Source organism: Poeciliopsis prolifica, unplaced genomic scaffold (assembly GCF_027474105.1).
Source record: "Poeciliopsis prolifica strain line A6 unplaced genomic scaffold, Auburn_PproV2 SCAFFOLD021, whole genome shotgun sequence".
NCBI classification, from domain to species: Eukaryota; Metazoa; Chordata; class Actinopteri; order Cyprinodontiformes; family Poeciliidae; genus Poeciliopsis; species Poeciliopsis prolifica.
The window spans coordinates 4,214,393-4,442,591 of NW_026562396.1; the positions used below are offsets into that span (position 1 = coordinate 4,214,393).

Genomic DNA, 228,199 nt, shown 5'->3' on the forward strand with positions numbered 1-228,199 from the left:
GATTTTGATCGCCATCTAGTGTTTAAATATCAGTTTCACTGTGTGCTGGTGTCTGGATTTAGCTGCTCTGCTCAGTGTCACTTTTCTATCAAGAAAATGTGCCATTCATGTGCTATAAAGTTTTGGTTTTATAAAAAATATATCAGCATATATATGAATATCTTTACACTGTTTCTTTGTGACAAAGTGTAAACAATCTAAAATGAAATGTATTTGTTGCCATTTGTTGTATCTTTGGATGAAATAGCTATCTCTGAATAGATTTTAATTACGTGATAAAATTCATAATGTCGATCGGAGCATCTTACAAAAATTTGATTCCTGCAAGGGCATATTTTGACTGAATCTAAGGGATATTTATCTAAGTCACTCAGTAATCCTTGAAGTATTTATTACATATGAAGTATTGTATGTTGAGCATGTTCACTTATGTAACTAGATATTTATGTAAATGGGATATTTGCATAAATATCCCATTTACGGGATATTTATGTAAATTGCTGCGTCATTTCTCGAACACTTAGCAGAACTTTAGGACGCAGGTTTGTACAAATTGAGTCGTATATTATCATCTCTGATTCAGCTGGAAACATTTTCCAAACTGGTTCCGACAGGAAATACAATCCTTCCAGATGTGGTGTCCAGCCTCAAGGCTGTCCTGCATGTTTTAGATGTTTTCCGTGTCAGGACAATTATTTAGAGGTAATTGAGAAGTTTAACACAGCTGTGTTGGAGTCTAAGACATGATGGACACCAACTGCTGAGGACAGGCGTTGGACACTCCTGATGAAGACTGACGGATTTGTGACTCATGTGCAACAGAATGTCCCGCCTCAAAAAGGAACTGTTCATTCTGCATAGTCACGCAACTGACCAGATAAAGCCAACTTCCAGAGGCACGCCGAAGACAACGAAGTCTTGTTGTCAACTACGCAGGATGTCTCGCCAGATTTAGACAATGTTTCTTTTCTTTGACCTTTCTACCATCCCCACACTCCTAGTGTATGTCAAAAAAATATTATAATTTTTTTTCCTGGGTTTCACATAGATAATTAAGACAATCAAGCCAGTAGATGGTGGACATAAATGTCCAAAACAAACAAATTTCCAGGTTTTACAATAGTAGCACAGTATGGAAATATGTGACATTGACCCATGCCATTAACTGGCCTGTAGAGGGCAGACTAAAGCCATTCCAAGAGTAGCATTGTGGCTCTCTGGTTGGACAAACTTTATGCAACGTTCTTCAGAATCAGAACATTTTGGGTTTTATTTCTTGGTGTCTTTAAACAGTTCCACACTCTGGGACAGTAGGCTACACAATCATAGGCAAGACAGATGCAGAGAGAACAGTCACGGTCACCCGTCACAAGGAGGGGAAAAAAATCACGCTCAATAAAAAGAAGAAAGATTTTTAAAAATGCAATAAGTGCTAATTAATAATCATATCGTTAAGATCAATTATTTGCACTACCGCAGGTGTGAAGGCAAATAAAACAGGTGAAGATAAGAAGGTATTTTTCTTTAAATCAACCAATAACATTGATTACAGAAACCATGTAGTAAAGATTACATGGACTATAACACTAAATTGGGTGTTATGAATGAACCCGCCATCTTGAGCTCTCAGGATCAGTAGGGAGTCGCAGCAGTCCTCGTGCCCAAGCGCGTCACGTGACGTGGCTGCAGCGCACCGCTCTCTGACCACACCCATGTCGCGAGGTGACGCCAGCACCTTCGTGACGCCAGGGAACACGTGACGTTGCTTGCCAAGATGTCGTCTGTGACGCTGCCAAGGTCTCCTTTGACGTCATCGCCCTATAAAGCCTCTTCATTTACCTCTTCAGCCGAGAACACTCTGAACAGATTTTGTGTTTTTTGTGGAAATTTTCAGAGATGAAAACATTTATTGCATTGACATAAAGTCACAAATCTGACAACATGGACTCGTTTTACAATAACGCTTCTCACTTTATTGGAAGTGGACTTGGACTTTTTTCCAATCGACCAAACCTAAGCATGAGTCCTGAGGTGCGTTCACAAATTGGACAAAACGTCAATGGACACAGGGATTTTCCATCTCCAATTGAAGACATGCAGCAGGAAAGCAGCTCTACAGCAGAAAGGATAGGGATAGTGGAGACAATTAGAGAGATGTACCCTGAAATGCTGGAAATCAAAGCTGCCACGGCACAGAAAGTAGATTCTACCTCTGACAAAGAAGTCGAATCTCTTTTGACTTCTTTGTTGGAAGAAGTTGAAAATCATGGCTTGAGTCCAGCAGCAGAGGCAACATCTCCAGAAGATCCGAATAGTTCCCTCCCGCAGAAAAAGACAATAGAGGACGTGGCTACAGAAGGATCCAACGACTCAATTCAAGAGGAAAACAAACGTGTTTCTTGTAACGACACAGATTTTTCTTACTGTAAACCGACTGCAGTTGTCATGATCATCATGTCTTTAGGTTTTGGTGTTTGGTTTTTGTTATGGGTTCTTTTTGGTAAATAGTTTTTTTGCTTCATTTATTTTTTTCCAGTAGGTCTGTTTTTATTCTGGTGTCCTATTTCCCCACTATTGCTTATTTTGGTTGTTTCTGTTGGTGTACTAGTTTATTACATTTTTTATATTGTTGTTTTACTGCAGTTAAATTCTTTTCAGATTCTGTCAGTTTCTTTTACTCTTACTCCTTTTTGTCTGTTATCAGACAGAAAGCAAGCAAAGATCTGAAATGATTTGCATACAACAGGAGTTTTATGCAAATAGTTTCTATATATAAGTATATATCTATAGATAAAAATCTGTCTATAAATATATATAAATATATGAATATATATATATATATATATATATATATATATATATATATATATATATATCAGGATATTTCAAACCTACATATGCATATATACACGTACATACATACATACACACATATATATATATATATATATATATATATATATATATATATATATATATATATATATATATATATATATATATATATATATAGAGAGAGAGATAGAGAGAGAGAGAGAGATTTATATCTATATCTATAAGATATATCTAAAGACATAGATATAGCTATAATTAAATCTGTACAATTAAGTCATTATTATGCAGTCTCCACCATACTTCCTATCTAGTCTCCTGTAATATTTCCATTCAGACACATTCGTCTTGAGCAAAAGAATCCAAAACAAAACATATTTTTGTTCTAATAATGCAGTACATATATGCCACACATCTCATTCATTCAATCATGTTTAATCTACAGTGCTGCCACCATGTTCCTCAATAACACGCCAGCAGATCTCCAATTTGCTTCAAACTCTATGTAATCCTTGTACTTTAGCAATAGGGATCTTTAATATCATTTGTTGAACCGACTTACATTCATTCAGCCCTCCATGTCTTTATTCCTCACTGCACACACCGCTATGCACATGCTCCTCATGTTTCTGACTAATCCAAAGACGAGGAGGAGTCAGATTAATTATTCAGATGAACTTTCCTAAAAAAAGGGGGTGAACTAATCATAATAGTCATAATACAGCAGAGTGTGAGAGCTCAGTGAAAATACCTCACTTAGAAAGAAAACCCTCCATCTTTCAAACTTCTGAAGCATAATTTGTAAAACAAATAGTTTGCTTTTGAACCAGGTTTTTACCAAATCTCTATGAAATAACACTTACAACTAAAAAAAATTACTATTTAAATGTAATAAGTCAAAAACAAATCCTCAACAGTACATGGTTTAAAAAAATATGTTTCTTGGTAACTGATTATGGATTACGTAATTGGACTCAGGATGTGTGATTGGAGGTCAAGAGGTAGTGTTGGTGTCCTCCTGGTCCTGGACCTCCTGGAAGACGTCCAGGAGGCATCATTACCAGATGCCCAAGCCAACTCAACTGGCTCCTCTCAATGCGGAGGAGCAGTGGCTCTGCTTTGAGTCCCTCCTGAATGACCGAGCTTCTCACTCTATCTCTAAGGGAGAGCCCAGCCACACTACGGAGAAAGCCCATTTCAGCCGCTTGTATCCGTGATCTCGTTCTTTCGGTCATGACCCAAAGCTCATGACCATAGATGAGGGTGGGAACGTAGATCGCCCGGTAAATTGAGAGCTTCACTTTCTGTCTCTTCACCACGACGGACCGGTACATTGCACCGCTTCACGACAGACGCTGCTCCAATCCGCCTGTCAATCACCCACTACCCTCTTCCCTCATTCGAGAACAAGATCCCGAGATACTTGAACTCCTCCTCTTGAGGCAGGACATCCCCCCCGACCCGTAGAAGGCACTCTACCCTTTTCCGCCTCAAGACCATGGCCTCGGACGTGGAGGCACTGATCCCCATCCCAATTGTAGTCAAGAAATACCAAGCTTTAAAAGACACGGTGAAGAAATACTTTGCTTGTTGACATTTACCCGACAATCAAAGTATGTCTTCATTAACCATAAATAATCCCGATTTGAAACAAGATCGAAAAAGGGAGATATATTAAACCTTAGACATTTTCTTATGCCAACATGTCTCTCTATAATAATATCATTTCCAAGTTTTGATCCTCCAGAAAGGAGGATCAACAATGTCCTTACAATAAGAACATTTTCCTCTTCTTGGCTCTATTAGTTCCTCTTTCTTTGGTGAATGTAGCTTCACCAACCTCATGGTGAAATGAAATTCTGTGCAACGGACAAATCAAATCTAACCAAAGAGCTTGTAAAGTTAGTAAGAGTTAGCAGTTCTGCATAAAGTTCAAAAATAAATAAAACGGTACAAAGATCGTTGCTGGGTAACGTCAGCTACATTTTTCTCATTTACTCAGGCCACTCAGTCACCTTCCCAGCAGCCAGCTCGTTTTCATGGTTTTCTGACTCAAAAAACATTATTTGTGAAATCATGGAGGATTCTGTGCGGATTTTTATGGAAGGACTTGTAGAGAGGCAAGAGCAGGAACAGTTTGCCGTACCGGTGCCGAGACATTTAGCAAGAAATGTGAGGGGAGTGCAGATATTAAGGGAGCCACGTGCAAATCAAAACATAAGAGAAGCCGTCCGTATTTGGTTGTGGCGCGTTTTGCCTATTTTTCGTCATCTTTTTATGTGGTAGTGCCCTCATTGATTGGTGAGTTAAAAGGAACATAAAGCTAAATAGTGTCATTGTTTTTGAAAGACTGCAGTAGTCATGCTGCTGTGGGTTCCCTCTGGGTCTCTTGTTTGCCTGACTGCAGCAGTTCAAGAAGTTTATTGAGAGCGTGTAACGATATTCTGTGTCCTTCTTCTGTGCCAGAGGGAAGAACTCCGATGAACCTCTTACTACACCTGACTGTCCTCCACAAGACTTTTTTTGTCTGATACTTTTAAGTTACAGAGTGCTCTAAACCCCATGTCAGCAGAAGAGCTTTTTTTTTTTGAGTCCTTACAATAAGCACATTTTTCTCTACTGAGCTATAGATGGTATTTTTAAAAAATCATAGAACTTCTTGTCTGTCTGTTACATTTGGTCTGCTTTTGCTACACAAGGTTGTATGAAAAACCTAAACATAAACTTTATTTTCTGCTCCTTTGACTGGTTGGCAACCTTAATGAAAACTGTTTCAGTCGCCTTCGAATAAGAAGAACAGAGAAGCAAACTATTTATACTGTTGTTTTTTGTTTGTTTGTTCTTTTTGCATAGTAAATAGTTTTGTGAAAAAAAATCTGCATATTTATTCTTACACATTAAAAGTTAAAATAGTAAAAATATGACAATGGAAATCAACAACTACAATGAACTTTATATTAAAAAAATGTAAAATTTGAAAAGCTTAAAATAAATTTATATTTTCAATTTTATGTAAAATGTCTAATTGCACATCAGTGTTTTTTCACTAGCAAAAACATGTTCTAAGCATTTTTTTTGCTGGCACATTTCCAAATGAACTTTTAAAGCTCAGGTTCAAGAGTGTAAGAAACCCACAAACGTCACGTGGTGCTACTGCAGGAAGGTTCTCATGCTAAAACTAAAACAGAACAAAACAGGACCAGGGTGAATTAGAATCCCCATTTTTAATATATTCTAAGATTATTTCGAGACAAACCATTTAGAAAAAAAAAGAACAAAAAAAGGAAATCGGGACACATTTATCACATGTTAAACGATGAAGCATCTGCAGCAAACCGAAGGAAACTGCATAACAGTGAAGGTAAAATTAAGGAGTTCTATTCATTTAGATGGACTAAACATACATCAGTCTGCTGTCCTGGCAGGAACTGGTTAAGTACAAGTTCGTCATAAAAGCCGTAGCCTGAGAATTTAGCAATAACCTTCCTTCCTCCGTGTTTGAGCCAAATGGAGAGATGGGCTTTAAACCGGGACAGTCCTGCTAAAGCTTTGATGAATAGGATGAGGTTTCCTGTTAGACTCATTGTCTGCAAAAATGCTCTTTACTATTAGTGTAGATTTCAGGATGTAGAACTTTATGGCTATGCTGCTTCAGACTGCTTTGATTTTTATGGGAAAATAACCCTAAGGTAATAGTAACAACACAACTTGTGATTCTTGTTTCTGTTATTTAAACCTTTGTATCAAGTTGACAGATCATCTAACCCTTTCACCCGTGTTTTTCCTCTAGACTTGCATGTCCCTGGCCAAAAGCTGGAACACGTGTTTTAAATGTGATCCAGACCATCGTAACATGTGATGGGAAGTAAGAAGCCAGCACCACACCCGTCTCCCAGACATCCTATCCACTAACCCTCACCGACCGACACATTAAGTTTAGTATTTAATTTGCAAGAAATGCACCACCATCAACAGCAAAAACATCTATGGCATCTGTAATCTGTAGTTTTCGATAATATTAGAAGATGGGAAAATATGATCGTTATCATACTTGTCCAATCGAGACGGTCTTCAAAGTTGTACATTTTCAAATGTACAATGCTGGAGAACCTTGCGTCCTAAAAATGATGAGTTTAATACAATGTAAACTACTTCTTAACTTTTATTACTCATATGCATTAGGTAACTTCTGCTTTAAAGGGAAGATGGAATACAATTTGAGTGAACATGTAGCGAGTCAATTAAATAAAGGAGAGCAAACAAAGTGCTTATTATTCATGGAAAATGAGTCTTTTGCCAAACCTTGTATTAAAATATAACAAGTGTCACCAGGGAAACGTCAGTGGAGATGAATTAATCAATAGGAACTATGTCCCAGTAGCAGCGACTAAACACTCTCCGTCAGTAAGGCATGCTTTAATCAGCACCATGTTGCAGGGGTTATAAATCCACAAGGATGAATTTATGCCACAAATTCTCAAAACAAAATTTAAAATCCTCTTTTTTTAAATAAACTAAGTCTCTGAAGGCTCCTTACAGATCAATATGTATGTAATATATGTGCTAATCTCCATTTCTAAAGTGCTGATTAAGAATATAGGCATCTGTTGTGTTGTTCTTTTTTAGCAAAATAAGAGACTTTCCTTCCACCATGACGAAGCAGGTTGGTACAAACGTCTCAACACAGCACTCGCAGTTTGTGTTAATGACGGCATCTAGCAGCCAAGATAATTATGACGACAATGGAAGTGAAAAGTTTAGGGTTGAAGGCCACAACGATGGAAAAGGAAAGAGGTGGAGGAGGATGGTCAGAAAATCCCACCGACAAAAAGAACACCACAGCTCACAGTTAATCAAGAAATTATAACAGCTCAAATCTACCTTACATGTATTTTTGCACCCACTTAAAAACACCAAATAAAGTATTGCATATAGTGTTTCTGTAACTACAAACAGCATAAGAAAGATACCCGTGTAAAGCATTATGACTAGGTATAAGTATATTTAAAACTCTAAACCAGGATCTTTTTTTTTTGTGTTGTACATCAGGTTTATACCAAAATATCACAAAATTATTGAGAACATCCATCCACTCCCATAGTGCCAGACAGAAACAATCTGTGTAAAAAGCTTCACTGCTTAAGAAGAATCTCTGATTTTGGACCTCCAGCTTTTGGCTCTTTCAAAGCCATTTGTGCCATTCTGGAAATCCATCCTGGCCTGGTGGATCTCCTCCTGACTGGTCATTACAAACGGACCTGAAGGCCAAACAACTTAAATTAATACATAGGTGCTGAAAGCGGTAGAAAATAATTCCTGTTAATAAAAAAGGTATTTTTTTGTTTACTGAACAGCAACGTAAAAGTAGAGAACGTACCGTGTTGTACCACAGGCTCGTTGATCGGTTCTCCAGCAATCAGCACAAAATGAGAAACTTCAGAGCCCTGGAGATAAAAACAATCCATCATTTTCTTGGAAAAAAGGTTAGAAGAAGATTTCAAGTCATAAAAAAAGTAACACAAACTTAGCAACTGGTATTTTAAAAATGTTAATTAAAAATTTTATTTAAAAAAGAAGTGATTTATGATAAGCAATAAATTAAAACACTAAAAATAGCTAAATTTACACACAGGCACTTCAGAGTGGTTATGAACAATGGCGAAAATCATTATTCTTTATATTTTGAGGGACTTTGTGCTGCTTAAGGCTCAGAAATGTAATCCAGTGCTCCTAACCTTTTGAAGTGAGAATGAAAAGCACAACAAAAAAAATAACGAGTTGTAGGAGGACTTTGAGAAGAAGGTTATAGCGGCTTATGAGTCTGGTAAGAGACCTTTAGGGATCTCAAAATAACTTGAAACTGTCTGCTCCATTTTAAGAAAGACATTCTGTAAGTGGCAGACATTTAATACCAAAAACATAACAAAACGCCACCAATCCCCTGTCTGGCTATCCAAGCAAGTGCACCCTGAACAGAGCAAAAGATGGAAAAGGAGTTCTTCAAAAACCTTAAAATGTCACCAACCAACCCACAGCAGGCTCTTCCTACTGTTGATGCATTATCATGCAATCGGATAAAGACCACCCAAGTTTAACTTCCAAGTGTGACGAGATTTTTGCAAAGAGGAAACTAAGAAGAACATCAAGTCCAGATCGAAGTTTCCCAGAAAGAACGCAGGCACAGACTAGAACTTCTGGAATAATATTCTTTGGAAAGACGAGTTTAAAACTCAAGTATTTTTGACATGTGTTGTGTAAACCAAATGCGGCGCTCCGTGAAAAGAACCTCACAGCAAATTAAAATCACAGCGGTTGAAATGTCAAGGCTCCGGAGATGCTTTCCTGCAGTAGCAACACCTTCTAAGGAAGAACAGGGATGTTCCTTACTGGCTGGACTATTAATGAGTCTGTGAGACCAAAACCTCAACAACAATATTGTTAAACACTTTGCCAATTGTTTATGACAGTTTTAATGGCACCTTAAACAACAACAAAAAAACAGTTGTGGCTGATATTTTTTTCTGATAAATGTTTCATTTTTGACAATAAAGTCCATCTGACAAAGTATTATATGGACAAGTTCTCAACATTTGAAGTTTTATACCTTGTTCTCAAACCTGACACAATCACCGTCTCCAAACACCACAGTGTGATGAGCCTCCACCGGCTGCTGGTCCTGATCTGGGCCTTTAAAAAACAAAATGCATATTAAAATAAACAAAAATAACAGGCATTTAACTTTTAATCATCACATTATTCATATCGAGTGTGAACCTCTGTGAGGTCAAACATTTATTGCATAAACTCTCTTTCTACTTCATTTAGTCCACTTTGGTACGATCAGGTTGCGCAGCCTTTGTCATGAGAGCTGCTCTACTTCCTCCTTGCACAGATTCAACAAGATGTGAAAATATTCTTTAGAGTTTTTGATCCAAGGTAACAAGATAACATTGCATAGTTTCTGCAACTTTTGTCATCCGCACATCCATAATGTAAGCCTCCCATTCCACCACAACACAGATATAATCTGGCAACTATGCAAGGCATAAGACTACGGTGAGACTCTTATGTTTCGTGACATGGTCAATAGTCATGTAAAGATGGACACACTGTGGTCCTAAAGAGGGGACACTGGCAGCACCAAGTAGCCTGATATGATGATGATGATGCAAGGCAGGACAGACTGAATAATGGCAGCACACAGGGAGTATCTTCTCTTATGTTCATGCAACTAATCACTAGATATTTGAATATGATGCACCTGGAAAAGTAGTCTGTGAGTTTACAGTTTATTTTTTACTAATTATGTCACTGTACGTTCTTCTCCAGCAAGTTAACTAAACATGACTCCTTGCCCATTTTAGAAATTATTATTTTCACTCGAACAACTGGAATGTAAACTAAATACAGAAAACTGAGTCATGTTATTTTATATTTTATGATACTTTTCTAACGTGTGTGAACTATGAGCATAATTACAAAGTAGTATAAGTAAGTAACAAAAACATTATACACAACACTTTCACTCAAGCTGCTCTTCAATTTGTGTTACTTGTTTGTTGAAAACCATTTATGAACCTTTTTATGGATAGTACATAAAGACAGTAACACAATTAGACTGAATACTGTGAGAAACAAACAACTGCAGCTCTCCTGGATGTATCCATCAGAGTCAGCTGGTTCTGATTTAAGTCAGACTTCACACAAAGTCAGAGACTTGACATTCAAATAGCTGCTTTAGTCTCAGCATCCCTCCTCATCCTCTGGTGTCATTAAAACATCTGGTCGTGATTACAGTCAGTGAAGTGATTCTTCAGGATAACAAAGGACAGTAATCAAATATAACAAGATTTTATAGCAGAATATTAAAATCAGTTCAAAAAGAACAACAAAGCCTGTGAAAATAAGTCCAGTGTCTGGAAGAGTCTGTTCTCATGCAAAGGGAGTTCCCTGAACCTTCAATGGCTTCCCAGTGAGAAACATCAGGAATTTCTCCACCGGGTCAAGCAGTTACAACCATATAACAGTTATATGGTTGTTTTTAGTTTTAAAGAAAAACTAAAAACACCATCAGTAAGTAAGAGCAAGAAGTGGCCAAGCTTTAAAATTGAACGCATTGAACGTTGTGGTTGGATCTAAAAGGCAAGTTGTTGTTAGTCTCAAAGCACTCACTTATTTGCTAAGTAGATTTTTCAGTAGTAATTCAGGTAGTCTATATTACCCACCAAAGCATGTTGGTCCAATTCAATTAACCAGATATATTCCTAATTGTTAAAATCATTTAAACTGTAAAGTTTAGTCAGAAATACTTCCAGCAAAAATAAAACAAAATAAAAAAAGTTGAAAAAAATCCCTCACCGACATGAGTAGTTCCAGAGAGAGTATAAATGAAGGTGGTCCATCCTGTTAAACAAAATAAATGTTATTAGTTTACAATGGAAACTGCAGTTTAATTTATCTAAATTGTATATTGAGCCAAACTCAAAGGTAACAACATTATCTTGGTCTAGTTCCACGGAAATTAGAATAGAACAGGTCTGTATTGTCCTGCAATGGAGAAATTCAGGTGTAATTGCAATTTCACACAAAAAGATTAAGAATGAGAAGAATAGAATTAATAATAATAAAATACTGTACAAAACGATAACAGAAAATACTCTGCAGTTAGTAGAAATAGAAATATTGGACTCGCAATTCAAGGTATATATGACTACAGTCTGATTACTTTTCCAAAAATGTACATAATGTGCATCATGTGTACTGATTATGAAAAACACTAATTATTTACAGTATTTAACTGTAAAAAAAAAAAACTACAAAAGATGTTTAGTGTGCGATGAATATTTTTACAAACTTACTAAAAGGGGCTCTGGGTTTCTACTGTCGAAATCTAATATATTCAAGATTAAATCGAATGTATTTTCCCATCACGAGCATCAGTGCAGCTTATATAAACTAGGTCATGTCACAGCATGGATACTTCCAAACCTGTACACTTATAATTTTGCTGAATCTTGTTTTTAGATGTTTGTAAATAGGTCCGTTTTGATTCTTTTGTTATTTCCATTACAGATCCATCTCTGGGTTGTACGACAATACAAGTATTCTCTTACCAGATGGGACCGGCTGCACATGCACGGCCCCGGTCTGCAGTTTGAAGTCCAAATACAAGGTTGGTGTTCTTGTGTAGACCTTGGACTGTATACAAGAAAAAAATCATATGGTAAAAATGCACAGATATGTATTTTATTTCATACCATGGGCCGTTATGACAAGTTTACATTATAATGGCCCATAGTACCATTATATTATGGGCAAGATATCATCACATATCTAGTTTGAGTTTGTTTTTCAAAGGAATCAAGTTTTAATCTGTGATCAACACCAAATGAACATAATATTTTTATTCCCCAAGAGCTCCATCTGAGCTTTATGTCGTTATGAGCACAATGAATGCAAATAAAAATAGTATAGGGAAAAAATAAATTCAAATTAGCCTCTTCCATCAGTGTTAAATCTGTGTTCGGTATTTTATAGGTATTTTGCACCAACTTGGGATGTGTGCTAGTCACACATCCCAAAAGTGCATTTGTCAAATCGCATGGAATAAACAAGTTGAGCTGGATTCTAGATTTAGTCAAGAATATAAAAAGCCATTTCTTTGTCCAAGAGCTCTGTCCTACACCTTCTGATTAAAAGTCTGAAATTATTTTGAGGCAACATGTTTTTATCATTTTAGGGAAGTAGAGAATTTATACGGTTCTTAATTGAAACCAATGTTAATTCTTGGTTTGTGAAACACAGGAACTTGCTGTGTCTTTTATGCTCCTGTTTATTATATGCACATGTAAAGGAACCTGTACTTTCCAATCCACTGATCCTCTTTATTTACCAAAGTTGTTATGGTATTTTTTCTTTATGACTTTATAGCTTAATCTGTGGACCAGCAGTTATGTGAAAATGTGATCATGTTGTCTACAAATCAAGTAATTTGCCACATGGAAACACAATTTTAGCCACAGTTTGTCATCAGTTCACACTTTCCTAATCAGACGCCAACTCAGAATCCACCGCTGTTCACACATGTAGGAAAACAACTAGGAGACGCCACAGAACTGCAAGTCATCTTTCACATGCCAAAAGAATCTGTTCCTCATTTATAGCTTCATTTTTCCAAATAATTCTTCCAAGCACTGCGGTAAAATATTGTGGTAAACACACTGTCCTGTTCCCTGACACACAAAAAGGCATGTACGTTTAGATATTTGCTTATTAGATTAAAAAATAAATCACTTCACTTAAAACATTCTGCTCCTGCGTTAGGTTCGATGGTTGAAATATGAAGATTCTCTCACAAATGAAGACACACCTTTGCTCCCAAAGCTTCTCCGGATATCACGGCGACTGTGACCCCACCCTGGCTGCGTTTGGGGATCTCCGAGCTTTTAAGCTCCTGGTATGCTGGTTCAATCATCTTTTCTTGTTTTCGGAGGTTCACCCACAGCTGCAGTCCCACCACTGGCTCCTCTGACACAGGCATCTCGGCATGGACCACCCCCCGTCCTGCTGTCATCCACTGGCAGACAATGACACAATACCTCTCATAATCTCAATCACAAAAAGCAGACATGTAACTGTAATGTTGCATATGTTCCAAAAATGTTGAATATATTCAAAATATTAAGCTTATTTTGAAACTGTGCTTGTGTTACTTGAACTAAATACGACATTAATGAACTTTAAAAAGTAAACATTGAAAATGTTTTTCCTGACATCTGCTTAAGCAACATCTTTAGTGAAGCCACTAATTGTAGAACCAGCAATCTGCTAAATTCAATCTGAACTGAAACAAATACTCACTCAAGCTGAGTTTCTGCAACTGTAACACTTGTAGTACTACAGTTTCATACCAATACTCTAAAAAAAATTGCAAGAACTTCAACATAAAGGTAAATTCATCATCTTAACTTACAAACCTTTTAACTTATGACCAAGGCAGCCAAAAGGTGTAGACAAACACGTTGCTTACAAAGACCTGAAGTTTTTCAATAATTTATTCCAGACTCGTTAATGATTTTATGAGCTTTCAGGAACTTTCCTTACAGGCAGTTCCAGTAATATGCAGAATTTAGTCCTACAATTATGTAATTCACTAGTTGCCTCATGTTGGATTCAGAAATGAATCCACCATGAGTAAACATAGGCTTTTTGTTTAAAAAAAAAAAAAGATGGTCTGAAAAAACTTAACAAACAGGTAAAAACCAAGTGAAATATTTAGTATTCACCAGCTCCTCCTTTCTTTTAAATCAGCTAATTAAGACCTTTTAATATTGATATAATTTCTGTAAATATTCATTAAAAATAACCTGAAATGCAGTTATATGAGAACCAACCATCCAGCTTGACTTCATAAAGTACAAATAAAAGTGAAAATTACAGGTGCAATGAAACATTTATCTAAAACCAGAGAAAGCTGTATGGCTACATACGTTTGTTGTTTTTTTAGGAAAACAACATTTTCTTTGAAATTTTTCTGTTATAAATGCTTTTTGTTTTAAGAAAATCTTTTACTTCTGGATCATATTCGTCGTTTTGTTTCTGTCTTTAACAAAACTATCCGAACTAAAATGCTTTGGGACACATGCAGCTTTCATGGGGAGCTCTGGTCCAATGACGTGTGTGATTAAGTAAGTAAATCCAGCTGGACTTGAGTGAAACTCTGTTGTGTTTGTTGTACTGCTTTAAAAATCTTCTTCAATAAACAGTCCTGAATCCATGATATCTAATTAGAGGGACTTTGCATGATTGTAAAGCATATGTGTTAAAATCAAGGGTATTACTATGTTACACCAGTTTTTCTAACTACATTTTCTGTGTATGTAGCTTCATTCACAGTGATAATAGTAAAAAAAAAACAGTACCATCTGAAACAACAAAAATCATCATTTAAGGTGGCAAATTTACTGATTGAGATAAACAGCTTTAAACAAAACTTTTCAGAAATTTCAAAAGTGCTGGCAGAAAAATTCACAATCGTTTCTTCTTTGCCCAAAATAATCTGCAAATTTATAGTTGCAAAAGAATAACAAGTCAATTTGTTTTTGCCTAATTATTTTTCAGTACTTGTAAATCTCCAGGCATCAGACGTCCAGAATGACCGCAAAAGTCCTCATGGGCTGTGATTCCCCCCAAAACATATGTGACCTAAGACACAAAAACACACACAGACAAAAGCCACAAATTAAAGCTCTGCTTAACTGCAAAAATGATTACATTAAATCATATCACACAAATTAGATTCGTTTTTTTATTTGTATTTTTGCTCTCTACTTTGAAGTTGCAAAACTATGTCTCTAAAGTCAGATTTTTGCTTTTACATTCATATAAAATCTGTATTAAGTGAATTATGTTTCCTTTTTTGTTCATTAACGCTCTTAACTCTAACTTAATAATCATTAGGAAATAAAAGGCTCCTCAACTCAAGGAATGTGTAATTGTAAAGTAAAAAAAAAACAAACTGTGCTTTGCCAATTCTATTCTCAATGTTCATGCATTCATTTCAGCGCAGCAGGAAGAGAAACGCAGAGTTTAAGGTTAAACATCTGTGTAAGAGAGGGAAGCTCGAGCCGCAGCAGTGAATTGTGGTTGATGCATCACCACAGCTGTGTGATTTCAAAAGCTGTGTGAGGGTCAGCTGTGGCCATTGCGATTCATGCACACAGTGAGATGGAGGTCGCATATGCAAAATCAAGGCATGTGTTTAATCAGTTTCTTTGTTTTTAATATATTTAGTTCCATAATTTCAGAAAATTTTATTTATTAGAAATAATTCATTATGAATGATCATAAAATTATAAACAGCAGTGAAGTGACAGAACATTCATTAAATCAGATTTTCTGATTATGCAGAACAACTCTTGTATTTAAAAAAATAAGGCTTTTTTTTTCAAGCTGTCATACTAAAATATTTAACTCAATAATATGCCGACTTCAGTTAAGATTATCCCTAATTCAAAACGCCAAAACATATTCAATTCCACTGTCTTAATGTATGATTTTTGAAAATGCGTAAACTCAGAGTTACAATCACTGGACAGAATAATGTTGCTTCTTGTCGCCATCTAGTGTTTGAATATAAGATTTGCTGTTTTCATGCAACTGGGCTGGGCTGTTCTGCTCCTTTTGACCTCTTAAGAGGAAAATGACTCAGCATTTCAGTTACTTATATAAACAAGAAAAAAGGTAGCACACGTATTTATTCACTGTCATGAAAAACAAGTGAATATGTGATAAAGTATAAGCTACCAAAAAGGAAATTACTCATTCAATGTTTTAAAATAAGTAAGAAAGTTTTTGAAATACTCTTGCTTCTTGCCGCAACCTGGTGTTTAAATATGAGATTTGCTGTTTGCTTGTCTCGGGGCTTGGCTGTTCAACTCAGGACAGCCAAGCCCAGCTTGACCCTTTTGAAAATAAAACGAGTCAGTGTTTCGGTTAAACGGCGGCACACATATCTATTCACTGTCATGAAAAACAGACATATTTGTGACAAAGTGCAAACTGCTAAAAATTAAATTACTATTTTTTTTTCTACTGTTGCTTCTTGTTTCCAACTAATGTTTAAATAAGAGATTTGCTGTTTTCTTGCAACTGGGCTTGGCTGTTCTGCTCAATTTGACCCTTTTTAAAAGAAAATGACTCAGCGTTTTGGTTACTTATGAAATTAAGCAAAAGGGCAGGACACATATCTCTACACTGTTGTGGAAAACAGTGTGAACTACAAAATGTTTTTTGTCTAAATACATGGAAGGAAACACATGAGAAAATGGCTGCACCTAAGTTGTGAAAGTAAGATAGACTAATACTTTTATAAAAGACTGGAGATATCCATTGCTAATGTAAAGACTTCAGTTTGGTTTTTGAAAGATATTTGACTGTAAGACGAACAGGAAGTAGTAAATGCTAAAACTCCATAAAAGAAAATTAAAAAAAAAAAATTTCAAGAGTCCCAGTTTTCAAACGAGGGCAGCCTGAACTCTTTGTTCCATCTTCTTACCGTCTCAAATCCTCTGTGAGGATGGTCTGGAAAACCTGCCGGCTTGGACACCTTAAATTCATCCAGCATCAGGAAAGGATCCAAGTTGCTCAGCTTCAAGTAAAATACATAGGGAATATGCATAAGTGTTACTCTTGAATTGTACAACCGATCCAATTTTCCCCGAACTCACTTCCTTCCTGCCAATGCTCCTCCGGACCCGGGCGCCGGCTCCCTCTGCTTGCTCCACGCTGAGAATGGCCTTCAGCAGCTTCCTCACAATCATCTTCTTTGTGCAGAATTTCGCGAGACACTGCAAAACATACAGTAGTACACTTATGACAACCATTTACATCTGTCCTTGTAACTTTAATCCATGGTTCTCAAGCTGCAACACTAGTACCACACGATGCACTTGGGCTTCTCCTGAATTGAATTGAGAAGGAATTTTGAATCAACTAATTAAAACAATACAAAAATACATCGATGGTGGAAAAACTTACACAAAGAAAAGTCCAGTGCTAAAACAATTCTTAACACTTTTATATGGTAATACTTTTTACTGATGACAGTTGCATGGCACCTTTGTTTTCCACAGTTATAGACATACATATTGTATTGACAGGCTACTGATTATTACAACCCTCATGAGGTAAGTGTGACGTATGATCAGACGTTTTCAGATAATAAACTGATTCAAAGTAATATATGATGATTAATTCAACCCAGCACTGGCCTAAAGGTATGAAGTCATTGATAAATAGTGGATGAACCAGCGTCACAGCTGCTGATGAGCAGCTTCAGTTTCTGAAACACTAAACACGCTTATAATAATGTCACAACAGAGACGCAGAAGTTGTCACGTCGTCTCTCCTGGACGTGCACCCTTTTCTCGGCGTCACTTCCCCATTTGCGCCCAAGTTACGCTGCGTAACCACGGAGGTTTCCTGAAACTGCGGCCGCAGACACACCTGCTGCCACAAACAGCTCGTTAAGATTCACCAGACGCTTCAGCTGTGCTCAATGAAGCAACAATGTAGAGTCGAAACGGTTCCGGTTTTCCGTGGTTCGAAATGTCCAGCAACAAAACTGAAACGTCTGTTTTAACTGCGAATCCGCTCACCTGCCTGAAAACCTGTCCGCTTTCCCCGCTTCTTATGCTCAAAACCCAAATAATTCCTGTAAATTTAACCTCCCAGGATTAGAAGGCGGAAGTGAGGAAATGGGGGCGGAGCTTAAGACACGACGGTCAAGATAAAAGAAGAAAAATAAGATTCAGCAAAAGTTGAAAAAAAAAAGGCATTTTTTTTTAATTGAAATGCATTTAAATAGCTGATTTTATAGATGGTATTAATTTGAGCATACGTTTTACAAAAATGATGTCATTCTTAATAAAATAAAAAAAAAAAAATGAAAGAATCACCAAACTGTATTTTAAGGAGTGGGATCTTATTTGTTCTGTTGGTCTTTTTTTTTTTTCAAACAAGGGCAAGCGACACAATAATACACCACGAGGAAAACAAAACTGAAATCAGAACAATCACAAGAAAATCAAAATAACACATAAATTGCACAACAGTTAAATAAGTAAATATTTTAAAAATAAGTTTGAAAACACTGAAAGGTGAAGTTCACCATACTATATCTGATTTTGTTTTCTTTTTTCTTTATGTCATTTCAGTCCGCAAGTCTTTTTCTGCCTGCACAGGATAGGGCAAGCTTGGTGTTTTACTTTCATACCATTTATTTTATTACGTTATATTAATCTCACAAGCAATTGCATCTGAAGGGTTTGGTTAACACTAAAGCCAGAAAAGTCCTTTCATCTGCTGGATATATTCTTCAGTTTTGGATTTCTCTCTTCCCATTTCAGAATCCCGTCCTCCGGCCTGCATCTGATGGTGCATGATGTTCTTGGCAATTCTGACGCTGGCAGCCTGTCCACCAGCCAGATTTACAGCATGAGGACCAACCTGTGAAGGAATATGTAAGACTGAATGCTCCTTAACTCAGAGAAACTCTACAGCTTGTTTCAGAAACCAATATTTGCTTTGGAAAATGCAGCAAAAATGTTTGCCTACCTGAAGAGCAGAGTACTGTCCCATCAGATAGAGTGGGCATCCTTCAGTCCACTGTAAGCTTTCCAGTATACAAGGCCACCCGTCAATCACCTTTAAAGTGGAAAACCCAGATGCATATCAATAAACTTAAAGGTTTGTCCAATTGGGACTAAATTCCAAAATTGTAACACAAGAGTTAGTTTAGAAACGTAGCTCACCTGGATTGGGAAATCCTTCATCACGTCAGAAAGCAGTGGATCCTGTTTGACGTCAAGTTTGCAACCGGTGGCCAGCCAGATCCTGTCCCCGGTCCATTGGTCTCTGGTGCTGAGAGACAGATTCCAGGATTGGGACCTGTAGCACCAGCTGGCCTCGTTCACCTGTACAGTTGCCCAGTTCAAGTTAACCTTAGTTCATGAATAAACCTATTGACTTCAACTGGCAAAGTCAGCTCATATAATGCTCAATATGTTCATCCAGGCATTCATTTATCAGCCACATGAACAGTTTTCAGAGCCAATCCAATAGCACTCAGCAGGAAATCAGTGAGCAGCAAAGAAAAGAGCATGTATGACAGAAAAGCATGCCTTGTCATCTATCAAAAAACGTAGTGAAAGTTTGTTTCGTGAGTATGACCAGAAAAAGCTGTGATGTTCTGCACATTTTCTGACTTTACAGCGTCAGTTTTATTCAAAGTTGTCACACATCTGCATTTACAGGCTGCATTACCTGGCAGAATGTCTTCAGCTCCACCCGTCCGCTCTGTATAAATGGCTGCAGGTGGATGTATGCCTCTGGAGTGATGGCGCCCCCTTTTCTCGCCTGCCGAATCATAGCAAGTCGTTTGTGGAGGCTGCGTTCGTTGTAGAACTGCCTCAGGTAGGACTGGCCATCCATCTTGATGCCGTGCTCCACGTGGGAGTAACGGCCTACCAGGCTCTCCACGTCACCAACGTCAAACTGTTTCAGCTACGGAAGGAAGGTTGAACACGGCTGTGTTTGAGGATCAATTGTACCATCGCAGTGTTGCTTTTATTAGTTGATCCACATGCTGTTTCACACAGTCACTAGACCTGCAGGTGTTTTCTCATGACCCATGTGACGTGGTCGGCCCCTTGCTGCAGGGCAATTGATACGACATGAGCACTGGTCAGACCTCCACCCACTACCATTACTCTCTGTCCTGCCTCACATACTACATGCAATGGACACACATAGTCATACAATTCTTGTGAAGGAACTCCATAGATCAGTACCAGTGTCAACCTTCAGAATAACTCAAACGCTTTCATGTAAAAGCAAGACTTAACATTAGGCTTAAAACAATGTTTTCAAAAAGAAACATTCAGAGAGTAAAAGTTATAACCTTAAAGTTCGCTCTATTCAAAGGAGGAATCTGTCTTACCTTGACCAGAAGAAGTCTCCTTCTGTCCTTGACAATCCATTTCTTGGAGTCTTTGATTAGAGTTTGGCGGCTTGTGAATGAGATGGACTGTGTGTTGCAGTCGCCCCTCTGGGTAACTTTCCTCAATGTTTTTTACCCATTCGGGAATGTTGGACATTTGAACACGGGTTGGACCTGTTGCCAAAACAACCTGCCGGGCTTTTAAGATGCTGCCGTCTTGAAGTTCAACGCAAAAATGTTCAACCTTCTTTCTTGGGTCAACTTTCACCTGTTGACTCTCTCTTTGGGCTTCCTGTTCTTCACCCATTCCTTTTGTGTCCCCAGTCACCGGGATCATGTGTTCGACTGTTCCCTTCAGCAGAATTTTGTCCAATTTGTATCTCTTCACCTGCAAGTTAACAAAATACAAAAATGATTTGTGTGTCTTGAAATCTCTCAACACGCAGAAAGTTTGACTGAAGTTCATAGGATAAAATAATTTTATAAAATAATACCTTGCGATGTTGTGCCTCAAAACAATAGTTTTGCAACCTTTTTATGAAGTGAAGCTACTTCAGAGAGACAGAAGTAACTTTAAGAGACATCTTTTTGTGGAAAATATCTTTCTGACCTGTTCTTTAAAAAAATCCACGCTCAGTTTGGTTCCTGGCAGGCTGAAGGACAAACTCTTCTTCAGCGTTGACGTGACGTTCAGACGTCTCCTCTCCTTCTTGCCAAGCCGCATGTCATTGAAGAACGCGTTTTCATCCAGAATTTGAACGTGGTCCGGAAGGCTGTGAAGCTCTGCTGAACGACCATACCTGAGAACGAATTCCTGAAGCGCATTCTGTCATATAAAAAACATACAGGCTGTATTTGTATTCCTCATTTCCACTTCAGGGGAAGTTATGATAATACCTTATTTAAAGGGTCCGTGTGCACCAGTGTGTGAGAGCGAAGGTGAGGGATGTGCAGAGCTGTGAACTGGCTCTCCCACAGACCGGCCCACTCTCCATAGGCGTCCACCACCAGGACACTGAGTGGGGGGCAAACATTGCTTTCTGATATTGTTGGCTTTTCTTTCTGCTCCTCAGTCATCTGTCCTGCAGAGATGAATGATGTATGCTTTTGAGCCAATGTTTGTTTAATTTTTGTACAACAGAAAAATTATGACATGGGGGACAACAATAATTATATGAGAAAACAACTTTTTTTAAGCATGAAAAAAATATATTTAATCGAAATTTTTTATTTGTCAGGGACAAGCATTGTCGTTCATGCATCGCCCATGTGCTGTAATAAAAAAAAAAGCTACAAGGTAAATAATAACCCCTGGTTAAACTTTAAAAACCATAACATAATTCACCAGGTTAATGTAAATTAAATCTGAAAATACAAGGATAACCTGCTCAGTTTCTTCTTGGTTTTCTGAGCAGCATGATCTGAAAGCATAGCAACCTCATTAAATGCCTTGAGCCATGACCACGCTGGCGACACAGAACCAGGGGGTTCAGCAGAGACATTGCGCTGGAAACAAAATACTGTCTGAATCTGTTGATTTTTACAAAAGGGAACCTGAAGAGAGAACCATCTGGTAATTTCTGGAACTCAGAGAGAAGAGATTATGTCCTAATACAAACCATTTTTTTCTCTTATCATTTATTGCAGATTTATGATGTGGTGCCAGTGATCCTGTGTGATTTTTGACACAAACCTTCTTTATTTTTGAAAGTTTAGCTTTTGCCCAGAGACTAAGGTGATCCAGGGAATCATGTTGTAGTGCAAAGGACTTTATGGTTGCTTTGCACGTTTGCATTTTGAACTTTTAGAGTTATGTTTTCATTAAGGTTCTGTTGGCTTTAGTTTTTGTTAATCTCTTATCTCTAACCAGTTCCTGTTTTAATTCTGTACATCCTTTGTGTCCTTCTAGTTCCTTATTTGTTTTTCATTCTTGTTTCTGTAGTTTTGGTCTGTAGGTTGAATTATACAATGCTGGGTTCTGAGAGATTCTGAAATTCCCTGGTATTTGCAGTCATTCCTCACATTAGTTTACCTCAGTTAGTTTAATCTTTTAGCTTCCCACTCAACTTCTTCCACTTGGTTCACTTGTCTCTCTTTCTCTTCTCTAACTTGTCTAATTAATGATCATTGCAGTTTCTTGCCAATTTAAGTCATTAAAACCTTTTCAGGCAGCAGGTGAGCATTTCTACATAACCAATAAAAAAGTGGTAATTTATTTATTAAAATGTTGTGTTCATCTTATTGTGTCTCCTTCCTTTGCATTATTTTCTACAGAATAAATGTCGATTGTTAAAGAAAATCAAAACTAGTTAAAATTACCAAAACATGTGACAAGGTTTAGGACTCTAATATAGTTCTAAAAATGTATATTCCTGATTCTTCTTTAATAAAGGAAAGCAAACATGTTGTACCTGCAGTTGTCCTCCTCTTTCTTCTTTCATTACAGCATTTGTGTTTGAACGTCTCAAGGTTTGAGAGAGGGGGATTGGAGATACGAGAGTCGTCTTCGAGGTCAGACTCTTGATCAGAGTCGAGTCTGTTGAGCAAGCTCGCCAAGGTCAAGGCATGGGGGCCAGCTCCTATTATTAACACATCGAGCATGTCTATCTGAAACCAAGACAGGAACAGACAACAGGACATGAGTCCTTATGTTGCTAGAACCCAGATGAGGGAAAACAGTTGAACTTTAAGAGCTAGTTCATCAACTGAGTCATAAAATCTCCCCAATCCGAAGCCCACTCACTCACTGGTGGTTTAATTTGATCAGCGAGAAAAGTGGTTTAAAATGAACACATTTATTTTCAGTAATAATATCTAATCTGTCCACCTGACCCCCCCGATCATATATCAGAAAAAAAATCCATTATGCAACAAAATAACACCATCATGCAGAATCTCAGTGCAGTACCTGGCAGACTTGTCACTTTTCACCGGCTTGGAGGAAACGTTTGAGGTTCTTCAAGACATGCATTATGCAGGAGACAGTGGTAGACTTGACGCTTTGCAACACATGTCTCTCATGTAATTCAAGCCTCTCCCATTTGGACTTCCCTGGCTCAGCAGGGAAATCCCAAATTAACTTCTGTAAATGTGCTTGAATAAATTTAGTAACACATGCAAGCTCTCCAGTATCAGCACATCAAAACATTCTAAGAAATATCTGCCGTCTCCTTTATTACATTCACTGCCAAGAAAGAAGAAAAAAATCCCCATTAAAGAGCACCAAGGCCTTAAAGTTTACATGGCGCAAATTTCCTCAAGTTCTTCATCTCCTTTCATGGTTCAAAGACTGGAACTTGTTTTCATGACACAACAATGCATAGGTACATTTCACAATCAGAAGAAAGTGCAAGGAAAATCCCATGTATGATGCTTCTAATTCAGGAAAACAGTGTGTATGAGAAGATGGAGGGATGCAAAAACAGGCAGAACATGACTGCATGTTGATTTTAATGTGCCAGCACATGGCACATAAAAATCCATTGATTGAAAATAGAAAAAAAATCATGCCAATCTGTAAAATCTTTCTTGGTGGTAAGAAAGATTTTGAACTAACCTGAGAAATATTACTATAAACTTAAGTTCTGCTGTTGTTTTACTATTACTATTTTGCTATTGACCTACACACAATCAGAGTTGATGACATTTTGTGAATCCAGTTTTCTGGATTCTTAGCACGCCCCACGTTTGGAAGCCTCAAACCTCGACGCGGGTTCGACTCCCGGTCCCGGCGACCTTTGCTGCATGTCTTCCCCCCTCTCCTCGCCCTCTTTTTTGTCTGTCTACCATAAAAATAAAAATAAAAAGCGCCACTAGCGCCTCGAACACTCTTTGATGAAAAATAAATGCATTCCTCTCATTTCAGTTTGTGCTTTGTGATGAACAGATATAATCTTTTTGACGGACTGATGAAAAACCGTACTTCAATCACACTGATATTATAAGTTGGACCTTGCAAACTCCTCCCGACCACTTTTGATTGGCTTGAGCAATAACCATAGAATAAAACATAGAAATAAGTTTTAAGTTCACCTTCTGTGACTGAAGCCTAAAGAGGAAGTACAGTAATATTTCCTCAATATTTACCATGCAATCTGAGACAATGCAAGATACATTCTCATTTCTTCTTTTCTGCTTTGGTTCTGTAAAAGTGACTTACGGTTACCTTATTTCGAGTGCTTGCAAAACAACCTCTCAAAATGAAGGCTGGTTTCTTTTGAGATGTTCTCTATTTTATTTGTTAGCAGCACATTCCAGTGCAGTGTTGAAGAGGGTGTTAGGATCACTTCGTTGGGAACCTCGTCTGCTGGCGGCGGTTAATGAAACAGCTTTTCATTATTATTGTTCTTTAGTTAATAAGTTCTGTTTTCTTAGTCAATTCCACACGACCCCTTCTCTTCAGTGAATGTTTATTGAAATTACTTCCTCTTTACAGATCGGTTCCTGTTTCCCAACTGCCTGGGCTCCCATATCTGCTTCCCCATTGTCCTCAGCAGTTCAATTGACACCGAAGCTTTTACGCTTGGCTGTCGCCATCGGCTTCCTTCAGTCCTCCACAACATCAGCCGGAGACTCAGCCTCCAACATGAACATGGATGTAGGTTAACTTAACACAGAACCCCGCTGTGCTGCATTTGTTCACACTGGTGACTGAGTTGAAAGAATTGGAAGATTTTTGCTCATGTATTACAGGGATCCACTGTTAAGGGGAGTGTGTTGATTCGACACCAACTCCATGAGGGGAAGCACCACTATGAAGTGGGAGAAGTGGTGAAGTACAAAAACCAAACTGGAAGGAAAATGTTCATAAGGTATGAGTTATAATCTTTTCTCTAAACAGCTTGATTCATGTGAAAACATTAAAAAATTGTTGATTGGAGTCAATGATTCTGTCATAGTGAAAGTGTGTTTAATTTATGGCTGTGCATCAGATTTAGGACCATAAGACTTAATATCATAAGGCTCTGCAGCATTAAGATTGTTTTGTAAATTAAGAAAAAGTTGCAATGAAGCGATGTTGCTTTATCTGTCAGTATGTAGGTCTTTATCTTTTGAGCTAGGAGATAATTTATTTATGCATTTGTTTTTAAAGCAAAAATACGAATGCATTTTTCATTTTTTCATTCGTTTTTCATTGAGCCAAGACTGGCTCAATGAAGGAGCCAGGATTAGGTTTCAGTTGTGACATATATATTTTTTTATCTGCAGCTAACTTTTTGGTTAAACTGCATTAATTGTGTTGTCTGAAATATTTCTTTTAATCAAAGATTTATTTTAAAAATTTTCAAAATATTTTTCTAACAGTAATATAATTTCTTGAACTTTTCCTTTTCATTTTTCTCCAGAAGAGGCGATAAGCTGATGGAGATAAATGGAGTTGATCTCCAGGACTTAGAACCTGAGGAGCTGGCCAAAACGATCTCCGAAGGAAATCCATTGCTGGTATGCCAATTGGCTCCAGTACAGTTCCTTCCAAACAAAGAAAAACAAAACAAACAAAAAAAACCTGTACTTTATAAACCTTAAATGTTTTAGAAGTTTCCATGTATTTTGTTGTGTTTCATTCGACATACCAACAGAAAGTAGCAGGTCGCTGTAAAATGGGAGGCAATACATTTTGATCCCCCTTCCTATTTCTGTAATACACTTGAAGATGCAGCCAAAGTTGTAACTGTACGGTTTAGATGAGGGATGTCGAGTGTCCTCAAGAGGAAATTCAGTTTATTTTATGGACGGAAGCTGTCCAGGAGCAATCTACAGCCCCCCTGGTTTAGATTGAAGAATACTGTAGTGCAGTAAATGTCCAGGCCAAAGGAGAATACATGGCAAAACTGAATGAAACCGCATGCCGTAGTTTTAGATTTTTATCTGTCAAAACCTTTGCAAACCATTTCTCATTTCCTACCATGACATGGTTGGGCACTACTTTGTACTGATCTATTCAAAATGGGCTAAGAAATTGCACAAAAAACTAAATTCTTTCTCTGGTGTCACCGAGACATGAACAGCCATTTTAAATGCGATGAACTTCTGTGGGCATTTGCACTGAAAGACATTTTTGTTTCTTCAGTCAGTGCAGAAGAGAGAAATAGAGCCTGAAAAGGAGGAGCAGCTGCCCCTAGATGAGGACACCTTGCAGCCCTACGACAAGGAGTCCACTGTCCTGAGTTTTTCCTGGGAGTTGACGAGAGAGGAAGACGCCGAAGAAGGGGAGAAAAACGGGACAACAGATTCAGAGGAGAATGTGTGCCAAGATGTGTGCAAGGAGAATGGGGAGAGCAGAGACCTCCTTGTAATTCACATGACCAACACCAGCATCACTGTGGTGGGAACCAGGGGTTGTAGTGAATGTGAGGAGACAGGATGCACCGTCAATGACATCGTGATGGTGGCAGAATCCAGCACAGTGACATTGGGTGAGTTCAAAGGTTTCACTTCTCCCTTCGCCTTTGTGTCCAAGTTCACTGTATTTAGTTCTGTTTAAGGGAGCCGATATTTAATTTTAAAGTAAAAAAATTTATGATGTGAACTGAGTGATTGAAGGATATTGTCTCAGCAGACAAGTTTAGTCCATGTATGATCTTGAAGCAGCATTTTTTGTCTGTGTTATTTTATGTAAATATTGTTACTTTTATATTACATGGGATCATTTTGGTGCTTTCTAACAGACCGAAGAAAACGAAACAAAAAAAAAACCCCAAATGAACCAAAGACAGGTCAATGTTCTCTGTTTCCTCGGTCACTTTCAGTTCCCAGAGGAGATGTAAGTTTCAGGCAGGAAAAGCTAGTAGAAGTCTTGATAAAACATGTGCCCACTCATCGCTACCTCAGAACTATCTGCTCGGAAAAGACCGTCACCTCTTCACCAAATCCAGGTCTGTCGTTCAGAGCAATGCATCTTCCAAACAACCTGCTTCCCACCAATCGATGTTACTTTTTGTGATGCCTCTTTGCTTTCCTTTCATCCTCAGAAAAGATCACTATCTACTATTACAAGTCGAATGCCATGGATAAGAAGTTCAGAGGAATTGCAGTGGTGCTAAATCTCACTGGTTCCAATTGCTTTCTCAGGTGCTACAAGGAAGGAGACAGGGTGCTCCTACAGACAGAGGTAAAACTATACGGAAATAATTGATTTTTTTTGGCTTGGAAGATTTTTTTTTTTTTTCATTGGGATTTAGCATGCAAGGCGCGCTATTGGAGCATTAAAGTTTTCAACTTAAAATGACCGAATGTGATTTAGGAAAATAACCATGTCTCCACTCTTTAGCCCTGGATTGAACTGAGGTAAAAATAAATAAATAAATAAGAGCAATAAATCTGCATCCAAACAGCAAGTAAAAAAAATATGATGAGCACAAGAGCATAGGTGCAGTGCCCATTACATCCACATGTAACCATGCATTTGTTTTAAACATTATAACCACACTGCTTAGTCTCAGGGGTTCGGCGGAGCCTCTGCGTGAAGATAAAGACACACCTGTGTAAAATCGTGACGACGCGCCCAGCTTGGCCGTCGCTTGCTGCAGAGGATCACGTGACATTGCTTGGCCAATCAGTGCTGCAGGGAATTTAGTGCCCGCGGTATTCAACAGCTGTCGTAGTTGTACGTCTTGTGGTTTCTTTCTCAATAGTTGAATCCATACTAAACATGTTAAGAAAAAAAAAAAAAAAAAAAAAAAAAAGAAAGTGGTCGGATGAATATGTGCAACTCGCACTCGCAAAACTGAGGGAAGACTTCTTGAAGCTGCATGGAGAAAAGAAAAAAAGGATTTTGTGGATTCAAAACGAAAAATAAAATAAAGTTATTAAAATTGTTAAATTAAAAAAAAATCCAAATGTATTTTTAATTAGTAAAATAGCCCCCAATATATATATAAAAAAAATTCCTTCTCACCCACCGCGGGTGGTTCTTATCCTCTGAGCTCGGGTCCTCTACCAGAGGCCTGGGAGCTTGAGGGTCCTGCAGTATCTTGGCTGTGCCAAGGACTGCACATTTCTGGACTGAGATGTCTGATGTTGTTCCTGGGATCTGTTGTAGCCACTGCTCCAGTTTGGGGGTTACTGCCCCGAGGGCCCCGATGACCACAGGCACCACTGTGGTCTTCACCTTCCAGGCCCTCTCCAGTTCCTCCCTGAGGCCCTGGTATTTCTCCAGTTTCTCGTGCTCCTTTTTCCTGATGTTGCAATCACTTGGTATTGCTACATCTACCACAACGGCTTTCCTCTGATGTTTATCCACTACGACAATGTCTGGTTGGTTCGCCATTACCATTTTTCTGTCTGGATCTGGAAGTCCACAGGATCTTAGCTCTGGCGTTCTCCACCACCTTTGGGGGTGTTTCCCACTTTGATCTTGGGGTTTCCAGTCCATATTCTGCACAGATGTTTCTGTACACTATGCCTGCCACTTGGTTATGTCGCTCCATGTACGCTTTCCCTGCCAGTATCTTGCACCCTGCTGTGATGTGCTGGACTGTCTCAGGGGCCTCCTTGCACAACCTACACCTTGGGTCTTGTCTGGTGTGGTAGATCTGGGCCTCTATTGCTCTGGTGTTTAGGGCCTGTTCCTGGGCTGCCAGGATGAGGGCCTCTGTGCTGTCCTTGAGTCCAGCTTTTTCCAGCCATTGGTAGGATTTACTGATATCAGCCACTTGGGTTATTGCTGGTGGTACATCCATGTAGGGGTTTGTCCTCCCATGATGGTATCTCTGGCACCTCAACCTCCGTTCCCTGTTGTCTGAGACATTCACTGAGCACATTGTCTGTTGAGGCTTTGTCCCTGATGTATTTATGGATCTTAGTTGTTTCGTCCTGGACAGTGGTTCTCACACTCACTAGTCCTCTGCCTCCTTCCTTGCGGCTCGTGTACAGTCTCTGGGTGCTGGATTTGGGATGGAACCCTCCATGCATGGTTAGTAGCTTTCTAGTCTTAATATCTGTGGCTTTTATCTCCTCCTTTGGCCAGCTAATTATTCCAGCAGGGTATCTGATTACTGGCAGGGCATAGCTGTTTATCGCACGGATTTTGTTCTTGCCATTGAGCTGGCTTCTCAGGACTTGCCTTATTCGTTGGAGGTATTTAGCTGTGGCTCCTTTCCTTGTGGCCTCATCGAGGTTGCCATTTGCTTGTGGTATACCTAGGTACTTGTAACTGTCCTCTATGTCTGCTATTGTTCCTTGTGGGAGTGAGACTCCTTCTGTGCGGATCACCTTCCCCCTCTTTGTGATCAGCCGACCACACTTCTCTAGTCCGAATGACATCCCAATGTCAGTGCTGTAGATCCTGGTGGTGTGGATCAGTGAGTCGATGTCTCGCTCACTCTTGGCATACAGCTTGATGTCATCCATGTAGAGGAGGTGACTGATGTTGGCCCATTTTTGAGTTGGTATCCGTAGCCAGTCTTGTTGATAATTTGGCTGAGGGGGTTCAGGCCTATGCAGAACAGTAGCGGGGACAGAGCATCTCCTTGGTATATGCCACATTTGATGGACACTTGTGCAAGTGGTTTGCAGTTGGCTTCAAGGGTGGTTTTCCACAGCTTCATCGAGTTTGCAATGAAGGCTCTCAGAATCCTGTTGATGTTATACATCTCTAGGCATTCAATGATCCTATGAGTCATAGGCTTTCTTGTAATCGATCCATGCACAGGTTGGTGTGTCGGGTTTTGCAGTCTCGGGCAACTGTGCGGTCTACGAGAAGTTGGTGTTTGGCTCCTCTGGTATTTACACCGATACCCTTCTGTGCCGTGCTCATGTTTATCCATGTGTTTGCTTATCTTGGCCGCTATGATGCCTGACATGAGCTTCCAGGTTGTGGAGAGGCAGGTTATTGGTCGGTAGTTGGGTGGGACTGGACCCTTTGATGGATCCTTCTGGATTAGGATTGTCCGCCCTTCAGTTAACCATTCAGGGTGAGTCCCACTTTGTAGCAGCTGGTTCATTTGGGCTGCCAGTCGCTCATGGAGAGCAGTGAGTTTCTTTAGCCAGTAGGCATGGATCATGTCAGGCCCTGGTGCTGTCCAGTTTTTCATGCCTGAGAGTCTTTCTTGAACATCTGTCACAGTGATGGTTACCGGGGCTTGCTCAGGGAGGTTGCTGTGGTCCTCTCGTAGAGAGATCAGCCACTGTGCATTGCTGTTGTGGGACGCCTCCCTTTCCCATATGCCTTTCCAGTATTTTTCAGTCTCCAGCCTTGGTGGGTCTGCTCTGTTGTTATTACCCTGCCATTGAGAGTACACCTTAGCTGGTTGAGTGGAGAAGAGCCGGTTAATCCTTCTGGATTCATTCTCCCTTGTGTATCTCTTTAGGCGGCTGGCCAAGGCTTGGAGCCTCTGTTTGGCAGTTCGAGTGCTTCAGGTATGGGCATCTGCCTGTACTTTCTGGGTACTGGTCTTCATTGTACCCTTGTGGATACAAGGGTACAATGGTGGGTATTGGGGGTATTGGGTCTCATATATATATATATATATATATATATATATAATATATAAATAAATATATATATATATAATATATATATATATATATATATATAATATATATATATATATATATATATATATATATATATATATATATATATATATATATATATATATATAATATCAAATGATAATATGTGCGAGTTGCACATATTCATATTTTCTTTTATGGGGCCAAAATGATTTTTTGGGCCCAGAATAAAGTAATAGCATAATTTGTTGTGAGTTCATCCACTGTTTTGGTTTTGTTCTTTGAGCAAGAACCGTTCCTGCACAGCTCATTTTATGCACCAGTTTCTGAGACCTGTTCCTCTGTGAATGGAGATTACTGTTTTGCAGGCTACAGAAACAGAATCAAAATAAAGTTTGGCATTTCTCAATATCCCTATTTTCCCCTATGGATGTGCGCATGCATCAGTGTGCCACAGTTTAACTGGACTCACTCATAAGGTTAGTTTGGAATCACCATAACGTAGCCTAGCATGCATGCTTCTGAACTCTATGTGGAAACTGAAGTAAATGTGAAAAAACCCCACCAAAGATGACTATTGACATCCTTGGTGTGACACAATTCAGCAGATTTACCGACTGTCCAATTTCTTGGTTGTGATGTTCTGTTTTGACATTGCATACGAAAAAAAAACTACTAAATTTCTCAACCGAATTTGTTGTAATTTGAGAAATTCTTAAACTAATGACCTATGCAAACGTTTGAAGCAAAAACAAAAACAAAAAAAAACAAAAAAAACACATTCAAACATTCAGTAGAAGGATGTATTCCATCTTCCCTAGGTTGAGTAAAAAAAAACCCATAAGATATATTAATATTTATATATCTAAATATGTGTAGACAGATAAATATGCTTCATTATTTATTCTCAAGCAGATCAGTTGAGGGCTTCTTTGTTCCGCCGTATCCGTGCTTCTACAACAGTTACAACAACGTGATGTGAAGCCAATACAAGCAATATTTCGTCAAAGCCAATTAATTTTATTTCTAACTTGAATTCCACAAACCGACAGTAGTTTTCCGTTTTCTACCCATAGACGTGTGAAAAGCAGAGACTGAGGCAGATCTCCAAGAATGACGAGTGCACCTTCTCCTTTGTCTTCTACATGATGTCTGACCGCACAAAACAGCGAAAATTTGAGTCTGCGCTCCACAAAGGCTGGTTCATCCACATAGCCAACTCTGATTTGGTGGAAATGGCTGAGACAGATGGAGAATCGGGAGATTCATCGTTCCTCTTTATCATTCAGAAGTGAGACGGGGTCGTTTTCTACACTCTCATACTCACTTTTTCGCCGCCACACTGTAAATAAAATGTTGAGACCTGACAGAAGCTCTTTTTGTTCATCCCATCTGGTTATGTGATAAAAACTATCTGTGTGAAGCTCTGACTTGGTGGACACGTGTCATATGGTTGTTTTACTATCGCTCAGTTTAACATTTTTTGTTGTTTTATATGATTAATATTTCAAATTATTTGGAAAAAAGTGACTTTCAAACAACATTTTTTATGATAAATTTGTGGTTTTCCCCTTTGACCATATGTAAGTTTTATTTGCAACAATTTCATGTTATCTTGAAAGTCCTTATGACATCCAATTAATGCTTTTATATGACCTGTTTTTTTATTATATGTCACGACTGCAGATCTTTACCAGCTGAGACATAAAAACTGACCTTATAAATATTATTATATTTAACAATGGCCTTTTCATAGAAGTATTTTAATTTACACACAAAAAAATGCACATTTTGTCAGATAAGGATTGATTGAGTCTGGCCAATCAGAGCAGGGTTGACCACCATCGTTGCATTGATAAATTGTATTTTGTTCCAAAAGTTGAAGAATTATTTTAGGCATACTGCAGTTCATTGGAGCAGTTGTTGCACTTTCCCCCATTTTAATTTATTGTAGCAGCAAAAATATTGATAAAACCTTTTTTATTACTATTGTAGCTATGACATTTATTTAAATGAAATCAAATTCCTTGCACTCCAAAAAAAAAAAAAAAAAAAAAACTTGAAATGAAATTACATGTTCAAACAAATTGTGCATATTCTGCGTCAACCAGTAATTTAGATCAAGAATGACAGCGTATGTTACACTCTTAAGATTACAAATTGCATGAAAAGAAGACGTGCTGAAATCAAAGTTCACCATAATGAGGTAAAGTTCAGCTTAACCTCATTATGGAAACTGACAGAAAAACAAAAACCTCTGAATTACATTTTACTAACAAACTCCTATCATGTTCACAGCTTCACAGTACTTTTAAACAATATTTACTCCTTCATTATGTTAATATATAGAAATGTCACTGAACCACAAAGTGTTTTAAAAACTTAAAGAAAATTAAGAATACATTATGCAACATCATTACTGAATTATTGTCATGATTGAAAGTCAATAAATATTAAAGTCTTTGGAGGTTAAGCCTGCTGTCTTGTTTTTGTTTTTATTTTGCCTCTGAGCATTTTTACAATACTGAAATCTCCACATGGATTCACATTTAATGTTTGTGAAAAGTCACACAGAACTGACTGTGAGTCCAGACGCTCTGAGCTTCAACTTTTCTCACTTCCTTGGCTCCTTAAAGTCCAGTGTCAAGATCGTCAAAGGCAGCGTTACTAATCCCATCAACATCTATGCTGTAAGGATTCTCCGCAGGCGGCTTTGACAGGTTCCTGCAGGCAGAAGAAGCAGCGAATGTTTCACCTCTTTAAAAGTTACGGGTTGGCGTAATGGACGTTTGCTGAAAACAACACTCACTTCTTGCGCTCCCTGAAACCAGATACGATGAGGTAGGCGCCCAGCAACACTGTGAGTCCCATCACAACACCGAACACCACCAGCCACACCTCCACTGGCTGCTGTACAGGAGGGGCCAGTGTCGGTACGATACCTACAAACTCGAGTGTGTGGTCGTCCAGTTGGAAGGCTTCGTTGATTCGACCCCGATTTAACCTTGCATTGACAGATAAATGTGTGCGTTACAAAATGTCCTGCAAAATTATGTTTTACAATTGTAGGCAAACAGGTATTTGCATACACTGTATAACAATACATGTAATTTTATTTTACTCAGCATTTAAGTGGACTTTTTTAGTGCTTTCTTCAAAATTTGACATGTACATGCAGCAAGATTCATATACCTCTAAAGAACATGGAAAGGTCCAGCTTGTTATGTCTACTCTTATAGGTTATTTTACAAAATTTATTCAAACAGATACATGCTGCTTCCTGAGGTATCATGGAAAAGAGGAAAGAAATCAGCCAAGATATCAGGAAGAAAGTTAGACTGATACCTGGTTTCAGCCCTGCATAAACCAGATTAGAGGTGCTTCCACTCGATTACCGAACTGCAAGACAATACATCTGTGTCCGTGTGGCTAACCTGACAGCTGCCTCCATTTCAGACTTGGGAATGTATGTAGAGGGGCTTCCTGGGTGGGTGGCCACCATGTAGAAGGAGATCCGGGGGGTTTCTTTGTAAGTGAGAATGTTCTCTGCTCTGGTAGTGGAAGAATAGAAAAGCACTGCGAGTAAGCGACAGAAAGCACAGACTCCAGGTTTCAAAAGGTGCGTTTATTATCTCCGGTAAACAGCCCCAGGATGGAGCGGGATACTGACGTGAAAGGAAGGTTCTGGTCTTTCTGGCTGTAGTACTGCCTGAGGGCGTAGGCGATGCTGGCCTTGAAGAGGTACATCTCATTGGAGTTCCAGGAATACTGAAACGAATATTTGCACAATATTACCATATATGTACCATGCATAGGGAGAGAGATAGATAAAGAAAGAGAGAGAATCAGAGAGGACTTTGTGTTTGTTGCAGCTCAACACAATAATACTCACAGCATTGTCTCCCATAGCAGCTTTCAGACTTATTCTTACTTTGGTGGCATATTGCGAATCTGTTAAAAAAAAAAAAAAAAAAGTTATGATTGTATAAAATTATGATCGTTTTCATACATGTATGTTTAATAATACAACTGACCTGGTTGATAACTAAACCTCCGAACCAGTCACACTAAGTATCTCCATGTAAACCACATTCTAGTCACTAATGTGTTATGAAAAGATTTTATCAGTCAAAACAAGTTCATGTCCAGTGTTTCTTCTCTTCGTGTCATTTTCATACTCGTGCATCCTTAAACGTTTCTTTGTCACAAAGACTGAATCTCTCTTTGTTAAAAAGTTGGTTTAGTCAAGCATAAAGCCTGCAGAACAGATGCAACAGATGTGAATGTGGGATCAATAACAAACCAGGGGAGAAGATGTTCCATTAAAAAAAAAAAATGTAAATAAGAAACAATTGTGCAAGTAGGTGCTAAAAAGCAGGTGATTTATTAGGAGGGAGATGGGCAAGTATTTTAATTTTCTTTGTGAAAACTTTGCTCTGTTTTACAGCGTAATAATTTCCAGGGCGATCTAGTTTTCACTCACATGGATCCACTGTTGTCTTCCAGCCAACAGCCCTGTTGTGTTTCTGGTTATTCTCTTTCAGCCAGTCATACAGTTTCTTGAAGTAGTCCAGCAGTGGACCAGCATCCATTCTTACATTTCCAGCTATTGTTTCCAAAGCCCTGGTCCAGGACTCAGACCTCCCCAGTTCCAACATGTTTCTACAGAAAAAAACAGCATTAATCATTTTAGGATTCCTGTGTGTTGCAACATGTGCAACATATAAATGCTTTAGTTGGGGCACAACAAGCAGGGGTAACAACAAACAGGAAGTAGATACCTCAGCTTGGTTCCTGCTTCCTTGGAACCAGTGATGTCACATGAGGACAAGTCACCAGTGTGACCAGCTGCGTCACACAGCGCTTTCTGGAACTGAAACTGGTAGATGGTTCTTGTAAAATACCTACAAAAGAACAAATACACTTACTGAGTCTGTGTTACACTTTTGTCTGAAATGAAAGCATGTCATTCTCTCTTCTGTGTGTTATGAATCCTTCCCTCCACAAAACGAGATGAACACCAGGTCTTTTTTGGACAAGTTAAAAAGAACATTTCTTATATGTAGAAACTTAGACCAAGTTCCATTTTGAGGCTGCAAACTAATTTTCAGGTGAGAGATTTTAAAATGCTTAAATCCACAACATCTCTGCCCACAAAGTGGATAGAAAGAAAACACAAAGTCGAAGTAAAGCTTTCATTTGTTTTATGCGGAGCTTGGAAGCAAACCTGATGAAGGAGTAGTCTCCAGATACGTGAAACAGAGCAGGCGGGTCACAATAAGTTTCGTCTCTGGGGACAGGCTCGACAACTCCCACCAGCTCCCTCCTGTTAGGACAACGCTGAATCAGCACTAATGCACACTGACAGACATGCAGCTAGGCATGTGCTTCACTGCACACCACCAAAAACAGGTATTCCACGTTTAACATATTTCCTTGGACTATGACCAGGTCATTTTCAGAAAACGAACAAGAGGCAGAGCATCATCCGACAGGCTTACTTCATCTCCCACCAGCGCTTCATCCATTCATCTTTGGTGATATTCCCTGCAAGCACCTGCCAGCGCCACTCCTCCAGCATGTAGGTGAAGGGCAACGTGGCCACGATGGTGAGAGCCTGTTTCAGCAGGAAGTTGATCTCAGTCTCTACAATCAGAGCAGAAAATGGAAGAAGGGCAGAAACTATCATTTTTCTTTCTTTTTATTTTCCGTGCGCGCCTCATCCATGTTGAGTTGTGGAGAGGCTGCTGTCTAGAGGTCAGTGAGCAAGAGGCAGGGTGCTCCCTGGTCACATGACAGACACTCATGCATACCTAAGGAAGATGTGAACTGGCAAAATACAATATGTCAACATAAAACTACATCGAAACCAAACCAAAGACATTTCTGTTAATGTTGCATCTGTGTGCATTTACATAGATTCACTGCTCAAATAAAGAAGATTTAACACTCATTAATTCTCATTAATCTTTATGCACATAAATGATATGACACATACAGATAGGTGATGTTATTCTGACACTTCCAGTGTTGCTGAAGCCATTTTTAACAAGGACTCTTGAGAGCCAATAGGAAACACTCATTTAATGTGAGGTTTTGTGGGGACCTAAAGTTTTATCAAACATATCTGAAGTAATAATAAACTTGAATTCTTTATCAGTTAAATAGACAGGTGCCTTAATACCTGGATAAAATTAGATTTTTGAAAGAAGAATTGCAGATTGAGGTGATTTTTTTTCCTGGGGTTTAATTTATTTAAAAAAAAACCTCTCACATGTCTAACTTTGTTTGTGTTTTTGTTTTAAATAAAAACAACCCTGCTGATTTTGTGTCTGGGTCAACATATACGGAACATACCACTGTCATAAACGAAGTCGCTAGGGAGAAGTCCCAGACTCTGCAGGTGTTTGGGCGTGGCAGCAGAGAGCGACATGATTTCTCCGACGGCCTCGTGGAAACCTTCGTTGGCTCCGTCCCTCAAGAGGTAGGACAGGTTGCGGTAAGCCATCTGGTACTGGTTGTGGCCCATCTCGTGGTGCACGGTGAGGAAGTCGTCCATGTTGACCTTGGTGCACATTTTTATCCTGGAGACGCAGCAGCAGAAGTGTGGGTGTCAGCAGTTGCGCAGGGTGATGCATTTACAACACCCTGCAAGCAATAAAACAATCTGAGCAGCAACACGACGGGCTCAGTCTGATAAACATAGTTGTTTTTATGGTGAGACTTACTTCAGTAATATTTACCCAGACAGATACAAGTAGAGTCATAAAATATAGTATTTTATGGTTCTGCAAATGTTATCACTGTGAATTACTGAGGTAATTATCTGCACTGATATTTTATAATCCAGAGTTTGATTGTCTTTAGCAGCAGGAAAGAGTGAGTCAGCAATTAATCAAAGTCACTTCCTCAACAACTTTTGTGTTTTCGGTCCTGTTGAAAATAAGATGATAGAAAGTAAGACTGGCACTTAAATCTGTGTGAATGTGTGTCAAGGAGCGCATGCTTTTCACTTCCTCCCACCTGAAGTCCTCTCTGTTTCCCATGTCCCAGGCGGTGGGGTGGCAGACCACCTTCCGTCCATCATTGGGCTTCACCAACATGGAGTTGGTCCAGAAGTTGTCAAACATCTTGTAGAGACCCACAGACATAAAGAACTTCTCTGCTTCCTTAAAAAATCGTGTTTCATCCCAACCCTGAAATTCAAGAAGATAATGTTATTTATTCATTTTACGAATGGCTGAGATGCGCTGGAGTGTTTTTATTTCAATTTTACATATACTGGCACTTCACCTGCTCCACCATAGTGCTGCTGACGTCAATGTCTGGTTTTTCAGGGTACGGGACGGACAGGGGATACAGGTTGGTCCAGAATCTTCCCCACATGTCACCTGAACAGAAAATATAAACATCCTAATATTGTCCTTTTTTTTTCTTTTTGTTGTAGACATTTGAAGTAGATCCTGATGTATTCTTTCAACAACAGAACACTATTATATTAATGAAATTCAACCTGAGACCACTTTAAAAAAATCAATCTGGTTCATGTTTAATTTTGTAAAGTAGTTGTGATACACCTGTTAGAGATTTTTTGATATTATCATTTTGTTAAAGTGTTCTCTTCCTTACGTGTGTATGGGCTGACCTGGAGGTTATGAATGTCTTCATGCGAGATAGTAAAGCTTTATGGTTCTCAGACCTTAAAGTCTTCTCTGGTGTTTATCTACCCGGTCTTAGGTGACAGTTTGACCTAGAGCTGAACTGGGCTTAGATTGTAAATTAGATATCACACCTGGAACTGAGTTGTTGGTCTGTTTGTGTTAAATGTTTTACGACCTGCACCATGTTGACCTGCACCATGTGACTGTTGTTCTTTGACAATAAAGAGGGAGCTCACGTGAAAGCAGATTGGAGGAGCTGTTGATTGGAGACTTCTCCTTCTGCAGAAGCCTGACCATATTTAATTCATATACGTTGTTTGTGGTTATTTTATTGTAGGTTCGAGGAAAATACCTAACACACCATGGCCAACAGAGGGAGTCAACATTTCAGTTCTGAATTACAGTTTGAAGGATTTAGGGTCTAAAAGCAAAATTTAATTCAAATAATATTACCAAACTTCACATTTTTCCTGATCCTTCCTTTAAACAGCCCATACATGAATGATTGTGTATTACATTTCTAGCACAAGCAATATAATATTTAATGACTGAAACATGGGAATAATTGACAAGAACTGAATGTGTGAATCTCAAGGAGCATAAGTCAGTTCATATGATTATACAGTGACCTTTTGCCATGAAGTCTTTTTTTTACTAAAAATTGACATTTTACTTCTTTGAGAGCTTCTGACTTTCCAGAACTCAGAAGTTGATCGTAGTTGAGCAGACTTTGAAACGATCCTGACGTTCTGCTTGTTGGACCCTTGCTTGTTGTGGGAATCCTATATCTGGTGAACTTTTGTCAGACTTTTATCGGTGTCCTTCAATCCCGTATTAGAAACAATTATATAACTTAAACATTTCTGACATGTTTGGATGGAGGACTCAAAGGTTTATTAACTTCTCTATGCTAATGAAAGACTTCAAACAGAACAATGAAAAAAAGAAACGTAATTTTTTGGTTTGTTTGTCTTTGGGTTTCTCACTCTGAACTAAATTATGGGGAAAATGTCATCGTCTTAAAAAACACATTATTGCATAAAAAATTTGTAATTGTGGGAATAGTGTTACTCTGAAAGAAATGATACACACATGCTGTATTAAATATATTATGGGTTCATAACTTATACATTAACGTACCCAGGAGGTGGGCGGGCAGGGGTCCCTCTGAGTCAAGGTATCCTGGGTAGACCTCCATAAGCCTGGATCTTACATAGGCATGCAGCTCTTTGTATAAAGGCATGATCTACAAAAAAAAAAAAAAATATATATATATATATATATATATATATATATATATATATATATATATAATATATATATATATATATATATATATATATATATATATATATATGGCAATAACAACCACAAGTTTTTTGACATCGTCAACAGGACCTCATTCTCATTGTTACTGACGTATTGTTTACCTCTTTGTATATTGAGCGAACGTCTTCCATCAGCTGGTTCCTGGTGTACTTGTAAGGAACGTCTTCATCGAGGGTCTCATAATTGTATCTCCAATAAGCTCCATAGTCTTCAAAACCTGCAGATTTGAGAATGAAAAGAAATGGAAAACGTTGAAGTTCAAACTCAGGCTGGCATTTTGAGAAACACATCAGGCCTCAGTGAGGACCGACTGGTCAGAAGCAAACACAAAGTCATCACATAAAATGCTATCAGCTCTTCCTGTTCTTGTCTGATTTTGTTTTATCGTCTCTCACTTACAGTGAGTTCAGCAGTTTTATTCCATCATAGAAGTTTATTTGTTTTCAGTTCAAATCCTGAAGCTTTTCCAACATCAACACAATAAAAACATTGCATGTATTTTTTTGTTTTGTTTCATGTTTTCTCTCAGATCATTATTTACCATTAAGTTTGGCAGCTTCATTCTTCAGATCCACATAGTCTTCGTACAGAGGCCTCATCCTCTTCCCCACCTCCCTCCTCCAGCCCTCCCACACGTGGAGACGCTCTTCGTAGTCTCGGCTGTTGGACATTACATACTCCAGGCCTGTACGCAGAAAAAAGAGACAAATCAGAGACGGGAAAATCTGCTCCCATCACCCATTTATTTGTCAAATCTTTAATGGTTCCAAAAATAGAAATCCAGCAAAATTTAAATTCACCCCAAAACACACAAATGTAGAAGAAGAATGGACAAACATGGAACAAATTTGTCAAAGTAAAGATGTGCCGTGCTCACTGGTTCTGCATAATTAATGAATGGATGAAAATACCAATATAGCCACATTGTTTTATTTAGTTTGCATAAAAAATATAAGGTGCTTGATTACTATTTTGTTTTACATGTTATGTAGAGGGCTAGGGTTAGAAACTATGACATTTTGCATATTGGCCTAGTTTCATAAAAAAAAATTAAAAAAGAAAACCTGGCATTTCAACAGACGTGTTTAAACTTTCACATTTATTGAACTCTGCCACTAAATGATCAACTTTTCCAGGATGAGAAGATGGAGACAAAGAAGAGAAAGAGATGACAGTATTAGATGATGTGTAGACAAAAGCAGAAATACCAGAGGAAGGAATGCAAATTAACTGTTTAATAAAACACAAAGGAAACATTCCCACAATGGAAAAAATAACAGTTTTCAGTGGCTGAAAAAGTAGGGCGTGATGCAACTTGTTCCAGTATTATGTATATAACGCCTTTCACAACAGGATATGTTTAGTATATCAACATTCAAGTCACATACCAAACAACTGGGTGCTATTATTTCAGGTGAGACTAAGTCACTTTAAAACATAGCAGAGCATGTCTGGATTGCAGTTTTCAGTATCTTCTGATTCTGGGAAATTTTGTTAATTTATAACGGCATTATCTACCTTTGTCAGCACCAGGAAGCTTTTTAAATAACAGACGTTACCTGGCTCCAAAGTCTGGCAGTTTAGGGGGTCATCTTTCAGGCAAACTGTTGCGGTGCTGTAGATCGTACTCATCTCACTCATGACCTTACTGAGCTACAGAAAACATTTCACAAAATAAAAAACAAAGCAAAAAAAAACCCCGATATAAATATCAGAATGATATAAGTTTCACAAATGTGAAAGAAATGGGAGTGTTTGGGCAAAAAGTCTTACATGTGAAGCTTTGTCCTCAGACAGAGCACCAGCGCCTTTATCTTGCAAAGAGATGAGCTGTAGTTTAATCACCGGGTCATTTATTTGGTCGATGGGATAATTGCGGGATTCTTCTGAGATCTGGGTGTAGAAAGTGCTCCAAATTTGCCCCTGTTCTGACTGCGTGGCACAACAACAGATATTAATCAGCAACTTCCAAACATACTGTTTAGAGACAACATGACAAATGAGTCTGTGAAAGCATTCAAGGACGTACCACTTTGTCCGAGTTCTCCTGAGTGATGTCGGTGTTGTAGGCCCATGATGCCAGTGAGTACTTGTACATCTTCTCACTGGCATTCTGGTCAAACCTCTCCAGGAACAACCTGGCCTCAGTCTCCACGTCAGCAGTCACCAGAGAAACAGCCGAAGACACGGCCAGAAGCGCTACAAGAATCCCAGCGGACATCTTGGCTTCTTCATCCGCCACACAATATGACTCTGAGAAGAGAGCTCACAGTACACTTATATAGTTTTATTAACCTGCTGAGCTGCCTTGGCCTTTGGACAGCAGAGCAATAACAGAGGGTGTATCAGTTTTCGTTTACAGATATGATGTCTAAAGGGAACATTCAGCCTCACTCTGCTGAAATCTGTCATGCTTTGATGCTTTATCAGATTCAAATAGATATCTCATTCTGGAAAACTTTTGGTGGTTTAACAAGAAGTGACATCTCTTCATAACGTGTCACGTTGAACCATTTCAGCCTGTCAACATCAAATGTTTTGGCACAAAATCCTGTTGTGTACCTTTAAGATCAAAAGCAGGATTTGTAAAAACCTGCTAATACTCTGAATAAGAAATAAGCGTAAATAAATGTCATGCATATTTTTAAATCAAACAATGTATCAAACTGTTGCGGTGCTGTAGATCCTACTCATCTCGCTCATGACCTAAAAGAAACATTTCACGAAAAAAACATAATATGAATATCAGAAAGATCTAATTTTCACAAATGTGAAAGAACCGGGAGTGTTTGGGCAGAAAGTCTGACATATGAAGCTTTGTTCGCAGAGCCTTTATTTACAATTCATCTCTTGCAAAGGGATGAGCTGTAATTTAATCACCGGGTCATTTATTTAGTCGATGGGACAATTGCAGGATTCTTCTGAGATCTGGGTGTAGAAAGCGCTCCAAATTTTCCCCTGTTCTGACTGCGTGGTGTTTTGGCACAAAATCTTGTTGTGTACCTTTAAGATCAAAAGCAGGATTTGTAAAAACCTGCTAATTCTGGGAATAATAAATGTGTATTTTTAAATCAAAAAATGTATCTTATAAACTGGAGCCAGTATAAAAAGAAAATGATCAGCATAAAAAACTTTTTTTTTATTTTATTAAACATACCAGATTAAGAAATTGCTATCAGATAAGGTATTTAAATATTTTATGATATTTATGTAACGGTTTTGGGCCTGAGATTTGTGTGTTTAACTTACTGAGTTTTAACATGGTTGCTTTAAGTAGATTTCGAAAATAATCTTAATAAATAAATGACTTCACTAATTCTGTTTGTGCTGAACAAACAGAATTTGGGGAGAAAAATTTTAAGAAAGAGAAAACAAGATGATTCACAATTATCCTCATCAAGCCGCAATGAATTTTCTGGATGAACCATAAATGATACTGTAAGTCATAAATACCGATAAGAAACCAGCAATGAGACCAAAGTTCAATACCAACATGCCCAGCATGGACGAGCTTTTCACCAAGGATATTTTGATTTCTTTGCCAGAAAATGTTTCATTAACGGTGAAGTGAACATCAACAGCCAGCGATGGCTGTGGTAACTTCAGTTGGATTACTGATTACTACTTGAGAAAGTAACTTATTCTAGATTATTGATTACTTACTTTAGAAAGTAACATTACATTACAAGTAACTTTTTTAGTTACTTTCAGCAGCTGTTGACAATGTTCCACCACCTGTGAAAATTACATGGAGCTTTGCCAATACTTATTTGCAAGTTATTGCATGATGATAATGTCAGCTAAAGGGAACTAAGCATGGATGGATGGAGTTCATCTGGGTCTACAAGCAGCTTCTCATCAGGACGGTATAGTTAAATCCTCGTTTTCTGTTCAGAGCTGCCCAGCAGGAGAAGCTCACTTCCTCTCCTCTCTTCCAGTGTCCATCGGCTCAGTGTGACGAAGTGACTCAAACCCTCCCTGCTCTGACACAAGTAAAAAGAAGAAACAGAAAATCAGAGATGAATTATTTTCGTCAACAGGTATTATGTTGTTGTGATGGAAAATAAAAACCCAACTGAAAAGAAAGAAGCTCCTGAGTGGAGGACTGAAGGGAAGAAGTCCTCATCATTCTCAAACTTTAAAGTCTAATGAGCATTTAACACTGGAACTGGAAGACATTTAAAATATCCTCAATAAATAAATAGAAACTACAAAATAAAAGGAATTTTTGGTCTCAGCTAAGCCTTTTTTTTAAAAGAACAATTTTGTTTACGAAACACCAGATAGAAGACTTTATTCATCCAGTCTTTGGTAGAAACAGAGAAACAAATCATGCTAATGGAAATTGAAGTTGGGAAGGTGACAACAGGACAGGTGCAGGTCCCACCTAAAAGTGAGTTTAATACTTAAACTCACTTTTAAATAAACAGCAAAATACCTGCAGCAAAGATTGCTAAGAGAGTTTCAAGTCAAAATAGAGAACAATAAGGAAGTGTCACCTGTGAAAGCGTTCAGGGTTTCCTCCAGAAAACCTGCTGAGCCCGGAGGTAGAGCGGCTGGAGTCGTCCATCAGCGGTCTGCTGCATGTTTGGGTTAAAAAATAAAAAGTCTGGTCACAGAAAGTCTGAGGTGCAGGATCAGGCATCAAAACTCAGAAATAGCAGCATGTGAAGCCAACTGGCAACTGATGGGACGGCACAATTGGTTCACAACTCCTGCAATGTTTCAACTATAAACCTTCACTTTAATCTGTCTTTACTGTCACTGGTGTAGATAAATAACAACCCACAGCTTGGTGAAGGGAAAATAAAGCCTGGTGACCCGCCAGGCTGATAAAAGACTGGGAGAAAGTCTGAGTTCTGCCTGGTTGTAAGCGGGATATTTGGGCTGCTCTTGGTCCTAGGACCCGTTTGCCCAAATAGACCCATAAAGCCTCTGACAGCTCCTAGTGTCACTGGGACACTCAAACCCCTCCACCATGATTAGGCGGCAGCCCACAGAGGGGAAAAAGCAAAGCCAGAAACAGTTCCCTAATCTGAACTTAACTGATCTGGAGACAGGCCAGAAGGTGGCGCTCTGGTGTTTCTAACTAAACTAAAGCTTTTCTAACTAAAAAGCTTAGTTAGAAACTAAGCTTTCGTTTTCTCGGGTACTTTTCTCCCCACAGAAGCTGTACCAGGTCTGGTGTCGCTGTGGTTGCTTCCTGGAAAAGACATTGGCTGACATGATGCTGCCATCACCTAAACGTTCTCTCTCTGCTTTTCTTTTCCACGAACATGGAAACTTTTCCTGGATCAGTTGGGCAGTTGTTGTGTTTTCTCTTTCATTAATTCCCTTTCATGCTCAGTCTTTTGTGAAAGACGGCTCAGGACGCCCCCTTGTGGATTCAAATAATCCCTTCACTCCTTTCAGAGTCAGATTTATTGCTGGTGTGTTTTTCAGAGAAGAAAACGTTTCAAACCCATTACTTTAGACCAGCAGACTGTTATGTAACAGAAGCATGTTTTCTGATTGCTGGTTCAATGCAAACACAAGTTTCAGGCAAAGTAGGAAGATTTCTGAATGAAAAGCTCCTATCCCATCAATTTTCCGCAGGTAAATCTGTAAATGTAACCATCAAAAGCCAAATAACAAACTCATATGGTATGTTAAAACTCAAAATGCACGTTTCATTTTACGCTGACTCTAAAGAAGAGCTGTTGAATAAAGTCATCTCGAACTATGAGCCCTCATTTGTTTAGCAAAGCTTTGTTCTGTTGGATAATAAATTAAAGAACTAAAAAGAAAAACACACACATATCAAGGTAGGACAGAGCGCCTGTTTTCACTCGCCGCATAGAGGAAATAAATGACATTACAAAAGAAAATGTTTTGATATGTTAAAAAAATATGAAATGTAATTCTGCCAAAGAGCTAACTTACAGCATCATATATAAATAAAAGAACAACCCTTTTCTACTACAAAACAATGTGATTTAAATTAGATTTTTTTAAAACTAATAAACATAATCATTCTGCAACTTAAGGGAAGAGTATCTTAACATTAATAGATGAAACATCTTTACTTAACTAAGCAAATCTCCATGCCAAGCAGCTGAGATGGATTGCTGAACTAATGTTCTAAGGACTCCTCCAGGTACTTTTTTCATTTTTTCAGATCCATCTGAATGATTTGTAGCTGAACATTTGCTTTTCCGGCAGAGCACAGTTAGGTAGATGACAAGTTCCTGTCGGTCTGCAGTGTCTCAAATTTGCTGGAACTGCAAGTTTGCTGCAGACATGTCTATATACAGCCTGAGCCCAGAGGCTATAGGCTAATCAGTGCAAATGAATCAGACAATGACCAGAATTAGTATCCTGGAAAACCCCATTCAGCAGGAAAAAAAAACCCCTCAGCAACAACAGCAAGCTGCATTTTTTGGGCAAGTTTGCAATTTAAAATAAGCAAACAAGGGCATCTGATAAGAGAAACTGACATGTTTTCTATTGCGTTCCTTCAGAACGATGTTTTATTTCGTTTTAACCGTTGTATGTCACTGCATCGTTCAGTAAACGTCACATTTTGCAGAGAAGAATCAGAATGAGGTTATCAGACAATTTATACCTAGAGATGGTCATCAATAACTGGAGCAGAAGTGAGAAAACAGAAACATTACAAGAACTAGATGTTCCTACAGAAGCTTTGAAAACAAGACAGAAATCGTTCAGGACAGCAGGCAAGGAGCCGAGCAGGAATTCCCAACAAGTGCTGGCCATGTTCAATGTGAGACGCTCCATCAGTGGCCTCACACCACAGTAATTGAGGGCCCTGGATCTTCTAGGTGCGTCCCTTGTTCATCACGCCACAATCAAATGAGTGATAATAGCTTGTAGCTCGACACCACCGAACACCCCCCCCCCCCAACCCCACCCCACAGCTGTGTTTAATAAAGTGGCCGGTGAGTATATTGTTCTGATGGAATTGATTCATATCCACTCTAATTTCCTAACGTCAAGAAAAATAGTTAAAAAAAAAAACTTAAAGTCAAGCTTGACAGTCAATTTATTAATATTTTTCTTTCTGTTTTTGTAATATATATATATATATATATATATATATATATATATATATATATATATATATATATATATATATATATATATATATATATACATACACATATATACATGATATTATGTATTTATTAATACACAATAAAACTGTCCAGTCCACATCAGCAGGTATTCTTCCTGATCAGAGGTGATTGTATCACAGTGAGCTTGTAGGGATGGAACCTCGTGGCCGTTCCCTGTCCACAGACATCCACACCTCCGTGTTTTACCTCAGTCAACTCTCATCTTCACCGTCTGAACGCTCTTCAGGCCACGGATACAAGCTGCGTCAATGACCTGAAAAATAACCAGAATGTCATCGGAAAGGAAGAAAGAAGCCTAAAAATTAAAGGCTACACGTTTGCAGTATGACCGAAATAAAAAACAATTCATTGTTTGGCACGATATAATCACGCCAGAAACGCTTCTCGTGCGGATGTTTTATATTTTACAGTTTTACTTTTTTTTGTTGTTGTTGCTGTTTTGTTATGCAGCCACGTTTCTCCTCTTCTCCAGCCGACCGCGAGTCTTATTTTGAAATGCCCCAGCGTCTCCTCCTTTGAGCTGTGGCTGAATTGACGCGGCACGGAGGCAACCCATGATCGCAGACTCAACACGCATCCTCACACCACTGACCTGGGCTGCGCTGCGTCCTGCATGCGTGCGCGCGTGTGTGCATGTGTGTGAGCGGGAGTGTGAGTGATCCCCAGAAACCAGCAGCGGGATGGAGGAGCTCAAGGAGATCCTGGGAACTTTGGATTGACGCCCCGGGGGACAACGCGCCGTCGGCCTGAACCTCGTCGGGCTTCTCGTGGATCTTACACATTTGGATGTTGTCTCTACCCCGTTTTTACCTTTTTCTTCTCGGCAGTGGGGATATACGCTCGGCTTGCAGCCTCTGTTATTTTTGGCGAACAAAATGCCATTCGCCAAAAGGATCGTGGAGCCGCAGCTTCTGTGCAGACACCAGATCCCCAACGATGAAGGTCTGCTTTTCGAGGACCTGTGTGCCATCAGTCATGTGGTTCTCTCGCGGACCTTGCGACAGCTGTCCGACCTGGCGCGGCACGCGTGCTCCTTGTTCCAGGAGCTAGAGAACGACATCATGAGCACCAACCAGCGTGTCTGGGTTCTCCAGAACAAAATAGGCCAGATCCAGCAGACTGCCAATGCCCTGGACCCCAAAAAGGAGGCAGTGCGTAAGTAGACCACCACGAGAAGTCTGTAGCCGCGTCCTCCATCCATAAAAGAGCAACCAAAAAAAAAAAAAAAAAAACAACTGAAATCTTCTTTATGTCATGATTTTATTCATTCACATCACATGCGTCCCTTCATGCCAAGAAGGGAGCCCACCTCTATTTTTTATTTATTTATTTATTTTACCCAGCTGCACGCACGCATACGCGGCCACGCATTCCACCCCCACCTCCTCCCCCCCAAAATTAAAATGTGTCACACGGCTGCTGTTCACATCCCACCATAAAGTAACACAGATAAGCATTTTCATTGCGCAGGATGGGTTGACTGCTCATTTATTTGGCGGTTCAAACTCGCGTGTGTTTGTGTGTGTTTGCCGTCGACGATCAGTGGGGAGTCTCTCTCTCTCTCTCTCTCTCTCTCTCGCTGTGTGTGTGTGTGTGTGTGTGTGTGTGTGTGTGTGTGTGTGTGTGTGTGTGTGTGTGTGTGTGTGTGTGTGTGTGTGTGTGTGTGTGTGTGTGTGTGCTCTCTGAGGCTGGCAGCGCGGACGGAGCGGAGGGGCGTGTGTTGCCGCTGCATTGGCTCACCATCACTGCGGGTAGCGCACACCTGAAGCATGTTCTGGCGCCGCTCTCCGCCGCTCCAAGGCCCCGGCGTGGAGTGAATATGTGAAGTTTTACGGATCAGTTGCCTTTAAAAAAAAAAAAAGAAGAAGAAGAAGAAAAAAACAAAAAACGATGAGCAAATGTTGTGTGCGCGCGCGCGTGTCTGCGTGTGTTTTGTCTACGGCATGTGACTGACTGTGTGTGAGCGAGAAAAGAGATTTTCTCAGGCGTCTCCCCGTGCGCCAAACCCGCCCTTCCCACATGCAGCGGCGCCGACACGCCATCGGTACCGAACCCGAATGCATGTTGCTGGGCACACAAACTTACCACTACCAGATCGCCACAAATAGCCGAACATCAGTAAATATTTGCTGCCGTGGACCGATCACATTAAAGAGACAAAATAAATCAATAAATAAATAAATTGGCAGTGGTGAGAGACTCATTGCAATGCCATTGTAACAGCGCGTTCTGCACGCCAGCTACATATTATTTATGTTCTCTGCAGTCCCTCCAGCCTTTCTCGTGTAGATTTTAGACGATCCGTCTCCAATCCTGTGCACCAGTTTCCTCCTTTTGCTGTAGCGCATCATAATCTGGGGCAAAACTGAGCGTTGTGGGCCAAGAGCGACTGTAGACTTATTATGAGCAGCCCCCCTTCAGATGTAAAGCCGTCACACAGGGGGCATATGTGGCACTGAGGCAGCCATGTCTTCATCAGTGTTTGCTCCGTTGAGACTTTGCTTTAGATCTGGATGGATGAGGCCGCGGTGGTGAAGGGAACTGACGCTCACTTGCAAATGAATTGCTTGGCTTTATATAAATATATTTTAACATCTCTACAGCACAGCGATCTTCTCTCTTATCAGCAACTCAAACAAATGTCTGTCTGCAACACTTGTTGATTTTAGAAAGTCCTATAATATTGATTTGTGGAGTAGATTGTTCAGTTAGTCAAGCCACATAGTGCAGTTATTGCGAAGCAGCTGCTTTCCACTGCCCCAGTTTTCTGAATCTTGAATGCACAAAAAATAAATAAATAAATAAAAATCTCATTTGTATGCTATTTCTTCTGGTAACAATTTTAAATAAAAATTTTAAAAAATCAACTTGAAGAAAGGCGGGTTCAAATCCAAATTCAAATGAATCCAGCTCATTCAAAAGAAGCATCTCGTCATATAATCAGTTCAGTTGTACCTAAATTTGCAGCAATCCCTTGTCAGGAGAAAGCATGTGGTGACAGTGGGGAATGTTGAACACATAATGTTCAACCTTCCTGAACATTATGTGCACACCTCGACCAGGTGAGCAGTCTTTCTCCCATTCCAGCTGGCACAATCAGTTTAAATGTTTAACATTAGAGCAATTACAAGCTGCAGATGCAATATGAGAACATGAGACAATTTGAGAGTTGCTCAAAAAACAAGAGAATATTATTGTCTTTCTGCTTTGGGTTCATGTAGGAAAAACACAATGAGAAGTCCATTCAGCTGCTAGGAAAGAAAAAAAATCTCTATATACAATGAGGTCTATTTAAAAAAAATATACCTGATTTGGTAACAAAACAACTTGGTTGTATTTTCTAAATTACTTGGCCAACATTTTTATTCTTTCTTAGTTTCACCAAATCTATGACAGGGATTCAGAGCCCGAATCGTAGTGTTTTAATAATTGACAAACATGTATTGGCATTCAACCAGTTCGTCACATTGTGTACACTTTGTGTACAGTGACACTGTGACAACAATAACATTTGTTCCACAAATGTTCATGTGATTTCCCACAAATCATTTTTAACAAGGAGTTTTATATGTTTTTCTATTTGTCATTTATTTGATTATTAGAGTGAGAATCATCAAATATCCACTCATCTTCTATCTTAAACACAACTTACCCAAATTAAGAACAGGAAGTTCCATTTAGAAAATAGACATGTTTGGTTTATTTTGTCTCGGAAGACTATTTTTATCGAGCAAGTAGTGTAGGTAATTTTCTTTTCTTTCTTTTTTTTTTTTTTAAAACATTCTTTGCAACAGTGAAGTTATTGATTTGGAATTTAGCACAGATAAGAAATGGTTTGAAGTTTCCCAAACAGCAAAGATTTTGAACTGAGCTGGCCTGTGAAACACCAAATGTAAGGTTTGCAGCTTCAATTTATATTGCTTGTCATATTCCCCGTATTTCAAAACATTTTGGAGGGAAATAAAAATTCTTTCATAGCAGCAACATGAGTTCATGTACGTCGTTTGCAAATATTTAGTTGCACTTGTTGGAACTCTACCAGACTGCTTTAATCGAGGCATTACATTGATTTTTATACGCTTTTATGCATCCAGAGCCATATAAGTCTCAATATTAAATTTAGTGTCAGTGGCAGTAGAGTTTCCCCACATGATTGTGGAGAGTATCACGATTCAAGGCAGTCAATATGGTCCTAACTTGGATTGATCCCCCACCAGGCAGCAGGCGGTGTTCAGATGGTGCTCAAACTGTTTGTCTGTCACATTCATGGGAAAACGTGTTGTGGAACAAACCAGTCTGCACTAGTGGTTGTCTGTCTTCTATTAACATTGGTTTGTCAACGGATTAGCAAGTTTTGACTATTTGCTTCATAATTCAAATATGTTTTACACGTTCTCTACGACACAAAGTTATGCTGCTTGAAATTTGAGAAAAGCAAAAAAAATAAAGACTGCTTCCTCATAGAGACCGTTAATTTCTGCTTTTGTGAAACTGGAGGATTAAGTTTGAGTTGATTTTGCAATGTTGGAACTGTTTGATTTGGTGTAAAGATTAGAAAGTAAGGCTGGAAGGATCCTTCTAACCCTTATCGAAGACGTGTCTGCCCCACAGCATTTGTTGCTTACAGCTCCATCAGACCGTCTGCATAATGTACACAATGTTCATTTTGCATTTCTTCAGACAAATTAGTGTGGTATAGTAGATGCCGCTGTGGGATTTTTAAAATGAACTATGTACACGTATTCTGACATATTTCATAATGACGTTGTCAAATATAGGCTTTATAACAAAATTCTAACAGAACTCTTAAAGTATTGCATATATGGACTTCTATGTATTTATACAGTGCAGGCTTAGAGAACAGCAGCAACACCATTCTCATTCTTTGCATGCGTGACTCACTTCAAGCGGCAATATACAATGGGTGGCAGCAACTCGACATGCAGGAAATCCAAATTCATTCATCAAAAAGTATGTGTATATTAGATAAACGAGGTGCTTCAAATACTAAAAGAACTGCTACAGTTTTATATTTAGCAATGTGAATATATTTAGTAGTCTTACCGGCAGTCAGGGGTGAACAATACCACTAGGTTGTTTACGTTCAGTAGTCAGACATAGAATACAGAAATATGAGGTAATTTTATGATTTCAGAGGCTAAATCAGTGGAAATCCACTGCATACACTGTCCAGGCTCTGGACACACACAACCCCTGTCACAAGGTGGAAAAGGACTTTGGGATGTGGACATATTCGTCTTTAGCAAATATGTTATACTGCTCCGACAACACTGGTTTCTTCCCAGCACGCCATTTAAGCAAATTTGACTTTGAATGTGATCTGAGAGGATGGCCAGTGGCAGCGCAGGAGACTGCTCCGTCTCGCAAGTCTGCATAGTAACAGGACGGAGATGGAGCCCCACTTAAACCTTTCAGCTGACTCAGTCTCTTTCTGTGGTCATAAATTTTTGCATGCTATCGCTTAGATGAAAAATAGCGTGAGTCCGGGAAGATAAAACATCTCCGTTGAATATTAGCAGACATACAAAGAATTAGATTGTGATGCTCGGTAGTTTGGAAGTAATTGTGGACTTATCTCCATGATGTGTTCCTCATAAATATAACAACCTACAAACATATTCGCTAAGTTTGGTTTGAGGAACTGCGACATGTACACATTTTCACAACACAATCTAGTGCTACAGTGATAATTAATGAGCTTTTACATCTCAGCGTATCTGCCTCAGTTTGCACTATACCACTCTATTTTTTTTTTATATTATCGCTGCCTATCTTTGTCCATTCTGCATCTCCTTCTCCTCCTCCTGTGCTTTCTCTCCTCCATCTATACCTCTTTCCTCACTGCCCTACTTTCCCCATCATCAGCAGCATGGAGAGACTTCTGCTTCTTGACAGCATATTCAATGTTTAATGCCCTTTGATTTCCACCCAGACACAAGCTGGAGAGGAGAGGAGATTTTTGTTTCCACAACCAAAGATAAAAAAGGGATGGATATATATATATATATATATATATATATATATATATATATATATATATATATATATATATATATATATATATATATATATATATATATATATATATATATATATATATATATATATATATTTCAAGCAGCATAATTTTGTGTCGTAGAGAACGTGTATATATATATATATATATATATATATATATATATATATATATATATATATATATATATATATATATATATATATATATATATATATATATACACGTTCTCTACGACACAAAATTATGCTGCTTATATATATATATATATATATATATATATATATATATATATATATATATATATATATATATAGCCTATATATATATATATATATATATATATATATATATATATATATATATATATATATATATATATATATATATATATATATATATATATATATATATATATATATATATATATATATATATATATATATATATATATATATATATATATATATATAGTTAATCCAAAGTTAATTCCAGGGTTTGTAATTAATTTAATGTGATTTGTCACATTTAAATTGAAAACTGTATATGAACAAAATAAGCAACGTTTCAAATTCAAAAACTCCTTGCTGCTAAATTATTGAATAAATGGACCTTTGAGCTCTACAACAACCTTTCAGGTGTTTCAGGACTCTGATCATTCATAAGTAAATAACGAACCCTCAGTGGGCCAAGAGAAGCGGCTTTGTCTGCTGTTTGCGGTTGTTGCTCTGCGTCACATTTATAATCACACCAGAAACACACAAAATTAAATCTGACAAAAACTTTTTTCATTTAAATTCTTTTTGATGACCAAAAATTGTTGTTGTGACCAGTTATGAATAATTAAATAATGTTCTCGGTTTTTTTCCAGTTTGAACCAATACACCAAATAAGCATGTTAAAGAGACACTTCTAGGCAGTCTGCCAGTGTTACCAAAAAAAAAAAAACAATGATGTTTGTGTGCTTTTGGTAAGCTGCTTTCACTGGCACAAAGTAACCTTTCATTAAATGTTTTTGACATGCATGTGAACACACAAGTGAAGATAGCTCATTTTCTGGTAAGAATCTGTGTTTGGTTTAGATTTATAAATAAAGAAAACAATTTTAAAGAACATTTCAGTCACTAACTTATAGAGACAACGTAATGTCGCAATAATAACAAAGTCTTCAACTATGTTTTTTTTTCACTGCATTTCAGATTAAGAAAATACAGAAAACAGTACATTTTTGTATCGTCCTGTCAACGTATGTTTGTCAGCCAGACATTCTCAATAAAAATGAATCAGATGGCACCTGGTATTTACCAAAGAAGAAGAAAACTCAACAAATTTGAACACTCTGGTTTTATTCCAAAGAAAGAAATGAAACATCACATATGAAGAGCACATAAAAGCATATGGGCAGCACATATCGTCCTCCCGTGTTGTCAAAGACAGATTCGGGCACAACATGTGAGCAAGCGAAAGGAAAGGATGTGACAGCTTTGCTTGTTGTTATTACTGTTTGCACAGGGCAAACCAGCTGTAGTTTTGCCAGACTCACACACTAAGCACTTTATTGAGGTCCGCAGAGTCTCTTATGTCATGGTGAGTAAAAATCATAACTGCACATTCTCTGCTCCCATGGTCCGATTATCTCTGTGCTAATTTTGGATAAAGTGATCCCTCTGCTTTGTATACTGCAGAACTCGTACATTTATATCAGGTCTCTAATAGTGTCCGAAAATTTATTTCCCATCAGACAAACCTAAACATGTCCACACATGAAAATGCACTGAAAAAAGACAACAAGCTGCTGTTGTCTTGAAGTACTCTTTACTTCCCTCATGTTATCATTTTAATTTAGGTGTCCGTATTTGTGTCACTGCTGCAGGTGACAGTAAATCATGGCTTTCTGTGAAATTATTTGCACTGCCAAGATTTCCAAGTTTCTTTTTTAAAATATGAGCAACTACAAAGTTTAATTTCACTCATACGGCACAGAGAAAGAGAAATGACGTAAGTCAGAAAAAATCTCAGTGAATTCTTATGCCAGATTTTCTCTTATGCAAATTTCAAAATACATAAATTCTTCAGACATGTAATTTTTGATAATTTTTGAATACAGCACTATCTCTTTGAATTCACTCCACTGATTAAAAAGTTTGCTTTTTCTTTCTTAAAGAGACCAAAGCTGCACATTTTTCTTATTTTATAAAAGAATACCTAAGAGTTTTAGAGTGCAGAATACAAAGAAACAGATTAGTTTCCACCCTTGTTGCTAGATAAAGGTGGAATCCTCTAGTAATAGTTTCCAAAGTTGCATTCTTAAATGGTCTGCAGACAGCAGCAATAAATGCACTCTGAAGTTGTGCGAGCAGCTGATAGACGGCTCATGTTTAACATTGGTGCACAAAGAAATCAAGCAGTGGCAACCGTACTGCAGTGCAGTTCTGTTGTCAAGTAAAACTTGATGCTGTTTGACTGAGACTGTGTAAGGAGCCAGAAGAGTTTGTCCATGCATAAACTCTATGCCGATGTGTGTATGTGTGCCATCCTCCAGTGACATGCTACTCTGAACCATCTGAACTGCTGTCATCTGTGTCTGGAGACCCCATCATCATCCGCCGAAATGTTTGACAGATGGCTGGAGACCAAAAAGGAAGGCCCGTAGTCAGCAGCAGCTCTTGGTCTGTTTGTGGCTTGATAGCAAACGGAGTTTTGTGTAGCTAATATTTGAGAATATGTTAAAAGTTCTTCAACTTTGTCTTTCTACAAACATCCATTGCTGCATCTGGGCCCATTGTGTTTCTCTTCCAGTAAAATATCTGTCAGTTGATTATTTTCTAATCAACTGACAGATATTTATTATTGATTATTTTATTTATTGAGTTGATTATTTTATAATCAACTGATGGATTAAAAATGGCAGAAACACAAAATCTTTTACTTGTGACAACAATCAGTGGTATCACTTTTTTTAAAGTAATACCACCCTCAGAAAGGTCTCCAAATGGTCTTGTGACCTGATGGTGCGTTCCTTTTGTAGTCAGAAAGTTGGATGAGTTTCTAACACCGACTTTAAAATCTAATAAGGCAGCTTCTTGCATCAACAATAGTAAACTGCGGTGGAAATATGTTTATGTTACAAGGTACAGATATAAGCGAGCGCCTAAGGTCAGTGGTACATGTAGCTTCTGCAACTTTAAACTGAAGAAATTAAAATGTTAAAATTAAAATGTTTGTGGAAAGCACAACTCAAAAAGATGATAGTGAGAGGAACTACGAACAATGGCTAATTGCATATCAGCAGACAGGAAATCCAACTTCGACTACGTTGACCAGAACGGGTAATTCTGAGTTCGGACTTCTGAAGCAAACTGAATGCAGCACATTGCCCTTCTCAGTGTTGATTGCTGTCTGGTTTTTCTCATGTTAAAGAGACATAAAAAGAGTTGTGCAAATGGAGCTTGTGGAAGAACTACATAGTCGTCAATGTGCTATTACAATTTTCCTCAACTGTAATTTTCTTTCAAAGTAGAATATGCACAGTTTATGATGGCTCAGTTTATTCTCCCGTAGTTTGGCTGAAATTTATTATTTTTTTTCCCCCAATTGATGAAATGGCTAGAGCAGCCAGTTTCTAAAGCCAGTTCTAGCAATAATGTTTTAGTTATATTGAACTGTGGGAGTTAGGATTAGTTATGGAGAGCAAACATTTCAGTGGAGGAGACAGTGGTTGGACTTTGGAGACTATCAACACAAGATGGAAACAGATGGAGTCAGAAAAAGCTTAGGAGGAACTGCCTGCTGCTTGTTTTAAGGACTGATCTGCTGTTAAGGAGATTCTTCGAAACAGATTGTCTCTTTTAAGAACCTTAGCAAGCCATAAAGACCAGCCAAACTAATTGGACTACAAGCAAACTGAGCCTTTAAGCCAACAGGAGCGCCATCCTGTCCCAGAGGTGTGCATGCGTGATGTGGAATGTGAAACGGTTTTCAGCACAAAGGTTTCTAGAAAAGACATAGAAAATTAGCTTTTCTTTAAAATGTCCCCCAAAACATGTGTAGCTTATTGAAAAGTTTACCTGTGTGAGAATTATACCGTGTATTAAGGCGAGTTAAATTAATCCAATTTCACTGCAGGGTTGTGAAAGGTGAGGACAGCTGACCCAAGGCTGCACTAATTAGTCACATACCTGTCACAGTTAATTGAATCTGAGAACCTACGAAGGCCTGGACCTTTGTGTACATTTCAAACACATGTGTGTTTGAGATGTACACAATGTATGTGTATATATATATACACATACATATACCAGAAAGCATTTTCATGCACAAAGAAAATAACTTTTGCTGAAAAAGTTTGGGACTGAGAAGTAGGAATTCTCTCAATGGTTGAAAAAAGTCATGAAGAAATAAAGATCGTGCCTCTCAACAGAATTTCCATGTATGAACTGTGTCTTCCATGATGCGAGTCCTTATGCACTTATGGATGACAGGGCAGAGTTGCAGTGCAGTGATGGCTGCAGGCATGCACAGCTGTTGAAGAGAGAAGAAGTCATGATAGTAAACTCAAGAATATAAAGAAAAATAAATATGACACTGTTCATCTTTTTTTGGTTGAGGCAATCTCTTTGTTTGGCAATTATTTCCTCAGGTTTTGGATGCACTGCAGCTTGTGACAGAGAAATATCATCGATGCTGCCTGGATAGCAGGCATCGATATCTGCTAAACATCGATGCCTGCTATCCAGGCATTAGACCGTTAGCATGTCATGACAGTCATCTATGATCCACATGCCCAGAGCATCACCATCCACAACAACCCTTTGGGGACACCAGCTGTTTTTGAAACAGAGAATTGAAATGACAAAACTAAATTTGCTTAATGGAACCATACCAATTAAAATAAATAAATAAAAACTCATGCTTTTTGACAAAAAGTTGTCATGCTAAGGTGAGGTGGTTTTTCGCTTTAAGCGCGTCATGTGACCAACAGCTGGATGTTACTACTGGTGAAAGCGTCAAAGAAGATGATGGGAAGTAGCCTTCTTTGTGGTTTGTAGTTTGATTTTGCTTTGTTTTCCCTTCAGACAGCATGCACCTTGCTCCCCTAGAGCTCTCAGCATCGCAGAGTTTATAAAAAGTTGTATCTCATTCTGTCGAATCCATAATATTTCGGCTGTCCGTAAAATCGCTGATGACAATTTCCCCCAAATGCTGCACACATAGCCGCTCCCAAGTATGAAGGGCTTGCCAGCCACATCAGAGGCTTTTCAAACCTGAACAGTCTTTATAAGGCTAAAATTTGACTGGGCCAATCCCAAACCACTTATGTTTAATTTTAACCATTAAGAGGGGCACTTGCTGTCGTGATGTATGTTAGGCGGTGACTGGATCCAGAATGAGTCAAGCTGAAGCAGCGAAGAGTAAAAAATAAAAAATAAATAGATAAATAGGAACTAAACAAAACAAAAACAGGGAATAATTAGGAAACTGTCAAACTTGTGGTGGCAATGGCAAACTTATCAGTGAGTTTAGCACATTTCGTTGCGTCCACTTGTGGACTTTTTAGCTTTTTCAGCTTTTTTCTTGCAACTTTTCTTCATTCTCCATTGGACTTTTGAGATTTATCCAATTTCATTCACTTTCCTCCAAGTCCTGTCAGCTCAAATGGCAAAATGTGATGTGTCCTTAAAATGTCTACTGTAAATTTAATTCACTGTGAAACTGCTGTCTAGGTATTAAAATGTTACGTAAAGTCGTCTCTCCCTCAATAAAAATGTGGTGGAAGGATGAGTGAAAACAATGCCGTCCTTTAGAGCTTGCTTCTTTGTGCCTTTACTGGCGCACCGTTTGGTCAGATCTTTAGTTAGTGTGTTTGCCAGCCTGTTGCATCACCGATTCAGACCTGATGAGAACTGTACGTTTGGCAGATTGTTAATGAAAATAACCTTTACACATGTCAGGCTTCTGTAATGTCACTGCAGTGTGATGAAATTTTTGTTAGATAGCAACAAAAACATATTTTTATCAACAATCTAAAACGAGGACAATGAAAATGTTAGAAACCCTGAACCCCCTCCAATTAAAAGCTTTCATCGGCAGTAACCCCCCGCCACAGCTATGGCTTGAAGAAAGCTTATGTGTTTTACAAAGACCCACCCACTCAAATCTGATTGAGGTATTTCAGTCTGGTTCCATATTGCAGAAACCAGCAGAAATAAGCAGGTAGAGGACTAAAACTGAACTGTTTAGCCAATAAAATGTAACGATAATACTCTAGACACAACATTTAAAAAAATAATTACAGTATCCTGACACATCCTGCTCTCATTCTATGATCTAGTAATTATCACAGCACAGTCGAATAATTACAGTAGCAAGAAATTACAGTTAAACAATCGTGTCTCTTGCAGGAGGACTCCTCCGCTCTATTGTGTCTGCATGTGTGATTGAGCTTCACCCAGCAGATTACTCCACTGAGGAAAAGTCCCCACAGATGAAATGTGACAGCAGATTAATAACCTGACATGCAGAAGTCACAATTCCTGTTATTTCCTCCTCTATTAGCGATTCATAACTAGATTTCTAATAGCTGATCTGCTGGTCAACATGGGGCCAACAGTTTTACACTTACAGTTGATTTTTAGAGAAGAATTTGATATAATGTAAGTTTACAGTTACTGAATGATGTGATCATTGTGTGAGATCAATGCCTACAAAGTGGAGAATAAAAGTACATAACAAATTAATATTTGACTTCAGCCCATCAGCAGTGAAGTGGGAAATGGTGGCAAGAATGCGCCAACAAGACACCAATGTCTGAGTGATTTTGTTTTCTTTTCATTGCGATATCGATTCCAGTTTAAGCATAGCTGTTTACAATAGGAGTAGCAAAAGGCAGATTTTTCAAAAATAGGAGAATTTAGCTTTTCTTTGGCAGATTGTGAGTTAACACTTAAATGTATTCAAAAGGAATTTACTGAATGAAAAGACTTACAATGTATACCACATGAATTTTGTAGTGATTTGTAACTTTGATTTATAACGCGCTAAAAATACTTGTTGACAAAGTCGTGACCTCGAAAAGAGGCCTTAAAAATCGTCAATTTAATAAAGCAAATGAATGCATTCATCCATTTGCTTAATCCTGGGATGGTTACGGGGAATGAAGCCTGTCTCTGGCGGTCACTGGGGTCACGGTGAGGCACACGGTGAGGCACACGCTGACTACTTTTACCAGCATCTTTTCTGTAGTAATAATCTAGGATCACGAAAGCAAATAATGGGCTAGGATAATAAACAGACAAGGGTTTTCTTCATAATAACTGATGGGTATGTATGCGTTGGTCTCATTGTTAGATATGTCGGAGGAGCAAGAAGCGCATTGCATGTTTCAAATATTTCCTTTCTTCAACACACGGGTCATTAACAAGTTTCTGATTAATGGGATGACCTGCCGAGGAGCTAATTCAATCATTTGAATCAGTGGCGTTTGACTCGTCTGAAACCTGCCAGGACCTCCACTGAGAGACACCGCTTCAGTCCGTGCAAACAAAGCATTTAATCCACGGCTGTTAAAGTGAAGCTGAGCCATATGGCTTGCCCTGGATCTGAACCAGAGATCCCGAGGATGATACTGCCCCACCTCAATCTTTGTCCGGCGCATTTACACCATCTGACGTTTATCGCTGCAGAGTCGCCACGGCCTGGACAGCACTGATCTCACACAACCATGTCGCTCATTATCGCCTATGCTAGCCAGCTTATGCATTTTAATGTAGATTTGGCACTTTTTGGTGCTTGTACTACCGAGAGCATCGGCAAGAGCATTTCATCAACAGAGAATCAATTAAATCACTGTTTTCACTGATTAGGCTTATTTATCTTATCTATCTACTGTGAAGACTTTTGGTTTTTCACTATTCTCCATCCAAACGTTCAAAACATTTATTTTTTTTTGTCAGTTTTGTTTGTTACATGAAAGCATATGCAGCACACATTTATTTACCGCACCAGACCAAAAACACAGATGCATAAATCTATGACCAACACTTGGATGTCCCACAGAAACTGGCTCGTCTCTCATCTTCCAGATAAAAGGGGAAACGATGCATTATACATTTTCTCCTCTTTTTAGCTGCTCATTACAGTACAAGCAGAGCCTTTGCATGAAAACAAGTCTTTTGTAATGAGAGCAAGCTTGCTTCATGAAACTGTAATTTATAATAACAAAGTATGGTGCTTCCGTAGTATCACATTGTGGCCAATAATATTCTGTACATCTAGTGTGTTGCAGTTGTCTGCAGTGGATTTTTCATATGTTTTACTGTGATTATTAATATTTACAGTATATTAGCTAATATTTTATGTCACACCACAACTTGGTCAGTAAGCTTTAAGGATGATTTTTTTCCAGTTTTGTTTTATATAATTTATTAATAAGGTGAATCCAAGTGAATACTACTTATATCAAACAAATTACAGTAAACATTTATTTCTCCCAAAGATGGAAATAGTATGATGAATTTGGTGTATTTTTGTATTTTAGGTGCAATAACAGATGTTGTGTAGTTAAGTTGTTTTAGTTATCATCTGCAGTTTTAGTTTTCTCTTTTCCAATTTTCTTGTGTTTAAAAGTTACTCTGTGTTGAAGTTTTACATTCACAGGAGTCTGGTTTACATATTCTCTGTGCTTTATTAATTATTGAAATACTTTATGTTTTTTGCTGAGGTGACAAAAAAAAAAGAAAAAATAAACAGTTCATAGTTCACAACTTTTTAAGTGGGTCAAATCTGTTCTGACCGGATCTGCTCCGAACCAACTTTTTTTTTTTTTTTGTCCCAAACTGTAATCTGACTTATTTAAGGTTTAGTATTTGCAGGTATGGAGTCTCGAGCCAATATCAATTTTTTTTTAAAGATCAAACTTGTACACAAAATGTTTTTTGGAAAATTAGGATTGAAGTGTATTCAAGCATTAATTTCTATCTTCTTCTGTTTCTTTACATAAACTGGATTACAATGCAGATACATTTTAATACAACTACTCTTATTAACATACATTCTTATGCTAATTGTCAGGAAGTAAAATTAGTCTGATGTTTTTTAAGACAACACTTGCAACTCCACGTCCTCACCAGACTCTGTGGGCTTGGTGTTCCTTTACTTTACGCTCTTCGGCTTACTGAATTATCACAAAATCTAAGAAAATATCTATAATTTTATTTCAGCTGGTTTGAAACAATGGATGAATGAAACTGTAGTTTTGCTCCTTTTCTTGTCTTGGTTTCAAGTTACATGCAAACCCACATGCAGGCTACATACTTACAGCATGTTTAAGTAGTAACAACAAACTGGGGGGCAAAAGAAACTCATTAAAATCTTATCAGATTTTATGGCTTATTCTTAAACTCAATTGATATCAAATTTGAAGTGAATACAAGGACGATTTGGTCCAGTTTAAAGTGAGGGAAGAAGCAGGTACAGTAGGACTAATATGGGTCCCAAAACAAACCAAAAACTAAGGCTTCAAGCCCTATAAATGGATTTAGTGGAAATACGTTGCTTAACTTCGCACTAAAAGGATTGGATACTACTGACACTTATCTCATTAAGTAATGTGCTTTCATAGGAAAAACAGGATCATCAGCAGGTTTGAAATCGTAACTGCTAGAAATACAGAAATACGACAAGCTCCCTATCAGGAATTGTACAGTTGTACAAAAATCAAACCTGTTTTAAATTCTGGTCGGCCCTTGTGAAATTTGGAGTTTATGAACTTCAAATCTTCAAAGTCAAACAAAAACAAATGTTTATTTTTTTTTTCCCCAAGCATTTCTGCTTGCATATTACACCCTCATCTCTCTCAGATTAACATACATTAATATGTTTTTAAACATAAAACAACAGCACTAAAAGTAAGCCCTAAACTTTAGATAAGTTAAAGTTAAGGTTTTTCTGCACAGTTTTTGTTTTTATTGAGCGTTTTCTCCCATTTGGAAAAGGATCTCTTCACATCTGAATTTTTTTCTTCTTTTACTTTGTAGTTCTGGATACAAGACGCACATATAGTGCGAGCAGTCAGGTCACATCTGTGCACCGAGACGTACAGAGTCGTACATGATTCATATGCTGTGGCCTATTGAACCCTGCAGTATAGTTGTGTAGTTTGAGCTGGAGATGAACGCATTGACTTAAAATGTTGTGCAGTGTATGATATGAAACAAAAAAGCCACCAAAAGAAAAGGCCACATATTTTGTCGGACGGCCTTTGACTTTCATCGCAGCACACATTGGCTGAAGCATTGTTTTGCTAAGCCTGTACAATTTCACACGACTAATTTCATCCAGAGTTGCATTTATTTTGACAAAGTGAAGATCTTCTATTGATGATGATGAAGTGCCTGAACACTGTGCAAAGTTGTCAGTGTGGTTCACTGACAACCACACTGAATGTTGGGCTGACTAATTCATTTAAGAAAATTGCCTCTTTTTTTATTGTTATTACAATTCGCTTCTATTAACTACAGATAAAAATAGAGGAAAGGGAACAGAAAATTAAATGAGCAATAGTTTGAAGGGCAAGATGATAACATAAGAAAGTAGAAGGGAAGTAAAGTGCAACCATGGCAGAGTGTTGTGTATGTTTGTGTGAGTATGACACTGAGTGACAGAGTGTGTCATGTACATGAAGGGGCAGCTTGTAAGAGAAGAGCAATAAGGCCTGGGTTCTTCGAGGAGACTCACTCTCTCTGTCACATTGATCAGACTGAAACATCACACACTCCTGCTGTGTTGGTGATCTCATCGTAGAAAATACTGAATGGAGGTGAACGTGCAATGAGCTTCCCCTTATGGAAATAATGAAATCTTCTCTTGTAATTGCAGAAATAGTTTAACATTGTAAGAAGGCACTGGCCTCTGAGCATCTTTATTGGCGATATTATTGCATATTAGATGGTCAACTGACCATTTGATGATTACATTTCAATACTCAATGAGTGTCCTCAAATAATTTAGTCAGATAGCTGAGAATCCCCTAACTTGAGATTTCAAGCATCCTGAGGTGAGTGAACCATCTGGAAAACATTACATGAGATTATTAGGCCACTGAATTAAATGTTAAAGTTAAATTGACTCTGTAGCAGTGATACATACATACAGTGTTCATGGTGAGTGAGGAATGATATCTCTTAAGGATCATGTCTTCTAATTGCATAGAAATGAAAGGCTTGTACTTAATACTTAATGGGTTGTAATTGCAGAATAAATCATTCCTGAGAAAGCTTGAAAATTAAGCACAAATTCCGCAATAAAATTAAATGCAAAGGAAAGTTTCTAGGTCATGATCATTGGAAGGCATCACACTCAAACAAGGATAAAATGTGTTTAAATATTAGAAAAACATTCAATTTAGTAATAAAAAGAAAGTTAACAGAGCATCAAGTTTCAATAAAAAGTAAATCAAACAATAAATAACTTATTTGGGCCCAACTCTGCACACAAACAAACTGACCTTCATACAAAAAAATAAATGGCTGCTTAAATCTGCCACATGAGGGAAGCACAACATAAAAAAAGAACAAATAATACAAAATTAGTTGAAGCAATATATGAAACAGATTACATATATATATATATATATATATATATATATATATATATATATCTATATATATATATATATATATATATATATATATATATATATATATGCGTGTGTGTGTGTGTGTGTGTGTGTGTGTGTGTGTGTGTGTGTGTGTGTGTGTGTGTGTGTGTGTGTATGCCTGCTTTCTTGCTCCTGCTGCCCCTATTGGTTCTTGGCCAAACCAGTCATCCAATCACGTTGCGCCGTGCTACTCTGTGAAGAGACTTGCAAATAATCTGTAGTTTACAACAACAACAACCTACAGACGTAGAATTGTTAATTCCAATGCCGTGTCTATTTGTTGCTGTTCCCTGAAAGTAGATGAAGGTTTTGTGATAACGGTAAAATGATTCCTTATGTTACTGTGCTCTTGCTGTCTCTAATGCATATTTTCTTAGATAGAGTGTACTTTGTTATTGTTTCACATTGTTCCATTGTTGCTGCTTGACTAAACGTGTCTCATAAAAATGTTGTTGTTTCCTCAAGTCTTTTGTTTAGTGAACAGAGGCTTATAAAGCTGTAGTGAATTATTAAGCAGGGTGAATTATGGGGCTGCAGCAAGTGAAGCAGAGAGACAGACTGAAAAGGAGAGAGAGAGGGAGAGGTCTGGACAAAAATAGGTCAACCTTAGCTGTGGCAACCCAGGGACGTAGAAATGATGCTCTCTCCGAGGAGGAGCTCATTCTGTGCGTGTGTTTGTGTATGTGTGTTTTGTGAAGGCTTCATATTTGTTAACAGCTTATGTTGTAACGTGAAATCAGTTTTAAAGAGACTTTAAAGGAGTGAAATGTCATCACACCAGTAGTTTGCATCTTGTAAATAAATTTGATTTGGACTCATTAGCACAGACTAATAATACTGGATGTGACTCACAGTAATAAATATATTGTAAACTGTTTTTTGTTTTTTCAATTAATTTATTTTTTCAAACTGGTGTCCCTAATTCATTTGGAATTTCAAATTGGTCATTTATCAAAGACTTTATTAAAGGTTTAACCAAATTTGCCTTGTTTCCCTTAATATTCACAACACAAAACTCTGAGAGACGACTGGACTAAACAGTTTCACAGTGCAATTTGACTTTGATCTTAATTTGTAGAATTCAAACACAAATGCTATGACTTCAGCTTTATCAAGTTGATTTAGCCAAACAAACCAGTGGTTCCTGCTTATTAACACTGTAGCAGACGACATTTCATCTCACCATAAAATCTGCCACGTAGTTTTTGGACATGTTGAAAAGTGCGACCGCATACATTGCCACGGCTCTGCTATATAAGTTTTACTGCACACATGCACTAAAGCTACAACCAACCTCAACGTCACATAACGTACAAACATCATTTAAAGCACCAGCATTATGCAAAATCTACTTTTTTTAGCTTGATCTCAAGTCATAATGTTTTTCCCTCATCGATCAAAAACCCAGAGATTCGGAAAGGACTAAATAGACAGATGCCGATTTCAAGACGTTAGATTAGACTATGATGCAAAGTCAAATTTCTTTTAAGTTGTTTTCAGAATTTTCGTACCAACTGAAGGTGACATCATTTCTTTTTTGTGCTATAGAATGAAACCATCTGTCTGGAAAATACATAATACTTCCCTCGTCCCTTAATTCTCATAGCACTTTACTCACTAGGGGACAGTGATGGCAAAGAGGTGAAAAAGAATAAAAAGGGGGAACTTACTTCATCACTTATTGATTCGTTTTGATAATAATTCCCTGTCCATTTTAGGAAAGTCAAAACGCATTGTGGTATTACTCCCAGTTGATCCATGTGACAATGTCTTCAGTAATGCACTGGACATGAGGCGGCAGGTTATTGTGAATCCAGCACAACTGATCACGTCACAACAACTTGATAGGACATGATGTTCCAAAAGAAATCACATTCATTTCCTCACATTGAGATGCACATAACACACGTTTTCCAAAGGGCATCGTCCACAGCAGCAAACGGTGAGACGGTGACATACATCACAAAGTTCAAATGGCTGCGTTTCAAATATGTTGCATTGTAGAGGTTTAAGCCTTCAGTGTCAAACATTTGTACTAAAAGTCTTAGCAAACAGCTTTTGAATCTTTTCTTTGAAAACATTTCTCTCTTGATGAACCAGTAGCAATTCACTGTATGTCAGTCTGAGACTAAGTAGGAACTGTGGCGTTGAGAACAGAGACATCAGAATTTATTAAAGAAGATATTTTTAGTGATTCTGGTGAAGACTAAAACTTACATTCACATTCAGCTGGCTTACAGATATTATTTAAGTGATCTTAGTTTAAGTGGGAAAAGAAAAAGCTTATGGAAAGGATGAGTTGAAGAAAGAAGAATTTCATTCCCTCAATCTATGTAAAAACAATGCTGCAGTGATAAATCTCAGCGCTTGAGAAAGAAATCCAAGTTTATCCTTGGCTATTCTGCTGCACAGGCTAAAGCAGTTCAACAAGAGTTCAAGAGACGACAGGAGGAGACGTCGTTCTGTGTGAACGTCAATCTTTTTATTTATCGGATCATTTATTTACTTTATTATAGAAGTAACCCATCGTTTTTATCACGCACCCATTCGGTGAAGAACAAATCCATCATTTGTTACCAAACAGGTGAGAGTGTCGCCACTAAGCAGCGTTACCTGCCTTGTTAGAGTCTGAGGGAATGTGTGCAGTGGGACAGATTTATTTCTGTTTGTGTGAGCACACATTTGGCTCTCTGTAGCAAGCTTTGTGTGCCTATGTGATGAAAATACATGCCCCTTTATCTAGTCCCCCTTTCCGTGTGTTTGTGTATGAGGGCGTGCGCATCAGTGACAGGGTGAAGAGGTTTGTGCCTGTGCTTGTGTGTGAGTAAAAGTGAGAGTAACAGAGAGAGAGAGAGAGAGAGAGACCGAGCGAGAGGAGAAGCATGACCTACATTTGGCAAAGCTCATCGTATGAGCATGAAACTGCCTAACATCACCCCAGAGCTCTTCAGCGCAGAACCACACGATTGGCTGCTTTCAGCTCCAGCCTGACAACAGCACTGGCATCACCCAGGGGGAGGAGGGGTAGGAGTCAGAGGGGAAGACAAGAGAGCGTGGAGGACATGGATGGGAAACACATACATTGGATCCAAACGGAGAATACATGCAAATTGATCGAGAGAGACAAAGAATGGCAGAACGAGGTCTCGGTATACAGTTAAAGATTTGTGTGTCTCCGTGTGTGGACTTTAGAGACATTTTTGGGATTAAAATATGCACACGTTTAACATACAGATTTAGTCGCCAACCTTTGGAGAACAAAAGCTGCTTCACTCAGGGTAAACAACCACGTTTTAGGGTTCAGATACGTAATAGTCACACTTGTGTGTTAAAAACATCGCTAGTTAGGCTCTACCTTCAAATAAGCCGATGAAAAATACGGTGTATCTTTTTGATGTATATTTTCTCTTTAAATTATGTATGTAGCTTATATACAGGAAGGGTAAAAGACTGCTGAACTTTTGGTACACATGCTTTACTTTTTGTGTTTTGTACCAAATTAATTTTTTTCATGGGAATTAAATGTGCTTTCATATTCTGTTTTTAGTATAATAATTGCAGTTGCCTGACAGTACTAGACAACTGCATTGATGCAGCTTTGTGTTTAGCTCCAGTTTCATGTCAAACCAAATTGAGACTGCATGTATATATATATTTACATATGGGACAATGCATAATCAAATACTTTTGGTTGGTTTGCTTAAAGGAGAACTGCCTGTAAAGCATTTTCTTTATTAATTTAACATTTATTGATTCCAAGCTGAAGCAAGAAGCTGCAGATTTCATCTGGGACCTCTGTGTGGGGTGTTCATGCTCTCCTCATATATGTGTGGATATACTCCGGAGGGATCAAAGTTTTCTAACATATTCCGACAATGTTCATGCAAACTGAGGTTTATTTAATGTATAGTGAATAAGTGTGTGCATAGAAGATTCTCACATGGGGTTTAATGCTAGCATTGACAAGCAGTCCTGGATTTCTGCATTTTTTTATGCCTTGTAAAACCTACAAAAAGGATTCAGTAAGCCTGAAAAAAAAAGAAGAATGAAATAATTAATCAATTAATCAATTTGTTTTTAGGCAAAGAAAGGTTTGCCAAAGGATTCCCGAATTTCCAAAGTTAGCCTCATAGTGTCGAAGCTGATCTAACTCAAAACCAACTGGAACAAAAGTACAAGAGAAAAAAAATCATATTTGTTGTTGTGTTTTTAAGATAAAGGTTTCAGTTCAACTCACAGCATGTCAGGATTCAGATGTAATTATGGTTTCTAAGGAAGGAAGTCAAGACAAGAGCAGCTCTCCGTGTTTCTGTCAGCTTTGGATTTGCCTCGCTACAGATTTCTACCATAAAGTGACCAAGGACACCAAACTCAGCAAACAGCCCACATACACTCCTCTTCTTGTTCTTTCACACTCTGCCTGTTTCTCTTCCCTTTCTTCTCCCGACATCCCCAGGCAGAGGGCTTTATGGGAATCGCTCTGGCTCACTCTTCACGGCTTTAATCTTTTAAGTTGTTTCCATAGAAACAACTATGTCCTCTCAGTTCAGCGGGACGGCTTGTATAACTATAGAAGAAAGTGATCATCCGACACAAACCTCAACCCAACAACAGAGGGAAAACTAAGACACTGTAAATTCAGTGAGTTTACATTGATTCAATGCAGCAAAGATTTAAATGTAAATATAGTTTTGGTGAATAATGATGATGTCAGGTACTATTACTGCAGCTAGCATGGATCGTGTTTCAATAAAGTCTTACAAACATATGTAGTGATGTGACTGAATTGTCTTAATTTTACTAATTAAACAGATGTTATCAACAAAAATGTATTTTCTGGGTGAGCAAAAATGTTAGGTCCCCTGACCTCCTCATAGCTAGTCTTATCGCCTTTAGCTGAAAAAACTTTAATGATGCTTCTTGTAGCCAGAATCAGTCTCCAACACTGATAGGAGGAAAGTTGGTCCCACTCCTCACTATCACAAAGTTTCTCACCTCCGTTTCAAGCCACCCAAAAGCTTCTTAACGAGATGAAGAACTGACAAAAGACTTTTTTTTTTTTTTCATTTTTATCCAGTCCTTGGTGGAGAAGCTGTCCAATTCAGTTTCAACTTTCCTTTTTGGGCAGATGGTCTCACATTTTCCCAAAGCTCCGTCTGATGCCTGCAAATAATTTGCAGGTCGTAACACCTCCACCTTCATGCTTCACAGTTGTTGCGAGGGTGAGGGTGTTGGAAGGCTGATTGGTTTAGACCGCCGCGTCGTCTGTTCTGGTGTCCACGTATTTTAATTTCATTCTCACTTGTCAGTCTGGAGTTGTACAACATGACTTGTTCTGGAGCACAATAAGAAAAATAAACAAAAACAGAAATTCTGAAATATGTAGGTGATTCAACACAATGTGTTGGAAGATCTTATACTTGATGAATGGTCCAAACATTCTTCAAAATAATGAGAGCTGATGTTCTAATCACACAATGAATTCTGCTGAGTTAAATCAACACTATGTCAACACGCTAGTCTATTTTATTCTATTCAGAATTGGTTTTAATTTAACTCTGACAGAGTTATTTCAAAAATAGTTTGAGAAGTAACAACTTTTTCAAGTGTTAAAATTACTCAATTTCTTGTTGAAATAACTCTGAAAAGAGTTAAATTAACACCAATTCTGATAAGGATCTAATAATCTCGGCATGGTGGTGATTTAACTGCAAAATTTGCTGTGCATGTGATGTCAGCCATTTTGAGTGAGAATGAATAATCCTAATTTATTACTGCTCAGAAATCAATGTTTTTATTACATTCTACAGAACATTTTAGAATGTAATTTCTTCCATTTGTATGACTTATTTATATTAGCCACATGTTTTGTATTGTGAAAATTTATATTAAATATCCAAATGTTCCAATTTATATATAAAAAAAACAAACAAACAAAAAATTGCTTACATAGCCACAGTGAAGGAAGCCAGAAAAGTAAGATTCTCATTCAAAAGTTATATGGCTGTTTATAGACTATTTATAAACCACCTTTTGCAGCAGATAATTGTAGTGAGTATTTGCAGTAGTTTCAAACATTTTCCTGGCACAGGACATTGCCTTCTGATTGATATTGATAGTAACAGTGCAGCTATTAAAGTATTAAATATTACTGCCAATAATAATAAAAGTTTTAAACTTTGAATAGTTTTGACTTACAAGCTTGTGTAATTCCGCTCTTCTCGCTGTCTCTATACATTGTTTTCCTAGGGCTTGTGATGGGTCAGCAGACATAACCAGGATCAAATACAAAACTTCTACACAGCAGTTTAAACACCAATCATTGTGCATGGCTTAATTAAGGAAGAGGATCCCCTCCAAAACAAACACAGACAGACATGTATACAGCCGCAGACACACTCTGACCAGTGGTAGGAGTCCTTCATAACACATGCTCAGCAGGAGATCACCCCCCCCCAGCATATGCGCCGGTTTCCATGGAGACACGCAGTTAAAAATAACATGGGCGATGGCTCGTCTTGTGCCATTTCACCAACATGGCTAAAGCTTTTGCAAACACACATACCTAAAGACACACAGTGGTGGAATAATGCTGGCTGAAGAAGGCTTGACAAGCACACCCAGAGATTGGTTTAACTCCCTCCACCCCCCTTTACACACACACACACAGACACACACCCACACACACACGCACTCACTGCTGTCAGCACTGGTACCACTGTGACATCTTCCCACACACCTAATGCCGGTCTATACAGTGGTGCTCTCAGATTATATTTTTGGAGGGAATCTATAAAAAGAACACCTGCAACCGCAGTAAATGTGAGGTTGACTACAAATTTTTCAAAGTTGAGATGTTTAACCACATAAATGCAATGTGCTTTTCTCAACATTTTTGTCTTGAAGTCCTTGTTTCAATTTATGAATACACAATTCAATATCTTTTGTACCTGACAGTGTTAATGCTAATCACAGTGGTTTTTGTTTGGCCAAAAGGTGGCATGCAAAAAGGGATGACACACACACACACACACACACACACACACACACACAACACACACACACACACGCACACACACACACACACACACACACACACACACGCGCACACACACACACACACACACACACACCCACACACACACACACACACACACTTTCTGGAGGATTTGGTGGGACTTCATAAAAAAGAGCCCTTTTGACAAGTTTAAGATTTTACGGAGAAGCAAGTTGTATTTGTTGTTCAGTTGTTTCTGCCAGTGTCTTTAGATTTTTGAGATTAGGGGCGCCTCTGTTTTCTTTTTCATCTTCACACCTTTTAGTGGGTTTTCAATGAGTGTCAATTTGTCTTTTATTTTCAGTTGTGTCTCGTTTGATGGTACTGACTTCAGTCGGCTTCAACGTATTGTTGTTTATTTGTACATCTATTAAAAACGGGTTACCTGACAATGAGAGCGTGTCTAAGTCAGATTTACCTTGTATAAATAAATGTCAAATAAATAAAATAACATTAGTGATATAAAGTCTCAAAGCACTGTTTTCCTAAAGACAGTCCTGCACCATGATGTTCCTGTAATGATCGCTGTTGGTGTGGTATTTTGGGGGTGATGTGTGTGGTGCTGTCGCCTCTCCAAACTTTGAGTGTGCAATGACAGCCAAAGCGCTTAGTTCTTTATTTTCCCAATATTGGATCAGTTTGTCAACCAGGACGTTTAATGAACATCAGCTTTTTCTTGTGAACTGAGTTGGCATGGAGAACAGTGTAGTTTAGTGCGTTACTTGTTTTTTCCATGGTAAAACGCCACAATCTAATTCCAGGTCTCTCAGAAGGTTTCAACAAGTGCTCATTAACTTTTAGAAAACTTTTCCAATTAATTTTTGAGTTGGTTGGAAAAACCTCGAGAGTTTCTCTTTCATTCCATGAGCCATCATTTAGAACTGGCGCTGATTAGGGGCAGGACGAATAAGAGATTTTAGGCTGTTTTCTTGGCTTCCTTTTTACGGCTAATTGTCTTCATGTGTTCAGTACTTATTTCCTATGGCATTATACTATATAACACATAACCAAATTTACTGACTTACTTGTTTTGATCTGTTTGTCTGTGAGGATTACTTGGATTTTCGCTTTTATGCAAGTAACCACATCAGAAACACATTTACTGAAAAAAAAAAAAAAACTTGACACGTTCATTACATTCATTTCATTTCACGTGAATCTGAGTTTGCAAACAGATTTAACTGCATACATGTTCCTAAGCCGAAAAACTGTCCCAGCACTGACAACTTAATTAGACTGATTTCTGCCAAGCCACAGGCAGCTTTGCCTGAGTCTGTAGTTTGCCCTTTTCGCCACCAAGGGGCAGTAGAGGAGGTTGTTTTTCATTGAGTCTGCAAAGCGAACTTTGAGAGCAGCTTCTGAAAATAATCCTGTTGCACTGGTGATATTTTTCTTTGACTCTGAGTCACTGTGACATATACTGTGACTATAAATAAAGCTTTTAGTTTCACTGTCGTACTCTGTGACTCACATTAAAGAAAGCTTTCAGAGCCTAATAAGAAAGAGCACACCATGTTTAACATGAACACGGTGCAGGTTAGAGCAGAGTGGAGCCAAGAGGAACTAAAAAAAGGAGCCACTGTGGATTAGAGAGTAAGAATGATTTATTCATTTTAGTCTTGAGGAAATGAGTTGAGGGAAAGGATAGCACAAGATGTTTCATCTGTCTTTTATTAGAAGAAACTAAGCAAAAAAAAGAAAGAAAAAAAGCTAAAAAAAAGAACATTAAACCTATCAGTAATGTAATGGAACTACAACTATGAGTATTTTTAAAGAATATGTGTGCTTAAGATGTCTGTGTGACCCAGCATTGATGTTTTGATGTTTCACACAAGACATTACAACCTGACAAACAACCACAGGGGCTACAAGCTATTAAGAAGCTCCCCGCAGTCATGTTGGGGGGAAATCTGTTGTAAATAAATGAGACAAACCGCAAGGAGCATATGCACATTTAAAATTCACAGTGATCTTCTCTCCTGCCTGCTGGTGTTGACCACCGCGGCAAAAGCGTGCAAACCCACGTGTGCGCAGACTTTGCTGGTCTGTGTCGTTCTGGGGCATGGCGGGAGGGTGAAAGCTCCTCGAGCGGGCCGCTGACTCTGGCGGCTCTATTCCAAAGTCGGTGAGCTGCCAGAGCTCCAGATTACAGCAGATTACCAGGCAGGGTGCTCTTCCACTCTCTCTGCCTATCGGTGCACGTTTCATGCCGTGCATTTTGTGACCACACGGGAATGTTTCACCTTCACCAGACAAACAAAGTTTTCTTGACGGCGTCATTCAACAATACTTATAGGTAATGGTGTTTGTGATTTATTTATTGATTCTTTTTTGTGTATTTGCATTTCTATGCTTCCTTTTTGGTGTAGAGCTTATCAGCAGCTGGCAATTACAATGAATCACTTTACTCCTGCATAAACCCTCTCTAAGGTCTTCACTCTCTGATGGCAGCAATAGAAGGCTGGAGCATGTGATACATATTCCCAGCATGTGGTGGATTAATACATTAATACTTTGAGGCTGAATCTCCCCCTCCCTTCGCATATTACTGCATCAAAAAGAGATTACGGTCAGTGACAGGCCATGCACAGGCAGGATCCTACCATCTGAGGCACGCAGATGAGGGGGTGAACTAGAGACAAGTTAGAGGAAAAAAAAACAAAACAGAAATTTCAGATTGAGAGACAGCACAGGCTTACCTTACCGCTAAACCATAATGTGGACATAGAGAAGGATTGTTAACATAAAGAAAAAAAAACAAGAAAAAAAGCACCTTAATGAACCAATGAATGGGGAACAGAATCGGGTGGGTGGGTGAAGAGGGGGGAGGGTCTATGCGTCTCCAAATGCTGTTAGTTTGGATGCTGGACTTGCAAGGGATTGCTTCAGCAAGTTCTGCAGGAGTAAGTGAGGCGATGCTCCTGAGCAACAGACGAAAAGGATTCTGCAGGAAGAAAGGAGGGGCTGCGTAGAAATCAAAAATCGTGGGAAAGACACAGCAGACGGCTTCAAATCATGGCGTTGGCTTGTCTTGGTCTGGGCTGTGCCCCCGTGCAGTCCAAAGGTACCGTCTACTACATCCCTGTTGATCTTGTTTTATTCCCTCTTTAGTTCATGTTGTTGTCTGGAATGTCAAATATCTTTAGAGTGGATGACATGTTCCTTTGTTGTTGTTCTGACGTGAGCATCAGGAAAACCAATGCGCGGTGGAGTTATGCAGGAGGAATATGACACCAGCTTGTTTATCAGCTGATGCAGTGTAATTGTTGTAATATTAAGGTTTTGTGAATGGAAGCTCAGTGTAAGATTATGTCACAAAATGTGATCAGCACCTCCTGAGTTTCTAAAGGTGGTACATAGTGGAGCTTTGTGTGTTTTGTATTTTATAAGATCAACTCTGATCTGCCTTACTTGAATGTCTTGTTCTTTTGACCTTATCATTGTGAAGAATGGCAAAAAGAAATGGGCCCATTGGGGGACATCATCTCAATACCCCAGAATAACAGGAAGTCGAGGATTATTGCTATAATATCCCCAGATAACATAATTAACTTAGAAAAAAATATGGATTCCAAAAACACTGAAAGTACATTTATTTTATAGGAACTGTCCTAATAGCAAAAAACTATTAATTTGCTCAAATTGATGGTTATATTTAAAGAATAAATCTTCAGCGTGAGATTATGCAGCTGCAATATTGCTTTATTACTTTTCATGTGTTTTACCAGAAATATTAATAAATGTTTTGATGAAAAGACTTTTGAAAAAGAATGAATGAACCAGTAAACCAATCAAAAATCCAATTTACGATTTTGTTCCATACATCTTCATGCCGATTCATCCACTATTTCTAGTGGTCATATATATATATATATTTTTTTTTTACAATGTATTCCATTGCCATACGGAGGAACCATAATCTGATTCACTCTGAAGTATATCACATGTTGTTTATTTGCATGTGCTGTTGTAGAAGGCACATTTAAAGCATGTGACGAATTAGAAGCGAACATCAAATTGCAGACGAGACCCTCTGAGATCCAAAGTAAACTGTCTCTTGTATTCTGTTCTTGAAGTCTTAATTTTTAGCCAAATTAACCCTCTCCAGGCAGGTGTTGCAGATTTGCAACAACTTAAACAGTCTTTTCAAGTAATTTGAGCCTGAGAGGGTTCATCTTAAAGTTGGGATATTGTTGGTGGTGCTAAAGCAGTTAAAAGAAAAATAAACGTAGAGGTAAATGCTTGCTTCAAAAAATTCTGAATAAAAATGCCTGTGCACGTGGCTGGACACTGTAGGATTTCCTTTGCAGACAGCGAGTGTTTCTTATATAACAGCTGTCTGCTATGACAAGATTCTGCAGCTACTGCCATAGGGAGTGTGCTGCCTGACCCAGATACACCCTAATACATTCTCCACTAATGACTTACGTTCACTCATATCTGTACTAGAGAGAGAGATCATATAGCTGTGCCAGAAAGAGAAACGGCAATGATAAATCTGTGTTCTGTGACATGGAGGATGGGACACTGTTATCTCCTCATAGTTTGATGCTACCACTGGTTTTACGCTACAGTTTAACTTCTCTTAAAACCTGAAAAACTGCATCAACAGACTTGCTGTGATCTGAAGCTCGTTCTAGTTTATTTTAGATGTAAAAACTATAGAATAATAATAATAATGTAGTCTTTTCACCATTTTTAATCTGTGTGCTTGATGTGCCTTATTCTACATTTAACATGAACATTAACTCTTCTTATAGTCCAAGCGTTGGCGCATAAGAAGAGTAATCAGTACTGCTTCAAAGGTTTCACAAGTGTTTTACTTTTTATTTGTTTCTAAAAGAAATTGAGTTATTATTAAATAACAGGTGGTTTATATATATATATATATGAACAAAACAGTGCGACTGAGCCTGGAATAACAGGAGATAGACAGGATGATTTAGGAAAATTTAAGATATATATGAAATGTTGCAATAGTCAAATAAATCACACAGAGCAGACAGGTTAGGGCGTTGAGTGTTTCAGAAGTATCATTGCAACTTCCTGTGTCAGTTTTGTGTAATTGGCCATAAGCTTTAATTACTCATGATTTTTGTGAGACTTCAAAATAGTGTAATTAAAATACATTGTAAAAATACATTATGCAACAAATATGTCTACCTCCCTGTTTACAGCACTATTAACCAAAAAGAAATACTGACTACTTGGGCCCCACAATCCTCTGTTTTCAGTGTTGCAGTGTGCATGGTGAATTTATTCACCGTTTCTTTCTGTGTGCCACCACTGGCACTCGGAGGCAGTCTTAATAATGACAGTGTAAGCTGCTGACACTGCACCTGCAGACACAAAGATGGGGGGGGGAAACAGTTAGAGAAACACAGTAATAATATGATAGGTAGAATAGAGGAAAGGGACTCAATTAAACCGGCATAGATCTGTGGTCAGTTGTATCTTTGCCGAACATGAAATGCTGCCGCAAATAATGAACTGCAGGCCAAATAGAGTTAAGAATAACCAGCTCAGCTTTTTCAAAGATTTATTGTCAAATCTTACCATGACCTGTTTTTTTTGTGTTTTTTTTTAAACCATGGGATTAGATTTAAAAGAAATCATAATTAATAAATCTGTACTGTATCTTTTACCACTAAAAATGGCTTCTTAATCCTTGCCATAGGAAACGCAGGTTTTTAAAGAAAAAATCCACGCCCCAATTTTAGGACAAAGAATCCCCCAATAATTAGTAAATGGATTAATTAAACGGTGAATATTCTAAAGATGTTTGTATGATGGCAAGTGGATGCATCTGAATTGCATGCTGGGGGAAAAAACTTATAATGAAGCAAACTGAATTTCAGTTTGTCAAGCAGCTCTCACGTTAATTTATGTTGTCGACAAAAGAATTACAATAGCTCGACTGTGCCAGAAAAACATTTCAGCGGCTACTTTGAAAAATATCTATATCTATGTCTACGCCAATGTATTTATGCATAAATATGCCCATCCACAGACACACAGATCGATATCGATAAATAGCTTATAAAATATAAAGAACTGGAACTTGTCACTCTTCAGGGCAGGCAGCTGTGTCACTGATTATGTTGTGTAAATGAACTGCTCTAACCTTGTAGTTTCAATCAACCCAAAGCTGTTGATGTGAGCTCACTGATTTAATTGGCAGCAAATAAAAGCCTTGATGAGCGATGAAAGGTTGCTTGGCTACTGATGTACAACATGGCTTTCAAGGACACAACTGCATGTTGAATATCAGGTTAAAAGAGGGGAAACGACTCATGAATAAAGCCAGAGGACTTTTGAGAGCAGATAAGAGGAATAGATAATCACACTCCTCTTCCTCTTCTTCCTACCATGGAGACTATTATACATCTGCCATTCAAGATGGCAGGGGTGCTTTTGTCTTCGTATAATGATAGATTTTGGTAATAAGCAAACATGAGGGACAGAGAAAAACAGCGATCTGCACGTCTGGCTTTCGTGGGTGGGTTCAGCTGCCACCTGCTGGCACCTAATATGCTTGCAATATTTAGTTGCACAGTTAAAAAAAAAACAGAAAAAGAACATGCTTTACTGTATAATGGTACAGCTTCAGCAAATTGTCTAATGGTTGATACAATATTGAATTAAACATGGTACTGAAGGTAAATTACAAAGTAGTATCTGGATGTGAGCTTGACAAATTTTTGTGCTACTTATGCTATAATATCACAAATGGCACCTTTCTTTGAAGAACAGTGTTCATTATTAGCAAACACTCTTAGTTTATAGAATGTTTATTCAGAGACCAGCTAATGATAGGATGTAGAATTATAAAATTATATTTAAAAAAAACACTCGAGTGGCCAAAATGAGTGTCCGTCACGGGGTTTTTGAGCTCTCCCTTGGAGATATGATGAGACGCTTGGTCATCCAGGAGGAACTCAAGAGCAGAACAACTACTTCTCCATGTTGAGAGGAACCAGTTGAGGTGATCTGGCCATTTGGTTTGGATTGGTCATGTCCCACTGGGAAGACACGTACAGGAAGGCCCAGAACATGTTGGAGAGATTATTTATATTTCTCGGCTGGCCTGGGAGCACCTTGGGATTCCCCCGGGGGAGTTGACACAAGTGGCTGGGAAGAGGGAAGTCTGGGCCTCCCTACTCAGGCTGCTGCCCTCACCACCCAATCTGTGATAAGCGGAAGATAATTCATGGATAGAAGTTCCTGTTGGTAATCACTGTAATCATTGAAAAAGTCTTTGCTCCCATTTCATGTTTTCCTGTCTTTGTCCCTTCTCCCTTTAGCTGTATCAAACTTGGATATGGAGAGCAAGCTGTCGGCGCACTATCAGGCTCCATGGCACCAGCAACACAACGTGTTTCACCCATGCACCAGACCGCCATGTCTGGAGGAGCTCCACAGGAATGCCCATCTGAGCCTTAGAGCTCTGCATCGCGGTGAGAGCAACACAGACAAAAAGCAGCAATGTATTTGGTGCCCTTTTACAGATGATCAGTTTCTATGAATGTTTTTGGCTGCAGACGAACAACAGCATCAGCCTTCTTCAAGTCGAGAGAGAAACAGGGTGACCATCTCCATCTCCGTGGCGCCACCCATGCCCACCTTTCCCTCACCGCATAGCATTCGGCGGCAACAGAGGAGTCGGCTCGCGCGAGCGGTATGCCTTTTTCAGACAGGGCGTAGAACTTGTTTCATAAAAGGCACCTAGTGAGCAGAGAATCAGTAAATCATAAAAACTTTCTATGGTTAAAAAAGAAACACTTTACAGGATTAATGAGAGCAATAGCTACATTTAGTGAGAAAAAGAGCCAGCTGATCAAAAAATCACTGGGTAGAACAACTTCATAGGGGAAAGAAAAACACTGCCAATGGATTCATTCAAGCAAGATATACAGTCAACACGAAAGCATGGTCAACTAACTCATATTACAGACAAAATTTACCTGAAACATTTTCAGTTGCTGCACATTTTACATGGGCTTTTTATGTATTTTTCAGAGAAAAATTTCATTTAACGCAAATACATTGTTTTATTATTCAGTTCTATATAAAGTGTAATCTAATAGCCTGAATCTTTTTCTAATTTCATTATGCAGCAAGAGAGAGCAGAGAGGGAACGAGAGCTGGAGTATCAACCCAGAAAGGTGTGTTTTTACAAATCAGCATATCCTAAAAAGAGGATTAATATATATATATATATATATATATATATATATATATATATATATAATATATATATATATATATATATATATATATATATATTTATATATATATATATATATATATATATATATATATATATATATATATATATATATATATATATATATATATATATTTGTCATTTTATAATTGGTCTCTTTCAGAGACTGGTAAATATCCCAAAAAGAGGATTCAGTTACTAACTACTCATCTTTACTTGATGAGACATTCACTAACACACTTTACAATGTTCAACTAATGTTCAACTAATTCTTAATTACGTTACATACAACTTGTGCTCATTTTATATGTATGTCACAGATTTAACGTTGCTGCTACTGAACTTCGTCACAAAGGTGCTGCCCTTGTGCAAATGTGTTTGGTTGGAAATCGTGACTTAGGCTGAACAGCTGACTTTTACTTCATTAGAATTGAGTTTATTTTAATTTATTATTTAAAGAAAAGATTGGAGTTTATTCCAATCTGTGATGCTTAGGCTGTCTTGTTTTGAATCTTTTGAAGGAGAAGACTGTCAAAGAAACAAATATCCAGACCACAGAGAGAAAGGTAAGGAATTACATTATTGTCTTATTTTTCTTATGTTTGCAAAGAGAACAAAAAACATTGTTTTCTTTTCTATTTTGTTAAGCTACAAGAGAGGCCTGGTAGAGAGGAGGATGTGAAAACAATCGAAAGAAAAGTGAGAAGTTTACAAATATACAGAACATTTTCTTACATTTGTAAAGAAGAATATTCTCATTCATTTGTCATATTTTGATTTTTATTTGAACAATTTTATTTACTAATATTTTTGTTGTTTTTGATAACTCATGGTATAGTGTTTTCATTTAATTTTGTTTGTTGTATTTTGTGTTTATAGTTTGAGTGCTTTTACTCACTTGAAACTATTGAAGGTTGCATCTTCATTCCATGGAATAGAAAGGTATCCAAAATTTGTTTTGTTTAAACCTTTGTGTTTCTATTTTTCCTCCTATCTCTTTCCAGCATAAAAAAGCCTGGTGGTTTATAGTGTGTTAAATCACATGTAATATTTTGCATGTCTCTTCCAGGTCACCTCGATAGAGAAAAGTGAAAGTAGTGAGGTCATTGGAGGCCAAACAGCGAAGGCCGTAAACCACAGTGCCCCCGCAGCCCAAGACAAGCAGGCAAACTGGTCAAAGGAAAACGTCCCGCCGTCAGATCAGAAGACAAATGGCGATTCTCAAGCGGTCTCCTCATGCATTATCCCCATTAATGTCACAGGTAAAATTAACAGGGAAAAAAAGAATTTGATTCAAGGCTATTCACATTCGTAGCCGAAAGTACTTAAGCAGTTGCTCCACGATAGGAGGCGATACATCTGACTGTCAGAAAATAATAGTCAAATAGTTTCCAGTCTCAGTTGTTGTTTTAAGAATAAATGGCTGATAGGGCTTGAAATAACAATAAATGAAAGATTAAGTTCAGCACTGGCATTCTTGACAGACAATTTTTTTCAAGTATAAGAATATTTTTGAAAAAAAGTAATTCAACCTTCCAGTTAAAGTACATCAAACAATAAACTTACTGAGCTAGTGACTCTCAGCTAAACTGCTAGTTTAGAAAAAAAAAGAAGAAAATAAAAACTTGCACAATATTAAAAAGCATTTGAACAGTGAAAATGAACAAATAAAATGATGAAATGTTGTCACAAGTCATCATGAACTTTAGATGTTCTGTAGAATAGGGGAATCTCTATTGAGTGGAAAATGAACAAAGGAAGTTGTGATGGTGTGATCAGAGGGCACCTCTGCAGCGGCAGACTGGGGAAGTGAAGTAGGACTGGTGCACACGAGCATCATGTGGGGGGGCCATGGCTCCTCGTCTCCCAGCTCCGGGAAGTGCTTTCTGGGCTGGGGCAAGCGTGATCAGTAAGACCGTGGGGCAGCATTGGGTTGGACTGGCAGACACAGGCAGCATGTGTGGAGCTGTGGTTCCTTTCTCTCAGGACGATGTCTTTGATCCTGCCTCCTCAGTCATAGTAGGCAGGATCCAAAGCAGTCTTTTTTGGGGGAAATCTATTATTAATTTGATTATTTTTGCAGAATTTCTAATAAGCTTGCTCAAGCTTATCTTCAGCTGGAATATGGCTGCTGGTTAGCATATAGTCACACCGATCAGTTTTGATTCCTTTGAAGATGAAGTCCTAATTTTTGCCAGCAAAGAAGGGTGCCTTGCACTTGTCTTCCCAATGCAGTCCTTGAAAGCTACAGGAGATAAAAACTTCCAATTCTCCAAAGTCTGGTTCATTATGTCTACTGTTCACGCTTTTCCAGGTTGTTCTCTGTGTGCAATTCAGTTCCTCATGGCTGGGTTCCAAACACAGTTTAACAATTTACTTATTAAACTCAGAGAAGCTTCAGTACACAACCACAACAACCTACTAACTCCTTGTGCTGGTCACCAGCTTGGTTACACACTTCTGTAGGACGGAATCCCCCTCACGCAGCATTTGCTGCATATCAGGCTTTGTATTGTTGTTCTTGGTTACTCTGGCACAGACAGCACTTTTTAGTTTATACCACAAGTGTTAATTGGTGCTGGGGGTCATGAGTGAAAAACCATTCCATCCATGCCACACTCCCATATTCTGCAGGCAATCTCTGCTATATTCAGCTTTGTTGGTGTGAATAGAGTTTAGATCCATGAGAGTGTATAGATATATTATTGCCAGTGTATAATCAATCAATCCACATCCTCAACCCTGCAGCTCAACCCACAATTTTGTTTATTGGGAAATAGATAATAAATTCAACAGAGTAAGATTTAATGTCAAGAAGATTTGTTACAACAAAGACAGAAAAAAAACCAAATACCTTCTCATTGTTCTAAATATATCTGGCAAGGATGTTTTAAGCAATATATAATTTTGTTAATGATAGTTTTAAGTTTTCAGCACTAGTAAATCATTTGGGAAAATAATCACTAGTGAGAATCTGTACTGCTCTGCTTCAGACATGTAAATGTCTCCTGGCTTCTCTGTTGTCAAAGCAGGAGTCGGGTTTGACAGAGAGGCCAGTGCCCGTTGCTCTCTAGTTCACTCCCAGTCGGTGCTTCAGAGAAGAAGGAAGCTGAGGAGGAGAAAGACTATCACTGGAATACCCAAACGGGTACAACAGGACATGGGTATGTTAAAGCAGATACATGTAGGTTGATGTTAGGACTCACATGACTTACTCACAGTTGCCACATCAAGAAGAAATTGTATGTATACTTTATTTCATTTAATTTCAGACTCAGATGAATCACCTGTGGCAAGAGAGCGTACAGTGATCATCCACACCAATTCACATCAACTATCTCTCTGTCAAGAGGACCTCTCAATTAGTGGGCGTCTCCATCACACTCGTGACTCTGGCTGCCAGACAGATGATTTCCTTATAGCATGTATGTTTCAGATCACAAAGTATGGAGAATGTCGCTGCAAGTTCAAATTTGAAGCAGGGATAGATATTTTTAGCATAAAAGATTGATTGGTAATTGTCAGGTCTAGCCTTTAAAATCAATGCCAATGCTTTGCTAGAATAGAACTATCTGTTTACATTCATCTTCGACTTATATCTGTTGGTTCAGACAGTGAAAGAAAAACATCTGTGATTCTCTCTTCTGATTCTACCTTTTAGGTACAGCTGCTCCCTCCAGAAGACGCATTAGAGCTCAGCGCAGCCATCAAGGTATCCCTGCCTCTCTGTCCCACTCTACGGGTAACATTTCCTCCTTGGGTGACCAGTCGGACTCAACATACACAACAGCTTCTACACACGGTGGCCGCTTACGCTCACGTAGCCTTCCAAGAGAGGGCGGCCGTCTAATTGACAGTGACGAAGACGATGATGACAACTATGATGACGATGATGATGATGATGAAGATTTATCACCTTATGAAGCAGAGGACTTCATTCCATCCGGACCAAGTCCAAGAATGAAGATGATGATGATGAAGGATGAAGAAGAGAGTACAGATGACCAGGCAGTCCCTGGGCCGCTGCAACTTGGTAGCCTAAAAAGACTGCAGAGGTCGAGTGAAAGAGACCGGGGCGGTGGAGGAGGTGGGAGTCCAGAACATAGCTGGATGGAGAGGGGTCGCTCTCGCTTGCCCCGCAAGGCTGACATGGGTAGCTGTGAAATTTCATCCAGTTCTGATACTTTTAGCAGCCCTATTCACTCAGTGTCTACTACAGGCATTCTAGGCAGTCATGTGGACCACAAGGAGGACCACCAGTCATCAAGTGGAAACTGGAGTGGCTCCAGCTCTACCTGCCCCTCGCAAACATCTGAAACTATCCCCCCTCCCTCTTCTCCACCCCTGACAGGCTCTTCCCACTGTGATTCAGAGTTATCACTTAATACAGCACCCAATGCCATTGATGAGGGATTTTCCCTGGATCCTTCCTACCACTCTGACCTCAGGCCCCAGAGTCAAGGCCACAGATCAAGCTCTTTTACATCATCAGCCACAGACCAGCTAGATGATGCGGGGGTCAGTACAGCCAGCGAAGGGGAGTGGACATACCCCCAAGACCAAGATCAGACTGATCCAGATCAAGACCCAGATCCCACCCAAAAACTGAGTGAAAGCCACCAGTTTCTTCAAGAATACAGCTCAATGGAAGGTCTTAATGACCAAACATGTTTCAGTAAACAGAAAACAAATGCTGAAAAAGAGCCTGGGTCTCATTATCCATCTGATACAGAAGGTTTCTACTCATCCTCTGTGAATCTTGGGGAGTATAATCAGAGCTATAGAGAATACACATGTAACTATGCAGACCTCGGGCCTGATTGTCATCAGTCCAACACTGTGGCAAAACGATTAACCCATGGAGGTTATCCTCAGCCTCCACTTGAGTTCAAAACAGGCACTATGACTTTAGGGAGGACTTGTCGTCCTTTAAGAAAATCAAAAATTAAACCTCCACCACCCAAGCGAACATCCTCACTAAAGGAAACAAATAGTAGTGTTGATGTTGGAACAGACACACAAGCTGATAAGGATCAACCAAAGATGGTTAGTGAACAAGAACTTACCTCGTCTTCCACAGATATGAAGCTGGAACTGGACCTGGAACTTGGAGGAGCTCCAGAACCATTACAGTCATCTTGTCTAGTTACAGAGTCTTTAGGAACTTGGGGTATGGGACTGGGGGGAGCCATGGACATAGTAGAGCCCATGTCCTTTAGTTCTGCCGATACACACTCATTTAAGGATGAAGGTGCTGTGCAGTCTGACTATGCAGATCTGTGGCTTCACAACAGTGAGCTTAAGTCTAACAATGGTGAGTACACATCAATGTCTAACTCAAGCACAGCTACAGGCACCACTGTTATGGATTGTATGAAGTCACCAGACAGCTCTTCCTCTTCCACAGAAACACAAATCCAGGCTGTTGCCCAGACCTTAGAGTCCAAGGAAAGCAGTCCATCTCTCCCATCTGGAGACTTTAAACTTGGGTCACCTGAGAAACTGGCCGGCCTAGCCTCACCATCTAGTGGTTATTCCAGTCAGTCAGAAACCCCAACATCAACCTTACCCTCATCTTCAGCAGCCTTCTTCCCAGGACCACTGTCCCCTTCAACTGGCAAGAGAAAGCCTAAAGTGCCAGAAAGGAAGTCATCTCTCTCTTCCTTGCAACAATTTCCTAGAGATGGGGCTTCCATTTCATTTTGCAATAAGAGAGATCCAGACTTTCCACCTCCACCTTCTCAACTTGATCTCAATGTTCTACATGGAGGTTATGTGAGACACACCTTATCCCACCGAGCATGCCACATGCACATCCTTCACCACAACAAACACAGAGTTGTAAATGTTTTGTCCACTGGACCAAAAATAATGGTCCCTGAGATAACCAATACCAATCCACCACCAAGTTCAGGCTCTGCTTTAACAAATCCAGGCTTAAACATTCTGCCAGTTACTCCAACAATTCGTTCAGTGAAGCTTCATTCAGTTAGCCAATCTTCAGAGCCGCAGTGTACTTCCACAACATACCAGGACACAGCGAATGGAACTGAGACTGTAACAAGGCCAAAATGTTCCCCAAGTAGTTCCACCCTGGCTCCTCCCCCTGTTAATACCAGGCCTCTCCCTCCCAGAAGGCCACCTCCCAGACCCCCGTGTCATGATCACACCTCTTCTCCTGAACGTTCCCAGCCACCTCCACCTGGTCGCCACCCTGATGGACCTCCATCCTATGAAAGTCTGCTTCTAAGGCAAGACCGGTATGGACCAGGAACCTTTTGGGCGATGACTGCCTTCAGGACAAGGATGGACCCTTCGTCAGACATCTCTGAAGACAGTTCACCCCTGCATCGACCAGTTCCACGTGCTCCACACCCTTCACCTGTGGATCTTCACACTCATATTCACTCACACACAGAGTTCAGGGGGCTCACCCACTCAACACATGCACGTTCCGAGTTTAGAGTTTTGGGGGAGCGCTCGTTCTCCCAGGATGATGACGAGGATGAGGAGGAGGAGGAAGAGGAAGAAGACGAGCAGGTAAAAGAGCCGCAGAAGGCTGCATGTTCCAGAGGAGGAATGCGATCGGACCACCCTCCTCCCCCAGCCTATGAATTTGCTGGGGGATCCCACTTAAACTCAGGGCCATGGGCTAGTCCTGTCAAAGTGCCTGGTAATACAACAGAGGCATCGCATCCTTACCTAATCAGCGATGCAAGGACAGGAGGCCATGAAGTGCATGAAGAAGAGAGGGAAGTGATATCAGGTGCTACCAGAAGTGCCCATCCGCACCAACTCCAAGAGAGCAAGGATGACTCCACCACTCCTGACACTGAGGATTACTTTAGCAAAGGTAAGCTGAAAAACTAAATCAAACTAAAATGAGTTTGCATACTGCATCTTACAGAACACAAATAGTGCAATGGGTGGGGATCTTGCTTGTAATAGTTTTGAAACAAACACAGATTGTGGTGAAACCAAATCTTCTGTTTCCTTATAATGTAAACTAAAAACACTACTCTATTATTCTTTGTTAAAAGTTGTTTGCTTTCCTATTTCAACTTACATTGTACTGGATCCAGCTTCATCTTAGTCCAAACATTGTCTACACACACAATAAACCAGTCCACTGTGATGATCTGCCAATGAGCAAAACTCATTTTTGGCACAAATTTAAAGGATGTAGAGTAAGTAGTATTTAGTAAAGAGCAGTATGTTTTAGCACATGTACTAATTAATCAGACAACCACAAGACATATCAAGGAGATGTTGTGTTCCACAGATTCCACACCAAGTGACAATTCACTTTCCCCTCTGACGGATGACACCAAAGTTGATGACGACATTATTATTACATCCCCTAACAAGAGTCGTACAACAGAAGACCTTTTTGCCATGATACACAGGTATTTGTACAGTTCACACTTAGATTGCCTTCAACTTTAGAGTATTTCAAGTTTATAAAGTTTGTTTATTTACTGACAATGTTTCTTTGTACTACTTTGGAATTTTTTTATTCAGATCCAAAAGAAAGGTCCTTGGCCGTAAAGACTCAGGAGACCTAAACGTGAAGTCTCGTCTTTGCCCTGCGTCAGCTGTAACCCCCAGTAATGTTTCCACTGGTGTTGTCCCTCCAGCTCCTCCTCTTAACTTTCCTGTTACTTTAGCCAATGCTGTTGGGTCACAGAGAGCTCCTGTTCCAATCTATCGTAGTGCTAAGAAGTCCAGCACATCCAACGAGGAGTTTAAGCTTCTTTTGCTAAAGAAAGGCAGCAGGTCTGATTCTAGCTATCGCATGTCAGCGACAGAGATTTTGAAGAGCCCCATTACCCCCAAAACACCAGGGGAATCCCTTCAAGAAGGTTCAATTAGACAGGCAGAGGAGCAATCTTCTATGCCTCAGGAACCCCCAATCTCTGGTTTGGACCCAATCCAGATACCAGGCCTTTTTCCTCGGGCCAACTCGGAAAGTTTCACTCCCAAAACACTCCCCATGTCAGCTGCATCTCGACAGGGACGTTCTCGGATCCCCCCGGTTGCTAACAGCAGTCGCTACAGTACACGCAGTCGCCTCTACACAGCGCCCATGCAAGCCATTTCAGAAGGGGAGACAGAAAACTCAGATGGGAGCCCTCATGATGATAGATCGTCATAAAATGAGCTGATAAGAACTTTTGCCCGTTGTTAGCTGTTTACTGGATTTTCAAAACCTGCACTTCTCCTTTTCACCAGTGGAGGGATTCCTGCAACATTTCAAATCTGACTGTTGCTGAAATGCACTCAGCTAAAAGCTAACTGTTTAAAAGTGGCAGACTGTTGTGAGATAGAGAATCATTAAAGGATTATAATGAAGTCCTGAAAATATATTTAAATACCTTATTTAGTGAAGAATAGTCCCCTTCTTTAAAAGTGCAAGGAATATTTTGATTGAACAGGCTTTTTTCTAAAAACAAAAAAAAATAAAAAAAAAAACATAAAAAAATCTCAACTGTTTGGACAATGATAGGACATAATATCGTGAAAGTGAGTGTGCATGTACAGGCACATGCAATCTTTACTAATATTTCTACTTTTTGTGTTTTCAACGGTGCGGGTGCACGTATGTCACTTGGGGACTGATTTACTTCTTCATTTAAAAATTCTTTCCACATTTTGTATTCTTTCAACCTAGGGTGCCCAGTGCATCAGCCAGACTTCCTAGACTCTTTACTCAGTATTCCTGCCAACAAGCAAAGTCTTGCAAGAGTCTCAACTCATCACCAAGTTTTTTATTATATTTACATCTGCAGACCTGCCATAAAGTATATTACAAAGAGCCAATCTTATATTTGTCAACTAAAACGATATCCAAATACTAACATGATGCATGTATTTTTGTAAAAATGCTCCTCAGAAAATGATAAGACTCCAACTTGTTGCATGACCTATGTGGAAAGAATCCCTGATCCTAGTTTGTGTCAACAGTTTTGTACTTCTTTTGTATTACATGAGAATTGATTATGTCACTGCAAAAGATATGAGTTGCATTTACGCTGCATAGATCAAAACAGATTTTTCTTTGAGTATCGCAAACAGAAGGAGCAAGGGCTTGCACCTATTTGTCTATCATCCAGGCTAATTTTGGACAATCGCACAGTGGCCTTTCTCCTACAGAGTTGGTTGTGGCAGGACATTTGAAAGTCCCTGAACGTATAAATTTATATGAAGCTACATGTAAAGTTTCACTAAAATTAAATCTCACACTTGTCAAAAGCTGACATTAAAATTTATTGTTCTTTCCAGCTGCTAACAAAAGTTGCCATTCCAGAAAAAAGAAATGTGCGTTTCATTGCAAATTTAAGTGAACCAGTGAGGGCAGATGGTGAAAATGCTTTAGAAGGACTTCAATCTGTTGTACTAGAGTTTAACTTGGTATGGTTTCACAGATCCAACCTCGTTTTGCACTTCGTGTTACACAAGAATAGAAGAAAGAAAGATATATCTTATAATGAAATCCATGTATATTTGTACTGAATAGAAAGCTCTTATCTATATTGAAATTACGAGAACTTTTATGGGGAACCAATCTGCGTGTAGCAAAGAACAGGTCTCACTGAACATTACACATGATTTTTTATTTTTTTTTAAGCAGTGTACTGTTCGCCTCTCCTTGTTGCCTCTCCTTCATTTGCACTGACCCAGTAGCATTAGACAGGTGAAAGCTCAACCCCAGTGGCCAATAAACCATTCTGGATTATAGTTCAAACCTAACATATCACATAATCTCTCTTTAAAAAGAGAGAAGACAATAACAGACAACAGTACGACATAACATTGATGGTTCATTTACGACTGCTGCAAGGGTGAAAGAGATTTGCCCTTTGAATAGATATAAATATGTGGAAAGCTTGAACTCTCACCTGCCTACCAGAAAAAACACAACACATATACTTCTTATGTTTAGAGACCATGCTTCAATTGAAACCATTCACTGTATTCTGTGAATACCTCAGAAATCATGTCTGTTTTATCATGATAGATAGATAGATAGATAGATAGATAGATAGATAGATAGATAGATAGATAGATAGATAGATAGATAGATAGATAGATAGATAGATAGATAGATAGATAGATAGATAGATAGATAGATAGATAGATAGATAGATAGATAGATAGATAGATAGATAGATAGATAGATAGATAAAACACAACTGTCTGAAACTCAGCGAATCTAATGCAGAACTGACACTGTGTAAGATGGAGAGCGTAAAAAAGCTGTGAACTGACTAGAATTTTACATTCATCAAATTTCTAAAGCGCACTTGTTCCTGTCCACTGTTTTATTTGTTGTGTTTTTTTTTTATCGCATGCAATAAATAAAAAGGGGAGGGGAGGGCGGGAAGAGGGGAATAAAGAAAATGACAGCACCTATTCATTATTTTTATCTGCAGGATTTCTCCACAGTAAAAAAAAAAAAAGATTTAGTATTTTCTGTTTAAATGTCAAGTTGAATAGTGTGTTCTATAGATGTAAAAACTGTCTGGCTAATTCTGTTCTGTATAGTTGTGCTCACACACAGGGGTTTATCATGTACTGTATATCTCCTCACTGGACAATCACGCATTTAAGAGTGTAAAGAAATGGATATAGGATCTGTCTGGAAGGTGGAAACTGATCAGCTTTGGTGCTGGGGCTCAGTCCCCCTGGAGCTGTGGAAGTGAGAAAGCTATTTCCTGAAGAAACCAGTAAACGTGTACATCTGGACCATCTGCTTTGGATGACATGTACAAATAAGCGTAAAAAAAACACAGAAATGGAAACGGAAATATCAATGCATAAACACGGTCGGGTGGCCTGATCAGAAAGTCATTGTCTGTTTGACTCATAGTTGAATTTTGTTTCTCCAGCAAACATTATTATTGAACATGATGAATCTGAAAATACTGTAACATATTTGACTATTTATTTAGAGGGATTTGCCCATACTGTACTTCCTACTGGTACGTAGGAAATATCTGACGACTGTTTCTTTAATTTTAAAAGCAGTGAATGGAAGATTTATTAAAATCTTTTGATTAGGAATACAGACTTTGATGCATCCTTGCAGGTTTGTTACACTGTAATATCTGAGTCCTGAGAAGCTTGGGAATAACAACATAAGGATCAAAAACTTTATAAAGTTTATTCCCAACTTTGAAGTATAACAATAACCACATATTTTTCTTCAAATGTGTACAGTATGGAATATCACTAAATAGACTAAAAATATCTGACTGAGCAGAAAAAAAAAACTGTAGCCAATGATAAAACGATAACACACACACACACACACACACACTAACTGTTTCAATGTAGTTCCATGTTCAAAACTAGCTAGAACTTAACAGATTTCAATCTCTTTTGTATTTTTGTATAAATCTGTAAATATGTTTTTGAAGGAGAAAAAAAATCATTGGAAATTCTTTTGTAAAATAAATAAATAAAAGATTAAAAACAAAATCTTGTTTTCTCCTGTTATGTCAATATTTACAAGATGTTACTTTGGTCTTTCACACACACACACACACACACACACACACACACACACACACACACACACACACATATATATATATATATATATATATATATATATATATATATATTTTTTTATTTTATTTTTTTTTTTACATATTTTTTTACTGTGATAAACGTTCTGCTATTTATTAATTCATTTATTATTTTGAAAGATTTCTAAGTGTTTTTTGTGGATTTAAAATAAATGTCATGCAATTAGAACAGTGTAATAGCAGAGAATTTACACTAGATGTCAGTCTTTTCCTGTAGCAGTTGTAGGTAATATATAAACAATCAGATGACAGACTTTAATCAGGGTGACAGGAAAAAACGTGATACAAAGAATTAAAGAACATGACTTTTCATTTCTTTTTCTACTGCTCAGAAAGGGTAAAGAGTCAAAATTCGTATTTATTTATTTTTGTTCTTTGTGACACTAAAAAATTCATATTTAGGCATTACTAACACAATAAAATAATTTATTGAGGTACTCAAAATTGTCAGACAAAGTTTAAACCTGAACAAATATGTAGGTCTAAGATTAATATTTACGTATTCATAGCTAGAAAATCAGACTTCTGTTGCAGTTAAGCAAAAGACTGGGGAATTTCTAATAAATCTGTCATAATTCATTATATTGTTTTTAATTTATGATCTTTCACTAAACCATTTATTCGTCAGTTCATTTGTATAAAGTAGGCATTTAACTTGTCGACAATAGTGAAACCAAATATTTTTATATTAATGCAGTTCATATGTGAAAAGAAGCGACAAATGTCGGAGTTCGTTAATAAACACTAAACTGTCAGAAACACTTCCGTCCTCGTGTCTCTGTCGTCCCGCTGCTGTGTGTTCACGCGCATTCACAACATGTGGATGACCATGTGCCGTTTACGACGTGAAGAACACTGTGTGGCTCAAAAATACCTTAGAACTAAAACTACTAACCTTCAAACAGCAGAGCCAGCGGGGCTCCACAAGGCTCGGCGTCTGGTGCGAGGAAGACCGGCGGCGTCGCGCCTCATCGGGTCACAAATGGACGCTCAACAGGTATGTTGCTGTACTCGGGAAGAAAGACAGGGGGCTCCACCTGCTGACCACACCAACTTCTTCCACAATAGCACAATTGGTCATTTCGATTTACAGATAACCAGTTTAGGTAAGGAGTGAAGGTACTGCCTACTGACTTAACCTCCCCTCGCCTTTTTTAAAAAGTATTTTACGTTTTGTTACATGAAACTGTAAACTTAAGAGCGACTGTAAGTGATAGCACAAATCAGCACTTAGCAGTGATGGAGAAGATGAATGATTCTAAACATTTTTGAGAATATAAGGAAAACGAAATGATGCAGAAATAAAATCCAAGAGATGCAATATTGTTGGATGCAAACTGCAGCTAAAAACCAAAGAAAAAGAAAAACTCTTCTGCAGTCAACTACCTTGTTTTCTGCTGGTCGTTACAGTCTATAGTCTATTTTATAATCTTTGTCACCTCACTCCAGCTCACTCCTCTTGAGTCCAAGATGTCCTTTGCCAGCTGCTGTATTATCTCTGTCAATGAGCATGCTGCAGTTTCTTTTCTTCTGCAGCCAATATTTAGATTTTTTATTTGATTGATTCAAGACAAATGTACACAAATGTGTTTACAAGCTATATTGTGACTGACAAAATCAAAAATGGTTCTAAAAACAATGACGATCAGTATGAGACGAAAGAAATATCAATGTAGTTTGTGATTGACATAGTAGTTGCTGCAAGTGACTTGGATATCTGTCAGGGTTGGGTTAGTTCAGGGCATCCATTCTCATCCAGCATTGTTTCAAGTCTTTTAAACATTTAATTTATGAAATCGACTGTATTTTTGTGCAAACTTAAGTGAACAGCTATTTTCTGGGAGCATTTTGTCGACTTACGAGGATCAGCAAGCATGTGGTTTTGTGTCCGATCATATTATATATTTAAGTGTGCATGTAATTCAACAATTAAGTTTATAATCTGGAGACTTCAAACTTTTACAATAAGGCCACACAAAAAAATCTAAATGGTGTCTTGAATTTGTGGATTTTTCAAAACAAGCTTCTAAAAGCAAAACAAAATAAATCTTGATTGGTGCCACATTAAATGTTTAACAACTGAACGCCTCAAAATATGACTTTTCACAGGTACCTTGAAAATACCTACATGTTGGACCAGTAAATCTCTTGCACCACCCTCGTTGTGTCTTGAATTTTGAAGTGCATCACTGTTTTTGAGGTCTTGAAGTATTATGCTCAAAATATGTCTAACACTTGCAAAAACATTTCAGCAAATCTCTTGTATGAATTATTCGAAGTTGGTGAGTCATAGATAAAAAGAAAAACATTTTAAATAAATCGTACATGGTTAATTTTAAATAGAAATGAGTCTGCTTAAACACTGTAATCTAAGCCTGTGCTCCATTCTGTAGAATGAGTCAAAACGTTGCACGGATAACAGTTCTGGCCAGGAGATCTGGCCAGATCAAAGTACCTGTAAGTGCCTTGCAGAAGTATTCAGTTCCTTTGGATTTTTTGTCTTTTGATGCCTCATTGAACATTTCCTTTTCTTTATGTTGTGAAGCAAACTACAAATAGGACAAATAACAGAAAACTTCAGTGTGCACTGCATAAATATTCATCCCCCTAAATTTAGAACTTTGTAGAGTCATCGTTTGCAAGCAGAAGTGATGATGTTGCTTGGTCAGCGTTGGTGTTGCAGCCACTGTGGCTTTTCTGAAAAGATGTGTATGCACCTGTCAGATCACCTGTGAGCAACACTTAGCTTGCTCTCAGGTGGACTTGATGTCACTAAGTATGTTACTTCTGAAGGTAATTAGCTGCACCAGCGCTATTAAGCCTCATTACAAAAGTAGTGAGATATAGTGATAAAAAGAGCATTATAACTAGTCTCTCTAGACTGTAGTTATAATTTGCATGTGCAAATTTTCATTCTTTTTTACACATATGTCTTTTTTATTTTACTTTACCAACTTAGAATATTTTGTGCTTCATATGCAATTTAGATTTTCTTTTTGTTTTAACTACAAGTGGTAATGCAACAATAAAAAAAATGCCAAGAGGGAAAAATTACTTTTGCAAGGCACTGTTGTTTAACGCAGCTCATAAAATTCATAAGGAAGGATTGAGAACTGACAATGGAAAATGCTAAGCTAGAAACACACTGCTAACAGCTAGCACCCTGGCCTCCCCCAAAATGGTAATATAAACAAATGTTTAATTGTGTGAATGCATAGTAGACAATTTAAACACACTTGTGATACAGTAGAAAAATTGTTTTGGTACACAAGAAATGCTACAGAGCAATACATAGGCATTACAAATAAACATAATGAATATTATGCTGCGGTACTGAACACACAATGTTATCATGTAAAACATCTTCTAAGAGAAAACCCTCGCTAAAACCTGAGTTTCACATTAAAGCAACACGGCCTCAAGTATCAACTTATTGCCACTACAGGAGGCTGACAGTGTGAAAATGCAGACACGGTTTGGTTAGCAAATGATTCTGAAATGTTCAGAAAATAAGTATTTCTGCCTTCAAAAACAGATCAACACTTTGAAACAAGAGAATATTTACTCAAACACATCATTACTCTGCAGGTAGATATTTGATGGTCACACAAAACACTATTCAGGCTAAAAAAAAAAAAGAAAAATGGTTACATTTGATACAGGTGGATACACTTTGTTACAGTACAAAATGATACAAAATAACAAACAACCTACTTGTTAATTTAACTTTTGTACAAAACTATTTCTCCAACATGTTCAGATAGAGCAAGTCTGGCTGCTGTACATCCTGCACAGAAATCAGATTTAACTATAAATGATGCACTTTTTATGTTAATAACAAAACACTTAAGGAGTATTCCAGTCACTTAAAGTCTTGGGTGTTTTGAGTGTGTGTTTGACTGTCAGCAGTCAAGGTGAGGCTGACCAGCACAAATGTCATCCAGCATGCAGACCATTGCAGTTCTATAACTCAAGAAGACATTTTGTACAAGACTGCCACTTTCTGAACCAATTCAGTCTCCACTCTACTAATCTTAATACATAATCTTTGCCAATAAAACTATACCTTAGCGATTGACTTCAGCAAACAACATTTTTTTCCGATTTAAAACCTTTTAGTTCCCATAACTGAGGTGCCCTCGTTGTTCAGTCCCTGTTACAGCATTCGTGCAGCATGCATAAACAACGTTGAGCTATCTGTTAGAAAACAGGCCTTCAGAAACCTCATTGCCTGAAGCAAAATAAAATATTTACTGTCAGCACTTAGACTAATGTTTCCAGTTGTTTGTGCATTATCTCTAGTTTTAAATTCAGATCTGTGTACCACGTTACACCAGCTGAAATTAGAAATGTGAAGTTAAGACTTGTTGGGATTTTGAATAATGGCCTTCATTTACTCATAATAAGGCAGAAAAATACATAAAACAAAACCAATGTCTATGCTATGGTGTCAGATACGAACTGCTGCAGTACGAAGGTTCAACTTCCTAACAGGTGATAGGTGATAATAGTTTAGAAATTATCAGCTTAAAATGGAAATAAAAGTTTTCAAACTGGTATTTACTTTTCTTTAGTAGCGTCTTTTATGAATTTTCCTACAATGAAAAACTAAATTTTGCTTGAAAACACTAAATAATTTCATTATAGATCATTAATAAAAGTCAGAGGAATTATATTGTTTTCAACCTCAGTTCATATGATTCCCACTTTTAATGCAGGAACTATGTTCCTGTTTCTAAAACCCAGTTTTCCCAAAAAGTACCAGAACATGACCTCAGTGTCCTCATCGGATTAATACCGCAAAACATTCCTGCAAATTGACAAGAAGGTTTGGGTATCATTGACAAAACAGTCTCATCTTCATCAGCAGCATCGTCACTCAATGTTTGGTCTGTCTCAGCTTCTCAATGTGATGACACAGTTTAAGAGCCGGACCCAGCTTCAGTCCCATGTACTTCATAATGACATCACTGCGCAGCAGCATCAGAGCCTTGCCGTCAATCTCCTGCAGAGAAGATGGCGTGTTGTCAGCAGACTCAGGATTACAAAGGCTCTAATGACAGAAATATACTTGCTTCTAAACGTTATAGTCAAGTTTTTGGAGACTCAAACATACAGAAATATCTGATTTGTTGTATTGCAGACAATTGAGATGGCGACAATGTAGGAGGGTAGTATTGCAAATGCTACAAGAAAATTGGAGCGATCATTTGCATAAGCAGTGTTCCTCGGGAACAAAAATTATGCACAGCAGTTAAATAAGCCTTGAGAGAATGACTCATTGCAGAAGGACACTGAAGTTCAGAGAAGGAAAACACTACATATGTTGAAAAATTACTGTTTTTAAAAAAGGTGGTTCAACCGACTTTGTATGATTTGACAAAGGTGTTCATTTCAAATCATATGTTACTGAAGCATTTAATTCAAAAGTTTTCTAAACTCAAGTTTAGAAAACAACATTTGACCAAAAGCAGAACCACATGCTTTTGGTCAAATGTGTCCAAGATTGAGTTTTAATTTAACAAATGTGCTGAAAACACAAGTGGACTTTGCCATTTTCTTTGAGCCTTTTTCTCTTCCAAAGGCCCTGGAACTGTTGCTGGAATCTTTCACTTAATGAAATTTAGAAATGTCAGGCAACTTAGTGGTGGACTCCACCAGTAAACTTAAAAGGTTTCATTATCAGGTCTCTCTGAAGGATAGTGGTCAGAAATATATGGTCAAATCAACACAGAAGTGGTTTACCAGGAACAAAATCAGATATCTTCCATGTGGCTGGCACCACACCTGATTCAGTCTAAATGCATCAGGACATCTGTTAATTTGACAGAAACACTCACATGTTTCCTGAACAGGTCGACGTGCGGACCGAGAGTTTGTGGATCTGCCTCTTGGACAAATCTTATGACCTCATCAACGGTCCAGGAGGAGGCGTTGTTCCCTGAAGTCTCTCTGTCCTGTTTCATGTGATCTGGACCTGTTGTTGAGCTAGCTGCTGTAGAATGTGAGAGGAAGACAAACCTAGTCAAAGTAAAGGCCTTTTCACTTTTACAAATGGATGGGAGCTCTGGTACAATGGCGTTTCAAAATCTATATGAAGATTTTGCACATTTACAGAGAATTAAAGCAGTTCAAAACAGCGTTTGGTTTTGTGCATTTTAAAACCTACCTTCCACTCGTCTGTGTGTGTTTACAGGACCGAGCTCGGGGGGGTTGGAGCTGACTCGCCGAAGGGGCGGCGGTGTTTGTGTGTGTCCAGGATAACACGGCCGCTCCCTCTTTGCTGCTCTGTAGTCCAGTGTGTTGTGAAGAGGCCGAGGGGAAGGTGTGGGGTCCTTTGTTGGATTGTCATTGGAAACGCCGTTCTCAGTGATGGACAGTGGTTCTGTTTCAAGACAAGACGAGGCACAGACTCCATGAATTTCAGAGACAATGTGATGCATATTTGGTGAGAGCAGCTCATATTGGACTCATTAAATAGCAGTATGATGAGAAATGAATTAAAAATGTTAAATTCACTGTGTGATTCTAGCACTTCATGTAGACAACACAATTCTTCCTCCCAAGATGAGAGCTTGGTGACTGCTGTGTCTTTCGCTTTAGCTTCTACAATACAAATTGAAGGTGACTCTCCAACCAATCAAAATAGTCTAAGTAACAAAACAATGCATTCTTTCACTTCAGTTATATAAATAGATGTATTTAAATGTATTAATACTGGTAAATATTACTGAAACAACAGCACAGATCTTGTTTTAAATTTATGTGAGTAATGATTTTATGAAATATACAATTTTATGAAAGAGGAATGCCAAGCTTAGAAAGTTTTAAGAATGGCAACAATTGCAAATGTATTCCAGACAAACAGCTTATCACTCAAATTACTGTTTACTTTCAGAGACTGAAGAAAATCTCCCCACCTGACTTGGTTCTGTTGTAGAAGCGTGTGTTGTTGCTGTAGGGGTTAAAGGGCTGCGAGCTGAAAAGGCTGTCACTCTCCAGGTGTTGGCACATGTTTTCCAAGAACCGCAACACAGACGACGCACTGGAGGCCGAGGGCAACTTCACATAGCGAATGCCATGCTCTGAGCAAACTGAGGGCCGAGCAGAGCACCTATCACATACTGAATTCACACCCACATGCATAATATGCATTCACCGCTAAACAAAACAGCAGATGGTCCAGGGTTAGCACCCTCCCTTTATAAGACATTAGTTTTCACCCGTTCCACACGGCATGACGCCCTCCCACCCAAGCCAAGCCAGCACAAATTAAAGCCCACCCCCTCCTAATGCCATCCACAGCTTTCCCTGGAGGAAGACTGAATCCCTGGATCCCAAACCAGGTTAGACACACATCAATTCAGATTACAGAAACGGTTCTGACATGAGCTACTGCTACAGAAACAATGTTTTGTTAGTCCTACTTTGGCTTTCTGACCAATCTGCACATGCACTTAAACACTGACAGAACAGCTTTATTGTGATATTAATTTTAGCTAAGCAAAAGTTTAGAAAACTATAAAACTACAGGTAGAAGTTGACACGGTTTGCATAAATACGTGCATTGTCCCTGTATTTACCTCTAATGACCTCTCCTCCCGAGTGGGACTGGCTCTGTAGAAAAGACAACAGCACCGAGGGCTGATACGTACAGTCCACACAGGCCTGAACTGCCTGCTGAAGGACTGCGTTGACCGGAGCTGGACCAAAGTGGTCCGGCAGCTGCTGGACCAGTTTTCGATCTAGATGTGGGCCATAGTTGCCGTGCTTGTTGACATAGACACACACTGCAGCGACACAAACCAAGAGAAACATAAGAAAACAGGGAAAAGTGAAGGATTTTTGGCAGAATTAAAAATGCTTTGGGTATATGTTGTTTTTAAATGATATGACATTTTATACACTATATTACAAGGGAGTGTTTTTTTTTTATGTATTCATTATTTATTTATTTACTTTTTACCATTTGGCTTCATTCATTCTGTCCTAATTTACATAGTTGGTTTGTATTATTTTATAGTCAGGTCAAAACAATCAAACTGTCCAATTAATGACATTAATTGTCAAAGTAGAAATATGTATTTATTTGTTACATGCAATTGTTTCCTGTGGTTTTGTACCTTTGTAACCTAACTTGCCGCTCAGCATCTACATTGTTTTATTTGCTAAACCACTTGTGTTGGTTTAGCTCAACAACACAAGTGGTTAAAAATAAGCCAAGCAAAACATAGACTCCCTTTTGTTTTGGTTGATATTATGCCATAATTTTACTTTATGGAAACCAAAAAGTAGGTCATTGGACTTTCACGTTTGTGATTTGTCCAAATGTGGAGTTGAACTTGTTACATTTTCTTTTGTTAAACATGAAATGGCTGATGAACTCATTAGCTATGCATAGGTTATAATTATGTGTTAGATCCATCATGGGATAAAGTAATGAAAGCAAGGTGGCAGCTGCTTGCTTGAGATGCCACCGGGCCTCAGAATTTTACCCTGAGGTTTCAGAGTTGGCAGTGACTTGAGGACTGTCAGATTATTTACCCACTGAGGGTCTCCATCTGGAGCTAGATACACTACAAAAGAACCAGACCTCTCCCATCGCTGGGCCCTCTGTTCTACTTGTTTTGTAACTTGTTTTGTAAAAACATTGATTGGCTGTCTCTCTGAACGGATTACTTGTTTTTTAAAGAAAATCTGTTTTTGACTTCAACATACCTTCATTTCAAAACACGACACACCAATTATCTTTTGTTTTTTAAATAAATTGAATCACATTTCTTTTTCATGGTTACTGACTTTTGATAACAACCACACGTGCAACTGCTTATAAATAAATATGTAACCACAAATTGTTCAACGAAATCAGCTTAATTTGTTATTCACCTGTGCAAATTACATTTGAGCCGTTGCTGAGGTTGCTGTCCACAGAGACGTGGCTGGGGTTCAGTTTGATCTCTGGAGGCGGGGTAGTAACTGGAGATGAGCCTGGGGATTGCCCCATCAGGGGTTTCTTCTGGAGCAAAATGCAAACAAGCAATTTTGATTAAATTTCTGTGAGCTTCAATTGGCTCCATGTAGGTTATTACTGGCATGTTGAATCTCTTCTACGCATGTATGGTACTGCAGATAATACAGACACTTGTATAGTTAAGATCTTGTGCTGTTTATCTCTGCAAAACTGCATAAACAGACTTGACGGGGTTGTTTTCCCAATGCAGGACAGATCAAGTGTCTTGTGACATCTCACCTTGCTTTTAGGCTTCGGCCCTCTCTTCTTGTGTGGTCTGGGGGCCAGTGACGTTTCAGTCACTGGGCTCTGCGGTGCTCCATTCACGGCCGCTGCCGCTGCCGCCGCCGCCGCCTCAGCCGCCGCTTTCAGCAAAGCAATGGTCTGGGATTTCGGACGCCGACCTCGGACACCCTTGCGGACGGGGAGGGGTGGCAGGGGATTTGGCAGTCGGTATGAGGTCTGCATGGAGGTCGAGGATGAGGAGGAGTTGAAAGAGGAGCGACGTGTTGCAGATGTGGAAGAAACCGGAGCGAGAAGTGCACCAGGAAGAGTAACTGAGAAAAACGGGGATCCAGTGGGACACAGATGGAATAAAGTAAGATTCCCACACAGACACAACACTAAAATTGATCAACAGTGTTCTCATCACAATATCAAATAGTGTGTGTGAACTGATAGTCAAAAGATTTGTTTTCTGATTTCTTTGCAGATTGTCTGTCAGTTGGGTGTTTTGCATCACAAATAAAAACATCAAATCCACACGCTGTGAGAACCTAATTAATCATTCTCAGTTATTACACTGCTGGATTCTCTGCATGGAGAACAGTGAACCAACTATGTGACTCTATTGCTTACCAGAAAATAAAAACAAAAACTGTAGTACTCAAAAATAAATATCAATGTAAAACTATGTATATTAGCAATATTTCAATATGCCTTAAGTGTTTAGGATCACAAATTGAATAAAGATTAATTAAATCAGCTTTTGAATGTGATCTTCAGAGGGGAAAGATAACCGTTCAGTACTGCCTCCAGTTTCATTGAAATTGACTTATATTCTATACTATAAAATATTAATAATAAATAATATTGCAATACTAAATACTGTATCATTTCTAAAGTTACACGAAGATGAAATGTTTCTAAAGTTACTAAGATGAAATGTTTCCTATTGCATGTTTTAAAATAAAAGTTTTTTGGAGGCATGTTTACACTTTAAGTTCTGCACACAAACAAAAATGTAGCATATCATATTTGGTAGATATGATATATTTACATGAATATAGCATGAAAGGACAAAGAGGGTGTTAGAAAAAAAAGAAAACAGGCGCCGCCCCTTTTTGACATCATTAGCTTCAGCTTGACACTGTGATACGATCACATAATCATCGTAGTGAATGTGTCCAAGACAGAACAAAATGAGAGTGGAAAAGAGAACGATAACCATCTCAAATTTCAATAACAATGTGGTGCTTGGTGAGAACGGGGGTCTGAAAGCGCACATTGACTCTCTCGAGGGGGCAAAGCTTTCATCAGAGTCTCCTCGACTGAAGCAATATAGAGTAACTATGGAGGCTTTACAGTACTCTCAGAGGGGCCGCGAGGGGAGCAGTGAAAGCCGCTTAATTGGAAAATGAGTGAGAGTGGGCTCACAATACAACAGCGTCTTGTTTTAAGGAGCAAACGCTCACTCGCATGCGATGGACGGGTCACAGAAAACATGTTTAGGGAAGCACAGCGATGCAACTCGAACGCCGCCTTGTTTATACACATCAAACCAGAAGCTGCAAAACTCTCCCAAGGCGTATTAAAATGTTTGAAGAGTGACAGATAGTGGGGTTTTAATTCAGCAAATAAATCCGGGTTGGAATGCCTTCTCTGATCTCCCCCTGTAATATATTCACCTAATGTGACAGCCCATCACACCATTTCCATAGCCGTGATTAATGTCTTATTCCGTCATATATTAGTTTATAATCACATTTATGCAAAACAGATTGAGCGCTTCCCTACGACAACAGCTTTCAAAGGAAATCTGCTAAAATATGACTTTCATCAAACACTGACATTATCAGATCTAATTCATCATCTAGTTCCTGTTCTACTGTACAGCAGTGGAGCTTCCACTAAGCAAATTTTAGGAAGAAATATACTTTACAATCTGACCAGAAAATAAAATGGTAAAATTATATGACCAGAAAATATTTCACTGCTCAAAACAAAATGGCAGAAAGAATTCGTGAAAACTGAATGAAGTGGAAAAAAAAAAACACAAAAAAAGTATAATGCTTACTTTCTGGTAGCTCAATAATCTGAATAACCTGAAACATTCATCCATGTGGAGGGCGATACGCTGATAGAAAATCATGAAGGATTAAAACTTGTTGACAAAACTCCCACAGTGGTAGATTGTGATATTACCTCCAAGTTGCGCTCTCTCTATTGTTCTGATCGATTCCTTTTTCTTTAGCTTCTCAACCTACATTATATTTCCTAAGAATACATCTGACCTCAATGTTGTTGCTGTTTTCCCTATAAATGAATTCAAGGACTGATTTTAAGTTTGGCTAATCAGTCTGAGATTTAGAAAAGTCTAGTTTTCTTAAATGTGTGATGGTGAAATTAAAAGTATTATTAATGAAAATCTGTTCAAAATGCTTTAGATGCTTTTCTATATGTTGTTTTATTAAAGTTCATATTTTGCATATTTCCCTGTTTGTTGAAGATGTTTTGTCCTCACTATATGTAGAGGGAAAGTACAGACCAATCCTCCAGCTGCTGGTTGCAGCCATGTGGCCAATAATAAGTAAGTAAATATTTGCCTGGATGTTTGCTATCGTCACAATGCTTTAATTTGCCTATCTAAGTGGTTTCCATGTCATCAGATTTATTGGATTGATAGCGTTGTATTAAAAACAATAAAATGTTGCTTAAGGTCTCTGTCTAGCATCAACACGGCAGATCTCACCAGGAATGAAGCGCCCTGGACTCTAAATATCATAAGGCTAATTAAAACCTCCTACAGTGTCCTCTCTCTCATCAAAGCCAAACAATCTTAATGCTGCGTGGATTATGTGTTGAGGCTGCAGGCTGTAATTTATCACTGACAGAAATTATTTAATCAAGCAGACAACCTGAATGTGTTGGTGATAGTGTAATGTAATCATTTAAAAATATTATGATTACTACTGCTATTAACACTAAGTTATAAATATGATGAGTTTTTGAACAATACTCACAATATACAAGGCGGTAATAAAGAATTTCTTGCTGTTTAGTTTTGAAAGTGAAAAAAAAAATGCACTTCAGATCTTGAAAACAAACTTAATAAATGTCAATAGTGTAGAAAAGTTTTGAAATCTTATTAGAATATGTTTAGAGAAGCTTTTTTATTTTTCTTAAAGGCACATTGAAATAAAATTGTGTGTTCGATTTGACAATAAGAAAATCTTTTTTTTTTTTATTAAAGGGGATTAGATTGAACCTTCTCACATTCAAGAAAACTACCACATGCTCAGCTCTTGTCTTCCAAGCACATTCAAAGAACAGACCACAGGATCCTAAAAGAAATTTCCAACATCCCTTAATTGTCATTCCAGGACCAAGCAAAGCCTCTGATGACTGTCTATAGCTGTATAGTGCATAGCTGCACAATCACAAAGAGATTGCACAAGTTTAACTTTTATCCAGGGTTTGCAAGCAGGATACCTCGTTCCAAATGTGAAGCATGAAGGTGGAAGTGCTGAGTTTGAGAATGTTTTGCTCCAGCAGAACCTGAACAGCTCGATATCAAAGAATCCAAAACTGAACGAATATCAGAGACAATCTGTAAAACATAAAGCGGAAGCAGAACTGGACCTGGCAAAACAGCAACCAAGTAATTGCGTTAAGAAGGTAAAAGATGAAACTAGAAAGCATAGTAGGAAATATGCTTCTAAAATTTAGATGCAGGAAATCCCTCAAATGCCTCACAGCTGAAAGTGAGGAGTGAGGCAAAGACTAATAGATGGCAATAAGAAGCTTCTCACTGAAGTTACTTTAGCCAAAATTTGAACTGTTTTGTAGAATTGGAGAGAATTTATTGCCAGCAAAACTGTAATACATACAACAGCTATAATGCTTGACTTCAGCAAAGTTTAAACTTGTCACATTTGCAGAACTTGATACTGTGTAACAGATCACGAGAGGTTGAATTCTGCACAAAGAATAATTTGTCTTCGGTTCCTGCCTAAGGACAGACATCGTCTGATGGGAGTTCATCCTTTCACTTTCAAGCCTGCATGCAACAGACGAGCCAGTTTGGATTACACTTTAGCTGTGAGGTTCCCACACCAAGCTGACACCAAACAACCAATTACATCAGTTATAATAATAATGCTTAATGACTGACACCTTTTTTGATGATTAGTGCAATCAAATCACTTTATTTCACTGAGATTTTCCTGAGACAAGATCAGAAACATAAGTGAACAATTTCTTTGAAGGACCTTTTTCACATGACTGCATATATTATACTTAGATGTTAACCTTTTACATCACCTAACAAAGTGGAAACCCCAAAAAAGTAATAACAAGTCATCAGGGAAAGCAATAAAAAAAAACTGAAAGAAATCTGAGCAAATCATGAATGGCATGTCTGCACTACAATGAAGCAGGGACATATGGTACTGATCATGAGTATATAATTCGAACTCGACCCGATGACCTGTGTAAAACCCTAGCCTGAGGAAATATGGTTGTGTATGCGTGTTCATGTTTGTGTGTGTGTAAGAGTGTGTACAAGTGGCGCCGCTAAAGAAGTGTGTCTGCAGTCTGGAGTCCTGGGGAGGGGCTTCACAGAGTTCTTTCTCATCTAATTAAGCTTACAAACCACACACACACATGCCCACACAACCCCACACACACTTTTACACGCGCGCACGTCAAACATAAATATACAGGTTCTTCTTTTGTCTGATTCACACCACTCTGAGACTTCAGGTGTGTAACTGCATGTAAAAAAAGCTGAGAAAGGAAGTTACACAAATGGCTTCAAGCTGCAAAGCATGAACAACAAAATCTGTTTATGCACACATCGTCCAGCTTCATCGAACACTGAAACACAGAATGAATTGCTTGTTTACCTCTTCACCTGAACACAACCACACTTAATGAAATAGTTAACTCTTTATAAAAACATAAAGACAACTCCCAATCGTCATTGATTGTTTCAATAAGCCAGCTCCACAATGACAAAGACATGATTAGAAACACATGAAGCTCCAAACTTAAATAGAGCCACCACTGCTGGGAAACCTTCTCACCCCGGTTGCCTATTTCATACAAGTTTCCTGCTAATAATCTGAAGAATCAGCAATAATTGATCAATTCAACAAAGAAGATTCTTGTCTTTACCTGAACAACAGATTAACTTATTTCCATTTCTTGTTTTTCTTCAAAACAGTAACCAAACAGGTACTAGTTTTGATCACTAATTTGTCTCTTCGCAGACTTCCCCTCTAAAATAAAGTTGCAGTATTAGTTAAAAAAAAATCACGACACTCCTCCAATTTCATCAACTCGACAATGGTAAACTGCCATATAACAACTATTAGTGACAATTGTGCAGTTATGAGGTGACAAACCATGAAATAATTAATTTCAAAAAGTAAAACATAAAGCCAGATAAAAAAGTTTCTGCTACAATTATGCAATAGAACAAACTGACACCACTCACCAGGAAATGCAAGACAGAAAAAAGCAGAACTTCTGTGCACGGGAGTACTGGTTAGTAATGTCTTTGGCAATAAAAGTCCCTGCTTCCTGGTTTTCTCTTTGTCACCGCTCTATTTCTTTCAGACGCTGCTTCTATTTCTCCAGCGGCCGCTTCATCTGCACTTCATTGTCTACTTTTGGTGTCTTTATTAGCTGCTTCTCGCCCCGTCTCTCTTCTCCCGGCAGAAAACCCACAACAAAGCCCACGCTGCTCCTCGGGCTGCTGGCTGACTGGGCTGCAAAGCTTCCCTCACCAATGAGTGAGCAGAAGGAGGGTGAGGCGGGGGGGTGCTGGTGAATTTGCATAGGGGTAGGGGAAGGGTAGAGCGAGTAAAGGAAAGGAAAACTGGGTGAGGAAGGGGGAAGTTGAGTCATTTATTAATGTTATCTGTTTGCCATATCGACAGTCTGCATCAGTCACCTGCTTCTAAGTAATCCTCTGGGGGAGGGGGAGAAAATGTGTGTTTGTGAGGGTGGGGAGAGGTTACCGGCGGGACTCCAAGACAGGGTGGGGGATGGTTTAAGCTTTTGGAGAGGGGCGGGGGGCAAAAAGAGGGTAGGGGGGGTAAAAGGTTAAACTGGATCAGGAGGGGTTGTGATTGAAATGAATGGAAACTCCTGGAGTTATGCACACATAAGAAGGATTCTCCTCAGAAAAAAGAGACACACAAACGCACACATACGGCAAAGACTCAGGAGGGGTCCATCTCAGTGTAACCCTAGACTATTCAGGCGGTTTCTGATGAAAGATGGCTGGGTCCTCCTTTGGGAGCTGACCAAGTCGGATATCACCCAGACTCTGGGACAATGCGGGATAGACCCTTGAATGACATCTCAATCTGCGTTTTAAATGGCCAAAAAAAGGAAGTGTCAGATTTCTACTGACTTTTTAAAGATTTGTTCACCAGAATCTTCAAACAAATGTTGAGCCCTCTAGTATTCAAAAATGAAATCATAAGCAGGAGCAAAATACTATTATGTTATGTGCATATATAAAAAAATATTGTGATTTTATTTTTTGGGTTTGGACCTTATTAGGACACGTCAGTCACCCCTTTGTTTTTCTATCCATTCTCACTAGTTGAAAATCTAGTATTTATATGCTGTTCAAATTAAAAGTTTGAAAAGAAAATATTTTCCAAGCATTTAGAGCCAAAAAGTGACATTCAAATTGGTTTCTACTATTATAAACAAAGAGGAGTGGAGCCTTTGTGATACACCTCGACATGCATTCATACATTATTCACAAAACACTGTTATGCGTTTTTTATGCATTACCAAAAACTGGATGACTAGAGCCAGGTATTGTTTGAAAAACTCCTTTCTCTTGGTCTTGGCATGTTTTAGTTTTGTGAAGGAAAAAAAAACAAGTATCAGGGTCAAGAGGATGAACTAAATGAAAGCCAGATAAAGAAGGGGTAATTACATTGTCCCTCACTTCTTCTCTCATATGAGAAGTTAATTATCAGCCCATTAACACCTCCACAAAGCCCTCACTTTTTCACCTGCTTGTGAAAAAAAACCCAGAAGTGTTCTTCCGATTATCATTATACTTTGTTGTAACTGTAATCTTTTCCACAAAGCTTTTTAAGTTTTGACGCGTACCAAAGACAATACATTTGTTTTATGTCAAATGATTCAAAAGTACATAGATTCAATATTTTTTTACAGTCTCCAGTTTGAGTGACCTAAATGTGCATTTCAATTATTTCTCTGTGTTTTTGGATATTTAATGAAGGATCCATTATTCATCTCACATTGTTCAGGGTTTTAGTAGGCAAAATTTAAGCCACAATAAGATTATATTATATTGTTAGTGATTTATTTTTGCACTTTTAAAAGGATATGACATGTCATGTGAAATTTATTATATTAATTGGCAGGAACAATGCACATTAATTAACATTACTCTAAATGCACCAGAATGAATTATTTTTCATCTGTTATCCCTGGATTAAGAGGAAATCTGTCTTTCTAAAATCAAAGCTAAGGTTGAAATGACTTTACACAAATTCTGTTTATAAATACAATAGATATAATTAATACAATGTGTTAAATTTCTTTAAATATACCTTGTAGTTTTAAAAATTTGTCATCATATGTTATACATTTTATGCCGTCTAAACAAAGACACAATATGGATTAGGAAATAAACAGAGAACATTTAGCTTTTTTTTACCATATTCATGACTAAATGCATTCACTTAAGGACTGGCACACGCTTTGTTGAATCCATAATGATGTCAAGAAATGATAAGCAACCAGCTGGCAAGTTTAGAAATACATAATAAAAACACTGGAATCTGTAACATAAGGATTTATCTTCTACTCCACACACAAGCAACTCAGTGTGAATTTCATCTCCTTCTTGCTAATTCATTAAATAAATCCTCTACAGACAACTTTCAAATACAAGAATTTAACATCTGATGCCCTCTAGTGGTGAACTAACAGAAAAACCCTGCCTGTTCACAAACAAGAATCAAAAGACCAAAGACAGAAAACCATCATGTCTTCTCTTGGAATAGTATGTGCAAAATCTGAATTAAAACTTCAGAATAATTAATTAAGAAAATAATTAAGAATTAACTTTCATTTCAGACAACATAAACAGGAATTAAGTATTTGTCCTTCTCTCTACACCTACTGTGAGGTAAAGCTGAATTGAAAGTGAAAATCTGTAGCTGAAAAATGAAATATTCTTTATTCAGGTTCAATTTTCAATGAACACGTGAAGGATTTAGCTAAATCCTGAGAAGTCTATTCAAAAGCTTGATTAAGAAAACAGCCGAAAAGCAGTACTTACAGAAGTTTCCTGGTGGCTGTAAGCTGTGCTTCGTCAGGGCACACCAACCAACGGGGAAGATGTCTCTGGAGTCGAAGGGGCACCAGTAGTCGAAGGCACCTCGCCAGCCATCAAACATTACAAAAATCTCCAGGCCTCGGACCTCTCCCACCGTGGCGGGACAGATCAGGTAAGGGTTTTTCCTGTCCACAGCCTCCAGCTTCATGCCGGGCTGGAAGTAGTTTTTATCCGGGCTGGCTGGTTCCTAATGTAACAAAACATGAAGACATGGGAACAATCAACATAGGAACAAACCAAAAGTCCACTTTGACTTAGTGACAAATATCGAAGTATTCTTTGTTCATGTTCAGGTCTAAGGTTAGAGCGTATGCCACTGCATTGGTTTCAGTGTTTGTGGCATCTTATAATCTTACTTCTTGGAGGTTTGTCACATTGGAGCTACTAAGGTCAGTTTGTTATTTTATGTCATGACACAATGTAGTGCAGTGGAAAAATTGGTGTATTATTCTAAGACGTTTTTAAGTGTGAACTTAAAAACTTCCATATATATTCCACACTTCTAAGTAAATATGTTCAGCTGCAAGTCAAGGGCAATATCTGAAGCCCAATCAGATTGCTCAGAGAGTAATCTCAAGTCATGGTTTGGCTTCATTTGAAAATCAATCTCTATAAAATGATAAGTACCTTGTAACAAACCCATACTGGTGTTGTTAAGGGTTTCTTTCAAAAAAGAAAGAAAGCATTTTGATCCTCTTCAGATTTGTAGTGTTCATAATCGATCTCTGCTGTTCCTCTTGGCTGCATCTCTGCTCTCCTTGTCCAACCAATGAATTTAGGTGGACAGTTTTGACTTGGCAGGTTTACAGTTGTGTCATACTTTTTCCATTTTCAGATAGTGGATTGAGCAGTGCTTTGTGGACTGGCATTGTTCTGTAACATAACTGCGTTTTGTTTTAAGGGTGTAATTAACGCGACGGGGGCTGAAGGCCAAAGCACACCATGCTTTTCAGATTTTTATTCCAATAACATCCAAATTATGCACTAATTTGTGTTGGTCTAACTCTAAAACCACAACAAATTACATTGAGGTTTGTGATCGTAACATAACAAAATGTGAAACGGTGATATACTTTTACAGGTGCTATTTTTGATAGATAAATAAACCCCCGGAAGTTTTGATACAAAGAAAAACAGAGGCTTCATTTGAAAATCAATCTCTATAAAATGATAAGTACCTTGTTCAAATATATTTTATAGAAATCTTTGTGAGTCTCCTTACTTGAGATGAGATCACTGACTGGATCTGAGATTGAATATCCTATGTGACACATGGATCAGACTACTCTACAAGTTAAGTATTTTTTTTAGGTTGCCTTCTTACCTTTTTAAAAGCAGAGGCGGGGGCTATCTCTGCACCGCTTAGCGTCCGCAGGAGAAACATGGGCCATGAGGATGCATTCATCCTGAAACCTGAATACGGAGTAGATACCAAACAGTCACCACTTCTGAATCCTGCTGGAAATTTTTTGAGTGTATGTTGGGCCTGTTTATGTGCCTTTCTAACAGAGACAATTTGAAAACCAGGGAGTGAGCAAAATCACATTTGTAAAGGACAAAACTAGCAAAGCAAACTATGCAGGACGGATAACAGTAACCCTGATGTGATTCTGTTTTATCTTTTACATGCTCAGTTAAGTTGAATTCTGCAATTACTCAAGCAAACACATGTTTTCAAAACAAACATTAACTTTAAACTAAAGAAAAAAGTGTTAAAAAGTCCAATTGTCCATCCAAATCTCTCTGATGTATCTCACATGTTTTGCAGCTCAAATCAAAGCCAAACTATTGTTATGACTTATACAATTTCTACTGGCTAGAAATCCAGCTGTGAGCCTGGTGGTTAAAGACGCTCACCGAGGGGGGGCTGCAGCATGTCTCCAGTCCTTTCACAAGTCCCTATTGGCTGGATGTCCAAGGAGTCCACAAGCCGCCAGAAGTCGTTAGTGTTGTCACTGCCATCCAGCCGTAGTCGCAGGCGAGTCCCCATCATGCCCATCACTGTGGCGATGCACACCGAGTTGGAGTTGCGAGGGTCTCGAGCCTCAAGCTTCATACCCGCTTTGAAATCATTAGAAGGGGGGATTCTGGACTGCAGAGAGAAGAAAAGACACCGTCAGTCATTTTAATTGGTCTCTCTATTCATATGGCTGCCATGAAAAACAGATTTTTACTGAACAGAACTGGTCTGACTTGCTGATTTTGTCCAATTTTTTATTTTCCTTTTGAAAATATTTCTGAAAATAAATGTAGCAAAGACTGGTTGTTAAAGAATAGACAACTGTGCAGCGGGTTACGTGAAATAGATAGTAGTTTTGAATCCAACAGAAAATAAAGGGATTACACTTGAACTATTCTCCTATTGTAATAGTTTTCTCCAGGCCACTTCAAAATGTTCGTGGAAGATTTTTAGCCCACAAGAAAATTGATTTACATATAGGTGGAACAGAGGTAACACGTGATTTTTATATAAATTCAAAACTTTTATGTTAACCTGACAATGCATGCCAGTTGTTCCTTTTAAATGACTGACTTTATTTTACTAATGAAAAAAAAATCTAAAATCTTTACATCACTCTTGATGTATATGATCAATTCTACCCTAAATGTGGAACAAGATGTTAAACCCTAAATGTGAACCAATAATTTTATAAAGTAAAGTAATAATATCTTAAAAACTCTGAACATGAAAGCAATGTTCATGTTCAGAGTCGAGGAAATATTCTGGCTGCAATAAAAGACTGATGTTTTGGTTTGTCTTGAGCTGTTAAAGAAAAATAATAACCTTTTTTTTAATGAAGTGTTTAAATTGGGATACATTTTCACCACAAGTCTAATTCTGATTGGTTAATCAGCCCTTCATGTTGGTTCCTTCATCAAAAGGAACCAATAAAGAGAACCTTTACAGAACCTTTACTGAAAAAAGTCCATTGAACTTTAATTTACTTAAGGACCAAATAAATCAACAAACAAGAAAAAAGTCAGACCTTCTACTATTTAACCATCCAATGACCAGTCAAGGCAGAATAAGGCAAACAATGAAAGATTTTTGCCAATTAATGCATCTCCATAGAGATGCAATACATATTGTCGTCAAGCTTGACAATACAAGACGTTGATTTTCTCTGCCAGTAAAAAGCAAAACATTTTTTTCTTTTACAGTATGTGCCAGTAATGCATCTCCACTGGAATGATATTCAGTCGCTACTTGTATTTAAATCGTCACTCTTGTGTACTTTCTGCGGTCATTTAATAACACAGTGGATTTCAAGAAGTTGTTCTTGCTCATGTGATCATTTTGAGACAAGAACTCCCTGACAATAAGGAGCTGTTACAGTTTTTAACCTTTGCTTATAAAACTGACAACAGGACATTCAATGTGTCCGTTGAGCAGCAGCTGCATCGACGCAACGCCAACTTAGACAACAGAACAGCTGCAAACATGAAGGGAGTAATGTAGTAAAATAAAGAGATAGATTTTGGGGATTGATGCAATAGCAGAGCAAAAATGCCTCTTGCTGTGAAGATCAGCTACCTGTTTGAAGCAAGAAGGTGATGCTGCAACAGATGAGGTTTCTCTCAGATAGTCTTCCCAGCTAAACGGCTCTGTTAACAAAGACAAGAGCAGCAAACTGATTTATAGCTTCTTGCTTGGAGATACATTATGAATAGCTAAACAGATGAACACAAGAAAAATAATACAGATTAAGCCATTAATCAACTGATGTCAAATAAAACACTGTCAGTGGATACACAGCTAATAAAAAACTTTTCAAAATATGTTCTTAAATTGCTCAAAGACACAATAAATAGCAGCTTAAGAGCTAAATGAATGCACAGCGGCTAATTCTAAGCAGATTTGCGGTAGCTTGTTTTTCAGTTTTCCACAAAGAAATTTAAGAAAACCACTAAATAAGACATTAGCTCTTAAGTCTCACTGAAAAGTTCAACAATGAAAAGCAGAATATCTGACCGTTTGATTTGTCGAGGGCAGAGCCGGCTGTGATGCTGCTCCGCCTCTCCTTCTTCTCCTCTTTTGGATCTGAAATCAAAACAATAATCCAACGATGAGAACAAGACGACGGAGCGGCGACATTCTGACCGCGTCGTAAACATTAAACAGCAACGACATTATTGAAATGGTCAGCCCTCTCTGTGATCCGTCTAAGATTCAGATTGGACAACCCGAGAACAACGTACTCGTACCTCTTTGTGGTGTCCGTCCCATGATGACCAGACAAGGGGGCTAAACAGAAACCTAGCAAGAAAGAGGAAAAAAACAACCTGTAATCGTTATCAAAGTAATCTGAATTTTTTAATATTTCAGAATAAATCCTAAGTCTAAACAGGTTCTGGTTTTGATTACATTTGAAGCTTTTGATCTAATTTCATCCAAACATTGCTGTTAGATTGTCGAAATCACATGTAGATATTAGAACAGAAATCAAAATGTTGGAAGTTCAGTAACTGAGTGGCAATTTTTCTATTAAAAAAAATATCATCACTCATCATCTGATGCATTACTTCATTCTTTGTGCTCAGCACAATTTGTGTTGAGAAAAATAGGTTTATAATGTAACGCTCGTGACATTATTACACTGACATGACAGTGACCTGCCTCGTAAAAATATTTATCATGTATTTTGATTATGATTTCTTTTCACGATTTGAAATTGAGTACAGAAAAAAATGTCAAGAGTTTTTATTTTAAGTCGCCAGCATTACAATTAGTTTCAACCCAAGCAATTCCTAAACTTAAGTGTAAGAAAAAAGAGGAAAAAAAAGGCATTTTGTGCATGTTCCTTTTTAGCACGGCCCATTGGTTTATTATTCAAAATAGAAATGGCCAGAAAGCGTGCCACTCAAGCAAAGTGGTATGAATCTAAATAACCCAAATCTGCTCTCCATCAGTCAGAGCAAAAATCAAAATCAAGTGGAAACTTAGTTTTTCCACTACACACAGTGAGAAAAATGGAGAGAGAGACAAAACATTCACACAAACTATATGTTCATCATTTTTTTCCTATACTAAGCACAGCGACTGCAACAAAAGACGTACGTATTTCAAGGCTTTTTGCAGATGTAACCTATCTGTGCCGATAAATGTGAGGAGCATCATGCATTGCACATAAAAAGGTTTTTCTACAAACGTCACATCTGGGAGAAACTTCTGACTTTAAGTTGCACATTTATTCAAAGCTATAGCTCCACTCTATGGTTAACCTCCTGGTTATTTTAGTTTTATTCTGTTGATCCATTTGTTGATCAACAGAGTAAAACCTCTGATTTGGTTTATTCATTTGCAGCCCTTGTTTTTTGCTACGTTTGGGTCTTCACTCAGTTTGTTCACAGCGGGATGAAGGAACATTTGTGAACCAAAGCAAAAAGTTTGTATATTTGTGTAGATTTTGTTTTTTTTCTCTCCTTAACCTGTAACTCTGCATTAGTAGCAAGAATTTTTTATAATCTGCTTTTCAAATGTGTTATTCACCAGCTACCATCTAAAATTTACCAAAAGAAAAACAGAGATAAAAACGTACCCGGTTAGAAAATCTGTTGCAAGTTCTCACCGTTCAGGTTTCGCTGCATTCTTCCATCCCAAACAGCTTTGCCGCAACGCTAATATTTGCCTGCTACTGCAGTGAAGTGAAGGCGATTAAATAAAGCATTTCTGCCGTATTTAAACTGAAAGGTTGTCGCTAAAGTCAAAATTTGATTTATGAAAACTATGTGCACCGGAAAGTCCATAAACATCTCAAAATGCCCAACAATTTTTTTTTTAAAAAGCAGCAAAACAGCTATGCGCTACGAACCGGATCCATTGGTTTGAAGGTTCAAATCTCTGCGAGAGCCTTCACAAAGTCTTACGAGGTGCAGCACGGCTTTCTTTCCTCCTGAAGAGTGAATCCCATTTAGTCTGAAGGAATCATAAAGCAGCTCAAGCCGCCATAAAAAGCCATTAAGATGTGTGGATGTGAGGACTTGAAAAGGATTCCTGCTCTCCGGGAAAAAAAAAAAAAAAAGGGCCCGGTGTGTGTGTTTGCTCTGGTCTGTGTGCTTCACTCAGGAGGGTCAAACTGAACTGCCCTGCAGACCAGGAAGCACTTAATTTTTACTGCCCCCATTTCCACTGGCTCGAACATTGATCTGGGATTTGGGTAAAGTTTAACAAAACCTAAACTGTCCCAAGGCTTAAAACGTGACCTGGTTTTATGTAAAACTTTACTTCAGAAATGTGAGGCAGCTCTTACTTCTTTCTCGTTTCATCTGGTATTGGAAAATAAAATCTGAGTCATTTAATGCAGAGACGCACTCTAAGGGTTGAAAATGTCTACTTTCGTCATAACATGAATGGACAATGTAATTTCAATAGGTCGTTTATGAATGTTGGAAGAAACAAAACTTTTAAAGGAAGACGCTTATCCCTCAATCCAAACAGCCAGTCAAAGGTTAATAACATATTTATATAAAAAAAAGAATGCACTAAAGAGCAAACTTTGTATTGTGAGTCTGTTTTCAGTGTAATTAGTACTAACACAACTAGTGTTGAAAAACTAAAGATCAAAAAGACATCTTAAACTGTATGTGAGCACAAAAATATGTTTGCAGAAAGAATATATAATTTTGAATAAAAACCAGCATAAGGGCTCTACTTTCTTTGCCTCAATTATTTTGGAAATGATCAACAGGGAAACGACTAAAATCTCTGAAAAGATGCAGTAGTGAAACCTCTGATTTATCAGATAGTGTGAGAAAAATTATAGCATAGTCTTCTAGTATGACAATATATTCATATTCTATTAAGGGGTTGTTGGCTATGCAACAAGAACACTAAAAAATTACTTTGATTCGTTTTCCCACCTAAAAGCAGCACCATCACACAGGAAGTTTTTTTGTCATAAACAAACAGATCAGTTTGTCGATTCATTTAAACATAAAAATAAAAATGCCGCAAATCAAGGACGGAAATGATTCTGCAAGTTTTCGACAACTTGAAACGCTTTACAATACATCACCAGCGTTACAGAGAGTTAGCGCTTTCTGATGTTCCTCATAACAATAAAGAAAATAAGATTCATGATTCCATAAGCTAATAAAGAAAATTTGAGGACTCATGACTTTTTTCAGGAAATTGTTAGATGCCGTTTTTTCTCATTGTTTTCAGAATATCTCTTGTTCCTTAGACGACACAAAAACAAGAACAAGTACAACGTGGATGTGAAAGAGCCTCCTCTGTTGGTCTCTGGCTGGCAGGGAGGCTGGAGGCTCATGTTACCGCTGCTCCATCCTGGAGGATGGGTGTGAGCCGCCGCATCACATCACATTAAACTACTTGCGTAGCCCCACTAGTTCACGTTTGGACCATTTTGAACGCCTGTGCCGCCGCGAGTCGTGGCACAAAACGCCGAGGCGACGGCTCGCCCTGCGTTATCGACCGCGGTGAACGCCTGGCTCGTTTTTTCACGGCGAACAGCTGAAGGCAGCGCCGCTCAGAAATAAAGGTTGAAGAAAAGTCTGTGACGCATTTTCATTTGCTTTACGGGCACATTTAGTGGGCGGGACGGCGCTCATTGCACAGGCTACACACACTGCTAACGTTACGTTGCAGCTACAGCGTGGCTCTTGATGCTGCGGGAGGTTTTGTTTTCTGTCCCTCTTTGGTTTCGGCGCAGGAAGCCAGCGAGCAAAAAAGCGAAGGGATCTCTGCAGAGTTCAGAGTAACTACAGTCAGCGTCAAGCCCCCCTTTTCTCTCTCTCTCTCTCTCTGTATCTCCCTCTCTCTCTCTCCGTCCGTCTGCACAGAATAGCTACAGTATAAACAATGTATCAGTGCGCGGCCGTAAGGAGCGGGGAAAGGCGAGCAGCCGCGAAGAAGAACCCGGGCGGAGACGCGTCACCTGCGGCCCGTGAGCCTATCTATGAAATAGCAGCGGTACAAACCGTGAGAGCGGGGCTGTTTTGATGCGAGGACTCCTCACTTTCCATCAAATGCAAGCCGCCATATTCGCTGCAGCTCCGCGCATGTCCACAACGCAGTGCTGTAATTCATCTTTTCCACCGGAGCTTCGGGGGGAAAGAGAGAGAGGGATGGAGGGGGGGGGGGGGGGGGGGGGGGGGGGGAGCTCCCGGTCACAGGAGGGGGGATTAATAATTAGCCACTCCAGTTGGACAGAAATGTCCTCATGTTTCCCTTTCGTAACGAGACGGTGGAGGCCAATGGTGCAAGCCAATGTCATTCATGTTTTGTTTTGTTTTTTCTTTTTAAATTGCCCTCTGATTCACACGCAGAGAAAGTTGAAGCGTAAATCCTGATGATCAACAAAATAAACAATTTAGAATTATATAAAATACGTAATTATGTCATTATTATTATTATTATTATTATTATTATTATTATTATTATTATTATTGTTATTATTATTATGCCGTGCTTTCTTTTGTGCACAATCACAATAAAATTAATTCTGATTCTGTCTTCAAGTTATTATTTAAACTGCTGATGTGTATTTAAGCAGCCATCGGGCTTGTGATCTTCATGCGTCTATATGTTATTGTCTATGTTGTCATTCTGAATGTGTTGTTTTTTAGCCAGTCAAATAAATGTTCCTCCTATTCGACACATTCAAATCTGTGTGTGTTTTTAAGCGTTAGTGAGAAAGTTTGCTTGTGGATCTGCTCTTCTTCGTGTTATCATGAATGTCAAAACCAATGATGGTGACGCACACGTATTTGGATGATCTTTTTCCTGATGAAGTGTCAGTCATATTTAAAAATGTCTTATGTTTGCAAAGTTGAACTCTTGTATTTTTTTTCTGTTCTGCAAATAATGAAGAGAGAAAATATTGATTCCTGCTTTGTTTCAAACGTACAAAATTAAAAACAAAAAAATGTAGCAAAAAGCCAATATGTAGGTCTTTTTTGTTTCAGTTAAAAGTATATATATATATATATATATATATATACTCAAAAATCTTTGCATTTTGATGTGATGATGTAATTGTAAGGACCGTTTTCACCTTCAATTTCAGCTAATTTGTGTTGTAGAGGTCAAACTGCATGGCCTTCAGAATAACTTTGTTTTTTTTGGGGGGGGGGGGGGCTTGTGCTTTTTATGGGTTTCTTTTTTTTTTTTTTTTTTTTTTGCACAGCCGTCCATCTGACATGAAGGTGCAGCTTAAAAACACGTTTCCTGGTTATGAAACAGGTCGAGACACTGAGGAGTTCTGCTAACTCCTCTGATTCCTCAATTAGTGTCATCCTGAAGGGGAGGCGGAAGCGACAGAGAAAGGAGCGGCGGCTGGGCGGAAGGATAGAGATTGTTCATCGGCGGGTCTTGCAGACGGACCCGATTCTGTTGTTTCTGCGACCAGAGGAAGGCGAGCAGCAGCCAAAACACTTCCCATTCAACAGATGCTGCGCCGGATCTAATCAAAGTTGGATCTGATCGCAGCTCGCGGTGGATGCGAGCGCACTGCTGGAACGCGCACGTTTCTATTGGCTCTCGGCTGCGTCGCTCACAGGAATGACGATTTTGCTGCTATAACCAGCTGATGCTGAGGCGAACGCGGAGCCTCGGAAGAACTGTTGACGGCACACTGACCCTTCCGTCATCGACGCTATGTCTGCGGGTCCGGGTCCTCTCTGCCCCCAGAGCCGAAGCGGGGAGGACATTTGATCGTGTCACGACGCGCGGGACGTGCTTCTTTTTTCTCGCCCCTGTCGCTCCACAGGATGTTTCTTCGCCTCCCCACATAATCGCTCTTCCCAGGGAACGATGCCCACCGCTTCCTCCGCACACAGGCGACACATCGCGTATGCAGGTAAGCGTCGCTTTGGTTGGATCGCCAGCGCTTTTCGTTACCATCTGACTCATTTCACCCTTGTGCGCGCTGGAAGAGTGAATGTCATTCTTGTGGATTTGCGGGTGGCTCTAGAGCCCTGTCAGTGTATGTCGCCGTGCTGCACTGTGGTGAGCGTGCTCCGGCTGCCCTGTGTGATGTACACACTGGTTGCTGTGTAGGCTGAGAAACGCGTGGACAGCGATGGAATGGTGCTGCGCTCCGCTCCGCAGCGGCGGCGGAGACGCAGTTCGGTGCAGAGAGAGAGAGCAGAGCAGCATTAGCTACTATCCTCCCCAACCCACTGCCCCCACCCCACCAGCCTCCCTGCTTCTCCCTCCTTTCCACATCACAGTCACGCGCAAGCGCACACTCCTTCGTGCGCGCGGACGCCCGAGCCAAGCTATTAATTTCACGCACACTCAAACTCCCTTGTTCCTATTGCTGTTTTTTTTTCTTTTCTTTTTCTAGCACAACCTTCGGTTTTCTATCTGTGACTCTTTCGACATTACCGGTAATTCATTAAGTTTAACAAGAAAGCTCATTAAAACACGTCCTTGACCATTTTAGGTAACAAATAAATGTTTAGGTCTGAATGTATTTCAAGTTGCTCCAACTTGTCTGTTCCCTCCCCCTCAGCACCACATCCTCCACCGATGGCCTGCACATCCACATCTCATTTCTTTTCCCTGGAAAGCCTAAGATGTGTGGACTGCACACTGCATAGGAAAACGCCCACACATGGACACATGAGCCAAATCAACATTAAAGTGTTTTCTTCTTTTTCTTTTTGCTCTGTTGTTCTGCTGAATAAATCAAATTTTTCTTTTTTTTTTCTTTTTTTTACAAAACTAGTTGAGTCAATTCAGGAAGGATCTTTAATAGTTCTAGTTTAGAGAAAAAAAAAATTACCAAATCACCATTTTAATACACATTTTGCATTGTTTCGTTATTTGTTTGTGAGATCCCTCTCTCATGTCCAACCAGAAACCGACTTCTTTCATATCTCTATCTGATCTAGGTTATGCCCAATTTGGTGCTTTTACAGTTTCACAACCTCTAACACAGAGGTGCCAAATACGTCGAGATGTGATGCTTCTGAATCAAATAATCAGGTTGTTAGCAGGACTCAGTGGATCTGGACTGATGATTTAATCCAGCCATTTGATTCAGGTGTGGTTCAGATTGTAGTTTGTACTATCTGGAGGTTTAAAGTCCTTTTCATGAGTTGCCATGGAAAGTGCAGGGAAAAACTGGGGTTTTCTCTGGTTGTATGAAGCATAGAGTAGTTTAACACCCCTCACCCCTCGCTGTTGCTGTGCACAGCTGGTCAGCTGGCTGACGGAAGGCTGCTACACTTTTCATTCACTCACAAGAAAGACAAATGATACCTTGTTACGTGTAAGGTTGTCTGCCCGATCTTGAACCTCACTCACAAATCACATGTTGATTAAAGTGAGGAAAAGTTCTTGTTGATGCTCTGAGAGGCAGAATTTCAAATATTACAGCAAAGTTATGCATGCCAAGATCCCTTAAAGGACCAAGAACTGGCTTTGAGATCCTGAATGTCTAAATTTAATAAAATTATGATGATCTGGTTTGGTGTTGAAAATGTTTGAAGGTAGAGAACAGGCAGAGAATTTGGGGAGATTTGGCAGAGTTTTAGCAGTAGATTTGGTATAAATCTTAATATTTACTAAAAATATTCCATACAAAAAAAATATCCAAAATCTTTTGACATTCTTCCAAACATAATTGGAAGTTGGCATGTTGTAACGTGACATACCAGCATGCTAACATGATTGTGGGTTTTCTGTTTCTAATGTAAAGCTGGGATCATTTGAAATCTGATTTGCAGCTGGTGTTTTGTCATTGGCATAAATGTTTCCTTGTAACTATAAAGACCCAGTGATAAGGATGATTGTACCATATACAAACAATGGGCCAAATACTTCTTTAGCTTTTTACTGAAACAAGCAAAACAGATGGAGGGACATAAATAAACTCTGTAAAGTGTCTGAAACCCATATACAGACATTCTTACTCAATTTTAATTAAAGAAGAGGCTAAAGATTTTTTCTTAGAATTTCTTTTGTGGCATTTAAGATTTTTGGCATATTTATCTGCAGCTTCTAGAGTCTGAGGAAATTGTCGATAAAAGTGTCACTGGATCCCTTCTATTCATTTAGTATTTTAACAGCTTTTGTACTGATCCGTCAACAATCCATTACACACTCATCTCTGCGATTTACCCTCAGGAAAACAAACACATCCTTTATTAGTCCCAGTCAGTTTCATTCCAGCTGTGCTAGATCTCATCACAACACACACAAAAAAAATGCTCTCACTGTAAATTGAGTAAAGAATGTGCTTCTTTTGTTTGATCAAATTTCCATTTTCTTCTTTTTAAGGTGCCTTCTTGCAGTGTTGTTTTTTGGATGCATTTTTCTGGGATTCTGTCCATGAGTGTTTGCATAATCCAGTGTCCTTCACACAGTCTGTCTTGTCACAGAAACTTAGATTTACACTGCAGCTCTTTTGCCAAGTCCTGAAGTTGTGTGCTCTGTCTAGAGGCTTGGTTTTTATGCTACTCGTGAAAGTAAAATGGTGCACGGCTTTTTCAATATGATGTCACTTCTCAATTATTTAAGTTGTTTAGCGATGTGTAATTGATTGCCGCTGCATCTGATGATCAAGCTTTGTTTCCTGTCTGTCCATAGATATAGTTTTGTAAAACTGTAGTGTTTACCTTTTTTTTTTTCTGTACCGTGTTAGACCATGCAAACTTATCCAAAATTTAAAATTAAAAAATGTAAGCCCAGAAAAATTAAACTTAGTTAACGTTTTTATTTACTTTGTTTAATCAAATACAGTTTCTTAAGCACTTTATTAATGACGAAATGAAATCCACATTGTTGGGGCTATGATGCACTGTGCTAATTTATCATTTATAGATTTTGCTTGGTTGCAAAACTTTTATAACCCATGTAAATATGGATTGTAAACAAGGATAAAATGTTAAAGTTAGGAATTACAGCTAACAATTTTATGATAAAACTGTTGTGAACCTATCAGGAAGTTAAAAAAAAAAAAAAAGGATATTGTCATCTGAGGTTTCACAAATTATTTAAAAGTTCAGAAAATTTAGTATAATATGCAAAATTTTATTCTTAAAACATTTTTAGCTCAATTTTTAGCAAAATGTTCCCAAAAATCTGTCTCTTGGTATTTTGGTTTTTGCAAATAGAAATGATTTTTGGTAATCCCAACTGATCTAAAACTTTAGACTGACTTAATGTCAGATATTAGCAATAAGAAAGCAAGATGTCTTTTTATATAGTGTAGCTAAACATCTGGTTTAATATCCTTTTCTTAACTATTTAAGAAAATAAATCTAACGAGCTGTGCTTAGAGACTCTTAAGAAATCTTAAGAACTACATGTGGACTCAACTTCGCATTTAGCAGGTCGTAGCATTAATGATGTTTTGACTTCTTACACCAATTTCTGACCGTGAGTTTCTACTTTCAACCGGGCACTTTCAAACATTTCTATCTTAGATATTCTGCACTGCAAATTAGAAATAATTCATGCATTAAGAAGGGAAACGAGTTTAATAATCCAACCCTCTAGAGAAATTGAATCAGGAAAAGACCTACTTTTAGAGTGCATTAGCCTTAACCTCACCTCTACTCTGTGATCAGGAATTGTTGCATAAGAAAGGTGATATGAGGTAGAATCTGTGTCAAAGTCATGCCTTTACTCTGTGTGCCTCGTATTTTCATGTGCGTGGTTCACAGCCAGTGCTCCACCCACTGTGTGAAGCATTATGAATTAGAGATTGGAGTGATCTCCAGGCAAAGTATTCAAACACTTCTCTGTTTTCTCTTCCAGATTCCCCCATGTGGAGTTTTGGATAAAGGCACAGGAGTAACACAAAGATATGAAGTAAAAGGACATTTAGAAGAACTCCAGTCAGATATTTTAATACAAGGAAACTGACATTTAGAGGACGTTGAGTAAACGTGTGCCGTGGGAAAAGCAAGGAGGAGTAAAGATGGCTTGTTGTCAGAGGCCTGCCATGTTTCTCCGCGAGTCTGCAGCCGACCCGATTGGCTGCTGGTCCAAGCAGGAGTGTCCCTATTAAAGTCTAAGCAGCACTTTTCACCCAGTGGAGGAGACCCCACTCTCTGTGATGTGATGAATAAGTTTGAAGTCCTTGGCATTGTGGGAGAAGGTGGGTGGTTTCACACGGCAGATTAAATGGTGTTGTTAACCTCCAGCTCTAATGCTGATGATCTGCACCACTCGGGACGCTGATGTGTCATGCTGCATGTTTTTCATGAGAGTTTTAGTGTTTTGCATTGTGCGGCAGGACTCTATTCATAACTTTTGTCGTATGTGCTCCACATTTAGCATCTTTACAGTTTTATAGCAGGCAGGCAAGATCTGAGCAAATTATCTTATTTTTTTATGCTGAAAAATATGCAGAAGCCTGTGGGATGTGCAGACATCAGAAGGAAAATGTTGTGGCTGTAGATGAAAATCATCTACAAATTGTAGATGATGTGTCAAAATTTGAAAACAGTGTTTTAATTCAACGGCAAAATTACTTCTGCAAACAAATGCAACAAGCCTTAAACCTGATTCTTTTTTTTTTCAGCTGGTTTAACCAATTTACAAAAAGGCTTGATCTGAGTGTCATCAGACCAAAGCTCAGACCAAAGCACAATGCCAATAAAATCGTTAACATGGTTTTACCAAACTCCAAATTCGGTAATGTGGAACAAAAAGTATTTTTCCCTTGCATCACTCTGACACTGTCAACGGAGTTTATCATTGAGTAGCTACTCATGGAGCTCAACTTAAAAAAAAAAAGCTGCAAATGCTTCTGTTACATTTGTTTTGAGCAAATTTCACCAATAAAATGGATTGAATGAAAACTACTTTCTTAACAAGGTTCTGGGTTGAACTTGAATCCTTTATTTGTTCCCTCTGATCGCTTAAACTTTAATTTAATCCGCTGACCCGATTCTCTCCGTGTAAAAGTTAACAGTTGTTTCCTAATTGCGTTTGCTCGCATCTTCTCAAACCGCTTCTCGTTTTGATACGAGGAGTGAAAAAAATCCACCACATCTTTTGCTGGTGCTCCACATAAGAAGTCCTCTAGCAGCCTAAAGGGCATGTTCCACCCACTTCCAGCTCGGCAAGAAATGTTGAGTTTCACAGGCGCTCCCTCAAACCGCACTTTAAAAGCTATGCTCATGTCAAACATCGAAAAGAAAATAATATCTTAATGTCTATCTCTGGAATGTATTAAATTATACTTGAGAAAATTACAAATATTAGCAGTAAACTGACTGCAAGACAATACAGGTTCAGAAAATTTAGTGTAATATGCTAAATTATACTAAGCAGCTGACCCGATTGGCTGCTTTTTTTAAGATTTCTTTTTTGAAATCTTAAAAAAGAACAGCTCAAAACTGATTTAATATATCATAACTTCTTTAACATTTGCCAAGACCTGATTTTGTGGCAATATGCAAAAAAGAAAGAATTTGCAGTAAATCACAAGACCACATTTTGTTTTTATTTTTATTTGTTTCCTTTGATTTTGATTCATTTTGTGTTAAAATCCAATGCACAGCAAGACAGCTATTAATTTTTATTAGAATATATTGTTACTGTTCTTCAAAACACAGTGTGTGCTTTGGGTTGTTGGCTTGCTTTATGAACAGTGTTGCCAAGTCATTATTCTAAGCAACTTTTGACTTGCTTTTCTTTTTCTCAAGTCACTTGCAAGTTGAAAGGGTTGCAGTTCTTTGGTCTTGTTTTCTTAATGTGAGGTTGCTTCCTTGGGCATGACAATCTCCTGAAAAATGATTATATCAAGCTCCCCACAATAAAGCAAAACACTAATAGTATGTAGTTTGCAGTGATGTTGTGTTATCCACAAGTATATGCTGTAAAACTATCATCTTTTAAATCTTTTGGATTTGTGTCGTCACCAATTCGTCTACATGGAGCTGGTTGCTTGTTTCTTTAGTAAGATCTACTGTTCATGACCCAGTTTGACTGTTTTGAAACTTTGCATCTGCAGTAAAACAGTCCAAACCATGACATAACCATCAGCATGTTAAAAAAAAGAGACGTATGCTGAAATTAGATGGGATTTTTTTTCTTTCTTTGGAAAGATGATTTAGCTTTTTTTAACTCCACAAGCACAAAACATCCGCTCTGGTGTGAAGGTGTCACATTTTTTTCCAGATGTGACACCTTCACATGCACTCTGATGTATACATGTAAGACTTGAAGCAGGATTTTTTTTGCTCACCACAGACCAAACTTGTGCTTTTGGGCAAAATGTTGGACTCGGGGTGGTTTTGTGTTAGCTGCACCGACTGAAGCACAAGCAGCAACCTGGACAGCGTGAGGTTGCAGCATCCACCTAGTCATAGATGCTGATGAGCTCACACAGATGCAGATCAGAGTGGGTTCTTTCAAAATGAACCACTCTTATTCTCAGTCCCACGGAAATTACAAAACATATTTATCTTTTACACCCCATCCTGGTGCCACTGCCCTGTAGAAGTCTGCAATCTGATGGTTGGGGATCTCGGGTTTAAAGGACTGATCTGATGTATACATTTAACCATATCTCGCTGTCTGGACTTAGTCCAAATGCCTTAACAATGACAGAATGCAACAGGGTGACTTCTGGGTCAAGATTTCACAAGGATTCAGGCATCAAACAGTGGGAGAGAAGGTTTACCTCATCCTCACTGCCTGATCTTTACTGCTGTGTTCTTTAAAGACGTCTTTATATGAGGTTACAAGCCAAAACATAATATCAGAGTAGCATCATGAGTGCATGTTATTGATCTCTGTTTTGTCCCCCCTTCGTTTCTGCCAGGTGCATATGGAGTGGTGCTTAAGTGCAGACATAAGGTAAGGATTTCCTCTGATCTTGCTGTCATCCGTAAGAGATGTCTTATTGGTGTTTGGTTTTGTTTTCTTTAATTTTAGGATAAAATCAAATTTTCATACAGGGTTTAAAGAAAATGATGATTTTGTTTTGTTCAGTTTTAAGCCTGGTTAGCAAAGATCCTCAGCATCAACATGAAGGGAGGCCATAAAAACAATATTTGTGTCCGTTTGTGGTTTTCACATTCAGGCTTCAGACTTTGTGTGATGGAATAGGTGGACTGTTTTCAATATTTAAAAGCAATCTTTAAAAGCTTTAAAACCTGCTTGAGCAAATCAGTGGCAAAAACTGGAGACACAGTCTATGTGTAAAACATTTGTACATACTCTAAATATTTGATATGCACAACTGAACGGAAAGAAATTGGGTTAATGGCAGATTTCTGCTAATATGACAACCACCTGTTTTGACAGCTTCATTAACTTACAGATGTTGACTAAGAATTTAATCTGACTAATAGCTGCTGTTGCTGCACATTTCTGAATCACTGAACACCTCTGCAGCCCTTTTTGCATCTTATTTGTGCTTTACACATAATTTTATAATTCTCTTTGCCATGCAGTGTGAAAAAGTGATTTTTTTATATAACTATGAGATAAAATGTGGCACTGTGAACTCATAAAACAGATTGTTCCACTCTGCTGAATAATCGCATTGAAGGTTAAAATTAGACATTTTTAATATTGGGGATGAATCACTGAGTTTGTGTTTGATAAAACAGATTCGTGTTACTCTACGTCCTTCAGATTATTCTACTTGTACGTTTAAATCATCTAACTTTGCCCCAGGCTTTACATTAGTATGACACAATCTACTATACATAGTGTTGAACATGAACTGTATCGCCAGCCACTTTGTGTTTTAGCAAATAGTATTATATGTTTACAGAATGTAAAGCCTCCTGAGGTTAGAGTCTGTTTTGTGATATTTTTAGTTAAAATGACCAGGTCTTGGTCAGTCAGAGCTGGTAATATTCAGCTGAGGCAAATACATAATCCTGTTTAGTGTTTATTTCTCATGTCTAGTTATTCCTTATAACTCTACAGAATGTGAGGCTTCTTATGTTTATTATGTCCACTCATTCTTTAGGGTTAAATTTATTCCCTTGTCCACTCTCCCTCTCCCCCTGAGCCACTTTTGCTCTCTCTTTCTCTCTGTTTCTCTCACACTTGCAGCAAATCAGCTCAGGTACTTGTTCCACATTCATTCTTCCAGCACTTAAACACTTCTGTTGCTCTCACTCTTTGCTGGTTCCTCCTGTTATCTCCCTGTTTAATTCCTGTCGTTCTCCTACCAGGGATTCCTGTTTTGTCTGTGGGTTTTGTTCTTTTTTTTTTTCATTAAACATTCATAATTAGTTCTCTGCTTGCGCCAGTCCTGCATTTGGGTCCTACTTCAACTGAATGGAAATGTTGACATTGACTTTTTCTTTCATAATCAGGTGAAAGCTTAAGGTCACTCTGAAAATTCTGTCTTTAGCTTCAGTTTTCTAGTAGATAAGTAAAGTTTTAATCAACACTGACTGGTATTTGAGCTGCTCATTACATGAATGAAAATTCGTCTTTTGATGCTGCACATGGGCAATGTCAAAGGGCAACTGTTGTGTTTTTTGTTAAGCATACTTCTTGAAACTGGAACTCAAACTTCAAATTCAGCTTCATCATGCTAAAAACACATTCTACCTCAGTATTTCATAAGATTTTAGCTAGTTTTAGATGTTTTCTGGAAAAAAGGGGCCACTGTCTTGCACCCTCACTCTTAAGCTAGAATATTATTTTTCACCTGCCAGCCATTTAAAATTATTGCCCTTCCCATCTTTGTGACTCTGCAGAAATATACTTTCATTTTGACTTTAAAGCTCTCTGTAAGTTCTGTCTTTGCTTAAAATATATTTTAGTGTTTTGGGGAGGATTTCCAATAGTATGTTGCGACCTGCTTTCAGGCTAAGATTCCTTGGACTTGGGCCCTGACTTGGGCTGGTTGGGATGGGATGTGAATGTCCATGACATGTAGCATGACAGTATCAAGTTATTTTGAAACCTAATTAAAGCTCTTATCAGACTAATATGCCACATTCTGCAGGCTACATCTCTTTCAGTCTCATCATGGTGTTTAGTTTCACACCAAATCACTCTGAAGCTGAAACAGGACGCGCTCTTCCTTCGGCTTTTTTAAGTGTTAATAATTATTCAGTATTGATAAAATTGATTATCCATGTGTCCAGTTGCTTTACATGACTTTAATATAGCTCACTGCTAAGCATGACGCATTTTTAAGGAGCCGATATTTTATCATTTGTCACTGATTTGTTCTGCATAAAACAGATGCGCCATCGATATGCTCGCATAGACGTCACCATAAAGTGTTATCTTTTGTTCATAAAGAGAAATAACAGTTCACCAGATCCTTAAGCTTTGTGATGCTAGCCTCTAGTTTTTCTAGTACGATTGATTGTCATTAAAACCTGGTCTAGTTTATCATACTTGTGGTTTGGATACTAGGAAAGACATTTGTTGCTCTGGGAGATTGCACCAATCAGCTGTTAGAGCAGCAAGTAATGGAGGGTTATGTTCATTTTCCTCAGTTAGTTGTCTCCAGTATTGCTCAGACTTAGGTTGATCTATCAGGATGGTTTAATCTTCTCCAAAGAACCTTATTATACTGGCAGCTCAAAGACTTTGTCTGGCCGTATCCTGGAAAATCAGCTGTTTTCCTTTTCATGGAGTTTTCTGTTTCGCTATAATTGCTAATACACTTTTTTTCACATGGTCCTAATCTTGGCTTTCAGCCTATTTCTACCTGGGGTAAAGCCATGATATTGATGGCTTGGTTCCCCATAATTAAACCTCATGTATTTGCACGCTTTGAAGCTGGCCCTAAATAGTCTCATCTACAACAAAGACCTTAAAGGCACCGCACTTGTCCGTCACTCAAAGCTTCCACACTGATAATTAAGCATAGCTGTAAGTCTTATTACAATTCGGAAAAGAGAACTGAACGTTACCATGACAGGAAAATTGACTATTGAGAACAAATATATTCATGATGCTTTGCTGTAAACATGCCAGACGAGGATGGTTTTGGTTTGGTGTGCCTGACAAACGGGAAAAGAAAACGCCTTTCATAATCTTTTCTCTGTCCTTATCTTTGACAAACATAACTGCAGGATAAAATCACGTAATTAGACGTGCATTTATTTATATCGAGCAAGAAATTCAGTGTTTATCAGCTCTTGGGCAGTGGGAGAGTACAGTAAGCCATGTCATTTCAATACAGTTCAGTTTATCAGTGTAGCACCTTATGATACCTGGAACTAAGAGGACGAAACCCGATACTGAGGTGGCAGATTTTAATATTTCAAAAAAACTTCAAAGATCAAATTTATGCTTCAAACACAGGGTTTTTTTTCTGTGTTTTATTCCACCTCTTTCAGCATCTGAACAACTTGCTTAGCTTGCACATTGTTCATGTCTTTTTTCTCACTCTGTTGCCATTTATCTTTCTGACTGGAAACCCAAAGACTTAGCAGCTCTGTTTGTGGAGGACTGATGCTGGTCTTATGAGATTTGCACATAAATAAATAAAACCTATTCAAAAATACAAATGTAGCAATGTATTGTCAGTTTATTAGCACACCACAAAAGTTATGTGAAGAATTGATTGTCAAATGTTCAAAATAATAAAATTCGGACAGACAGACTGCAAAAATCAAAAAGTGGCTCTTCAGAATAATGATTTGCACATCTCTGGTTTCCTGTCAGTTTTTGGATTTTTGACTTTTGGTTTGCGGTTGTTCGGTCCTTATGCTTCATAGCGTCTGCCATATTTTGTCTTTCCTTTAGGCCTTTTTTATAGTCTGTCTTTCTTGAATATCTATGGTAATGAATTGAGTTTGAGTGTTTTATTTCAATTCAGGTCTTGTCATACTTTGTTCAGTCCCCTCTCCTCATTAATGCTGATAAAGTCTTTCCCTATAGATTTATTCTTTCGTTTCATTTTGTTCTTTGTGTATTTCTATGCAGCTTGTTTAGATTAGTGTTAGCCTTTCTTTCTTTTGTTTATTTTACTTTCTTTACTTTCTCTTGTGTAATTAGTCTGTGTCCCATTTCTATTATATCCTCTCATCCTCTCCAGTAATCTTTGCTCATGCCATTCACCTAAACTACTTCATTATCCTCATCCATTGATCCATTGATTTCTTGATTTCTCTCAGAATATGCCAGATTCCCAGTTTTCGTGCCCTGATTCTTATTTAGTTCAAAGCTCTGTTCCTTGTCCCAGTTCTTCTGACAATTCCTGAGCATTGTGAGTTTAGTTTCTTAAATCTTTTTATGATCTCCCCTTGTCAGTGGCTGCCTGCACATTGGCTCTGTTTCGTCGCCTCTAAAGATGACAGCTTACAGTCGGTACCAGCTGATTCCCGTCTCCAGTCTGTAAACTGCCTTTTGATTTGGGAGCCTGACCTTTGGAGATGTGCTTTCTGCTTTTACAGTTTATGGAGTGAATGATTAAATTAATTCGTCTTCAGCTCAGTCTGCGTTATTGATTTCCTCGGATACCAAGTCATTTGATGCATGTAGGAACAGATCAAACATCTTGATCAACTTTTCAACAGTAAAGTTGACACCTGGCTACAAAAATCAAAACATAAGCCGTATGAATAATGACTCCTCACAAGACAAGGTGAAAACATGGTGAATTTCCATTTAATACGTTTGTCTTTTTGTCAACACGAAACATACAGAGAAATGCAAAACTGTTTCTTCACCTGGAGACCGACTAACCAGGCAAATACTTTTACTGTCTCTGGTTTTATTACAGCATTAATGTGTCATTCTTCAACAAATCTGCATGCAAATTAACCAGCAGCTTTAGAAGTACAGTCAAGTTAAAGTGCCTTTTCTTTCCTTTGACTCACTAATGTGACATATGACATGTTTCCCACTTATGTAACAAAAGGAAAGACTCAATTTTGCACGCGGGAGCCTGGGACCCTGACAATAAATGGTGTTTTTAGCTTTGCTGCAAGAGAGCAGTTATTTTTACTTTTCCCAGCTGGAAGAGAGAGAAAGAAGCAATGGGTGCACGTGTGTTTGAGGGAGAGGAAGTGATGCAGAGGGGTGTGTTAAACAGTGTTGGTAAATGGGTCACCCTGTTAGAAGACTACAGCAGACCTGTGTATGACGGAGACGGGCCAGGGGGAAATAATGCCACTGTAAATTGGTTGAAACCCAATCAGGAGACACAGTAGGCCCGAACATCACAACAAAGGAAGGAAATTAATTTTAAATAGGCGTCCCAGTGTAATTTATAGGGACTTTACGCCGCAGTGTGTGCTTGATGGAACATTTTAATTAGTCAAGCGTTTGTGTGCCAGGACCTGTTCTGCCACTTTATGCAAGTGTTGTTTAGCATATGTGGGTGTTTGTATGGAGGCTTATGTGTTATCTTGAATTTGTGCTTTAGGAGTGACAATATCACAACCTACACAGTTGCCTGTCTCCCGGTGCAGAAACGGTGTCACTGTGTAGTACCGTCAGGGTAAGAAGACAAATTAATTATTAGCAATTGCCTATAATTGTGTTGGCTAAGTTTCAGAAAGACCTGCAGTGTGTTTACTTGAGTAATGTCAGACTATGAGTCATGGGCATAGTTTTAAATTGAGACTCCTTTGAAACCTCAATGTCAAATTGTATATCAAGCATTAGCACTAATATAATGAGCTCATCAGACAGTTGCGATCTTGAAGGTTATTTTTAGTGCTGAGTTATCGGTCGTTAAAAAGATTAATCAGAAGAGGTCAAAGATGTAACACAAACATAAGCATCATCAGCACATTGCAGCTGCAGTTTGAAATGTCATATATGCTTAATGGGCCCAGAAAGACATTTCATTTTTGATAATAGGTTGTTGTTTCTTTCTACCCTTTTATCGAAAGTCATTACTGCACAACCAGCATGCAGCGCTGCCGTCGCAGTGAATCTTCATTGTACGATCCAATTTGCTAATGATCATCTAATTTTAAACTGACAAGTTTGTATTTACACCTTCACGTAACAATGGGCAGATATAAGCGAGAGCACTGCCAGTGACAGGCAGCTCCGCGCCGCCTTGCTTCATCGCAGTGATTCGGTCGTCTGTGATGTCTGACCCGCTGTAGACAAAAGAACAATTGAGGAACATGAGAGCAGCCAAGGACTCTGTAGTGCATGATGTAATCCTCTCTGGCCCCCTGTGTTCACTGCTGCATCCTGAGGGTGTTACAGATGACAGAAAAAAAACAGCTTTCAAGGACTTCGGCCACCAATGGAATTATTGAAAACATTTTGTGTTTTGTTTAATGAAAACTAACTGCGGAAAATATGTTAGGGGAATCAAAACAACATACAGAGGTCTTTAAAAATCCTTTGTGTTGAAGCCAGAATTTGCTGTGTTTTTTTTTTTTTCAGTGTGACACACCCCTGGTGTGTGATGTAAAAATTGAGGCCATGGATAATCATTTCAGAAATTAATTCACATTTAATGTGACATTGATATATATATCTTTCTTTATTTAAAATTTTGACTTCCAGTGATTCATTTCCTACTAAAGAGCCCCTGTTGGTTGAAGAAAATCCACAAAGTGGGCTTTTAGTTCAAAATGCGGGAAAAAAGTAGCGGCTTATAGTCCGAAAAATACGGTATTTAACTTCAGCATTTAGTTTTATTTGTTTCAAACTTAACATCAACTGTTGTACATCTGAGTAATCAAAAATAAAGTTCAACTGTCCCAGTTGGACTTTCTTAATATTTAAATCATGCAATAACGTCATAAATGTACAATGTACAACCTTCTTTTGTATCAAGTCAGAAGAAGATTGTAAACAAGAATGCATTTGTACATATATGGGCTGTGTATGAACATATCTTGAGTCGTCTTTGAATTATTGCTAGGCATTCGTTTCCTTTGGTTTGCTTTGTGTTGTTCAGGTCACAGCATTTAGGTATCTAAAGACTCAGACATTTTCTTTAGCAGTGTTGGGAATAAAAATAAGAACAAGAAATTGTGTCTCATAACTCTAATTTAGCACTTTGGTGTGATTGTATGCATAATCATATACATTTTATTGACTGATTCTGAGTGGTGCACATGTTTTGGGTAGTTGTGCATTTCTGTAACCTGGTTCCAAATACAAATATTCAGTATACGAATACTATGTTAAAGCACACTAACCACTTACTTGGAGCTCACATTGCATAGCCCGTTTCTGTTTTAGTTTCTCCCACAGCTCAGTGTCAGAAGACTAAGAGCAGCCTAATGACTTCTTTTAAAGACATTAGGCACCTTTGTCCCATTAAAACAAAGCATTGTTCCTCACAGGAAACAAATGAGCTGGTGGCCATCAAGAAGTTCAAAGACAGTGAAGGTGAGTAAAAAAAAAAAAAAAAAGATGGGCACAAATAAGGAAAAAATGGTAAAAGTAAAAAACATATTTGTCTTTTAATACCCACTCAGAAAATGAGGAGGTTAAGGAGACGACCCTTCGGGAGCTGAAGATGCTCCGGACCCTGAAGCAGGACAACATCGTCGAGCTCAAAGAGGCTTTTCGCAGGAGGGGGAAGCTCTACCTCGTCTTTGAATATGTTGAGAGGGTCAGGATGACATCGATGCCATGTTTATTTAATCAAGTCTGCATGCTGTGCACACACCACTTCTTTATGCTGCTTCATCCCTGGCCGTAGGATGGTGACTGCTCAGTTAAGCTTAAAAAAAAGGTGTCACCATGGCAACATGGAAACTGTGCTGGTAGTAAGTACTGGTATTTCCTGTTGTGTTGCCAGGGTGTCCAAACACATTTTTTATTATGTTTTCTAAATGAAAATTCAACACAGCATAATTCTCTAGATGTGATAAGTATGGACGGACGGACGGACGGATTATGGTCTGAATTTTTATGATGTCATTGTTGTGGTTTTTCAGAACATGCTTGAACTGCTGGAGGAATTTCCCAACGGTGCACCGCCGGAAAAAGTTCGCAGCTACATTTTCCAGCTCATCAAAGCCATCAACTGGTGTCACAAAAATGAAATTGTACACAGAGGTCAGAGGTCGTATTTGTTTGCTTCCCTTCTACTCTTTTACATGATTTCAGTCACTGTTTCCTTTCTCCAGCATCTTGCCCATGTTTTTCCAAAGCTTTGCTGGTATTGTCACTGCAGGGCCAGACAAATCTTTAGCTGCAAAACAATCCGTGTGAATATGACGTCACCAGTGCTTGTTATTAAGGATCTTTAACCGATGTTACACCCTGCATGACAGAGATAAAACTGTGACTTAAAATTTTTGATTATTGAATTCAATAAGATATTGATTTAGATCATCTCTCTTTCAGATATCAAACCAGAAAACCTTCTTATCAGTTCCGATGATGTTCTTAAACTGTGTGACTTTGGTGAGTGTATCCTCAACCTCCTATTGTTTATAAGCTAGTAACATCTTCCATTTTTAATGTAGTAATCAATCTTTTCATTTTCTCCTATATAATGTCATATAGCCAGTATCCTTTGATGCTTTGATTAAGAAAGAAATATTTTTAAAACCAAAGGTGTTTAATAGGTGTTGAGTAATCATCCTGATATGTCTTCCATCTTATCATATTGATTATTTAACCAGATCAGTGATTCAATGGTGCTCAGTTTTGCTGCTGTGGGTTGGTTTAAAATACAAAACTCCACCTTTTTCTACCTTGTAAACTGATTTATCCGAGAAATTAAATCTGCCTCTGGGAAACTGCCAATCAGCATCCTTAATATACCCTGGTGGTTGTTGATGTATTATTAGTTAATTGGTAACATCTTTGTCAAATGATAGTGATGTTAGTAACAGAAACCCTCCTGTTCTGAGAAACACATTGATGGAAAGGTACTAGTAGTTGATGGATCTGCCCTTTCACAGTGCTCTAGGTGTGTATTTTACATTTGGATGCGTATTCGCAAAACTGACACGGTCAGCTGGCTCTGAATAATTGGCTAATGCTGAGTCATCTGGGGTGAGACTTGTTTGGTATTCACTGTTGGAGCTGGCATTCTGTTTACTGTGACTTTTCCTTGCTTAAAATGGATTCTCTCTACACCAGTTATCTAAAGTGGAGTCTCAGATCGCCTGCAGTCACATAACTAATTAGTCTGGTCACATGGCAAACGTTAGCATGCTGTCACTGTGGCTGTCCAAGCAATTTAAATACTGAATCTCCTTTCCTGTTATTAATTGGTCATTTATGCATTGCTGTTGACAAAATAAAGTCTACTTGGTGTGATTATCTCTGTCCTCCTCTGGCTCAGGGTTTGCTCGTAACCTGTCTGAAGGAACGGATGCCAACTACACCGAGTATGTGGCCACCAGGTGGTACCGCTCACCTGAGCTGCTGCTGGGGTAGGTCGCTATGTTAATTTTGATGATAACCCGTTTAATCCCCAAATTTTTCCGGCAAAATAAGTACATGCATTTCAACCATTGAACCTCCCGAACACATGCTATTTATGAATTATTACATTTCATAAATATCTAAATTACACAAATATGGCCTATTAACACATATTTAAAAAAAGAAAGAAAAATCATGACACGCATAACCTAATATGACAAAGAATGGCTACAAGAGTGTTCAGAAATATGTGAGATACATAAAGATTCAATGCCACATCCAGCAAATGTCATAGTCTCAATGTGCCGAGTGACCTTTGACCTCATTTGGTCATTTCATCAATGAGGCAAAGTCAGGTGAAAATGTTAGTATGAACAAATGTGCATGTGGGAGGAAATTCTCCCTGTTCCACCAGACCAAGAACTACATCTTGGCCCTGACTTAAACTAGTTTCAGGCGAGGCGTCATCTGGTAACAGTCATTCGTTGCATTGGCCGCATTTTGTGGAAAGGATCACAGGGAAGGGTTTCAACTGTGGGATGTAGAAGGCATCATTTTAAGGTTCCTTAAACTGTGCAGCTTTGTAAAGTCACATCCATTAGGATGTGCTAAATTCCTAATGGATTTTAAAAGGCTAACATGATATCCTAATGGTATGGACTGATTGCAGAGCATCTCTGATGCTGGTTATTTATGTAATGTTAGGTTGGCGAAGGCACTGACTTGTAATCAGATCAGTGAGCTATGCGCTACATTACCACGAATCTCCAGTATTGTGTTTTGAGATCAAACATCAGATTTATTTTTAATTCTATAATGCGGATCGCTTTCTTTTTTTCTTCTTTTTTTTTTTTTTTTTGGTAATTTTTTTGCTGCAACCAGTGTCCATCCTAGCTTGGAGACAGATGAACGTCATCTATCCGCACTGCTGTGGCTTGATTTAGTAAATGCCCTGGAACATTTACAGAGACAGCGTTTGAATGCCTCCCACTCAAACACTCTCTCCCTCCAACACCAGCGCTCCTTTTGCTTCTCCGCTGCCAGAACTCTCACCATTTCTCACCAGATTCTCCACTGTGCAGAAATCTTCGCTGGGAGCCATAAAATATACAATTTGATATCACTTATGACTGATGCAATTCTCTCGCAATCATATCTACTTAATTCTGTGGCTTATTTTTCACCCTCATCACCCTCTATTGTTGTCATTAGCGCCTTGCTACCTAATTAACAGGCCTCTTGTTTTGTTCACTTAAATGTCTTTCTTGAATGATATTTCTGCATAAATGGTGTGATCACAGGTATTGTTTCACTTTGTTGCAGGGCTCCCTATGGAAAGGCTGTGGACATGTGGTCGGTGGGGTGTATTCTGGGGGAGCTGAGTGACGGACAGCCTTTGTTTCCAGGGGAGAGCGAGATTGATCAGGTCGGTAGAGCAGCAGCAGGTACTAAATTTGGAAAGGAGGTGAATAAACGATATTTTTTAAACATGAAAACCTTTTATTTAAAGGTCCTACAACTTTTCCTGTATCCAGTGGAAGCATTCTCTTTTGGGCTTTATTGTCTTTTCAAAGCAATTTTAAAATAAACTTTCTGTGACAAAATTGGTGTTTCGGATCTACAGGAAGCTGTCATCTGGATAACTATCACCGTCTTCTTCAATGTCAATAAGCTGAAATAAAGCGTCAAGTGCTTTTGAAAAATAAAAAGTCACAGCAGTCACTTTTGCAAGGACAAAAACAAAGAAAAGATCCGCAACTCTGCAGTTTCTTTTCAGCCTTGTCATTTTATTCCGATGTGGTTTTCAGACGCACTCATCCTTCCCATTTTACTGGACAACAAACTCTGGTGTAAGGCAATAAACTCATTTTATAGACAGCCAAAGAGTTTGGTGAGAGTGGCAGAGCCAGCCCAAGGCATAAGGAAGCTGTGCCTAAGACCCCCAAATTAATAGGTGGGCAAAATGAGCCAAAAAATATATACAACATCCTAGATTATTGTTAATGTGAAGTATATTCGAAATTATTTTTCATGTTGACAGTGCACTAAGGGACGTTCAGCACTGTGCTGTTCTGCTGGTTTAAAGACATAAGGAAATTCAGAATGGCTGAAAAACTCTGTAAACGGTTATCTTACCATATGTACGACACACTGTTTTTTATCTGGTCAGAGTTCAGACTTTAGGTGATTAGTTGGAGAATTTGACCTCCAAGAACAAAGAAAATGCACCAGAAGTTTTTGCTGCAGTTGCAATGCTACGCCAAGAATCGGATGAGCTCAGTCTGCTTTCTTGATTTGCTGATGTTCACCTCCAGCTCTTCACCATCCAGAAGGTTCTGGGTCCTCTTCCTGCTGAACAGATGAAACTCTTTTACAACAACCCGCGATTTCATGGAATCCGGGTAGGAAACACAAACAATCTCCCTCCGCTCCTTTTTTCCTTCCTTTCATTTTCTCTTCCGTCCTTCTTCTGCTTTTATTTTGTCCTCCCTCTCTCCGCTCTTCTCCCTTATCCTTTTCTCTCCTGCCTGTTCTTTCTATCCGTTTCATTTTCGTGGCAGTGTTCCCAGCACCATGACTGAGTGGATTGATATGACTCATGAGATAGGTGGTTGGTGTTCAGCTTAACAGCAAGAGAAAATGTCCCAGAAGGCTGAGAAAAGCTACGTGTTTGTGAATGTGTGTGCAAACTCAGTAGTCTGTTTAATGTGATCCGTGTCATACGAACTGAGTTACTTTCTTCTTCTTTTTTTTTTTTTTTAACGGGCAGGAATATTTACTTTGTTTTGTGAAGTGTAATATGAGTCTAAAGAAAACAACAAAACTGTTACTGAGGATAAACATTTTATCTAGGATTTTTTTTTCTTTTTCCCTGTGCCAGTTTCCCACAGTTACCCATCCTCAGACTTTGGAGAGACGGTACCAGGGAATCATGAGTGGTTTGATGTTGGATTTGATGAAGGTAAATTTACACTGAAGCATTCTTTCCCACTTGCGCATCTATTGAAAATCTTCTAAAGTAAATGTGTCATTCACCAGACTCAAAAGATTTTTGACTAATAGCTCCAAACAACCTTTTTTCCGCTTCTGTTTCCACCAGAGCATGCTGCTGCTGAACCCCACCGAGCGCTTCCTAACCGAGCAGTGTTTGAACCATCCTGCTTTCCAGCCTTTGAGGCAGGCGGAGAGAGAGAAATCTTCTCCTGCTTCTCCAAACCCACCGCGCTCGTCCAAGAGAAAAACACACCACCACGGAGAAAATACAGTCCCTACAAGGTAAGCTCGCTGTCATTCACATATAGTGAGAAAACCCAACTTTTTACAAAACTTCATGCTATCATGATCAATTTGGAATCTGACTGGAATGTATTTATTTATTTTGGTAAATAACTAGAGAAAGAAAAATAAAGGCATTACTGAATTAAAGCTGTAACTCACTTGGCTTTGGACAGGATGAAAACGTTCAGATTTTAGCATATTGTTCTGGGGTATTTGGGTTGAAGTTCATATTATAGACTCATTTACATTAATCTCACTAATTTCTCAGAAGTGTACACTTTTGAGAGTTCACTCTAAATTGGATAAACTTAATGAGTTGAGTTTGTATGATTTTATATATATATATATATATATATATATATATATATATATATATATATATATTAAGCTGGTCAGATGTAGGATATGAAACTGGCACTGAAGTCAGTTGTTTCAAGTAAAGTCAAAGTAAAAAGTATCTTTAAGTTAAAGATTTGTGACTTTCAAGTTAATTGAACACAAAAAAAGTAAGTTGTCACAGCGAAAGCAAAAGAATTAAGTGAGATTCATGCAAATAAATGCGATGATCCAGGAAGTTGAGTCTTTCACTCGTCTCTCTGGCCCTCCAGGAGCCACAGCAAGAGCTCAAGTCGCCGATCAACCAGCAAGGAATGTTCCAGCCTCCCTCGCCATGGAGGCCTGCATCACCTCAGCAACGAGAGTTTTCTGAATGGCAACAAACCGGCTCCATCGAGTTTGAGTCCTACGCTCCACCCGAAAGTCCAGTACATGTCCCAGACCCTAAATCGCTCAGCCTCGTCCAACAAAGACCTGGCTAACAACAACCTGCCACACCTTCTCAGTCCCAAGGAGACAAAAAACAAGACTGAGTTTGATTTCAACTTGGGGCCCTCGACAAAGCTGTCAGATCAGGGACATGGGGCAAAGTACACCCACAGCAAACCAAGCTTGTCTCGCTCTCAGCAGCAGCAACAGCAGCAACAACAGCAGCAACAGCAGGCCAGCCGGCACACCTTCCTGGAAAATAAAACCAACACATTACAGTCTGGAGCAGATAAACAACATGGCCGCCATGCCCACAGCATGGCAGACTCTGCACATGGATCCATGTCGTCCTCTTCTAAAAGCTCAGCGTCTTATTTGAGCCTGTCCAAGAGCCACGGGGCTCTTAGCGACGCCAAGTCTGTGGGCAACCTCAGCGACGGTCGACTTCACCAAGACGACCCAAACGCAAACGCACCAGCCATCGTAGGACCCAGTGCCCGTTTCTTCCCTGCCAGCTGTTTGGACCTCAATGCCCCGTCGGGTCTTCCCGGACCGCCCGGCAGTCCCTCGACTCGACACAGTGACCGATCAGGACACAGCCCCGCTTCACGCAGCAGCGTAAATGTCCGTATGGAGAGCAGCACGTTGGATTCCTCATCGAGACACCAGTCCAGACACAAATCATTGGCTCCGGGTACGTTTAGCTTAAGAAGAAAATAAAATAAAATACATCTGCTTTCGTTCCCATGAAACGTTTGGATATTAGGTCTACAGTAGTCATAGTTGGCACCATGATTATCTATCTATGTTTCTAGATAGACAAATTGATAGATTGCATTTATTGTCATTGAACAGGATTCAACGAAATTTCCATTGCAACTCTCGTGCAAAAAGTCAAATATATACAATAAATAAAATAAACACACAATAATAACAATATATATAACTAAAATTAACTGAAAGGCCCTCCAACCACACTAAAGAAGAAGCAGCAGGTCCAATATTGGCAAAGTGCAGAACAATATGGCTGTGTGGGGGTGGGGGATGTGTATGTGTGACTGCGAGGTTATGATATGTGTGGGATGGGGCGGCAGGGAGTAATGGCTCTGATGGCTGTGGGGAAGAAACTGTTTCTCAGTCTGTTTGTTGTAGTCCGTATATTCCTGAACCGCTGGCCTGATGGCAGCGGCACAAACAGTCTGTGACCTGGGTGAAGGAATCCATGGCTATGGATCCAGCTCTCTTCTTGACCGCATATGTAAATAGAGTCCAGGTCTGGGAGGGGGCATCCCACAATGCCTTGTGCTGTTCTCACCACCCGTGTCAGTTGTTTCCTCTCCAGTGCTGTGCAGCTACCGTACCACACAGTCACGTTGAGGCAGAGGACGCTCTCGATCGTAGCCCTGTAAAAGTTCACGAGCAGCCGTGAGGAAAGTCCAGCCCGTCTCAGTTTCCTGAGGGAGAAGAGCCTTTGTTGTGTTTTCTCCACCAAGTGGGAGGTGTTTGTATTCCAGGAGAGGTCAGACGTGATGTGGAGGTCCAGGAACTTGATGTTGTCCACACGCTCCACCACTTCTCCATCTATGAGAAGGGGAGTGTGACCCGTCCTCCTGGACCTTCTGTAGTCCACAATGACCTCCTTGGTTTTCCCTGTGTTCAGCACCAAGTTGTTGGCTGAACACCACTGAGTGAGCTGCTGAATCTCCTCTCTGTAGTGGGTCTCGTTGTTGTCTGAAATGAGACCCACTATTGTTGTGTCGTCCGCGAACTTCACGACTGTGTTGGTGGGGTGGATGGCAACGCAGTCGTGTGTAAACAGGGTGAAGAGTGCTGGGCTGAGCACACAGCCCTGCGGCGTGTGACTATGCTGACTCTTGTCCACAAAACAATTTCATAAAAATCCAAAATGTTTGCAGTAATCAAGATGGTCATTCAAATATTCAGAAGTCCAATGGATGAGATAAAACCTGGACTTTTTGCTTCACCGTATTGAATATTAGAAGATCAAATGAGGCAGTTGTTTCAAATATTAAATAAAAAACAATGCCAACGTAGCGCTCTTCTTTGTTCCCCAGAAGATGCTGGTGCTCCAGAGCTCCTAGACCCTGGAGGACCAGCGATGCCCAACACTCACACCCTGCCCTCCCCGCACGAGTCCTATCACTACGGCCTGGGCTACACGTCCCCCTTTTCCTCCCAGCAACGGCCTCAGCGCCACTCCATGTACGTGAGGCGGGAACGTCACCGACCGCACGGGTCGGAGGGGGTCATGGCGGGCCTGCCGCCACCCGGGCAGACTATACCGACACGAGCCAGCAGCCTCCAGCTCCTCTCCCCACAGCTGCAGCATCGCACCAACCTGAGTGGACATTCAGTGAGCTCGTCGAGAGAGGACTGCACCGACGACATGACGAGGGTTAGTGACCGGCAAGTTCTGGGTGATTTATGGCAGAGGGTGAGGGCATCGACTCTGAGAAAACGCCAACAGAGGAAGTAAAAGATCTTTCATTGTAACAGCATATTTTAAAATTTTTCAGAAAATCAGTGATTTCATAACAAAGACAATTATTTATCCGTTGATATTGGTTCTCCACCAACAATAAGGTTGCAAAACAAAAGGTTGGATTTTCAAAATGTTTTGGTGTGAGATTGTGCTGCTAAAGTAAAAGATGAGTATTTAAAGGTGTTTTGCACATATTTTAGTGTTGGCAAACAATAATCAAAATGTCATCCTTTCTTAAATACATTAATATAAAACACATGTGACATGTTCAAATTTAATGGAAGCTTTTGTATCTTTTGAGAGAGGAAGTCCATGTTGTCCAGCTGCATTTGAAACTCACATCTGCATGAAGTCGGTCGCAATTGGCAGAATGAGAAAAATAATGCAAACATGATTACATTTCTTGAAATGAAGTGATTTCTGCTTATTTGAAACACAGTGCACAGGTGTAAAAAAAAAACTAAAAGTGTTTTTGGTCTTTGAAAGCAAACATGTTTCTGTATGTGTGTGTGTGTGTGTGTGTGCTGCACAAGCTGCTGTGTGTGCGTAGGGACTGTCACTGTCACATTGTCATTGCCTCTGCATCGCTCTGCTTCTCCAGTCTGCTTTGACCAGCAACTGTCCGTCTTCTCAACAGAGTGAACAGCCCCCTAAAGACATGAGCCACCCTTGTGCCCCCATCAAAGACTCTACGAGGGACAACTCGGCTGCTTTTCATACACAGCGCTCTAAAAATGAGGTCCGACCCTCTGATTCCGCCTTACCTCCAAATAGCTCTTCTCACTGTCAGGGTTCATAGGCTTTACCCCTCCCACCGACAGCTTCACTGCACGTTGTCGCTGTTTTAAATGTAGCCTCACTGAAAAGCTCTTAGACTGTCCTGACTGTCTCGTGAGATGTGCCAGTGAAAATGATACTGATAATGAGATTATCAAGGTGAAAGACACTGAAGAAGTTTGTGCGTGCGTGTGTCTTTTCTGCATGGTGTGTGTGTGTGCTTCTTAGGTCGGTATGTATCATGACCCTCACGGTGAGGATGCAGGTTCCTCCAAGGAAAACCGGATGATCTTCACTGAGTCCATGCCTCGGAGAGTAGGCAGCTTCTACAGAGGTAAATCCTGTTGTTACACAAAATGTAGTGCAAGGGAAAAAAACAACATTTAAATATGATTTATATCAATGACAAATGGGGTAAATAAGCACAAATTAGCAAAATGTGCTGTTGCTTTTCCAGCAGCGGCCCAAGGCTCCTCTTTAAAGAGATTTTTTAGTAGTCAGAATCTTGTGACAGTGAAGTGACAGTATTAATTAGCCCTGTAAAATGGCATATTGCAAAATAATAATAAGAAAGACAATCTAAAAGTAAGTTCTGTAAATGGAAAAGTTGAGTTGTAATACTTGAAGCCACAAGTCTTAAGTCTTGGTCTTGTCTTGACTTAGAGACTTAGACTTAGACTTGACTTTATTGATCCCTTGGGAAGACTCCCTCAGGAAATTATAGTTACCAGCAGCTCACAGGCAAAAATGTGGCACACAGTAAGCATACACAAAAGAATACAAAAAAAATACAAATTAAATACAAAACAAAGAATATAAATACAACACAAAAGGAAATTATAGCAATTTGGTGGATAGATTGACCAGTGATATGGTATTGTACTGTATGGTTTGGCCTGATAAATATGGAGTTCACATTTGTAGAAAAACTACTCCTTCTTCCCTCTGTCCTGCGTCACCTCCTTCAGCTGAAAAGTGTATTTTTTTTACAGCAATTTAGAGTGAAACCCCCGACTCCAGTCAAATGTAATCAATAAAGTTTTTTTCATTTGAACTTTACAATGCCGCAACCCGCAGCCCTATGTGCAGAGCATGAGAAGATGAGAGGACTGAGAAAACAGCAGGGAGAAACATTTTCCAGTCCAAATATATGGCTAATTTTCTACCTGCACAACATGCAGAAAGAAAGAAGCCTCAGTGAATGAAGTCCTTCCCCTCAACTCACTCTGCCTGCAGCTAATGGCAAGTCAGATCATGTTTAACTGGACGTTTTCAGGTTGGTCTGTTTAGTTTGGATGCAGGTTAGCTTCCTAACAGGCTTCTAGGTCAGATCTTCTTTAAGTGTTATAGCAATAATCTGGACAATTGTTCCTGATTGGCTGGGTCTCGGTCTAGGATTTGGCCTTTGTCTCCTACAATCTTGGTTTTTACCTCCGTTAAAGTCTTGGTCTGGGTTTGGAACTGCAACACTTCATAAAAATACTTCTCAGATACTTTACATCCAGTTCATTTTAGGTTCCTGGTTAATTATGTTCTGAGTTGTGTACTGGTTTGTATCCATATTCGTATTTATATAGATATATATAAATACGAATATATATATATAAATTTCCCTTCTCACCCACCGCGGGTGGTTCTTATCCTCTGAGCTCGGGTCCTCTACCAGAGGCCTGGGAGCTTGAGGGTTCTGCGCAGTATCTTGGCTGTGCCAAGGACTGCACATTTCTGGACTGAGATGTCTGATGTTGTTCCTGGGATCTGTTGTAGCCACTGCTCCAGTTTGGGGGTTACTGCCCCGAGGGCCCCGATGACCACAGGTACCACTGTGGTCTTCACCTTCCAGGCCCTCTCCAGTTCTTCCCTGAGGCCCTGGTATTTCTCCAGTTTCTCGTGCTCCTTTTTCCTGATGTTGCAATCACTTGGTATTGCTACATCTACCACAACGGCTTTCCTCTGTTGTTTATCCACTACGCCAATGTCTGGTTGGTTCGCCATTACCATTCTGTCTGTCTGGATCTGGAAGTCCCACAGGATCTTAGCTCTGGCGTTCTCCACCACCTTTGGGGGTGTTTCCACTTTGATCTCGGGGTTTCCAGTCCATATTCTGCACAGATGTTTCTGTACACTATGCCTGCCACTTGGTTATGTCGTTCCATGTACGCTTTCCCTGCCAGTATCTTGCACCCTGCTGTGATGTGCTGGACTGTCTCAGGGGCCTCCTTGCACAACCTACACCTTGGGTCTTGTCTGGTGTGGTAGATCTGGGCCTCTATTGCTCTGGTGTTTAGGGCCTGTTCCTGGGCGGCCAGGATGAGGGCCTCTGTGCTGTCCTTGAGTCCAGCTTTTTCCAGCCATTGGTAGGATTTACTGATATCAGCCACTTGGGTTATTTGCTGGTGGTACATCCCATGTAGGGGCTTGTCCTCCCATGATGGTATCTCTGGCACCTCAACCTCCGTTCCCTGTTGTCTGAGACATTCACTGAGCATTGTCTGTTGAGGCTTTGTCCTGATGTATTTATGGATCTTAGTTGTTTCGTCCTGGACAGTGGTTCTCACACTCACTAGTCCTCTGCCTCCGTCCTTGCGGCTCGTGTACAGTCTCAGGGTGCTGGATTTGGGATGGAACCCTCCATGCATGGTTAGTAGCTTTCTAGTCTTAATATCTGTGGCTTTTATTTCCTCCTTTGGCCAGCTAATTATTCCAGCAGGGTATTTGATTACTGGCAGGGCATAGCTGTTTATCGCACGGATTTTGTTCTTGCCATTGAGCTGGCTTCTCAGGACTTGCCTTATTCGTTGGAGGTATTTAGCTGTGGCTCCTTTCCTTGTGGCCTCATCGAGGTTGCCATTTGCTTGTGGTATACCTAGGTACTTGTAACTGTCCTCTATGTCTGCTATTGTTCCTTGTGGGAGTGAGACTCCTTCTGTGTGGATCACCTTCCCCTCTTTGTGATCAGCCGACACACTTCTCTAGTCCGAATGACATCCCAATGTCAGTGCTGTAGATCCTGGTGGTGTGGATCAGTGAGTCGATGTCTCGCTCACTCTTGGCGTACAGCTTGATGTCATCCATGTAGAGGAGGTGACTGATGTTGGCCCCATTTTTGAGTCGGTATCCATAGCCAGTCTTGTTGATAATTTGGCTGAGGGGGTTCAGGCCTATGCAGAACAGTAGCGGGGACAGAGCATCTCCTTGGTATATGCCACATTTGATGGACACTTGTGCAAGTGGTTTGCAGTTGGCTTCAAGGGTGGTTTTCCACCCTTGAAGTTACTCGAGGCTGAGAATCAGATGGCTGATTTTACACACTATTAAAACTACGTCACATAAATGTTTACACTACCGGGCAGTTTCTCCTGTCTGAATCTGTAAGGACAGGGTGAGATGTGGCTTAAAGAAAGAAGAAAAACCAAACATTACTTTTTTTATCCATCTAATAGCTTGAGGATGCTTTCCCTCTACTTCAGAGCTTTCCAGGCCTCATCGAGTTTGCAATGAAGGCTCTCAGAATCCTGAATCCTGTTGATGTTATACATCTCTAAGCATTCAATGATCCAAGTATGCGGCATTGAGTCATAGGCTTTCTTGTAATCAATCCAAGCCATATATATATATATATGTGTGTGTGTGTGTGTGTGTGTGTGTGTGTGTGGTGTGTGTGTGTGTGCGTGTGTGTGTGGGGGGGGGGGGGGGGTGCGTGTGTGTGTGTGTGTGTGTGTGTGTGTGTGTGTGTGTGTGTGTGTGTGTGTGTGTTTGTGTTTTTTGCCATTTAAGTGGAACAGTTATTCCTCAAAACTGTTTTCTAAGTATTTTGGACTCCACAGATGAACCGTTCGCTTCAAACACAAACACGCCTCATTACAGTGTGGAAACACGCACTGTCAGTCAATTTCTTCCCTCCTTGTTTTTCTTTAGTCCCTTCCCCCAGACCGGATAACTCCTCTTCTTTCCACGAAGGTGTTGGTCAGGGAAGAGGGCCTGGGGTACCCGTTGTGACCGGTGATCCAAGCGGCATGGTGAACCACTCCAAACGCCAGACGGCTTTTGATTGGTAGGAATTCATACACTGCCAATGTCTTGTTGTTAAAGCAAATATTGTAGCCGGTTTGCACACAAACCCTGAGAGGCTAAATGTAACTTTCCATTCTTTTACCTGCACCAGCTGCAAAAAAATGTTTGCAATCATCCTGGTCGTTATGTGGAAAAGAGCTGGCAACAGATGCAAAGCACTGATAAATGGAGATGTTTTTCTTTTCTTTCTGTCTGCCATCATCATTACTTAAGATGTATTAGAGTTTTCATTGCTGCTTAGCTCTGCTGAAAGAAAATTAATGAAAACATACCACAGTATACTTTTCTGCAAACTGACATTTATTTGCACTTATTATGATGACAGTAGTACTAGAGAAATACTTTTTTTCATAGGCAAAAAATACAGGTTTTACATTTTTTAAATTATAGAGGCATCCTTTTCAGTTTATTCTTTTTTTAATATATATATATATATGTGCTTTACCAAAGCGAATAAATCTTTGTTGTGATTTATTCCTAAGAGTGTAATTACAGAAGCCTTTTCCACATGTGCTCTGCAGGACTGCTGCAGAAGCAATGGTCATGAATCCTCCAGAGCCCACCAAAGAGAAGCAAAAACAAGGCTTCTTCAAAGCCATTAAAAAGAAAAAGAAGAAGACACAAATAGTAAGATTTGCAATTCTGTCAACCATTACGTCATCCAAAAAAAGACCTGCCACGTTTTTTTTTTATGTGGATTCTGTGTTTTGTTTTTCTCTTACTGCATTTAAGCTCTCAAAAACTGATCTCAGCCATCATCAATGTGTGCAATTCCTGTAAGAATGATGAGTGACATTAATCACTGAGAGTCCCAAATGGTAATTCTGATTTACTATGAAAATGGTATATTGTCTGCAATCATTTTTAATCATAATAATCATAATAATAATAGACTGCATAGGTTGAAAACCAGGGAACTTAATGAAAAGCAATCACTACAAGCGCTCAGATAATCAGACAGTTCTGGTAAAGCTGTGGCTCAGTAAAACACATTGTGGCGTTCAGCCGTGGGACAGAATTAGCTTGTTCTATTTTCTATTGCCGTCTATTTTCATGCGTCATATCTTATTTCTGTCAAGTCCATACGTTTGTTTTTTTTTTGTTTTTGTTTTTTTTCGTTTTCCAACAATTTCTTATAGATGGATGGAAAATCAAAACGTTCTTTGCCATCAAAAAGTAGGGGTTGAAAGAAACTTCCAAACAATGGAATGTTTTTTTTCTATTGTTTTTATCTCTCTAATGAAACTTTTGTGTCAATATTACTTGTGTTTTTTAGTGTCTAATCTTATGCTGCGTTTGCAAGGCTGGTTGTGGATCAGCAGCTGGTTCTTTTACCATTTCTTCTCTATTTGCTGCCAGAAAATTGTGTTGAAAGTTTTGTGGCTGTGCATCTTTCTCTCCACAGACGGACGTGGAGGACGGAAGGAATCCGACCATCAAGAAAAGCCTTTTCCCCCTTTTTAGCTCTAAGAATAGCTTAAAGCACAACTCAGCTGGAAAAATCCTACCTGTAGTTGCCTCGCCTATGGTACAGCATCAGCCTGCGGCACCCTATCCTGCCTCACCAGTAATCTAACTTCAACTCTACAGCTGCATGCTAACTGGCACGGCTCTCACGCCGCAATGACAAGCTTTGAAATCTTCCTCAAAAGTTTCAAATTCCACATTGTGTCCTAGTTTGAGGGGATTTCAAATGATTTCTTTGCAAGCTTAAACCCGTGAGCGGTTCTGGTTTTGTGTGTGCATCCATTTGTCCTGCTGATATGAATGTTAAAATGCCGTTGCACTAATTCATGCTGCAGTGCATTTTGCTTGTGAGGCTGGCACTTTAAAAATCATTGTATCATGATGGTCTTTGACATTTTCAGCAAGATACATCTATGGTCATTCTTTGTAAATTTGTAAGATCTGGGTAGTTTCAATGTACTCTTGTAACGTTTTATCAGACAACATACATACAATACAGTATGTTATGATGTAATGCAATGTGGATTTGGAAAACACACATTTCAATCAATATATTGCAAAACGTACTTTAAGTTTTGGAGTAAAATGCAGAGAAATATTCCCACTCATTGACATCTTTTGCATCCTGTTATGTGAGAGCTGGGAAACTTCAATCGGTGGAGCATATTCAAGATGTGGGGGAAATTAATTGTTTTTCATTTCTGATTTCCTCTTTTAACCACAAATGTGACGTGTAACTGGATTTAGATTCACACGTTTCGCAGTCTGGGTGGTGCGCTGGTTTTCCTCCTAAAGTTTAGCTTTAGTCTAATGTGACCAGAGCATCTTGTGCAACGTGTCGCTGAGTCAACGACGCAGTTTGTGACAAAGTTTACACGGGACTTTTAAGGTTCTTTTTCCTGTCACTTGCCATATAGACCTGATTTGTAAAGTTTGTGAAGCTGTTGTCCTTTCAACCAACATGTCAACTTAGTTGGACGATCAAGTTTAGCTTCTCCACAACTTATTCCCGATTTATTCTTTGCTTTAATTGCACAAAGGTGGAGTCTGACATCTGAAGACGATTGAATCGTATTTAGGGGTGTCAGAGTAAATTTTGCTGTTGCCAGTGACACTGACAGAAAAGTGTTGTTGTCCTGAACAAGATCCATGTTTTTAAAATAATTTACATGTTTTCATAGTGATTAAAGCTAAAATTTAAGAAAGACTGACAGCTAATATAGATTTGATGCATGTATCACAGAATTAGCATGAGTGTGTTTCTTGGTAGTTTCATTTTAGGGACATCCTGTAAACTACTGGTTCCAGTTGAAGGACAATATATATAATGTTACCTAAATGATGATGAAGTGGTTTTTGAACTCCAAGGCCTAATACTGTGTCTTCAGACACATCAATGCGGCCTTTGGATGGAATAATTATCATTTTGCTGTCAAGCTTGAACATTGCACAGAAGGTCTATTTAAGTAATAAGTGGGTCAAAAAGTTTTGACAAGTTTTCATTTGGAATGTGGAGAGAAAGAGCTTGTTTGGCATCTCTGTGACGTGTCTGTTTTCTCAGATAATCTCCCACATCCCATTCAAACGATCATCCAGAAAGGGCTTTGCGTGTGTTTCCAGGGTTACCAACCCTCTGAAACTGTCCTTTTGTGAGCTTACAAGACAATAAGTGGTTTCAAAGACCAGAAACATGAGGCTTGTCAGCTTTCTTAAACCCTGGCAATGAATAGGGAGTTATCACCGATCATCATCATCATCACCTGTTTGCTTTTTTTTTTTTTTTTTTTTGTCAGCTACAAGGATGCATGTTGAACATCACCGGATTGGGGATGGCATCTTATTAAGTTCAATAATATCCCGGCAACACTGCAACAGAGTAAAAAACTATTGATTTTCAGCCCTGATCTTCCTTCTTTGATTTTCAGGTTACTGGGAATGGACAGGAACACCTTTCCCTTCAGAGGAGCTCCAAGTCGTCCTCCCACCACAGCAGCCGACGGAAAAACCGCGAGCGATCCCGGGACAGAGACCGCGACCGGGAACAGAGCAGGGACAGAGACCGAGACAGGGACAGGGAGAGAGACAGAGAGCGGGAGAGAGAGAACAAGAGGGAGAGAGAGAGGGAGAGGGGGAGGGAAAGAGAGAGAGTCACCGATTGGCCACCAGACAAGCCGGTGGACTCCCACTCTCAGGTATGTGTCTTTATCAAAAGGAGTGCTTTACTCCATCTGCAATAAACATTTAATTGAAATTTACTCGGAAATGGAAGCATGTAATATGTCGAGTTGAAATTCGGAAACCGTTTAGTTCTTTTTATTGTGCGCTTATTTTGAATTTCTTCAAAATGTGTCCTTAAAACTTACAGATACCAAAAACTGGAGATGCAGTTTCATGCTAATGCTGAATCACAGCTAAGAACGCTGGTTGGAAAAGAGTACATTTTATAACAAACACATTTTATAACAAACTGTTCAAAGACACAACAGAGCCAAACAGTAAAGTGAAAGAAAAATAAACTCTCTTTTTTTTTGTGAGGAATGAAATGACTCCCTGTTAACTGTGTGATTTTAAGCTGTTCTTTGTTACAAAAGATTGGAAAGGATTTGGAGACGTACTGAACGCCAGCTCCATTCAGCCTGTCAGTCTGCTTTGAAAACAAATATTCTGCTACGGCTGTCTCTGCCTGAGTGGAGAAGGCCAGTGATAAGTAATTTTGATATTCCACCTAGAATATGTGGAAAATGATCAAAAACAAATTTAAATTGGAAATCCTTACTCGATAAATGCTGCGCTGTCATGGCCGAAGAGAAGCAAGTTCGTCTGCGTTTTAGATGTGCGGACGTGTGAAGCCAGTGTCTTGGATGTGCATGCAAATGTAAGGATGTTGTTACTTCTGGTTAGTAATGAAAGAGAAAAACATATGCTAACCGCCAACCCCTGAACGGCTGAAAAAGGTCTTCATGGGACCCAGTTAAACTCTTGATTAAATCAAATTGACATAATCCTAACCTCGTTAGAATTCTGAAATTCTTTTTTTAAGAGTTTTTTTTCCCTTTTATGGTCAAATATATCTTTGTCTAATATTAGCATTTGTGCGATGATCTAGCGAAAGCAGAAGTTTGCAAGGTGATAATAATTTGCAGAACACTGAACGCCGTTTCAATTAGTTTGTTGTGATGGCGAAACCACAACGTCTCTCAAATTGTTTGTCTTTAATATTGTACTTATACTTGTTGGTCGAGCCGTTTGTTAAATCGTCCTTCAACTCAAGCTCTTCTCTTATTCCAGAGCCAACCTCTGAAGTCTCTACGTCGACTACTTCACCTCTCGCCTTCCCCCTCAAACCAAGGGCAGCCTCCTCCGCCACCTCCTCCGGACCTACGCTTCCAAGCCCCCCTCCCCAACCCGCCTCAGTCCTCCTCCAAAGCCGGCTACCCAGAGGGTCGAGGGCACACGGAGAGCAGGGGCCACTCGGGCATGAGCAGCTCAAGCCAGGCGAAGAACCGCAAGGCCAGCTACACCTTACCGGGACAGATCGAATCCAGCTGGCATGTGTCGGCTTTGCAGAGGGTGGAAGGCGCTCAGTTTACTCCAGAACAGCTGGGCATCAAGCCGGGTCAGAACGGACCTACTTTCACCCGAGCGTCCCGCACCAGGATGCCAAATCTCAACGATCTGAAGGAGACGGCCCTGTAACATCCCCCAGCCTCTCTGACGTGTCTCCGTCCTTGGAGCCTGGCCACAGACATCGTGGCACCCTGGTAAAAGTTCACAGAAATATAGTCATCTGTTGATTCTCGTGTCTCTGAAATCTACAAAGACCGAACAGGCCAGACACCAGTAAGGTGGGACGTGACTTAAGACAAGGAGGTCCCAGTGTCTTCTCTGGACGTCGGCACCACGTCAGCTTCTTCTGCTCACATCAGAGCAAGCAGATCTTTCCTGTCAAGGAGACACTGCCTGCGTGGCCTCTCTGCCGCCATCTTCTGCTTACAGAGCGCTACTGCAACGGTTGAGAAGCCGCTGTGGCATCGGTGGCCAATAAACTTAAAGGTTTTTCAAGCACTGATATTTGATAACAAAAAAAGAGAGAAAGATTTATATCAATATTATTTATTAAATATTTATTTGTTTTAAATTCAAGGATATAAGCTATAAATGACACAGTATGTAGGTTATATGGGAATAATATTTAAAAAAAATGTAGAATTAAATGTGTAATTGCAAGAGCTTTAGTTTCGACACAGAGAAATGAATAGATATATATATGTGTTGATAATAATGTCAAAAGGAGTATTTAATAATGGTGAATGTCTTTTTATGTTGAATATGATGATGTTAACATATGTTATTCTATTTTTACCCATTTTTATTTCATCAAATTGTAAACAAAGAGAAAAAGAAAAACTACTGACAAGTGAAAAACGTCTGACTTTAGATGTAGTACAGATACGACCGTCACCTTCATAACATTAGTTGTGAGGTTGTGTGATAATTCGGGACATTTGTAGACATTGTTCGTTAGGAGACCAACCAGAGGGTGACAGCTTGACGTGCACTGGAAGTAACAAGATCAAAAGTGATGCTGCCTCGGTAGGAAGAAAATGCCCCGTTTTTGTGGCATATAAATTGACCATAGTAAGTCGTTTCAAACTATTTCCACCTTCAATTTGATATATATCCTAATACAGTTCAATCGAAAACCAAACAGTAAAAACCTGCTCATGGACGTGTGTGTTCAGTTGGAGTCATACTTAGCTAAGGCACCTTTTTTTTATTGAGTTTCAGCGTTTTGTCTAGTGTGAGTATATAACGACAGCACATCTTACCAAGGTCGTATTTGCTAAATCGAAATGGGAAGGGTTGTAAATGTAATTAATTCCAGGGTTTCCCCCAGAAAACGTGCAAAGCCCAGAGCTCTGGACGCTCGGGCCGGCCGTCATCCGGCCAGCCGTCCGGTTTTTGAGCTAAAAAAAATTTTTAAGTTGACATGAAATTTGAAAATTTAACTTGATAGTTATTGGAAGACTGGAGGATTAATACCTAAACTCTGAAGTCTTAAAATAAGGTAAATGATTGTGGAAAACCCTGCAATCAAAATTTCAGGGTCTTTTTTTAAAAGTTTTCAGCAAACACTTGAATGTTTTAGGTCTAAACTAGCTGGTATTTGGACCTGGAAGCAAAGCCGGAAATGAAATCATGAGTTCCAGCTTGAAAAAAGTAAGCCCACAACATGATGCTGCCAACACTCTGCTTCACTGTGAGTGTGGTGTCATTTTGTTCTTGTGTTGAACATGACAAGTGTTTGCTGAGAAATAGACAAAAGAGAGTAAAGCTGCAAATGCTGAAACTGAATAAGAAAGTGGTTCCAAAAAAGTTGAGTTTGTCGATTATGACAGATTTTTCTTTTTTTTCTTCTTCTTCTTTTTCTCTCTTTGACTTATTGAATTGTACATATCACAATGAAGGTGAAATGCTATTTTTTACGATTATTTATGGTCAGAATATTTTTTACACCACCAACTCATGTCCTACTTCTGGTGATACTGTTTTTTAAACGTGCCCTAATTTTCTGTCTTTTATCAAACAACAAACAGCTCTCCAGCTTCATGCTGCCATTTTGGGTTTGTCTACAACCTTCCCATGAGGCGACAGGCGTCTTTGCTCATGTTAACCTCTGGAACATGTGACTTATAACTCTGAAGATTGTTTCAAAAAGGTATACCTTACTTACAGCCATTAAGATCTTACAGGATAAGTCTGGGTATAGTTTATAGTTTAATACTGAATTCTTGAAATCCAAAACTTTGTAACCCTGTCATTGTTATATATATATATATATATATATATATATATATTATATATATATATATATATATATATATATATATAATATATATATATATATATGTATATATATATATATATATGTATATATATATATATAGAGAGAGAGAGAGAGAGAGAGAGAGAGAGAGAAAGTAAAAAGTAAGAAAGAGAAATTAGTTTCATATTCACAGGTGAAGAACTTCAAAAATAAAGCTTAAAATATTTTACTATAACAGTCGAGCCAACTTCTAATGAAGCAAACACTACAATCTTTGTAGCTTTGCTTAGTTTTAGGACTGGATTTTACTCTCGAAACTGGTTACAAAAAATGATCCCAGACTTATTCTGTAATCTATGTTTACATCTTCTGTGTGCATTTTAAAGCTCGTGCCATCATCTTTTTGTAAATGCCTCTTTTGTAAACAATTTTAAACATCTGAACTTTTAATTCCCTGTTTGCATTACTTTTAACATCAGCAGTCATGATCAGGGATGAATTCACTCGAAACTTGATTATTTAAAATGATAATAATAATCAAGCAAAAGATCAGCTTATCTTGTGACATGTGGATGGTTAAAAAAAAGATAACACTTTGAGGCCTGTGTGAAGTTATAATGCAATGTTTCCTCTAAGCTCTGACAGTGTTCCCCGTTCCTTCCTCCTTTAAAATATTAGACTCATTACACGTTTCATTCAAAGATGGACATGAAGATCACGTCTACCAGAATGCAGCTTCAATTTAATGGAGAACCAATTGACAACATGGCTGATAGAAAGCAATAACATCAAGAAACAATCTCAAAGTAATGTGGGTTGGTCACATTTAAAAATTAAATTGAAGCAGAGACGACTTCCTGCAGTATGTTGGGAAGCAGGGAAGTGAAGATAGTTCCATCATTCTGCAATATTTTCCCAGTGCTACTGTATCTCACCCTGAGCTTGGCTCATATCAAACACAGTGAAACTGTCCCATAAAGCTGTGCAACTGTGCAAACACTTAGTGCTAATTATTGTAAATGACTGCTGGTGTGGGTTTGTTTATGTCCTGTGTGGACAGAGGGGTGACAAAGCTTGCCTTGCCAGTGACCCGAAGCCTTACAGTCAGATCACTGACTCAACAGTTCTTGGTACAAAAGGCTCCAGTCACTCAAACATGGGAAGATGACGTTCTGTTCCCAAATATGAATGTGTTTCCTAAAACATCTTCTGTTTTATTTTCTGTTTTTCCATGAGCTATTTTCCACCTCTGACAGGGTGTAAATACAAATAGCAGAGTGTATCTATGCTGACCATTCTAATTAAAAAAATATGATAGGGTCTCATAATAAATACCGACTGTACATTTTTTGCACGAGTCATATCTTTTGTTCCACAGACACAACATTAAAAAAAAGACTAGACACAACATATGTGTGGGTTTAATCTAGGAAAACAATTTAAAGGTACAGTAAAGGACACATCTTCGATTTGGGAGGGCATCCCAAAGCATCATGGGAAAAGAACGGGACGTTTTATCACAAACACAACACGGCAACAGTGAAGCTACCCGGGAAAAGAACTAACAAAAACTAAGTTAACAAGAAGGAAAGGAGAAGGTATTTAAATGGAAAGCAGCCCTATGTAAACCTACTGAATGTTACTGTTTGCATTCCATGGAGCATAAAGTCACTCGGGATAACAAGTTAAATATTGATCACTTTCAGGAATCATTGAAATTGTGGTTTAAATCACAGGTTTCAAAAGGTTTGAGACGAAGCAAATGAAAATATGCTTGTAGTAAAATGTAGATTTGATCTGTTTTTGTAAACCAACAATGTCTTCACACTAAACAGCTCTCTGCCGCAGGAGCTTTTGCATTTGTTCCTTAGAGCTAAACAAAAATGAAAACTTGGCCTCTGGATCATTCTTATTGTTTGCATGTCGGCTGTGTGCATTCACATCTCATTACTTATGGGTTGTACCGCATTGTTCTGTGCAGCAATGAGCCCAGTTTGCCAATCACAGAGAAACAAACTGTACAGTAAGCGCTTGTGACATCACTCTTTCAGAAAATAAATACTTAAAATAGCTCACATTCATTTTCAGAAGATCTTTAATTTAAGACAAAGTGCACAAGGAAACCGATCACCTTTTGGAAAAGACATTAATTAATTTTCCTTTTTTATGGAAAGAATGAAATTAAATTATCTCGCTAATCTGGATTCAAGACCAGAAAGAGTTTTGATTTTTGTACCTATGCGAGATATTTTTCATAATGTAACATATTTAACTAATGAATAGACTTGGTGTGTATTTCATGGACTGTCTGGTTCCTTCACACAACACCACAAACCAGTGGCAACGAACCCCTCATAGCAACGCTGCCTCTTCTCCTCAGCCACTAATTATTGCTTTGAATTTATGCCATTTCATTGCAAACCGAGCCACCCTTTGAGAACTCTTCAAACCGGAGCCCCGGCGAGAGAGATTGGTGTAGCACAGACAAAGCAGAGCGGACTGAATGAAAGCACACTGCACATATCAAACAAACCTAGTTTAATGGAAGCACGTCGGATGCAAAAACGGTTTGAGGTCGTGAATATTTCAGGGTCAATTTGTTTTCCTGGAGATCTGTGAATACATAATCAAATGCCACGCAGGGGTCTGGGACAATGCTTTGAGGGATGCGAGGAGGAGAGATTCACATGCACTTCTTCATGCAGAGCAGCAACTCCACGCGCAGAGCAATGCGAGTGTGCCATCCGAGGGGGAGAATGCGGATGAAGCGAGCCACGATGGGCGGCCTGAGGAGGTTCTGGACGGATGATGAGCGGTCAGAGTTTCCATAAAACACCTGAGGAAGGAAGGTAATGGTAAGATGTGATCAGAGAAGAAAGGAAGAGCAGTGAAGGATTGACTGGATAAACCGACAGCTCAGACATTTTTAAGTGAGGTTCTTTTAAGGTATTATCGGTAACATCTCCCTTACCCAAAGTACAAAGGTGTCAAATCGCAGTGAGTTTGTAGACAAGAGTAAATCCTCAGAGTGGTGGAAGGCTTAAGGTGGGTCAGAAAGACCCACATTTTACCTGACTGCAGCTTTTGAAGAACAGGCTGGATGTACGACTGAAGCCTGTCACAGTTATCAGAGTCAAACCAACACATTAACCATCATAATCACTGTTCAGTTGAGAGAAAAAAACCCACACCAACTTATAAAAGGGGAGATGGTTAATATAAAATAATATGTCACTGGATCCAGAAGTAATAATAATAATCAGTAGAAAAACCTTTAAACTCTTTTCATAATTGATAAACTGCTTTTTGCAGATTCCCACTGGTCCTGGTGAACCCTGTCCCTGACATTAATGTTACTTTCATTTAGAACAAATTATGTTTGTAAGCCTTGAATGTTGCTACAAAACTAAACCTAGCAGGTGTGTGTTTAGTTTTGTGCTTGAATGTAGCGAGAAACTTGCTAAAAGTATTGAGAATGCGATTTCGTAAGAGTCTGAAAGCAGTTAATTGGTGTACTTTAGATTCTTATTTAAAAAAGAAAAGTTGGTATGTCTGTCAACTGCTAACTTGTTACATTATTTTTGGAAACATTTAAAATTGCTAAATAAAATTATGTTCCAAAAGCAAAATTACAGCATCAATGTCACCAAAAACGACACGGTTTCAAACAAACATTGTAGATTATTTTTGTCCAGGATGTTGTCGCTCTACTGACCCTGTTGTTCCCAGTTTGGTCTTTGTAATAAATCCAGTTGAGCTTCTCGTCTGTGCGGTACTGGACGCTGTACTTGGTGACCCACTCGTCGGCATCACAGCGGCCCTGAGAGAGGATCCCCGAAACCACCATCACCTCCTTCAGGTCGATCTGGAGCCACTGACTGTTGTCCTGGAATTTGGACAGCCAAGCACACCTTGGAGAAGAAACGGGGATGTGAAAACAAAACCCAAACGTGATCGCCAGGCCGCTTCATTATAAGAGAACGAAACTTTGTCGAATCATATTTATTTTTTTAGGTTTGGAGGAAAAGGAGAAGCTGTTCAAATGTCTTCATTAATATCAATAGAATGTTATATTTATTAAAGAATGAGGACTTAATTTAGCAGAAATCAAATTGATAAAATAAACAATGAGGCTCTCAGTGTTGTTCATACTTCCATGTTATGAACAAAGGGACATATTGCACGACCTTGACCGGTTGTGTGAGCCATATTGTGTTTCTTCTTACTGTTCCACACAGATTGTAAGAACATAGTTTTTGTTTTTTCCATTATGTTGGCACAAAACTCAGCAATATGTGGTAAAATGGAAACAGACTATAAAAACATGCAGATATTTAAATGTTATGATCACACTGTGCTGTGAAAAGGTTTTTGTTTCATTGTAGGGCCTTTCTATGTTTTTGCAACATGTGCTTCAGACTATCAAATTTCAATACATGACAAAAGATGACAAAAAATAAACAGTTTTCAAATTATGTGTTCTTTGATCAAGAATACAAAATAATGTATCCGGCTCTTTGTGAAACCGTAACTTCCACCTTATTAAAATATGAACTAACAGACTGCATTTCCTTGTTTAGGCCAGATTACTGCTAAAACAGTGAACTTAAGAGACCACTCAATCAGAAACCTCTCAGAAAGTTATTTACATCACTGCATGGCTGTAGTAATGCAAATATATTGTTTCTGTTGTTTTAAATAAATTCAAATTTCACTTTGACTTACCCGAAGCCTTGGCTGTTGAGCCTGGCTTTGCTCGGGAGCCATGAGGAGAACCAGCCGGTGTACTGCTCCTGGTTAGAGCAGGTGACTTGGTCTGGACTCACAGATCCTGCCTCGAATCCAAGAGGCCTGTGATACGGACACTCTGCAAGTCAAGCAAAGTTGACCAATTTAGATGCTTTTTATTGTCGCCATTTGTTTGGGAAGAAGTGAACAGATGGAGCTCATTGAGAGGAGGACATGAACAGGAGCAGTAAGCCACTGACGTTTTGACCACCAAATGGTCACCGCAAAAGCCTCTTTGGATTTCTAGTCTTCATCCTTTCCGCTTTGCCCTCCGCCCCCTCCAACACGGAAGACCCCAGCTGCGTGCAGCCGCAACATGACCCACATTTCTTCCTAAAAGCCAACAGCTTAATTCTTCACAGTGAGAGCTCAGTGATGTCCATTAGGACGGCAGGAGAGCAGATGGCCATCCACTCCTCTTGACTGTGGCTCCATGTTGCCCCGGTGCTGCAAGCTCTCCCTTTCTCTAAGCCGGGTTCAGAAATTTCACTACAAGCATATGAACGAGGGAGAAGATGGAGGTGAGTGAGAGCCGATTTGTTGATACATGCAATAAGACCTGGCTCTTCTGTTTACCGCTGCTTCAAGACTGTCAGGGGAAGGGATGCATTCGCTGTAATCCCGGCATTACGACGTTCACAGCAGAGCTTCTGTTTGAGTCAGGAGATAAGTGTTTGCATAACAATGACTCAAATGCCTCTGTAGTCCTCCCTTTGTAAATTATAAATGTTCGGATGGTTGAAATAATAGAAATTCCTGGTGGTGAGACACAGAGGGGGGAGGCAAAATGCCGACTGCAGCACAAAGTGCTCATTCAGGCCCGTCATTCATCATCGCAGGGTCTGTGTTGTACTAATAGCTAGTTTCTGTTATTCTGTGATTGGTGCAGTCTAACAGGAGCTGCATCATGTTCTGGCAGGATGATTATCTGCTGAACTTGTGTGTCTTTGCTGTCACCGGTTGCCATGCAATTTGTGGCTCAGATGACGCTCGCTTATTCACTTGTATCACTTGTAATCAGTGTTGATCTCTTCTGCAAGTCTGCCATGGTTTAAATCTGATCAGGCTCACCGTGGCTGCCTTCACCGGGTTGGAGCGGCTGCCTCTGGTTATTAACAGAGGAGATAAAACAAACTATTTCTTGTGGATTTAATGTTTGGTAAGAGCTTAGACCAAAGATGTCATTGGACGTTTTCATGTCTCAAGTTTCCAGGTTTTACCCTTCTGTTCTTTTCATGGCTCTGTCGTCACGTAACGTCGTCACCTTCTCAGAGGATACCCAGTGGAGCATGTCCACCCTGTGGTGTTAAATCTGGACTCTGACTCTTTCATGCCCAATGCATTGTCTCTCTGCGTATAAACAAACGTAATGGTTCTTTATAGGAAATCTGAGGATTTAGTTTTAATGACTTCACATATGGATTTCATCAAATAATAGACTTCCAGGCGTTAAATAGTTTATAACAATCCAGGCAGGGAGAGAATAATTTTTCAATAAGTCCAGTATGAGATTTCACAAAAAAAAAAAAAAAAACATTTGCAGAATCACTTTAAACAGAACATGTTTGCTCAGAGCGATAGAGAAGTGCAAGCATGTGTGCTGAGGCATTTACCTGGCATGCAATCCACTCCTTTCACCATAGAGCCAGACCCCATGATGGAAAACTCTGTTGGAGATTCGGCTCCATCGCAGTCACATTTGCAAGACTTGGTGGTCCATGCCTCAGAAGCGGCAGTCTGATTCCAAAAATAAAAAAATTAAAAATGCAGCGGCATTTGAAAAATTCAACATGTTTTTGTTTGCATGATTGAAAAAGGTTGCAATATTGTTATTATCTTAGGGGTTTTCATACCTCTTGAGCATGAATCCTGAGGAGCACTGTCCAACCAGATGGTCAGAGAAGAGGAGAGGGTGAGGGGGGGGCAGCCAACACAGGAGAGAGAAGAACAAGAAGATGCTAAGGACACGACAAACACCCACTCTGTTGATGAAATCTGTTAATTTGACCACATTAAACAAATGTAAACAAATAACAGAATGAAACTTTCAAACTTAGACATACGTCCTGCTGGATTCCTCAACAGAAAGAGTCATTCTGACATCAGCTTTCTAAAACTTCAGATTAGGTTTCTGAGCAGGTGAGGACAGATTGAGTTGCTGCCATTGAAATCGTACCGTCAGTTCCTAGAAGAAGTAGAGCGAGCAGAGAGTGCTGCACGATGAGCGCCATCTTCCAACCCGCTTCCACACCAGACTGGACTCACAAATGAGTGAGCAGCAGGGACAAGAGAGACTGGATTACAGTAATCCACAGGACGTTAATGGCCCTACCTAATACCATCCTTATCTGACAAAGCCCCTCCTACAGCCGGTAACGCACCATCATGACAGCCATCAGCAGGTTCAAAATCGCTGGAAGTCATTGGGACGGCACAAGGGTCAGCTCAGAAATCCTACACACACACACACACACACACACACACACACACACACACACCCACACACACCCACACACACCCAAATGTGTGTGTGTGAGGCTTGTGTGTATGTCAGATGCTTATGATGACCTTCAGCAAGTTGTCTTTCCCACATCTAGACACCAAAAAAGTGGCAAGTGGGTGAGTATGTATATAAATAGCCTAACAGGAGGGATAAAGAAAAAAAATGGATTTTTCTGTTTTCCACTTTGTTGTTAAACTATTAATAAGTCAAGGACATGGAAAGTATGCATCCCACTCCGCATTAACTTTTAAGAGATCGACAGTCATAAAGCAAAGCGCAGCTCTAAATTATGTGACCACATGTTGTTATTTCTATTTGAGCCAGATTTTTCCCTCCTGCAGAAAGCTCCTGATCCCCCACTGAGGACTTTACAGCCAGGTGGGTGAAAGTAATTGAGCCTGATTAAGCAAAGCTGTTTTCAATTTGCGTTCATTAAAACCTCCTATTCAGTACTAACACAGCTCGTCTGATTTTCTTGGGAGCAGAGTAAAGGGCTGCTCTAGCGGCTTTATTTTTATATATGTATATAAATTGGATGCCTGTTTTTGACTGAACACAACAAAATGAAGGCACCTGTTCAAGCAGCTCACTGGATTCCTGCAAAGAAAACCAGGCGAGTTCGAGATCACTCCAAATTCATCTACAAAACTCATAAAGAGGTCAGAGCTGCTGTTGTGTCTAAGAACTGTATATATAAGACTGTTTTGGATGACACATTTTTATCCTGCGCATAAAGATCATCTTCCAAATCCTTGGGCTTAACTTCTTTTTTTTTTTTCTTTTTTTTTATGTGTCTAACCTTAACAGGTTAATTGTGCAAAAACAGAAATTCCAGCTTTCCTGTCCAGTCGGCATCTCTGTTTCCCCAGACCTCTCCTGCTCAGACTGGTCAGCTCTGAAGCATCTCGGCTGTCGAAGAGCAACAGACTGAAACTCATCACTCTGCAGGAGGTTGACGCTGCGATCGCGATCTTAAAAAAGATGACTCGTACAAGAGCTGCTGCGTGAACTGTTGGACTCTTCTCGTGGTATTAATAAAAGCAAAACATTTTTAAACTGTGGTGCTTCTGTCTCGGTTTGTAGGTATGTAGAATCTAGTGACATCTTGCTGTAAAGAAGGGAACAATTCGCATAACTACTTCTTGTCAGGACAAACAAGAGCCACTTGGTGTAATTTGATTGGGTAGATCTTTGACAGGATGACTGCTGACTCGCATAAAAACATTTTGAAAATTTAATGGTTGAGGATGAAGTAGAGATGATTTCAGGTGAAACAGTAAAACTGTTTGGCAACAAGACAAATCTTGCAAACCAGCCTCGGTCGTATTTGCATTGCAATGATGCTCAAGTCCTGTAAGCTTTCATTCTGCAGTTTTTTTTGGTCATCAAGTCCTGCAGAGATAACCACACCATTTACTTCAAGTATTTGAGGAATGTGCTAAAACCAGCAGGATAGGAGGACTGGGGTGTATTTGTCCCTATGCTGATCTCACCACTGATGCATTCTCATGTTGGAAATTTGTATTTGTTTGAATCTTGAATTTACCCTGAAAACCTTCAGCTTTTGTTCCATTTAAAAGGTTGTTTTTGGCAACTGAACTTGCTGTACCTAAGGTCTATTTAAGAAAAAAAGCATTTTAAACATTTTCTTCAAATGTTCCCTCAGAAATGATGCAATTCTTCCCAGAATTATTTAAAGCCTTTCACATTCTTGGAAGGCTTCAAATTTCAGAAAAACTGAATTATTTCTGGACTTGAATCCCTTTGAAATGTCATTTTAAATGTTGGGTTTTATGGGTAACACAGTTCACTATTGAGTTTATTAAAACGTGGCAATTGTTCCTAGTCCCCATTAAAGAACTTCAATTATTACTCAAGATGTAAACGAGATATATTCTCAAAGGTGTGAATTTCAGCAATGCCCCTTTAAACTGAGCATCACTGCTGAGGTGAACTTAACCTTTGATCTGTGGTTGATTTGCTTTACTACATGTTTTGACATAGATTTACTATTTTACAGTTATTTTATCTTTAAACTTTATGCCACTTAGCTTTACTCACTTTTATAATTTTACATAATGTTTAAAGAATTAAAACCCATAAGAATTTCAGATGCATCCGCGTACACTGAGCATAATGTCAGGGACCATTTGTAATGCAGGTTTGTGACTTTTACGCCACAGTGGATGGTTCCGTGCGCGCTGCTCCTCCTCTCTTGCCTCCGCAGCTTCCCTGGGAAAAGCTGCGACCTCTTCCTCGCGTTTGAATGGCCAGCTCCACCGTTCTGGGAGAGGACGCGGAGCTGGAACCTTTCCGCGGCGCCTTCGACGCACATTTTTACGCATGAGTCGACGCGCTCCCGTCATTCCAGGCGCACCGAGCGGATTTCAGCCTCTGGTGAGACTTAACGACTTGCTGTTAACGGAGCAGCAAGAGGAGACGGTTAATGCGACTGTTTCCATAACTGCATGTTTTCTGTGTGCAACGTGGTGATGCGTGTGAAGCACTGACTGTTAGCAGCAAGGGCGTCGCTAAGATTTTGTAAGACGGGGGGCCTCAGCTCAGACAGAAACATTTCATTATTTTATAAAAAAAAAAAAAAAAACATTGCGAACACTTTATGGCCAAAAAGTGTTTAATGCATTATGCCAGATACTTCCTTAAATTGCCTTTTTAAGTTTGACTGAAAAGATGAGAAATGTTGGAACAATAATTGTCATTAGCTACATGCTGCCATCCAAAGGAATCCCATAATGCTTGGAAAAGAGTGACTGATGTGAACCCTGGACCTCCCTGCTGAGCATCATGGGATGTGGCACTTCTGTTGCTACTGAAACGCAAGTAAAGCAACTGGAAACAGGTAAAAGTACACACACACATATAATTTATATATTTTATATATATATATATATATATATATAATATATTATATATATATATATATATATATATATATTAATATATATATATATATATAATTATATATATATATATATATATATATATATATATATATATATATAATTATATATATATATATATATATATATATATATATATATATATATATATATATATATATATATATATAGGTGGGTGGGTGGGTGTGTGTGTGTGTGTGTGTAGGGGCAGGAACAGATATTGTATTCATTTGAACTTACAAATTAGGAGTATGTCAAAAATTGTTGAATAAGTTGCATGCAAACAAAGCAAACAGCCCAATTTACAAAGCCTAATATTGTATGTTATACATAAAACAAAGGATAAAGATTTAATAGAAGCTAAAATAATATGTGAACTTCTAAAGGAAAATCTAAAATATGATTAAAACAACTCAGAACAGTATAGAAAGCACCTCAAATGAAATAGGAATATACTTTATTGCCCCAGTTGATAAATCCAGGTGGTCATATTTAAAAGACAATGCAGTGGATGCACTGTCTTTTAAATCAATAGGTTGTTTACTCTTCTGCTGTTATTACTCATTTGTTCTCTTTTGATGTAGAACCAATAATCTAAATCTCTCACTTCATTTAAGAGCTTGTTTTGGTTTCTTTTGCTTAACCCTATTTTAAATAGCACTTCTTAAAATAGGGATTAACCGTACCAGTGTGCTGTTCCATGTGGTTTGCTCCATGCTGTTTGCTGTTTTCTGTCACTGTGTTTGCTCACATGTTGCAAACATACACACACACATATGTTTGACAGATAGTCGCATTTTCTCTTCCCAGCTTGTCTTTTCTCCTCTCTTTAATGAGAGTCGTTGCTCCCCAAAGCTTGCTTAATTCGTTCAGTTTTTTTCCAGTCCCACCGTTGCCCATGACTTCCCTTGTGTCTTGTTATCGCTCTTACTGTGTTTGCGTGCGTGTGTGTCTCCATGTGTGTCTGTGTTTGCACATGACTTCATTCATTTACCAGCTTCTCGTGCTGACGCGTGTTTCCTCTCACAGATGAAGCCGTTAAAAGCCCCAGCCCGGCTCTCAGTAAGACCTTTTTAAGTCTTTGACTCTCCTCTCTGTACATGGATGCATGCGTGTGGTACCGTGCAATAGAAAAATATCCTTTGCGCATTCTGAACTACTGTGTGTCTTATTGGGATTTTGTCTGATGGATCAAAACAAAGTTGTAAAAGAGATAGAAAAGGTTGATATGACAGTGGCACATAGTAGTAAGAGTGTCATGCTGTGGGAATGCTTTCTTCAGCAAGAACAGTGAAAGATGGGTGATGATAAGCAGGACAATACTGTAAACTCTCAATGTACACTTTTATGTTGCAATGTGATAAAAAAAAAAACATCTAAAGGGGTATTAATAATTTTTTGCCAAGATTAGTAGTCCAGAGGTTTGTAACATGCTTCTAACTTGCACGGTAGTATAAAGCCAATGGGAACTAATTTATATCATTTGCCATGTGGCTGAGCAAACTATTCCACTTCTCTTTGCTTTATAAAGTCCAATGTCTGATACTCTCCTGCAGCAATGAAGGCAGCAGTTTTGATCCAGCGATGGTACCGGCGCTACATGGCCCGACTGGAGATCCGAAGGCGGTACACGTGGAACATCTTTCAGTCCATCGAATATGCCGGAGAACAGGACCAGCTGCAGGTCTCTCCGTCCCTCTGTTACCTGCATGTGAATGGTGTTTACACAGAAGCCACCATAAACCTCTCATGCTCTTTTGTCTTCATCTCTCCAGCTGTCCAGTTTCTTCACTTACATGCTGGACAATTTCACCCACCTTAACGGAAACGGACCTGGTGAGACTAAAACGGTGCTGACATTCAGATTTCTTTGTTTTCAGTAAATGCTAGATGACTCCTGTCATGAATCATGACTTCCCTTTCAATCCCATCAGTGGCTAAATTTGGTAAGGTTCAATTTTACACTCTAATTATAGCTCCAAACATGTTGTTTACAATTTAGTGTGGTCTGTTATTCAAAACTACTTCAGGCCTCGGTAAGTGGTGACATTTCAGTGTTTGTTAGTCATCAACTGGAGCTAAGTTGTTGAGAAATAAATATAATTTCACATAATGAGCACAATTTTTGTGAAACAACTATGTTTTGGTCTAAGTAAGAAAGCCCAACGTACATCCTGTTGCTTAGTAACAATCATGAATGTGGAGGCTAACGTGTTGGTGTGTAGCTGTCGCAGTGTGTGTGTGTGTGTGTGTGCGTGTGTGTGTTTATTGCTGCGCATCCAGCTGAAAAGCAATGTGCTTCATCAACGAGCTGGGCCGTAGCTCATCCTCACGGCCGATTCTCTCCTGCATGTCGTCTTTCATTGGTTTTATATTCAGCCATCATGCAGACAGGACGGTCATTGTGTGCCGCGGACATCTGTGTTTTTTGTTTGCGTGCGCGAGAGGCAGAGGGCAGAACAAAGGGGATTTAATGGACAGCAGACAATAGCCCCTACCAAGGTGGCCTGTAGGTAGATGTCTGCTTTTTGCTTGCATAAATTAGAGGTTGTTATGTTTTTGTATTTGCATGTCGGAGTGCTCTCATGTCATATAGAGCTGAAAGTGATACAGTGGAACAATAGTTACAGGAAGATACCTCGAATTAATGTCTGTGTTGGGAATATTTTCATTTCACAATTTGTCTGATTATAATCAATGCACCTCTGACCCATTCAGACTCAGAATCTATTATGCAGGGCTCTAATTTTGGTTCCGGTCATGCAAGTGGTCTTCATCATTACACTGTACTTTACAGTGACTTTGTACTTTCTGAGCTTTGAGGTAGCTGTTTGAAAAAAAGGCCTGGGTTCTCGGACAATTAAGAACCACTGAAAAGAGTTTTTCAGCTTGTGAACATGTCATCTGCTCCAGACTTGATCTCCCAGCTGCTGGATCCCGTCATCGACCCCTGGTTAGACAGAGAGACCTGCTACAAAACAATCCCCATCCCAGAGTCTTACACCGGACCTCGTATTTTGTTTCCTCTGTCCGTCTCTGATACAAACGCCCTCCTGAGTGCTTTTAAAGAGCAGCAGGTACCGATGTGACCGTTCGTTTCGTCCTGATGCAACAATAAATGCGTCTTGAACATGGTGGACCTGTGTTTCCCTGCAGACTCTACATGCCAGGTATGTCCTGCAGCTGCTGTATGAGAGCAAAAAGCTCCTCAAGCAGATGCCAAATATTGTCCAGGTGTCAACGTCCTACGCCAAGGAGATCACCATATGCGGTGAGGAGTCTCAGTTTCAGATCTCCTCCTTAACAATTCGATCTAGCATTGTCCTTTCTCTGAACACTAAGGCAAACCTGAAAAAGTTTTTTCATTCTGATGCTGTCAACATGTTAGGTCAGTAAACGCATCAGTAAATGACCGCTGCTGCCTTTAAATGTGTCATAACTACTGCTGCCTGTATCTTAATAGCAGCGCTGGAAGATATTTGCACACTGATCAGGCACTTGACTTCTCCTCCACAGCTGCCTCCTCACACCAACTTGCATCTCATTAAACTCAAGAAAACCTGTGATGAAAGCAAAGAACACACTGTTTGTGTTGAGGTGGTGCCAATTGGAGATGTTTCCATAGAAGTTGCACTTTAAGCCATTTAATTGTATTTAGATTTTGATATCTTTTGGACATGTTCCTCATCCAATGTGGAAACAACTCTGAGATTATCGTCCCACTAAAGCAGTTCAATTGTTTCCATGTCTCAAACATCTTTTTCTCGCTTTGACATTAACTTGAAGAATATAAAGTTGTTTCCACATTTTGATTTGTGAGTACAACCCAGAAAGTCAACTAAATTGATTTCAGATGTCCTGGCAGAATTATAACTGCGGTTTTCCGAAAACGAAGTGCCTAGGTATAACAAGCAATGCATTAGCAGGGGAACAATAGGCCTGTTTGTATATTTCAGGCTGTTTAAGGAAAATTTGGAAAATGCCCATTTAATTCTTGTTTTGAAAAAAAAGAATTTTTGTATTTTTTTGGGGAACAAGAACAAGTCAAAGAAATTCAAAATAATCCAGCAATCCTGGATTACACAAGGTACAAAAGTGTGTCTACTCTTTTACCCAGAGTTGTGTGTCCATGTCAGAATTAGTGATTTTTGTTTTCATTTTTCGTTTGGGTTTTTTGTCGCAGGTGATCTCCATGGCCGGCTGGATGACTTACTTCTGATATTCTATAAGGTACCCTAAAGCAGAAATGTCTATAAACAGAAATGTCTTTGTTTGTAGACATATACAACAGAACTTATAAAAAAATAAATAAATACATTTAAACGTTTGTGCTGGTCAAAATGTAGTAAATTTTTTTTTTCTTGATTTCTAGAACGGACTGCCTTCTGCTGAGACGCCCTACATCTTTAATGGAGACTTTGTGGATCGTGGGAAAAAGTCTGTAGAAGTGATAATCCTCCTATTTGCCTACCTTCTGCTTTACCCAGACCACATGCACCTGAACCGAGGAAACCACGAGGATCACATCATGAACCTCAGGTGGGTTTGGGGGAAGAAAACATGGAGAAAGAAAAGTTCCTCCCCAGAAGTCCTCAAGAATTTTCTCTTGCTTCCCAGATATGGATTCACAAAAGAAGTTATGCAGAAGTATAAGGTAAAGCCACCTTATAATGACGTTTTTCCTCCTTCACAAAAATAACGTAGGATTTTGTGGTCCACAATCATAAGATCTTTTTGTCGAACTGCATGCAGACTCATGGCCGTGAGATCCTCCAGCTGTTTCAGGACGTTTTCAGCCTTCTGCCCATCGCAACAGTCATTGATGCAAAGATCCTCATTGTGCACGGAGGAATTTCAGACCAGACTGATCTGGAATTGCTCAGCTCCATCGAGCGGCACATGGTCAGACAAAATCCATAGATATCTGTTTACTTTGTTTCATAAACTGCAAGGATTTTTTTTTCCTGTCATGTGAGGGCATGAAAAAAAATCACAGGTAATCTAGATGGTTTGAAAATGTATTACTTTAGTATTGCTACCATTTAAAGTTCTTCAAATATTGTCACATTAAAACAAACTTAAATGTGTTTAATTTGGATTTTAAGTGATGAACTTCCACAAACTACTGTACAGCTGTGAAATGTCGACTTTTAAACATTTTTCAAACAAACACCTGAAAAGTATGTTTCACATTGGTTCATTAGTGTATTCAGTCATCCTGTGCTCTGACAGTCTGGAGTAAATGAGTTTATTTAAGGGATATGCATGATCCACTTTTCAGATGTTCAAAAAGTTTTGTTGACCATGTGTCACCTTGTGCAATAAAAAGTGAAAAGATTTAAGGGGAATGAATACCTTTACAAGTCTCCCATTTTCTAAAAATAAAAGCAGGTGACGGACAAGTGGACTTAAACAGAAAATGTATTTTGAAACATATTTCCTTTCTTTGAGTTTTGATGTCTTTCGAGACTCAAAACAATTATGTTTCGAAAATGGCACTTTTTAAAAAATTTCTCTTAAAGGTAATTCAAATTGGACAACACTTCAAATTACACCATCTCGTTTGTAGTAAACCATCTATGTGTTGCTGTCACGGTTAACTCTGCCGAGAGCTTTTTAAATCACTTCAGCTGAGATATTTAGGGATGTCATTTCTTCTTCTCTGAACATCTATGTTAGTTGTTGACCTCACATCATGTCCTTTCAGGTGAAATCTGCCTTGAGGTTTCCTAGACGCAGTTTGGAGCAGCTTGACATCGGTCAGTCCCATCGACTGGGCAAAAGAATAAGGTCGACAAAACTCTCTCGTCCCAGCAGCAGTCGCAGCTACAATGGGAGCCACGTTACCCCCACTCTGAGGTCTGACCACTTATCTTTGTTTGCAGTTGTTCCCTTTTTTTGGAGGATTTATTGCATTTATTTATTTGTTTGACTAAACTTTTCCTGCTGCCTGCTCTCATCCTCAGAAAGAGGAGATGCGGGCTGAGCCGGCAAGACAGTGGAGCCTCCACTTCATCTTCTTCGTCCTCGTCGTCGTCCTGTTCTTCGCTCTGCTCTCCTCGAACCCCCTCCTACCCCTCATCTCCCAGCACACCCTGCAACGTCCTCCAGGTGCCGTTCCTGGACTCTCTGTCCTCAGTTCCTCTCCCATCGCCTTCACAACAGGAACGGGAATGGAAACAGGTGAGAGACTTTTCAGCTCCGATTCATAAGCTGATGTGTCATACATCGCATCCGTGTCCACTCTTGCATTTACCAGGTTGTGGATATATTGTGGAGCGACCCTAAAAGCCAGGAAGGCTGCAGCCCCAACTCTTTCAGAGGTGGAGGCTGCTACTTCGGCCCTGACGTTACGCAGAGGCTGCTGCACAAGCACGGACTGCAGCTGCTCATCCGCTCTCATGAGTGCAAACAGGAGGGTTACGAGCTCTGTCACGGCGGACGGGTAGGACACATTCAACGTGCTCATGTTGCCCAAAAAACTGTGATATGTATGAACGGGCACAGACGAGCTTGTAAATCTTATAGGTGATCACCATCTTCTCAGCATCAAACTACTATGAGGAGGGAAGCAACCGTGGTGCTTACATCAAACTGGGAAAGGAACTGGTGCCTCGCTTCTACCAATACCAAGTCAGCCGCACAACCCGCAGGCTAACACTGACACAGAGGTGCAATGCAATCGCTCCTAAATTTTTTACTACTACCTACAGTAGTAGTGTGGTTCCCCAGTCAGTCGTCATGCAAACATTTGCTGGAACCAGTCTATTCCTCGTCTTCAAACGCTGTGAAACTTGTATATTGTCCCCAGCTTTGGTTTTCTTGAATGTTATTATTCTGGATAAAATATTGAAATAAAATTGTGGGTTTATTGCTTGCTTTTCATTTTTATTGCAGAGTTCGTGCAGCTGAAGGCTCTGCTCTCAGGGCTCTAAAGGAGAAACTGTTCGCCCATCGATCTGAGCTGATGACAGGCTTCCTGCAGCACGACCCAAATGAAACCGGTACTCTCTGCTCCTTCCTGCACCACGCGGGGGTCACCTTTGTTATCACACGAAGCCGTTGTCTTAGAAGCAATTCCTTTGTTACAGGATGTGTGTCAGTCGGTGAATGGGCCAAGGTGCTGGACTCTGTCCTGAGACTGGACTTACCCTGGCGGACACTTCGTCCACACTTAGTCCATCTGGCACCAGATGGCAGTGTTGAGTATCAGTCCTGCTTTGAGGATGTGGGACCAGGAGCTCCTCTTCCTCAGGTCAGAAGATGAAGTGCTGAGTGAACAAATATTTACTAATCCCAGACAGGAAATTTGAAACTAAAAGACAAATCTTATAATGGTACCTGATAGTAATTATGTTTTGCTAACTGCATGTGTGTTTTTATTTTATTTTTTTTTAGGTTGCTCCCAACTTGGCTGAAACTCTGTTCAGATACAGAACCGACATCGAGATCATTTTCAACATCATAGACAAAGATCATTCAGGTACGCAAAACATCTACAGCATGTTTTAAGTTGGTTCGTCGTGTTCTCCGCCAATTAAAGTGCGTTCATGGTGGATGTGGATGGGTTCAGGTCTGATCTCCATTGAGGAGTTTCGCCACACCTGGCGCCTTTTCAGCGCTCACCTGGGGGTCGCCATCGACGACAGAGCCATTGATGATCTGGCCCGCAGCATCGACTTCAACAAGGACGGCAGCATAGACTTCACAGAGTTCTTGGAGGCCTTCAGGGTGGTGCACAAACTGGACATCAAAGATCATCAACTGAGCGAAAACGTGGATAGAGGGAAGAACGCTTGAGGATTTGAAAGAAGGGAAAAGAAAAGGAGACATGAACTCGATGCGAAGACTCCTCCAAACTGCTGCAACTTTCACTGTTGATCTTTGAAGGTTCTTTTGCTGTTTGTTTTGTTTATTAAATAAAAAAATTAAATCAGCAAAAAACAACTTTTTTTTTCCCCTTTCCCACATTTAGAAATTCACAAGCAGTATTTATCCAGAACCACATTTCCCATTAATGCAAAAAAAAAAAAAAAAGTTTTCCATCTACACAAAGTAGATGGAAAAAGTGTCCAAACTGTTTTAACAAAGCTGACTGCAATAAAAAGAGGCAAGACTGTTTAAAGACAGACTTTGTCGCTTCTGTGTCTGTAATTAGTATTTGTGCCGTTGCTTCACTTCCTGCTCCCTTCTTCCCCTGACTCCTCTGGGATTTTCATTCTTCTGGACTTTACTTTTTCAAAGGCTTCCTACTTGCACTCTCCAACTCTTTCTTTTTTTTTTTGCCTCTGCTCCTCCCATCTTTCCGGCTCAAACATTCATAGAGGTGCTGCAGCACTGATGATTACAGTTTTATCCCGAGCGCTCGGTCAGACAGGGAGCTCTGATGGGACTCCTGGTGCCACTGGTGGTCACTTTGACTCTGGTCCAGGTTTCAGGTATGTCTTGCAGCTGAGGTTGTGTTAGGTGCTGAGGAAAGCTGTGTGTTCAGGCACTGACGGCGTAACCCTGTCTTGCAGTGTTTGGAGACACGGGATGCAGCAGGTTGAAGAATCTGGACAATGGACAGACGTTTTTCCGGTACGGTGGACTCGTGGTGATCTTCCGGTGTCATCCGGGATACAAGCTCCATGGACACAAAACCAACAGCTGTGTGTCTGGACACTGGTCTCGAGAACTCCCGTTTTGTGTTGGTAACATGTTTAATTTTCTTCTAATGTCCAAGATTGAATGATTTTTATTCTTTGTGTAGATTAGCCGCTTAAATTAAAGTACTGGGGGAGAACAAGGATGGTCAGAACTTGGAATTTTTAAAAAGATTTTATTAAAGAGAAAGAAATTTATTTAAAATACGCACCCTGGTCAGGTTCAGGGTGCTCCCATCCTGGCACAGTCAACCACGGGACAAGCAGGATGAATGAGGATGGCTCCTGGGCAGAGTTCAGCTGTAATAGAGGCTTTCGCTTGCACGGCCCTTTAATGATATACTGCAAGGGCCACACCTGGAACAGCACAAAGCCAGTCTGCAAAGGTGAAGGTGGAAACATCTGTTTTTCTCAAGACCTACTCTCGTTGTTGTATTATTAAACATTTGACTTTTTGTTTCAGAGGCAGACATCATGAGCTCAGTTTCACTCAACAGTCTCTACGACTTGAACGTACTCCAGATTTCTGCAGCTTTAAAACATCAACACCTGCACTTCAAAGTTGCCAGTAGCAGGGCTTCCAAAGAAGCACACCTCAGTTTGGATCGTTTGCCTTACGCGCCGTTCAAAACGTCGAAGGTTGAGAGATATAATCTAACAAATCCAAGAGGAGACCTCATTGAGCAGAGTCGGCTTTCCAGCAATGGGTCAGAGACGAGCCAAGGAACCAGAAGGTTTGGCTCCGTGGTGCAGGCTTCACATGATTCAGTGAGAAATCTGGACATAGCTGTACAAATGTTTTCCTCAGAAGATCATTTTCCTTCCACTGTCCGGTCTGCTCATCAAACAGAGCGTTCAGCGCATGAGCTGCGTCTTTCATCCACACCTGCACCCGCTGGTCCTGCTGTTACTGCAGCAGCACCTGCAGGTGGAGATTTGCAACGGTCCACAACTTCTTCCTTGGCTTCATCCGCCTCTGTTCCCAGTTTCACCCAGTCCAGCACAAAAACACAGATCTCGGATAACGTCACCCTTCTTTCAAACATCTCCAACTCAACTCACTTGAGATCCTCTTGGAGGGAAATTCACGACTCCACACAGTCCAGCACCTCAAAGCCAGTTGTGCATCTTCGAACTATGTGCCCATACCCACCTGTGCCTCTTCACGGGACGTTTTACTTCCTCAATCTGGAGAACCCAGGCCCCAGTGAGTTTAAATATTACATCCAGTACGCCTGTTACAGTGGGTATACTCTGGCTCATGGAGATGTAAGCAGCTACTGCCAGCCTGGAGGCGGCTGGAGCGGAGTCACGCCCATCTGTCAGGGTAGGTGGTCGGATTTGCCTTTTTTGGGGGGATTTCTCGACGTGTAACTTATCTTTCTTCTTAATTTAGAGGACATAATTCCAGAAGGTTCAGCTCAGTGGTGTGAACTTCACATGATTCAGCAGGAAATTTGGATGAGGCTACACAAATGTTTTCCTCATATGATTGCTTTTCTGCCAATCTTATTGCATTGTTTATTTTATCTTAAAATGTTATAACGTTTGGCACGAGTTTTCTACTTCAAATTTTAGGAGTATGTAATATGTAACTGTTTTCATTCCGTTATTTCAATGCAGCTCATTGAATGCACATTGAATTCTACTTTTCACAGCTTTTTTAGCCACCTTTTCATTGTATTTTATTATGTAGCAATAATAGCAATACATTTAGGGTTCAAGGTTTTTTCATAAGAAAAGAATATTGTCTTAGTGTGACCAAAAGTTTGAAAAGTTACATTCAAGCAAATTTATTTATTTATTTTTCTCTCATGTCCATCACAATTTTTAACCTCATCATCTGTCGTATTGATTGATTGTTTCAAATTTGCAGATTACAAGTCCTGAGCAGCAGAGTAAGAAAGCTGCTCAGGACTTGAGATGAGTCCTCATCTCAGATATTTTCATAATAAAATTGTCAACTTAAGAAGCAAAATCTAGAACTGCTGACAACGTTCTGGGTTGTTGTATCAATGATTGAGATCTAAGGTGAACTTTATGAACTGGTTTGATGATTTAAACCATTGATGAGTCCTGTCAGCTCTTGTGGAGTTGCACGCTGTGCTTAAAGACAACTTTCCCTCATGCTGTGATCTGTTCAACGGATGATCTGGTCACCTTGTTCCGTTAACAATGAGCTCTGCTCTCACTCCTCAAACTACAACCAGAACTCTAATGAGACACAAAGCAGAACCTGGTGCCACTGCAGATCTGGTTTCGCTCTGCTGGGTGACGAGCAGACCCGTCGAGGTTCAGCATGTTGTTTTATACACCTCATGTTTTTATTCTTTCTTTCTTTTTTTTTTCTTTTTTTGCCAGGACAGTTTTGTAGAATTGATCCCTCACTGCTGGTCCTTCCAAGGACATGTTCCTGCAAAGCAAAACATTTAGGATGCTTGATGTGTCGGAGTTCACAGACTACCCCAATTAAGCTGAGAGATTTATGAGATCACTGCAGCACTTATAGACACCTGGTAGTTCATACACACACCCGGTCCCTGACAACCTGTCATTATCATTTGTTTATTTTTGTCCTCTCCACTGTGAGGAAGAGAGGAAAAACCCCAAAACACGGACAGAGATGAGGCTGGAGAAATGTTGGCCTGTCTTCCAGCAGAGACTCTTCTCTGCGTGTCTGTTTCCTGTCTGAGGGACAGGATGCAGGAAAACATCTGGGTTATGGTTTTCTCATTAGAGGCCATAGCAGCAGCGGGCCAACACAGAGACAAACCAGTGAAGGTTCAGAAGCTGTCATTTTTTATTTATTTATTTGCTCCTCAGTTTCCTTCCCCTGCAGTCTGCAACCAGCTTTTTCAACGTGTGTCGACTGACAGAGTGCGAGTGTAAACAATTCATTCATGCTTGAACTCTGCACCGAGCGTTGATGTAATCTGTTCCTCTGGATGCAGATCTGGACGAGTGCGCAGAGGGGCAGCATCACTGTCAGCAGAGTTGCATCAACACGTTTGGCTCCTTCAGGTGCGGCTGTCACGTCGGGTACCAGCCAACTCCTGACCAGGCTTCCTGCTTCGGTGCGCCGGTGACTGTGTGTCCTTCCACATTCGTGCTTCTGTGAGTTTCCTCTTGTAAACAGACAATCTTTGGCCACATCTTTCCAGATGTTGACGAGTGCCTGCTGCCGGCGGCGGTCACAGGTTGTATGTTTGGTTGTGTTAACACTCCTGGGAGCTTCCTCTGCTCGTGTCCAGATGGCTTCAGCCGGCTGAATGCAGATGGCCGCTGCCAAGGTGGGAAAGCATTTACTCAATATTTAGCTGAGCTGTGGCGCCTTATGGTGGAGTGCTGTGAAAAACAGACTCCTTCTGTTTTTCTTTCTTTTTTTTTTAAATCACACTTTAGTGTTTTTGATTATTAAACTACTTTTATAATAACATGAAACCTGACTGAAAAAGCAATTGCCTCCAAAAGCTAATAATTGCCACAAGCCTTTTTGTAATTGCCGTCATTCTTTGACTTCACTGTAGGGGAAATTTGGCCCGCTCTCTGCCTATAAATGTTTTCATTCAATTACTTTAGGGGTTTTTTTTTAACAAGAAAGGTATGTCTAATGTTCTGTCAGAGCATCTCAATTGAATTTAAGCCTGGACTTTGACTAGGTCAGTTTGGACAGCCTTGCTCCCTTCATAAATCAAATCATTCAAGTTAAAACCTCAGTTTGAATTTACTTGGGTTCTCTTTGCTCGATATCAAACTTTAGTTGCTGATCTGAAGCACTTACGTGTGACAAAAAGCGAAATGATTCTAAATGTTCTTACTCAATCCAGACATAGATGAATGTGCAGTCAACAACGGACTTGGACCCTGCAAGCTGCGGTGCCACAACTTACCAGGATCCTACAGGTGCTCCTGCTCTTCAGGCTACATCTTAGCAGGAGACGGACACAGCTGCTTTGCAGAGTGTCCACCTGGATACAGGAAGGAGCCACTTACACTGCCAGGAAATTCAACGGGACAAAATCCAAAGCTGGAGTGCGTAGGTAGGGATGACATGATACACTCAATGGGTCAGCTCAGGGTTTTTTTTTTCTTTTTGGAGTTATGTTTCTCTGTTGGCAGATATAAACGAATGCCTGGAGGACATGTGTGAATGGCAGTGCATCAATCTGCCCGGCTCCCACCGCTGCATCTGCCCCCGAGGATACACACTGCACACAGACGGGCGACATTGCGAAGGTTAGTGTGGTTATAAAGTGTGGATACAATTGAACCATTAGGACAAAACCGACTAAATCACTCTTTGTCTGATATTGCACAAATTAGGCATGCAACTAAACTAGAGTTGCAACGATGCAGGAATTAGTACAGAAGGAACTTCATGGATACATGGCAAGTGCTTTTGTCTTCATTAAAATTTCTTTCTGTTTCTCTTCTCCAGATATTAATGAGTGCAACCAGAAGAATGGAGGATGCTCTCATTTGTGTTTGAACAGAAGAGGAGGTTATAAGTGTGCGTGTCCGGCCTCCCATCGCATGTCCTCCTTCAGCTGGAAGAAATGTTTGCTGAAGAAAATAGCGCCCTCTGCTGGCTAAGCTCTTCATCTTTTGTTTAACACTAACAACTTGATATTTTTTATATTTTATTGAACTCTTATGAAATTGTTGGTTCCTGGTCCTTCGCCTTTATTTTGCCTGTAACTTTTCAACTTTTCAGGCGATAGGATAGGATGAATATTCTCTATTTTATCTTTAAATACTTACCCAGACTTGGAAAATATTTCCAATTCTATATTTTTGTGGCAAGAATAATTCATATCCTTAATATCATCAGTGTCACAGTGTAGACCTACAAAAATGCTGTATTTAATAAAGTATGTGGAATTAAAAGTTTTAAATGAAAACAATTGACATTTTTATTATGTTATTACGAAACACTAAAAGTTGAACAGTTTTAGAAAAAAAGGTATTTATGGATAAAAAAATTCATTGTCCGCACAATGAGTCTACACCAAATAGCGGCAAGGAGCTCGGCAGTTTCCCGAAGTCTTTCACACATGAGTGTTGGACAACACATCTTTTTATAAAATTGATAAATATACCATGCAGTAACTACGCTGCTCCTACTGTGATTTTTACCGCACCATTTTTCACTTCACACCTCAGAAAGAAACATCTCATCCAGTCATTTTCACATTGTACTGACTCATCTCTCCTCTCACCAGCTTCTCGCCTTTTCTTTCTCCTCACGCTGCAGGTGGTATGGAAAAGGACGTTCAGAGAGTAGGCAACGAGAGGAATCCAGGTTGTAAAAGTCTTTATTTCAGGAAGAACGCACCATGATCTGAACCTTTCTGTTGTTGTACACAACTGAAGGTGCATGCAGTCAGCGCAGATGTCAAGTCTGCTGTTGTGTTTATGCAAATGACAAAGTTGTTACTATCTGCAGTTATTAGCAAAACTATTATTTTTCTTTAAATAAATATTCGAAGGACTAGCAATAGATTAATCCTGAAAATAATACAAGAGTAGCTGTTCTCACTGCAAACAAATGAACAAACCATCAACATGCTGGATAAATATGGGGTGACATTCATATCCAGATGCATGGATAAATATATTTCTCTTTAAGTTCTCTTTTAAAGAAAACTAAAGTCACTTATTTTCATCATTCTAAGCCGGTCTTATTTATACTAGGACTATAATTCAAAAACTTAATAAATAAAACAAAAATAATCAATGAGTAGTGGAAATAAGTACTGTGGACATGATCACAGTATTTGAGGATTAACAAATCAGTTCAACAGTCTGAAGTTTTCACTTAAATTAAAAGGATTTAAATAAATTAAGATATGAACTAAAACCACACATCTGTGCTTGCCCTGTTACAATTTTGTAATTTAAATAGTTTAAAACGTACACATATATTTGAACAGCAATCACAATGCAGACAAACAAGGATACAGTTAGGGCCAGAAATATTTGGACAGTAACACAATATTTGTGAGTTGGGCTCTGCATGCCACCGCATTGGATTTGAAATGAAACCTCTACAACAGAATTCAAGTGCAGATTGTAACGTTTAATTTAAAGGGTTGAACAAAAATATGTGATAGAAAATGTAGGAATTGTACATTTGTTTACAAACACTCCACATTTTAGGAGCTCAAAAGTAATTGGACATATAAACATAACCCAAACAAAAAAGTTTTTTCTCAATATTGTTGCGAATCCTTTGGAGGCAATCACTGCCTTAAGTCTGGAACCCATGGACATCACCAAACGCTGGGTTTCCTCCTTCTTAATGCTTTGCCAGGCCTTTACAGCCGCAGCCTTCAGGTCTTGCTTGTTAGTGGGTCTTTCCGTCTGAAGTCTGGATTTGAGCAAGTGAAATGCATGCTCAATTGGGTTAAGATCTGGTGATTGACTTGACCATTGCAGAATATTCCACCTTTTGCTCTCATGAACTCCTGGGTAGCTTGGCTGTATGCTTGGGGTCATTATCCATCTGTACTGTGAAGCGCCGTCCAATCAACTTTGCAGCATTTGGTTGAATCTGGGCTGACAGTATATCCCGGTACACTTCAGAATTCATCCGGCTACTCTTGTCTGCTGTTATGTCATCAATAAACACAAGTGACCCAGTGCCATTGAAAGCCATGCATGCCCATGCCATCACGTTGCCTCCACCATGTTTTACAGAGGATGTGGTGTGCCTTGGATCATGTGCCGTTCCCTTTCTTCTCCAAACTTTTTTCTTCCCATCATTCTGGTACAGGTTGATCTTTGTCTCATCTGTCCATAGAATACTTTTCAAGAACTGGGCTGGCTTCTTGAGGTGTTTTGGGCAAATTTAACTCTGGCCTGTCTATTTTTGGAATTGATGAATGGTTTGCATCTACATGTGAACCCTTTGTATTTGCTTTCATGGAGTCTTCTCTTTACTGTTGACTTAGAGACAGATACACCTACTTCCCTGAGAGTGTTCTGGACCTCAGTTGATGTTGTGAACGGGTCCTTCTTCACCAAAGAAAGTATGCGGCGATCATCCACCACCGTTGTCTTCCGTGGACGCCCAGGCCTTTTTGAGTTCCCAAGCTCACCAGTCAATTCCTTTTTCCTCAGAATGTACCAGACTGTTGATTTTGCTACTCCAAGCATGTCTGCTATCTCTCTGATGGATTTTTTCTTTTTTTTCAGCCTCAGGATGTTCTGCTTCACCTCAATTGAGAGCTCCTTTGACCGCATGTTGTCTGGTCACAGCAACAGCTTCCAAATGCAAACAAACACACCTGGAAACAACCAGACCTTTTAACTACTTACTTGATTACAGGTTAACGAGGGAAAGGCCTTTTGAGTTACTTGCAGCCTTTAGAGTCCATTGTCCAATTACTTTTGGTCCCTTGAAAAAGAGGAGGCTCTGCATTACAGAGCTATGATTCCTAAACCCTTTCTTCGATTTGGATGTGGAAACTCTCATATTGCAGCTGGGAGTGTGCACTTTCAGCCCATATTATATATAAATTGTATTTCTGAACATATTTTTATCAACAGCTAAAAAAACAAAACCTGTGTCACTGTCCAAATATTTCTGGCCCTAACTGTAATTTGTTAGCTGCCAACGCTGCAATGCTGCATCATTACACCAGAGCAACTGTTTACTGAATAATTAACAACGACAAAATCCACACGAGTTACAAATTAGAAGCTCTGCTTTGCCCTTCTGCCACCAGACAGGCTTTATTCGGCTCTCTGGAGTCGGTTTCTTCACTGCATCAGACAGCTGGAACTTGGCAGGAAGTCTTGGACGTAAGTGACAACTGCCTTGGAGAGATAAGTCATTGTGCCATAGCTGCCACTAGGGGCGCTGTCGTAGAAGAAGTTGCAAATTCCAGTAGCTGGGTCCTTCTCAAGGAAATAATCACTGGCGCTGAGTGAATTCTGGAGATTTGAAATTGGATGGATTAAGCTGAGGTGAACCCACAGGCGTTTGTCATTTATCATAATCTATCTTTAGTATAGAGCTGTGAAAAGCAATTCCCCTCCCAACAGTCAAGTTCACCTTTTGTTTCTTTTACTCTTTTCAGGGAATCCACACATCAACTAAACATAACTTGAAAAATACTGAACACTGTTTCTATTTGTGGAAAAAAACTATGGTTCACTGCAGTTCCAAAGCCTAAAAAATGTTTCTGCAACCCTTTGTCTTTGTCTGACATTAAACATATTTGGTAAACTGAAACACTGACAAAAAGCAACAAAAAAAAAAAAACATTTCTAAGATGTCCAATGGTTTTCCATTAGCCCTCTGAGCCATACCTGGTCATTTAGGAATAGATCGTTGGCCAAATGCAGAATGCGGTCCACGTGGATAATTCCACCGATGCTGTCCACGTCCACATCAGCCACCAGACCCAGAACCATCACAGTCTCCACCAGCAGCTGCCTGTACTCCGGTTGGGGGACGTGGTTCAGGACAGATTCCACTTGCACTGCAAACTTGATCTCTCCTGCGGTCATCTGCGAAATAAGACTTCAAGTCACATCCATGGACATGAACGCAGCCCAAATTCCAGAGCTAGCAGTATTGTGCTACCTCTCTTGTGGTGGACGAGGGCAGCACATATCCATCAATGGACAGCCCGTGGCACTTCTGCAGAATCTTCCAAACTTTCTGGTAGAAACCCATCGGCACCCTGTTGATTGCTCCATCCAGCCGCCGTCTCCTCAGCCACTGGCCCTGCCTTTCCTCCCAGTGCAGCTGCCCATCTTCCAGGCCATGTCCCACTGGGGACAGCATTCCACTGGGGGTGGAGGGGCTGCTGCAACGCTGCAGGACCAGCACACCACTGTTCTTACTTTCAAGCTTATTTGAGCCCATTAAACAAGTCAGAAGCAACTGCAGTTTTTCCCACAACACTGGGCTAATGTTAGAGGTCCTTGACCCATTTGTGATTGGTGGAGATAGGTTCTGTGTAAGAAAGAGATTAGTAGCACACAAAAACACAAGTTTGTTGTATTCTCTGTCTCACACAGATAGTTGTTTTAATTTATGCAACAGTCCATGCAGTCACTCATGCAAAATGGGTCACTTAAAAAAATATAGGTTAGGACTGGCATTATCACAAGTTCTAGTTCTGTAAACAATTGTGTATGCACAAACTGAAATAAGACACACAAATCAATGTCTGACCTTTGGGTGACTACAGCAGATTGTATTGTCCTGATTAATAAGCAACATAAAAAGGAGCTACCACTTTAACATAGATGTACAAAGAGTTCACTTAGGACTTTTGTGCAATTATTATAGCGCACAAATCAATCTGACGCCCATTAATATCTGTCCTAATATTAATATGTATTCCTTAGATTTTTCAAATATTCATGAAGTGCTCTTGAGGCTGTGTGTGCTTTTGGACTTTTACATTTTATATTTGCCTTTTAAACTTTGATTCTCACAAACTGTCTTTTTTGTTTTCTTGCCACACACGTGTTTCTTCTTACCAACCAAGGGCTTGTTTTAAGTAAATAGTTTCTTAATATTGATGGAAAAGTACTAGTTCCCCATAATATAAGTGAAACAATCAGCCAGTGGAACTAATACTTGCTTTAAATCAATATTAAAGAATTACTAACTTAAAGCAAGCTCTTATATCTTGGTAAAAAGTTATTTGTAAATTGGTTTTGTCACATTTCAAGTGTGCTAAGATATTTGGACTTGAACTCAGACAAAATGTTTGGTCAGATTTTGCTTTTTTTGCAGCGTTATTTTAACAAAACATTGTTACCAGTAGCCCACAACAACTTGACATGCCATTCTCAACCTTTAATGTGAGCTAATCACATAGAGGAGGTGTCTAAATTAAGGATGAAATCATCAAGTATGTGTTGCGTACTACATTATGACCCTGAGAGGGATGAAGCAAGCCAGTGTGAAGCAGTTGAAATGAAATGGTTTACCGTGGAGCGAGGGGAAGTTACATTGCTACTCAAGGAAAGGCCGCCACTGAAGATCTACAGGTGGAACATGGATAGAGGACAGGTTGAGATGGTTCACATGAGTCTCATGATGCAGACTTATACATGGTAAAGTATAGACACATGTTAAAAGAAGAAGAAACATAAGGGCAGACGGTCCCAAAGCAGCTTAATCATGGCTTAAGTTGGTTAGAGAGATGGTAAAGTTGCAGACATTTATATGTGCTGGTCTTCTACAAAAACAAAACAAAAAGAAAAACACTGCAGATGGATGCATAGCATGTTTTCCTGCTGATTCGTCATGAAGAGAGTCACTCCAATTATGGAGGCCACTGTGGTACACAAAATGTTAACAGGCAGCAAGTGATTGGAACCGGCGGCTTGATTTTTATTTTAGATTAAGGTTAGAAACACATGCTAGAAATTATCAAAGATAACCCACACTGACAGGTCGAGAACCATCCAGCTGCAATTAAAAGCAAAAACAATGTTAAATAGAGAGGAAGAGACAGACAGACAGACAGACAGACAGACAGACAGACAGACAGACAGACAGACAGACAGACAGACAGACAGATAGACAATCTTCTTTCTCACTCACATGTTTTATTTCGCTCTTTAACTTGTGAATCCCTGTGCGTTCAGTCTTTGTGGCACCTGTGTGGCCCAGTTCATGAATAGAGATCGCAGGACTCGTGGCTGTGGACTGGATTGGACGCACTGAAAAACACAACATCCACCCATCCATTTTCTGTGCACCATTGTCCCTGGTGGGGTCGGGAGGGGTGCTGGTGTCTATCTCCAGTGAACCCCGCCCCGCGAGAGGCGGGGTTCACCCAGGTCAGGGCGCCAGTCAACGCAGAGACAGACAGGACAAACAACCACACACACGCACACCTAAGGAGAATTTAGAGAGACCAATTCACCTGACAGTCATGTTTTTGGACTGTGGGACGAAGCCGGAGTACACAGGGAGAACATGCAAACTCCGTGCAGAAAGATCCTGGGCCGGGAATCGAACCTTCTTGCTGCAAGGCAACAGTGCTACCAACTGTGCCACTGTGCAGCCCACGCAAACAACAAAGGGATGAAAAGATGGTTCACTCTAAATATGATATTGATATTATTCTGTGGTCAGAACCACTGTGACAACAAAATATATATAAACACCTGCAAACTAAACCAATTCAGAAAACTTCCACACATCAGCTTGGCATCATGTTTTGTAAAGTTTTTTCTACTTTATTCCTGGTTTAGGAACATAAATTGTCCTGTTTGATTCTTCATGTCTCATCTCAAATTATTGTTTGTCGAAGTTCAAATTTTTTTTATGTCTTTTACCCAAGATATTGGCCCTGTGTCGGGTCAGTCATTTCATTTTGGACTCCTTATCTGACTGATTGAACCATTTGTCTAAATCCATTAGAAGGAAAATTAATGAAAATATCTAAAATACAAAAGTGCTTCAACATTTCCCTGATTAAATAATCTCTCATGAGAAACTTTGGGTTATCCTTAATGAAGATGAATTAGATTATTCCGTGCTCCAATATTGCTTACTTTCATATGATTCAAAGCACTTCTACATTTTTGATAATCAGAGTCAATCAGAGTCTATGGCTGAGTAAAAGCAGCAAAGGTGAGCAGCTTGTAAATACTTACATTTTGTGGCTTTAAGTTAGAGTCTTTTTTTTTATTCATCAACACAACAAGTAACATCTAAAATTTCACTAGTTTGATTTATGTAATAAGGCCTTAATGTAATACAAACAATACGAGCAGATCTGAATCACCTTAATGTAGAGATGCAGACTTAAATCACTCCTTTACAGCGTCAAACGTTTTTCAATATAGAGAACGTGAAAAAACATCATTTGATTATAGCTAAAGAAAAAATAAGAGGTAAAAACTCACTGCTTCTCTCAACCCCAAACTCTTTGCCACTGAGGATGTGATGCAGCAGGTTCTTCATATCGAATGGACTCAGGCTCATCAAACTCTCAGACGCCTCCTCTCCTGCAAAACCATCACAAAGCGTTCACTGTTTGCTTCCACTTGTATCAATCTGTTCACATGTATGTTTTTGATTCCCCCGCCGCCCACCCTCTCACCTGAACAGTGCAGGCTGCGAGCCAGTTCAGTGGCCATCACTTGCATGATGAGTCCGATCCTGAGGCGGAGCATGTCGCCAAAAAGAGCGGGCTGGGAGCGAACGTACATGGCTAAATAAACCATGATTTCCTTTAACAGAAACACAAACGAGTCACAGGCGGACAGGAAGCATCCTTTAAGATCCTGACAGAGGTTTAAAATGTGACAGCTTTACCTGAGTGAGAACAGCTATGCTGATATCCTGACCACTGGCTTCATATATCAGAGTGTTTAACTCCTCTGGGGGGAGTGGCCTGAGAAAAACAGGACATTCGTGTTGTTAGTATAGGCTTTACTGAAGGAGAAAAAGATCTGCAACTAATGAACATCTTACATGGTGATCACTCTTTCTCTTGGCTCAGGAGGAAGACCAACCGTCAGCTGCTTGTGATGAGAAATCAGATCTGTGCAGGCCTGAGGGAAACACACAAAAAAGGAATACAGTGATTAAAATAACCCGCCACATGCGAGGGAACAATTCTCACTAGCAAATCAGAGAACCTCACTGTCCTCAAATTGGTTATTAATGCTATAAAACATCAGAACAGACTGCAAGTTGAAAATAGAAGCAATAAAAGTTAAATTACTTCAAATTATCTTTTTGTCCAATAGTTGAGTGTTGTAGTAGGAATTTACAAAAAAAATAGAGCCAATCAGAAATTATTTGATCTGATAACCGTCCACAGTGTTGTCGGTAGCAGTCATTGTGTTTAATTGCTGGAATATCAATAAATTTAAACTAAATAAGCCTAAATTCAGACTGACAACTATCACATTTTGGCTTGGAGTTTTCGTCACAGCTCCAGGGTTTTCTCATTGACTAATTGTTGATTTCAATAGGATATGAATTGATGTACTGTGTTAATTAGGAATCCAATTTTTGATCTGAGATCTAAGATATTTGGGATAATGCTCAAAAACAAAGTGAACTAGTGAAGTCAAGGCTTGATGTGGTGCATCATGCTAAAGATGACATCATCTTCACTGCATCCATCATTTGAACTTCAACAGAAATACACCAGAAAAGAGTCAGACAACATCAGGGCCTTTAAAAACATATTTCACACATTTATCCAGACATTTCTGTACAGAAAATTTTCTGTACTTTTCTCTCATTTCTCTCTCTCAGTTCTACTCATTTAGAACTTTAAAGTTTTTATCAAATGAACTATTTGCTTGACTGTTGCCATAAAAATAATCCGGACTTCTCACTGACCTCGGCGAGGACCTCCACTCTTTTGCGTAGTATTCCAGAGATGTACCTAATGAGCCCCCACTCTTTGCAGGCTCCAGCTTGCACATACAGTTCCTCGAGCAGTGAGCGCACGCTGACGCCGCCCTGTCCAGGTCCTGAAAGCTCCACCAACCACTCCGCTCCTCTTTGTCAGAAAATAACAACAACAAAAAATGTCACAGAGCAGGATATTACGAGGAACATTTTAAGTATTTAAGCTATCTGCACAGTGTTGTCATATATTTGCATACTTCATAACGTAGAGTATGTAGAGAATGTCAGTCTGGTCCTGCAAAGTCGAACACTCCTTTATCTGATTCACCAGTGCTGCAAAGTCGGTGTTGCCCTGAGAGTCTCTTGGCAGATGTAGCTCGGAAATACTGCAGAGCTTCAGAAACAACATGAGTGTTAATCTTCCACCAACACAGCAGGAATGGACACACACACACAGCTAAACCCATATGCTGAGCATGCCTTGGGCTGCTCAGGCTGCTTGGGCTGCAGGCCAGGCTGAGGATGAGGAACTTCAAGGAGGTTCAAGGATCTCCGATGCTTGTTTGTGATTGGAGCCACAGGAAGATACATTGAGGTCTCTGAAATATAAATATGCACAATGAAACAAAATGGTGTCTCCAGAATGCTTGCACCTTCACAGTGCCATGTCATTTTGTCATCTTGTTAATGTTATATATTGAAGCTGCAACCACAAAAAACTAGCACAATAACAACTAACAAATCAGAATAAAGACCAACCTGCAGTATTTTTTACTATTTTCCATCATTTCATGACTGAGAAACATTTTAGTTAACTTTCTGAATGGGATTATGGGTTATGAAAACATTTACTGTGTCTACTTGATCAATAATAAAGTAGATTATTGTTGAATACTTTTTAAACTTTTTTTTGTGTCAACAATTGTACATATTCTGGCATCTAATGCTCAAATAAACTTGCACATTTTGTAAATTTCTTTTAATTCACCAAATTAGTTCCACATTCCTTTGGACTGAAGAAAATGTTGCCTTTACTGTTCAGTGTTTTATTCTTTATTCTGTTTTTATTTATTTATACTATATCTTTGCTTGAGTCTATTTGCTGTTATTGTCAGTCACTTTGCTGCTGTTGCACTTTAACTTCTTCACTGTGGGACAGTAAAGGACATTTCTGTTCTATTCTGTACTCACTGGGCATTTTCAAGCCTTGGACCTGAGCCATAAAAGACAGGATGTCTCTGGTGGTGTGCTCAGGGCTGAAGATGTGGTGCTGCCCCCTCTGGATGGGAGGTAGATAGGACTTGGTGGTGGTGCTGTGAAGGAGCTGTGTGATGTACTGGTCAAATGTGTTCTGAGAGTCCACTGTTTAAAAAAAATGCTTCCAGTCAATATTTAATAAGACAAATTAAAGTGTGATGGTGGAAATGCAGTGTTGCTAACTTACGATCAGGTGTGTCATATTCAGCTCTGTATTCATCATTATCTTCATCTTCTACGTCGTCAAATAAACTATCGTCAGTGTCTTCATCCAGGAAGGTCAGACGGGTGTGGAAAGACGTAGTCTGGACACTGGACAGATCTGACATCTGCACTCTGTGGCGTCACACACACCAAAGCTCTCACACATAGAAGGAACTGTTCTATTTACATGAATGTGTGTGTGTATGTTCTCACTACTGCATTCGGAATGAAACAAACCTCGCTCCGGCAAAATAGCCATCCTCCAGCTTCCGGAGTGTGGATAAGATACATGGATCTATTGCGTCTCCATCTTCAACTGGTTGGGAAAAGTAAAGTGAAATGAAATGACTTTGCAGCATAAATTTACTTTATACACCCTCTGGTCCCTTTAAATATTTCCAATCTCCAAACAAATTTTCCATTAGACTAAAATAATCAAGAGTTTTTAAATTATGATTTTATGTATTAAGAGAACTGGTTACGTCACCTTTGGCGGCAACATCTCCCATAAAGTGTCTTAGATGACTGGTAATGAATCTTTTACATTGCTGTGGATGAATTTTGGTTCAGTCTTTTTTGCGGGATTGTTTTATTTCAGTGATTATCACCAGGTCGTGGCGCACCATCTTAATTAAGTTTAAGTCCGAGCACAGGATCCTCTAGCAGTAAAATAGACCCAGATCTTTACATTACCACAACCATGTGTAACTGATTGAGATGCTGAACTCATTTCACTCCAGAAAGGAGTAACAGGAAGCAGCACAACTGCTAAAACTTTCCCCTTTTGTGGTCACAGAATATTTTTCACCAACATCTGACATTTTTTTGTTTCTATTTGGTAGATGTGAGACAGACCTTTGAGCTCTTTTTGGTTAAGGAGAGGTTTCTTTACAACTGAACTCCTAAATGGACGTCATGTTGCAGAGTCTCTTCCTTGGGTGTGAAATGTTGGCTTTTGAATTCTTTCAACCAACTTCATGTCATCAGACCTTAATCAAGACTTGGAGTAGCTACTGATATTCAACGCTACTTTCCAAACAATGTGGAATCATCATTAAAAAATACATATTATTTGAAAACTGCTTTTGGTATTTACTCAGATTATATTTGCTCCATACCAAAAATGTGTTTGACGATCAGATACATAAAACATAAAATCAAGAATAAAAGACATATGTAACGTTACAAATACTTTTCCAGCTTCTATAAAAACATGTCAAATGAAATCAACAAGGCCGGCATGAAATTAACTTTTACTTTTAACAAGTAATTTAATTTAATTTTAAGATGATATGAATTCATCAAGCCAATTTAGAGATCAACAGCAGTAAAAAAAAAAAAAAAGATCCATAAGACCTAACAAGTCTCATTGATCCAGTCCATAATGTTGCTTTAAAACAACAAGAAGAAATCATGACACAAACCGAAACCTATATGAATCCTACATCAATCAGGCACAAACATTGTTTCTTTTTTTATTTGTGCATAGACTCGTACAAAGTTTGGGATTTGGAATTATAATCTATTATAATTATTATCTATTATTCACTATGTGCAACACAAAAATCACTTATCCTTGCTATAAATTAGGACAAAAGAAACAATAACACATAGTAAGTGCAGTTTTCTTGAGTTTTGAATGCAGAGAATTCATACCCAGCATGCTGCGTGTGATAGGGAAGGTGAGCGTGGGCCGTCCCGTCATCCTCCAGCACGACGACAGGTAGGCCAGCTCGGTTCGTAACATCTCAACAATCATCTGGTTGTCCAGCGCCAGGTAGAAATGATGCTGATCTAAAAACTGATCAGTGAAGACCGAAAAGAAGAAAGGAGAGAAATACAAAGCATTCAAAATATTGCTATCACTATTTCTACCCTTTTCAATCTGAGATTTTCTGTTGTGGTCACAGATGTGTCATCATCCCAGCCAGGTGGCGTTTCACCTGAGGGGTGAAGATGTAGGAACGATTCCTGATCTCGTAGAACTTGGACGTTCCCAGAACTCCAATGTGTCTGTACGGCCTTCCGCTCAAATTCAGCTTCCTGCAGTTTCCTGAGGAAAAGACACCTGTTGTCACTTTTGTAACACACAGATCTCAAAGTTTAAGAAAAAAAAACTAAGTAAGTGATTACCCAGTCTGACATAGATGTGGCTCAGGATGCGAGCAGGCATGACTCGAATAGGCATAACCTCTGATATGGTCTGCACCGCAACGCCAGCATCTCTTAGCAACTCCTTTATCGCTTCTGTCTCTGCTAGTACACAGACTAAAGCAAACCAAAAGATAAATAGGTATTGATATTTTTGGTATCATGTGTAGTCAGCTCTCTTTGAACCAACTGGTTTTGTTTCAAAATATTTAAATAAATACATATTCCAAAGGTAATTTACTCATTTCCAACCTTGTACCACAACGTCAGGTTTGAAGTTTGTAGAGAATCTCCTGTTGAGAGGATCTATCTCTCCTGGTGCAAGAAAACCCTTTCAAGGAAAAAAAATTGAAAAAAGGTTGACTTCCTGTATGTTTACATTTCGAGAACTGATTTGATTTTGTTCTTTTTGTCCTTTTAGAATTTGCAACAAACACTTGTAAAACATCATATCAAAGTGATTTATTAAATCTTGGCAGCCATTACCTCAGCCAGAAGGCATCCCACAATGTAGAGGGATTGTCCCCACATGTGAGGGAACTGTCCCATGGCCATCCTGTCCACAGAGTGGGGATTGCTGTATTCCTCCTCCACCTGCACGGGAAACAAAGATTAGTTATCAAAATCCTTGATTAATAAACTTCTCCAGCAGGTGCAGCTGAACAAATAGTGACAAAGCTTTTTAATCATGTCTTTTTATAAAAATATACATACCTTATCAAGTGGTACAGCATAAAGTTCAGGCAGGAGTTTGATGCCATTTTTCCCTCTGATTAAAACACCTTCCAGCGCCTCTCGGTACTCCTGCACCTGTGTGCAAAGTGTGTAGTTATTTAGTAACACGGCAGCACCACTTGAAATCATTTACACTGAATAAATCACGGTGTCTCTGAAGCAAGACGATTAACTCTAAAGAAAATGTTGGTAAACTGAAGGACAGCGTTCTGAGAAAAAGCATTATTTAAGTTTCGACGATTAGTAGTGTTTTCTAGTTTCTAATTTTTGAAATTTTGTTATAATAATTTTGAAAAAAATATGTGTGAAGCACATCGCAATAATTAAAACACTACAGCAGAACAAGCTGTTACAAACAGGGTTTAATGAGTGCTGTAGTTAATCTATCGGCCACATGCAGAAATGCTCACTTTTAGAGATAGACAGCAGATGTTTCAGTGTGAAATGATGCTGCTGCTGCTGCTGCTGCTGCTGCTGCAAAGGGGGCATCGTTTCTATTGTTTTTTTTTTCCTACCTGCACTTGATCTCCAGTAAAGATGCCGTCAAGGATGAGATACGTCCAGAACACCGGCCACTCACTTTCGATGTTCTCAAACAACTTAAGCTCTGCAGGATCATAGTGCAGCCGAGATGGATCCTAGTAACACAACGACCAGAATCTTGATTTTTTCATCCAATGCATACTCTTCATGCAACAAGAATGGCCTTAATGTTAAATAGTCCTTTTTATGACTTTTTTATATACTAATATGCACTCTGTTAACTAAAGAATGTTGATATTTCACAGAGAGAATGTGAAACCTCTTTAGGACAGTGATATCCATCCCTGATGAAGCGACAGCAGCCATATCGACCCTGAAATTAGACCAATGGAAAGTTCAGCCTGACTCCATGAAGACAGGATATGCGTTTCACTTGTCTCTACTTGGACTTGCACCTGCAGCTTGCTGATAATTTCGGACTTGGTGATGGCCACCAGGTCAGCATCCTCCACGGCAAAAGCAGGGAATGAAATAACGGACAGAAGGCCGGCGTCTATCTCCTTGGAAGTTGAGGCTCGTGGTAGCATGGAGCAGAGGATGGCCTGAGGGAAAACACACGCAGAGACGCTGAGGGCGAGAACGAAGGTCTGAACTGCTGCCAGGATGCCTGGAAGTGAACTCAGCTGTACCTGACAGTGCTCCACCTCATCTGGTAGAACGTGAATGACTGACTTCGGCCCTCCGTGAGCCCCAAACAGATCCAGCTCATCGATGGCCTCCAGAGCTGCCTGAAACATCAGTCCTCCTGTAAACACTGGCACCTCATTGCTTAAAGACAATGGAAGAAGAAAATGGCGCTGCTGTACCTTGGCCATTCCTACAGAGCTGCCGTTGAGCTCGGGGATGCCCTGGTTGGTCTTGTCACCTCGCTCCCACATCCCATAATCCTGCAGGAATCAGACACTCTCTACAACACCTGCTATGTGACATGTTTTATCCTGATTATTAAGCGTGTAGTGGATAAAAATGATAAAATGATGATATTCTCTTTTTTAAGAAGTTTCCAACAATGATGAACCAAAGTCTCAAGTCAGATCTTATTCAACTAAATTAGGTTTCCAAAAAGCAAAGAATGTCAGCAGTCCTTGGAAGTGGCCTTGATCTATATTTCCCCAGCCAGTTTATATCTGAATCATTTATAACTAAGCAAAACAAAGAAGCAAGCAGAGAAGCAAACAAATAATCCTACACATGGTCAGAACTGGAAGTGACAAAACCAAATAAAACCCTGAGGAGTATTGGTTCGATTGCTACAAAATATAACAGATGCTTTCATGTTGACTTATTCAAATTCAATCCAAAACTTTGTTGATCCTAAAGGGAAATTAAAAATTATAACTCATTTAACTAAGGAGTTATTGTAGATGATGATGGATGTGGACAGGAAAGATCTCCTGTAGAGGTCTGTGTTACACCCAATCAGAAGAAGCTTCTGCTTCAGCTTCTCTCTCTCTCTTCAATTTACCCTAATTTGAATCTGATGCTTACCGCCACTTTGTAGGCTGCCTCAATGTAGAAAACTAAGTTCTGGATAAAAGCTACTTCATCAAGGTTGGAGATTATTTTGAGACCTGCATGAAAAAAGAGAAAATGAATTAAACTAAAACTGAGTTGCCTTGATCATTTATGCAGGAAAAGCTTTAATCTGAATGTGATCCACCTGAGGCTGTCATCTGTGCCAACATTAGCAGGTAAATGGAGGTGGCGTCCACCTGCAGATGGCCCCACTGGTCATCCCTCACCACTGTGCCGCAGGTAGCTGTGTTATATTTGGCATGCAAGCAATCCTTTGTACTCTGGGTGTGTTTGAACTTCTCCACTTTATCCACCTGAAGACACAAAACAACATAGTCTAGGTTGGGAGTAAGTGAAACCTAGAAGGAACATCACAACCAAAGAAACCCAAAGGAAAATGAAAGATATTAGATTTTAAACTATTTTTAGGTCTGTAAATATCCTTCTTTTAAGATGACCAAGTAGTGGAGCAACCAGGAAGCCAATGTGTCTTGGATGAGCATCTATAGTCACCAAAGTGGTTACCACTGGAAGCAGGGTTGGTGGAGAGAAGGTGATGCTTAAAGCAAGTACTCTATCTGCTTGGGGGGAAAGGATTTGATTTTTTGATAACCTCCTATATTAATACGTTTTACATTTTCAACATAGATTTTAAATAAATATAAAAGGCCAAATAAAAAAATGTAATACTTGTTTCATCATGCGGTTGCAAACTAATGATATTATAAACTTTATGATGCACTTTATTAAGGCAATATTTTGGCCTCACTGTACAGCTAAGTCCAAAATGAATCATATCCCTTCAACATGCTTCTTCTTCATTTTCATTCAGAAGAAGCATGTTGATCAGAAATGAAAGACATCTCTCAAATGATAGTAAAATTATGTAAAAGGAGTATGCTTTTTAAAAAATTGTTTATGACTTACAATTTATCAAAGAAAAAAAATGTTCTTGTTAAGAAATTTTCACCAGAATGCCGACTAGCGATGATCCTTCCATGTGTATTTGAGCAAAAATAATAATGTACAGTGCTACAACGTCTTACCTGTCTCATCATGCACTGCAGAAGGCCCTGCATCAGCTTCACCACGCTCTGCCAAATAACAAGGTAAGTACAAACAGATACAACTGTAAGTGAAACACAACACTTTTACAGTTTTAGCTAATTTACGTGATAAAGATTTGGGCAAAAGAAAGATGAGCATAAAGCTCTCATTGAATGTCTTGCTCTTCAATGAGCAAGAAATTATTTTCTTATTAAAGAAAGAGAAAATCATTTATTTATGCACTAGATATTTAATAACCTTGTTGTAAGATTTTTAAGTTATTCAGCATGTCATGTATTTTTTTGTCCTCATTTTTATTAAATGAACTTAGTTCAAATAAAAATGCAAGATTCACATTTTTTCTAGTGTTTGCTGTGTCAGACTCTATCACGCTCCATGAAAAAGCCTTTTCTTTTGGTGCACCTGCTCCAGTTCGTAGGCCTTGGCTTTGTCTTCATCGCGGTCGGCGTTCTTGCGATAAGCCATGCCCAGCCCCCACACAGCCAGGACACTGTACACGTTATCCCTCACCCAGGCATCCTTCTTCTGGATGCTGGCAGGGAGAAGGCCAGTCACTGGGTTCTGAGGAAGGAAGAGTCCAGCTTACAGTCAACAGATACGCTGAAAGTGTGCAATTATGCGCGCAAAAATAAACAAGATTACAGTTGTTTCATTTAAACACTTGCATATTTTTTAATTTACATTTTTTAAAATAATTTCTAGTTGTCTTTAAGTTCTTCCTTATTACTGTGCTATTGTTTTAAGCCAATTAAACAGAAAAGTTCACTTAAAATGAGTTTTGTGGTGGATATTTTAGAAAACCCAGGAAGGAAGAAAGGAGGACAAGAAAAAAGGAGGGAGGGAAGGAAGAAAAAAATTTAACAAGTGAACAAGCGAACAAACAAACAAAGGAATGAAGGAAGGAGCAAAGAACCACAGACTGGATGAATGGAATACTGCTATTTTTTATCCAATATTTTTTTTCTTGTACTGTAAAACACTTCAACCTGTACTTTTTCTTCATTTCTAGTAGACACAAGTTCCATTTTTTTCCACGTAGGAAACGACTCGGACACAGCGATTACATACAAACATGACAAGAGACCAAAAACAAAGCCGAGTCGACACTGTAAACATCTCCAGCTGAAAAGGCTTAAAAATGATGCCGCTACAGTTAGTCAGTAAACACTGCCAACTTTTCTCAGTTTCAAAATTCTTCCTTATCTTTTGTTTTCAGTTGATTTTTTTTCATGACAGTGATTAAATCAGTCATTGATCTACCTGCTGCAGACGGCTAGAGTACACACAATCTTAACTTTTGCCTAAGTCCAAGTACTTTCAAGGAAAACAGAGATAAAGAGTGACGCAAAAGTAAAAAAAGTCTGAAAATAGGCATTCAAGCGAAAAATTAGTAACTCAAATGTTATAAAAGTTATTTTTATTTTTTTTCCTACTTCAAACCACACTGTACTTAACTAACCCTCAAACCTGATTCAATTTATTCAGACAATAGATAAAATGTTAATGATTTGTAAATATTCATCCAATAATCTTACTGGCCATTTTCTGCACAAAAATGGCCAAACTAAACTGTTCTTCCTAATGTACCGCTAAGTTTGTCTTTTATTCTTATTAACAAATAGCATCACTGAACATCAATAAAAGACAAACAAAGTGTCCCTATAAAATAGGTGAATACACAGTGCCTTTAACATAGATTACAATAACACACTAGTTTACACACAGTAGTTTCTGCCTTTTTCAGGGCAACCTGTTTTTAAGCTAAAGCTTATTAAACACTGTCTAAGAGAGCATGGAAAGTTGACCCTGTTTTCTGTCAGCTGTGCCCTCAGGGTCCCAGTTTCACTCCACCAGTTTTTGACCGTGTCAGTGTGAACTCAAGAGCTGTTCGTTAGATAAAGGTGCATCGCTTCCCAGGACTCAGCTGATTCCTGGAACTGAACTTTGCTCCCATGTTGTTTATTTCTCTGTGCAGCTGCTGTGGATGAACTTTAGTCTTTATAGGCAGCAAAACATCTACATGTCTACAATATTTCTGTATGGAGCAGGGGGAATATATGATTACAAAGGCAGAAAATGAGAGACCATTTCAAACAGCCAACCAGAAGATCATCAAACAGAAAGTTGGAAAATATATTTTCTGCCAACATTTGTACAAGTTTGCCTTGTTTTTTTTTCAAGGCTATTGTTTTCTTAAGATCTTGTTTAGTTGTTTTTAATCTACTACATTTTGAGGTTACAACATTGTGAATGCTGCCAATCATTAATTTTTACATTTAGTTTATCAAAAAAAAAAAAAAAGGTGGACTGATTGACTGGAATTTTACCACGTCAAATTTTTCTTTCAAGAGCTAAGCAAAAGCAAATAATGCGCTGGCTTGATTTTGTATTGACGAATTTAAAAATCTAAGAAAAAAAAATATTTTTCCAGTTTTTCTGTTTTTGATGTGCCAATCACCAAACCAAGGCGATCAAGGGAAAACTGTCAGATACTAACTTTATTTATTATATGTGAAATAAGTTTTTTGTTTTTTTAAAATGATATAATTCTCCCACTAGTCCACAGAAATAAGTAATACAGAAATAGTTCAAGAACAGGAAAAAAAGAAGAGGGAAGACTTCGTTTACAGAATTTGCTTTATCAAGTGCACTTTTTAACATTAATCATCACAGTTGTAAAATGTAGCACTCATACTACTATTACAAACTTCAACTTGCCTTCAAGTATTTATGAACTAGTCCAACCTAGTTACCCAACATTAGGCATACAACAAGTGGATTAAACAGTCAGCCTGGGGATTCACAGCTCATTAAGCAAGGTTGGAAATCACTGCAGTGACTTTTTTTTTTTTTTTTTTTTTTTTTGCATTAATGGAATACTGCAGTTTTCCAGTAGTTCATTAACTAAAATGTATTTGCTTCACTGCATGTGTCTGAACCCACCTGATGACACAGGATAGTCTCCTGGACCAGCCGAGCATATCCGTCCAGCCTCACTCCTGAATTGCTGCGGCTCCTCATCCTCACGGACAACTGCGCAGTGTTTCCCTAAAGCTCCAGCATTTTTACTTTCATTTTATTTTTGCATCTCGCCGTTAAATAGGATAAAAGTAACAGTTAAATCTAGCTTCGTGACTAAGCTAAGTTTTACCCATCTTTCCTGTCCTGCAGAGCCTGTTTGACCTCCTGGAGGCGACTCAGGCTGCTAAAAAGCTGGCTAGCATTGTAGCGTCCAGACGACTAATAAATAGCTCCTCACTCCGGGTTTGCTGTCCGCATTCACGTCCAGGGATTCAGCTGTCGCGGAGAAACGCTGTCGCTATGGAGCGTCGGGGCTCGTGGACGACTCTGGGTGAGTCAGGCGGCGCGTGCCTGTCCATCCATTCTGTACATTGTGTTCTGGATTTATCGCAGTCCGCCGACAGAGGGCGCCAGACTGCTGTGCTGTTGATGCTGCTGCATGTGAGCAGCATAGCAACGAGCATAGCAACGAGCCTGTGATGTGTCGAGGCCCAAATGTGTCACAGGGCGTAAATCGCTCGTTTTTGCTCAATTAACATCCATGCACGTGCTAGTTTAAATAAAACTATAATTAATACATTTTAAATAATGTATTAATTAATCTGGTTGGCTGTTTGAAAAAATAAGCTACATACATGTGCTGAATTGAATAGAAAACGCAATGATTAAATCAAATAAAAAGTTTAATGTCAATATTTAAATAGCACTTATACATGCATTAATTTGGTTAATATATCTTGTATCACACATACGAATATATATATTTTTTGTCAATGTCTTTGTTGAATGACAATACTGAAACTTGACACTGATATTGCACAGTTCAGTGCAAAGGTGATTGATTAATAATTCTGCAAAGAGGACAGGACCAAAAGTCCTTCCTGGAGATGTCAAAGACTGTCATAGTTGCCAACAGCGAAACAATTAATTATTTAGTTTACAGAGAAATAAATAATTCACTATCTGATTTGTTTTGATTATTTTTTTTCCTTCATAAATGAAACCAAAATTTTAAAACTGTATTTTGGTAAATTTGCCTGGTGATCTGAAATATTTGAGTGTGACAAAAATCATAGAAATTGGTAAAGTGGAAAACATTATGTTATGACTCTTCACATGCTGTTATGTGTACCTTCTTCGTTGGATCACTGAGGACTTCTGAAATAGACTTCAGTGATCCAACGCTTTTTACATTGCAAAATAAACCATGTGCAACTTCTATATGCAGCAAATTACATTCAAAATTCCTAAATGTTTAGGGCCAGAAAGTAACTTAAAAATAATAATAAATTTTAAAAAAAGATAATACACTCCAATAATACACCTATGAGAGTTGTGTTTGAAATGCCTGCTTCAGTTGCCCTCGTCACATGTAATCACACATTAATGCCATTTGCAACGCATTGTTGTTTTAGTTTTTTACTAATTCGTTTTGAAATAATATTTGCAGTGTAAGAGTGACGTCTATTTCATGGATCATTACTGTTCACTTTCACGGTTGTTTTCTCAAAGTATTTCTCCTAGTTTTAGTTGTACATGTTAAACAAAGAGAAGCGAAATGAAGCGCACAGTGAACTTTCAGCCACAGCAGTCAGCGCTTATTCTCAGGTCCACATCAACGTAATGACTAACGGAAACTCAGAACCAATCAAATTGCAGAGCCGTGACTTTTCCAGCCAATCACGGCGTCGCTGGTGTGTCAACAGTATCCGCTAGGCAGTTTAGCATCAGGCTGGACGGGAAGTAGGCTACAGAAACCCTCTCTCGGTCTTGTTTTGATGATGTGTTCAGCTTTAATTTACTGAAGCTGCAGCCGGTCGAGTCTCTAAGGCGATTCCAATGGCCGTCGTTTGTCTTCTGGAATGTGCGCTGTAAGGAGATAAACGTCGCAGGAGGGGGGCGCAAATGTCACGCAGCGTGGTGTTGATTTTAAAATCAGGCAATTAAGTGATATTAGCTGATGCGAGCCAATGAAACGTAGTGCGGAAGCCCCCGAGGCGAACGATGCACAAGATGTGATCCAAATTGGATCAAATATTAGTGTCATGTTGTTATTGTTAACATTTCATCCGTTTCCTGCAACTGGCGCACTTTAACTTACTGCGATAAATGAGGTTTTCTGTCACATAAACGTTTTTGTTCATTTTATGCTAACTGTTGTTGTGGTTTGTGGGTTTAAACCTACAAAATAAAAAAATAAATCCCCCCAATCCACCGTTCGGTTCCATTGGCCTCGATGCCTCTCACCCATTATGATTCATGTTTGTCTCACCCTTGGATCTCCCTCCCCCCTCAGATGCAGTTCATGCTGCTGTTCAGCCGGCAGGGGAAGCTGCGGCTTCAGAAATGGTATGTCCCTCTGTCTGACAAGGAGAGGAAGAAGATCTCCAGGGATCTGGTCCAGACCATACTGGCCAGGAAGCCAAAGATGTGCAGCTTCCTGGAATGGAGAGACCTCAAGATTGTGTACAAAAGGTAGATGATGTAAAGAAAAAAAAAACAATAACAGGTCCCAACTTGTTGTGATCTGTTTACAGCCCTTAGTATCAAAAGTAATGTGCAGCGATCAACCTTAAAACCAATTTCTTCTAAAGCAGTCTGTGAGGTAAACAAAGACACTTTCACTGAACGGTAGAGTTGTATTGTCATTTTATACAGGGGATACCTAATACTGATATGCTTTTACAATTTCAATCTAGTTTGTCATTTCAATATGTTCTGTTTTTACATTTTGCATATGCAACACTTTGAAATATTGTGAATCAGTTCTTTGGATTGAGCAAAAATTACTCTAACATTTACACATTCTTCTAAGCTATGGAGAAAACAATAAAAGGCTAACTAAATCTTTTCCAAATGGCACTCTTGCATTTCCTGCTTTTATTGTTTTTTTTTTTTTTTTTTTTTTTCTAGATATGCCAGTCTGTACTTTTGCTGTGCTGTCGAGGATCAGGACAATGAGCTGATCACTCTGGAAATCATCCACAGATATGTGGAGCTACTGGACAAATATTTTGGCAGTGTGAGTCACACAAACACCATGATGAAAACCTGTCACTGTAAGAAACAAAGTCTCCTTTTGCATCTTTCTTTTTATTTTATTACTTATCTCTCCCATACCATTCCCACACAGGTGTGTGAGCTAGATATCATCTTCAACTTTGAGAAGGCCTACTTCATTCTGGATGAGTTCCTGCTGGGCGGAGAAGCTCAGGAAACCTCCAAGAAGAACGTGCTGAAGGCCATCGAGCAGGCCGACCTGCTGCAGGAGGTACGATCGGTATTTGATTTAGCGAATTAGAATTGCAAAACTGATTTCCAATAATAAAAGGTTTTGCTTGCTTTAAGAAAATTCCCATCATGAAAGTTTGTAACTAGAAATTCTTTCCACGAAGAAGAAACCTGTAGTCATTACCTCGTAGAAGTTCTCTGTGTATCTATTAAAAGAATTTCCCTGGGCAGTGAACCAAACAGAAGGGTCGCTGTGGCATGTTGACGCATTGCATTTTCCAATGTGCAGCCATCTGCACCTGCTGCAATCTGTTTATTCTAAGCCTGCAGCGCTTGAATTAAACCTCCTCGACACCCCGCCTGTTTGTGCTTGGTGTCCAGCTAAAGCCACTTCAGGCTGACGGATTCCCGTCTCAGTGTTTTTATTTTTAGCAAATCATGCGGTGCTATTGTGGCTCACTATGAAGGCCTGCTTGGTTATTACTATTAATTACACTCACAGTAGAAATGCAGGAGATATGTTTTTGTTTCTCTCCTGCAGGAAGCCGAGGCGCCGCGGAGCGTCTTAGAAGAAATCGGGCTGACATAGATCACCCCGCCGCCTCTCGCTACGTCCCACAGATGCAGATCTGTTCACATCCACGTCTTTGTGTCCTTTCCTGTCCAGTGTCGGTGTTGTATGTATATAATCGGCATTGTTGTATTGCTCCGTACTGTCATTCGATGTGGTGCCAAATGTAGTGTTTGTCCAACTGTCCGACTTCCTGTAAAGTATTCCATTGTATTTCTCCCGACCTCTTAACTCAACAGAGTAATGTAGCACTAATGTCACAACTCCAGCATGTTTAGATCATCCATTGATCGCTGTTTGCAGAATTAGTAATTAAGACTTTTAAGTGCTGCTGGTGCCTCTTGCACACAACAGACACCAGGAAGGTTAACGCAGCGTAAAGCTGTCAGGTATTTTCTGAATCCTCAGCTGTACAAATTGTTAGCCATTAAAAAAATCCAGGGGAGTGGGGATTAAAATCATTTGGCCACTGTGCAGTCCTGGTAATAAATCTTATTGCAAAATGCATTTCTTGGATTTAAATGTTTGTCTCAAAGAACAAGTTCCCATTTTGTGCCATTTTGTTTTTAGATAAAATGCAGACGCTATTGTAAAGTATTCCTGTAGTAGAGGCACCAACTTAGGTCAGTATTACAGTTCCCTTTGTACCTGGGTAGATCACAGCATCAGTATTGTTTTCTGTGTTCATTTGGACTTTTCGCAGACATGAACTGTTTACATATGTTGAACTTTGTGGTCTTTTGAGTTTGCTGCAGCTCGCTAAGCTTTCTGTTCTTTGTATTGTTGTTTTTGTATGGATCATATCTCCTTTCTGAAAGGGTTCAGGTGAAATGTTACATTTTTGTGATCAATCTTCACTGGGTCTCTTCACGTCTTCAGGACAGGAAAAAAAAACAGCTTCATAACCACTGATTAAAGGTTTAGTTCATTCTTAGACTCACCTGTGACCAAAGAACACTGTGTTTAACCTTCTTAATGGTGTCTAAAAAAGAATGCCAGAAAAAGGGACTTCTAACAAAGTATGTGGACACTATTTGACTACAGATGACTGTATTTTATATTCCTATCTCACAACTATGTAAACTTTGTGGAATAGTAATTATGAGCATATGAGATACAAAGGCATCCAAACAGGTGTTACATGCAAAAACACACATCTCTTAGGAGATACGTGTTTCTTTTCTGCAATTTCAACCCCATCATTGAACAAAACCATCTTTGATTTGAGCTAAATGACTTGTTTTATATTTAACACTGCCAACAGTTTTTCTTAAATCTGAGACAATAAATGTATTCAAGGACAACCCATTCTGATGTTTTTGTTTGTACAGAAGAGCCAGGAAGTGCTTCAAGTCCCAATACTGAGCATTTATTTTAAAACGTATCCAAGTTATTCACGTGTCTATAGCTAAGCTGCGCTAAAAACCTGTATGAGCTATGTTATGAAATATATATGACCATTTCATGACATAATCTCAACACAGTCTGTAAAAAGCTTTCACCAGAAAGATATTATTAAAAATCCATGAAGCATCCATAAAATGTTTACAGTGTTGTTTACACGACTTATTCTGATGAGGCTAGCAGTGAATTTTAAAGACGAAGAAATTAAGAAATGTCCCCGTTTGTTGTCGGTTCAGTCTTAATTTCAGGAGAGGCCTCGGTTTTCACCTCTGAATCCAAATCATTGTGACCAGCACATTTTTCCTGAGTTCCCTCTTCTTTAAAGCCTCCATTCGGACTCTGTGTTGAAGGATTACCACAAGTCTCTTCCTCCGAGTCTTTCTCACTTCCTGACTCCGTGGAGAAATGTGTCTTTTCAGATGAGAGACTTTTCTTTTTGTGTTTCTTTTTGCTCTTCTTGCTTTTTTTTGAGTGCTTGTGATGGCGGTGGGGTTTCGTACCATCAGAAAGACTTTTCTCTGATATCTTTGAGCTTCTTTCTTTGCTTTCTTTGTGTCTCTTTCTTTCTCTACTTGTGCTTCTTGATCTCTCCCTCATTTCTCTTTGAGGGTCCCCGACATCACCCCTGTCTCTGTATTCATTCTCCCCTTCTTTATCTCTACGCTGCTCTCTCTCTCTGCTTCTGCTCCTTGATCTGTCCCTACTCCTGCTCCGGTGCCGGTCTGACCTCCTGTCACTGTGTCGCGACCGAGAAGACCACCTGTCTTCTCTGCGCTGGTGGGACGTCCTCCTCTCTCTGCTCCTGCTCCTCTCCCGGTCATCCTCCCACCATCTGTGGGATCGCTCTGATCTTGCCGGGCTCCGGCTGCTGCGGCGCTGCCTCCACGATCGCTCCCTGTAGCGCTCCGAATGCCACTCGTCTCTGCGACTCCCCCTGATCCTGCGATCGGGGGACACCTGGAGGTCCCTGTCGGCCTCCCAGAATTCGTTGCCCGGGTTTCGAAATACATGCAGAAAGTTACAGTGTTTGCCTTTAGGGCACTTCTGTCTGTCAAACAGTCCTAACGAGAAAAAAAGACATGAAATAGTCAACGCACTGAAACGAACGTTGTTTCTCTGCCCTTAAGGTGACATGTGAAAGCTAACGCACCACATATGGCGTTCTTCCACCGTGTAACAGGACAGATCTCACACTGAAGCTGCCGGCCTGCATACCACCTCCCGTTGAACTTCACAAAGGCCTCTTTGCACATCTCCTCTCTGGACACGAAGCCAAGACAACAGGACAACATGTAATGGCTTCATACCACACTTGAGCTTTTTAACAAATTTTCTTCACAGCCACAAATTTAACATGTTTTATGGCATTTGAAGACAAGCACAAATATCTTGATGGTGAAGTTGAAGCAAAATAATTTAGTTCTAATAATTTCTTCTTCTTGCAAAATATTTTAAAAAATGTGGGGTGCATTTGTATTAAGCCCATTTTACTTTGATACCCCCAAATAAAACCTATTAAACTCAACTGCCTTCACAACAACGCACAAACAGGGTTGTTTGTGCATTGTTGTGTTGTTTAATCTCAGTATAAATGTTCTGTGGACTCCAAAGATGTTTGTTAGAGAATATTTGTGAAGAGATATTCTTATAAAAGACCAAGAAACAAAGACGGGTCAAGGACGACTGGAGAGTTAGGTAACAGTTTAGATCAAAGCATATCCAAGTGTAAGAACGGCTGAGTCACAACCCAGATCTTGACACGATCCATATGAGAATGAGTAGCAAGACTTGCTGTTAAATATTCTACATCAAGTCTGACATAAAAGAAGAATGAAAAAACAAACATCTAGTAACCTGCAAACCGATAGCCATATCCCAAAGGCTTTTGTGATCTGGCTCAACAAAATGTTGACTCAGAGAGTTGAATATAAATACACACACAATACTTTTTAGATATTTAAACTAGGTATAATTTTCTTTCTACTTCACAATTATCAGTTATTCTGTGAATTATATGACATAAGATCTCAACAAAAAGCAGAAGTAAGCAGCTTAGAAAGACAAAATGAGAAACTTACGTGTCAAACTGAACGTAAACATTCCCTCTCAGATGTGGTTCATGATTGCAGCAGACCTAAAAGAAGAATCATCAACGTACATTGTAAACTAAAATATCCGAGAAAGCCTGGTTTTCTGATCATTAAATACATTTTCAGTGAACACTCTTATGTCCCGTTACCTTAAACTGCACCACTTTGCCGATGTTCTTGAACTCCGGCAGAACGTCGTGGTAAAACTCGAGGAAAGATTCCAGCAGTTCCTCCTCGCTGTGCTCCAAACAGGCATCCATGTCGTAATCGTCCCGCCGCGACTCCTCCATTCCAAACGTCTTGAACATACCGCGGACCAGCAGGGTCGGGCTGGAAGTCGGATAGATGTGCTTCCGAGAACACCTGCGCTTATGGATTGAGATAAACCAGCAAATACAAAGAATAATCCCTTTAGGTAAAGTATTATTCACAATATATTTTATATTTAACTGATATGCTATATTTTTAAAATAAAAAAAAGACACAAACAGAACCTGTCTCCAAATCGACATGCTCCTGTCTTCAGGAAAAAGGGGCAGTTGGCAACGTCGCGCTCCGTTCCGAAGTTTTCCGAGTTCGTCATTGCAGGAGCCTCAGGATTCATCCACGGTCCTCCATTTTCCAGCTAAAAAAAGACAACAAATATATGATTGACATAAGAAGTCAAAATACACATTTCAGCTTTGAGTCTTCAGGAGCACAAAGAGCTGACACTTGATTAAGTACCACATTTTCTGTCTCCTACAGATATAAAAGGTTCCCTGCTCTTTTAAGTGAGACGTATCTTTGTTTTTACCTGATTCTCGGCTTCATCCAACCTTTTCTGAACGGCCTCCTACAAATGTTTTAAACACACGATTTGTGAAAAACGTGAAGACGTCAACATACTGCAGCATATCTGTTATCGGGGGTTAAGAGTTCATTCACAAAGCCTGACAGGCACAGAAATTACCCAAGATATTAAGGAAACCGACAGATGTATCAATCAATTTTACATACAATCTCACACAAAGTAAAAGATACATTCTTGATGTGCAAGCTGAAGGTGTAAGCTTTTTTTCTCTTTGAGTGTATCTTAGGTAAGGAGCATGATGGTTGCTTGTGCCACAAAGTCAAGGAAATGTAATCATTCACAGAGCAAAAACGTGTTGATCTGATGAACTTATTGTATTGTTTTTTTGGTTTTTATGATAAGTTGGCAGCAGAGGATATGTTGCTTTTATTTTCTATCCTCCTGGAGTCCGTTTCACCTCTCTGTCGTGCTTCTCCCGCTGCTTCTGCTCCTTTTCCTCTTGTTCTCTCTTCTGCTGGGCCTCCCATTCCTCCTTTATCATTCGCTGTGAATTCAAGAACAGCAACCATTTGAAATTGGCATTTATGACATAGACTGCTTATCCGTTTTGCCAGTTTGCTCACCAATATCCACAGAATTTGTGTCTGATGGGTGGAAAATAAACTGCACAAGTCACATTTATTGTATATAATATAGCAAACAAAAATGAAGAAAAGCAATGTGAAATATTACTGTTTTCTGCCAGGAAAATTATTCTAAGCCCAACTTATTTATTGTTCAAACATATTGGCAACAAAGGAGGGTGGGGGGGAACTAATTCATGCATGCGTTTTCTGACAGCAACAAATTTGTGCAAACTGGCAACTTAGCTTCTTCCTTTCTACCTCATCAGGAAATTACCTCCTCCTCCTCTTTTCTTTTCCTCGCAGCTTCCTCCCTCTCTGTCCTCAGCCTGAATTCCTCCTGAGCTAGCCTCTCTCTTTCCAGCCACTCTTCATGCTGTCGATGTCTGGAAAAAAATAAAAGTAAAAATACAGAACGCAATTGAGGACTGATTCACTGAAGTTTTTGGCAGCCGCAGGACAGCAGAGACAGGTTGTCCTACCTTTCATCCTCAGCAGCCTTGTCCCCCTCACTCTCTCCTTCATTCACCTCATCCTCTTCTTCAGCGTCATTTTTCAACTCTACAATAAAGCACCAAAAGACTCAGCGTCCAATCGAGGCAACGACGAGCTGAAAGATGTCAGTAAGTCTTAATAGTGTTCATACCACATTCTCTGGCTTGAGCAAGAGCTTGTCGTTTTCGTCTTCTTCTCTCCTTCCTCTGTGCAACTCTTCGCTGCTTCTGACTGTACGTGTAAAAAACAACAACAAAACAGTAACATGACATTAAGAGCTGTAACAGAAGAGCCGCGGAGACAGTAAACTGACATGCTTCACCGTGCTTTTGAAAATTGCCCAGTCCTGGGCAGCGGTAGTTTTTACATAAATAATTGGTCGACTTGTGTTCACAATTTAGCTTTTATTTACTTTTTTTTTAACAAGATAAAAGAATGAGTTTCAAACCTTAAAGTAGAGACAAGAGGAGTAGTGGGGGCTGCCATCGAAGCTAGCCGCGGCTAGCTAAGCTAACGTTAGCAAACAACTCTATTTTAGAACGGGTTTTAATACTCTCCCTGATTAAGCTGCGAGATTTTATCGCAAGGACTTCACTAATATAAAGTCTTGTTAATATAATTACAACATGTACGTAATTGCATAACGAAATGAGATTAGTCGATGTCTGTTGGCTGCAGGAGAGCAAGTCTTCTTCTTTCTCGTTTGTTGGCTGTCAGTGAACTACCTTGTGGTTTACCGCCACCAACTGGCTTGGAGTGTAAACCACAATGTCACTCACACCAAATAAACGATCTAATATTGAAATAAAAATACATAAAATTAAATCCTCATGTAATTTGATACAAAAAGTTCGTCTTAGAAATTATTATTATTATTATTATTTTTTTTTTTACTTTATGCCGGTTGGCAAAAAACTTTAGCTGTTTTAGGGTATGGATTATTATCTGTTTTCTATCATTACACTCTTTCAAGAAAAAGAGTGCGGAATACAATTAGTGCCTCTAATCCTCCACTATAAATAACTACAAAACTGAATCAGCTGAATTTTTTTTCTTGATTTTCTGATTACATCTTATTTTTATGAAGTCTTATCATTAGTATTTCCCTCTAATTCACTTAGAACAGTCTTAAAATGTATATTTTACTTTTTCTACTCTACAAAAATAACAGCAGACAAAATCTTGTGCAAATGACAGAAAGAGCCTCTGGAAAGTACTTCCTTCTTTTAATCATCCAAATAAAAAAAATAAAAGATTTGTTTAGGCATTTTTAGTAAAATATACATATATGTTTTCAGTAGTTATTCTGACAAAAGCCCACTTATATTCTTATCTTGCACTGTTTATAAATTCTGCCATTGAAATACTCAACAATGAACACACACAAAAATGTTTTTTTCAAATCTGCAATTTATTTTACAAAAGCCTTCCCACAGCAGTTATTTGACCAATCCAATAATTTTAAAAGTTGCTCTGGGGAATACATTCATTATAGTGACTGACTTTGGATGGACATGTAGAATTTATGCAAACAAAACGACATCAGATATATATATATATATATATATATATATATATAAAAAAAAAAAAATTCCCTTCTCACCCACCGCGGGTGGTTCTTATCCTCTGAGCTCGGGTCCTCTACCAGAGGCCTGGAAGCTTGAGGGTTCTGCGCAGTATCTTGGCTGTGCCAAGGACTGCACATTTCTGGACTGAGATGTCTGATGTTGTTCCTGGGATCTGTTGTAGCCACTGCTCCAGTTTGGGGGTTACTGCCCCGAGGGCCCCGATGACCACAGGTACCACTGTGGTCTTCACCTTCCAGGCCCTCTCCAGTTCTTCCCTGAGGCCCTGGTATTTCTCTAGTTTCTCGTGCTCCTTTTTCCTGATGTTGCAATCACTTGGTATTGCTACATCTACCACAACGGCTTTCCTCTGATGTTTATCCACTACGACAATGTCTGGTTGGTTCGCCATTACCATTTTGTCTGTCTGGATCTGGAAGTCCCACAGGATCTTAGCTCTGGCATTCCACCACCTTTGGGGGTGTTTCCCACTTTGATCTTGGGGTTTCCAGTCCATATTCTGCACAGATGTTTCTGTACACTATGCCTGCCACTTGGTTATGTCGCTCCATGTACGCTTTCCCTGCCAGTATCTTGCACCCTGCTGTGATGTGCTGGACTGTCTCAGGGGCCCCTTGCACAACCTACACCTTGGGTCTTGTCTGGTGTGGTAGATCTGGGCCTCTATTGCTCTGGTGTTTAGGGCCTGTTCCTGGGCTGCCAGGATGAGGGCCTCTGTGCTGTCCTTGAGTCCAGCTTTTTCCAGCCATTGGTAGGATTTACTGATATCAGCCACTTGGGTTATTTGCTGGTGGTACATCCCATGTAGGGGTTTGTCCTCCCATGATGGTATCTCTGGCACCTCAACCTCCGTTCCCTGTTGTCTGAGACATTCACTGAGCACATTGTCTGTTGAGGCTTTGTCCCTGATGTATTTATGGATCTTAGTTGTTTCGTCCTGGACAGTGGTTCTCACACTCACTAGTCCTCTGCCTCCTTCCTTGCGGCTCGTGTACAGTCTCAGGGTGCTGGATTTGGGATGGAACCCTCCATGCATTGTTAGTAGCTTTCTGGTCTTAATATCTGTGGTTTTTATCTCCTCCTTTGGCCAGCTAATTATTCCAGCAGGGTATCTGATTACTGGCAAGGCATAGCTGTTTATCGCACGGATTTTGTTCTTGCCATTGAGCTGGCTTCTCAGGACTTGCCTTATTCGTTGGAGGTATTTAGCTGTGGCTCCTTTCCTTGTGGCCTCATCGAGGTTGCCATTTGCTTGTGGTATACCTAGGTACTTGTAACTGTCCTCTATGTCTGCTATTGTTCCTTCTGGGAGTGAGACCCCTTCTGTGTGGATGACCTTCCCCCTCTTTGTGACCAGCCGACCACACTTCTCTAGTCCGAATGACATCCCAATGTCAGTGCTGTAGATCCTGGTGGTGTGGATCAGTGAGTCGATGTCTCGCTCACACTTGGCGTACAGCTTGATGTCATCCATGTAGAGTAGGTGACTGATATTGGCCCCATTTTTGAGTCTGTATCCGTAGCCAGTCTTGTTGATAACTTGTCTGAGGGGGTTCAGGCCTATGCAGAACAGTAGCGGGGACAGAGCATCTCCTTGGTATATGCCACATTTGATGGACACTTGTGCAAGTGGTTTGCAGTTGGCTTCAAGGGTGGTTTTCCACAGCCTCATCGAGTTTGCAATGAAGGCTCTCAGAGTCCTGTTGATGTTATACATCTCTAAGCATTCAATGATCCAAGTATGCGGCATTGAGTCATAGGCTTTCTTGTAATCAATCCAAGCCATGCACAGGTTGGTGTGTCGGGTTTTTGCAGTCTCGGGCAACTGTGCGGTCTACGAGGAGTTGGTGTTTGGCTCCTCTGGTATTTACACCGATACCCTTCTGTGCCGTGCTCATGTGTTTATCCATGTGTTTGCTTATCTTGGCCGCTATGATGCCTGACATGAGCTTCCAGGTTGTGGAGAGGCAGGTTATTGGTCGGTAGTTGGGTGGGACTGGACCCTTTGATGGATCCTTCTGGATTAGGATTGTCCGCCCTTCAGTTAACCATTCAGGGTGAGTCCCACTTTGTAGCAGCTGGTTCATTTGGGCTGCCATTCGCTCATGGAGAGCAGTGAGTTTCTTTAGCCAGTAGGCATGGATCATGTCAGGCCCTGGTGCTGTCCAGTTTTTCATACCTGAGACTCTTTCTTGGACATCTGTCACAGTGATGGTTACCGGGGCTTGCTCAGGGAGGTTGCTGTGGTCCTCTCGTAGAGAGATCAGCCACTGTGCATTGCTGTTGTGGGACGCCTCCCTTTCCCATATGCCTTTCCAGTATTGTTCCGTCTCCAGCCTTGGTGGGTCTGCTCTGTTGTTATTGTTACCCTGCCATTGAGAGTACACCTTAGCTGGTTGAGTGGAGAAGAGCCGGTTAATCCTTCTGGATTCATTCTCCCTTGTGTATCTCTTTAGGCGGCTGGACAAGGCTTGGAGCCTCTGTTTGGCAGTCTCGAGTGCTTCAGGTATGGGCATCTGCCTGTACTTTCTGGGTACTGGTCTTTTCATTGCACCCTTGTGGAGCTCTGACAGTTGGCTCACTTCCCTCCTTGTTACCTTGATTTTAGCCTCTAACCGTCTTTTCCATGGTGGGTATGGGTCTATGGTTGCTCTTATAGCCAAGTATCTCAAGGATCATAAGTTAAGTTGTAGATCAGCTCATTGGTTTCTGTTATGGTGTTGGTAGGGATCGTTCTCAATGCTGCATTCACATTCTCAATGAGACTTTCAGATGGTACTTCACTCAGCCGTTGTAATTGGCGCCGGGGAGGCCTGGTTGTCATTCGGGTCATGATTCTCTCTCTCAGGTCAGCAGCTGTCTCGTTCAGCTCTGTTTCGCTCATTGGGGCCGTGTATCCCCTCACTGGGTGGGGACTTGTAGTTAAGTCCCCACAGTCCTGACATCCGGGTTCCTCCCTTTTGCCGTAGCATTTGTGTTGTATCTCGTCAATCTCAAGTTGTGATAGCAGTTGCCGTTTGCGGATGTTGGAACACTGAGCTACTAGTTGTTTAGCGCTTAGTGTTGACTGGGGATGTCGAAGTAACCATTCCTTCCCCAGTCTTTGCATGTAACCTCTCTCACTAGGGTTACTTGAGTAGTAGCATTCCAACAGATCCACATTTTCATCTCTCGCCCATTTCCGTCTTGTTCCAGTAGCCCATTTGTCATCAAGGTGCTCTGGTTCCCCAACACCTGACGCAGACCTTGTTTGGCCGGGCGACGTCTGAGCCGGCATGTTATGCAACTTAGTATCTCTCATGGTATGAGGTAGGCAGTAGCTTGAAGGGTCTTGCCTAAGGACCCAGACTGGATTCGAACCCTGCCCTCTCGGGTGATATACTGATGCCTTATGTATTGAGCTATCCAGTCAGCTATATACATATATATATATATATATATATATATATATATATATATATATATATATATATATGTATCTATAGATATAGATTTATCTATCTATATATATAGATATTTTAAGATCTACCTATAGAGCTATAGATATCTAGATAGATGGATCTATCTAGATAGATTTGATAGACAGACAGACAGATAGATAGATAAATACATAGATACATAGATAGATCTATATCTATCAGGGGTCCCCAAAGTGGGTTCTGGATGTCCGGCATCCTGCATGTTTTAATTCTCTCCCTGCTGGTACCAACGACTTTTTCAGCATGTCAATGTTCTTTTTAGGCCTCGAATGAGCCATCATTTGATCCAGGTGCGTTAAACCAAGGAGAGAACTAAAAAGGATGCCGGACCTCCAGGACCCACTTCTGTCTGTCTGTCTCTCTCTCTCTCTCTCTCTCTCTCTCTCTATTTCTCTCTCTGTCTGTCTGTAGGGAAACCCGAGTACCCAAAGAATACCTTTATTTAAAGTATGATTGCTTAATTTTAGTAATTAAGAAAATTACAGACAATATCTATCTATCTTTCTGTCTGTCTATCTAAAGATTGATAGATATCTATAGATCTACATCGACGGATCTATCTAGATCTTTCTATCTATAGATCTATAGATAGATCCATCTATCTTTCTATCTGTCTATCCACCATTTTTGTAGGGAAACCGGGGTACCCGGAGAAAACCTTTATTTAAAGTACGATTACTTAATTTTACTAATAAGGATAATTACAGACAATATCTATCTGTCTGTCTTATCTATCTGTCTATCTATCTAGACAGATAGATACATATCTATTGATCTATCGATCTGTCTGTCTTGACTATCTATCCAACATTTTTGTAGGGAAACCGGAGTGCCCGGAGAAAACCTTTATTTAAAGTACGATTACTTAATTTTAGTAATAAAGAAAATTACAGACATTATCTATCTATCTTTCTGTCTGTCTATCAAAAGATTGATAGATATCTATAGATCTAGATCGACGTATCTATCTAGATCTTTCTATCTATAGATCTATAGATAGATCCATCTATCTTTCTATCTGTCTATCCACCATTTTTGTAGAGAAACCGGAGTGCCCGGAGAAAACCTTTATTTAAAGTACGATTACTTAATTTTAGTAATAAAGAAAATTACAGACATTATCTATCTACCCATCTATGTACCTTTCTGTTGTTTTTTTAGGGAAACTGGAGCACCCAGCGAAAACCTATTATACTTACTTACATTTGCTAATATATGTCTAACGTAGCTGACGAACAATCTCACAAAGATGTTAGTTCAAAGTTGAACCACTTGGTCGCACTCCTTGGCCAGTTGAGAAACATCATCCAGTTGATTCAGGGAAGAGATGGGAATTTTATCCTCTTGCTACTCTGTGGGGAATCGTCAGGGAAGCGCACAGTCCTGGATTTCAGTGAGGGAAGTGTGACAGGCTCGGTACTGCCAACTTCTCATGACCGAGTGAAGGATTGCTGGTTTTTACGTCGTCATGTCTGTCAGTAGGATGCCTGTTATGTCTCTGAATAGAATACCCAAGAAAGCTGTAAGGATCATGCTCAAGAAAGCTGTGAGTAGAAAGCACGTTATGTCTGTGAGTAGAATGCCTGTGATGTTTGTGAGTAGAATGCCTGTGATGTTTGTGAGTGGAATGCCCGTCATGTTTGCCAAGAGAAAGCACATCAAGTTTGTCATTTGAACGCATCTCTTCTAGCTCAGGAGAATAGACGTCAGGTTTGCGATATAAATTTACGTGAGGTTTGTAACCAAAATGGACATCCGGTTTGTGGCTAGCATGCACATCCGGTTTGTCAGCAGAATGTGCCATTCTTCTTCCCACAAGGGACTTGGATCCACTTCTCTCTGGTGCTGCTGTTGGCAGAGTCTCCTGAACTTTGTGATGAACTGGCTTTTTATGAGCAACATTTTTACTGTCCTCTGGAGATGGGACCAGTTCAGGAAACCTGCTCTCACTCTTGTGTTGTACCAATTTGGATTGGAAACCTTCCTTTGGGCCATTTCCACTCTGAAATATTTCTCTCTGTCTTCTAATTTCCTCCCTAATGATTGGTTTAGTCTTCTCCTGGGTGCTGAATCTCTGCTGCTTCTCCTTCTTTTTCTCAATTTCTTCCAACCTCTGCAGCCGGTCCGATTCCATCAAGGAATGCAACTCCTGCTTTTTCATTCTCCATTTCTATCTTCTTCTGCCGTTTGTATTCAACTTGATCATCCCAAGCAGCAGTCAAAGATTTTTGCATTTCAGCTTTCTTTTTTCTCTCCTGTTCATCAAGGAACCTTTGGGGAATCCTCTGTGGAGCCATGTCCTTATAAAACTTTTGTCCCTCCAAAGCATCTTTGGCAGATCTGAAGTTGTGTTTTTCCACAACTTCAGATCTGGGCAAATCAAAAACGTCTCGTTTTGTCTTTTTAAGCGGCTCTGATAGTTTTTTCTTCTGTCTTGTTTCTTCAATGATTTTCATCCTCTGTTCTCTCTCCAAATGATCAATTCTTTTTCGTAAATAAATAGTTTTCCAGTTCTTTTCTTCTGTTCCTCTCCTTTTTTAACTAAGGCTTCCAGTTTCTTTTTATAGTCAATTTTTCTCCTGAGTTCTTGGTCCAACTCAATCGCTGTATTAATATCTATTCCCTCTTCTGAAATGGAGCTGGACGTGGAGCAGGAGCTTTTGCTCGAATCAGAGTCGGAGGTGGAGGAGGAGTCAGCTGTTTCAGGCTTTTTCTCTTTTGCTTCTTTTTTCTTCCGTCGTTCTTCTTTTTTCTTCCGTTGTTCTTCCTCTTTCTTCAGTTTTTCTTCCTCTTTCCTTTGTTGTTCTAAATATTTTGGAAGACTAGGCAACTTTTCCAACAAAGTATCCAAATAATTGTCCTTCCCTACAAATTGGGAATGTTGATTTAAGTTTGGTCTACCGTTTTTTGTTGTAATAAAAGGCAGCAGCCTTTTTGTTAACTCGTGTGTTTCTTTTTCTAACTTCTTAGCCATCATGATGAAACTATCAATCTCTGGGGTTCTGCACATATGACTCTAGAACACACACATCACTATTTAAGAGGCTTCAGAGGTGATGTCATACAACCTTTGATACAAAGCATGGGATCCTAGTGACATCATCAGTTAGGTAGAAGAGTGACATTAGTTGCTATTGCTATGGTAACCAGGAAAAGCTCTGAAGTGATTCATGCTTTCTAGTGAAGGAGATGTTAACGTGTTCTGTGGACTAGTGGGAGAATTTTATATATATATATATATATATATATATATATATATATATATATATATATATATATATATATATATATATATATATATATATATATATATATATGTTCCTGTCCATTTTATAAAACAATGGTAAACAAGCAAGTTTTAATTGAAATCAATAGCTAAAGGAGCATTTGAACATCACCTCCTTGAAGTTGTCCATAAATCTGTGTGTTTAATCCATATTGAGGTGATAATGTGGTATTTGCAAAGAATGCATCAGCAAGTAGTTCTGACTTATATTAACCTATATTGCTTTGAGAATTGGATTCATATGGAAAGACACAAATTATTTCTTTGCCAATTCAAATCTTAAGCCCATAAAGGAAATACTTTAGTTGACAAAAACACTGAATATATTAGGACAAATAGTTTAAAAACCACAAACATATTTTTAACTACACATAATACATATCCTCACATTTACAGCATAAACAACCAGATATGACACTGATTAAGTTTCCTGTTTAGCACACACTTTGAAGGGGCTAGTGGGACCCCAGCTCCAAAACCAGAAACTGTGGGTAAATGCAAACATAAATCAGGGCTTCGGCTGATTTATAAAGGCATTCTCATCCTCTGTAGTGTGCCTTGAATGTCTCAGAGATGCAGAGTCATTGTGTTTTTTTCTCTCCCTTTGGCTTGAGGAAGAAGGCTGGCTGCGTGCAGCAACGGTAGCAAAAAGCATGAGGCACAAGAGCGTACAGGACATTAACAAGCAAGAAGACAGACTGACTGTCAGCTGGTACTCTGAAAGAGAACGGTGTACGTGTATGAAGGGATGCGCCGATGTGAGAGAACTGCGCCTGTAAAACAGAGCAGAAAAGGACGAATGAGAAAGAAATTACAGCGAGGAACAAGTAGGGACATACTCCTAGGATTTTTTTAAAAATTACATGAAACTTTAGACATTTAAGGATGTAAAATTTTAAGTTAAAATAAACAAGATTTTTTCTAATCTTTCAATTGTTGTTTTTTTTTCTATCATAACAAAATGCAACATTGAACTGAGATCTGATGAAGAGACTAACATTTTGAATGCATCACTGACAAGATGTGTCTTCCAAGTGATTTGGTGAGACTGGAAACTGGATTCAAAAAATATTTTCTATCAAATAAAAAATGTATTAAAATGGAATTAATGTGACATTACCATACATCCGAAGAATATGGGAAGCTTGGGGTCCAGTATTTTCTTTTTAATATTGCCATATATTAAACTTCAGCGTAGTTTATAATTTCCATGTAAAATGAAAGGTTAACGCCAAAGGAGAAGACGATGTAATTACAGCTGATATTTTCTTTTAGTAAGCCATTGGATCTAGACGTGTAGTTGTTGACATAACCCCAAATAATTTGAAATGTAACTAAACCCTCCCTGTCATCTTTTCTAATTAAGCTCCTGAAAATGGACATGCTTCATAGTAACCCAGCCTTCTGGACCCTCAGCGCTCCTTTTTATAGCTCCCGCTGAACAGTTGACATTTAAGTGAATACCACCAATACCACCATTCCACTCGGCCTGAAGTCACCTTCTGCCCTTAGTCCCACTGATGAGTGACGTGGCAGCTTAGAGCTCAAACACAATGGCTGCTTTGTATGGCGGAGATGAGAGTGGTGCACTGGCTGCTGCCGCCAATCTTCATAGCGTTCCAAGTTTAGATCTGAGAAAATGTCTCTATTGTGCTCCCTGGTTAATTCACTGAAGGACAAGTCAATGAGTCCAGAAACACTAAAGTAGAAAAAGTTAAAGACTAACCAAAATGTCACCATGAAGTCACTCTTTTTCTGGCATCTGGTCAAAATCCTTTGCTTTCCCACAGAACTCTTTCACCTCTGAGTGATAAGGCCAAAACTATTACACTGACATATTAACTCACTATTTCAAATATCAAGACACAAAGTTCACACAGATACAGTTGCAATTTTTAGAAAAAACATCCTGACCAAAGGTGAATAGTTGAAGCCTTTTCAGGAACATTCACAAATGTGACAGTTGAAGACTTCCTGTTAGCTCAACTTAAATCTTGCCCATCTCTATTGCTGCAAAATCTCTCTAATACATTCACTTTTAGGTGATCTGTTTAAGAAAATAAGTTGTTTCTTCTGACAGGTTAGTGTGTTTTTACTAAAGGACAAGTGAGGTGAACCAAGTTAAGTTGTTTGTCATTGATTTTGTCTGTTCGACAAAACCGACCAGCTTCTTTGCATCAACACAGGATAATACTGCCACCACCATATATCTCCATGTGGATGCTGCTTCAGCATCAGATTTCCACCACACATTGCCTTTGGTTGTGGACCAAAAAGTTAAGATTTTTCTCATCTGATTTACTTCTTCCAAATGGTTGGTGGGTTCCCTACAAGGTTTGTGACCAACAAAGATTTATTTTGGCGTCTTTTCAACCACGACTGTTTTCTTACTACTCTTCCATGAACCCCAGATTTGTGGAGATAATAACTTGTTACCCCTAAAGTGCCTGATATGTCTTTAAGAATTCTTGAATACTTTCTGTCGGTCTCTCACATAAAATCCCTCAAAATGCCTAACTGTTTGTGTTTGAAACATGAAATGAAAATACAAAATAATAACACTTTTGAAATCCTCTGTGTGTGCAAACAAGTTTGACTCGCCTACCCTCAGCTGTGCTCAAAATGATCAGTATTACCTACCTGAGCCAGAGCACCTGAGTGCACAAGAGTCAGATCTGGCACCCATTCACATCCTGGGACCAACAACCCATACAGGGTGATGACGTAGTAGGGTCCGGAGTACAGCATGCTCACTAGCATCTGGCGAATGTGAATGCAGTTTAAGACATTGAAGGTCAGGATGATGTTTTATCATACTTTATGTCATTGAGTTACCTGGACTTTGGGGTAGGCGGAGGGATCTTTTAGGTACGGCTCAAACTGCTGGGTGTAGTCCTCACACCATTTACTGGCGCAGTCCAGAACAACCTCCAAAACAAATACGGGCCACTGATGAATCATTTCACCAGTCCAGGTTTTATACTTGTTTATCCTTTCACAGTTTCTTACCAAGCCTCTGAAGACACAAAAGGCCAAAGCTGGAATGAGGTAGACAGTAAACAGCAAATCCAGAGGTCTGTGGAGCAAGTTTGTCCGCTGTGATTCCTGAATGCTCTGTAAAATGACATTCGACTAGTTTTCAGCTGTCTGTGCTCCTGACATGAGCATCTTACAGCTTAATGCGCTTTGCTGTCTTCATCGTTGAGAGAAAATGACCAAAGATCACCACTGAGATCAGAGCTGCTGTTGAAAAAGTTACACCAGCAATTTGTACTGTTATTTTCTGGATTAGGATCTAGACACATAATGGGCGTACAGGTTATTATTAAGTTTGTATATAAAAATAACATTAAGCATTATTACATTATTACAAAACCTACCAATTTTCTGAATAATATGAATTAGCCAATGGAAGTATAAATCTGCAGTCACCAGTGCTTACTAAATTAGAGATTTAAGATAAGTATGATGACCAGGAAGAATTTAATTTTTTAATTTATTTATTTATTTATTAAATTTATTATTATTATTATTATTATTATTATTATTATTATTATTATGGAGAGGATTGCCTTCCCATTTATTGACAGAGCTGTTTTTTCTGCTCCTTGTTATCATCTGTGGGCTACAGACATGTTCTTTCTGTTTGTATTTTTAAGTTTGGAGCAAAAATGTGCAGAAATAAAAGTTTGTGTTAAATGCTTCTGTTTCCCGTGTCTTTTATTTTTGTGCCAGAAATGCTAAAATGTCGCTTTTTATAAGACAGTCAGTATGTGAATGAAATTTGTGATATATTCTCATTTTGACCACTCATCTCAGACAGAGATTCACATTACGAGCTCAAATCTGCTTCAAATTTATGTTCAAATTGTTGACTTAAGCTGAGTTTGAGAATCATAGTTTTTTCATATGTAATTAGTTTTGAGGCAATGAAATGCCTGTATGTTATAATTAGCACTGTTACCCTGAATGCTTATCCCTGGAACTTAATTACCCCGTGTTTTCCATCTATCCCTCCAGATCAGATTCGACTTCTCTACAGTTCTGCCAAGAAGTCAATAAACTTGTAGGTTTTGTTTCCATTGTGCAAAAGAATCACTGATGAACTATAACTGGTAATAATCATATTTCATAAAAATCCAGACTAACCCTTTGAAATCTGTTATTTATCCACATCCTGCGTGGGTTTGATGTCACTTTGATTTCTGCCTTTGAAACCAAGAGGAGTAAAACTATCTAACCCCTAAAACCCTATAATATTATTTTGTCCACATAATTTACTCCTTGTGTCTTCACAGACAGGTGGAGGCAGAAGTTATTGGTTTAAATAAACAATTTTACACTCAAAGTAACAAAAAGGACGAACTGCAGTGTAGTTCAAACTGCTGTATTTCAAATGATTAGCAGCCTGTGACATTCGTTTTCTACCCTGATAATATGTTTTTTTTTCTGCTTGTAACTACAGTGAAATGCTGACGCTGATGATTGATTGGCGAATCAATCTGCTTTCTGGAAACGTTTACTTTTGTGGCTTATATTCTAAGCAGAAGATGTAATAAAGAGATCATGATGAGATTTGACTGTAGCAGATGGTTCAAGTCATCTATTCAAGTGAGTCAAAAGCAACTCTCCATGTAGATTAATAGAGGATGTGCAGAGGAATCCGGTAACTCACCGTTAACTGAGCATCGTGTGTAGAGGGTTGGCTAAAGATCCGGAAGCAAGCCCAAACAGACACTGAGATATAAAGCATGTGGAGAATGAAGAGAGGAGTGACTTGGCTCCCATATTTTCCTGGAAAATATGATAACATATCACCGTGAGAAACACAGATTCCCTTGAGAATTAGGAGTTGCTGACCTAAAGATACCCCCATTATTTTTGGTGTTCTTACCCACAGCATTCCCGAGAATGTAGACCATGGTGCTCATGAGAAAAGAACCCACCCAGTACAGTCCAATCGCTCGGTAACTGTCCCTGCACAAACCATATAACACTGCAATTATTACTGCCGGAACCACATGTACCGGCTCACACTTGGATGGACAGGTCATACCCCCAAGTAATGGCAGCAATCACAAGCAGGTACATAAGATAATGCACACAGCCATCCCAATAGGAAATCATATGTCCATGTGCTGTATTAATGTGTGGCTCTGCCTGCAACACAGAGATTTGTTTGTAAAATCTATATGTGAGCCACACGCTGTACGCGCAGTAGTTTTTACCTCTTTGAGGTAAAACGTCACAAAGCCATCAATGATGTTGTCTTGCTCCAGCCCAATGATCAGGTTCACCACGCTCAGGAATGCCAACACTGCATACACTGCATTGAAGCAATCAGTTAGTTGGTTAGTAAACAAAAATAACAATAACAATAATAATTGTGTGGTCATGAATAACAAAGTAGTGGATATATTAAGACAAGGAAATCATACCATAGAAAAGAGGATCAACAGGAGCTTTCTTCTTGAGCATGAAACGAACTGAAATGGTCAGAATGAGGACTGCTGTGCATCCAGCGAAGAAGAAAGCTTCTGCACTGAATATTAAGCAACAATAAATAAATAAGAAATTCTGATCTTTCGAATAAAACAATTTGAATAACACTACACGGACATTAATAGTTTTGCAGACCCCAAGCCGAGTTAGTTGAAAATGCACTTACCTGTTGTTGTAAATGAAGGAATTGAATAAATAACAGAAAGGGATGGACATCAGCGAGAGCATGAACACTCCGGTCCCGGCAGAAGCGCTCATTGTTGATCCTCTGGGGTTTTCTTGAAGAGAAAATAAAATCAACAGAGATCAGTTCCAGAAAAGTCCCCGAGCAGTCTGCGTCATGTTTGGAAAACAGGGATCTCTTCCAGTCATCAAACTTTCAGTCCTGCTCTCACTTGTGGGTTCAGTCTTGTCCCTCTCGTCTTTCTGGATCATGAATGTTTTTTTTTCTCTCTCTCTCTCTTTCTTGTTTTACCTCTTATCAACGTTCAGGGGCGCTCTCGCACACAACTGCTCATGTTTTATGGACAATCTGCCATGTTTCATACTAATAAGACAGGAAACAATGGAAGGAGATTTTTTTTTCATTATTGTGAAATTATAAACTTAAAAAAAAGGAACCGACATCTAGTCGTGGATTATAAAAAACGACACAAGGCATCATCTCCAAAAGTGCAGCGTAACAATAAAAAAGCTCAATAAACATTTACACACTATAATGATTCAAATGCAGTTAATAAGAACAAAAGCACAAAGTAAAAAAATATATTTAATTCTACTCTTGAGTCAGTAACTTCAATTCAGAGTTAGATAAATATGTCAAAAATCATTATCTTAAACGAATCTTTAATTATTTCAATATTTCAGAATTTTATATATCCATATATTTAATATATGCATATGCAATATCTGATTTAGCAAAACTGAAAAGTACACGTAATGTAAATAAACATGAAAATTGAGGACTATTTATATATTTATTTACGACTGTGTTGAAATTTGTGGAACTACACAGAGGAGCCCACCAGGGGGCAGTAATGAGACTTAAACGAGGCCAGACGCCGTCCAATCCAAAACGAGGAAAATGTGTTTTGTAGGAAGTGCGTCTCTTTAGCAACCGAAGAACCTGAGCAATGGCCTCCTGCGCGATGGACAATACGTAAATAAACCAATCACCTCTGCTGTCGCGACACGGTATCATTAGCGCCTTGCTGTTTGCAGGATCAGAGGCAGAAACACTGCTGCGGCTCGTCATGGCCAGCGGAGGCGGATTGGCGTCGAACCAAAGCGGTCCGGAGGCTCCGTCCAACTCGGTACAATGCGGAGCCGCAGCGGCTCTGTGCAACATGCCAGCCTCGGCTCCCGCACCGTCCGCCTCCCCGCCGGGCCTCGGCCTACAGCGGGAGCCCGTCTACAACTGGCAGGCGACGAAGAGCTCCCTGAAGGAGCGCTTCGCTTTCCTCTTCAACAACGAGCTGCTCAGCGACGTCAGGTTCGTCGTCGGGAAAGGCAGACAGGCCCAGAGGATACCTGCTCATAAGTTCGTCCTGGCCGCTGGCAGCGCCGTGTTTGATGCCATGTTCAACGGGGGGATGGCCACCACTTCGGCTGAAATAGAGCTGCCTGACGTGGAGCCTGCAGCTTTCCTGGCCCTGCTCAGGTAAGGTGGGACGGGTGGTCCCAGACCCCCACACAGCGTTCAGAGTGCTGCACACCGGGAATGCACAGAGAAAAAACAGAAAAAGTCACTTTAAGAACAAATTAACACAAGTTGTTTCCACACCAGCTCTTTCGAGACCCTGCGAGGATAAGCGTGTTAGAAAATGGGAGAACCTGTAACACAGTTTAAAACTCTAGATCATTTCTGCACTACGTTGTTTTGATCTATTGTTGGAAATCCTAATGAAATACATTGAATCTTTTGTTATATGACAAAATGTAAGGGTAGACGATACGTAGACCTAAAGTTTCATCACAATATTTTGTGGTAGTATTGTGACTCGGCCTGTCACGATGGCAAATGTTGCTGGACGATAAATCGTCCCAGAAGGTATCAGCAAAAAACGATGATATTGTTGTTTTGAGACCATTTTCGGGTAACAAAACGGCAATGGCATAATAATGGAAAAACACATTCTGAAAGATCAATAAACTTTGAATTCTAATGAACATTTAACACTGGAACTGGAAGACATTTTAAATATCCAAAACAAATAAGTAAAACAACAGAAACAAAAAATTAAATAAAATAAATGATAAAGTCTTTTAAATTTATAAATTATAGACAACATTTTTCTTAAAAAATGTCTGGCTGAGACCGAAGCACCAGAATGAAGACCAGTTTCTTGTAGAAAGAAAGAGAAAGGAGGAAAACAATAAATCATGCAAATGGAAATTATTGAGCTTGTTTTAAGTTATCGTGTGATAACTTAATTGATTTATTCTTCACTGTGACAGGCCTAATTGTAGTAACAACAAACATGACCAGAAAAACTACTTAATACTTCTTTTTCACACAACTTCCTGGCTGTGGCTGCAAGACACAGCAGTCACAGCCCCACGAACTCAAACACTGTTTTTAAAAAACATACACATCTATAATGCGCTTCTTTAGGTTACCAGTCACATAAAGAAGTAACAGCACACATTAACTACATTTAATTACATTTTAAAATGTATTGATGCTTTTATTAAAGCAAACAGTGGAGAAGAGTCTAAAAATAATGATCTAGAGAATATATACAGTATTTTTAGACATTAACTAGAATCAAAATCAAAATTCTTATTGTGTTTATCACAATAAAAGATACATGCCCACCCCTAAACCAAATACATGTGAAAATATAGATTTTCTTCACATTTGAATTTGAAGCTTAGGGTAGCTTGGTGAAAAATGCTTATTCTTGTTCTTACTATTTATATTTTTGCTCTGTAGGTTTCTGTATTCCGACGTGGTCCATATTGGTCCAGAGACTGTGATGACGACTCTGTACACAGCGAAGAAATATGCAGTCCCAGCTCTGGAGGGCCACTGTGTGGAGTTCCTCACCAAGCACCTCAGAGCCGACAACGCCTTCATGCTTCTCACTCAGGTTACTGCCAGTCAACGCAGCTGTGTCGTCAATATATGATAGTAGAGGAACGAAAAACACTGAACAATGTAAACACTGCTCTTGGATGCAAAGTGCCTTTACTCAAGCGTGAGATAATGTTCTTTCTAAAGCCATTATTAACTAGTGGTTGTTTTAAGACATAAGTCACTTGGTCTAATCTCCATTTATATTTTCTTGGGATATTAAGAGCCTCTCAGTTTTTCCATGTAGGTGTTTAATTACATTAGCTGCTCTATTTTGTGTTTATTTCTTCAGGTTTCAACATTTTGTTCTACAGTTGCTTGATATTTCTTTAACATCTTGACGGACTACAATGTAAAACATAGATTCTTTCACAAAACCTATGCATCACACAGTCCCAGTAGTGGTTTCCGAGTGTAATTTTTGCAAGTGAACCAATGGCAGTTGAAGGATTTTCCTTATTATCCCTTAATTGGCTCTGATTATCAGGTCACACACTAAAGAAAATTTTTTCCACTTGTTTATTAAATGCATGAAAAATAAGATACACTGACTATATTCTTGTATATGTATATATCTATAGTTCTTAGGTTTTATTTAAGTTAAAATTAGATAACATTAGGGACATGTGCTTCTGCTGTTAGATAAAAATATATCAGCTCCAGTAAGGAACTTGTGGCCTATGTTTCTGCAAGTGTTTGCTACATCCTTAAAACCTAAATTAGTAGGTCAGTCCAAAAGGAAGTGCATGTTCTTATTGTTGTAATTTCATTATATTTTAAGCTTAATTATACGTTTCCCTCAAAACTACAGTATTGTTACAAATCACAGTATCACAATATATGGAGTAATTTAGTCTATAGGTGAACCCATCAATTAACAAATTTTCTCTTGGTTTGTGGGTCAGATAGTGAAAATTTGTTTCTTTTTTCTTATAAAATGCATTAAAACTGAAAAAAAAACTACATTTTCAGTCAATATAGTGTTTACACAGCTAAAACATAAAATCTTAAGTATTTAAGAGTCTAGATTCTAGTCAAAATATGTGTGTAGTGTTGAAATAAGACAAAATTAAGTTACGAATAAAATTTCCACTTGTTTTGAGTCAATAATTTCTTAGTATTAATTGAAAAAAGATTAGATAGATTCTACTGGAATTTTTTTCACTTAAAGCAACAGAAAAATGCCTTATAAAACTTAGATACTTAAATCAAATTTAGACGAGGGTTAGAGACAGAAACAGAGGTAGGTTTGTTATATAATCTCTCAAAAAACCAGCAGTGCATTTTTTCTCATGTCTTGCACTTTGTAGAATTGGGGGTAAATGGCAGCTTAGACTGGAAATTCCCCATGAAGTGCCTGGTTGGTGCATCTCCAATGAAATTACAATGTTTAATTTGATTCATCGTATTTCATCACTGGCATGGTTTTGTGTTAGTTTTTCATGCTGGTAAAATTCAAATGTTGCGCATTATTTAATTGCTGCAGCCAGCCTTTAACAAAACGAATGGCTGTAATCTGAATATTCTGCTCTATTTCACAGGCGAGGTTATTTGATGAGCCTCAGCTTGCCACGCTTTGCTTGGACACCATCGACAAAAGCACAGCAGACGCAATAAACGCAGAGGGCTTCACTGATATTGACCTTGGTATGCGAGTCTCCTTCACTCTGTGTTTGCTGCTCCGCCACTTTGTTGTGGGATCTAAAAGTATAGCTGCACCGTGTGTTTGTGTGTGTAGATACTTTATGTGCAGTGTTGGAGAGAGACACACTCAGCATCAGGGAGAATCGTCTGTTCGAAGCAGTGGTCCGCTGGGCAGAGGCGGAGTGTTACAGACAACAGCTTCCCCCGACCTCAGAGAACAAGCAGAAGGTTCTGGGAAAAGCGCTCCCGCTCATCCGCTTCCCGCTCATGACCGTCGAAGAGTTCGCAGCCGGTATGTGTCCTGGCAGAAGGACCGTTTGGTTGTCAGTGGGTCTTGAGCAGATCAGCCATCACTGATCTGCTGAGTTCTTCATGTTTCCTGATGTGTCCATACAGCTCCAACCACAGAAACCAGTTTGATATTTTTTCTTGTGCGACAGGGCCTGCCCAATCTGGAATATTGTTCGATCGGGAGGTGGTAAATCTGTTTTTACACTTTACAGTAAACCCCAAACCACGGGTCGACTACATTGACAGGCCTCGCTGCTGCCTCAGGGGGGAGGAGTGTAGCATTAATAGATTCCAGCAGGTTGAGAGCCGGTGGGGGTACAGCGGCACCAGCGACAGAATCAGGTCAGCTTACGCTCGTTAGTCGACACCGGGATGAAACCCGTGGTTCGTTTTAATAACTGTTCTCCTGTTTACGTTTCTCTGTAGATTTAATGTTAACAGAAGAATATCCATCGTGGGTTTTGGCTTATATGGCTCAATACATGGACCCACCGACTATCAGGTCAACATTCAGGTAAGGCCTTCAACCCTTGGTCCAGCAGGAATAGCATGACTAAAAACGATAAACCAGCTAATATTTTTAAATCTAGATTAAATATCGGTTTTAGGAGGGTTATTTTCATGGAATAATTGCATTTATTTCCAGAGCACAATGTCGCTATTAGTACCAGAAACATGTTTTTAAATCTTTTTTTTTTTTTTTTTGTCATTAGGTTGAAAACTCTTTTGCAGATTTTCCATAAAAACATCCCATGGAAGAAAATATATTCATCCTCTTGTCACTTTTATGTTTGTTTGTTTGTTTGTTTGTTTTACACCCCAAAACATATAAATAAAATATTGGTAATTTAAGACAATGCAGTAGAAATTACAAGATGTCTTTTCTCAAAAGGTCATGGGATATTTGTGGCTCTAAAAAGTTTTATTAAGATGGAGTGAGAGCAAGAATGGCTCTTCGGATTGTAAAGTTTGCAAACCTCTTACATAGATAGATTTAGTTACCTTATGACTCCAGCTTTAATCCTCTGAAGAGGGCACCCAGAAGAACTGATCATATTTTCACTTATAGATGTGACTTTTTTTTTATTGCTTAATACAAATCTGGTAGTTTGAAAATAGGGACTTCACTATCAATCTTTGCAATGTTTCCATAGTGTTTTAACTTTTAAGAAAAGGCAACAGGAGCAAATGATAAAGCAAAGGTGAGAACTGATTAAACCTCCTTTCAAAAGACAATCAGTAACCTGCTGCATAACCCAAACAGCTTGACCTTTTAAAAGAAGTCCAGTCTGTGCTGGGACCTTTTGTCACATCAGTTTTGTCCCTGAAGGACAACTTGCAAAGCAAATTTTATTATAAGACAAAATGGTAAATACATTTTTCAAATGCTGATTTCATTTATTAATGAAAATAAGTACTTGCGTGGCCACATGGAGAGAACTAAAACCACCCTGCTTGTTAAACCATCAATAACCTTTCTTTCTTTATACAGACAAAACATGCAAGGCTTCTGATAACAAATCAATAATTTCCTGTTTTCAGATCTTAGAGAGTGACAAACGTATCACACTGGGCCAGAATGATACCGGTTTCAGCTGCGACGGCTCAGGAAACACCTTCCGAGTGATGTTTAAAGAGCCTGTGGAGATCCTGCCCAATATCAGCTACACTGCATGCGCCACCCTAAAGGTTAGCCTGAGCATTTCGTCAGAAGAAATTATGGCGGAAACCTGAACTAACCGATTCGTGTTTCACCTCACAGGGTCCAGACTCTCATTACGGCACTAAGGGGTTAAAGAAAGTGACCCAAGAATCAACAACTGGGACCAAAACTACGTTTTTGTTCTTTAGCTCACCTGGAAACAACAACGGCACGTCGGTAGAGGACGGTCAGATACCGGAGATCATCTACTACATTTGAACTTTCCATGCTGCCATACAGGTACAAAGAACCAGGGAGACCTCAGGCCACTGGAAGGACTGGACTTCTGTGAATGGATGCAGTGCCTCGGATCGCCTGGAGTATTGTGTGTGTGTGTAAGTGAGAATGCTGTGTGTAAGTGAGAATCTCTGTACATATATACACGTGCAATTCTGTTTGCAAAAAGAAAAAAAAAAGTTTTTTGGGCCTAACATTGTATTTTGTTGTCGTAAGTTGTCTATATACTGATGTTCTGTTTGTGCAACTAAGCTGCCTGTAGTGCAGAAGTTGCACATCTAAGACAACAAATACAGCAACACAACTTTCAATGAGGCCAACTCGCGATGTCTGTTTGTGCTGATGCATATTTCTAATGTGCACTGTTGTACTTTATAAAACAGGTGTCTTCAAGTACCTTTTCTCTGTGTTGTGCAAAGGCTCCCTGTACTTAATTTTGCCAGTAGTTCTTTCTGTAACTTATTACACAGTGTTTACTTACCACTTCACTGAAATGTACAACAGGAAACAAATGTTCTGAGACATTTATGGGTATATTAAACCGGAATTAGTTTATTTTCAGCCTTTGGGGAATAAAACGCGCTAAGACCAAACCGACTGATTCGTTCAGTCAATATTTCATGTGTATTATTTTTGTTGTTGTCTGCCACTAGGTGATGCTGTCTCCTAAACAAATTTCAAACCACTGAAATTATTTGACTGCAGATACAAGGAAAAACTATTGGTGGAAGTTATAAATTGAGAAATACCTTTAAATTTTTTTTTTCCTCCAACAATTAATGTATTCAGTAAAAAAAAAAAAAGTGATGCAACATTGTGAAAATCCAGAAGCTACTCTTTGTTTTTTTTAAAACAATTATTATTTTAGTACAGAGCCATTTATTTTTTTGCAGCATGTCCATAGACAAGTGGGGAACGAGAGTGGGGGCGATATGCGGTAAAGGTCAAAGGTCAAAGGGACTTGAGCCTGTAAGGGTCGGAAGGAAGAGTGAGGCCTCTGTACATGAGTCGCACGATTTTCTCCCATCGTGTAAAAAACACTTTTTATCTCATTTTTGTGTGGAGTATTATTATTTACTTTCAAGATTTTTTTAATGATGATTTTAGCAAAGTTCAAAACATTATTTCACAACAACTTTAACTTCTGTCATACTTACCTAAATCATGCTGCGAAGTGCCCCAGCATTGCCCTGAAGGGTTTCCTGCTTGTGTGAGCTGAAGGGCCGTCTGTTGAAACATCTCAAAAACCCAAACAAGTGCTCCTGCATTGCATAAGGTGCACATGCATTATGCGAGACACGCTTTGGAAACAAGAGGGCCCTGTGAGACAGCTGTGAGTGGGCTTTGATAAGGAGATGGATCCACGGTGGCTGTCAGGTGAGTCACAGAGACCTGAGAGCTTCTCCTGCCGACTGCCCACTTAGACAGCCTTTTATAGAAGAAAGATTCTGTAA

General features: G+C 39.3%; 15 protein-coding genes across 38 annotated transcripts; 7 read left to right on the forward strand and 8 right to left on the reverse strand.

Annotated features, from left to right (window-relative positions):
• Positions 1-6,037: 6,037 nt before the first annotated feature.
• On the reverse strand, positions 6,038-18,086 carry pir (pirin). Of its 2 annotated transcripts, none has more exons than XM_055045233.1 (10): positions 17,991-18,086; positions 17,061-17,180; positions 16,889-16,981; positions 14,956-15,036; positions 13,202-13,408; positions 11,946-12,030; positions 11,191-11,235; positions 9,437-9,519; positions 8,210-8,276; positions 6,038-8,090 (listed from the first exon to the last, which is right to left on the reverse strand). In XM_055045233.1, the coding sequence occupies exons 2-10, from the start codon at positions 17,151-17,153 to the stop codon at positions 7,972-7,974; spliced, it is 873 nt and encodes a 290-aa protein (XP_054901208.1). In that variant the 5' UTR covers positions 17,154-17,180; positions 17,991-18,086; the 3' UTR covers positions 6,038-7,971. The 2 variants fall into 2 exon arrangements, with proteins under 2 accessions (XP_054901208.1, XP_054901209.1); XM_055045234.1 differs by lacking the exon at positions 17,991-18,086 and adding an exon at positions 17,839-17,978.
• Positions 18,087-18,187: 101 nt separating this feature from the next.
• zgc:113276 (uncharacterized protein LOC553748 homolog) lies at positions 18,188-23,359 on the reverse strand. 2 transcript variants are annotated; one of them, XM_055044813.1, is made up of 10 exons: positions 23,241-23,359; positions 22,744-22,935; positions 21,230-21,414; positions 20,943-21,158; positions 20,333-20,720; positions 20,001-20,122; positions 19,657-19,896; positions 19,146-19,307; positions 18,949-19,038; positions 18,188-18,840 (listed from the first exon to the last, which is right to left on the reverse strand). In XM_055044813.1, exons 2-10 carry the CDS (start codon positions 22,931-22,933, stop codon positions 18,670-18,672), a joined length of 1,764 nt encoding a protein of 587 aa, XP_054900788.1. In that variant the 5' UTR covers positions 22,934-22,935; positions 23,241-23,359; the 3' UTR covers positions 18,188-18,669. The 2 variants fall into 2 exon arrangements, with proteins under 2 accessions (XP_054900788.1, XP_054900787.1); XM_055044812.1 differs by having other exon boundaries at positions 22,744-22,939; positions 23,241-23,358.
• LOC129369429 (uncharacterized) lies at positions 18,775-32,860 on the forward strand. Of its 2 annotated transcripts, none has more exons than XM_055044816.1 (8): positions 18,775-18,854; positions 24,768-24,929; positions 25,025-25,143; positions 25,678-25,774; positions 26,403-26,748; positions 27,082-27,207; positions 27,304-27,443; positions 31,864-32,860. In XM_055044816.1, the coding sequence occupies exons 2-8, from the start codon at positions 24,918-24,920 to the stop codon at positions 32,080-32,082; spliced, it is 1,059 nt and encodes a 352-aa protein (XP_054900791.1). In that variant the 5' UTR covers positions 18,775-18,854; positions 24,768-24,917; the 3' UTR covers positions 32,083-32,860. The 2 variants fall into 2 exon arrangements, with proteins under 2 accessions (XP_054900791.1, XP_054900789.1); XM_055044814.1 differs by lacking the exon at positions 18,775-18,854 and adding an exon at positions 24,394-24,647.
• Positions 32,753-42,807, reverse strand: ace2 (angiotensin I converting enzyme 2). Its single transcript, XM_055044811.1, has 18 exons — positions 41,807-42,807; positions 41,551-41,709; positions 41,337-41,430; positions 40,319-40,462; positions 39,879-39,994; positions 39,589-39,694; positions 38,081-38,178; positions 37,811-37,983; positions 37,145-37,371; positions 36,289-36,433; positions 36,015-36,113; positions 35,569-35,691; positions 35,271-35,449; positions 34,680-34,738; positions 34,458-34,555; positions 34,222-34,338; positions 33,597-33,791; positions 32,753-33,511 (listed from the first exon to the last, which is right to left on the reverse strand). The coding sequence occupies exons 1-18, from the start codon at positions 41,996-41,998 to the stop codon at positions 33,418-33,420; spliced, it is 2,418 nt and encodes an 805-aa protein (XP_054900786.1). The 5' UTR covers positions 41,999-42,807; the 3' UTR covers positions 32,753-33,417.
• A 4,686-nt stretch (positions 42,808-47,493) lies between these two features.
• Positions 47,494-91,360, forward strand: nhsb (Nance-Horan syndrome b (congenital cataracts and dental anomalies)). Of its 5 annotated transcripts, XM_055044809.1 has the most exons (14): positions 47,494-48,068; positions 78,968-79,120; positions 79,205-79,341; positions 79,781-79,828; positions 80,412-80,456; positions 80,539-80,589; positions 80,770-80,832; positions 80,960-81,152; positions 82,920-83,054; positions 83,163-83,315; positions 83,552-85,204; positions 85,298-86,743; positions 87,173-87,296; positions 87,412-91,360. In XM_055044809.1, the coding sequence occupies exons 1-14, from the start codon at positions 47,789-47,791 to the stop codon at positions 88,043-88,045; spliced, it is 5,115 nt and encodes a 1,704-aa protein (XP_054900784.1). In that variant the 5' UTR covers positions 47,494-47,788; the 3' UTR covers positions 88,046-91,360. The 5 variants fall into 5 exon arrangements, with proteins under 5 accessions (XP_054900784.1, XP_054900781.1, XP_054900782.1 ...); XM_055044806.1 differs by having other exon boundaries at positions 83,552-86,743; XM_055044807.1 differs by having other exon boundaries at positions 82,923-83,054; positions 83,552-86,743.
• A 3,363-nt stretch (positions 91,361-94,723) lies between these two features.
• scml2 (Scm polycomb group protein like 2) lies at positions 94,724-117,132 on the reverse strand. 4 transcript variants are annotated; one of them, XM_055045181.1, is made up of 14 exons: positions 117,053-117,132; positions 113,318-113,369; positions 113,085-113,153; positions 112,647-112,717; positions 110,969-111,203; positions 110,436-110,524; positions 109,055-109,298; positions 100,732-101,048; positions 100,368-100,494; positions 99,065-99,271; positions 98,402-98,575; positions 97,651-97,866; positions 97,322-97,476; positions 94,724-96,486 (listed from the first exon to the last, which is right to left on the reverse strand). In XM_055045181.1, the coding sequence occupies exons 2-14, from the start codon at positions 113,337-113,339 to the stop codon at positions 96,361-96,363; spliced, it is 2,052 nt and encodes a 683-aa protein (XP_054901156.1). In that variant the 5' UTR covers positions 113,340-113,369; positions 117,053-117,132; the 3' UTR covers positions 94,724-96,360. The 4 variants fall into 4 exon arrangements, with proteins under 4 accessions (XP_054901156.1, XP_054901157.1, XP_054901154.1 ...); XM_055045182.1 differs by having other exon boundaries at positions 97,322-97,473; positions 100,368-100,497; XM_055045179.1 differs by having other exon boundaries at positions 100,368-100,497.
• A 1,312-nt stretch (positions 117,133-118,444) lies between these two features.
• Positions 118,445-154,032, forward strand: cdkl5 (cyclin-dependent kinase-like 5). 6 transcript variants are annotated; one of them, XM_055045038.1, is made up of 21 exons: positions 118,445-118,932; positions 122,844-123,186; positions 125,863-125,897; positions 133,295-133,340; positions 133,430-133,566; positions 133,895-134,015; positions 134,307-134,366; positions 135,256-135,346; positions 136,662-136,764; positions 137,654-137,740; positions 138,220-138,300; positions 138,439-138,614; positions 139,226-140,076; positions 141,458-141,798; positions 142,523-142,624; positions 142,891-142,996; positions 146,581-146,716; positions 147,258-147,363; positions 148,142-148,303; positions 150,129-150,395; positions 151,492-154,032. In XM_055045038.1, the coding sequence occupies exons 2-21, from the start codon at positions 123,150-123,152 to the stop codon at positions 151,897-151,899; spliced, it is 3,453 nt and encodes a 1,150-aa protein (XP_054901013.1). In that variant the 5' UTR covers positions 118,445-118,932; positions 122,844-123,149; the 3' UTR covers positions 151,900-154,032. The 6 variants fall into 6 exon arrangements, with proteins under 6 accessions (XP_054901013.1, XP_054901015.1, XP_054901016.1 ...); XM_055045040.1 differs by having other exon boundaries at positions 148,142-148,264; XM_055045041.1 differs by having other exon boundaries at positions 146,623-146,716.
• Positions 154,033-155,435: 1,403 nt separating this feature from the next.
• Positions 155,436-161,107, reverse strand: rs1a (retinoschisin 1a). The gene is made up of 6 exons (XM_055044997.1): positions 160,995-161,107; positions 160,672-160,697; positions 160,432-160,555; positions 158,756-158,897; positions 157,746-157,941; positions 155,436-156,866 (listed from the first exon to the last, which is right to left on the reverse strand). The coding sequence occupies exons 1-6, from the start codon at positions 161,047-161,049 to the stop codon at positions 156,714-156,716; spliced, it is 696 nt and encodes a 231-aa protein (XP_054900972.1). The 5' UTR covers positions 161,050-161,107; the 3' UTR covers positions 155,436-156,713.
• A 1,859-nt stretch (positions 161,108-162,966) lies between these two features.
• Positions 162,967-172,342, forward strand: ppef1 (protein phosphatase, EF-hand calcium binding domain 1). 2 transcript variants are annotated; one of them, XM_055044996.1, is made up of 19 exons: positions 162,968-163,718; positions 164,065-164,181; positions 165,272-165,304; positions 165,799-165,926; positions 166,018-166,078; positions 167,156-167,319; positions 167,399-167,513; positions 168,426-168,472; positions 168,615-168,781; positions 168,860-168,896; positions 168,995-169,144; positions 169,950-170,101; positions 170,209-170,425; positions 170,502-170,687; positions 170,771-170,913; positions 171,140-171,246; positions 171,334-171,497; positions 171,641-171,725; positions 171,816-172,342. In XM_055044996.1, exons 2-19 carry the CDS (start codon positions 164,127-164,129, stop codon positions 172,040-172,042), a joined length of 2,238 nt encoding a protein of 745 aa, XP_054900971.1. In that variant the 5' UTR covers positions 162,968-163,718; positions 164,065-164,126; the 3' UTR covers positions 172,043-172,342. The 2 variants fall into 2 exon arrangements, with proteins under 2 accessions (XP_054900969.1, XP_054900971.1); XM_055044994.1 differs by having other exon boundaries at positions 162,967-164,181.
• Positions 172,343-172,612: 270 nt separating this feature from the next.
• On the forward strand, positions 172,613-178,322 carry si:dkey-163f14.6 (P-selectin). The gene is made up of 9 exons (XM_055044795.1): positions 172,613-172,680; positions 172,762-172,935; positions 173,109-173,273; positions 173,351-174,214; positions 175,839-175,961; positions 176,049-176,177; positions 176,715-176,927; positions 177,007-177,123; positions 177,326-178,322. Exons 1-9 carry the CDS (start codon positions 172,629-172,631, stop codon positions 177,478-177,480), a joined length of 1,992 nt encoding a protein of 663 aa, XP_054900770.1. The 5' UTR covers positions 172,613-172,628; the 3' UTR covers positions 177,481-178,322.
• A 2,273-nt stretch (positions 178,323-180,595) lies between these two features.
• Positions 180,596-196,762, reverse strand: phka2 (phosphorylase kinase, alpha 2 (liver)). 6 transcript variants are annotated; one of them, XM_055044791.1, is made up of 32 exons: positions 196,658-196,762; positions 194,117-194,275; positions 193,693-193,740; positions 192,792-192,960; positions 192,620-192,702; positions 191,938-192,018; positions 191,761-191,859; positions 191,527-191,673; positions 191,391-191,444; positions 191,104-191,226; positions 190,568-190,663; positions 190,340-190,447; positions 190,106-190,184; positions 189,836-189,970; positions 189,646-189,755; positions 189,359-189,503; positions 187,940-188,018; positions 187,686-187,834; positions 187,433-187,603; positions 186,722-186,840; positions 186,499-186,635; positions 186,230-186,392; positions 185,348-185,427; positions 185,189-185,267; positions 184,974-185,103; positions 184,777-184,878; positions 183,464-183,582; positions 183,305-183,328; positions 182,845-182,898; positions 181,481-181,714; positions 181,204-181,404; positions 180,596-180,825 (listed from the first exon to the last, which is right to left on the reverse strand). In XM_055044791.1, the coding sequence occupies exons 1-32, from the start codon at positions 196,733-196,735 to the stop codon at positions 180,652-180,654; spliced, it is 3,729 nt and encodes a 1,242-aa protein (XP_054900766.1). In that variant the 5' UTR covers positions 196,736-196,762; the 3' UTR covers positions 180,596-180,651. The 6 variants fall into 6 exon arrangements, with proteins under 6 accessions (XP_054900766.1, XP_054900764.1, XP_054900767.1 ...); XM_055044789.1 differs by having other exon boundaries at positions 181,481-181,855; XM_055044792.1 differs by lacking the exon at positions 183,305-183,328.
• Positions 196,763-196,990: 228 nt separating this feature from the next.
• Positions 196,991-201,841, forward strand: LOC129369420 (AP-1 complex subunit sigma-2-like). The gene is made up of 5 exons (XM_055044797.1): positions 196,991-197,066; positions 199,032-199,210; positions 199,649-199,757; positions 199,869-200,006; positions 200,508-201,841. Exons 2-5 carry the CDS (start codon positions 199,032-199,034, stop codon positions 200,553-200,555), a joined length of 474 nt encoding a protein of 157 aa, XP_054900772.1. The 5' UTR covers positions 196,991-197,066; the 3' UTR covers positions 200,556-201,841.
• A 49-nt stretch (positions 201,842-201,890) lies between these two features.
• zrsr2 (zinc finger (CCCH type), RNA-binding motif and serine/arginine rich 2) lies at positions 201,891-206,645 on the reverse strand. Its single transcript, XM_055044796.1, has 11 exons — positions 206,391-206,645; positions 206,094-206,173; positions 205,930-206,008; positions 205,725-205,833; positions 205,282-205,368; positions 204,828-204,866; positions 204,526-204,656; positions 204,181-204,394; positions 204,020-204,075; positions 203,092-203,201; positions 201,891-203,002 (listed from the first exon to the last, which is right to left on the reverse strand). Exons 1-11 carry the CDS (start codon positions 206,426-206,428, stop codon positions 202,146-202,148), a joined length of 1,800 nt encoding a protein of 599 aa, XP_054900771.1. The 5' UTR covers positions 206,429-206,645; the 3' UTR covers positions 201,891-202,145.
• Positions 206,646-214,590: 7,945 nt separating this feature from the next.
• LOC129369583 (transmembrane 6 superfamily member 1-like) lies at positions 214,591-220,224 on the reverse strand. 2 transcript variants are annotated; one of them, XM_055045094.1, is made up of 11 exons: positions 220,191-220,224; positions 219,962-220,073; positions 219,732-219,835; positions 219,522-219,619; positions 219,350-219,453; positions 219,188-219,270; positions 218,969-219,087; positions 217,303-217,407; positions 217,129-217,221; positions 216,934-217,053; positions 214,591-215,066 (listed from the first exon to the last, which is right to left on the reverse strand). In XM_055045094.1, the coding sequence occupies exons 2-11, from the start codon at positions 220,051-220,053 to the stop codon at positions 214,875-214,877; spliced, it is 1,110 nt and encodes a 369-aa protein (XP_054901069.1). In that variant the 5' UTR covers positions 220,054-220,073; positions 220,191-220,224; the 3' UTR covers positions 214,591-214,874. The 2 variants fall into 2 exon arrangements, with proteins under 2 accessions (XP_054901069.1, XP_054901070.1); XM_055045095.1 differs by lacking the exons at positions 219,350-219,453; positions 219,732-219,835; positions 219,962-220,073; positions 220,191-220,224 and having other exon boundaries at positions 219,522-219,618.
• A 648-nt stretch (positions 220,225-220,872) lies between these two features.
• LOC129369669 (BTB/POZ domain-containing protein 1-like) lies at positions 220,873-227,361 on the forward strand. Of its 2 annotated transcripts, none has more exons than XM_055045229.1 (8): positions 220,873-221,455; positions 222,731-222,887; positions 224,413-224,518; positions 224,610-224,807; positions 224,956-225,148; positions 225,233-225,320; positions 226,349-226,495; positions 226,569-227,361. In XM_055045229.1, the coding sequence occupies exons 1-8, from the start codon at positions 221,049-221,051 to the stop codon at positions 226,725-226,727; spliced, it is 1,455 nt and encodes a 484-aa protein (XP_054901204.1). In that variant the 5' UTR covers positions 220,873-221,048; the 3' UTR covers positions 226,728-227,361. The 2 variants fall into 2 exon arrangements, with proteins under 2 accessions (XP_054901204.1, XP_054901205.1); XM_055045230.1 differs by having other exon boundaries at positions 225,019-225,148.
• Positions 227,362-228,199: the final 838 nt, after the last annotated feature.

What these genes read in the sequence shown, in the direction of transcription:
- pir (XM_055045233.1), bottom strand. Translation starts at nt 17,153, where the DNA reads ATGATTGTGAGGAAGCTGCTGAAGGCCATTCTCAGCGTGGAGCAAGCA. An exon ending in GGAGCATTGGCAGGAAGGAA is followed by an intron (nt 16,982 to 17,060) that starts GTGAGTTCGGGG and finishes TTTTACTTGAAG; the next exon opens with CTGAGCAACTTGGATCCTTT. An exon ending in GAGAAGCTTTGGGAGCAAAG is followed by an intron (nt 12,031 to 13,201) that starts GTGTGTCTTCAT and finishes TCTTGTATACAG; the next exon opens with TCCAAGGTCTACACAAGAAC.
- scml2 (XM_055045179.1), bottom strand. Translation starts at nt 113,339, where the DNA reads ATGGGACGGACACCACAAAGAG. An exon ending in CCGCCTCTGCTTTTAAAAAG is followed by an intron (nt 109,299 to 110,435) that starts GTAAGAAGGCAA and finishes TTGTTACATTAG; the next exon opens with GAACCAGCCAGCCCGGATAA. An exon ending in GGGAGGAGAGGTCATTAGAG is followed by an intron (nt 98,576 to 99,064) that starts GTAAATACAGGG and finishes CTCGGCCCTCAG; the next exon opens with TTTGCTCAGAGCATGGCATT.
- LOC129369420 (XM_055044797.1), top strand. Translation starts at nt 199,032, where the DNA reads ATGCAGTTCATGCTGCTGTTCAGCCGGCAGGGGAAGCTGCGGCTTCAG. An exon ending in TGGACAAATATTTTGGCAGT is followed by an intron (nt 199,758 to 199,868) that starts GTGAGTCACACA and finishes ATTCCCACACAG; the next exon opens with GTGTGTGAGCTAGATATCAT. An exon ending in AGGCCGACCTGCTGCAGGAG is followed by an intron (nt 200,007 to 200,507) that starts GTACGATCGGTA and finishes TCTCTCCTGCAG; the next exon opens with GAAGCCGAGGCGCCGCGGAG.
- ace2 (XM_055044811.1), bottom strand. Translation starts at nt 41,998, where the DNA reads ATGTCCGCTGGGATTCTTGTAGCGCTTCTGGCCGTGTCTTCGGCTGTT. An exon ending in CCTGCCCGCCCACCTCCTGG is followed by an intron (nt 38,179 to 39,588) that starts GTACGTTAATGT and finishes TTTTCTGTTCAG; the next exon opens with GTGACATGTGGGGAAGATTC. An exon ending in CTGCTATGGGAGACAATGCT is followed by an intron (nt 34,556 to 34,679) that starts GTGAGTATTATT and finishes TATTCGTTTCAG; the next exon opens with TATTCCTGGAACTCCAATGA.
- nhsb (XM_055044806.1), top strand. Translation starts at nt 47,789, where the DNA reads ATGCCATTCGCCAAAAGGATCGTGGAGCCGCAGCTTCTGTGCAGACAC. An exon ending in TATCCCCATTAATGTCACAG is followed by an intron (nt 81,153 to 82,919) that starts GTAAAATTAACA and finishes CTGTTGTCAAAG; the next exon opens with CAGGAGTCGGGTTTGACAGA. An exon ending in TGAGGATTACTTTAGCAAAG is followed by an intron (nt 86,744 to 87,172) that starts GTAAGCTGAAAA and finishes TGTGTTCCACAG; the next exon opens with ATTCCACACCAAGTGACAAT.
- ppef1 (XM_055044994.1), top strand. Translation starts at nt 164,127, where the DNA reads ATGGGATGTGGCACTTCTGTTGCTACTGAAACGCAAGTAAAGCAACTG. An exon ending in CCTTAACGGAAACGGACCTG is followed by an intron (nt 166,079 to 167,155) that starts GTGAGACTAAAA and finishes CATCTGCTCCAG; the next exon opens with ACTTGATCTCCCAGCTGCTG. An exon ending in TACTTCTGATATTCTATAAG is followed by an intron (nt 168,473 to 168,614) that starts GTACCCTAAAGC and finishes CTTGATTTCTAG; the next exon opens with AACGGACTGCCTTCTGCTGA.
- cdkl5 (XM_055045038.1), top strand. Translation starts at nt 123,150, where the DNA reads ATGAATAAGTTTGAAGTCCTTGGCATTGTGGGAGAAG. An exon ending in GAAGTTCAAAGACAGTGAAG is followed by an intron (nt 133,341 to 133,429) that starts GTGAGTAAAAAA and finishes ATACCCACTCAG; the next exon opens with AAAATGAGGAGGTTAAGGAG. An exon ending in AGTAGGCAGCTTCTACAGAG is followed by an intron (nt 142,997 to 146,580) that starts GTAAATCCTGTT and finishes GTTTTTCTTTAG; the next exon opens with TCCCTTCCCCCAGACCGGAT.
- phka2 (XM_055044789.1), bottom strand. Translation starts at nt 196,735, where the DNA reads ATGAGGAGCCGCAGCAATTCAGGAGTGAGGCTGGACGGATATGCTCGG. An exon ending in AGGCCTACGAACTGGAGCAG is followed by an intron (nt 193,741 to 194,116) that starts GTGCACCAAAAG and finishes GTTATTTGGCAG; the next exon opens with AGCGTGGTGAAGCTGATGCA. An exon ending in GCTCTGTAGGAATGGCCAAG is followed by an intron (nt 191,860 to 191,937) that starts GTACAGCAGCGC and finishes CTGATGTTTCAG; the next exon opens with GCAGCTCTGGAGGCCATCGA.
- rs1a (XM_055044997.1), bottom strand. Translation starts at nt 161,049, where the DNA reads ATGGCGCTCATCGTGCAGCACTCTCTGCTCGCTCTACTTCTTCTAGGA. An exon ending in ACTTCTTCTAGGAACTGACG is followed by an intron (nt 160,698 to 160,994) that starts GTACGATTTCAA and finishes CTGGTTGGACAG; the next exon opens with TGCTCCTCAGGATTCATGCT. An exon ending in AGGAGTGGATTGCATGCCAG is followed by an intron (nt 158,898 to 160,431) that starts GTAAATGCCTCA and finishes CTTGACTTGCAG; the next exon opens with AGTGTCCGTATCACAGGCCT.
- LOC129369669 (XM_055045229.1), top strand. Translation starts at nt 221,049, where the DNA reads ATGGCCAGCGGAGGCGGATTGGCGTCGAACCAAAGCGGTCCGGAGGCT. An exon ending in GCTTTCCTGGCCCTGCTCAG is followed by an intron (nt 221,456 to 222,730) that starts GTAAGGTGGGAC and finishes TTTGCTCTGTAG; the next exon opens with GTTTCTGTATTCCGACGTGG. An exon ending in CCTTCATGCTTCTCACTCAG is followed by an intron (nt 222,888 to 224,412) that starts GTTACTGCCAGT and finishes TCTATTTCACAG; the next exon opens with GCGAGGTTATTTGATGAGCC.
- LOC129369583 (XM_055045094.1), bottom strand. Translation starts at nt 220,053, where the DNA reads ATGAGCGCTTCTGCCGGGACCGGAGTGTTCATGCTCTCGCTGATGTCC. An exon ending in TGACGTTTTACCTCAAAGAG is followed by an intron (nt 219,454 to 219,521) that starts GTAAAAACTACT and finishes TCTGTGTTGCAG; the next exon opens with GCAGAGCCACACATTAATAC. An exon ending in TTTGTGTCTTCAGAGGCTTG is followed by an intron (nt 217,222 to 217,302) that starts GTAAGAAACTGT and finishes TTTGTTTTGGAG; the next exon opens with GTTGTTCTGGACTGCGCCAG.
- zgc:113276 (XM_055044813.1), bottom strand. Translation starts at nt 22,933, where the DNA reads ATGCTCGATGTGTTAATAATAGGAGCTGGCCCCCATGCCTTGACCTTG. An exon ending in TCATGAGAAAACACCTGCAG is followed by an intron (nt 19,897 to 20,000) that starts GTCTAGTGACTG and finishes TTCCTTCCGTAG; the next exon opens with CTGAAACAGTTTGACGTTGG. An exon ending in AGCTGAAGACATTCTGCCAG is followed by an intron (nt 19,308 to 19,656) that starts GTAATGCAGCCT and finishes GCAACTGTACAG; the next exon opens with GTGAACGAGGCCAGCTGGTG.
- LOC129369429 (XM_055044814.1), top strand. Translation starts at nt 24,420, where the DNA reads ATGCAATCTGAGACAATGCAAGATACATTCTCATTTCTTCTTTTCTGC. An exon ending in AACCTCGTCTGCTGGCGGCG is followed by an intron (nt 24,648 to 24,767) that starts GTTAATGAAACA and finishes TCCTCTTTACAG; the next exon opens with ATCGGTTCCTGTTTCCCAAC. An exon ending in CCGAAGGAAATCCATTGCTG is followed by an intron (nt 25,775 to 26,402) that starts GTATGCCAATTG and finishes TTGTTTCTTCAG; the next exon opens with TCAGTGCAGAAGAGAGAAAT.
- si:dkey-163f14.6 (XM_055044795.1), top strand. Translation starts at nt 172,629, where the DNA reads ATGGGACTCCTGGTGCCACTGGTGGTCACTTTGACTCTGGTCCAGGTT. An exon ending in AGTCACGCCCATCTGTCAGG is followed by an intron (nt 174,215 to 175,838) that starts GTAGGTGGTCGG and finishes CTCTGGATGCAG; the next exon opens with ATCTGGACGAGTGCGCAGAG. An exon ending in AGACGGGCGACATTGCGAAG is followed by an intron (nt 177,124 to 177,325) that starts GTTAGTGTGGTT and finishes TCTCTTCTCCAG; the next exon opens with ATATTAATGAGTGCAACCAG.
- zrsr2 (XM_055044796.1), bottom strand. Translation starts at nt 206,428, where the DNA reads ATGGCAGCCCCCACTACTCCTCTTGTCTCTACTTTAAG. An exon ending in GCAAAGTGGTGCAGTTTAAG is followed by an intron (nt 204,076 to 204,180) that starts GTAACGGGACAT and finishes TTCTTCTTTTAG; the next exon opens with GTCTGCTGCAATCATGAACC. An exon ending in GTGGAAGAACGCCATATGTG is followed by an intron (nt 203,003 to 203,091) that starts GTGCGTTAGCTT and finishes TTTTCTCGTTAG; the next exon opens with GACTGTTTGACAGACAGAAG.